Source organism: Chiloscyllium punctatum, chromosome 29 (genome assembly GCF_047496795.1).
Source record: "Chiloscyllium punctatum isolate Juve2018m chromosome 29, sChiPun1.3, whole genome shotgun sequence".
Lineage (NCBI taxonomy): Eukaryota > Metazoa > Chordata > Chondrichthyes > Orectolobiformes > Hemiscylliidae > Chiloscyllium > Chiloscyllium punctatum.
The window spans coordinates 66978268-67266625 of NC_092767.1; the positions used below are offsets into that span (position 1 = coordinate 66978268).

At 41.5% G+C, this 288358-nt stretch overlaps 5 protein-coding genes across 6 annotated transcripts; 1 reads left to right on the top strand and 4 right to left on the bottom strand.

Moving 5' to 3' along the window:
* The first annotated feature begins 1515 nt into the window (after nt 1–1515).
* Nucleotides 1516–43011, top strand: LOC140454488 (cytochrome P450 2F2-like). The gene is made up of 9 exons (XM_072549279.1): nt 1516–1838; nt 19835–19997; nt 21252–21401; nt 25708–25868; nt 32779–32955; nt 34062–34203; nt 37350–37537; nt 38088–38229; nt 41013–43011. Exons 1-9 carry the CDS (start codon nt 1656–1658, stop codon nt 41219–41221), a joined length of 1515 nt encoding a protein of 504 aa, XP_072405380.1. The 5' UTR covers nt 1516–1655; the 3' UTR covers nt 41222–43011.
* A 1249-nt stretch (nt 43012–44260) lies between these two features.
* On the bottom strand, nt 44261–125975 carry LOC140454489 (heterogeneous nuclear ribonucleoprotein U-like protein 1). Its single transcript, XM_072549281.1, has 15 exons — nt 125516–125975; nt 106333–106497; nt 93761–93899; nt 85288–85361; nt 85035–85174; nt 79555–79654; nt 68677–68789; nt 67680–67943; nt 63425–63547; nt 56895–57023; nt 50634–50802; nt 49894–50136; nt 49198–49334; nt 47683–47880; nt 44261–46917 (listed from the first exon to the last, which is right to left on the bottom strand). Exons 1-15 carry the CDS (start codon nt 125733–125735, stop codon nt 46801–46803), a joined length of 2331 nt encoding a protein of 776 aa, XP_072405382.1. The 5' UTR covers nt 125736–125975; the 3' UTR covers nt 44261–46800.
* Nucleotides 125976–141654: 15679 nt separating this feature from the next.
* On the bottom strand, nt 141655–163794 carry ech1 (enoyl CoA hydratase 1, peroxisomal). Its single transcript, XM_072549282.1, has 10 exons — nt 163653–163794; nt 160348–160513; nt 157796–157884; nt 157036–157160; nt 155785–155833; nt 151585–151649; nt 149834–149904; nt 144740–144811; nt 142945–143095; nt 141655–142156 (listed from the first exon to the last, which is right to left on the bottom strand). The coding sequence occupies exons 1-10, from the start codon at nt 163687–163689 to the stop codon at nt 142052–142054; spliced, it is 930 nt and encodes a 309-aa protein (XP_072405383.1). The 5' UTR covers nt 163690–163794; the 3' UTR covers nt 141655–142051.
* A 6801-nt stretch (nt 163795–170595) lies between these two features.
* On the bottom strand, nt 170596–190192 carry LOC140454491 (heterogeneous nuclear ribonucleoprotein L-like). 2 transcript variants are annotated; one of them, XM_072549284.1, is made up of 13 exons: nt 190024–190192; nt 186620–186750; nt 184244–184481; nt 183872–183959; nt 182729–182823; nt 182275–182347; nt 177214–177273; nt 176284–176567; nt 175951–176072; nt 174800–175001; nt 171589–171646; nt 171040–171135; nt 170596–170945 (listed from the first exon to the last, which is right to left on the bottom strand). In XM_072549284.1, exons 1-13 carry the CDS (start codon nt 190093–190095, stop codon nt 170887–170889), a joined length of 1578 nt encoding a protein of 525 aa, XP_072405385.1. In that variant the 5' UTR covers nt 190096–190192; the 3' UTR covers nt 170596–170886. The 2 variants fall into 2 exon arrangements, with proteins under 2 accessions (XP_072405385.1, XP_072405384.1); XM_072549283.1 differs by having other exon boundaries at nt 190003–190167.
* A 3417-nt stretch (nt 190193–193609) lies between these two features.
* Nucleotides 193610–241543, bottom strand: LOC140454492 (heterogeneous nuclear ribonucleoprotein L-like). The gene is made up of 14 exons (XM_072549285.1): nt 241355–241543; nt 238583–238704; nt 237058–237289; nt 234793–234878; nt 227937–228033; nt 226010–226082; nt 215550–215609; nt 209255–209568; nt 207817–207941; nt 207520–207721; nt 206056–206113; nt 205495–205515; nt 195257–195352; nt 193610–193972 (listed from the first exon to the last, which is right to left on the bottom strand). The coding sequence occupies exons 1-14, from the start codon at nt 241394–241396 to the stop codon at nt 193926–193928; spliced, it is 1575 nt and encodes a 524-aa protein (XP_072405386.1). The 5' UTR covers nt 241397–241543; the 3' UTR covers nt 193610–193925.
* Between the last annotated feature and the right edge of the window lie 46815 nt (nt 241544–288358).

A 288358-nucleotide genomic window follows, 5' to 3' on the forward strand; every position in this document is an offset into this window, starting at 1 on the left:
TCGACTGGGACAATATATCCATCCTAGGACAAGACAAACAGAGACACGCACAAGAATTCCTAGAAGCATGGCATTCCAACCGGAACTCTATCAACAAACACATTGATTTGGATCCCATTTACCACCCCTGAGAAAAAGAACAGGAAATGACATCACCATTGGAAATGACATCACCAAAGAAAATAACATCACCAACCCAAGGAAACCCAAACATATAAATAGAAAGCAGGAAACACCCCCAGCAGTGCTTCGTCTGGAGGCTCACTGAAGATGTTACCTGGAATGGTGATGAAATGTCTGAAAAATGAACCTTCCAGCTCAGTGAGCAAACTACATCCAGAACCTCAACCTGAGCTACAAATCCTCTCAAAACTCAGTAGGTTATGTTCTTTTGGAAATAGCAAGCAGCAAATAGCCAGGTCGCTTTGCATCTTACCTCATGTCTACCGATGTTAGCTTCAGTCAGGAGATATGCAAAATAAGACTGCCACCTAGCAATTGCCCAGTCCGATAACGGTCATGATTGACACCAATGAGTTGGTCAGTCCCTCATTGTGTAAAAGACAATGTTGCCCTCTGGCTGTATGATTGATATGTTGTAAATATTAACAGGGTTAAATTCATATTGAGGCACCTCAGAGTGGAACGTGCTGTATGTGAATAATTTGAATTTCATTGCATTTCCAGCAATCTTCAAGTCAAAGTGTTTCATAATGTCATTTTACAAATGTTATGAATAAAGTAAAAAAAGCTGGGAAAAGGGGGAAACAGAAGGCTAGTGAATAGCTGCTATTATCCCTCATTTATAACATGGCTAGTTTGCTACCTATGGTACTTGGGCAAGCAATTTGGACTTCAGTGACCCTTTGGTGGAAAAAGCAATAAAAAGGAAAGATTTGCATTTGTGTAGCACCATTCACAATCACAGCTAATGGTCACTATTGTAATATAGAAAACGCAACAGCTATTTTACGTCCAGTCCACTCCGACAAGCAGTGTTACAAAAATACATGCAATCTGCTTTTTTGTAACGTTACTTGAGGGGTGGGTATTGCCTAGGACACTAGGTGTAACTCCCTTGCTCATCTTCAGAGTAGTCAAAATCTTTTACACCTATTCAAGATGGGCCGTGGTTTAAATGAAGAACCTGAGCTGAACAGCAATCTTTCAGTGGTATGTGGAATGTTAGCCTTGATTCAGGTGTTCAAGTCCTAGAGTGGGACTTGAAACACAACCCTGTGACTCAAGAGTTGAACTCAATCATACAGCATCATACAGCCTCCTACTCAATCATACAGCATCAGCAGAATAAAGCTGATGTCAAAGACCAAGAATTGGGGCAGGACGGGTGAAAGTTTGATTAAGCTATTACACAAAAAATAATCAGCATGTTGCAAATTTAAGAGTCATAGCATTACTCACTGGCACAGGGCTTTGTAGTTCAGGGTGCAAACTGTCTCCACCCCCATCAAGGGAGGAGTTTTCATTCATATAAAGCTGCACAGTGCATTGCAAGACAGTTGCAGATTCCTGTATGCTTGTTTTAAACACAAGCTGTTCCTCAAGTAAACCACAACTGGGTCCAGAACTGAGCAGGAGCATTGAAGCTTTCAAAGGTGCATCAAGGGCCCATTACGATCTGATCCTGGACTGCTATGGATTTTAGTACCATTGGAGTGACTCTCATTGCCTTTCTGCTGACTGTGCTGCTGCTGCTTGTGCGCTCTTGGAAGAGTAAGCTGATATACCGCAAGCTCCCGCCAGGTCCTCCGGCTCTCCCATTCCTAGGGAATGCCTTGCAGATAGACAAGAGAGCCCCTGATAAATGTCTGATGAAGGTGAGCAAACTTTATGGTAACCGTGTAACTTGTTCTGCGTTCTGTGTTTCTCATGACCTGTGCCTTACTTTGTTTGCATATTTGTATATGCGGGTGTTGGCATTCTCTTGATACCTATGTGAGGCCCACCTCTAGCAGCAGGAGCACAGGATAAAATGTACTCCACCCCACCCCTCCCCCTAACCCAACAGAGGAGAAAAATGGCTTGCCCTTGAATATGAATGTACAGTATGGGAGGATACCATTCAAACCATTATATCTATGTTGGGTGACAAGTCACCTCGCAGTGTATTCCCACTTCCCACAAATTGATTTTTAAAATTCTTTTTTAATATGATGTGGATGTTACTAGCATTTGTTGCCCGTCCAAAATGGCCGTTAAACTGAGTGGTTTGCTAGGTCCACTTCAGAGGCCAGTTAAAAATCATAAGTCAGCCAGACCAGGTAAGCATGGCAAATTTCCTTCCCTGAAGGGCATGAATGAACCAGATAGATTTTTACAAAAATCAGTGTCAGTTTTAAGGTCATGCATCAACATCCAGATGGTTCCAGGAGAAAGTGAGGACTGCAGATGTTGGAGATCAGAGTCGAGAGTGTGGTGCTGGGAAAGCACAGCAGGTCAGGCAGCATCCGAGGAGCAGGAGAATCGACGTTTCGGGCATAAGCCCTTCATCCTACTCCTCAGATGCTGCCTGACCTGCTGTGCTTTCCCAGCAACACACTGTCAACTCCAGGTGGTTCCAGTGTCACTATTAGTTGACACTATTAGTTATGAGGAAAGATTGAACGGACTCAGGTGATTGACACAAGTAAGAAAAGCCTCAAGAGAGGCTTTTCGACAGAGCCAGTGGTTAGCATCTGGAATGCCCTGCCTGGGAGTGTGGTAGGGGCAGGTTCTGTTGACACATTTAAATGGGAATAAGGCTATTATCTGAAGAGGAAGAGTTTTTGGAGTTACAGGGGAACGAAGGTGGGAGAAAAGAGTGAGGTGAATTTCTCATTTGAAGAGCCAGTATTGACACAATGGGCTACATTGCGTCCTCTGCCCTACAACACTTCCGAGATTCTTTAAATCTGAGTCCGTTCAATGTTTCCTCATAATTAATATTCTCCAGTCCAGTCAACTTCCTCTGGGGAAAAAAAACCTAACATTCCTTATCAATTGCTGTCTGTAACAGCCTTGACTATGATGTGACCGTGTTGTCCAATGCATTAACCATGAGCTAGCCACATGTGACTCATTCGGAATCCAAATGTGACTGATTGCTTTCCATTGCAACAAAAAGGAATAGTCACTATCCTGGGGCCTCTAATCTCAGTATTCATCACTGTATGTGAGCTTGTGGATGATTGCCAGTCACATAAAATTGTTTGTAGTGAGGTAAAACAGTGTGCTTTTTCATTAATCATTGTATATATTTTAGATCCTTAAAGGGACTGAGAGATGTGGTTGTTAAGCAAGCAAATATATGCATGTTTTACCTGTGTGTCAGTGAGAGAGAGGTATTCTATGTTAAAACTAGTCCCTACGGCTAAAACGATGTCAGCAGAACTACACCTGGCATTTATCACCTGGAGTTTATCACCTGGAACAAATCTAGAAGAGTAACTGGCAAGTTAATTGAAAGATGGAAGATCCTGAGGGGACTTGTCAGTGTTGATGCTGAGAAGACATTTCCCCTTGATGGGCAGTCTAGAACCTGAAAACACAATTTAAAAATTAGGGGTCTCCCATTTATGACTCAGATGATGAGCAGAATTATTATCTCTCCGCGAATGATCACTCTGTAGAATTCTCTTCCTTAGAGAGCAGTGGAGGTTGGAGCAATTGAATATAGGACAGCATTTGCTCAACAAGGGAGTTGAGGATTATGGGGATAGGCAGGAAAGTGGAGTTGAGAGTACAATCAGATCTTATTGAATAACAGACCAGGCTTAAGGGGCCAATTGACCTTCCTTTGTGACCTCTTTGCTCTCCTTACATGATTCTCTGTTATATTCTGTTTTAAAATGCTCCTATGAAGCACTGGAGGGGTCTTATAACTTTAAAGCCGTTATTTAAATGTGATTTTTTAACTTACTTTACTGCACAAAACCACCATCAATCCCCAGAATTCCAGAAAACCTGGGATACAGAGCCGTCATCCACCCAGCGGAGCCTGCCTCTTCTTTTCAACTTGGCATAAAAGCGCACTAGTAAAGATGGCAGGAGGAAGATATCTGAGAAGCATTGGCAAAAATTCATCTGGGGTTTGCTGTATTTGGTGAGGTTCAGGGACCTGCTAATGAAGTACTCCCACCCTCACGTCCTTCCTTACTAAAGGGTACCAGCAAAGCAGGAACACTTGGCTCAGCTTTTTGCTAAATAGCTTAACAAGAGTTTACTATCTTAGGCTAACAGGAAATGCTTGATGAGCCTACAAATCAGCAAAGTCAATGTTTGCAAACGACAGGAAATTCCACCAGCAGCTAACAAATAAATGTTTCATTGATCTTCTCGCACCAGGTTTTTTACTTTATCAGACTTATTTTTTGAATCTTATATCCTGGTTCTTATATGTTAATAGCGTGAATGCAGTGTCAATAGTCATGGCCTATATTGAGCAGAAGGGTTCAGGCAATGTAAGGGTGAGGTGGATTCCAACCAGCTCGTTTCAGCAAAAATAAAAACTGGGGTGTCAGACAGGAGCTGACTGCCTCTCGCTCAAATTCTCTTCAGGCCTCAGTGCTACTGTTTCCTTTTCCATCTTCTAATTCCTTGTCCTCTCTCTTTCTCCTTACTGTTCCCGTTCCCTCTGAAGGGCGCTCAGGATTGGCATGATTTAAGAGCGAACTTTCATCCCTGAAGATAAAATTACTTGATGATTCTCCCACAGTCAGATGATCACCTGTCACAACTGATCCACTTTTACACCTGAGCTGGAATGTTAGCCGGCTGCTCGGCCACGGGAGCCATCACAGGAATCCCAATGTTATGAGCCACTATTGCATCCACAATAGTACACTTATGAGAAGTTGTTTTGACAAATTTTAGTGCTTCTTGGCTGAGGGGCACTCATGCCAAGTAGTTGTAGCTCCTGCTTCCCCTGTTAAAACTGAATAACTGAGCAGATCAAACATTTATACACCCTCATCAACATAACTTTAAGCCAAATAAAGAATTCATCTTCAAATGATTGCAAAACAGATGGCTTACAATGACTGTGTGCAGCCAAGAGTATTTTTATTGAAATGTTGTCTGCCTTGAAGTTCCATCATGAATTGTTGTGGATACAGAAAGGTAGGAGAATGAGGGATATTGAGTATAAGAGCTGGCAGGTCAAGTTAAAATTGGACAAGACTTTGGTTCAGCCGCATTTAGAATACTGTGTACAGTTCTGGTCCCCACATTACCAAAAGGATGTGGACGCTTTGGAGAGGTTGCAGAGAAGGTTGCCTGGTATGGAAGGTGCTAGCTATGAAGAGAGGTTGAGTAGGTTAGGTTTGTTTTCATTAGAAAAAAGGAGATTGAGGGGGGGACCTGATTGAAGTCTACAAAATCATGAAGGGTATAGACAGGGTGGATAGAGATAAGCTTTCCTCTCAGGGTGAGAGATTCAATAATGAGAGGTCACGCATTCAAGGCGAGAGGTGAAAGGTTTAAGGGGGATACACACGGAAAGTACTTTACACAGAGGGTGGTAGGAGCCTGGAACATGTTGCCAGCAGAGGTAGGAGAGGCAGGCACGGGAGATTCATTTAAGGTCCATCTGGACAGCTGCATGAGTAGGTGGGGAGCAGAGAGATACAGATCCTTAGGAATTGGGCGATAGGTTTAGACAGTGGATTTGGATCGGCTCAGGCTTGGAGGGCCGAAGGGCCTATTCCTGGGCTGTAATTTTTTTTTTCTTTGTTCTTTCTTTGAGGGCTGGGGGTGGTGGTGCTGTTGCATCAAAACATCAGTTATGGTAAAATCCGATGTTGTGGTAGGTTTGGTCCAACTGGACTAGGTTCTACTGAATAAACGATCAGACTTTCCGCAGTGGGATAGTTAAATTTTCCTGACGGGCTATGCCATTCTCACAATATATTAAGATGCATCGGCAACAGGGAAATATCTACCCCACAAACTGAGATGTTTGACACTTTGGAAGATCAAGAAGATGAGCAGAGAGTAAGGCAAGAGCTGATGGAGGGAGGAAGAGATAGAGGAGAGAAGAAAGAGTAAGACATGATTGGGGAAGAAGAAAAAAGAAGAAGATAGAACAGAGTGAAGGAAAGAAAGATGACTCATAACGTTAAAATCAGTAGGCACAGGGAGCAAAGGAAGAGATGGATTGATAAAGATGTTGACAACAAGGAAAGAGAAAAGGAAAAGAGAAAGGGGTCAGTTAAAAACAGAGCACTAGAAAGTCTTCTGAGGAAAGGCTGAGGGGCTTGAGGCTGTTTTTGTTAGACAGAAGGAGGCTGAGAGGTGACTTAATTGAGACATATAAGATAATAAAGGGGGTTGGTTAGGGTGAGAGCCTTCTTCCTCGGATGGTGATGGCTAGCACGAGGGGATGTAGCTTTAAATTGAGGGGTGACAGATATAGGACAGATGTCAGAGGTAGTTTCTTTACTCAAAGAGTAGTAGGGGTAAGGAATGCCCTGCCTGCAACAGTAGTAGACTCGCCAACTTTAAAGGTATTTAAATGGTCTTTGGATAAACATATGGATGAAAATGGAATAGTGTAGCATAGATGGGCTTCAGATTGGTTTTGCAGGTCGGCACAACATTGAGGACCTAAGGGCCTGTACTGCACTGTCATGTTCTATGTTCTAAAAGTTAGGAAGAAAGAGAGCACATCCATTATGTCGATGTCTTTCACACCCTTAGGATGTGTTCCAGCCAGTCATTTATTTTTGGTGTTTTATAAGGTAGAAAAGGTAAGATTTGCAAAGGAAGATCCCAGAAGCATGAATAAATGATTAACAAAATGTTGTTACTGAGAGATTCCATTCTCCGTTTTCACTCAGATATCCGCTGAAATTAATATAGATTTAGTGACAGCTTTCAATGGGGATTCAGATAAATACTTGAAGGAGAATATTTTCAGAGATATGGCGAAAAACCACAGGAATTGAGATTAATCGCTGACAGTCTCAGCGACAGACAATATGAGGAATAGTTTCCTTCTACGCTCCGTCATTCAACAATTGGTATGACTTTATGATTTCAAACACTGAAACCTCAAATTGTCTCAAAGACTGCCTCACAACGTTGCAACATCTGAGGTTTTTGAGAGTCATGCATTTACAGCCCCTGCAATAAATGATTATTTGTTTTCCTGGACAAATATTATTTATCCTGAGCATCTGGTGGGACTTTTCCACTGTATAAACTGAAAACTCCCTGGTGGTTTTCAGATGGACCCCAGCTGTCCAATAAGAAAACTGTTTTTTTTAATATTACAAATGATCAAATAACAAACAAAGGTTTTGGACAAAAGAGATCCGTTGAAGAAAAACTGCCATTTGGATAAATAGATTTATATTTATTAAATTCTTTGTTATTAAATTTATTGGTGACACACAAACTGATTTAAAATAGCAGGGGCAGATGAGGTGTGTTGTGGGTGGGGGTGAGGGGTGCGTGTGGATGTCAACTCACATCTGACATAATCTCTGTTAGAGATTATGTTGCACTAACAATTTTGTTTAAACTTCATCCAGGCTGCTTTACAGAACGTGGGAAAAGTCCTAAATGCCCTGGAATTGAGTGCATTACTAGGCCACTTGAGAGCTGTTAAGAGTCTAATTGCTCTGAGTCTTGAGTCAGCTCTTGGTAGATGAGTTTAATCAGTCACTATTACTGAGAGAAGCTTACAATTTCAAAGCTATCATAATAAAGATTAATCTTCCCAAGTAATGAGGGAAGGGCTCTTCTGGTGCTGTGGTAGTCTGGACCAGAAACTCTGGATACAAGTCCTGGAGGTGCGTCAAAGCAAGTTGATTTTATAAAGCAAAGTTCCAGGTGCTGAGGTGAGATATGAAATCATGCCCTAGATCATTAGCTTGATCTCTATTTGTTCAGTAACATTACCACTAGACTAACATTACCTATACCAAGAGCTCGCAAAGGTTAATAGAGGCAAAAGTGAGGACTACAGTTGCTGGAAACCAGAGTTTAGATCAGAGTGGTGCTGGAAAAGCACAGCAGATCAGGCAGCATCTGAGGAGCAGGAAAATCGACGTTTCGGGCAAAAGCCCTATATAGAGGCAGGAAGCCTCCAGGGTGGAGAGATAAATGGGGGGTGGCAGGGTGGGGGGGGGGGGGGGGGTGGAGCTGGGGAGAAGGTAGCAAAGGTTGATAGAGGTCCATTCCCTACAATTAGACAAATAGCCCAGACAGTTACTAGACCATTGATACTAAAGGGTTGAGGAGTACAGGAATTTGGAGGGGGTGGGGGGAGGGAGGTTCACTAGGACCAAGGAGTAGGACTTCCCAAGTTGGAAGTTCCTTCAGTCAGAACCCAATGTAAGATCCACCCAGATACCTCTGATCACATCAAGCACACCCATCTGTTTCTGATGGAAGTGAGATCAACTTGTGGCGTTCAGACAATAATTAAAGGTCCAGGTCTAAAGAGTGTTTTCCAACAGTGGGAAAGGGTACTTGGATCCTCCTTCCTTGTACATACCTACGGTTATCAGTGGAGAAGGAGGAGGTGTGTGGGCGATCCACTCACCACCAACGTCTACAGCTCCTGAACCCGCAGCCTTCAGATCTTCATTTATGCATGACATAGCCCCCTTGTCCTTACTCATGTTTATGATCCCAGATGGGGTTCAAACCCAATGGCTACCCTTCTGGTGAGCCTCTGATGTGCTTCCCTGGAGCCAGCTTCTTTGGGAAATAAACCACCTCAGCATGTTTGTATGCCCAGTAGAGCAGAGGAGTCAGCTTACCTCCAGTCTCTCCATAGTCCAATAGCAGAATGTGGGCAGCACGGTGGCACAGTGGTTAGCACTGCTGCCTCACAGCGCCAGAGACCCGTGTTCAATTCCCGCCTCAGGCGACTGACTGTGTGGAGTTTGCACGTTCTCCCCGTGTCTGCGTGGGTTTGCTCCGGTTTCCTCCCACAGTCCAAAGATGTGAAGGCCAGGTGAATTGGCCATGCTAAATTGTCCATAGTGTTAGGTAAGGGGTAAATGTAGGGGTATGGGTGGGTTGCGCTTCGGCGGGTCGGTGTGGACTTGCTGGGCCGAAGGGCCTGTTTCTACACTGTAATGTAATCTAAATGACAGCCATTGTCTTGACACAGGGAGGAAGTAAGACCACTTGAGTGGGGTACAGAAGATCATCATGAGTAAAAGTGCAAAAAATTGGGGTGAGATAGGAAAGAAATTAAATGAATCCTTTATACATAACTATTGCCAGGCTAAAAGAACAACTGCAAATCCTGTCAAATTCTAAGCTAAACAGCTTACATCTCCCATCTACCAGACCACTGAGGAAGATTGAAGATTGACACAGCAGAAAATATGCAAAATTTGGATATTGAGAAATTACTCTCAATGTAGCAGGACAAAACCTGTCTCCATTAGACCATAAGTTATTGGAGCAGAAATGGCTGTTTGGTCAATCAGGTCTGTTCTGCCATGGCTTGTATGTTTCTCAACCCCATTCTCTTGCATTCTCCCTGCAACATTCGATCCTTTTACCAATCAAGAATTTGTCTATCTCTGTCTTAAATGCACTCAACGACTTGGTCGCCACAAACTTCTGCGGCAATGAGTTCCACAGACCCACCACTCCTGAGCTGAAAAGGTTCCCCTTCAGTTCTAAAGGTTCATCCCTTCATTCTAAGGCTGGACCTTAGGGTCCTATTATCTCCTACTAGTGCAAACATCTTCTCTATGTCCACTCCATCCAGGCCTTTGAGCATTCTGCAAGTTTCAGTGAGGACCTCCCTCATCCTCCTAAACTCCATCAAGTACAGACCCACAGTCCTCAACCACAGCTCATATGACAAGCCCTTTATTCCCAGGATAATTCTTATATCATGTTCTCATCTGGATTCCTTTCAAGGCCAACACCTCATTCCTTAGGCAAGGGGCCCAAAACTGCTAACAATATTCTAAATGTGATCTTACCACTGTCTAATACAGCCTCAGCCCCTGCTATTAATTTCTCGCTCTCTCGAAATGAATGCTAATGTATTTACCTTCCTAACCATCAACTAACTAGGACTCCCAAGTCCCTTTGTTTTTCAGATTTCCAAAGCCATTCCTCATCTGGAATTAGTCTATGCCTCTGTTCCTATTGCCAATGTACATAATCTCATACTTTCCTACATTGTATTCCATCTGCTCCTTATTTGCCCACTTTCATAGAGTGCCCTGCCTTATCAACTTGCCTGATATTTGTTGATCTGTTAGTAACATCAGCCTCAGTTCTTTTGTCCCGATTGTTAATGTATAACATGAATAGTTAGGATCCAAAAACTGACTCCTCCGGAGCTCCACTAGTCACTAGCTGCCATCCTGAAAAAGGCCCCTTTACCCCCACTCTCTGCCTTCTGCTAGACAGCCAATCCTCTATCCATGCCCAGTACCTTGTCCCTAATACCTTGGACTCTTATCTTATTTTGCAGTCTCCTGTGTGGGACCTTGTCAGAGACTTCTGGAAATCCAAATGGATCATGTCCATTGATCTCCCCAGTCTAACTTGCTCATTACCTCCTCAAAAACATGTAACAGGTTGGTCAGGCATGATTTCTCCTTGCCAAAGCCAGGCTGACTCTGCCCTGTTTACCATGCACTTCCAAGTACTCTGCAGTCTCATCCTTAATAATATAATCTTACCAGGTCAGGCTTCAAATGAAGATTGCTCCATCTTGGCAGTGCTTGTAAACTTGACAAAGTTAATCTTGTATTCAGAGCCCATACTCAGAGTTTTCTATGCCTCATTTGGAAACTCCACCATGGACTAAAGGTGACAATGAACCTGACACCCCAGGAACATTCCAGACTCAAGTAGCTCCGCACTACCTTCACTCCTCACAACTGGTACAGCACTAAGGTGCATAGGGCCCAGTGTCACGTTTAGCCCATGATGGAGTTTAATGGGGAGGAAATGGCTTAGTGATATTATCACTGGACTATTAATCCAGAGACTCCGGTCATGCTCTGGGGACCTGGGTTCAAATCCTGCCACAGCAAATGGTGGAATTTGAATTCAACAAACAAAAAATCTGGAATTAAGAGTTTAACAATGATCATGAATCCATTGTCAATTGTTGGAAAAACCCCAAGTTCATTCATGTCCTTCAGGGAAGGAAACTGCCATCCTTACCTGGTCTGGCCTACATGTGACTCCAGACCCACAGCAATGTATTTAACTTGTAACTGCCCTCTGGGCAATTAGGGATGGGCAATAAATACTGAACCAGACAGTGATATCCTCATCCCATGAATGAACTTTTTAAAAAAAAGGAGGCTATAGTTGCCGTCTTCCATAGGTCAGTTTGGTTGGCTGAATGGCTGGTTCATTCGTAATGCTGAATGACACCTTTATGATCGTGTAATAGGCAAGAAGGCCTTGCCTTATCAACCTGCCTGAGATTGTTGATCTGAAAGAGCAAACTTCCGTCCCAGGGACTATGGTAACATCGTCCCAGGAACTATGGTAACATTTACTTCCTTTAAAGGTGGAGATACAGAGGTTTAGGAAGGTAAAGTGAAGCATGTAAGACATATTTGATTGTGCTTGCTCGCAATAAAACTGTGGGAAGTGAACGTACCCACAAATAGTGGTTGTGCTGTTGCAAGAGCCCAGAGACAGTATGTTCTTGTTCAGGTGAAGGGTAAGGCTGGTAGGTGTAGGGAATGCTCGATGACTAGAGAAATTGAGGTTTTGGTCAAGAGTAAGGAGAAAACACTTGTCAGGTATTGACATGAGAGCTTGAGAATCCCTCGAAGAAGATAAAGGCAGTAGAAGTATACTTTAGAAGGAACTCAGGAGAGCAAAAAAGGGGGCATGAGATAGCTGTGACAAATAGGGTTAAGGAAAATCCAAAGGGATTCAACGAATACATTCAGGACAAAATAGTAACTAGGGAGAGAATAGGGCCCCTTAAAGATCAGCAAGACCGTCCATATGTAGAAGTGCAGGAGATAGGGAGATACTAAATGAGTATTTTGCATCAGTGTTTACTGTGGATAAGGACATGGAAGGTAGAGAATGTGGGGAAATGAATAGCAACATCTTGAGAAATCTCTATATTACAGAGGAGGAAGTGCTGGATGTGTTAAAATGCATAAAGGTGGATAAATCCCTGGGACATGGTCAGGTGTAGCCTAGAACACCGTGGGAAACTAGGGAAGTGATTGCTGAGCCCAATGTTGAGATATTTGTATCATGGATAGATACAGGTGAGGTGCTAGAAGACTGGAGGTTGGCTATCGTGGTGCCACTACTTAGAAAAGTTGGTAAGGAAACACCAGGGAACTATAGACCAGTAAGCCTGACATTGGTGATGGGCAGGTTGTTGGAGGGAATCCTGAGGGACAGGATTTACATGTATTTGGACAAGCAAGGATTGACTAGGGATAGTAAACATGGCTTTGTGCTTGGGAAATCGTGTCTCACTAACTTGATTGAATTTTTTGAGGAAGTAACAAAGAGAATTGATGAGGGTAGAGCAGTGGATGTGAGCTGTATGAACTTCAGTAAGGTATTCGACAAAGTTACTCATAGTAGACTAGTTAGCATGTTTTGATCACATGGAATACAGGGAAAACTAGCCATTTGGATACAGAACCGGAAGGTAGAAGACAGAGGGTGATGGTGGAGGGTTGTCTTTCAGACTGGAGGCCTGTGACCAGTGGAGTGCCACAAGGATCGGTGCTGGGTCCACTACTTTTCGTCATTTATATAAATGATTTGGACGTGAACATAGGAGTTATGGTTAGCAAGTTTGCAGATGACACAAAAATTGGAGATTTAGTGGACAGCGAAAAAGGTTACCTCAGAGTACAAAGGGATCTTGATCAGATGGGCCAATAGGCTGAGGAGTGGCAGATGGAGTTGAATTTAGATAAATGTGCGATGCTGCATTTTAGAAAGGCAAATTAGGGCAGGACCTGTACACATAATGGTAAGGTCCTGGAGTGTTACTGAACAAAGAGATTTTGGAGTGGACGTTTATAGTTCATTGAAAGTGGAGTCAAAGGTAGACAGGATAGTGAAGAAAGCATTTGGTATTGGTATGTTTGCCTTTATTGGTCAGAGTATTGAGTATAGGAGTTGAGAGGTCATGTTGAGGCTACACAGAACACTGATTAGGCCACTTTTGGAATATTGCATTCAATCCTGGTCTCCCTGCTGCAGGAATAATGTTGTTGAATTTGAAATGGTTCAGAAAAGATTTACGAGAATATTGCCAGGGTTGGAGGTTTTGAGCTATAGGGAGAGGCTGAATAGTCTGGGGCAGTTTACCCTGGAGCATCGGAGGCTGAGGAGTGACCTTCTAGAGGTTTATGAAGTCATGAGGGTGAATAGCCAAGGTCTTTTCCCTGTGGTGGGGGAGTCCAAGACCAGAAAGTTTAGGTTTGAGGTGAGAAGGGAAGACTTAAAAGGGACCTGAGGGGCAACTTTCTCATGTAGAGGGTAATGCACATATGAAATGAGCTACAGAGGAAGTGATGGAGGCTGGTACAATTACAACATTTAAAAGGTATCCGGATGGGTATATGAATAAGAAGGATTCAAGGGAATATGGGCAAATGCTGGCAAATAGGACTAGATTAATTTTGGGTATCTGGTTAGCATCGACAAGTTGGACTGAAGGATCTATTTCCAAGTTGTACATCTCTATGACCCTATGACTCTATCACTAGTAAACTAGAGTACCTGATGGTTGACCCGAGTCTGGGACTAGTATTTTCAGAACTTTTAGTCCTTTCCGAATTGGCTGAATCATTTTCAGGTCAGGAGTGCAAATGTTCTAATTGGCAGTTTACCTGAAACACTTATCCAAATCCATGAATCAGACTTCTGTCTCTGAGTACCTCAGTCAATGAGGGAGGCATTCAGTGCTATTTCTTCCATGATTGCAGCAGATATGACATGGCCATCAATGGTGGACCAAAGGCCGGCAAAAGGAGAGGTGGCATCATTGGTACTTCGAAGGAGATTGATCAATCCTGATTGTGACGCTTGTTGGAGTTTGTCTGCAACTGGTTTTAAGTAGTTCAATGGGAAAAGCAGTTATTCTCACTGTCTCTTGTTATATACATTAATGGTCCTGAAGGGGTTACTATTTATGTTACATTGGCTCCACCAATTCTACTGATTTGACACGCTATGAGTTAAGGTGAGGAATTCTACTCTAGTTTTCAGAAGGAGTAGATTCTTCACGGTTTGTGGGCTGCACTGACTGGGCCAGCACTTTTTGCCCGCCTCTATTGCCTTGAGAAGGAAGTGGTAAGCTGTCCTCTTGAACTGTTGCGGTCCGTATGGTTCAGAGGCCCCTACAGTGCCTAAAGAGGGAGTTCTAGGATTTTCACCCAGTGATAGTGGGGGAATGATGAAATAGTTCCATGTTAGGTTAGTGTGTGGTTTGGAGTGGGACATGCAGATGGTGGTGGTAAACAGCACTCCCTCTAAATTTCTCATTGGCCGTGTGGGCCTCCAAGTGGGCCAGCAATGTTCAGAATTGGAAGTCAATGCTGTGTTTGGCAGGATGTTGCTGATCACTGTATGCGGAACATTGGAGGGCTGCACATGCGCAGCTGCGCAACTTGGAGGGAACATGTGTGGCGTATCAATGTCAGCTTCCTAAGGTCTTTATAATTACAATGGACCAAGTATAGCTGCTTTAAACTTTTTAACTCAGAATACTCTTAGTGTATACTTGACAACTAACCACTTTCCTACCCAAAAATATACTTTATTCCTAAAATTTGCAAACACATTTCAACTTGAATTTTGCGTACTGTGTAATTACATTTAACTTGTCCCAATATGGGATGATCTCCTAAATAGGATTGGAAAAGATTAAGAAGTTTAAAACTCCATTCGGTGTCAGGTAAACAGCCTTCGGGTGGAGAAAATGCAAATGTGAAACTATGGAAGTGCAAAAAATGTAACATTTTCCTCTGTGCACCATGCTGCATTACAATTTACCTCAATACATTTTTGTTAGTTTTGCAATGTACAATCTTTGTAAGACACAGAGTCCAAGGGTGTTCTATCATTTCCAACCCTTCAGTATAGTGTGGCTGAGAAACCTTTGATATTTCCCCCTTATGCCTCTGAGTGGCTGGCCCAAGCTTAGTGTGTTCCTCAACATGTAATCTTGGACTTTGGAATGGTGCCAGTCTGGAAGACTTGGTCGAGGACACTCTTTGCATAGGAAGACCAACACATTTTGAGCAGATCAAAGAATGTTTTTCACCGAGTCAACAGCCCTCCAGCCACAGTTGATGGTTGAGAGTAAATTTCAACTTGTCTCCTCGGTAGGTCCAAGACAAGGGAGGACTGGGGGCAATGAACTACCTCAAACAACCCTTACATGGTACCACATCCCATTGGAGTTGCCAAATACCTCAAGGTATAGGATGGGCCATTTGAGAAAATCCCACAACTCCATTCTGTCTGTGCAATGCTAATCTTCAGAATTATGTTGTAGACACAAAACAAATGCACGATGATAAAATGTATTAGATATTGCTATATGGCAGTTGGTGATTGGCCATTACACTTTGCAAACTTGAAGCATATTGGCCACTTGCAAAGTCATGCAAGTGTCACCAGCATTTGGACAGGATGAGGTAACTTGCAAGGCTGTGAGAATGTCACAGATTTTCTTATCTATTTTTATCTATTCTTATCTATAAGTATTCTTATCTATACAGATCCACACACAAGCATTCTCAAAGTCCTGCTAATTTTCAAAGTTAAAGATTATACAACACTAGGTTATAGACCAACAGGTTTAATTGGAAGCACTAGCCTTTGGAACGCTGCTCCTTCATCAGGTGGTTGTGCCTAATCAGGTGACAACCACCTGATGAAGGAGCAGCGTTCCAAAAGCTAGTGCTTCCAATTAAACCTGTTGGACTATAACCTGGTGTTGTGCAATTTTTAACTTTGTACACATCAGTCCAATACCAGCATCTCCAAATCATGGCTAATATTCAAAATTGTACCAAGTGCTAAGATTGATGACATTTTCCTCATCTTTTGTTTACTGGAGGGTGTGTTATATCGTGGTCATGTTATGATTAGTAACTCAGAGGTGTTCAACAGTACTTTGAGAATTGAAATTTGACGAGAAAAGAATATATGAGATCCTTGATTGGGGTTGTTAACCTGGGCCAATCAGGGAGTCCTGGGTGACAGTTTTAATTAGGAGATTCAGAAGGTCACCTCAGCATAGGGACTGCCTCTGAGCTGGCTGGTCAGAGCCCATGTACTGTGCACATATAAGTGAAGGGTGACTCGGTGATGGGATGCCAGCCTCTGTGCAGTTATTTCACCAAGTAAGCACTTAATTGCATCCCACTACAATCTTTTCAAGGCAACTGCGAATGACCAACTAATTCCAGCAGGTGCCCATAGAACACAAAGGAATAAATCAAACTCTTCAGGCATCATGCATTGCATTTAAATTGATTTAGTGTCTCTGTGATTTAGCAATATAGACCAGAAATCCACATTTGTGTCCTGGGCCTATTTCCTGTATCCTTTCCTGAAACCCTTGGGTCCTCATCAAAGGAGTATTGGAGCAGGAGGAAACTCTTCAATCCCTCGACCTGTTCTGCTTTTCAGTTGAGGTCATGACTGACTTGCATCTTCACTCTGTTTAGCTGCCTCAGTTCTGTGACCCTGAATGTTTGTACATCGCAAAAATGTATCCAGCTCAGTGTTAACATGTTCAATCATCACTACTTCCCCTTCCCCTTAAAAGCCTCCACATCTTTTCAGGAGGAAGAATTCCAAATCCCTGCTACCCGTGTGTGAAGAAATGTTGAATTTGAGAATCCAGCTTTTTTTTTTGGATTGCTGCCTACAGACGAAATCGTTTGGCACGCTATTCTTTCATCCTAAAATCCTTTAATCATCTTAAGTGCCTCAATTGGTTTGCCCCTTGATCTTCTATTCTCAAGGAAACTCAAGAGCATGGTCTGCAGATGTTGGGGCTGTTTGCAGTTCATTCCAGCTTATCCTCCTTTTGATGTGCACTCTGGCAACAGCTAGCTGCCCGCCTTGTGGCTGCTGGAGATCTCTGTACTCAACTTGAGACCCACTAGAAGTATTTGGATATCAAGTGAAGACAGGAGGAGAGGGATCTCAAATAGCTTCACCTTAATATCCTGAGGCCCAGATATTGCAACTCTGCTGAGATCAATAAGGTTTTCAGGACGTAAGATATGAGAGATAAAGTGGGTCGTTCAGCCTCTCAAGAACCTAGGTAAAAACAATGACTGCAGATGCTGAAAACCAAATACTGGATTAGTGGTGCTGGAAGAGCACAGCAGTTCAGGCAGCATCCAACGAGCAGTGAAATTGACGTTTCGGGCAAAAGCCCTTCATCAGAACCTGCCCTACCATTCAGTAACATCATGGCCAATCTACTACCTGACTCCAGTTTCCTGTCCAATCCCCAAATCTTTTTACTTGGTTGGATTCCAAATTTGAGTTGTGAATATATTCCACCGGGTTTATTGTCCAAAGGGATTTTGATGTATATCAAACTTCAGATGATCAGATCACCATATTGACCTGACATGACATGAAATATCTGCATAGGATCGGGTAAGCCTTGTAGAAGTCTTCCAGATGTGTACAGGGTTTGAAGGGCAGGACTGAAGGTGAGTGGCACGGTGGCACAGTGGTTAGCACTGCTGCCTCACACCGCCTGAGACCCGGGTTCAATTCCCGCCTCAGGCGACTGACTGTGTGGAGTTTGCACATTCTCCCTGTGTATGCGTGGGTTTCCTCCGGGTGCTCTGGTTTCCTCCCACAGTCCAAAGATGTGCAGGTCAGGTGAATTGGCCATGCTAAATTGCCCGTAGTGTTAGGTAAGGGGTAAATGTATGGGTGGGTTGCGCTTTGGCGGGGTGGTGTGGACTTGTTGGGCCGAAGGGCCTGTTTCCACACTGTAATGTAATCTAAAAAAAAATTTCCACTGTGTACCATGAGGTTCAAGCACACAGATTATGCAAAGGTTATAAACCAGGGATACGTCAATCCAATGGCTTCAATCATTAATTGGGGGGGGGCAAGGAAAACTGAGAAAGAAACTATTCACGATTGATATCCATAGCCAACACTTGAGATCTACCCAGAGACCGGAGCCCCTCTATAGTGCAACTGATGAAAATCACGAGCCTGGGAATTTCTGTCTCTCTCCCCTTCCCTCCCCCTCTCTGCCCCACTGCCATTCCCCTCCACTTCAATCACATCAACACACAAGTCTGGCTTCTAGTCCCCAGGGATCCCAACAGGGTCTGCCCGGTGTACTCCAAGGAGCATTGCTTGCTGGCACATACCCAATGCCCCATTGAGCAGGGCTCAACATCCTGCCTAAATCGATAGTCAGGACATCTAAGACCCACTTACCTCCCTCTGCTACACAGTATACTGTGGCAGCAACTCTGTCAAAGAAATGCTTTAGAAATAGCAACTAATAAGTACACAGCATCCAGTGAACCAAAATATTTTAACATATTTTCCTTTGCTTCAGTGGGGAGGGAATGGCCAAGTATATTACCAATCACTGGACTGTTAATCCAGAGACCAGGTAATGTACCTGTGTTTATGTTTTTGCTGTTGTTTACCTATTATTTACTTACCTATGCGACTTAACTCTGTGATCTGCCTGTATTGCTTGCAAGCTTTTCACTATGCCTCGGTACACATGACAATAAATTCAATTCAATTCTGAGGACCTGGGTTTGAGTCCTGCCATGGTAAATGGTAGAATTTGGAATTCTATAAGAATCTGGAATTAAGAGTCTAACCGATGGCTATGAATCCATTGTTGATTGTTGGGAAAACCCATCTGGTTCACTAGTGTCCTTTAGGATAGAAAACTGCCATTCTTATCTAGTCTGGCCCACGTGTGGTTCCAGACCCACAGTGATGTGGTTGATTCTTAACTGCCCTCTGGGTAATTAAATATAGGCGATAAATGCTGGCCTCACGAGCAATACACTCGGCCTGTGAATGAATTTTAACAAAAAGGTGGTCTCTTTACCAGATACCTTGATGGGGCAAGGCTATAGCTTTTAATGTTTAGGATTGTTTTCCTCGCTTATGACATAACCACAGATTTTCTCAAACCGAGTCTAAAACCACATGCTCAGTCAATTGCATTGCCACAGGATCCTGATGAAAATATCTCACCCGATAAAGCAGAGCATCAGTTCACCATGGCAAAGGTCAATTTGCTGCAAGTGACGAGCATTCATTCCAGAGATGTGCATGTTACTGATCAGGCTGGCATTTATTGTTCAGCTTCAATGCTCTTGAGAAGAGCCGTCTTCTTGAGCTGCTGCAGTCCATGTGCCACAGAGAGAACTACAGTGTTGTTAGGAAGGGGTTCTGGGGTTTTGGTTCAGTGACAGTGAAGGAACGGCAATATAGTTCCAAGTTCAGGATGGGGTGTGGCTTGGAGGGGGAGCATGCAGGTGTTGATGATCCCATGCACTTGCTGCCCTTGTTCATCTAATGGGTTTGGTTTGTCAAAGCAGCCTCGGTGAGTGGTTGCAGTGCAGGCTGGTTTATCCTTGGTGCTGTCAAGCTTCTGTAGGAAGGACTTCCAGAGGACAGGAAGTGGGCTTGAGATTTACCAATATTGTGCTCAGTCGGACGAGGGTGGGGGAGGGTCGTAGCACAGCTGTTGCCCTCAAGCAAGTACATATGTTCACGAAGGATTTTTCTTTACTTGCAAATAGCCACAGTTAATTGGATTGCACATCTCATCTCCCGGAAGTTAATTCCCATTTCCTGGTTGTTACAGTTGGCCAAGAAATATGGTTCGGTGTTCACTGTCTGGCTTGGACCACGTCCTGCAGTGGTGTTGTGTGGCTATGAAACTGTGAAGGAAGCATTAGTCAATCAAGCAGATGATTTCGGAGCCAGAGGGACAGTCCCATCAATCAGGAAGATCACAAATGGATATGGTAAGAACAAAGGGACAAGTTAAGCCCCAAGTCTTTCCTCATACCTGTAGATTTCTATGGATGCTACTGCCTCTGTTTCCATGAGGATTGTGCCTTTAATTCATCTTCCATCGACCAGATGCCTTGTAATTCAGTCGTGTCACCCTTTCTGATGTATTTCCAGTTCCACTTAATATGCCGTGGGAGTGAAATTAATCTTTGCCTGAAACAGGTTCATGGCAACATTAAGCAAACATAAATTTGGGCATGGCTTAGAACATTCCAACCACACTGCAGTAACCCAACATCAGTCCCTCCCAACATCATTACAAACAAAAATTCCAACTTCCTCTCTTTATCATTTTCAGTTTCTTGTTTGATCATGTCTCTTTTCCTTTTTCATTCAAATTGCCCCTCCCACACACCCCCCTTTTTTTTGTCATTTCCCAATAAAACCTTCTAGTTCAGCCTTCCCATGTTGCCTTGATGAGTAGTCAGTGACCTGGAGACTGCAGGTTGAAAAATTGATGAATGTGTGGGCACAGGCATTATCCATTATGAAATGGCTGAGTAGTGAAAATAGAATCTATAGCCAGGAGCATATCCTTACATCATTAGTTTCCCAATGATAAACGTATTCGCGCTAAGCAGTAGCAGTAGAATGTGCAGATTCAGAGTTTTACCACCACACCCATATCCCTTCCCCACCCTTAAGGGCAATATTTAGTGGAAACTGCTTGCATATCGGAAAAGAATAGAGTGTTATACTGATTGGGTGAGCTTACGTTAAATGAAAGGGAACCTGAGGTGAACCACCATAAGAACACTAACGCACATGAGTTGGGTGTATGGTGTGGTTCGGTGCTGCAAATTTGATATAACCCAATCTTTACCACGCACACATACTGACACACACAACTCCCTCCAATCTCCATAATGGCCACCAGCACACTGAGTTTGAACCCAGCAGTCGCAAATGAAAGGTCAGAGGCTAACCCAAGCCTCCTTGACATGTAACATACTCTGACATGAGGCTTGAGAGTGAACAAGCCAGTGTGGAAGTGCACACTATAGGGAAAGGTAATACATGTTGATTCTTGCACTTGGACCCTGCCACATCAGTGAGGGACCTCTTAAAGTCTAGAAAACCAAACCAAAAGCTTGGCCTGCTGAAGGGGTAGGAGAGGATGGAATGCATCCCCTCAATGTTTCCTCCTTTCCCCTCCTTTTACCTATCTAAATCAAACCACACTCTCTGTCTGTCTGCACTTCCAGGTATTGCCAGCAGCAATGGGCACCGCTCACTGCAGCTACGGAACTTTGCTGTCAAGACGCTGAGACATTTCGGGAGGGGGTCCAAGACGCTGGAGAGTTTCATCCAGCAAGAGGCAGAGTGCCTGGTGGAGGTCTTCCGAAGAACTGAAGGTTAGTGGCTCCCTTCCAGACTGGAACACTGAACACCGAATACAGATGGCATTCAGACCACAACCTGTGCATCAAGGTCAGCAGTGTAGCTGAGGTAAAGTCAAAGGGAACAGTCAGACTAGTGGTAATGTCACTCCCAACACTAGACTGCCGTTTCACTACATTCCTGGCCATTCTATTCCAGACTCCGCACTGCCTCTTTTCTGCCCACCATCCTGTTCCCTGCTTACAGTTCTCCATGAGTGGGGGAACAGGACAGTGAGTGAGAGCGGAGGCATTGAGGGGTAGGGAGTGGGCCAGGGAAGCACTGAGAATGGCGAAGACACATAGTTATGCACATGCACCAATGGCAGAATGGGCGCTGACTTCCAGTTCCTGCACATGTTGATGAAATCAGACTTAAAAATCACACAACACCAGGTTATAGTCCAACAGGTTTCATTGGAATCACTAGCCCTGCTCCTTCATCAAGTGACGACCAACTAGGTAGGTAGTTTCTTTACTCAGAGAGTAGTAAGGATATGGAATGCTTTGCCTGCAACGGTGGTAGATTCGCCAACTTTAAGTACATTTAAGTCGTCATTGGACAAGCATATGGATGTACATGGAATAGTGTAGGTTAGATGGGCTTCAGATTGGTATGACAGGTCGGCACAACATCGAAGGCTGAAGGGCCTGTACTGTGCTGTAATGTTCTAATGGACTATAACCTGATGTTGTGTGATTTTTAACTTTGTACACTCCAGTCCAACACCTGCACCTCCAAACGTTGATGAAATCACTGGCTCCAACTTCTTATTTCAGTGCAGGAACAGCACATAGTGTTTTGTCCTCATACACTACTCAATGTTTTTTTCCTTTCATTTTCATTTATGGGATATGGGCATTTATTGCCTATCCCTAATTACCCAAAGGGCAGTTAAGCGTCAACAATATTGCTGTGGATCAGGAATCCCATACAGGCTACACCAAGTAAAGATGGCAGATTTGCTTTGCTAAAGAGCACCAGTGAACCAGATTTTTTTTTACGACAATGGAAAGTGGTTACTTGTTGCTATTAGGTTAGGTCTTTATTCCAGACTTTTATTGAATTTAAAATTTGAACCCACAACTTCAGAGTTTTAGCTTGGAGTTATGGATTACTAGTCCAAAGATTCTACCAATGCCTTCACCTTGGGTAAATGCAACATCACACATTCAATTTCAAATAGGCATCTGTGTACACAAAATTTGCATGCACATAAAAACAGTGCACTTCGACACATTACAGCTGTCTTACTCTCAGACTTACAAGTCTGGTCTTCTAACTGGCAGGCCCATAGCATTGTGAATAGCATTGGGGCTTTAACAGTAAAGGAAGGGTCTCATAAAGCAAAGGGTGCACAGAAAGTTGCAAGATTTCTTAGAGTTAAATATCTAGCAAGTTGATTCTCAGGTTAACTTTGAATTTGATTGAGTTTGATTTATTGTTGTCACATGTACCGAGATACATTGAAAAGTGTCGGTTTGCGTGCTACACAGGCAGATCAAAGTGCATCGGGGTAGCAGAACAGAGTACAGAAAACAGTGTTACACCCGCAGAGAAGGTACAGAGTGAGAGATCAGCATTAACATTTGAGAGGTGCATTCAAAAGTCTGATAAGAGCAGGGAAGAAGCTGTTCTTGAATCTATTTATATCTGTATTTGCACTTTTGTATCTTCTGCCCAACGAAAAAGAGTGAAAGAGAGTATAACTGGGGTGGGAGGGGTCTCTGATTATGCTGGTTGCTTTCCCAAAGCAGCGGGAAGTGCAGATGAAGGGTTGGTTTGCATGATGGACTGGGCTGTGTTCACAACTCTCTGCAGTTTCTTTGTGGTCCTGGGCAGAGCAGTTGCCGAACCAAGCTGTGATGCATCTGGAGAGGATGCTTTCGATGGTGCATCTATAAAAAAATCAGTAAGAGTCTTTGTGGACATGCCAAATTTTCTTAGCCTCCAGAGGAAGTACATTGTTGTGCATTCTTGATCCAACATGGGTGGACCAGAACAGATCATCAACTCCTAGGAACCAGGCACTCTCAACCATCTCCACCTCAGCCCCATTGATGCAGAGAGTGTCCTCCACTCCACTTCCTGAAGTTAATGACCAGCTCCTTTGTTTTGCTGACATTGAGGGAGAGATAGTTGCCCTTTACCCCATGCCACTAAGCACTCAGTCTCTTTCCTGGTTTCTGTCTCGTCGCTGTTTGAGATCCAACCTACAACAGTGGTGTCACCAGCAAACTTGTAAATGGAGTTGAGATGGAATTTGGCCACACAGTCGTGAGTGTATAAAGGGTACGGTAAGGAGCCAAGTATGTAGCCTTGTCGAGCACTGGTGTTGAGGATTATGATGGAAATGGTTTTGTCACTTATCCTTACTGATTTCAGTTATGGATCAGGACATCAAGAATCCAGCTATAGAGATGGGAGCTGAGACCTAGGTCTTGGAGTTTCGAGATGAGTTTGTTTGGAATTATGGTGTTGAAAGGGGAACCGTAGTCATTAAATAGGAGCCTGATGTAGGTATCCTTGTTATCCAAATGTTCCAGGCTGAGTGTAGGGCCAGGAGATGGCACCTGCCATGGACCTGTTGTGACAGTAGGTGAACGGCAAAGGATCAAGGCAATCTGGGAGGGTGGAGCCATTACTAACCTCTCGAAGCACTTCATAACAGTGGATGCCAGAGCCACTGGGTGGTAGTCATTGAGGCACTGTGCATGGTTCTTCTTTGGCACCAGGATGATGGTGGTCTTCTTGAGGCAAGTGGGGGCTTCAGATCGTAGTAAGGAGAGGATAAAGATGTCTGTGAATACTCCCACAGCTGATCCGCACAAGATCTGCATGCAAGGCTGGGGACTCCATCTGAGGCCAATTGCTTTTCGTGGGTTTACTCTCAAGATGACTGGTCCAGAGGCTGCGGCAGTGACTGTGGGTACAGGCTGGTGTGATAGATGACAATGTTTCACTAACCTTCTGTCCAAAGTGAGCGGAAAATACATTGAGTACATCAGGTCGCGAGGTATTGTTGCTCACAATTCTGTTCAACTTCGCTTTGACTTGAACAGGTTGAGTACTCTGGTTACTGGATGCTTTGCAGCTAGATTCCAGGTTTGATTTGCAGGTTAGCTGAACAGACAGTTTGAATCGCTTCGCATACACAACCTCGTTGATGTTATAAACAGATGAAGAAAACATGGGTGTTGTAGCACACGTATGCATTGATTCCACATCCTGTAATGTTGGTTCACACTTCTGAGGCCTTGTTTAGTTTGGATAGAGGAGGCTATTATAATAGAATTGGAAGTTGATAATTATAATTTGTGCCACAAATTGAGTCTCGATCTTCCCTATTGTCCGGTATGAAACAGTCCAGAAACTTTAGTATTTAGTGTTGACCCATCCTTAAATAAAGACATGTGAATTCCACTAATAGCCGTGAGGTATCTAACATAAATCTATATTTAATTCGTAGGAGTCTCAACATTGTCTGTAACCCAAATGATAAAGGCCACACATACGTGTTTGTATCCAAGTTTTAAAGTTGTGACTGAGAGCTCTGAATGTCATATGCCTGTCATAGGCATGAGGCAGCACAGAGGGAGGCTGTTTATCTCAACATGCCTGTGTCAATTCTTTGAAAGAAACTGATGGATTGGCTTAAGTTTGTGGGTGGGAAATATGGTGTGGTCCATAATGGGTAACTGTTACTTATTTTGTGCTATTGGGCCAATCAGCTGTTGACTCTTTTTCAATTAGATTCGATTCCCTACAGTGTGGAAACAGGCCCTTCGGCCCAACAAGCCCACACCAACCCTCCGAAGAGCAACCCACCCAGGATCATTCCCTTACATTTACCCCTGACTAATGCACCTAACACTACAGGTAATTTAACATGGCCAATTGACCTGGCCTGCACATCTTTGGATTGTGGGAGGAAACCGAAGCACCCGGAGGAAACCCATGCAGACACGGGGAGAATGTGCAAACTTCACACAGACAGTTGCCCGAGGCGGGAATTGAACCCAGGTCCCTGGCGCTGTGAGGCTGCAATGCTAGCCACTGAGCCACCATGCCGCCACTTGCTTTATACTATCGGCCAATCCAATAAGAAGTGTTTAACACGATGTTTCCCCACACCAAGACAGCTTTGGAAGATTAAGCCTTACCCTCACTCTTTTCCACTTCAGATTGTCACCACCCCCCACCCCCTTCCATCTCCCACCCCCATCCTGCTGATGTTTTGCTTTGCTGTGCTGCTCTAATCAACTCACATTGTCTCACCAGGGTCGGCCTTTGACCCCACATTCCAGCTGACCTGCGCCACCGCAAACATAATGTGTGCCGTTGTCTTTGGGAACCGGTTCGATTACACAGATAAGAATCTGCTCACTCTGTTGGACATGATCACAGAAAACATGAGAGTCATTAGCAGCCCCTGGGGGCAGGTAAGTCAACCACTGCCACTGTTTACTTTCTCCATTTCTCTCACAGCCTGCCTTCACTTGTTTCTCGCTCAGTAGTACAGACCATTCTCCTACTGACCAATACTCCTTGACCTTTGAACTCTGAGGGTGACAGCTCATTCCATGAGTATCCCCACACCCCTGAACTCACCAATATTTGCAGTTCACCTCAGTAGTGTTGGTTCTTAATTCACTGAATAAACTTCACATCAAAGAGCTGAAAGTTTAATGAGAACTCTGAGCTCAGAATAAAGACATCAAAGCTCCTCATTACCTTTCCACTCCCCTAACACTTTAAAAAAAATCTTTACCAGAAGGTGGAATGCGATAATTGTAAATCGTTTCATCGAAGAACAATCTGTACATTTCACAAAACATTGTGACGAAATCTCCATAACCTGTTCTGTCTGGGAGTTCTGTATTTGTTCTGAGAAAATGTTTCCTGAATGATCCATGGGAGTGTTCTTCATATAAGCAAACACAAGGACTGCAGATGCTGGAGATCAGAGTCTAGATTAGAGTGGTGCTGGAAAAAGCACAGCAGGCCAGGCAGCATCTGAGTGTTCTTCATATGCCTAGCAGACCCATTGAATGATATAGCACAGCCCATAATGCTACCCTGGCATTCTGCAACTGCAGTTGACATGATACCATTTCTCCTCCCCTCTCCTTCCTGCCACCATTTGTCCATAGCCCCGCACATTCTTCCTTTTCAGAAAATGATCCAATTCTCAGAGTATTCCCAATCCCAACCACTCAGTGCGGGATAAAGCATTTCCTCCTATCGCTATCACTCTTTTTACAGATGACCTGGCCTCTACTCTACCCATGTTTTTGCTGATTTTGGCACTTCTATCGAACCCCCTCTCAGCCTTGTCTTGTCCAAGGAAAACAACCCTGATTTCCAAGTCTATCAACATCTCTGTAGTTCCTTATCCCTGGAATCACTATCATGAATCTTCCCTGCACCTTCTGTAATGCCTTTGTGATGTTCTCATTACAGTTCAGTATTTTGGCTGGGGGCTTCTTGACAAAGTCCAAATTTTATTCTATAAAAGATGTGCAGGTCAGGTGAATTGGCCGTGCTAAATTGCCCGTAGTGTTAGGTGCATTAGTCAGGGGTAAATGTAGGGGAATGGGTCTGGGTGGTTTGCTCTTCGGAGGGTCGGTGTGGATTTGTTGGGCCAAAGAGACTGTTTCTATACTGTAGGGAATTGAATCTAATCTAATCGAATACACGAGGCTGGGGGTAGCAGTTTGAGTCATGTCGCCCCCATTTCTCAGGAATCCTTCCACACCTATGGCTCAGCTCCTAGCCTCACCTTGCCCCAACACATCTCACTGTTGAATGACTCATTCCCTGAAACCCTATCACGTCATCTATGATTTCCTAACAAATGATCACCGAGTAATAAGGTGTGGTGACTATCATCTCTTATTAAAGATACCTGAGTTTGGGAGTCTGGTTAGTATGGAGAAAGTGAGGACTGCAGATGCTGGAGATTAGAGTCAAGAGTGTGGTGCTGGAAAAGCACAGCAGGTCAGGCAGCATCTGAGGAGCAGGAAAAATCAACATTTCAGGCATAAGCCCTCATCAGGAAATGAAGTCTGGTTAGCGCCAAAAACTCTTGGCATAGACCAGCTACCCTCCATCTCCATAACACTCCTTTCACCTTGCCCCGATGCTAAGGCTGTATTGAATATCACAGGTGGAAATTCTTATAAATATTAGAATTTATGTATTCATTTCGGTATTTGATTGAGTCCTGGCATAAGAGTATGGCAGCTGAAAATGTGTTGCTGGAAAAGCGCAGCAGGTCAGGCAGCATCCAATTCCGATCTGGCTAGAAAGAACTGTTTGCTTAGTATATGGATGTGGATGAAGAAGAGTAGAGGTCCTTTGCAGGTCTGTGACAGTGTTGTCCTGAGCTGGGGTAGGGCTGACTGCAGGGAATGTAGGTAGTGGTGCATGGCTGCAAGTGTGGAGCAGAGGATCCGGAGGGAGGTATGTTGTTGGAGGCTTCGGATTTGTTGTAGGTACTGGTTGTCCTGGTTGGGTCCAAATTTTGTTGGTCTGAACGTAGTCCGGAGTCCGTGCGGGATCAGTCGGTTCCGTAGGCAGGTGCTGAGGAAGGAGATGTGGCTGTGGTAGCGAGTCTGTTTGAGGACATGGCTGAAGAGCTTCAGGGCAGAGAAGATGACCTTGGGGGTGCAGTGAGAGAGGGACTCACTGAGATCCTTGTAGAGGGAGGAAGAGAGCTTCTTCAAGGAAGGCATCCTTGCAAGAGGCTTCGCAGTAGGTTAAAATCTTCTAGGAGAAAGTGAGGACTGCAGATCTTCTGTGGATGAAGAAGAGTAGAGGTCCTTTGCAGGTCTGTGAGAGTGTTGTCCTGAGCTGGGGTAGGGCTGACTGTAGGGAATGTAGGCATCTGCAGTCCTCACTTTCTCCTATAAGAGTATGGCAAGAGAGTACGGTGGACTACATTCTGTGGAAGTTTGAGAGGTATCCTCATTGAAATATATAAAATTGTTTGAGAATTTTATAGCAGAAATACAAAGAAGCTGGTTTTTCCCTGGTTAGAGGGCTGACACTCTGAGTCATTGCTGCAGGATAAGGGTTCAGCCATTTTGGAATGAGATGTGATTTTTTTTTTCACTCAGAGAGAGAGCTCAGAATTCTCCACTGCAGAGGGCTGTTAAAGCTTGGCAATGAATATATTTACAGCTGAAATAGATAGATTTTTAGCTACTATGGGAATTGAGAGAGATAGTTATTCAGGTGCTGTATTGATTGGAACCAGGTGGACCGCATTGACTACATGATTGGGGCTGTTAACCTGGGCCAATCAAGAAAGCCCTAGCTGACCAATATTAGCAGGAGATTTCCTTTCTTCCTAGTGGTGGAAATTGAATAAAGATTTGTGCAACTGTTGTCTTTTTAATAAAAAATTTATGGGAGATTTAGCCTCTCCTCAGTCTGTCTCTGAGCTGGCTGGCTACAGCCAGTGTACTGTGCACAAGAAAATAAAGGGTGACTTGGTGATGGGATACCAGCCTCTGGGCAGTTATTACAGTGGTGATGAGAGTTAGGTAGCACATGCCGATATTTGGGAAGCTTGACTTGTTTGACCCTGATGTCGAAGACTAAGCCCAGTGCATGGAAAGAATGTGATTTTATTTTTCCCGGGCAATTGACATTGGAGCACATGAAGTAATGATTAATCCTTCTGACTGCATGTGGACCCACAGCATTTTCGGTTACAAGGGGCTTAGCCTTCCCAAAGGCACCAGGCACCTTCCAAGAGTTGATGGCGTTGGCTAAGAAATATTATGACCCTCAAACCTCCTCTATTTCTGAGATGCTATCAGTTTTATTCAGCTGTTAGAGAACCGGGGGGAATCAATTCAGGATTTTTGATGACTGGCAGAGGTTTGTGATTTTGGGTTAACCCTGAATGAGATACTGAGAGACCTTTTGGTATGTAGGATTAATGATGTAACCATGCAGAAGCCCAACGGGACTTCAAACAGGCATTACAACTGGCTCTGTTATTAGAAAATGTGACAAGTGAAGCCTGGGAGCTACAGGGCATCCCAATGGAAGTGGACTCCACCACCTGTCTGACTGAGTTTGAGGAATACCACTTGAGTGAAGGCAATTGCAGAGCCTCATGCAGGACATATCCTGAACAGACCCAATGCCAACCCACAGCAGAACCCCACATCAAAGTCGAACCTTGGCCAAGTAGCTAAACATTCTTGAGGATCTGGACCAATGAGCCATTGTAGTTGCTGCTGTTATGCTGACTCAAGACAGAAAAGCAGTCCTACAGGCCTGACGTGAGTAGGAAAATCCATAGGCCACTACCAAGGAGAATTGCACACCCTGGAAAGTTCTTGTATATGTGGGTTGCAACAATTAAATTGCTTGGCAATGCCCAAATTGGAACTGATTAAAATTAATGTTTAATTAATTGGTTACCAAAGTTCCCATGGAGTTCAACACCAGCGCAGCTGTATCTGTGGTTGCAGAATCTGTCTTTAACAAGGTTCACTAGAGACTTCAACTCTTATTTTTTGCACAGACCTCAGCCAGACTGAGAACATCACTGGGGAACCATCACAGAGTATGGATACAACTTCAGTTCTTGTGTCCTGTGAGAAGTAGTTAGTGCTGTTCCCACTGATTATAGTAAAAGGATTGGGCCCAAGCCAACTAGGGGGGAGTTGGTTGAGAAAGGTTCTGAGTAGAAGATGGCGTATTACTATATGGAGCAAGGGTGATTGTCCCAAGTAAAACTCACCACCAGTTACTGGCTGAACTCCACCAGGGTCATTCCCTAGGGTTTTCCAAACTGAAGGTGCTAGCAAAATGCTGTGTCTGATGGCCAGGATTAGATGCTGACATGGCTGTGTTGGTGGGGCACTGGCCAGAGTACCAACAAGGACAAAGGTTGCCACCAGCAGCTCCCCCGCATTCATGAGAATGGCTGGCACCTGGACTCTGTTACATGCCAGTCCTTTCATGGGCTCAATGTTCCTGGTCATTATGGATGCCCATTCACAGTGGTTGGATGTGCATAAAGTTCATTCAGCAAACTCCGGGATGACATTTGAAAAGCTTTGAACATCGTGATACACTGACTCCTGGAAGTATTGGTCATGGACAATGGGATGTCATTTAGCAGCAGGGAATTTGAATACTTCCTAAAGTCAAATGGCCTTCAGCACATAGGAACAGCTCCATACCATCCATCGTCCAATGGTCTAGTGGAAAGAACACTCCAAATGTTGAAGACACACTTCAAGAGGCAGGCTGCAGCGTCACCTGATACCAAACTGTTCCGGTTCACGTTTGCTTATAGCATCAGCCCACACGCAACGACAGGGATGGCTCCAACAGAATTGCTGATGGGGAAGAGACTCCACAACAGGTTAAACCTGATATTTCCAGACCTGGAGGCGGGTGGAAGGTAAAATGGCAGCAGGAACAGCACTACTGCCCCCATGCCTCTTCTAAGTGAGAGAGACAGTTTAATTCAGGAGATGAAGTTTGGTGTCAGAACCATGGGTATGGCCCTGTATGGGTACAAGGCCATGTTGACGCACCGTGACTTACAAAGTTCAGGTAGATGATACAGTCCTTAACAAACACGTCAATCATCTGCAAATGGGGAGGAGCAAAACCTATATGCTCTCACTCTCTCACTCTCTGACTCTCTCACTCTCTCACTCTCTCACTCTCTCACATACTCCTCCTCCTCTTGTTGTTTGGGTTAACATGAGGTAGCTGGCTGGCCATTGTCAATGCACAGTACATTAGTAAATAAAGGATACTTGGTGACAGGATACTTTCAGGTACCAGGATATTTCAGGTGCAAACGTGGAGCTGGGGTAGAAGATCAGCCATGATCTTGAGTGGTGGAGTCAGTTCAATGGGCTGAATGGCCCATTCCTGCACCTGTTTCTTAAGTTTGTGTTTCACCTTAAAGTTGATGGTAACTGATAGAAGGGAAGGAATATGGGCCCAGAATGTTATGAACAGGACGGAATAAAGAAGTGGAAATCAATCCTGTTTCAGAGTAGGGGTAACCCCCCCTCTCCCTAGTGCTGAACACTACCACTGAAGTGGCAAGCACTCTTTATCTTAATGGGCTAATTTCATGGTTTGTTTCTCACCTAGGTTCCTTCACAATGTGGGGTAGGATTACCCATCAGTCCCTGCTAAAGGGTGAACTGTAAATCTATGAGCAGTGAGTGTTGACATTTTCCACAATGTGGCATATCAAGTCTCTCGGTGCCACACTAAAGGAAACTGTTGTACACTGAGTTAAGGTCTGTAACCCAACCTGGGATCTTCGAGTTCAACATAGCTCAATGACCCCAATACAGGGACAACTGGTTAATGCTTTCACCCCTAAGTCATATAGTTACACTTTCAAACTCCACTCCAGAGATGCAAACGTGCAATCTCGACCGACACTCTGAGTGTAGTACTAAAGAACTGCTACATTGTCAGAGGTATTGTCTTACAAGGCAGAGGTGAAAATGTGTTGCTGGAAAAGCGCAGCAGGTCAGACAGCAGGTCAGGAATCCTGAAGAAGGGCTCATGCCCAAAACATCAATTCTCCTACTCCTTGGATGCTGCCTGATCTGCTGCGCTTTTCCAGCAACACATTTTCAGCTCTGATCTCCAGCACCTGCAGTCCTCACTTTCTCTTACAAGGCAGAGGTTAAACTAAGGCTCCACCTGACCTCTGTGGTAGATATAAGCAATTCTGTTGTACTCTTGGAGGTAGGCTAGTATTTAATTCTGAAGTAACACATAAACCAGATGACCTGGTCATTATCTCTACTGTTTATGGAATCTTATTATGTGTAGCATTAATTAACCTGCTTCTAACATTCGAATAGTAACTACACTTCAGAAAAAGTGCTTCAGTAGGTATAAAGCACTTTGGGATATCTGACATTATGATAGATTAGATTAGATTAGATTAGATTACTTACAGTGTGGAAACAGGCCCTTCGGCCCAACAAGTCCACACCGGCCCGCCGAAGCGCAACCCACCCATTCCCCTACATCTACCCCTTACCTAACACTACGGGCAATTTAGCATGGCCAATTCACCTGACCTGCACATCTTTGGACTGTGGGAGGAAACCGGAGCACCCGGAGGAAACCCACGCAGACACGGAGAGATGTGATATAAATGCAAATTTGTATGTTTTTGTATGTTTTTGTCTTCAGACATACCCATAATCTAGTGACAGATAAAAATTTCAGCTCATGCTATTTGGTTGTGAAATTTTCCAGCCTCCACAAGATGACAGACACTCCTCGCGCCCGAACTCAGCTCATTACCATTCTTGTGTACTTTCATGTCTACAGCTGTACGATTTGCTTCCCAGCATTTTGGATCGCCTCCCAGGCCCTCACAACAGGCTCTTCAAAAACGCAGCTAAAATAAAAGATTTCCTGAGAGAAATGATCCAAAATCACAAAGACGCACACACCAAAGACAGGCCCTGGGATTTCACTGCCAGTTTCCTCGCGAAAATGGAAGAGGTTTGTAAACAAGTTTTGAATAAATTCTGTCAGTATTGATCTTTGCCAAAAACTCTGGGCTTTGAGCTACTGAACTGCCTACCAAAAAGCTGTCTGCACCCTAGTTCATTCAAAGCAATATAAAGAATAGGATAGTCATTGGATAAGTGGGGAAATAAAGGGATGTTGAGATGTTGTTGGACTAGCAATCTAGGGGCCCAGGTTAACATTTCAGAGGCAAGAGTTCAAATCCCATGGCGGCTGATAGAATCTAAATTAGATCAATACATTTTAAATAAAATTTTCAGTAAGAGCGAGCACGATTCCCTTTTCTTTGTTCTTTACATGGCATGATGTCATCGATGGCATGGCCAGCACTTGTTGCCCATCCCCAATCGTGCTTGAATTGCCAGGCAATTTCAGAAGGCAACCACTTTGCTGTGGGTCTGGAGTCACATGTCGGCCAGACTGGGTAAGGATGGCAGATTTCCTTCCCTAAAGGACATTAGTGACCAAGAGATTGAAGTGATTTGAAAACAACGCACACCATCACCTCCTTAAAGTGCAACTTAGAGAATCAGTAATGAATGCCGGCCATGTCAGTGCAAACCTCATCCTAAGTGAGTGAGTTAAAAATACCATTGGCAAAAAGGATCCCAAAGGTGATATTCAATTAAGACCAAGAATGTTCTCCCAACCTTGTAAATATTCCCCAGCCAGCAACTCCAATTAAAATTAAATATTGGCTGTCCTTCTAATTCACAGATGGGTTTCAATGGGCACAAATTGTCTGTTGTGTTTGTCTACAGTTAACATCTTTCAACGTGACTTTGTTAGCTAGGGACATTCTGAAAGACTTGAAAGGTGCCTATTAAGTGTTGCATTTTCAATAATCATGTTATGACAGTGAACCATTGTTATTGCCAAGAGCAGCAGCAGCTCAATAGCAACATACACGTAGAGCCAAATCAAATGATCAACACCCAGAGACGTGATCATTGTCCCTTATTGCCTCTGGCACCACCCAAGACATCCCAGAGTAGTTGACTAGTAACTGTTGCCTATTAGCCTGATCTTATGATGAGTTACATTCTTTATTATTGCTCTCCTGCTTTCTTTTCTCCCAGGAGGAAGACAACCCCAAAACTGAATTCAATGATGAGAACCTTCTTCTGTCCATATTTAACATATTTCTTGCTGGAACAGACACCACCAGCTCCACCATGCGATGGGGGCTCCTGCTATTCCTGAAGTACCCAGATGTCCAAGGTGGGAAGAACAGTCATTGTGTACTCATTAGCTATTTGATTTGTATATACCAGAGAGCCCAGTACAATTGGCAGTAAATGTGTTAGTATATATTGTAGGTGAAGCTGTGTGGTCATGCCAGTTCTCCATGCTCTGTGAGCTGCTGCTCCTGATTAAGGTTGCTACCAACAGCCTCTTTAAGTGTAAGAAACAAAATGGCCTGCATGGCTTGAAGAAAATCTAGAAGAGACTTAGCTGGTTAAAAAGGTAGTTTATTGAATATTAAAAGGTAGTTGCAGGTTATGTTGATATGATGGAACAGGGGCTATGAGGACCTGAATGTTCGGTCTCACTCCCTCTGAGATCAAATATTGTTCTGTCTATAATTCCATAAGGCATTAATGTATGGCACATCTCAGAATTAACCTTTTCAGACCCATAAAGAACACCACATACTTTTAGCAAGGGCTCTCTGTAAAAGCGATCTGTGGTAAACTTCCCCTGTGATAGCATCAGCAAAATACTTTTCGGCTTAATGGTATCAATGGATGCAACTCCATCTTTCACTCTCATTATCTTTGAGTTGCCTTATGTTTACTGCATTGTTGGAGGTACCATCTTCTCGATGAGATGCTGAACTGCAGCTCTGTTCCAATGAACAATCTCACGTTAGAAGGTGAGCAGGAAATTATTGCGGGGTCCTGTCTGGCGAATGTCCATTAATCAATAATAGCTCGGCAGAGATCTGGCTTCTTTGCTGCTTACAGCCTCTGAGCTAGAGGCTTGTGGATTCAAGTCCACACCAGGGATTTGATCTTCTACTGTCGAGTGTTATACAATTGGCTACAGAATTTGACTCAAAATTACTTTTAAAAATAAATACCACCTCTCACGTGGTTTTAGTAGTGCACTGTTCATTCTGAAGTGTGAAACCACAGAAATGTTCACAACTCTCACATTGAAGAAGAACTCAGCACTGGAGATATATTGCAAGGTGGGCAATGCTGCTCAGGAATATTCGATGATATTTTTCACCCATGTGTTCTTCATTACTCACTTTCCACTTTCCCTCTTCCTGCTCAAAACCTATTACACCACAGTAACCTTCTTCTAATTGGATACCCAACCATCTTAATGTGCAACATTAACTGTTTCTCCCTCAACAGACGCTGGCTAACACTGAATATTTCTAGCATTTTCTCTTCATATTTTCAATTATACATCAGGTGGTAGCTGTTAGAACGGATTCTGCTGTTGCTATTTACACCTTCTTAGACTAATGCTCCCCCCAACTTTTCCCACCATTTTGAGGATTGAAAGTTACTGTGACATCCCTCAATGAAAACAGAGAGGTTAAGGAGCTCAGGAAGAAGACATAGAGCAGGGAGGGGGAGAGGAGACCTGTGGGATAGGTGGGAGGGGCATGTATTTCCTCAGTAGCCACTGCTGTCTCGTGATTCCAAGATTTCAGGTCATGACCCTACTTGGAGGATGCCCATGTTTTATTTCATTATTTGTCCCATTATATCCCTTTGTCAGTTAATCACCATTGCTCTCCAACCCATTACAGACTTATTTAATTGCTTTGAAGAAAAATGCTCATGAAGTGCAAAGCTGGAACTCAACAAAGCCATAAATTCATCTTAATTTTCTGCATTTATTTTATATCTAAAGGAAGTGGCAATATAGGCTCCAACGGCTCTTAGCCTCTCCTTCCAAACTATCTCATTGATCCACGTTAATGGGATCAATGCTCAGTGTTTACCTAAGTCTCAAAATAATCACTTGATTGTACAGAACTGAATTAGATATTGCTGAAGCAAGAGACAGATGTAAGAATGCTGAATTTCAAAGAAAGCAAAGATTTATACTGCATGTATTAAGGATTCTGATTGTTGGCAAGTCGATTATGATTGTTTGAGGCAATGCCATGGAGAATGAATCCTGGAGACATTATCCACCAGGTTTTTATTTAATTCAACAAAGGCCTTAACCCCCTGGCACATAGTATAAACGTGGGAGCCTAGAATTGGACAGAGAGCTGCAGGTGAGATCCACGCCATGTTTTATTATATTTAATCATATCAGTCTTTCTTTTGAATCCCCTATTTCTGTCTAGAGACCCATGGATCCTGGATGTTTTCTAAGAGCCACTTGTTCTGCTACTGTCACTTCCACTTAAGTCCATCTCTTTCTGGAGTCCCTTTGAAATTCTACCATTTGGCTCAGAATGCCTCATCTTGTTCTTCACTATATGCTTTCCTGCATTAAATTCCCTCTGTCAGATGTTTGCCCATTTGTCTATGTCCTCCTGAAGTCCTCACTGTTTACTACATTTGCAAATTTCTGTCATCTTTCAAATGATGTCTCATTTACCAGAATCCAGGTCATTGAGACAGGCATAGATAGAGCAGTGGAACTAATATTGACACATCAGCAGCATTGGTGAAAGAATCCACCCTTGCCTGCTATTCTGTTTTATGCATCAACACAGTCACTGCTTCTTTCATTCAAGCACTTCAATTCCTGATGCGTTTATTATGTGGTTCACAGTCTTCTGTCTCTGAAGGGTAGGGCCAGTTTAAGAGTGTGTGTGTCTATGTGTGTGTGTATCCACAGTCTTCTGTCTCTGAAGGGTAGGGCTGGTTTAAGAGTGTGTGTGTGTGTGTGTGTGTGTGTGTCCACAGTCTTCTGTCTCTGAAGGGTAGGGCCGGTTTAAGAGTGTGTGTGTGTGTGTGTCTATGTATTTGTGTGTGCATCTGTGTGTACATTTGATTGGTGTGTTTCAGAAAGTGGGTCATTCACAAGGACACCTTTAAAACACATTCAAAACTTAAAACAGTAATACCAAAGCAAGTGTTTTCAGAATCTTCTCCCCCAGGTGACCATTTGCAGATCTGGACTCAGGTAATTTGATTCCTGCTTTACAAAACATTGATACCGATGCATCCTCCCATCGCTTTTACCCTTAAAGTAAGAGTCCGTGCTCCCATCAACCCCCATTCCATTACACATTTGTCCGGAGCCTGCAGCTCCTCATTCCTCTGCCATCTGCCTGGTTCCTTTCTCTGTAGTCCAGTTCTGTGCTCCCTGCCCCTGACTGAGGACCCCTCATCATGTACCATCTCTAGCCCTTTCCAATGCTGATGATGGTTGTACTTTTCCAGAAAAAATTCAGAATGAGATTGACGAGGTGATCGGGTCTGAACGCACCCCTGCCATGGAAGATAGAGAAAAGATGCCTTACACCAACGCAGCTATCTGTGAGATCCAGCGATATTCCAACATTATCCCATTAAATCTCCCACACACAGTGACGAGAGACACAGACTTCAAGGGATTTGTGATTCCAAAGGTAACATGCCCAGTTTTAGCCATTCTAATCTGCTTCAGTTTCTGTTGCTGTCTGCATCAGCCCACTCTTGCTTACAGGCAAAACAAATTGGGGTTGGCGAATCTTGTGGGGCCATTTACAGAATCCAGTGGGATAAGGCCAGTGTGGCAAACCCAGTGGGATGTTCTCATTGCAAAAGTTCCAGAGCCCCATGGCACATTAAAGAGAAATGGAGTTCTTCCTGGTGTGTCACACAATCTTGTTCATTCTTTGTGGTGGAGATGACCATGTCTATTACTGGAGGATGTTTGGGAGGCTTCTGATAGGTGACTGCTAAGCCCAGTCTATGCCCAGAGAAATCTGCCGCAGATCTTAAAAAAATTTATTCACAGGATGTAGGCATCACTGCCAAGGCTGGCATTTATTGCCCATCCCTAATAGCTCTGCTTGCTAATAACTCGGCCATTTCAGAGGGCATTTGTTCAGTCATCCACATTTCCCCGAAAGATACTGGCTTCATTAACAACACAGATCTTAACATTAATCTTAATTCATGTGTTTATTTTGATAGGGAATGATTGTCATCCCTGTGCTTGCGTCTGTTTTGTACGACTGCAATTGTTGGGAGAATCCAAACTCATTCAACCCGGATCGTTTTCTGGATGAGGAAGGGCGATTCAAGAAAAATGAAGCTTTCATGCCGTTTTCATCAGGTTTGGGCAATATTTATGCTGGGTGTGTTTTTTTTAGATTACTTACAATGTGGAAACAGGCCCTTCAGCCCAACAAGCCCACACCGACCCTCCGAAGCGCAACCCACCCATATTTTTATTTTAAATTACATAAGCAAGGCCAGGGGACCAAAGCCCATAGTGTAATGTTGAAATGCTAAGGACAGAAGTGAGACAGTGAAAGAGGCAGTGATTTATTTCTGCCAAACTTATCTTTTCAAGAACCTATAAACCAAAATCAAGACTAAGGCCACACAAAGGACGTGTTAGAATTGCAGCTTTCAAATGTAAGTTTAAGATTGTTAAAAGATTTGTTAGGGCAAATGAAAACTATTTCCTCTGGTGAGAGAGTTCAGAACGATGGGGAGCGGAGCCTTAAAATGTATATCAGGTTATTCAGGAATCATAGCTTAAAAATGTGTTGCTGGAAAAGCGCAGCAGGTCAGGCAGCATCAAAGGAGCAGGAGAATCGACCTTTCAGGCATAAGCCCTTCTTCAGGAATGAGGAGGGTGTGCCAAGCAGGCTAAGATAAAAGGTAGGGAGGAGGGACTTGGGGGAGGGGCGTTGGGAATACGATAGGTGGAAGGAGGTTAAGGTGAGGGTGATAGGCCGGAGAGAGGGTGGGGACAGAGAGGTCGGGAAGAAGATTGCAGGTCAAGAAGGCAGTGCTAAGTCCGAGGGTTGGGACTGAGATAAGGTGGGGGGAGGGGAAATGAGGAAGCTGGAGAAATCTGCATCCATCTCTTGTGGTTGGAGGGTTCCTAGGCGGAAGATGAGGCACTCTTCCTCCAGGCGTCGTGTTGCCATGGTCTGGCGGTGGAGGAGGCCAAGGACCTGCGTGTCCTTGGCGGAGTGGGAGGGGGAGTTAAAGTGTTCAGCCACGGGGCGGTTGGGTTGGTTGGTGCGGGTGTCCCAGAGGTGTTCAGGGATCATAGCAGGAAGTATTTCTTCACACAAAGGCTGGTGGGTTTAAAGGGAGGGAATAGATTCCCTTTCAAATTAAAGGTGAGAAAATATTCTCTCTTAAAGGGTCATTGGAGTTTGGATTTTCTCTCCCAGAAAGTAAGGAGCAGGGATCTCTAAATTTACTCAAGGCTGAGTTGGATAGATGTTTGATAATGAAAGATGGGGAGAGGATTGGAAAGTGGGTCTGAGATCACTTTCACGTCAGTTGTGATCTTGTTGAATGGTGGAGATAGCCCAAAAGTCCAAATGGCCTGCTGCTGTTTCTAACTCCTCCAATCCTCTGCAGTGGAATCCTGAGGTCCTCTTCCCTGGTAAACTACTGAGGCTGGGAGAGGCAATTGAAAGATTCAGAATGGACAGACTTTGTTAGGCAAGGGTATTAAAGACTTAACCAAAGTGGGTTAATGGAGTTCAGACATAGATGAGCCATAATTTAATTCAGTAGTGGAACTGGCACAGGGGTTGAACAGTCTTGGGCTGCTCTTATATCTGAGGCAGTGGACATGGAGCTTGGGAAGAATGAAAGAAGATTCAAAACAAAGCAGCGACCCTTAATCTCACAGAAATACACGAGCTTCATATTCTATAATTTCACTTTTAGTCACTCCTAACTGATCTAGAAGCTTTAAAAATATGGAGAGTAGGAGCCATTCAGCCATCTGTGCCTGAAGTAGAGCTAGTGCCTGAAGTAGAGGCCGTGGGTCTGGATTTTAACCTTCAGTGGGTAACGAGCAATAGCCAAACTGTGCTGATTTTACACGTCAGTTGCCCTTGGCAAATGTTTACATTCTGCTGCTAATTACCCGCCTGGTGGATGGTTGTTGGGAATGGGGATGGCAAGTTGCTCATCAGCACAAGGTGGAGAGTAGGATCTGGATCAGGTGACAGTGCTCCTGTGCTTGGTGAGTGCTGTTGGCCTAAACCTTTCTGCTCGAGACAGGGCGGCATGGTGGCTCGGTGGTTAGCACTGCTGCTTCACAGCACCTGGGTCCCAGGTTCAATTCCAGCCTCGAGCAACTGTCTGTGTGGAGTTTGCACATTCTCCCCGTGTCTGCGTGGGTTTCCTCCAGGTGCTCTGGTTTCCTCCCACGGTCCAAAGATGTGCAGGTCAGGTGAATTGGCCATGCTAAATTGCCCATAATGCTAGGGAAATTAGTCAGAGGGAAATGGGTCTGAGTGGGTTACTCTTTGGATGGTTGGTGTGGGCGAAAGGCCTGTTTCCACACTGTAGGGAATCTAATCTAAACTACAAAATGCACTATAAAGTGTAGCACACTTTCATTAGCTACAATGGAGTCTGAGACCTTTATACCCTCAAGTCACATGTCTTGATACAGAGGCGAATGTCATCAACATGTCTCCTAAAAGGATATCTGCGTACTGAGACATAACACAATACTGAGAGATGTTTCCCCATGAGAGAGACTAGCTCTAGGAGAGACAGTTTAAGAATACAAGGTTGATCTTTTAAAAGAATTATTTTCTCTTCGAGTGTCATTGGCCCATGGAATTCTCCTCCCAAGATATCAGTGAAGTCTGGGTCATTGAGCATTTTAAGACTGAGTTAGATTTTTGATCAATAAGGCAGTCAGAATGTATAGAGTAGACAGGAACATTGGAGGCCATGGTCAGATCAGCCATGATTTTAATCAAATAGCAGAGTAGGCTTGATGGGCTGAATGGCCTGATACTACTCCTAATTTGTATGCTTGTAAATCTATGTTCTGGTAACTTTCTATTACTCTATTATGGTGAAGCCAGTTCCTTATATATCTGGATTACTTGTCATGTCTTACAGGGAACCGCATGTGCATTGGTAAGACTGTAGCTCAGATGCAGCTGTTCCTGTTTCTCACAACCCTGCTGCAGAACTTCACCTTGAGATCCCCAGTGGAACCACACACCATTGATATCAGCCCACTGTCCAGCGGTTTCTCAACCCTACATCGACCATACCAGCTATATTGTGTTCCTCGCAAGTCAGCAAGACACATGGCCAGCGAGTGATATATTTTTGACAGAATGAAGCCACGTGATCAGTAGGAGATTAAAATGGCACCTACAACATTATGATACAAGAAACTAGCATTTCAAAATAATTTGTTTTTAGGATGGGGATAGTTAGAGTCACTAGTTCCCTGATTGCCCTAGTCAACTTGTGACATTGAACTGGACCAGATGGGAACACAACACGTTCACTTCTCTGGACAATGAACAAGTTGATTCTACCACAATCCAACAGCAATACCTCTGAAAATAACATTTCGATATGTTTAAAGAGTGGAAGTTATCTTGAATGAAGGAGATGTTATGAAAAGTTGTCTGAAGGTTTTCACGGTGAAGACAGTAATACTACAGAAGATAAATTTTCTCGATATCACATTAAGTCTTCTATGAATGATGCAGTTGCTACCTTAAAAGATTTCCTTAGCTGGACTTGTAGACCTGAACATTTCTGGCAGCATACGCTACCCATCACCTGAAGCAATGATGGAACAGTTGAAAGAGGTTTATCACTGAAGATCCAGGCACTGAGCCATGGAGGTCATTGCATCGAACTGCCCGTCTTCTGAGGTTACATCCACACTCTCACACAGCCATCTTTACAGGAGGAGAATGTGGAGATGTCAGTGTTAAGAGTGGGGATGGACAAGTTCAGAAGTCCAACAGGTTATAGTCCAACGGGTATATTTGAAATCATAAGCTTTTGGAGTGTTGCTCCTTCGTCAGGCCTCACTTCACCTGACGAAGGAGCAGTACTCCAAAAGCATGTGATATCAAATAAACCCGTTGGATTATAACCTGGTGTTATGTGACAGCTGGCCTTAGAGGAGGAGTATGGTGAGCATTAGGACACTTCAGGTGTCCTGCAATAGGCAGGCATCTCATGGGATAGAGTGCATCATCATCACTAAATGACATTTTAATTTAAACTGTGATGTGATTTTTGTTACATTGGCTGCCTGCTCTAGCTATCAGACGAACAGATTGTAGGGCTGGAGGAGGCAATAGAGAAAGGAAGGGATGAGGTCACAAAGCAATTTGAACATGAGGATGGGGATGTGTCAAATTGGCAAGCAAGTTCAGAAATAAGGCACCAGGATAGGACACAATAGTCTAGGGCTTAGAAAGGGTGGAATATGAATTGGAGGAAGCATGGTGGGCAAAAAGGCATTGATGAGGATTTTAGCTGTGCATAGGCTAGGTAGACCCAAATGTTTTGCAGTTGGAAGCAGGCAGTCTTTCAGATGGAGCAGATTTGGAGTTGGAAGCTCAATTCAAACAGAAAGCCAACGTTGCAATGACAACAGTTCATTAACCTGAGACACTTGCAAGGAAAATGACAGGCTAGTAATCAGCAGATTGCAGTATGTGACTATAAGTAAGTGCAAGTAGGAATTTGGTTACCTCAGCTTCATGGGATAGGATGCAAATAAAGATGCTGTAAAATTTTTTCTATGTTAGAATTGGGTTCACTGCTTCTGGAAGACTTCCCCTTTCCTGTGAGATCACGTCAATGGGTCAAGCAATTCAGTGTTTATTTCTAATATCAAACCCATCAACAATATCTCTATAATATTTGCAACCTGAAATAATTCCATTGGCATAACAGAATTGATCTAATTTCTTCAGCAGTTTCTCATGCAGCTGGATCTGTTTAGTGAGCATTTTGCCACTTATAAGGAAATATATTTGATCAATTTTCTAAAAATGATACTTGTTCTTTGATTAGAAGTCTGTAGTAATATTATTTTGTATCTTAACACTTCATTGTAATTATATTGCTCATAAATAAATCCAACCTTTAGCCTGTGTAATGGGTTGATTCAGTGCTATTTGTGACTGTAAGTTAAAATGCAGAAAATGATGACCATTTCATATCATCTCTGGTTTAATAAGTTATTGTTAAATGCTATCTTGCTATCCTCCTGATGCATGGCACTCAAATAAGAATGCAGATTGCAATTCGTGAGATTTCTGTGGCGAGTATTGGGATAAACCCAGATTAAACCATTTCAGTTTTGAGTTTAGGAACATTTCAAGCATCACCACAAAGAGGTTTTTACATGATTGTAATGAGATCTATAGGTTTCAGGGCAAATTTACAACTGTCTATAACTATAGTTTAAATTCAGTTGGCAATGGGGCAGTGATTGAAGAGCAACTAACAGAATTCAATTCCCTAAACTAGAGAACCTGCAACTGACAGGTTAGCGCTGCAAATTGGAGATTTTGCATCAGCATGACGCATTTATAGGTCAGGGAAAATACAGGCTAGAAACAGGGTAAAATTTCAACTACTGAGGCTTATTACTGACATTCAAGCAGGTACTTCAATGTACTACTGAGGGAATGATGTATGATCAGAAATTCTGTGTTAGATGGGATTTGTCTGTGATACATCATATTAGTTCAGCACCTAGTTCTCAAAATTCCCTCAAACGCAACTCAAAAATGAAAGTCTGATTGATTGTTTTCCTCGTTGCACTTTATGACACTTTACTGTGCATGAACATTTACTTGTGCAGGAGGAAAATTTGAAGGAAATTTGTTGACAATGAAGTTAGCTAAGGGATCCTGAAGATGTGAAAAGTGTAACACCACGGTGCTTCATGGCTCATTCATACTTTCATTTCTCATACTGGCTGTTCTTCTGGAATGTGAGGCCCAGATACGTGATAAATATTGTACACCAGCCTCTACCCTTTAAGGTGTACCAACACAGCTGTAACCTGCTGTCAAACCAAAAGTGAGTGGTCAGCGTGAGAAAAGGTCAGAGAAACAAGGTAAGATTTCCAGGTAAGCTGGGATGAAACTTTCAGGTATCCCAATTATCAAAGGGTCAATGCAACTACATTTACAGAAACAGCTGTCACTGTATAAGTAGAAATAATATAACAGGTTTATTAAAAAGCCTTTAGGGTGATCATCTGGATTCCAAAGCTGAGTCATGTAGCTGTTCTTTTGCTGCATATCAACCCCCTCCACTTATAAACTTGGTCAGCTGCTTAAAACCATAAATACTAATTGCAAACAATGTATAGATCAGTTCAAAATTCATTTTTAATGGTTCTTTTGCTTAAACATAATTGTTCAATTTTATTCAGTGTAACAAAGTACTGACAAAGTCACAAAGTAAAAGCTTTTGAACTTAACCAAATGTAAAGTTAAATGGCAGATTATCAACAGGGAAAGAGAGCATTGTTTGCACACTATGAAGCATTACTCTAGACTGACAGCCTGGTAGGACATAGGCATCTTGGTGATCATTATTCCTAGGACTACTTAACAAATATTCTTGTAATAACTGGCCTTTGCCTCTGTATCAGAATGGAGAAACGCTTTCCTATATGAATCAGTGACAACACAAAACTTGTATTAAATTTACAAAAAAAAAGCACTTTCCCACGACATGCAATCTTATCTCAATAAGCTATCTGTAAAGTGAAATAAAACACACCATCAGTAGTCTGTGGGTCACTACAGTGCAGGCCACCATCTTGCATACAATAATTTCCTGAAGGTTTTTAAGAGACTTTTCCCCCTCCTCCTCACCTTCCATTGTAATCCTATCGATAATTAATTTGCCTTTGGTACCATTTCCAATTAGCCTTGTCTTGTATTCCATTAACAGGTATTCTATTACAGAACACCATTTTAAAAATCTGTTATAAAATGATCCACACAGCCTCTCAGTAGGGCCAAGTCACGAGATCGCTCCCTCTGCCAAAGCAAGCAGCTCTAGGCTACACTGTTATATGAATTGGCTCACTTCATTCTTCAACGATCACACCCAATTTTCAATACATACATTTCTGGACTGAAAGTCAAGTGGCTTCTGAACAGGCATGTGATCTATTACACAAGATTACCACTTAGGCTGTGAAGGTAGCAAAAAAAATGTCCTTCACAAGGACCAAAGCTGGGACCAAGCAAAACCTGTACAGTTCAGCAACTCACTGTGGGCGTCTTTCTCGCTCACCAGGGGAACCCTCTCTGTATATTTTTGATCACTTTTAACCCTCCGTAATATTTATTTCAAACCAAGAGCCCGTGAATCTCATCATGCCTGCCCAAAACAGGTTATTAGAAGTTACTTGAGCTACTCACTCAAGATATCAGGAGAGTGGAGAAAAATAGGTAAATTGAATGTTTGAAATTTAGTTCCCTGTGATAATAATATCCTCACCTGCCTCAAATGCAGAGAAATGCATGATCCCATAATGACTAACTTCAGTTGAAAATATTTAGTGGCCAAGTAACATGCAGGGAGTAAACACAATTAAACAAAATATCCTAATTATTTAATAATACAGCACAGGAGGCCATTCAGCCCATCATGCTGGTCCAATCAACTCTGAGTAAATTTATCTAGGTTGGCATTTCATGTCTAGATTTGGATCAAGTTATTCACCTCCAGCTCACAAACCATGCCTTTCAAAAATTGTTTTCTTATTTAGAACATTCCAAATAAAGACAATTTGTTCCACAAGTGGAGATCACAAGTTCTACCGTGGAATTTTGTGACAAAAGGCTTATGTTACAAAGTTACCATGTATTTGCTGTCGCAACAAGTCTTGGAATATTTTCACTTACCTTCCTCGTGCACAGCACCTCAGGAAGGATAGATATTCGGCCACACTCTCTCTTCCCCCACACCCACTTCTTCAGGTCCAACCAGATACATACCATACCCCCTTCAGGGACCAAGACTATGTGAAGCAAGTGAAGCAAAACATACCCAAAAACCAAGAGATAGGCAGATTTGTTTTTATTAACAGTATACGTTTGTCAGCTTTTGGAGATGGAAGACAATTTTTTTCAGTTCATCAGCCAAAGTGGCAGTGAAACAAATTGACTGCCTGAATGATATTGTAAAATGATTTGGTTTGGTTTGTACACAATGTGGAGTGTTTAGTTCTTCATTTGAATCCCTGCTTTTTACAATTAGCACAGTTGCCAGACCTGAAGCATATCCAGAGATAGTTCTGAGCGTTCGTTACCCAAGATAGATACGATACTAAAACCCAACATTGAGATCAAAAATATTCCCTGGGCCCTTAATTATATTTCACACAAACACAAGCTCTTACAAGACGTTATTGACAGCAGTAACACCAAAAAGCTGTGTGTGTGTCATTCAGTCATAAATCTTCCCCAGATACAAAAAGCTGTTTCAACCAGACTCAACGTAAATGCACAAGCAAAGTCACATGAGTAGTTATACATTATATAAAAAAAGTTAACATATTCAAGGTTCTAATTATTTTGAAGAAATTTTGTCATTAATTACCGACAAAATATCGACAGCTTATTAACAGTAAAAAGTTACATAGAAATCTAAAAAGGCTTCATTACACGAAACATCTTAGAATCTTTAAACTGTTTATTCCTTCTCCTTTGCAATTTTTTCAACTTTACAATCACTACTACTATATCGACACAATAAAATGACTGAAAACTGGTGTGTTTCACACCTTGATGCAGCTTTTAAATCTTAAATACAACAGACTGCTAGTAGAATAATTCTGTGTTCTTTTTTTTTTAAAAAAGGGTTTTGTGACGGTAGCTTTAGAATTTGGGTTTTACTGCTGTGTCCCAGAGCCCTGAGATCCTCCTGAGTAATTCCCATAGCTGTAGTTCCCGTAGTAGTGGTTCCACTGACTCTGGTTCTGGTAATATTGGCTCCACTGCTGTGCATACTGGAGAACAAAAGGGAGAATACAGGCAATGTTAAATCCACAGCAATTAAGCTTCACTGAAAACAACGAAGATTTCAAAACGAGTCCAAGTGAATTAAATAAAAACTATACGTCCATGTACCTTTTTTAAAGCAAGATATGAAATTAGTAAGTTTTGAGAAGATTTGTAGCTCAGGTTGAGGTTCTGGATGCAGGTTTGCTCGCTGAGCTGGAAGGTTCATTTTCAAACGCTTTGTCCAGAGGCTCACTGAAGATGTTACCTAGTATGGTGACGAAACGTCTGAAAATGAACTTTCCAGCTCAGTGAGCTTAATTCACTTGGACTCGTTTTGAAATGTTCAGGAAGAGCTGATGAAGAGCTTATGCTCGAAACATCGATTCTCCTGCTCCCTTGGATGCTGCCTGACTGGCTGTGTTTTTCTAGCACCACACTCTTCCACCTCACTCTGAGCCTACCAGACTTGTCCCTTGCAAGTCTGTCCCAGCTACTGGTCCTGGGACTCAGTGACTGCCCCGTCTCCCACGAACAGTGGCTATCACTCCCAGTGGCACTGTTGAGACTACACAAGCGGCCAGTTTCTGACTGACTAGCGGCTCTTGAAGGCAGGATATCTATCCTACAGAATCCAACAATCCTGAATCTGACCATATATGTGCCTGATGCCCTGATAATAACGTTGAGACCCCAATACCTGACACTAAGGAAGAGTTAAAACATACAAAAAAAATGAGTTAGCACAACATGTTGACTCTATGAAAAATTACCTGCTGGTACTGGTTGGGGTACGGTGGGGTGTAAGGTTGCGTTGCAGTCTGGGGCTGAGTGTAGCCTTGGTTATAGTTCCCATAGCTGCTATAGTTTCCGTAGCTGTAATTGGGAGTGTATGCTTGACTGTAGCCCTGAGTGTAACTCTGAGCGTATGTTGTCGGTGTTGTCGTTGGTACTGCTGGCGTAGGTGCTGGCTGAAACAGAAATAAAACATGGCAAATTTATTACAGATTGGTGATTAAAGCTCAGAATGGCCAAACAGGATAACCTTTAGTCTGCAGTTCTCTTGATTTAATTGTTCTGTAGCAGGTTTGGGCAGGAAGATTAATCAAGAAGTGTCAGCACCAGCCTCACAGGGGCCAACAGGAGTCGATACAAACTGAGGAAGCACTAGGTTGAAGATTAATTGAAGAATCCAAACACAAGTCAGACTGACTCAGTGGCTGTTCACTCATTGCAAAGTTAGATGGCTATTGGATTCAAGACCATTTATGAATGAGGAATGCCATGGAATATGTCAGAGAAATTTGCCCAATAGGTTAGATATCACAAAAACACAGATCAAAGTGAAATTGACAAACAGTTTATTGCAACTGTTGGAGTTGCATCTGAGAAACATTGGTTAGTGCCATGGATATCAGCTCAAAAGAGGAGTGTTCATAAATATTTATCCTTCCACAACCATGACCAAGAGCTTATCTGGAATAGGGAGGATTTTGCCAAGGACAAAGTGACTGACAGGAGTATCCACAAAGATAGTGACTGTATTTCAATAAATTTAGCTCTAAAATACATCGGGAGAAAGTAGGAACTGCAGATGCTGGAGATCAGAGTCAAAAGTGTGGTGCTGGTAAACCACAGCAGGTCAGGCAGCATCCGAGGAGCAGGAGAATCGATGCTTCTGGCATAAGTCCTTCATCAGGAGGTGTGGGGGAGGGGGTGCTGAGAGATAAATGGGAGGCGGGGACAGGGGCAGGGGGAAGGTAGCTGGGAATGCAATAGGTAGATGAAGGTGGGGTCAGAATGTGATAGGTCAGAGAGGAGGGTGGAGCAGACAGGTGGGAAAGATGATGGACTGGTCAAGAGGGCAGTGCGAGCTGGATGCTTGGGACTGGGATAAGGTGGGGGAAGGGGAAATGAGGAAACTGGTGAAATCCACATTAATCCCATGTGGTTGCAGGGTCCAAAGGTGGAAAATGAGGCATTCTTCCTCCCGGCATCGGATGGTTAGGGTTCGGCAATGGAGGAGGCCCAGGAGCTGCATATCCTTGGTGGAGTTGGAGGGGGGAGTTGAAGTGTTCATTCTGCCACGGGGCAGTGAACAAAATGGGACACCCTTGCAGATATGAGAGGCTCTACATAAATATATAATTCTTGCATAAGAATGTAAATCCCATAAAACTGGTTGCTCACTCTCACCCTCATATTCAATAAAGAAGGCAACTGCAACTGATTCCAGCTAACTCCCATCTACTGTTCTTCCTGCTCGATTATCTATCAATGATGGTTACCTGACTCTGATTGTAACTGGGTTTGTTGTAGGTGGCTGTGCGGGTTGAGTTGTAGGTCTGAGTTCGATTGTAGGTACCACGGTTGTTGGTGCTGCTGTTGGTCCAACGGCTCTGCGTGTTACTTCCACGATTGTAGCCTGAATTTAACAGACAGATAGATTTTAATGTGCGACTCTTGCAAGTTCTGTATCTATATAGAGCATCAACAGGCTGAAAATGTTCCAACAACAGGTGAACATGAGAGCAAGAGTGGTCTGTTCAGCTTATTCCACAATTCAATTCTCTGCATCTAATCCATCCACGTGCCTTGTTGCAGAACTATTATTAATGGTGCCTATCAAAAAAGCTATCAAATTAAGTTTTGAAATCTTCCAATGAACTGAGTGGTTGCCAGCTCTGAGGTGGGATTTCCTCTGAGGCCAGATGTCCAACCTCAAGCCAATTACAGTGGCTGTGGGGAAAGCTGGCCAAGTGGAAGTGGAATCACCCCTCACTTTTAGACGAGACAGGGTGGAACCACTACTCCCAGAGTAAAGTTCAGTCTGTCTGTGAACAAGTGCTTCTGACATGACACCAGCTTTTAAAGTTAGAACCCTTTCCATCATTAGCTAGTAAGTGGAGCCTCAAGTGTTTCATCGAGGCTAATTTAAAAACAATGCAAACTTGGGACCTCTCTCAATGGTCCCAGCCACTAACCTGCTCGGAATCCACCACGGGTGAACCCACGTGTTGCCTGCCCGCCACGATTGTCAAACCGGTTGAAGTTTCCACGCCCACGGAAGCCGCCAGATCGGTTGTCGAATCGCTTGTCCGGAGGAGGGCCGGCCCTTTTCCCTTCCTCGTTGTATTCACTCACCAGCTTCAGCGACTCCTCCTTCTGGAGCTCTACGTAGGTGACATCATCCAGGAACTCGTCGGCCTCGGGCAGGGTGAAGTTTGCTGGGAGCCACACGCACAAAACGAGACCAAGAGGAAAAGAAGAGACACAAGAGGAGACACGTTAATGGCCAAACCCAGGTCTGGCAGAAGTCAAGATTGAACCGCCACAGGACGGATCTTTGCGCCGGGGGGCCAATGCCACTCATCGCTGGGAGAAAGCAGGGTGCAAGGAAAAACAAAATTAAAGAAAAAAATACTGCCATCACCAGAAAACTGCTTCTGAATTTCCAAGCAGATCACTTGACATTGTGTAACTGGTTGCCATCAACACACTTATGGACACCACATAAATCAGAGAATCTGGTGATGGTCAGAACATTCTTGGTTACTAACCTGGGGTTTATAGTGTGTACATCTGGTAAGAGGAAAGAGACGGTGAAATGGGTTTGATGTGGGAACAATAACAAAGGATGAAGAAGGGAAGAGAGCTATCTGACTGTTGTTTTTTTTTCCCTTCTGACTTTTTTTAAACAGGGTGGATGTTTCCAGTTTCCTACCTTTCATTTCTAAAACTGCATGATCAGGAACATCCTTTCCTTCCTCATCAGTGCGCTTTATTGTCCGTTGTTTTAAATCGGCGTCCGTGGGACAAATTACAATAGCCTTGCGTTGAAACCCTTCAAAAGGACGCATTTTTCGTCTCTGTGCTGATCCATAAACATTTGTCTAGCAATGGTGACAAAGAAGAGGCAAAATTGTTCATTATTTGTTGCTTGGTTTGCAGACATTGAGGCCTGTAAACGATGAAATAAACAGTTTGTCCCCCTCATAGCTCAATGTTCTGGAAGGGTGGGCACCTCCCTCATACCCTTCCAGAAAAGAAACTTACCCGCAAAACCTAGCAAGTATCCAAACTGTTTCACTGTTGTATAAATTGGACAGGGGCTTGATAGGCTTAGGAAGATCTCTTGTTGCTCCACAATTTAGACAAACTAAACCAACAGCATAAACATCTCAGCACATGTGCTCTTATGACTGAAAATTTGAAGCATCCAGGACTGACAATCTCTACCTATCTACATCTTTTCCAGCAACCTCCAAATGCTCTGGGCCTCAGAACAGTAATCACAAAAGTAACAAACCCTGTCTGCCTGTAGACAAAATAGACAGTTTTAGGCCAAATAATTTCCATCTGGAAACCAAGTAAAATTAGAATTTAGTGCACAAACAAGTGGTGATTCCAGACTGTTAAAAGTTTCCAAATCATACTAATTCATAAATTAATGTAATGTACAAAATGTTGCGTTACTTCGTACCATTACAAGATCAACAATCAAAAACAGGAATCATGGGTTTGACAGAAGTGGCTGTGATAACCATAGAAACTGCATTGTTTAATTTGTTTCGTTTCAAAATCTTTGGTTAAATCAGTCACTGCAGCTGTGTACAGTAACACTCAAATCCCTGTCAGAATGGAAATTATTGGGCAAATTCCCCTACAATCTCATAAGAGACCCTAGCGCTTTAAGTGGCTAACTCATTAACTCCTGTACTGCAGCTACCCACCACTCAACACATTTGGCAAATGAATAATGTCAATATCATCAAGTAACCTTGCTGCGTTTTTAATCATGAGCTTGGCTCATTGTACTTTGTACAATTCCTTGTTTAGATATATTAAGTCTCAATCTGCCTCTAACAGTGTCAGTACCTCTCTATATACAGAGACAGGATGCAAGAATTTTTATGACTATTTTAGATGCCTGCTTCCCATCTTATTAAATGTCCCAGCCATTTGACAGATCACAGGATGGTACAATAATCCATCCCGTTTCTATCTGTGAAGGAAATGAGCAGTCCCTTATAATATATAATCTCTTGCCCCTCACACCAAGGGAACACTAAAACAGAAAAGCTATTGTCAGATGTATTCCAACATTTGGGAAACACAATCTCACTGTAAGGTTACTCATTACAGCAATATTTATTTTAAATAAAAGTTGTGATAGTCCTAATGAACCACAGGCCTGGTCTCTCATTACAGTGAAAGAGAGGCGGTGGTTTAACCTGAGGGTCACCACGCCTCAGCTGAGAGGAAAGGTTAAATGGAGTATCCTTTCTGATAACTTCAGCCAGTGTGGGAATTGAACCTATGTTGTCAGAATTATTCTGCATTGCAAACCAGCTGTCCAGCCAACTGAGCTAATCAGCAAATCTTTCACTCTCCAGTTTACCAATTTTCCCAACAAATGTCTTATTTTTATTATGACTTATTTCTCACCTCTAGGCTACAAGCCCCTTGAGCAATCCTTTTTCCTAAAGTTATTTGATGTGCTCCCTCAGAATCAAGTTCAGTGAAATACCATTGGAGATATTTTGGTGTGAATATTCCAAGGAGCCATAGGCCTACAAGAAATGATCAATTTTTACAATTTTTTCTTTTATATCTAATTTTTGATTTACTTTTGATCTTTAAATATCCCTGAACTGAATTTATACATTGTAAACAGTGCTTGAAACTGGATTATCCTTCAATAAAGTCAAAATTAACCAATTCTGTAATCCATGGCATTATTCAACTATAAACTTGCGCCCTACTCCCAAGGATATAACAATTACCATTGTTGATTTGACTGGATACTGTTTAATCACCAAAAATGGTTTCTTTTCCCCATAACTGTCCTTACTGCATTGACCACATGACCCCTGAACTACATGCTGGGACAACAATTAGCCTGCCATGGGTTGGTCAATGAAATGGAGGTCGATTAACGGAAACTTAACAAATGGGAGGCATCATCAAGAATGGTCAACAATCGGAGTTCAGGTAAGTGTGCAGAGTTTACCAAATCTGTGAGAAGTACCAATCCATGGTTTGTTCAGGCCTTTTATTCAGGCAGAGTCAGGACGAAGCCTCAAAAAACTGGAATGGAGCCAAAAATTTGCTGCTGCCTCCGAGTGGTCAACGACCGATGAAAAGAGCGGAACTGAGAATCTTACCCTATGTAATATCCAGAGATCTGGTGATCTACATACCAAATATTTGTTTACCATTTTAATGATCTGGCACAGACAGATTAATTTTGCACTATTTTATCATTGTGGAATGTGGATACACGAATTTGGACTTACTATTTGTGCTATAAATAAAGGTGCATTTCCTCTCACGCTTTCATTAAAAGTTATCTTTCCTTTCTTTTAAATGTAATTATTTTTATAGTACGGGTACACAATCCTTTATCCGAAATCCTTGGGGCCAGTTGTTTTCCAGAAGTCAGAATTTTTTTGAATTTCAGAATAAATGACATTTTCACAGTGAAATTTAAACAAACCCCAAACAGCAGACGAACACAGAACTAGTACGAGCGCTGAGACACCGGTGCTGGGCCACACCACCATGTCACATCTGAGTGACGTGGTTCACACGCCAAAATGACGCTCCACACTCCACAAGAAAATTTCGGATTTCAGAGCTTTCCAGATTTTGGACAAAGGATTGTGTACCTGTACTACTATTATCACTGCTTTCAATAAAACTGTTGTTTTAACACACTACCAGATATTGTCTCTCATTCATGTTACAGATTACAATTCCTAACCTTAACAGGGACTTTCAGAATACAACTGTTTTGTCTTCGTATTTGAAAGTGCTGGTCTTATATGGTACAATCTACTTATATAATTACTGAAAATCCAGCCTTATCAATGATAACAAAGCAGAACAAGAGGGAGACTGTTTTAGAATTAGGAGCTGCCTTTTGAGATAGAGGTAAGGGATTTGTTTTTCTTTGGAATTCTGTCTCATAAGGCAGGGTCACTGGATTACTTTTAAAGGTGGAGGTAGATAGAGTCTGGTAAGGCAAGGGAATCAGAAGTCACTCAGGTAGAGGGGCATATGGAGTTCAGAATACAATCAGATGAACCATGATTTATTCAATGTTGGAGCTACATGCACTATATAGAACAAGAACGTGCATTGTTCACATCACAATCAAAGAGACCACTACATCTCTCAGAAGCAGTGCTCAGGACAAGCAACAATTTGTATATATTTTGTAAAAAACAAAATACCTGCATACCTAACAGGGATATTTATGGCATGATGGTAGTGTCACCAGACTAGCATCAAAAGTAAAGACACATGTTAATAATGGTGGAGGGGGAAGGTGAGAACAGTAATAATGTTCCTGGAAAGGATATCCTAGTTAATAGGAAAAGATACCTGACTGTATGCAGACAAGTGAATAGTTTTGTTGACACCAGCACACTAGCTTATAACTGAAATCATTGCATTTTGAAACAGTGAGCATAGGATGCCAGTTGGCTGTCAGTTAAAGTGAAAGCTGAGACCCAACTCTTTTTCCCCATTCGCTTGTATTTTCTTCTGACTTAAATGTTGATCTAATTTTCCTTTAAGAAAAAATGCAATGGCATATATCTGAATCCAATGTTCCGACAACTCAGCATCAAGAAATTTCTATTCTCTCACCTCACTGTGGCATCACCCTGAGCAATCTGTACATGACTTTGTCCTAATTTGGAACAAGGCACTGAAAGTTGCACAATGGCCAAACTACTGTGTGACATATTTTCCTCCCTGTCTCTGTGCTACTTATAAGACATTAAATACTAACTTAAGTTTATTTTGAATTTTTATTGTTTGTATTCAAATCCCTATCTTATTCTGTAGATTCAGTGTCCACCCATTTACTGTGTACTTCCATTCCTTATTTAATTGCATCCTTTGATTTTGGAAGGATGACAGTCTTCTTCCACTGCTCATCATTCCACCCACACTGACCTTAAATCTTTTTACAGTACCAGTAATAAACCTTTCAGATTTGAATCATCAGCAAATAATATTACACTACACCCTATAATTAATCCAAACAGTGTAGAAACAATTCTGGGGTACATCACCATCACTTTATTATACAAATCAAGTAACAGCCATCAACTCTAACCCTCAGTTTTGTCCACATCTTCCAACTTCCTTAGTAGAGGGATCAATAACCATGGGGCAGATTTAAATTTAAATTAAAACTTCCACATCTGAAAGCAGGGAGTAGAGGTAGGGAATATCACATTTAAGTATTTTGATGAATACTTGAAATGCCATTGTATTAATGGCTACAGGTCAAGTACTAGAAAAGGGGACTAGAATTGACTAGAGATACTTGATGATGAGTGCAGACACAGATGGACCAAACAGCATCTTTTCATGCTGCAAAATTTTATTGATCAACTTCCCACCAGGCTGCTACACTTCCTCTTATGTGCACTTTGTGAAACATCTGGAGCAGAACTTGCCAAAGTGGAGGATAGAATCCAAAATGGGGGTTGCAATTTCCCGGGTAGCAATGGCCACTGCAGAGATTGCCAGCTTTCCAAACCAATCCTCCAGCCTCACGGGTCCTCTGCCCCAATGTCACAGCTCTGCCCTGTGACCCCTGACATGACCCTCCTCCTGGCTCTCAAAGTTCTCATGTCAAGCAATTCACTCTTTTTAAAACTAACAACAATCCCTTTTCACAAGGCAGCTGGCAATATCACATTTTACATGTACAAACATGCAAATTGGTGATACAGTACAGCTGTAATCTATTCAGTAGAAAACTGTATCGTGTACTAAACATTAATTCTTTGTTATGCAACATGTTCTCTATAGAACACTGCAACCTTGCAAAACCATTGTGTAATTACACTTAATCTCCATTCTTATTTTCAAAACTAAAAGCTTCCTAGGTTGTGATGTTCTGCCAGGATAAAATCCTTGCTCTGTATTTAAAAATATGGACACTTCCAGACTTTGAATACAGGAATTATGGAGCAACACAAGACCCAAAGCCTTTGCAGCATAAATCAACTACAACATGCACACCAAACATGGCTGTGAAATTTAACAGAAGTACAGATCTTTAAGTGTACTTGTAGGAATGTTAAATTAGACATGCCAATCTTCAGTGCGCATTAAGTAGAGCTACCAAATTCATAAATGTTAAATGTGTGGGCCACTGGAATGGGGAACATTTCAGCCAAGGGCCCAATTAAATATTTTCAGAAACATTGGAAAAGCCAATCTGATTCAAATTTAACAAAACTTTAAAGTTCAAATAAACTGATGAAGTATATGGAGTGATTACTGGGTTCCTATAGTGGATGGCTGGCTATCAGGTTCTCGTGTAGCTGAGCATCTGAAATCACAAGTAGGATTTGCACTTCTGAGGAATTCAATCAATTCTACAAATGCCATCAAGAAAGTGCAAAGGTTTTCCTACCTTGACCCTAACTACACTCACTGATACTTACCAGTTCTTCATTAGACCATCTGCCCCAGACAAGACAACATATAACTACTTACCAGTGGTACTTACAGTTATCCTGAGCCAAAGATTGCCCTTTAGACCTGTACTTACCTTGCCCATCCTGGAGGCCCTGGAAAGTCAATAATAGTTAGTCATAACTTACCTGAACATCAACTATTTAACAAAACAAAGTTCCAATTACTATATTTACTTTTTAAAGCATTTTTTTTAAACTTAGTAACAATGGAGATCAGTCACTTACTCACCATTGGTGTTTTACTTTTAAGCAGCAACATCATTACATTTCATCTTGTAATTTTGTTCTTTACGTGAGATGGCTATTTTCAGTTGATCCCAAGCAACGAAACAAAGTTCAACTTTATTTACAATTTTTAAACAATATTACAAACCTCTAATTTGCTAAATAAATGTATCATTAATTTGCTATCATAAACAAATGAAATTAAACTAGCTTATCTAATGTAGTAATAAAGCATGGAAACACAACAGTACCTGGTCAAGTATGTAGTTACGTTTCTTGCGAGCAGCAATCTGGATGAGGCGATTCAAGCACTGAGTAGCCTGCTGGATTAGGACATCCCAACGGCCGGCATAATTGCGTTGACGGCGAAGACCCATCACCTGTGAAAACGCAGAAATGCCAACTGCTAAAAGGACTGGACTCTTTAGGTCTGAGTGAGCACTGGCTCCTAATGGGTGCCATGTAGCTTGGAATTATTGATATTCACCCAATTTGTATCAAAACCAATTTAAGAACTACAGAGCCAATTAGCTAGTGTTCAATTCTCTTTTGGAAACTCACCAACTGCTCTTGTACTTGCCTCCCTTTATAACCTTGCTTTGGAAGATGCTAACTATTTCATATACATTTTAGGCTTAGAAACACTACATTTTGTATTTGGTTGCTTCCTAAATTTTAAACAATAATGCTTAACTAAGACTCAAGTTCTACCACCCCACCAAAGATTATAAAGGACATTTGCGCATGTGCATAATTTTATAACAGAATGGTGATAAAATCAAAACTATCACCACTTCAGCTGACTTTTGACGTTTGTCTAGCAATGGCTGACTGAAAGAAGTGTTTGATAGAATTACAGATATTTTCAAACCTTCCAAAACGGGGTTGCAAGCACAAACATATCACAGTGTTACAGACCCTTAGTTTTACATGTTTTAAAAGGCTAGTGTAAGGAACTGTGTTTCAGATTTGATGCAATTGCTCCACCACTAAGCTTGAATCAAAACACGCTTACTTCTATTGAAATACTTAACAAAAAGGGTGGCATGGTGGCTCAGTGGTTAGCACTGCTGCTACACAGCACCATGGACCCGGGTTCGATTCCAGCCTTGGGCAACTGTCTATGTGGAGTTTGCACATTCTCCCAGTGTCTGTGTGGGTTTTCTCCGGGTGCTCCAGTTTCCTCCCATAGTCCAAAGATGTGCAGCTGAATTGGTTATGCTAAATTGTCCAGTGGTCAGGGACGTGTGGGTTGGGTGCATTAGTCAGGGTAAATGTAGAGTAGTAGGGGAATGAGCCTAGATGGGATACTCTTTGGAAGGTCAGTATGGACTTGTTGGGCTAAATGGCCAGTTTCCAAATTATAGGGATTGTATAAAATAATGCATTACTTAATTATGAATCATCAACTGCTCCAATATGGGCAACATCCCATAAACACCCAGTTGGCAAATGCAATTAGACTGCTACATTCATAGAGATGTAAAGCATGGAAACAGATCTGTGTTCCAACTCATCTATGCCAACCAGATATCCAAAATAAATCTATCCAAACAAATCCATTTGTCTGAATTTAGCCCATATTGCTCTAAACCCTTCCTATTCATATACCTGTCCGGGTGCCTTTTAAATGCTGTAATTGTACCAGCCTCCATCACTTCCTCTGGCCGTTCATTCCATACATGCACCACCCTCTGCAAGAAAAAAAGTTGCCCCTTAGGTCCCTTTTATATCTTTCCCCTCTCATCTTAAACCAATGCCCTCTAGTTTTGGATTTCCCAACTCCATTCACCCTATCCATGACCCTCATGATTTATAAACCTCTAAAAGGTAATTCCTCAGCCTCCAACATTCCACGGAAAACAGCCCCAGCCTACTTAGCCTCTCCATATAGCTCAAACCCTCCAATCCTGGCAACATCCTTGTAAATCTTTTCTGAACCCTTTCAAGTTTAACAACATCATTCATAGAGCAGAGAAACCAGAATTGCACATAGTATTCCAAAAGTGGCCTAACCAAGGTCCTATTACAGCCACCACATGATCTCCTAACTCCTATATTCAAAGCATTGACCAATAAAGGCATGCATACCAAACATCTTCTTCACTACCCTGTCTACCTGTGACTCCACTTTCAAGGATCTATGAACCTGCACTTTAAGGTCTCTTTGTTCAGTAACACTCCCCAGGACCTTGCCATCAAGTGCATAACTCCTGCCCTAATTTGCTTTTCCAAAATGCAGCACCTCACATTTATCGAAATTAAACTCCATCTGCCACTCCTCGGCCCACTGGCCCATCTGATCAAGATCACACTGTACTCCGAGGTAACCTTCTTCACTGTCTGCTACACCTCCAATTTTGGTGTCATCTGCAAACCTAATAGCTATACTTCCTATGTTCACATCCAAATCATTTATATAAATGATGAAAAGCAGTGGACCCAACACTGATCTTTGTGGCACTCCACTGGTCACAGGCCTCCAGGCTGGAAAGCAACCCTCCACCACCACCCTCTGTCTTCCACCTCTGAGCCAGTTCTATATTTAAATGGCTAGTTGTCTCTGTATTCCATGTGATCGAACCTTGCTGACAAGTCTACCATGAGGAACCCTGTCAAACGCCTTACTGTGGTCGTATAGATCATGTCCACTGTTCTGTCCTCGTCAATCTTCTTTCAAAAACTCGATCAAGTTAGTGAGACATGATTTCCCAGGCACAAAGCAATGTTGACAATCTCTAATCAGTCCTTGCCTTTCCAAATACAAGAATCCCTCCAAAAGCTCATCCACCTCCAATATCAGGCTCAAATGGTTCATAGTTCCCTGGATTTTCCTTACCACCTTTCTCAAATACTGGCACCATGTTAGCTCCAGTCTTCTGGAACCTCACCTGTGGCTATTGATGGTACAAATATCTCAGCTAGGAGCCCAGAAATTGCTTTCCACAGAGTTCAGGGGTGCACCTGATTAGGTCCCAGAGATGTATCCATCTTTATGCATTTTAAGACATCCAGCACCACCTCCTCTGTAATATGAACTTTTTTCAAGATGTTGCTATTTATTTTCTCACATTCTCTATCTTGCATATCCTTCTCCACAGTAAACACTAATGCAAAATACTTATTTTATATCTCCCCCATTTCCTGCAGTTCCACACATAGGCTGCCTTGCTGATCTTGGATCCTCCCTCGTTACTCTTTTGTCCTTAATGTATTGGTAGAATCCTTTTGGATTCTCTTTCACCTTATTCGCCAAAGCAATCTCACATCACCTTTTTGCCCTCCTGATTTCCCTCTTAAGCATACTCCTACTGCCTTTATACTCTGGGAGTTCATTCCATTTCTGCTGTCTATACCGGACATATGCTTCCTTCTTTTTCTCGATCAAAACATCAATTTCTCTAGTCATCCAGCATTCCCTACACCAACCAGCCTGCCCTTCACTCTAACAGGAACATACTGTCTCTAGACACTCATTAACTCATTTTTTTAAGGCTTCCCATTTTCCAGCTGTCACTTTAACTGTGCACATCCACCCCCAATCAACTTTTGAAACTTCTTGCCTAATACCATCAAAATTGGCTTTCCTTCAATTTAGAAATTTAACTGTTAGAGCCTGCCTATCTTTTTCCAACACTATTTTAAAACTAATAGAATTATGATCACTAGCTCCGAAATGTTCCCCCAGTGACACCTCAGACACCTGCCCTGCCTTATTTCCCAACAGTAGGTAAAGTTTTGTTCCTTCTGTAGTAGGTACATCCACATACTAAATCAGAAACACACTTAACAAATTCCTCTCCATCCAAGCCCTCAACATTACAGCAGTCCCAATCTATGTCTGGAAAGTTAAAATCCACTATCATAACACCACCCTATCATTCTGACAGATAATTGAGATCTTCTTACAAATTTGTTGCCCAAATTCCCACTGTTTATTTGGAGGTCTATAGTGCGATCCCAATAAGGTGATCATTCCTTTTTTCTCAGTTCTACCCAAATAATTTCCCTGTGTGCATTCCCGGAATATCCTCCCTAAACACAGCCGTAATGTTATCCCTTATCAAATACACCACTCTCCCTCCTCCTTTCTTGCCGTGCTTTCTATCCTTCCTGTACCATTTGCATCCTAGAACACTAAGCTGTCAGTCCTGTCCATCCCTGAGCCAAGCTTCTGTAATTGCTATGATATCCCAACCCCAAGTTCCCAACCATGCCTGGAGTTCACCTGCCTTACCTGTTAGACCTCTTGCATTGAAATAAATGTGGGTTAACTTATCAATCCTGACTTGTTCTCAGTTTTGTTCCTACCTGCCCTGACTGTTTGACTTGCTCCTTTTCCCAACTGTTGAAAATGTGTTGCTGGAAAAGCGCAGCAGGTCAGGCAGCATCCAAGGAGCAGGAGAATCGACATTTCGGGCATGAGCCCTTCTTCGTGCGCCAGCATGCCCGAAACGTCGATTCTCCTGCTCCTTGGATGCTGCCTGACCTGCTGCGCTTTTCCAGCAACACATTTTCAGCTGTAATCTCCAGCATCTGCAGTCCTCACTTTCTCCTTTTCCCAACTGCACCAGACTCCGTCTGATCTCTTTCCTCAGTCGCCCAGGGTCTCCCCTACCCCTGTACCTTACTATCTTAAATCCTCCTGTACAGCTCTAGCAAATCTCCCCCTCCAATTCAGGTGCAACCTGTCCTTCATATACACATAACTTCTACCCCAGAAGAAATTCCAATAATCCAAAAACGTGAATCCTTCTCCCCTGCACCAGCTCCTCAGCCACGCATCATCTGCTCTATCCTTCTATTCCTACTCTCAGTAGCTCACTGCCCCAGGAGTAATCCAGATATTACTACCCTCGAGGATCTCCTTTTTAAATTCCTGTTGAACTTCCTGTATTCTCTCCTCAGAATCTCATCCCATTTCTCTTCCTATGCTGTTAATTCCAATGTGTTCAATGATCTCCTGCTGGTCCCTCTCCCCTTTGAGAATGTACTGCACCCTCTCCAAAATATCCTTGATCCTGGAAGCAGGGGAACAACACACTATTCTGACATCTCGCTGTCAACCGCAGAGACGTCTATCTGCGCCTCTAACTAGAAAGACTGCTATCACAATCGATCACTTGGAACCTAACATACCTCTATTAGAGCCAGCCTCAGTATCAGAAACAAGGCTGTCAGTGCTGCATCCCCTGAGGACCCATCATCCCCAAGATTTTCCAAAACAGCCTACTTGTAGGTGATGGGGATAGCCACAGGAGACTCCTGCGCTGCCTGCCTTCCTCTCCTACCTTTCCTAGAGTTAACCAATCTACCTGTATGTGCATTTTTTCTCCATTCCTGCAACTGCCATCCATCACGACCTATAGCTCCTGTAAATTCCTCATTTCCCCAATCCATGCAATCCGATAGGATTCACAACCAAACACTCTTCCTGCAGACACAATCATCAGTAAGATGGAAATTCTCCCTAATCTCCCACATCCGACAGGGAGAGCTCATTACTCTGTTATAAGGTGGTCATCTTTCCACCTTAACAATCTACAGACCCAGAAAACAGCAGTCTTACTGCTCTAAAACACTGCTCCAGGCTAACTTAGTATCTATGTTTTATATTTTTACAGTTTAATCAGTAGACAGATCTCAATAAAAACATATAATCAAAAAAAAACCCCATTCTACTCACTACTGTAGATTTCCAAGAAAAAAAAGTAAGGTTACACTTTAAGCCTAACCACTTAGTTGCTTTCCTGCTGTGAGCTCTCCCACACAGGCTTCTCCAAGGTCAGATGTGAATTTTACTGTTTGTTTATTTTTCTTAGATGAATTCTGATGTGCAGAGATACTTGAAACCAAACAGCAGAGGCAGTTGGCTGTGCAGGTTTACTGTTAAGTCAGACAGCTGTCCAGGTTTACTGGTTTCACTTCCCACATGGTCACTGCCTTCCCTTCCTCCTTTTTAAGTGCTGTTGTTTTGATCTCTTTCCCTCAAAGTTCCAAAATAATGCAACAGCTGACAAAACTCTAATTACAGCTCCTAGAATTTGAGGAAATCCGCTCCAACACTGAAAATACCTCAAAAAGGAGCAGCTCTTTCAGCCACAATGTCTTCCTGCCCTTCATCTTGGATTACCCAGAATCCACAAATCTGCAATACAGTTATCATTGTCACGTTTCTTTCTACTGGACTGGAGAGGGACAACACAATTTACCCCTTTTAACTTTTAAGAGGAAGCGTCTCTATCTAAGACTTCACTCGAACAGCAGAAAATTTAAGCTTTCAGCTCCAGCAGCCAGCAAAAACCCCAACTAACTGAAAGCAAAACTAAAATCTTCTGAGTCTGTAAGAGCCTGAACCTCCCTACTCAAGATTCTTTTATCTGACTTTTAAAAAAACACTTAGAGAGAACTTAAGCTGTTTACAGACTTCCTGTCGGGAAGGAGACATTTTGGCACCACTGAGACGACACTCCTCTGCAAGGGAAACAGGATAGAACACCTCTCTTAAAAGGTACGGTATTGTCACAACAGTAAAAACAAAATGTCATCAGCCTATAAAAATATTCTTAGGTCAACGAAACCTGGCCCCATCACCAGTTTTCACTCTATGTTCATTTTTCGATGGCAGACTTGTCACATACTGATCCCATTCTTACACTATTACTGGGGCACATTAAAACTGAGGACATGTTAAATAGGGAATCAGATCAGCATCTTCAAGCTACTTATAGGTTCAGGCACAAATACAAGAAACCAAATGCTCAGCATGCACTGAACCTACCTTCATCTTATCCATGATGGCATTTGTTCCAAGGATGTTGTATTTCTTCCAAGGATGGCGAGCTGCATGTGTAATAGCCCATGTTGTCTTCCCAGCTGCAGGCAGGCCAACCATCATCAGGATCTAAATAAAACATCTCATGACCAAATTCCTTTAAAGAACAGTGCTATCATTTTCTCCAGTCTCCCTTCCTCCCAATGACAGTATGTATGTAGTACATTCCTCTTTAATAAAATCAGTCAGCTTGCAACAACTTTTTAGCATCTTACACTTAGTAAAACATCTCACAATACTCCACAGCTGTTATTAAACAAAATGACATCAAAGGAGAAAGCAGAATAGATGATCAAAAGTTTCACCAAAAGACTGGCATAAAAAAGGTCTCAAAGAAACCTGCACAGGTTAGGGTGGGAGTTCTAGAGCTAAAAATAAGGTCACCAACTGTGGAATGTTGAATATCCAGGGTTGTACTGTAGGCCAGAATTGCACAAAGTTCTAATGCTGGCTGCTCTGAATTGGCCTCTTTGTGAATCTTATTTTGAAGCAGAAACTAAGCGATGCTGTCCCAAATCTGTCTGTTCAAGTCACAGTCAATCTGGCACATTACAGACCTCCCAAAGGCAAATCTCCCTCAAATTTGAAAACATAGCTGGCCCTTCACTGCCCTCTGCAGGGCTTTATTCCATAACTGCTCACACATCGCAGTATCCGGTTATGATCCTAGATGAGATTATCATATGCTATGATTTATTTAGGGATCAGAAACTTTTAGTTTTAAAATAGACAAAAGTGAGATCCAGAGGAGAGACTAAGGGAATAAAACCACATGATTCCACACTGCCGTACAAACAATGCACTTCGTAAGTTAGAACAGTAATAAAATCTACGATATACCTATTATTTATTTCTAGCATTCAGAATTAACATGAGGTAACATATTGTGGTCAGACACCCCTATGCATATCAAATTGCAAATACAATCAGGTCATACTCGATGGATTTCTCAGAAACTCCCCCTGACATTGATTACATAATGGGGCATCAGATAATATTAAACTCTACAAGAAATTACATTACTTCACTTTAGCTTAGTTGGCCTTTAAAACGCCTTCTCAAGAGGCTGCTCCATCAAGGGCAGCCTCACCAATTGCTCCTGTCCTAGTCAATGCCCTTCCTTCTTAGGTCTACACTCCCATCAACTCAAACTATATTCTAGAAATCATTCAAAAGCATAACTCCAGTTCTTCACCGAGAGCGAAGATGAAAGAGTCAGATATGCCCCTGAGTTTTCTGTGAGTTCTAATATGGATCAGTTGTATGAAGCAGATACTCTTCAGGGCTTTTCAACCCCTCACTCTCAGCTGCACTTAATATCATTGCTCCTAAGTCTTCCTCTGAACTTGCAACACAGGCGCTTCTCATAACACAGAGCCAGTGACCTTTCCAACTTCTTAGCTCCCAAGGACTTGACTACATAGTTAACTGGTCTTGACTTATTTCCATGCAGAACAGATTGAAGTCAGCATTCCAGATATGGAGTGTGCCCCAGTTTCTTTCCAACTAAACTGTGTCTCCAGTTTTCAACAACCCCTGAACTGTTTTCAGTGTCCATCAACATTCACTCCCTTCACATGACAAATTACAGACCTCCCAAAGGCAAATCTCCAACTGATTTTGATAAAATAGCTAGCCCTTCACTGCTCTCTACAGGATTATGTACCATGGCTGCTCACATATCTCAAGATCATTTTCACGATGCATTATATCAAGGCTTCTTCAACAGCACCTTCCAAACCTATAATCTCTACCAACTATATTCTAGAATGAGATGCACAAGAACACTACCATCTGCAAGTGCCTCTCCAAGCAACACACCTTCCTGTCTTGCAACTAGGCTGTAATTTTTTCACCATCTTTGGGTCAAGAATCCTGGAATTCCCTTCCAAACAGTACCACAGGTGCACTTACACCCTAAAGACATTTTTGTATTTCTCACTGAGAAGTAGGCATTGCAGGCTGGGCCAACATTTGTTATCAACTCTGGTGACATTTGAGAGCAGGGTGGCATACTGCCTTCTTGAGCTGCTGCAGTCCATGTGGCACAGGAAGACCCATAATGTAGGTACACACTGCTGCTACTGAGTTTTGGTAGTGGAGGGAGTGAATGTTTGTGCTTAGTATCAAGCTTCTTGAAAATTGTTGATGTTGCACTTATCTAGTTAACTGGAGAGTATTTCATTAGACTTGTGACTTGTGCCTTGTAACTTTGTGCAGGCTTTGAAAAGTCAAAGAGGTGAGTTACTTGCTGCAGGATTGCTAACCTCTGACCTGCTCTTGTGGCCACTTTATTTACTTGGCTAATCCAGTTCAGTTTCAGTTTCTGGTCAATGGTAACTCTGAGGATGTTGATAGTGGAGGATGACAATTAGATAACTTCTCATTGGAGATGGTCATTGCTTGGCATTTGTATGGCACAAAAAGTTACTTGCCACTTCTCAGCCCAAGTCTGGATATTGTCCAGGTGTTGCTGACTTGGACATTGACTGCTTTGGCATCCAAGTAGTTAGAAATGATGCTGGACATTGTGAAATCATCAGCAAAAATCCTCACTTTTGACCTTCTAATGTAGTGAAGGTTATTGATGAAGCCCCTGAAGATGGCTGGGCCAAAGACACTATCCTCAGGAATTTCTGAAGAGACATCTTGCCTTGAGATTACAGACCCTCCAACAACCTCAACCATTTTCCTTTGGGCCAGGTATGACTCCAATCAGTGTCAAATTTTCCCCTTGATTCTCATGGACTCTGATTTTGGTACAGCTCTTTGATGCCACACTGTATTGGTAGCTTACCATTAACTTGTGCAGGACAACTGGGGCTTGCATTAAATGCTAGCAATTCCAATGACGCTGGAATCCCATCTATGAATTAAAAAACAACCTCCATCCATATTCTGGCCCATCTATCAATGAAACTCCAATCCCTGGCCTTGTCACCTCCTCTTAAAAAAAACTATCCTCTAACTTTCCTAACAATCAGCACATGGTTACATTAATCCATGTGCTATATTCTATTCTGTACACACCTCTCATACCCATCCTGCCTAAAGTGGCTTCAACCCTCAGTGACTCAGTCAAAATTATCATTCTGTGTTTAAGTTAGCAATCTCTGACAACCTGTTCCAGTATTACAAACTCCACTAGTTAGCAGTTCCTCTTATACATTTTACCTCCTTCTGTCTGAACAATGGCCAACTTCAGCCAATGTAGCCATACCACTCCCCAGCCATTCCGTAATAGGGAGGTCCGAATAAGTTTGAAACAGTATGGTTGTGACCTAGGGTCTCATTTGGAAAGCTCACAAAGGGTTATTCATTATTCTTCAAATCAGCGATTGTCGCCAATTCCTTCCTGCTCTACTTTTATCCTAACCATTGCACTAAGTCCATTAATATCCCAGAAATTTCAAGAAAATATATTATGTTCACCTGTTTAATAAATTAGACTGCTGTCACATGTAATGTTGATAAACAATGGATTGTTTTATTCCAAGCATGTACTGCAAAAGCCAGGGCTTCCTGAAATGGGAGTCAGAATCCCAACTAGGGTCACAAGCTGGCTTTGGACTCAGGCAGTAAGTGGCTGTCATGAGCTCCGACTAAGTTACAAAGGCTGTGCTCCCATTCTAACAGGCCCCTACTCTCATGGCCCTGCTACTTCAGTTGATGTGGGGGGGGGGGGGGGGCATCGTGAGAATTTCCAAGCCTCAAAATAGGGTCACAGAGAGGAAAAGGTTTGGGAAGCACCAATGTAAGCAATGATTGAGGGAGTGGGATTACAAAGAACCAGGCACTTTGCCACAGGGGTCCCCAACTTCTCCCATTGTGTTTTTCTTAACAGGACTAAGGGAATAGACGACTTGTGACCAGCACATCAAATTCCTAAATCTCATCAACCTCCATCTGGATCCTTTGCAAGGTTGGCCACTGCAGAATTACGATCTTTGACAGGCTCAAGAAAAGATCTCCATTCCAAAACTAAGCTTTGGAAAATTCTACATTTTTAAAATATTTTGAATTGAATTATTTAATTAAAATCAAATAAATTCAGAGGCCACAAGGAAAATTAATAGTAAACCATATGGAGAATTCATCTAAAAAATAACAGTGATGTGGTACACGGATAAGATTTTTCTGAGATAGACAGCCCTGATCTTAGAATCTCAATAATTACTCCAACCAAAATTTGCAAACCTACCTCACACTCTGACTTGGTTTTTGGTCCTAAAGTGCCTGGTATACGCTCATCCAGAGGCACATGTTGAATGTACATGAAGCCATCAGGAAGTCTGCACCATGGTTCCTTCTGTCCAAAGTTGAACTCAATCGCACAGTTCTTTGTCAACACATGTGGAAACAAGGGTCGCCCACCCAGAGCCATTTTCTTGACTCTGAATGCCACACCAAGCCACCTTCCATTCTTTGTAAAGGACATCTCCACATCCTCCCCAGCTTCAAAATTCTAGATACGATGGAGAAGGAAAAAAATGAAAGGTTCAGTAATGAAATATTTAGCCAAGTTGTTCAAGCATGAGTGGTAGCACAAATCTTCCATCTAACCATCAATCCTCTGTATCGTTTCCAGCAAGTTTGTAACCAAACAACAACAGGTGAATCTATATGTTGGTATGATTCCCAGTTTCATTCCTGATCACCTAACCTAAACCCAAGAGACTTCAGCATTTAGAAATCCAGCCAGTATCCCACTGACAAATTACTTTTAAGCTGTAGCAAGTATAGACTTCTGTTTCAGGTGGAAAACCAATGGTTACAACAACAGCAACCACAACCTCTCTGCAGGACAATAAATCAAAGACTGCAGTTAAAACATTAATGTAGAATTTGTTGTTTGCACATCACATTTCATGTTCCTTTCTTTTCACAGTACAGTTCTACAGGAGATACCAAGTTGAGACCAGATATGATTGTCAAAGCCAATTCAAGTCCCATTCTACCTGTTCTACCAGTCTGAAAACTAAATCTAAATCATGCATCAGATCAAAGCTCCAACAAAACAATTCCAATCAAAAACCTGACCAGTTCAAACATCAACATTCAAGAAAATCCTTAAATACAAATTCCCAATGCCAAATAAAATGCTTGTAACTGTTACATTAAAATGTATAAAACTCAAAAAAGGCATTTATTCTAGTGTAAAGAACCAACATAATTCAAAGTAAATTTGTAATACTTACAATTAGACATCCCATCACATCATTTTCAGAAAATCGCTCTCCGTAGTCCTGAAACTTGCAGCTTGTTGACTTCTTTGCAGTTCCTCCATACCCGTATGAGAATTCTTCCTCACCTAAATCAGACAGTTCATTTGTCATCTGTCAGGGTATTTCATTATACAGTGAAATCTCACTTGGCTGCATGTGTATTGTGTATAATTCTCCAAATCAAGTATCTTTATCAAGGAGTTTATCTAGGAGAAAGTGAGGACTGCAGATGCTGGAGATCAGAGTTGAGAATGTGTTGCTGGGAAAGTTGCAGGTCAGGCAGCATCCGCAGAGCAGGAGAATTGGGTATAAGCCCTTCATCAAGAATTTATCTAGTCAGCTAAATTATGACATTATGATTATTGATCTTAGTCTGCAGTTTATTAGGTGCCTCAGAATGCATATCAACTGTTGTGGTACAATAGTTCTTGAGCAAGCACAACTATTTTACTATTATAGTAACTTCCTTCTAAGTAATTATATCAGCCGCTGGTATAATTTACAATATGGTTTCATATGGTTTGTAGTAAATATACGGATCCAGGCTCATGGAGGAATAAACATACAAATATCATCAACTTTGGCGTTATGGAAGACAAATTGGGAATAAATATGTATATTCCAATGGCCAAACAGGAATAAACATGTTCAAACAATTCATCTATTGTTATCATAGCTCAATCCCAGTCACAACACTTCTAATACATAGTACATAAGCATCAAAAGTTACAAATCGAACTTAGTTTAGGACAGACAGGGTGTCAAAGATGTTCACCCACAATCAAGAGGAGGATTTATTCTAAAAGGACAAGACAAACAATTATTGAACTGCAACAATTTGAAAGGACAAGAAATTTGAGTCAGAAGTTTGCAAAATGTCCCAGGTACCACCAAAGAGTAAACACAACCTAATGCAATAAAGGAAATAATTCAGGCAACCACCTGAAGGTAGACTGAAAGGAACCCAATCTTTTAATCAAATTAGTAGAAGAGATTTGTTTTCACCTTCAGCGTACAGTTTTAGAATATGCTAATAATTAAATTTTACTCTCTATCCAGGATTTATAATGAGGTAACCTCAAACATACAGAATAATCAGTTCAATTATCAACGATGTGTAAATTGTGCAAAATACAAATGTATGTTTAATTTATAATACTGTTTTTATTTGCAGGGTATATCCTTCAAATCTACAAAGTCATTACCAAGATATAGCCTCCAGTCCAAACGAGAGTTCTTTGACCTGATTCACAATACTTCCAAATTCAATACTTACATCAAATTCACATTCAAATTAAGTTTAGGAAGCAAGACCCTCCCAAGTCTTACTAAAGCAAAATTCTTTGAGCAAAACCAATGAATACACAAATTCCAAAAAGAAAAAAAAAATCAACAATCCCAAATTCCCCAAGATGTCACCAGTTTGAATTTCCCAGAAGAATGAAGACACAGAATCTATAAAAGTCAACTGAAAAGAGTTCAAAGAAATTAAGAAAATAGAAGATTTTTTTTAAAAAGTGCTCCATCAACAGGCTATTGGGTTTGAAGTTAAAAAATACAAAAGCCTAAGAGAGTTAGAGTAACCCCCTTCACATTACTGCCCCTAGGTCACAACTGCAGAAAGCACCACTCATCTGCAAGATGTGAACTGAAGTGATTGTAATGAGGTCAGCCAGGTAAACCTCACAGAATAAGAGTTCACAATTAGGGCTGTTAACCTGGTTCAATCAGTGAGCCCTGGCTGACAGATATGAATAGGGGTGCCAAGGGCTCTGCTCACTCTGAGGGAGCTGGATCAGTACCAAGGACCCTCCATGTGTAAATAAAGCGTGACTTGGTGATGGGGCACAGGCCTCTATGGAGTTATTTCAGGAACCAGTTCACCCACACTACAACGGAAACAGTGAAATCTCCATGCACTATCATGATCAGACATAATACAGAGCAAAAAAAAAGACAATAAAAGAATATTATAGATGCTGAAAAAACTGGATCAAAAATACTGGATACACTGATCAGATCTGGGAGCTTCAAAACAGATAACATAAATCAGTTTTTTTTTGGTCCTCTACTCAATAGATATTGCCTGACTTGCTGAATATTTATAAATGTTTACTGTTTCCTTATAAGACACAAGTATCGGAAGTAGGTGAAAAAAATCGCTTAAAAAAGGTATCATTAATCCTGTAGGCATGGATAGCAAATATAAAGCAATTTTTATCTTGTCTACCAAAGTGAGTTTCCCCATGTTATTGAACACAATTTAGACATATATTAACCCAATGAGTTTTAAGATTTGTAGCTCAGGTTGAGGTTCTGGATGTAGGTTTGCTCACTGAGCTGGAAGGTTTGGTTTCAGATGTTTTGTCACCATACTAGGTAACATCGTCAGTGAGCCTCCAGATGAAGCACCGGTGGTATGGCTTGCTTTTTATTTTTGTGTTTAGGTTTCCTTGGGTTGGTGACGCCATTTTCTATGGTGACATCTTTCCTGTAGTGATGTCACGTACTGTTCTTTTTCTCAGGGGGTGATAAATGGGATCCAAGTCAATGTGTCTATTAATAGAGTTCCGGTAGGAATTCTCACGTGTCTATCTGTTTGGCTTGTCCCAGAATGGATGTGTTGTCCCAGTCGAATTGGTGTCCTTCCTCATCTGTATGTAAAGATACTCGTGAGAGTAGGTCATGCCTTTTTGTGGGTAGCTGACGTTCATGTATCCTGGTGGCTACTTTTCTGCCTTTTTGTCCAATGTAGTGTTTGTTACATTGGAGTGTTCTTGTTACATGTAGTGTTCTTGTAAGGTATTTGTAACTTGGCCAAGGAAACACTGACTACACCATTAGAAGAACCAAAGATACATACACCAAACATCACCAACTTCATTAGCAATGAAAACACCGTCAAGCTAGTGGACCTATGACTTACTACCCACTTCACTATCAACAACAAAACCTACAGACAAACCAACTGAACACCCATGTGATCTCGGATATCAGCATTCTTAGCAGAAGCAGTAATGCAGAGACTCGAACAAACTCTGCCAACCATCCAACCCAAACTTTGGGTCCGCTACGTGGATGACACCAGTGTCATCACTAAACAAAACAAATTAGAGGAAAGCTTCAAGACCAGCAATAATACCCGTACTGGCATAAAATTCACTAAAGAGGAGGAAAACAAGACCAGACTGTCATTTCTAGACGTCGCAATAGAGTTATCAGCCAATGGAGAACTTCAAACCAGCATCTACAGGAAAACAACTCATACTGACCAAATACTGAACTACAGAAGCAATCATCCCAACACCCACAAACGAAGCTACATCAGAACATTATTTCAATGAGCCACCACACACTGCAGCACAGAGGAACTACGCAGAGCAGAGGAAAATCACCTATACAGTGTACTCAAAAAGAACAGGCACCCAACGAACACAGTCCGCTGATTTCTAAGAAACAAACCCAAACAAGTAGACAAAACACGTACAGAAACCCTAGCCCCTCTCCCATATATCAAAGACATCTGGGAAATGACTGCCAGACTACTCAGACCCCTTGGCATCATGGCAGCCCATAAAACCACTAATACACTAAAACAGCAGACAATGAACTTGAAGGACCCTATACAGACAAGCAAAACTAATGTCATTTACAAAATACCTTAACAAACAGGCAGAAAACTAGCCACCAGGATACACAAACATCAACTAGCCACAAAAAGACATGACCCACTCTCAAAAGTATCTTTACATACAGTTGAGGAAGGACACCACTTTGACTGGGCAACACATCCATCCGAGGACAAGCCAAATAGATAGACACGGACGAGAATTCCTAGAAGCATGTATTCCAACCGGAACTCTATCAACAAACACATTGACTTGGATCCCATTTATCACCCCCTGAGAAAAGGAACCGAAAATGACATCATCACCGGAAATGATGTCACCAACCCAAGGAAACCTAAACACACAAATAAAAAGCGGGACATACCATCAGTACTTCATCCAGAGGCTCACTGATGATGTCACCTAGTATGGTGATGAAACGTCTGATACTGAAGCGAGCAAACCTACATCGATATATTAGCCCACTCAATAGTAAACAGGACACTATGACGCAAAGTCCAACAATATCACTCCAGATGCTTACCATAGAGTTGATTTAATGCAACAAAAGTAAACTTGTAGTCCTTGAACTTTCTCTTAGCCATAATGTCATAATATTCACATAATCTCCATTGCCTTCAAAAAGATAAAATTTAATTCACTTCCCAACAAAAATGTCTTATGGTCTTATGTTAAACCTCTGTTATGAAGATGTTTCATAGTTAACAATTTTGTACACTTCAGTCTTAAGGATTTTGGAGGTGCCTCGATTTTTTTAAAAATCAAAACATTAAATGAGTATTACATAGTTCCAGGTAATTGCAAATCTCTTGTTTATTTGAATTCACTTCAGGGACTGTTCTACAATTGGATATAGCAGTTTTGCTTGAATAGTGTTCCTAGGCTTGGAGCTTTTGCTTGGGTTTTTCAGTTCAGCAATGCCTCTATCATTATTATGAAACAGGTTAACGTTGGGCAAGCTTAAGGAGATAAGGATTGACAAGTCTCCTGGCCCTGATGGAATGCATCCCAGGATGCTAAAAGAGATGGTGGAAGAAATAGCAAATGCATTTGTGTAATTTGCCAAAATACACTAAACTCTGAGGCAAATTGGAAAATAGCAAATGTGATGCCACTGTTTAAAAAGAGAGGTAGACAATAGATGGAGAATTATTGAGCAATTGCTTAACTTCTGTAGTCAAAAAAATGCTTGAGTCTATTATCAAGGGAAAAACAGCAAGGCATCTATATAGAAATTGTCCCATTGGGCAGACGCAGCATGAGCTCATGAAGGGCAGATCATGCTTAACTAACGTTTTGCAATTCAATGCAGACATTACGAATACAGTGAACAACAGGGACCCAGTAGATGTGGCGTATCTAGATTTCCAAAAGGCATTCAACAAGGTGCCACACAAAAGGCTGCTGCATAAGATAAAGATACAAAGTGTTATGGACAATGTATTGGCATGGATAGTGGACTGGTTAACCAACAGGAAGCAAAGAGTGGGAATAAATGAGTGCCATTCTGGTTGGCAATCAGTGACTAGTGGTGTGCCTCAGGGATCTGTGTTGAGACTGCAATTATTCACAATTTACATAGATGATTTGGAGTTAGGGACCAGGTGTAGTGTGTCAAAATTAACGGATGAATTAAGATGAGTAGTAGGGCAAAGTGTGCAGAGAATTGTGAAACTTGCAAAGGGACATAGATAATTTAAGTGAGTGGGCAAAGGTCTGGCAGATGGAGTACAATGTTAATAAATGCGAAGTTATCCATTTTGATAGGAATAACAGTAAAAGGACTATTACATGAATGGTAAGAAATCTCAGCAGTCCTTGTGCATGAATCAAGGTTAGTCTGTAGGTACAACAGGTAATTAAGACGGCAAATGGAATTTTGTCCTTCATTGCTAAAGGGATTGAGTTTAAAAGCAGAGAGGTTATGTTGCAATTGTATAGGGAGCTGATGAGGCCACACCTGGAATACTGCATGCAGTTTTGGTCTCCTTACTTGAGAAAGGAGGTTCTGGCACTCAAGGGGTGCAGAGGAGATTCACTAGGTTGATTCCGGAGTTGAGGGGGTTGGCTTATGAAGACAGACTTGAGTAGACTGGGATTATATTCCTTGGAATTTAGAAGAATGAGGGCAATATAGGAACATTTAAAATTATGAAGGGAATAGATAAGATAGAAGTAGAGAGGATGTTTCCACTAGCAGGTGAAACTAAGACAAGAGGGCATAGCCTCAAAATTAGGTGGAGCAGATTTAGGACTGAATTGGGAATGAACTTCTTCACCCAGAGGGTTGTGAATGTATGGAATTCCCTACCCAGTAAAATAGTTGAGGCTTCCTCAGTAAATGTTTTCAAAGCTAAGATCGATAATTACTTTTATTTTTCAAAAAAATTCAGGGTTATGGTGGGAGAGTGGGTCAGTGAAGCTGAGGCCACAAAGAGATCAGCCATGATCCTATTGAAAGGAGGACAGGCTCAAATTGCAAGCTGGCCTCCACCTGCTCCTAGTTCTTATGTAAAAACTGCTCAGCTTGAGTCGCCTGTTTTTGAAACACCTCTGCTCTGAGATCAGGGTGAAATGCAATTATTCTTCTGGAAGGGTTCTTCTGAAAGAACAGTTCAATATTGTCTGCTGTGACCTCGGAACAACCAAGCATTAGTTACTACTTGACACCACATGCAAGAACCATGAGATCTACAGAACTCAGAACATTCTATGCCATTTTTTATTGCTTGCCTTCAAGAATAACCACCATTGAAATATGTTTTGATCCACTGAGCAGCCGCAAGACGAGGGAAAGACAGAGTCTGCCCATCATGGTCATAACAATCTAGAAGATTCCTCTGACTCCTACTCCAATCAAATCAGGAATGGGTAAAGCAACTCAGGCACATTTCTTAGAATGTTAGTTGCTCCTAGAAATTTTTGACAGCACAATATTTCCTGTTAAGTTACAAAGCTCTTCTCACTTTCTCCATATGTCCAGCTGCGCAACTGCAATATTTTGCTATCATTCAAAATGGCAAGATTGGATCTGGACGAAGTACCTTGAAATTAAAAGTTGGCAGGCAAAACTGAAGATAAAGATAAAGATACAGATAACAGATAAACTGAACAACGGGCTGCCTTTAAAAGAGGAGATAGTTTGGTCACAACCCAGGTATATTTCTACGAAGGGAAAGGTACAGCAAATAAATTCTGAGATCCTGGAATGAAATTAACAGATCTGAACTAGATAAATCAGTAAATATAAACAAATAGTGTAGAATTAGGTAGTGCAGCACTTCTTAGCAAAAAGCAACAAAAAAACAACCATTAGGTTGAAATGATGTACATTATTAAATGTCTTACTTTAAATAATGCAGTCTTTAAAATTAAATACAGTTTAAACATAAAGAATACAAACTAAATGTTAAATTTAAATTCATCTCATCTAGTTTCAACTGACCAGGCTCCATCCAGTGGCAATAAATGGTCAGTGCAGGTATGGACACTGGAGAGTTTTACAGGTTAGCAAGGGTGAAAAGGCACAGAGGGCAGGGGCAGAATTAGAGGAAGGCCAGGTGAACTGAGCTTGGAGTGGAACAGTGGAGATAGGTCATAAAATCAGGCAGGTCACACAGGGAATTTGTAGAAAATATTTAATTCTAAACATTTAATAATAATGACAAAATATTTGTTTATGATATTAAAATGAAATACTGTTAAGTGAATCAACATTAACTGGGGGCTTACCATACTAAGGGAAGTGAGAATTGAAACTGCAGAAGCGCTGGAGTAATTTTCCAATCTTCATTCAACTCAAGGGTTGTATCAGAGGACTGAGAATTTGCAAATGTTACACCATTTTTTAAAACAATGGGTGCAAAGATAAGCCTTGCAACTATAGCCTAGTTAGTTTAATATTGGCAATGGGGAAGCTTTTCAAAATGATAAACTGACAAAATTAGTATTTACTTAGGAAAGTGTGTATGCAGTGGTAGTTAGTAAATGTTTTTAGAACTGGAAGAAAGTTGTAGTGTAATTCCCAGGAGTTTGGTGTTAAGACTCTTGCTCTTGCTTAGTGCATTGGGCACAATTTCAAAGTTCGAGGATGAAATGAAACTCGGAAGCATTGTAAAATGTGAGGACAGTGTGTCTGTAGTGTTAGATAAGGGGTAAATGTAGGGGTATGGGTGGGTTGCGCTTTGGGGGTTGGTGTGGACTTGCTGGGCCGAAGGGCCTGTTTCCACACTGTAATGTAATCTAATTCCAGATTCAAAAGGACAGGTTGGTGAAACAAGAAGTGTGGCAGATGAAATTCAATGCAGAGAAGTGTGAAGTAATTCAATTTGGTAGGAAGAATGTAGGAATAATATTAACTTAAAGGGACAATTCTAAAGGTAATACTGGACCAGTAAAGCTGTACTGCACAGAAACTGACCTTTTGGTCCAACCTGTCCATGCCAACCGGATATCCAAAATTAATCTAGTTCCATTTGCCATCATTTTCCCTTTATCTCTCTAAACCCTCCCTATTCACATACCCATCCAGATGCTTTTTAAATGTTGTTATTGTACCAGCCTCCACCACTTCCTCTGGCAGTTCATTCCATATAGGCACCACCTTCTACAAGAAAACGTTGCCCCTCAGGTTCCTTTTCCCATCCCGGGGAAAAGACCTTGACTACTCATCCTATCCATGCCCCTCATGATTTTATAAATCTTTTTAAAAGGTTGGAGCATTTCAGTCCCCGATGCTCCAGGGAAAACAGCCTCAGTCTATTCAGCCTCTCCCTATAACATAAGCTCTCCAACCCAGGCAACATCCTCGTAAATTCTTTTCTGAACCCTTTCAGGTTTCACAAGATCCTTCCTATAGCAGGGACACCAGAATTGCAAGCAGTATTTCAATAGTGGCTTAACCATTGTCCTGTATAGCTGCAACATGATCTCCCAACACCTATACTCAAAGTACTGAACAATAAAGGCAAACAAACCAAATGCCTTCTTCATTAACCTGTTCACCTGGGACTCCACTTTCAAAAGAAAAAGGCTTTGAAGATAATAGGATAAGTTCAGAGGACAGCTGACAAAGCATGTAACATTCTAAATTTTAATAATAGGGGCACAGAGTACAACAGTCAGAGTAATACAGCACAGAATCAGACCCTTCAGTCCAACTAGTCCACCCTGACCATGTTCCCAAACTAAGCTTGTCCCACTTGTCCATATCCCTCCAAACCTTTCCTATTCATGTACATATCCAAATGCTTTTTAAACCTTGTAACTGTACCCCATCCACCACTTCCTCAGGCAGTTCATTCCACACACAAACCATTCTCTGTGTAAAACAAAAATTGCCCCTCATGTCCTTTTTAAAAATTTATCCTCTCACCTAGTTTTGAACTTCCCAACCCAAGGGAATAGACCTTTGCTGTTATTAATAAGGAAGATTTGATAACCTCATGTAGAACACTGGTTCAACTTCAACTGCAAGGTTACATCTAGTCCTGAGCACCACACTTTAATTCCTTGTGAAGGAATCAGAGTGCAGAAAGAATTCACTCAACTTCAGATATACAGGTTAGAGAAATTGGAAAGTTCTTCCTTTGACAGAAAGTTGAGGAGATTTCATAGATTTGTTCAAAATCATGAGGAATCTGGACACAATAGAGGGAAAACTTATTCCCAAACATAGAAGAATTGACAACGAGAGGGCACAGATCTAAAGATAATAGGCAAAGAAGCAATGGAGATATAGAGTCAGAGTTATAAAGCACCTGGTGTAAGAAACACAGGTCAGGTCCCAACTCACATTTCTATTACAAGTTCTAGTGCAGAAAAGTGAACTCGATCTAAGTTCTAAGTTCTTCAATGAAACAAATAACTTCCAATGCTAATAATGCCTGTAATGCATTACTGGCAAGATCTGTTTATAGAAAAGGCATGAGCAAGAAAATATAATGTGTTTCAATAAGATATCAATTTACTGAATCAATATTACATAAATACATCTGATAAATCATTCAAGGTCTGTTTCATCATATTGTATTCACCAACTTCACAAGACAACCACTGCAGCCACAATAATTCACAGCACACTTTCAAGAAATCATTTTTAATGTTAAGATAACTATGACCCAAATAAATAGAAAACTGGATGGAAAGGAAGGAGCAGTGTAAGAAGTCAGTCTTACTCTGAACTCACTCCAGGGCTGTGAATACCTAATGTATGGGGCAGATTCATGTCGTGATTTAAACCTAAGCAGCAGGTCCAGCCTGATTAGTCAAGTAACACAAATGTGAATTTTTTCAGCAGCTGCCAACAGTAATACTACTGAAGAATTCAGTACAAATGCTCATTGTATTAGAAAGTTTTACACAACTGAAGTCTTGAAAGGTGAGTAGATTAAAGTACAGAATAGTACTTCTTCTACTGGCCAATTCCATTTTAGCTAAGAAAGACACTTAGGTCCTTAGGGTACAATCTCACAACAAAAAAGCTCTATCTCTGTCGCTCAATCCCAGTCTCCTCATCAGGTTCTAAAAAGTGCTTTTCTTTGCTTTACAAAATAAGGACTGTACCAAACTAGCAACAGGCAATCTCACTGGGAAATTTAAGCCACTGAAATAAATGTGGATTCCATCCTTGATTCAGAGGGTTTATTAAAAGCTTTTGAATAAAGAACAATTGAGAAAAAAAATTCAAGAAAAACAACATTCAAGACATTACAAAGGATGTTTTTTTCCCCACTGCAATAAGTGATCTTCTCCAAATTAGTTACTCCTGCCTCCTCAAAGGAAGTCTTTCTTCCAAAAAATTAGCATGATTCCAACAGAGTCCAAGTTCTTGAAACTTTGTTTTTATAGATGACAGATACTTGCATATTTTAATGTCACGAATCATGGGTAACCATTTGCAAGCTTAAAGGTTGTTGCCACAAATTTAATGACAAAAAGATTCTTGGTAGGAAGTATTTTTTAAACAACCAATGAATGCAAATCACGGTGCAAACTGTAAACTACTACATGTTTACAGTTTAAATCATTCTAAGTTCCTTTCTGTAAGACTGAAGCTGTAAAACTAGCCAATACAAAACACTTGACAAACCACGTTATCCACATCATACCACCCATAACTGTAGGAACGGTACACAATATAATGGTAACTCGGATCCAAATTCAACATAAATGCATAAGTGTAAACATTACAGCGCAGAAAAGTGGAGACAAATTTTCTTACCTAATTGGGTACTGCATGAATCAAGTGACCAACCAACACGGACCACATGCGGATCAGGCTCAGTTGGTGGAAGATGCTTAACTGCAATCTCTTCGTTAATCTACAAAGGAAAAACATGTTTTTTTGTTTTGAAAACAATGTTACCATTGTTAACATCTTAAAGTACATTAGACTACCAAGTCCTACTTGAAGTCCAATTAGGAAAAAATTGAGCTGTACAAAATTGGACTCTCATAAGGGCCTAAATTCAGCACTGACAAATGCTAAAACATTTGCTCCTACAATTGGAGGTCAGCTGCGCAAACATGGCAATCAAAAGGATGTTAAATACTTTTACAAATCTACAAATTTCCCAGCAAGAAGCCTGAATTTTCATTCATTGATCACTCCACAGTTGCCAATTGCTCCACAAAACTATCACAGCCAGGGATGTATATCTAATACATGAGAGCGAACAAGGTGTATCTAATTGCAGGGACATCACAATCAACCGCTCTCACATATCAGCAATACAGGCACCTTCAGCCAGAGTCACTGATAGTTAAGTGGAAATGAGTACCCTGATCAAAATTTCAAACATCAGAGTTGCTTAGGTCAATTGTGAACATCTCAGCCAAAATCAGCTCAGCAGAAAATAGTGTCTGTTCTTGGGTCTTCGTGATCTGAGCAGTTCAAGTACTCATCACAAAAGTCATGGACTACATTTTCACTAAGACGCAATGACAGACAACGTCAATGACTATCTCCTTATGCGTCATATGTATCATTCTAAGTGAAAGATCCAAGTGATTCACAAGATGAGTTCATTTATCGTTAAAACATAAAATATTAGATCACCCCACCATGATCCACACTTGAGAATACAAACCAAGTTTGTTCAAACTGACTGTCCAATTTTAACCAATAAGTCCTGGTAGAATGATTTCTACTGAATGTGCAATAACCCCTCAGAGGACAACTGAAGCAACATTTCCTCTCAGAGTTATTATAATGCAAGATGCCATTCAGCCAATTTGTGCCTGTACCAGCTCCCTCAGCGTTTATACTTAGTGCTAATCTCTTGCCTTTTGCATGTTTCTATGCATTGTTTCCAGCTAAATAAACACCCAATGCTCTCTTGCATGCCTCAATTGTACCTGCCTTCCCCATATTTCTAGCCACTTTGAATTGAAGGGTACTGATTAAGTGAGCTGCTTTTTCCTGAATGACATTGAGTTTATTGAGTGTTCTTAGAACTGTACTCGTATAAGGCATAGTAGAATATTCCAGTGCACCATTTACTTACACCTGGTAGGTAATGGAAAGGCTTTGGGAGTTTGGTACAGGGTGTTGTACATTACAGAATCACCACAAACTGGCTCAGTCTCTGACCTGTTCTTGTAGCAACACAATTTATGTGGGCAGTTCTGTCAGATATCTGGTCAATTGTAGCCCCTGGAGAATTGATGTTAGGGATTAAGCAATGCCAATGCCACTCAATGTCATGGGAAAAATGGAGAAATCCTCACTGGAGGAAGTTAGAACCTAACACAAATATTTATTGCCATTTATCAGCCCCAGCCGAATGCTGTTAATGGCTTGGTGCTTGCAGAACTGACTGCTTCATTATGTGACAAGCTGCAAATCGAGATCACTAAACATCCCCATCTCTGACCCTGTGGACAGAATGTCATTGGTGTAGCTACTGAAGAAATGTAGCAGAGTGTACTACACTATTATGACATTTCAACTTTTCACACTTAATTTATTAAATCTCCCAAACAGTGTGATTATATGTAGAGCAAAGAATAAGACATTCACTTTGTTGTGGACATCTCTGTCAACTATCAGGAAAGAGTAAGTTAATGTAGCAGAATGGGCTTTGGTCAATGCCCTGATAAACTAGTAGATGTCCTGCAGCAAAGATGATTGGCCTCCACAACCATCTTTGCTCTGTACTGGGTATGACCTCCAGTCAATTTCTTTAACTCTCTTATGGCTCCCCAATGCCACGCATGGCCAAATACTAAATGGGAAGACCACTCTGCAGAACACCTCTGCTCAATTCAGCACAACCCTAACCCTCCGGTCTCTTGCCATTTTAATTCACATCTTGCTCTCTTAATCACATCTCTGTCTTATATCTCCTGCAGTGTTCTAGTGAAGCTCAACACAAGCTGAAGGGGTACCACCTAATTTTGCATTTCAACAACTTCAGACTGTGAACTCTATCCTCCATTTTGTGACTTTACCTTCTGTCTGTTTTTGCTTTTGTTTTCAGCACAGCTAACCCAAATTCTGCTATCCACATCTATTCTAGTTCTCTTCTCTACAATCATTACCACTTCCCTTATATTTGTCTCTAATCTCACCCTATAACCTTATCCTACTTTCCCTCCAGTTCCACTTACTCCTCCCCACTTTGTTGTATAGTATAAAACCATTTCAGCTCTCAATTCAAAACAAACTTGGTTTCTCCTTCCTCAGATGCTTCCAGACCTGCTTAGTTTCCATGGACTTTGTTTTTATTTAAGCATAAGGACTGGCAGATCGGTGCATCTCAACAGCACCACTGATGAATCTAATTCGAGTCTCCAAATTCCACTGCACTAAAGATTGACAACTTGGCAGTTGACTACCTATGCCTCCACCTTGGAATATCCTTGCCAAATCTTTGCCCACTTCTCTTCCTTTTAAGAGGCTCCTGACATAGCTACCTCTTTGACTGAGGGTTTTGTCCCCTGTCCTAACACACTTTTTATCTGATAAAGCTCCTGTGAAAAACACCATGGGATATTTTAAATGCAAGCCTGTCAAATTAACAGATAGCAATAAGTTAGCGTCAGAAACAGAGAGAGGTTGCATTAAAGTATTTGCAAGTAGACTGGATCATTGAAATAATCTGGTGATAGGAGAGGATGCTTAATATTGAAAAGAAATTCTTATTTTGCAAAGTGGAGACGCAGCTCAGTACAAAATAGATGGAATAGAAAACGGCTCAAAAGGATGCAAGAGTTATCACATTGGCACTGTCAATGTCTGAACAATTCAGTAAAAAGACCAATAAATGCAGAAATAATAAAATGATGATATCAGTGGTATGCTGAACACTACGATATTAGGGTCAAAGATAGGTGCTTAGCAGGATCCGTGTTTGAGGTTTAGTGAATTTTTTTGAAGAGTGGGAGTACTGATAATTTTCTATAAAGTATTGAAAACAGTTTAAATAATATTATTCCAGAACATTACTTTAAAAAGACGATTTAGAATCAAATGCATCAGGTGGAATCTTTAGACAAAGAGTAACAGTCTACAGATAAGAGATCCACACTTTCAGACAGCTAAATTGCTATTGGGTAATAGGCCAAGAGAGTTAAAGCACAAGAGGAGCAATCTATAGTTGACGGTATTCTTTTAATATTTTACTTCTCTCCTGCACTTCCTTCCTTGAACCTCACAAAAAAATTACAGCACCCAGTAAAATATCTGAACATCAAAGCTTTCGGTAAAGCTGTGGGGAATTTGAAGTGCAGCTGTTCAAGTGGAACAAATAGAAGATCATACAAACTCAGTAACAATAAACTCAAAGCAGTCTTGGTAACATAATTCAATTTTAGCAAGGCACCAACAATCACAGTGTGAAACTGGTCACTTCAACAGATTCAATGTTGACCAAGTGGCAAAGACTGAGAGATTACTCAGTATCAGTACAAAGTGGTTTTGCCTTGCACCTACATTAGGGAAATTGTTTTTTAAAACATGTGTTCACAATATGTGGGTGTTGCTCGCTATCTCTAATTGCCCTTGAGAAGGTGGCCTACCTCTTGAATCACTGAAGTGCATGTGGTTTAGGTACACCCGCAGTGCTGTTAGGAAATTTCAGGACTTTGATGCAGCGAAAGTGAAAAAATGGTAGCACAGTTCCAAGTCAAATGGTATAAATTGGACACCAATGCAAGAAGGATAAGGAAATCAGTCTCATTCTGATCTGCCTTTAAGTCTGTCCAGGGTGACAACCTGGGCCCAGTTTACACTCCACAAGTTCAGCATTGGTGCTCATTTTTACAGCAAATAATCTATGTCATGATCTATGGTGACAATATTGCAAGGAACAGTCATTCAGTCTTAGCTCCCATTAAGAACTGTTCCTAATCATATACAAACGGTTTTAAACTGGAAGAGGCATCACAAATACTGAAAAAGAGGAAATGCAGTATTGTTACCAGAGCCTTCTCGATAACCCACCTGTATGAAATCTAATAAAGAAGTTGAGCAATGTAGAGAACAAGGCTGTCTGGGAAACATGGCTTCTCAAACTTTGGGTATGTTTCTTAGAAACTGAAAGAGGGCATTCAAAAAATTTCACTCCATTCAGGTGATGAAAATAATTACACCAGTTATCACAATTCTTGAAATAGAACTTGTGTAATTTTATTTCCCCTCACACTTGCGTAGACATCTTTTTCCATGTAAAGCTACAAAAGGACAAGAGAAGTCACCTTAAGAATCCATTCATGAGATCCTATCCTTGCAAACAGTGTTTATTTTTCCATCATAATGTATTGCCCAGTTTAATGCGATGCTCAATAAAGGTCAATCCTGTTTTGTTTTCGCATCTAAGTGCAGGACCTTTAACAACACATCTGCTGTTGTACTGTCCAGGCACTTACAAACATCAAGCTATGGTTATTCTAATTCTACCTTCTCAAACTGAAAACAGAAATTGCACAAACTCCCATATTGCCTTAAACAGAACTTCATTCTATGAAACATAACCACTTCTAGTTTGGAAATGTTGCCTGCCTCCATGTCCTAGGTCACCCCATTGAAACCCTGATCCATGCCACTTTCACTATTGAAAGTGGCATGTCCCTCTGCCAAAATCTGCTCCCTCTACTGAAATACCTGTTATAAAAATCTCTACATCAAAGGTGCTCTCTAAATTCTAATTAGTGTTGTTGAGGTTGGTTCAGCCAGCATATGAAAAAGATTAAATATGTGGGAGTTTTGAATTCCTAGAAGTAATATGGTAACTCAATTGGCAGAGTTAAGGCTTCAGAATGATGCATTTAATATGCACAAAAACAAAGCACTGTGTGCTGTTTCCTTTACAGATTGTAATATAAAGGGCAATTTAAAGCACAAGCCATCACTTCCAAGGACAGTACTGGCATTGCATGTGGGTGTTACAACATGCACCACTAGGAAATACAGGAAATCAAGATATGATTCCAACCCTACAACCTTGAATTCCCTAAATCCATGGCACTGCAGAATGCAGTGAGCAAAAGGGGCAGGTGTGTTACCACTGGTGCAGGGAGAACAAATGGGTACCCTGGAAAGCCACTATCAAGTAAATCCTGCAAGTGGTTCATGAGCAGTTTTGATAAGGGCCTAGGTGCAGCTCAGCTGCCTAGCCAGAGTTCCATGGCCTTAATAGATATGTAAGGGGAGAAAAAGAAAACGGGCAATTCCAAGCCCTCAAAAGAAAAGTTAAGTACCTTAACTTCAAAACAAACTTTCCCCTTGTTGACCCCATATGTTGCTCGTGCTCCTGACCACAGATATGCAAATCCTTCAATAGTCAAGGGGTAGCCACTCAAGCGGTCTCTAGCCACTTTAAAGTGCAGATCACAGTTATCTAGGATGGAAAACATGGAAAAATGTAAGACAGGGAAACAAGAACATATCAAGTCAAACCAGTTCAGATTACCCTGAAAATAGTTTATTACAAAGACACTGCTTGATACTTACAGGTATCAATGGCCACACAGGATTCATCAAAGTCTTCCTCATCATCTTCTGCAGGTGGCTGGGGTGATTTTGCTCTACAAAAAAGTAAAATACTGCAGTTTAACTCCTTCAATGTCAACAGTCAACAAGCAGAATGATTAATGTACGTTCATACCAAATCTCAAATGATTTTCATTGTGTAGTAATCTAGATTTTTAAGTCAATAACTCAGTAAGCACCATTCACATTTGGTGCACAGCATCAAAATTAACCAGACATTAAGCATAGTATATCTCACTTACATTCCTGAAAATCACACTTAAGTGAAACATAAGAAATCAATATTAAAGCCTGATTTAGGTTACTTCAGAATTGCAGAAAAACAATGTACAAACTGAAATATTGTATCATATATGTACCACATTGTGCAGTCCTAGCTAACATAGCTTGCAAAATAAAATTGATCACTACTAGTAAAAGAAACACAGTACATAATTTTAAAAAAATACTCACCATGAAGAATTGCTAGATTAGCCAGGATTTCCGGTAACTCCACTAGTGGCAGAGGTTAGTTGGTGCAGGAATCAGTAGCAGTGACTAGCATCTGCCACCAGCTGGAGCCTGGAATTTCAGTGAGGGTTCAGCAAAGTACAAAGCCAGGAGACAAACGTTAGAGACAAAGCTAAGAACAGACGTGAGGCAAGAGAAGCAAGGGGAGAACAGACCAGCGAACAAGGGCAGAAAGTGATGCCAGGGGCAGACTGGGTCAGTAGTGGAGACAAGGAGGCAAGGCCTGGAGGAGAGTTGGGACCAGGGCACAAAGCTAGGGTTGAGGCGAGGCCCTATAAGGAGGGAGGGTTAGGTGGCTGGAAGCAACAGGACAGGAAACAAATCTGGCAGCCACACAAAAGGAAGCAGTGTTTCAGTCTTAAAGTAAAACCAGCAACTTTAATGTTATACTGACTATGGATATCAAAATAAAAAAATTTCAAGTGAGTCAATGTTTAGCAGAGACTTTCTATACATTTTATGTAAAGTACAACACAACCAGTCTTTTCCATGTTAAAACTGTTGATTGAGTGTTGCCTGCTGCCTCCCCAAAAAACTTCTGTATTGTTCATCAAATTAACTTGAAATAAAGTGTGACAGAGAAGAATGTGTAGAGGCAGAGAGCTAACCACTGAGCTGCCATGCTGCCTCCTTCCTGATGAAGGGCTTTTGCCCGAAATGTCAATTTTCCTGCTCTTCGGATGCTGCCTGACTTCCTGTGCTTTTCCAGCACCACTCTGATCCAAATGCTGCCTCCTTCAGCCAAGTAACATCTCTATACACAGTGAACAGTGTGATATTTACCCAGATAATCACCTGTTACTTTGTGGTATTTGCCCCCTCTACTAGTACAAGGAACCGAGTAAGAGATGTTTCATGCAGTTTGTAGCCAACATTCCTGTCCTGAGCCTCTCTCATGATAAAGTGGTAGAGGACAGACCAGCACTGGATCTCTACAATGGTTTTAGATAACAAGGTGGCTTATTATAATGTAACTATAATCCCCTGGATTGCATTCTGGCATCTGTGCATAAATCAATTTGTCCACAAGTCGGAACACAATGTAGAGCAACTGCTCGTGAGTATACAAAATGCTCCTATGTCAGGTTTTTAAAATTATACTTCCGTGTGGGATCACATTGTTAAACACGAATTTTTGTTAAATCAAGTGTTTGTAAATCGGAGACCCTCTGTTGTAATCATTTGTTATTTGGTATGAATAACCAAAAGGTCAGGCATAATTGTGCAGACCTCAGAAGAGTTGGTGCATCTGTGCTCTGAAAGCAAGAATAGAGCACCTCGTCAGCAGCTGCAGATGATGTGTCATCAACAGAAGGTGGAGTCAACATAACATGATCATTAACACTATCAGAACCATTACAGAACAAGGTGCACGTCAATAAGGAAGCTCTACACCTTTTCCACTTTTGATCCTTAAGTACATTCATTGTAGGAACGAGTCTAGATTTCTGTAGTGAATGAGGTTACTAGTAACCTGACTCTCATCTTACATACAGTCAGCATAATATAATCATGGTGTTATACTGTCACAGCCAACTTGAGAAAGTGTGCCGACCCTACTCCCAGACAATGTCCAATCTAAGGAAAAGGTGATGAAGGGCTTATGCTGTGCTTTCCCAGCAACACACTCTCGACTAGTGTCCAATCTAAGCTGCACAGCTGCTGGGCAACACAGCACAAGCCCTTCATCAGGCCAATCAGCAAGCAGATGCACTGCTCTCGGATTCTAGAGGTCAATGCGCACACAGACCTTGGAGATCCATGCAAAGGCAGGATAAATTAGAGGGGATACAGCTCCAGGGTTGTGACAAAACTAAAAGATTTAATCAAGTTAATCAAAAACCTAATTCTTTTGCGTGATGAACTCAGGTTAACTAAAACCATTGATCAGGTTTCTGCACTTAACAAGAAACTATTATTTCTTGAAAATAAATCAGATCTAACCACAGGCTGATAATACAAATTATCTGCTTATAAGTAACCTCAACTCTACCCCTTCTTAAACCTCTCCATACAAACATGAAAAAAAACAAGACAAAAAAATGTTATGGGTGGAAAAACAAATTTTTTTAGCCTGTGATGTTAATGTCACTTGCCAGTATCCCTTCAAGAGATTAGTCTTAGAAAGAAATAACGCACTGCTAACCCTATTGATACAATCTTCTAACCAAGGAATTGGATAACAACCTGTTTCCATAACTGCATTTACTTTTTCTGGTTGACATGGAATTTATTTAATCCATCCATTTTAGAAACCAACTCTACCAGTGATCTCTAGCTCCTTTGGTTATGTTCAGTCAAATGATTTTCCAACATGGTTTGAACCTCTGTTTCAATCTCCACAGCTAATTTGATTGATACTGACTCGCCATGTCTACATCATGCCTAGCTAATACAATTCTACAGATTTCCCTATATTTCCTAAGAACACAATTTCACAGGATTCAATGAAGTGCCCTTTTATTTCTTCCAAGTCCTTCTGATTTCCAACCTTATTCTTTCCAATTCCTTTCAGTTCTTTGCTGCAGACACAGGACAGGTCCCACAACTGTTCCGTCTCTCAGACACACGTTAAAGGCAGCAGTTAATAGCCAAATGGTAAGCAAAATTTATTTATTCATAGGATATGGGGAAATCGCTGACTGCTCCAGCATTTACTGCTTATCTCCAATTGTCCCGTAATCTCGGTGGTTTGCTTGAGCCATTTCAGAGGGCAGTTGAACCACATTGTTGTGGGCCAGGAGTCACATGTAAGCCAGACCAAGTTGATTTCCTTCCCTAAAAGAATTCAGTGGACCAGATGGGATTTGTCCAAAAGTGGTTATGTGGATGCCATTAGACAAGTTTGTTTAAAAATTCTAAATCTTTTATTTAATTCAAATTTTGCCACCTGCTATGGTGGAATTCAAACCCCACTTGATTACTAGTTCACTGACATTACTACTGAGCAACTGCTCCATTAAATGTTTTAGTTGTCTGGAGGGGGAAAAAATGCTTCCTTTTTAGAGTTTGAAGGCTTTCCCTGGTTTAAAGCAATATCTTTTTTCCATTTTGGTCCACAATTCAAGAATAAAGATAAAAAGATGCAGTCTTTACATGCCTCCACCCTTAAAGGAGATGAAACACCATTAGGAAAAAGTATTTCATCATAAACTATGTGACACACAAACAATAAACCACAAGATTCATATCCATCCACCCTTTAAGTTAAAAATGATGTAATCATATTATACTCAGGCCAATGCAATTGTAATAACTTTATCTTTTAAAACAATGTGAATGAGTTTTAGATTGAAGGTTGAAAATGGCAGACTCCATCTGAACAGTCTCACATCTTGATTTTTAAACGTTTCAACAAACATGTGGATTATAGTCAGATTAGATTAATATTTCTTTGTTACTATTGGACATAGACTTCACAGTGTATCCCAGAAGGGGCCAATAATAACCCTGAGGTCTCCTTTTCAAAAGTAGAGTATTCCCTTATAAAAGTAGCTCAGTGAATTCCTTATTCCCAAATTATCTTGTAACAAGATTGCACCTACTCAACTCACTAGCATCAATCGCCATTTTAAAGTCCAGGGAAGGTTAGTGGTGGCTAACACCAATTCATTTATTAAGTTTTCCATCAGCTTCTCAAAGATTGCTCGGTATTCTGCTAACTCTATCACTTTTGCTTACTTTCCTAATAAATTCATTATAGATACAGGTATTATGCTGAAGTTACATACAAATATCCAGTAAAACCCACATATTCCAAAATAACTTGTGATTTATTTAATTTTTGGAATGAAGCATTCTCTCAGATTTTTCACTTTTGCTGTTCTTGGCAATATTTATCCTTATTTATGATATGTCCGAGTAATGTTAACCTTGCTTTTGCAAATTGACTTTTGGCCAAATTTATCAACAAGCCAGAAAACTGTAATTGCTTAAGGTCTTTACATACTCATTCTATGTGTTATGACATTGTTGAACCATACTATGTAACTGAGGTAGTTCAGCTACAACTTGATTCCGAAGCTTCTAGAATGGAGCAGAGGCATTCTTTAACCCAAATGACATGCCTTGGTGTGACAGAAGTGGACATCTCTTTAGCCTGTGATGTTAATGTCACTTGCCAGTATCCCTTCAAGAGATTAGTCTTAGAAAGAAATAACGCACTGCTAACCCTATTGATACAATCTTCTAACCAAGGAATTGGATAACAACCTGTTTCCATAACTGCATTTACTTTTTCTGGTTGACATGGAATTTATTTAATCCATCCATTTTAGAAACCAACACTACCAGTGTTGGTAGTCAGATTAGATTTGGTTATGTTCAGCCAAATGATTTTCCAACATGGTTTGAACCTCTGTTTCAATCTCCACAGCTAATTTGATTGATACTGACTCGCCATGTCTACATCATGCCTAGCTAATACAATTCTACAGATTTCCCTATATTTCCTAAGTAACCTTACTTGATCAACCTGTTGTTCGCCTACTCAAAGGAAGGACAGATTGTCTAACTGTCCCAGTATTTCCATATTGGCTAGTTATATTGTAGAAGGTTGTAAAACCTTGTATTGTAAAAACCTTGATGAGATTGTATTTCAATTAGTAGACCATAAGGGGTAAAAAATTTGAGTCAACTTTTCCACTACTACCTTAGCTGTAATTGTTCTTAAAGAAATAGCCAATTGTTATTTCCATGATGAGGATAAACTGGTTTCCTGCTTTCAATTTTGATAATGGTCTTATACAATCTAATACTTCATTGAATGTTTCTTCAAAAATATTAAAGGTGCTGGTTTAACTACATGTTGAAGTTTTCCCATTACCAGTCACCTGTGACTGTTACAGAATAGCAGTGTCCTTATGAAGTCATGTTTATCAATGCTTGATTTTTCCATTTTCTGACACAATGTGCCATGTGAATTTCACATGCCATTCTCCTCACATCTTGTAATATTTCGGCAGTACCACTATTTGATGAACAACCTTTTTTTTTTGTTTGCAAATCTGTGATTGTGTCTCCACTTTCTCATCAGAACTCAGTTTTCAATATAACCGTATGCAGGAACTGCTTCAGCCTCAGTATGAACTGATTGTGCGAACTTATTCAACTCTGGACCTGCTTTCTGAGCCTCAATTAATGAAGACAAGCCACTAACTTACATTGCATTATCCGCGTTCTTAAAGACAGTTTCACCTACTCTAACATGTTTGTGGTGTTGCATTACTTTGACCTGTAGTCAACAGATTTTGATTAGCCATTGCCCTCACCATGCGATGGGTGGAAAAAACACCTGTTCCTATAACTACTCTGTCTCTTTAGCTTCACTCCAACTTTGCAGTTATACGCAGAGCTAAAACGTTCATTCCAGCCAAATCATTCCCCAGGAGCAAATCAACTCCATCCATGGGTCATTTCCAACCACCACTATCTCAACTACCACTGGTCCAGAAAGTCACACTCCAAATGGACTCTGTATAATGGAATAGAATATACTCTCCACTTATCCAGTTTGGTCTTGAATGTTCTCCTGTGCTCAACTGTGGTTGCTTCGTCTGTAGTTAAAGGTACAATTTGATCTATGGTATTTTCCTCAGAAGGTACTGAGTTTTTAATGTGCTCCAAGAGAATGAATCATGCAAGAGCTGTTTCAATTCCTAATGCTAGTAACCATCTGTCAAAATTATTTTGCTTAATGCTTTCAAATTCAAAGTAGGTTTATCGAGTCTGTTTCCTTAAATTTCAAAAGCCTACATTGCTTCAATCACTCACTCATATGCACCCAGAATAGCCTATTTAAAATTGAAACATCTCCTGACAGTGATTTGTTAATTTTCTGGTTTTAGCTTTCCCAGCTTTTCAATTTCTTTACCTTGTGCATAAGCTGCTTTAACTGTAACTCAATATTGACTGTTGTCTTATTCCAATGTGTCACTACCCAGAGTACCAAGTTCCTGTTATATTTCTACTCAACCCCAGGTATTGCACTGGCCGTTGGATTATTTCTGCTTCCTTAGGTCTGGCAGGCAATTCCCTTCTAATCTACTTGCCAATTCAAATAGCCTGGCTTTTGGGATCTGTTTAAAGTATGTCAGGAAGAATTCAGCAGTTTCCAGTGTCTTTTTTTTTAAAATTATACAAAACCTGGTGCTTTCTTTGATCCTTTATCACCTAACTCCACACTCAAATCATCATCTATATTCCAAAGTAATCCTGGCAAATAACCCAAATCTGGTGATGACCCATTCAGGAAGGTACATTAATACTACCACCCTGCTGGTCACAAAAGTAAATTAAAAGACGTAATCAAATTACTCAGTCATCAATTTTACTGCCTGATAAACTCGGATTAACTGAAAATACTGACCAAATCTGCATTTAACAAGAAACTATTATATATTACAATTTCAATTCTGAAATTGATTCAGTTTGAACCACGGGTAAACAAAACTTGAATTATCGACTTCTAACTCTCTAACTTAAATGCCACCCTTTCTTAAACCCCTACATATATGCAAACAGACAAATACAAACAAAACAAAACAAAACATCATGGGTGAACAAAATATATCAGGGAAACACAATTCAATAGTACCACTCCACAGAATTCAATGAAGTATTGTTTGGCATCTCCAGAGTTTCCGGTCTCTGGTCTTCTTTCTGAATTCTTTCAGTTCTTTACTTCAGACACAGGACAGTTGACCCAATAATTGCTCAGTTTCTCAGGCACTGACTAAAGTCAGCAGTTCACAGGCAACTATTAAGAAAGAATAGATAAGGAAAGAGAGAGAGAGAGAGACAGATGCTGGTTTTTGAGAGTCGGATGGCTTTCCTTGGTTTAGAGCAGTGTCAGATTTCCCATGCTAATCTCCAAATGGTTTATCAATGCTACTGGTCATAATTTTCACACCATTTGGAACGACTGATCAATGCCATCCAGGTTTCCATAATGTAAACGGTGTGCTTAAGTTACTGATACAGAAAATGTTCTTTGACCACATGAAAGTAGCTATGACCTCAACAATAAAGTGAAAGACCACACGCAGCCTAGATAAAAGGTCCTCGAAAGAAGTGAAAAAAATCCATTCACAACTCATGAAAAGGGTGATCAGGCAGCAGATTTGACAGAATTCCTCATTTACAGAACTTTCCAACAAGCATCAAGATGTGCCTTGGCTGATGGTGAGAAGGACATAACTCGTCAGATCCTTCTTGCACATCTGGAAACACTGTGCCACAGCATGCAGCCTCAAGATGGCTGTGGTGATGAAGAGAACTGTCACACAGCTCTGTGAAATGTACCTTTGTAAAGAAGGTCTAGAGAGATGTAATCGTTTTTGTCAAGGTTGATCCACTGACGCAGTACTGTTTATTCCACAGGCTGTTCCTCAGGACACACTCTGTGATAAACACTGATTATGCCTGGTGGACCATCAACTTGGTGAAAAACATTCTTATCTGCTCAGAACTAGCTGATCTTCCAGTGCAAAGAGTTGACCCCGACCAAGTCTTGCAGACTGAACCTTCCAAGGTCCAGGACCACATGTTGAGGAACACACAAAAAGCTTGGGACAGCTGTCACCACAGTGGGGAAAGGGCCCCATCTAAGATCTTTCTGCCAAAACAAACAGGGTCTGCAATGCTTTGGGATACCCTCATAGCCCTAATGGGAATGTAAATAGTTTCCTTTCACGTTAGGAAAAAGCCTTTTTGTTGTAACTGGCTTGAAGCACTAATGAAGAATGTTAAAATTTCACTGTATTTTTTGCAAAGTCTTTGCAGAACTGCTTTGTACTTGTTGAATTTACTTATAGATATTTATGAATAAAGCATATTTGTGAAGTTAAAAATTGGTCAGATGAAAAATTCAATCTCAGGTACTTAAATCATTCAACCATGGGGCAGCGGCAGCATTGTTACTCACCGGCTATAATTCCTGTCCTCTCTGTATTCATAATATCCATGCCCCTGATCAGAGTATGGTCTCTTTCTGTTCATCTGTGTTTCCTGTTTGATGTCTCTTTGATCCACATGCTCCTGTTTTACTTCAACTGGTTGCAATTCTGCAGAAGCAATGCATTGGATTAAAACATTGAAAACCCAGTTAAAAAGAAAAGCATGAAGAATATTTCAAAGGCATTTGAGACTAAATGGATCAGCTGGATTTTTCATTCCGAAAAAAGAAAACTCCCAACTTTTAAAACATGATAGGTCATCCACAATATGAGTGTCAAATAATTACAGAAGTAACAAGATTCTAGCTACTAGAACATAGATTCCCATTTCCACAGGGCTGTTAAGATTGGGTGGAGAAGAAAAATCGCTTGAGGATTCTGTATCTGATGTTTATAACAAGGATCAAACATATTAATTTTGATAAAGTCACAGCTTTGTGCTTAAACGGAGACCAGCCAGTCATAATGGCACAGAAGGCAATTGGCCCTGCGAATTTGTGGAGCAACGGAATTAACACAAGTCCCCACCCGATCTATCCCAGTAGGCTTGTAGGTTTATTGCCTTTAAATTCACAGAATTGTTATGGTGCAGAAGAAGGCCACTTGACCCATTGTATACAAGTTCTCCAAATGAACAATTTTCCTGCCTTTCGATGTAACCCTGCACATTGACCCTTTAATAACAGTTAATACTCGACTTGATGGCTCATTGTTCCCTTGACACAGTCATGATGCACAACGTGGCCTTTTTCTCTGCCATAACCCTTAAATATTTGTTTATTTCTATCAATCCCTTTTGAACACTCCAACTGAACCTAGCTCCACTATACCCACAGACACTGCGTTCGAGATCTTTAATACTTGCACTATGGAAAGGTTTTTTTCTCTAGTTAAATTTAACCTGTGTCCTGCTCATCTAGATCCCCTCGCAAGCAAGAACAGTTTCTTCTCCTTTTACTCTGCCCTGATCACTCAGGATTTTGTATATCCCAATTAAATCTCTCTCAGCCTTATCCTCACCTAAGAAATCAATCTCAACTTCTCCAATGCTAATCCACATTCCTTGTTATTATCCACTCAACAAATATGTCTATTGAGCACAACCAACTTTTTGTCAATCATGATTCAGAATTAATATCAATAGAAACTGCAAGAGCACACAGCCACATTTATGAATCAGTTGCAGAAGGGTGGTATCCTGCCTGGTGTTAGGAATCTTCCTCACTGATCACAGAGTCCACATACGTATACACTTCCCAAAAGTGACGGTCTCTTTACACTCTATTATATCAACATAATAAAACAAAGAACTGCAGATGATGAAGATCTGAAACAAAACAGCAAGTGTTGGAGAAACTCAGCAGGTCTGGCAACACCTGAGCAGAGAAAATAAGAGTTAACGTTTAGAGTCCTGTGACCCTGTTTCAGAACACATTTTATTTTGCAATGACTGCTTCTGTATAATATAAATTAGGTAAATGGTCTCTCTTTCTCTCATACACACAAAGATTCGATTCATTTTGCAAAGACCTATACAGTATTCTTTTGACTCTGGTTATTCGCCAATGTACCTCTCAAGTAAGCTTTGCATTTTCATTTGTCACTATCTCAGTGGAATAATGAAGAGCCACCAGTGACTGCATCTGTTTTCACCTAAGCTGAATTCCATTTCAACAACACCTTGCAGGCCCAAATTATCATGTTGCCATGGAATCCTCTATGCCCAACTCTTGCTAATGTTTTTGTTGGGTAACATGACAAATGTGTCTGAGATGACTGACAGGCCAAATCCAACACATTCCTTTTCCTGTTTGCAGTGCGTAGCGTATCAGTGATCACCCAGCCCATGCTTGCAAAGTTCAGAACACTTTTTTAAATTCAGTTGTGGGACTGGCTGGCCAGCATTTTTATTGCCTGTCCCTAGTTGCCCTTGAGAAGGTGATGGTGAATTGCCTTCTTGAACCGCAGTAGTCACGTGCTATAGTTGACCCACAATGCTTTGAGAGGAAATTCCAGGATTTTAACCAAGTGACACCGAAGAAGTGGTAATATATTTCCAAGTCAGGATGGTGAACGACTTGGATGGGAACTTGCAGGCTGTGATGTTTCCATTACATGCTGTCTTGTCCTTCTAGATGAAAGTGGTGTAGATCTGGAAGATGCTGTCTAAGGATCTTTGATGAATAACGTTAGACGTTATTCTGCTACTGGGTCACGTTACTAATTAATTACTCATTCCTTCATTCCAGAAAGGTCTAAGTGGATTGAAATACCTGGTGTAACACCATTGTTCAGAAAAATTGGAGGCAGAAAAATAAGGAATTATGGGCTGATTAACCAAACATCTGTCATTGGATAAATGCTGAAATCCATTAAGGAAGTAGTAGCAGGGCACTTAGAAAATCATAATATAATTAAGCAGAGTCAACATGGTTTTGAGGAAAAGGGAAATAATGTATTACAGTTCTTTGAGGATGTCACCAGTACGGTGGATAAAGGGCAACCAGGAGATATAGTGCATTTGGATTTCCAAAGTTTTTAGTGAAGGTATTGCATAATTGCAATGCAAGATAAGAGATCATGCTGCTGGGGGGCAATATACAGGCCATACCTGGGCCACGAGCAGGTTCCATTCTTAAGTCTATTCACATGTCAATTTGTATGCAAGTTGGAACACAATACAGGGAACATAAAAGAACGAATTTGTAAGTGTGAGGAAGTGTGCATATTTGGATCTTTAAAGTATAAGTGTGCCTAAGTTGGACATTCAAAAGTCAGAGACTCCCTGTACTAGCTGGACTAGAGACTTGCTTAATTGACAGGAAATGGAGAATATGAAGAAGTGGATCATGTTCAGGGTGGCAAACTGTAAACAGTGGAGTGCTACAGCAATTAGCACTCGGATCTCAACTATTCACAATCAATATTAATTACTTGGATGAAAGGACGATGTGTAATGTATTCAAACTGACTGTGTCAGACAGCCAAGTTGTGAAGTGGAATCAGAGTCAGAAATAGATAGGTTAAGTGAGTGTGTAAAAATTTAGCAGACAGAGTACAATGTGGGAATATTTGAGATTGTCACTTTGTGGGAAAAGCATAACCAGATTATTGTTTAAATGTAGAGACTACAGAATGTTGAAGTACAGATGGGGCCCCCGAGATGTTCTAGTCTATGAAATTACAACAAGTTAACATACAAATACCACAGCTAAGTTAGAAGACAAATTAACGTTGGCTTTTATTACAAGTGGAATGGATTACATAAGTAGGGAGGTATTGCTACATCTGTGTCGGTGAAACCATAACTGAAGTACCACCTGCAGTTTTGGAGGGATATACTTGAGGCTGTTCAAAGTAAGTTCATGAGATTCTGGGATGAATGGGTTCTCAGAAGAAAGGATTGGAAGCTTGGGTTTGGTCTGTACTCATGAGTTTAGACAAGTGAGACGATCTTATTAAGACATAAAATTTTGAAGAAGTCTGACAGGGTTTTTTTAATCCTTAAAAGCAAAGTTTAAAATAAAGAGCCTCTTATTTAAGGTAGAGATGAGGAGGAGGAATTTCTTCTCCCAGAGACATTCATTTAAGGAATCCTCCAGACTGCAGAAAAGGCTAGATCATTGAAGATATTCAAGACAGAGTTAGAAAGATTGCTGATTTACAAAGGGAGTCAAGCGTTACGGGGACAGGGAGGAAAGTGAATTTCACGCCACAGTCAGATCAGCTATGATTTTTGTCAATGTTTCATCGGAGACTCAAATTGCTGCGAACTGTGTTCTTTCTACAGTCATATAGGATGGAATCAGATTCTTCAGTCCACGCCGAACACAATCCCAAACTAATCTAATCGCACCTGCCTCTCCTGGTCCATTTCCCTTCAAACCTTTCTTATTCATGTACTTATTAAAATATGTTTTAAATATTGTAATTGTGCTCAATCTACCATTTCCTCAGGAAGTTCATTCCATACACGAATGTCCACCTGTGCAAAAATATTTGCCCCTCATGTCTTTTTTAAAATCTCTCTCCTCTTACCTTTAAAATGTGCCTCCAGTCTTGAAATCCCCAATTCTAGGGAAAAGACACCTACCATTAACTCTATCTATACCCTTCTTCATTTTATAAACTTTTATAAGGTTGCCTCTCAACTTCCTAAGCTCCAGTGAAAAAGGTCCCAGCCAATCCAGCCTTTCTTTATAACTCAAACCTCCCATACCTGGCAACATCCTGGTAAACCTCTTTTGAACCCTCTCCAGCTTAATAATATCCTTCCGATAAGTGGGTGACCAGAACAGGACACAGTATTTCAGAAGAGGCCTCACCAATGTCCTGTGCAACCTCAATATGACTCGCCAACTCTTATACTCAAAAGGACTGAGTCTTTTTGACCGCTGTGTCTATATGTGACACAAACTAAAATAATTATATGCCTGAATGCCTATTTCGGTTATGTTTTTAAAAAAAATACTACTGTTTCGTATTTTTTAAATCAACCTCATTAGAGATGTTATTATAGACTCCTGAACAGTTGGGACTTGAACCGAAGTCCCCTGGCAAAGAGGTATGGGCACTACTGTTGTACCATAAAAACCAGAATTCATACCCATATTTACAGACAGCCATTTATACAGAGATCGGCCACTCCTATCAGGGAACTGAACCCTGGTCTCACATGGCAATCAAGGATGCTAAGCACTATACTAACATGGAGCTTCCTCACACATTTCCTATTTAATTGGTGCAACTCAATTGAGTAATGGAGACATGTGACATACATGCCAACTGAAGAACAACTTGTGTCAAAAGAAAGGCCAATGCAGCAAATGACAACAAATTTATACATCATTTCTATTCTGAATCAACCGGCCGGTGAAGGGGTGGGGTGCATATCCACAGCCACAAATCAACTCTGGGGATCAGTCCACAAAGCTGATGGACAGCTCTCAGTGATCATTTGATCTCAACATTTGATTTCCTTTACCCAGTTTCTACTTTGAAATTAAAGATAATTGGGGTGAAATCTGAACCAAGCATGTTTTAACATTTACAATTCCTTTCAGCTGATCAGGAAATGCTATGATCGATTCAGTTGTTACATTACAAATACTGATCCAGATTTGGCATTACTGTTATGAAGGTGTGGGTATGTACTGTACCTTTAAGAGAGGGTGAAAAATGGCAAAGACTGACTGGAAGCACAGTGTGAGGAGCAATTTAAAAATGTAACATTTGGTTGTGAAAGAAATAGCTGGAGCTGCTTTGCCACAGTACACAACAAATTTGAATTCGGCCAAACAGTTTAAATTATGCCCCGAGATACCAAAATCCAATCGCATTTGAATTTTAATGTTTTAATGACATCAAACCAACAGGACAGTCTGCTGTTTTGGGGTATATAAAATTAGGTATTTGGAACAGTTGGGGGAGAACAGCAAAGAATGGCAAAGAGCAGCCAAGCACCAACAGACTGCCAGCAGAATAGCTCTCTGAAAGGTACCTGTCCATAAGAAATTTGTGCAGCGAAAGACTAAAGACAAGACGACCCATGTAAATCTACAGAGGAGAATTGACACAGCTGGCTGGTTTTGAAATGTGATTTTTTTTTTGTAATCTTAATCAGGATTTTTAATCGGACCACTATTGTAGAGTCTGAGGGAAAAGATAGATTTAAGAGAAAGGAGTTGCAAATAGTTGTCTAATGTTCTCTTTTGGACTTAAAAGAATAAAATTGTTAATTTTTTCTTTAAACAGCGATATTTGGGATAGTTCTTTGCCACTTGAAATTTCACAGATTATGGTGCAAGGTGAGCTTTTCTGTGTATCTCATTTAAATTAGCAGAGGGTTTACTCCATGTTGAAACATTATTCATGAAGTGTGCTAAGTAGATTTAATATTCGTGTAATCAAGTAATATCTTCTGCATTGAGTTGCCATTGCCCTTCACTTGCAATTAATCAGCTATCTGGTGACCGTTCAAGCTGACCATTTACGAGGATTACAATAATATGAGGGATTATGTCCACTCAGTGTGCTAATTACAAAATGTATTTGTGCAATAATATTACCAGGGACTCTGAATAAGAGGCCACATTCCATCTTATAGGAGAGAGAAGTTTCAATTACATCTGACAGGATTTTGCACACAAGTGAAAGCAACAGATTCAACTCCCATATAACATAACTAGGTATAGCAGCAATGAATGAAGAAAAGGAGACTAAGCATAGCTCAAGCAAATCACAATCACCAGAGCTGTGGTACTGGCCTAACACCAACAAGTGTCTGGGTCTTAAAAGAAGAGCCGAGTAAGATATTTAATAAATGCTTTTAATTGGTTTTAATTTACAAATGATATGTACATCATTGGGGAGAGTCGCACTTGCTGTCTTTCCCTAAGTGCCCTTGAGCTAGTGGCTTGCTAGGCTATTTCAGGGTTCAATTAATAGTCAACTACATTACTGTAGGTATCTTTTTGAGAGATCATGTTTGACCCATCTATTGAGATTCTGAGGAAGTAATGTGTGCTGAGAGCATTTGACATGGTGTGCCCAATCAAAAGTTATTGCAAAAATTAAAAAACTATTGTGTGGGAGTATCATTTAGCACTGATAGAAGATTGATTCCTCATAGGGTGGAAACATTTGGCCCAAAACGTCCACACTGACCTTCCGAAGAGTTACCCTCTGACTAATGCACCTAACACTATGGGCAATTTAGCATGGTCAATTCACCTGACCTGCATATCTTTGGAGTATGGGAGGGAACCGGAGCACCTGGAGAAAACCCATGCAGACACGGGGAGAATGTGCAAACTCCACACAAACAGTCGCCGGAGCCTGGAATCGAACCCGGGTCCCTGGAACTGTGAGGCAACAGGGCTAACCACTGAGCCACTGTGTCGTCCCGTGGCTGGCTAACAAGTAGCAGAGATAAGTAGAAGTAGGTGTTTTTCCAACTAGCATGATATAAAAGGGCAGCATGCCACAAGGATCAGAGCTGGGACCTCAACAGTTTACAACTTATACAAAAGACCTGAAGTTATTGAATTTTTGGTTACTAAATTTCCATTGACACAAGGATTAAGAGGATATAAAGGTGACGCAAAAAATGCAGATAGATTAAATAAGTGGGAAGCCAGATAGCAAGCAGGAGCGTAAAAGGTGGAAAAACATGACATTGCCCAATTCAATAGGAAGAATTAAAAAGTATGTTATCTAAATGGTGAGAGATTGCAGAGTTCAGGGATGCAGAGACCTGAGTATACTCATGTATAAATTGGAAAAGGTTAATATGCAGGTATAGCAAGTCATTAGGAAGGCTAATAGAATGATATCAATTTTTGCGAGGGCAATGGAATGCAGAAGTGGAGAGGTTATGCTTCAATTACAAAGGGCACTGGTGAGACCACAACTGAAGTACTGTACACAGTATTGGTCATTTTATTCAAGGAAGGATGTAAATGCATTGGGAGCCAATTCAGAGAAGGTTTATAAGACTTATGCCTGGAATAAGAGGGTTGTCTATGAGGAAAAGTTGGATGAGCTAGGCTTGTACCTGCGAGAGTTTCGAAGAGTAGCAGCTGACTTGATTGTAACATCGTGAGGGTCTTGACAGCGTAGATATGGACTGGATGTTTCCTCTGATGGGAGAATCTAGAATGAGGATCTCCCATTTAAAACAGATGAGGCAATTCTTTTTTATCTGAAGGTTGTGGATTTTTGGAACACTGTTTCCATCACCTTTTCAGAAACAGAGTCCTTGAATATTTTTCAGGCAGAGGTATACATATTCTTCCTTAGTTAGGGATTAAAAGGTTAGTGGGGAAGGCCATAATGTAAACATCAACTAAAATCTTATTACATGACAGATTTTACGTGGCTACTGAAGTGATTGTAACAAGGTCAATTTCTGGTCACTGTAAGAGGAAATCTGACCAGTGTCAAGAACTATGCACATGTAATAAAGGGTGACTTGGCAACAGGATATCAGCCTCTGTAGAATGATTTCAGCTATCATGAGTCAGAAATTTTCAGGGCAAGAGTAAACACAAATAAATTGCGATGAATAAATGACTAATACTCTTCTTAGAAGTTTTACTGGAAATATAAAGAAAGTCATTGAGTCACAGAGATGTACACCATGGAAACAGACCCTTAAGTCCAACTCGTCCACGCCAACCAGATATCTGAACCCGATCTAGTCCCACTTGCCAGCACCTAGCCCATATCCCTCCAAACCTTTCCTATTCATGTACCCATCCAGATGTCTTTTAAATGTTGCAATTGTATCAGCTTCCACCACTTCCTCTGGCAGCTCACCCTCTGTGTGAAAAAGTTGCCCCTCAGGTCTCTTTTATATCTTTCCCCTCTCACCCTAAATATATGCCCTCTATTTCTGGACTCCCTGACCCCAGGGAAGAGACTTTGACTATTTATCCTATCGACACCCCTCATGATCTTATGAACATCCATAAGGTCAACCCTCAGCTCCAGGGAAAACAACTCTAGCCTATTCAACCTCTCCCTATAGCTCAAATTCTCCAACCCTGGCAACATCCTTGTAAATCTTTCCTGAACTCTTTCAAGTTTCACAACATTCTTCCAATAGGAAGGAGACCAGAATTGCATGCAATATTCCAAAAGTGGCCTAACCAATGCCTGTACAGCCGCAACATGACCTCCCAAATCCTGTACTCAATAAAGGAAAGCATACCAAATGCTTTCTTCACTATCCTATCAACCTGTGATTCTACTTTCAAGAAGCTATGAACCTGCACTCCAAGGTCTCTTTGTTCAGCAACACTCCCTAGGACCTTACCATTAAGTGTATAAGTCCTGCTAAGATTTGCTTTCACAAAATGCAGCACCTCGCATTTATCTAAACTCCATCTGCCACTTCTCAGCCCATTGGCCTGTTTAATCAAGATCCCATTGTAATCAAAGGTAACTTTCTTCGCTGTCCACTACACCTCCAATTTTGGTGTTTTCTGCAAACTTACTAACTATACCCCTTTAGCACACATTCAAATCATTTATATAAACAACAAAAAATAGAGGACCCAGCACCGATCCTTGCAGCAATTCACTGGTTACCAGCCTCCAAACTGAAAAACAACCCGCCCTCCACGCTCTGTCTTCTACCTTTTAGCCAGTTCTGTATCCAAATGGTTAGTTCGCCCTGTATCCCATGAGATCTAACCTTGCTAACCAGACTCCCATTGGGAACCTTGTAATACACCTTTCTGAAGTACATATAGATCACGACCACCGCTCTGCCCTCATCAATCCTCTTTGTTACCTCTTCAAAAAACTCAATCAAGTTTGTGAGACATAATTTCCCATGCACATAGCTATGCTGACTATCCCTAATCAGTCCCTGCCTTTCCAAATACATGTATATCCTGTCCCTCAGGATTCCCTCCAACAATTTTCCCACTACTGACATCAGGCCCACTGGTCTATAGTTCCCTGGCTTGTCCTTACCACCCTTCTTAAATAATGGCACCACGTTAGCTAACCTCCTGTCTTCCCGCATCTCACCCGTGACTATCCATGGTACAAACATCTCAGCAACGGGTCCAGCAATTACTCCCCTAGCTTCCCACAGAGATCTCAGGTACACCTGATCAGGTCCTGGAGATTTGAAAGTCTTACATAACTACAGGGAAAACCTAGGGCCCCGAGAAGGGAAACAACATTATAGCTGGACCATGTTATCTTACTTTTTTCCTACATCTAATTTATAAAATGAAGGTTTAAGTAACCTCTTTTGTAAGCCACAAAACTGCTGTACAAAAGGCGAATTTGTGATGTGTTGAACTGCATATAACGGACCACATAAAATATAACTAGGAGAAAGTGAGGACTGCAGATGCTGGAGATCAGAGTTGAGAGTGTGCTACTTGGAAAGCACAGCAGGTCAGGCAGCATCTGAGGAGGAGGAGGAGAATTGATGTTTCTGGCATAAGCCCTTTATCAGGAATGAAGCTTGTGGGCCAGTGGGGGTTTGGTGGGGTGGGAGGAGGTAGCTGCGAAATCGGTACATGGATGAGGGGGAGGGCGAAGGTGATAGGTCAGAGGGGTGAAGTGATGGACAGGTCAAGAGGGCAGTGTCAAGTTGGAGGCTTGGGACTGGGATAATGTAAGTGATGGGGAAATAAGGAAGCTGTTGAAATCCACATTTATCCCATGTGGTTGCAGGGTCCCAAGGCAGAATATGAGGCATTCCTCCTCCAGGCATCGGGTGGTAATGGTTTAATGTTGGAGGAAGCTCAGGACCTGCACGTGTTTGACAGAGTGGGAGGGGGAGTTGAACTGTTCAGCCACGGGTCAGTGGGGTTGGTTGGTGTGGGTGTCTCAGAGATGTTCTCTGAAACGATCCGCAAGAAGGTGTCCTGCCCCCTCGATGTACAGGAAACCACACCGGAAGCAATGGATGCAGTAGATGATATTGGTAGAAGTACAGGTAAATTTCTGACAGATGTGGAAGGATCCTCTGGGCCTTGGACGGAGGTGAGGGGAGTGGTGTGGGTGCAGGTTTTGCACTTCCTGCAGTGGCAGGGAAAGGTGCCAGGAGTGGGGTGTGGGCAGATGGGGGCGTAGACCTGACAAGGGAGTCACGGAGGGAATGGTGTCTCCGGAACGCTGATAGGGGTAGGGAGGGAAATATATCTTTGGTGGTGGGGTCTGCTTGGAGGTGGAAGAATAGGTCGATGATGATGTGATGTATGCAGAGGTTGGTGGGGTGGAAGGTGAGGAGCCAAGGGGTTCAGTCCTTGTTGCGTTGGGAGGGGTGGGGTTCAAGGACAGTGGTGCATTAAGTGGAAGAGATGCGCTGGAGGGCATCGTCAACCACGTGGGAAGGAAAGTTGCAATCATGGAAGGAGGCGGCCATCTGGGACTTTGAGGTGGAACTGGTCATCCTGGGAACAGATGTGGCGGAGGAATTGGGAATAAGCGATTGCATTTCTACAGAAGGCAGGGTGGGAACCAGTGGGCTTGTAGTAGATGTCTGTGGTTAGTTAATCGTCGGAGACGGTGATGGAGAGGTCCAGGAAGGGGAGGGAGGTGTCAGAGATGGTCCAGGTGAATTGGAGGTCGGGGCGGAAGATGTTGGTAAAGTTGATGAACTGTTCAACCTCCTCATTGGAGCTTGAGGCGGCACTGATACAGTCATCAATGTAGTGGACAAACAGGTGGGGAGTGGTGCCGATGTAACTGCGGAAGATGGACTGGTCCATGTATCCAACAAACAGGCAGGAATAGCTGGGTCCCATGCCGGTGCCCATGGCTAGCCCTTTGGTTTGGAGGAAGTGGGAGGATTGGAAGGAGAAGCTGTTGAGGGTGAGGACCAGTTCAGCCAGGCAGATGAGGGTGTTGGCAAAATGGTACTGGTTGGGACGCCATGAGAGAAAGAAACGGAGGGTTTGGAGACCTTCGTCGTAGCAGATTGATGTAGGGACTGGATGCCCATAGCGAAAATGAGATGTTGGGGACCTGGGAAACTAAAATCTTGGATGGAGGTGAAGGGCATGGGTGGTATCACGAACATAGGTGGGGAGTTCCTGGACTAAGGGCAACAGGATGGTGTTGAGGTAGGAAGAGATCAGTTCACATAAAATATAACCCACAGAAGTGAACAAGGTAGTTGGAAGCAGTGAAAATGTAAAAGAATGAATGAGTGTACCATGATGGGCAGTTATAAATTGATTTCAGTGATAAGCTTCTTTTAATATATAGGCCATGCGGAAGTCCCACTTACAATGGCAGAAATAGGCACTGCAATACAGGTTAGTAGGAAAATTTGAAGTATAAAGTTTCAGAAATGCACCATTTTCTGTACTGGACAAAAGGGAGCTATTTATACTTCTCCTAAAAATTTGCTAGCATTCCAATCATAAACAAGTACAGAAAAGAGAGTGCGTTTTAGCCAGAGAATACACAGTTCTAACTTCCATTTTTGGCAAACAAGACAAAATTATTAATATGATTTATCAATATCAATAATCATGTATTTTCTTCATACACTTACTAGGCACAGTAACATACAGCAAACTTCGTTTTAATCACCTTTTCAACCGAAACGCTTGATAAATTGGCAAAAATTATATGCCTAAAACACCATGATCTACCGCAATGTCAGAGTATTAATGCTGTAAATAAAGTATAACAGTAGCCTGTATGTATACCCCTACATTACATTTCTATTATTTACTGTGTATTTTTACATTAACTTAAAGGGGCGTGCTGGTGTTATTACATATTCTTTTGATAAATGTTGATGTCTTGAAGATTCACTTTGTCTGGGCTTACTGCAGTTATGTGTACCTCTTGATTATCTGGAATATTTGATCAACCAGCTCACCCCTGGTCCCATAGGTGTCGGTTAATAAAAGGGTTGCTGCATTGGTGTCAGCATAGAGGAAGACTAAATATTTGTCAGAGGGTCGAACAGCTGGTTACTAAAATTTACTACAATTCACAGCACTGCCCTTCATTAGCCAACCCAGCTGAGTTGCTTACAATCTGTAAGTCTACCAACCTGAGTTACCCAATGGTGCTGTTGCTTGCTCGATGAGTGGCTTCTCAAACGTTCTCTCAGCAATTCCTTGCTCATGCCTTCCAATGTCACCACCTTGGTTTTCACACTGAATGAAGGAGTTCTGCTCTCTGCCATAACAGGCTTCCCGAATATCAGACACATTACCTGAAACAGCATGAAAACAAAACAAATTGAAATGATGCAGAAAACCATCATTTATGCAATGTCACATTTCATACTGACTCTTCTGATAATCTTCAGAACAATTGAGGTTGGTGGAACATCAATACTAGTCTCCTAATATAGTTACCTTAAAGTCACTGGGCTGAATTTTTACAGATTTGGAAACATTTCACAGACCTTTAAAGATGCTCCCTTTCTTCCAGATCTAATTTTGACCAGTTGGGGAAGCAGATGGGCTTCATTCACATGAGGTAAACCCAAACTGAGCAGGCTCCCTTGGAACTTAATGTGGTGTTCCAGCAGACCACATTGTGACTGTTCTAAGAGCATTAACCCTCAGTAAGAGTGTTACAAATTAATAGCGTACACATAAATGTTCTGGAAGGGTAGATATGGTTTCATATAAATAAAAAAAACTAATGTTTTTCAACCCTACACTCTTTAAAAAAAAATGGATTTAGTAACCAGAAATGGGAAAAACTACCATTTGCTGGACTGCTTTAATTGACAAACTATCTGATTCTGCAGTTTTAATACTGTCCTTTGTTGACATTTTGCAAGGGGTGCTATTAGAGTCATAGAGAAACACAGCATGGAAACAGACCCTTCGGTCCAACTCGTCCATGCCGACCAGATATCCCAACCCAATCTAGTCCCACCTGCCAGCACCCGGCCCATATCCCTCCAAACTCTTCCTATTCATATACCCATCCAGATGTCTTTTAAATGTTGTAATTATACCAGCCTGCACCACTTCTCTGGCAGCCCATTCCACACACGCACCACCCTCTGCATGAAAAGTTGCCCCTTAGGTCTCTTTTTATATCTTTCCCCTCTCACCCTAAACCTATGCCCTCTAGTTCTGGATTCCCCAACCCTAGGGAAGAGACTTTGTCTAATTATCCTATCCTCACCCCTCATAATTCTATAAACCTCTATATGGTCAATCCTCAGCCTCCGACGCTCCAGGGAAAACAGCCCCAGCCTGTTCAGTCACTCCCTATAGCTCAAATCCTCCAACCGTGGCAACATCCTTGTAAATCTTTTCTGAACCCTTTCAAGTTTCACAACATCTTTCCGATAGGAAGACCAGAATTGCACGCAATATTGCAACAATGGCCTAACCAATGTTCTGTACAGTCACAACATAACCTCCCAACTCCTGTACTCAATATTCTGACCAATAAAGGAAAGCATACCAAATGCCTTCTTCACTATCTTATCTACCTGCAACTACTTTTAAGGAACTATGAACCTGCACTCCAAGGTCTCTTTGTTCAGCAACATTAGCATTAAGTGTTTAAGTCCTGCTAAGATTTGCTTTCCCAAAATGCAGCACCTCGGATTTATGTAAATTAAACTCCAACTGCCACTCCTCAGCCAATTAGATCATCTGATCAAGATTCCATTGTAATCAGAGATAACCTTCTTCGCTGTCCACTACATCTCCAATTTTGGTGTCATCTGCAAACTTACTAACTATACCACTTTTGCTTAAATCCAAACCATTTACATAAATGTCAAAAAGCAGTGGACCCAGCACCAATCCTTGTGGCACTCCACTGGTCACAGGCCTCCAAATTGAAAAACAACCCTCCACCACAACCCTCTGTCTTCTACCTTTGAGCCAGATATGAATCTAGGCTAGTTCTCCCTGTATTCCATGAGAGTTAACCTTGCAAATCAGTCTCCCATGAGGAACCTCGTCAAACGCCTTACTGAAGTCCATATAGATCACGTCTACTGCTCTGCCCTCATCAATCCTCTTTGTGATTTCTTCAAAAAACTCAATCAAGTTTGTGAGACATGATTTCCCACGCACAAAGCCATGTTGACTATCCCTAATCAGTCCTTGCCTTTCCAAATACACGTACATCCTGTCCCTCAGGATTCCCTCTGAACAACTTGCCCACCACCGACGTCAGGCTCACTGATCTATAGTTCCCTGGCTTGTCCTAACCACCTTTCTTAAATAGTGGCACCACATTAGCCAAACTCCAGTCTCCGGCACCTCACCAATGGCTATCAACAATATAAATATCTCAGCATGAGGCCCAGCAATCTCTTCCCTAGTTTCCCACAGAGTTCTAGGATTTTTTTTTCTGGGGATTTTCCCCCTTTAATCATTTCAAGACACCCAGCACACCCTCCTGAGTAAAATGGACATTTTTCAACCAAATATTTCCCCACATTCTATATCTTCCATGTGCTTTTCCACAGTAAACACTGATGCAAAATACTTGTGTAGTATCTCCCCCATCTCTGCGACTCCACACAAAAGCCGCCCTGCTGATCTTCGACGGGCCCTAATCTCTCCCTAGTTACTCTTTTGTCCTTAACGTATTTGTAAAAACCCTATGGATTCTCTTTAATCCTATTTGCCAAAGCTATCTCATGTCCCCTTTTTACCCTCCTGATTTCCCTCTTAAGTATACTCCTACTACCTTTATAGTCTAAGGATTAATTTGATCTGTCTTGTCTATGCCTAACAAATGCTTCCTTCTTTTTCTTAACCAAACCCTCAATTTCTTTAGATATCCAGCATTCTCTGTACCTACCAGCCTTTCCTTTTATCCTAACAAGAATATACCGTTTCTGAGGTGTAAGGAGCCATGACAGGACACTGAGGTGCAGGGGAAGGGGAAACCCAACAGCTTGTGAAACAAGTCCTTGAACTAGTCTGCCCTAGCACTCGTGACTTGCCCAAGTTGACAGGCCTAATTCGATCCTGCTTCTGCCTCCCTTGAGCAAATAGGGCTCGATGTAGGTCAGCCGAGTTGCCAAATTTCATGACTTAAATTAGCAGCCATTATCGCAATGATCCAGCCCCAGCAAGTTGCATAGATGTTCCAATTTTAAGTGACAGCCCCAAATGTAAATTTTGGACATTCACACTGCATTTGCAAATTTACAAAAGAAAGACGGTGATTACCTGCCACAATATTATTACAATTGTCCCAATGCATCCAAGGACCGCTGCTTCTGACTAATCTCAAACTTCTGATCAAATGTTGATCACAGAACCAAATGAAGCCCATACAACTATATTACTGATAACAAATATGCCATACTTGGAACTAGACTGAAATAAGAGAGATTCATATGGCTGCCAAAAACAACTATTGGCACTTCAAAGAACAAAGTGATACTTTGGGCTACCCTGCAACAATTTATTTTCATAGGATACATAGAATAAAATCTCTAAGGTGTGAAAGCAGGTAATTCGGCCAATTGAGTTCACAATGACCATATGAAGAGCATTTCACTCAGACCCAACCCCTTACCCTTTCCCTGTAACCCTGCTAATCCACCTAGTGGTACATCCCTCGACACATTGGGCAATTTAGCATGGCCAATCCACCTAACCTGCACATCTTTGGACTGTGGGAAGAAACCGGAGCACTGGAAACAATGTGCAAACTCCACACAGTTGCCCAAGGGTGGCAGCAAACCCAGGTGCTTGGCGCTGTGAGGCAGCAGTGCTAACCACTCAGCCTCTGTGCTGCCCCTTTTTTAAATTTACAAATGTATATGGGTACTGTCCTTGGATGCTGCCAGACCTGCTGCGCTTTTTCAGCAAGATATTTTTCAGCTCTGATCTCCAGCATCTGCAGTCCTCACTTTCTCCTACTGTCATAGAATCCCTACAGTGTGGAAGAAGGCCTTATTATACCCTTCTATCTAGTATATTGTAAATGGGACTTGATTAGTTTAGGCTATCTGGTCAGCGTGGATGAGTTGGACTGAAGGGGCTGTTTCTGTGCTATACACCTCTCTGACTCTATGTAACACACTGTATTGTAAATCTTTACCTGCATCATATAAAACTTGTATATCAAGTTTCATGATTACATGATATCCCAGACAGCTTTACAGCCAATTAGGTACTTTTGGTGTAAATGTAGTCACTGTTGCAATTTAAGAAATTCTGCAGCCAATTTACAGACAGCAAGGTCCCAGAAACTGCATTGAAATGAATGATTAGACAATCCATATTCATGATTAAAGCAAATTAGATTAGATTACTAGATTAGATTAGATTAGATTACTTACAGTGTGGAAACAGGCCCTTCGGCCCAACAAGTCCACACCGACCCGCCGAAGCACAACCCACCCATACCCACCCCCCATATCCACCCCTTCACCTAACACGACGGGCAATTTAGCATGGCCAATTCACCTAACCTGCACATTTTTGGACCGTGGGAGGAAACCCACGCAGACATGGGGAGAACGTGCAAACTCCACACAGAGTCGCCTGAGGCGGGAATTGAACCCGGGTCTCTGGCGCTGTGAGGCAGCAGTGCTAACCACTGTGCCACCGTGCCGCCCAATACTGAGATGCTGGAAATAAAACCAGAATGTGGAGAACCTCAGGAGAGAAAGAGTGTCTTTTAAGTCCACTCTGACTCTTCTTCAGAACTGATGAAACATCAACCCTGTTTCGCTCTCCACAGATGCTGCCAGATCTGCTGAGTTTCATCAGCACAGTTTGTATGAGTAATATTAACTTGAATGTATAATCATTGGTTAGGACACTGGGGAGAACTTTTCTACTTGTCTTTGAATGGGGTCGACATCAATAACCTAAGAGGTTTCATTGGAAAGACAGGACCCCCAACAGTGGACAACTCCCTCAGAACTGCACACATCACAACAGAAACTTATAGACTTTGGAAGTGGCCCTGATCAGGATTGCAAAGGAAGATACACATATAACTTACAAGCCCTGTTGATTTAATTACAATATCAAATTAAGTCGACAGCACACCCATGTGTAAAGGACAACGGGGAGCCCTTTAAGTTACATCACAGGAAAACATAAGTATTAGGAGCCATAGTTGACTGTACAGCCCCTCAAGCCTACTCCACATTCAGTATGATCACAGATAAATCTCTCCCAGCTCCACTTCTCACGCACTCCCACATGCCTAGATTGCCCATGTGAATAAATACATTCAATGGGAGAGCATCCACAACTTTCTGAGGAGGAAGAGAACCATACAGTATCCTCTATTTTATATCTTAATCTCTCCATGACCACCATTAGCTGTCCCATGACGGAATGGATTTTTGCTTCAAATAGCTTTTCAAATGGTGAAATCCAGATCCTTACCACCCTGAAAATTAGATTGGACTCCCTACAGTGTGGAAACAGGCCCTACGGCCCAACCAGTCCACACCGAACCTCCGAAGAGTGACCCACCCAGACCCATTTCCCTCTGACTAATGCACTATGGGCAATTTAGCATGGCCAATTCACCTGACCTGCACATTTTTGGACTGTGGGAGGAAACCGGAGCACCCGGAGGAAACCCATGCAGACACGGGGAGAACGTGCAAACTCCACACAGACTGTCACCCGAGACTGGAATCGAAGCTGGTGCTGTGAGGCTGCAGTGCTAACCACTGAGCCACCGTGCCACCCAGAAAAAATATTTCTATTCAGAAAACATTTCTCCTCAACCTCCCTCTGACTAGTCTCTTGAATCCTGTATCATTATGTTTGCAACCAAAGGACATCAGGTCCTTCCCATGCACTCTATCTGGGTCCTTTAAATTTCATGCAGCCCAATTAAATCTTACCATTCGTGCATACTGTTCCAAAGAAAATAAACTTCAGCACATTCAATCTTTCCCCAAAGTTACAATTTTCTATTCCTGGCACAATCATCTGTAAATCTCCTTTGTACCCACTCTAACACAGATTCTTCTTGTAGCATGGTGAGCAGAATTGAATACAATCACATAGCTTTGGCATAATTGGTATTTTATACAACTCTTACATAACAACTCCACTCATATTCCATGCTTTGACTAATAAGAGAACATTTCCTGTGTGCCTTCGTCGCCATTTTATCAACCTATCTAGTCATCTTTAAGAATCTGTGGATATCAATTCAGAGGTCCCTCTGCATTTTTCTCAAATATCAACCAAAAGGTTCATTTTTGCATCATCAACATGTCTTAAATATAACGGCCATGAAGAGATTGTGCAACAGAAACCAAGAGTCCGAGCACCGAGGTCTGTAAGACACCATTTTCAGCAATGCTCCAGTCACACAAACTCACACTGAACATTACCTTGTGCTTCCTATCACTAAGCCAAATTCAAATCTAACTTGGCACTTTCCCCTGTGGAAAGATTTGACAAAATCTTGACAAAAGCTTTACTAAAATCTGTGCTGACTACATCATCTCATTGACCCTCATTATTTCCTAAAAAATTCCATCAAGTAAATCAGACATGACCTTCTCTTAACAAACCCACAGCGAGTGCCATTGACTAACCCATGCTTATCTGAATGACAATGAATACTGATTCTCAAGTGTAGGTGGTCCTGATGGGCTTATATAGAGTGTATAGGAAGGATCCATTGCCCTTAGAGTTGACTGGTATGCAATACACAGAGAAACCTCGATTATCTGAAGGACACGAGCAGGAAGTATTCCAGTTGGTTAATCGAATGCCGGATAATCGAATGCCAGATAACAGTTAGCCAAGCATCTGGACTTCGCGACCTTGTTTGGATAATTCGAAATTTGGTTGATTGAATGCCAGATAATTGAGACTGCTCTGCATTACTGTGGCTCCTCTCTTCTCTCAAAGCAAGGTACAATGGAAGGCAATCAAACCAAATATAGAAACAGTTCCTGCAGAGATATAAAAGGAATTTTTAAAAATACTGCAAATAATAGGGTAGCAGAGTGGTGCAGAAGATGTTCATATATACAAAAACAAGTGTCAATGAGGAAAGAAAAACAATAAGGAGTGAATGGTGGAGGGGATATAAACACACACAGACAGGCATGTAATAAAAATAGAAAATCCAAGCAAATCAAAGAATGACTCTACCAACTTCACATTACTGTGTATTCCTCCCAATTGTTTTCCTTTCCAAACGCCTACCCATCTGAAAAGACGAAGCATAAAAGATATACCAAAATAATCAAGGAGAGGGAAAAGCACAAGGACAGCAAAAAAGTATAAGCTAGAGACAAATGTGTAACTAAGATAGAAAGTTCAGGTGTACCACAGAGAATCTTTCACCATCACATTCCTGAAGAACACAAGTAGTTAATTGTGTAGATCAAACAGATTTAGTCCTTTCAGCTCCAGGAAAATTACAAGCACCAGGCTCAACATTAACAGTTACTAAAGCAATGATAATCAGACATGAATCAAAAGAGTCTTGCAGTTCTCTTTAACAATAAAGACTGCTGAACACTTAGCATTCAATCCCAACTGACTCATTGAATGGTAACATCCTTCTGCAAGCCAGAAGACTAGGGTTCAAACTCCATGCAAGATGACAGCATATAATCAACGATCACACTCTAGTTCAGTACTGAAGAAGTGCTATGGTATCAAAGATGCCATCCTTCAGATAAAATATTAAACTGAGACTCTGTTTGCCCATTAAATGGACATAATGAATCCACAGCACTTTAAGTAGTCCTCAAGCATCAGCATATGCAGTCATTTGTGGAATCTGATACATTGACTGCTGCACTATTGGAGGTTCCTGCCTTTTAGTTGAAATGTCAAATCTATATTTACCTGTGAAAAATGAGACTGCTCAGGAGATTGGACATTTTTCTCATGTTAAACATAAATCCTCAATAGCAATAAAACACTGATTGTGGGACTTGGGGTTTACCAACTTGAGAAGTGACTACATATCACAAATTCTTTATCAGCTATACAGGTACTTACAAACTACAATCATGTCCTCATAAGCATGAAATTCTCATACATTTGAACATCATCTGGCACTGCAATCCAGAACATATTCACTTTAGCCCATGGAAGGAAGGCAAGTTTAATGCAGTGAATATCTAGCAGCCAGAACAGACACTGCAAAAGAAATGAATGAGGCCTCAGACCGATTCTTAGCAACAATGGTGTGCAAGTGCTGAGTGGGATTTCAGAGATCTTTAAAATAGCAGGAAGAACCCAGACGCCGAGCTGGGAAATTTTGCTAATGCAGTCATCTACTTTAGTCGCGAAACTCCAGTCCAAAACATCTCTTAAATGCTCCTAACGAGCTGCTCAGAACGAACAAGACGCTGACCCATAATACTGCACAAATCTACAAGGAGAACAGAACGCAAGTGGGAAAGTCACCCTCTGAATATGCTTAACTAATAAATCAAAGCCTGATTACACTGAATTATGCAGTGTTGCCAAATGAGTTTGGGCCTCCTGGTCACCAAAGATTTCCCACTAAAAATGCAATTTCTAAAACCAAATCCTGACTAGTTACCATTGAAACATCACAATTTATCTATTTAATGGAAAATGACTTGGAATTCTTTCATGGTTGATTTAATCTTCTGTAACTGGCCTTCAAATAAGAGGCAGCCATATTTAGCATCCCACCCAGCTTAATCATGAACACAGGAACACCCATTTATTCCCCTCAGAATGTCCTACTATCTTGGCCTTAGTTACAACTTTTAATTCATAAACCTCAATATCCAAAATGAAATATCACATTCAATTGTTGGGTAATCAGAATCCATAGCAAAAGCCACAATAATTAACCAAATATACAAGTCCTGGATCTAACTTAATGCCACCCAACAAATTATTCATCTCAAATTTAGTGAGATATTGAGTGTTATATAGTCTGTGATTACTGAGCCGTGGGGAAAGGGGTTCTTAAACCCAAGGAGTTTGGGAACCATTCATTTTATTGAACTGAAGCTACCTAAAAAATAAGATCTCAACTCAAATCAATGCCTTCCCAAATACAAGTCCCTCCATTGCAGCAATCAGCTTTTTAGCTGGTAAGTAATAGATGAGCAATTCTCAAACCAAAACTTGGTTAAATATCTTGAATTCAAGAACAGCAAAAAGAAAAATCAAATTAGTTCATAGAAATTGCCTCATAGTGAGATGAATATTAAGCAGCCGGAAGTAATTGCCTTACATAACTCCTAATTACTGCGAGTCAGCAATTGCTCAAAGGTGTATAAAAGTTAACAACATTTCCTGACTTATCCGAGTACAGTAGTTGCAAATGGAATGTAAAGGTTAGTGGCACAAATGCTCGCTTTCAGTCAGTGTGTTGAAAAACAAGGTAGATACAAATAATTTAAACTCAGATATGGTACAGCAACATGTGCATCTAGGCTTTGGTTTGAAGACCACAAGACTGCCCTGAGCAAACATGTACAGAAGATGTCTCGGTCTACATTCTCCCCAACTCAGAGTCATTGATCTCAATTGTGAATTGGGGACAGTCTCTCAAAGAAACAGAGAAGTATCTGGACATTTCGATCCAGACCTTGGACACACTCTATAATGCGATGTAGAATGGACTGTGGCTGATAGTGTGAGCCAGCAAGGATAGGAAATGAGAATCTGTGGAAGATAATCCCATCCTACAATGTACCTTCTACCCATGAGGGTAAGGATAACTGCTTTCGTTTCATACCTTCTCTGTGGACCAAGCAGGTAGGAAGAGAAAAGAGAGAGAGTTCTAAAAGTTTCAACAATTAGGAGGACATAACTTTTAGAAATCAAGTGACAGTTCTACATGATATATTACATGCCTGCAGCCAGGGTGAGATACATCCTGAGCTGGCTTGTAGGGATTTTGGAGAAAGTGGAATGACTCAGTGTTTAATGTCTATTTTGGGACCAACAACACAGAACAGTAGGCAAGGAGAGCAGGGTGAAAGAACTTAAAAGTGCAGAGGTCATTGCCTAAACCATGGTTTAGGGAGAAATAGACACGAGCAAATGGACACAGGCCCTGCCTCAGTCTGGTGAGCCTCCACTGCACAGCATCTATGGTAAGTATAGATATTTTTAAATTAACATGTTCAGACATGTTGCAAGGTGAGACCTGAACTAGGGCCTTCTGGCCCAGAGGACATTACCACTACATCACATGAGCTCTTACCAGACATTATATAACTCAACTCTAGGGCAGGTGGAACTTGAACTGAGATCCAGGGGTAGAGACATTGGCAGTGTGCCACAAGACTCCTATGCTTCTTTGTTGTACCCACATTTGACATATAGGTATTTTTATCAATCTGTTATTGCAGACATATACAGTAGGTGGGACTCAAGTTGCAGATTTTGATTAGCAACAATATATTAGCAATGGGGCAGGCCACATTCTAGATAGCTAAAAGCCAAATTTAGCTGGCAGTACTACCAGGATTTACACACCAATACCTAATTTGGATTCTACTAACTCCCCACACCTCCATACCTGGCAACATTTGCAAGTACACAGATACAAAGCTTAGTGGAAATGTGGGTTTTGAGGAGGATGGAAAGAGGTTTCAGGAGGATTCAGGTGCAATGATAGTGTCCCTACCCATGATAGGGCGGTCAGAGTACTGCTTCAGAGCTAATGTAATAATATCTCTGAACAGGTTCATAAGAAAAATAGACTGATAGAAATGATCAAGAGTATGACAAGTGGAATATAATTAGAGTATGTGTGAAGCTCCACTTTGGTATGAGAGACAAAGGTGCAGAGTATTTTTATAAATGGTGAGATATTGGAAAATGGAAAGAGGTCTAGGTGCCTTTGTTTCTCAATCACTGAAAGCTCACATGCATGTCCTGAAAGTAATTCAGATGGCAAACGAGTCATTAGACTTTATTGTTAAGATGATTTGAGGGCAGAAGCAATTATTGTCTTTCTTCAGTTGCACAGAACACTAGTGAAACCCCATCTGGAATAGTTCTGGTCTCCTTGCCTTGATAAGCATGTACTTGCCATAGAAGGAATGCAGTGGATGCATTGAGACTGGGCCTTATTCTCTGGAATTCAGAAGAACGTGACTCAGAAATGTACAATATCCTGCAATGGATGAACACAGTAGATGCAGAAAGGATGTTTCTCCTAGCTGTGGTATCTAGATCCAGGGAAGAGAGTCTCAGAATGCAAGGTAAACTATGAGATGAGGAGGAACCTCTTTATTCAGAGGGTGGTGATTCTTAGAAATTCTCTACCTCAATCATCAAGCGAGTTCAAGGCAGAAATTTATAGGTTTCTAAATATTAAAAGTATCAAGGGATTTAGGGACAGAACAGGAATATGCTGTTAAGGTAAATGATCAGCCATGATTTAGAACAGAGAGAAGCAGGATTGAGATGCTGGAATGTCCTACTCTCCTACGGTCCAAAGACCTTGTAACAGCCTTGTTCCAAACATGGACAGAAGAACTGTATTCCAAAGATGCGAATAAGACGAGTGACTGTCCTTGATGTGAAAGCCAGCATGTGACTGAGTGTGCCATTTAAAACCACAAATAAAAGTGAGGTCTAGGGGAATCAGAGGAGAAACTCTCCATTAGCTGGAGCCCTAACTAACACAGTGGAAAATGGCCTTCAAGAGACAAAAAATCAATCATTTAAGTCCTGGGATATTGCTGTAAGAGTTTGTCAGATAGCACTCCAGGCCCAATAATCCTTAACTGTTTCAGCAATGACCTCCTCTCCATCATATTTCCAACACAGTGATTGAAAGGGAGAAACATGAAAAATAACTGCTTCTAAATTTAGGCAAAGCTGGTTTCCATGTGATGAGCCAGAGACAGTTATCTGGGCAAAAGGTTTTAGTGGTTAAAAGAAAAATCAGCAGATCAGCGAGTGACATTCCAAAACAGAATATGATCCGGAACTAGTTCCTATCTTTACGGGCAAGAACTCTATCCGCCAAAGAAAACCAGCCAGGTCAGAAAGACACAAGACTAAAACAGAAAGTATCTGCAAATTCAAAAAAGAAAACATAAGTCTCATTGAAAAGGTTTGATAAACCAGCAATGAATGAGAAAACAGATAGCCAGAGCTATAAAGAGAGCATTAAAATAAATTTGTGAGGGATATATCAAGATTAACATAAATCTTACAATCAAGGAAAAGAATTGCTGTGATAGACATGTTTGTGTTCTCTATGAGAAATGAATGTTACAAAGATTGGATGGGGAAGTGGGGTTGAGGCAGATCATCCAGGATTACACAAAGTCAAAGACAGCTCAGAAAGTCAACCCTCTAATGGTTTTCAACAGCAACATGGCATCCTTAATTTCCTTATTATCACGAACACTACAAGTTTAGGAACACTTAGTTTGCATCAGTTTTTAGTCGCATTGAATATTGAATTCACCAATTTAAACAGCTTAAAAGTATTAATATTGGAGCGGGCACAGGGATTCCCAAAATTAAACAAAGCAGAGCAATAATCAATAAAACATTATGGTTTAGACAGTGACAAAGCCTGAGGGGAATGAGATTTCTAGACACGGGTCTTAAAGGAAGTGGGTAACATATTCTTTAGTGGAGGCTTTAATTGCAAAGAGCCCCTAAAAATAAAAACAAAGTCCCCAAGAAAGTCCTAATGATTTCATGAGATAGGAAAAGATGAGGGAAGAAGAATCGTTTCAACTCCTGATTTCCAAATGGTGAAGGACTAAAAATAGGGGGCAAACAGGTGAGACTTGGGGTGCTGTAATGATCATCAAAATGTCATGACCAGGTACAGGAAATAATCAGAAATGGAATATTCATCTTTAAATTGAACGGACTACAATATAAATAGACAGAAGTGGAGCTTCGGCAATGCAGAGCCTTGCTCAGACCATATCTCATGAGCAGTTCCAGTCACACCTTCGGATTTACAGAGGAACCTCAATTATCCGAAGAAAACCTCAAGGTCTGAAAAAAAATTACATTAAACAGGTGTTTCCAACACTGATTGCATCTTTTGTTTACAATGATTAAAAATGAATTCGGCTTACTGAAATACTGAACATCGATGGGAGCCCAGGTACCGTCTTCAAATGACTGAACACCCGCCCTCTCCCTCCGCACACTTTCCCTGGAGTTCTACACAGGGGTGTACCCGCAACGTCCTTTCCCCAGATCATCTCTGTGGGGGTACACACACAGTGTGCTGCTCCCTTGTCTACTAAACGGGTAGCGGACTAAGTGCTTGCTCTGTCAATCCCATTGAACTGACTTTTTTTCGGGTGGAGGGAGGCCTTTTGCAATGCTGCACGTCCCTTATACACAACTGATGTGTCTGCTCAGAAACAAACCCTGAGACAGAGAGAGGGAGCAAGGCAGGCAGAGCGAGGAAAATGGAAACTTTGCAGTCCCAGAGAAGAGGCATTAAATCAGTTAAGTGTCCGAATGAAATACTACCTGCCCATCTAATTCGGATAATTGGGGTTCGTCTATATTAGACTTGGGAATTCAACTTCGATTTCCTACAATCATCTCCAAATTCCAAGACTTACATTAGAAAATGAGACCACACAAACGAAGGCTGTATCCACTGTACTTATATAAAAAAAAGGAGGGCGACGGGACAGAAGTTTTTAACATACTAAATGGAACAGGATTGGGTAAATGAGGAGAAACTGTTTCTGCTGGTTACACAGAGTCTAGGATTTCATTGCACAGTTAATTAGAGCAAGACCTTTCACAGTAATGAAATCAGAAAACACATACAAAGAGACGCAGAAGATTTGAATACTTTTCCATATCAGCAACTATGCAATATAATTGTTAGATTTAAAATCTAAGGTCTGTTTTATTGTTAAGCAAAGGTATTAAAAGAGGAGAAGGGTCAAAGGCAGGTACAATGAAGTCAGCAGATGTTTCTAAAAGGTGGAACAGACTTGGAACTAAACTGCCTGTTCATGTTCCCATATTTAAAGCTGTACCCTATCAAGTATCTTTTGCATTTTCTGAAACATATTTTCAGATTAAGGAATTTAGTATTTGTTTCATTATGATTGGCTAGCATCATCTTACAGTCACAGGTTAGCAGATTGGAAACCCCACTGCAGATTTGAACATATAGTTTAGATGGACTGAAGTGATAACTTCTTAAAGCGTGTGGCAAACTGAGAAGTTAAACTAAGAGCACAGTCTGCAACCTCAGAAAGTGCAAAAAAAAATACAACAGCTCTAAGTACAGCAGTCCTGTTTAACACTCTCAACCTCACCAGTAACAGATTACAGTGTCTCATCATTTATTCAATTGTTCAAGCTGGCTGTCTCAATCCAATGGTTTACGTACTTTGGAATCTCCTGATAATTTGAAGCTGTTTTCCTTTTTCTTAGTTTATCCCATAAATGGTCTCTGTCCGGGAAGGTTTCTGTATGTCACCATTTCATTTGGGGCAGCACAGCACTCCTGCCTCACAGCGACAGGGACTTAGGTTCAATTCTAGCCTTATGTGGCTGTCTGTGTGGAGTTTGCATGTTTAGAATATTTATAATCCCTACATTGTGGAAGCAGGCCCTTCGGCCCAAAATGTCCATACTGGCTCTCTGAAGAGTAACCCCCCCCCCACCCGACCCATTCTCCTACTCTATTATCGTAGAGTTAACCCTGATTAATGCACCTAACCTACACACCCCTGAACACTATTGGCAATTTAGCATAGCATGGCAATTCACCTAACCTGCACATCTTTGGATTGTGGGAGGAAACCAGAGCACCTGTAGGAAACCAACGCAGACACTGGGAGAATATGCAAACTCCACACAAACAGTCGCCCTGAGGTTGGAATCGAACCCAGGTCCCTGGCACTGTGAGGCAGCAGTGCTAACCACCACGCCACCATGCAGCCCCATGTTTCCACCAGGTGCTCCAGTTTTCTCCCACAGCCCAAAGATGTGCAGTTTAGGTGGTGTGACCAGGCTAAATTGCCCTGTAGAGTTCAAGGATATGCAGGCTAGTGGATTTGGCATTGTAAATGTGGGGTTACAGGGGTAGAGTGGTTCTGGGTGAGATGCTCTTTGCAGGGTCAGTCCAAACTCAATGGGTTAAATGGCCTCTACATGCACTGTCATGATTAGAAGATTTCATGCTTTAACTTAACAACGTTAACTCTTAGATCATCAAATGCAGTGTGGCACATTCAATATTATCAATACACTTCTCTGCAAAGAAGTGTAGGGTGGGTTTAAAGTCTAAAATTTTCCAGGAAGCTCAGAGGTCTAAACTCTCCCCTCATGCAATTAATTACTCGGCGAATTAAGAAGGATGACCATTGATTGTGCAGCTCTGTTAATCGATTTCTTCATTTTGGACATCGATAGTTTAAGTACCAGGCAAGGTCTCTTCACAATTAAGCATTCCATGTTAAATATTAATTCCAAACAAAACCAATGCTTGTCAAAACAATGCAGCCAAGATGACTGAAGCATAGAAAACCATTCTTCTGCTGAACAGGTTTCCAATAAATCAAAGTTTAAATTTCTCAACCCAGCCAAACAGCTTCAAAGCGATTATGAGATTACATTTTATTCAATAGTTTGAACGTAGCCAATCTGTCTTCCCTACCTGGTGATTACATGATTTTGTTTTATCCATCAGCAGCAAATGATTACTTCCTACTCAAAAAAAAGGCCTTGAAACTAACTCTGGCAGCTAACAGTTCAGAATAAATAATCAGAAAGCTTCATGACTTCAAAGATTTTGACCTAAATGTAAACCTGCCACAGAATCAAACTATTTTCTCTTGGCAACACTAATCTAGCCCCCAGTCTCACATGTTGGAAGTAAACACACAAAATACTGGAGAAATCCAGCAGTGGTTCTGAAGAAGTCATACTGGATTCATGACAGGCTTCTGCCCGAAACATCAATTCCTGCTCCTCAGATGCGACCTGATCTGCTGTGCTTTTCCAGAGCCACATTTTTTGATACTGGATTCAGACTGAATTCTGTTTCTCTCTCCAAAGATGCTGCCAGACCTAATGACTTTCTTCAGCATCCTGTTTTTAATTTGGATTTCCAACATACACAGTATCTCATATTTATTGAGTGAGAAATTCAGCATTCTTTGGCAGTGTCTAGCAGGGTGGAAACAGAGTTAACATTTCCAGTCCAATGTGACACTTCTTCAGAAATCACCAATCACAAGCCACCTCACCCCAATTAAGACTAAAATTGGGCCCTTGAAGGCAGAAACAGGTGAATGGTATGGAGAACAAAGAAATGGCAGAAGAACTGAATTGGTAGTTTAGATCTGTCTTCACTGGGGAAGCCACGAGCAATCTCCCAGATGTAATAGTGGCTGAAGGACCTGAACTGAAGGGAATTTATATTTGGTCTCCAAATTTGAGCAAAGACATTCTGGCTATTGAGGGAGTGCAGCATAGGTTCACGAGATCAATTCCCAGAATGGCTGCACTATCTTACACTGAAAGATTGGAGCAACTGGGCTTGTATACGCTTGAGTGTAGAAGGCTGAGAGGGGATCTGATTGAGACGTATAAGATTATTAAAGGATTGGACATTCTGGAGGCAGGAAGCATGTTTCTGCTGATGGGTGAGTCCTGAACCAGAGGATACAGTTTAAAAATAAGGGGTAGGCCACTTAGAACAGAGTTGAGGAGAAACCACTTCACCCAGAGAGTGGTGGGTGTATCGAATGCTCTGATCCAGAAGGCTGTGGAGGCCAAGTCTCCGGTTACTTTCCAGAAAGAGTTGGGGAGAGCTCTTAAGGATAGTGGAATCAAGGGTTATGGGGATAAGGCAGGAACAGGATACTGATTGAGGATTATCAGCCATGATCATAATGAATGGTGGTGCTGGCTCAAAGAGCAGAATGGCCTACTCCTGCACCTATTGTCTACTGTCGGATATATTTGAGATTGTTTGAATATTAGAGTCAAATTCTAAAACCTTGCTGCCTTAAAATACTCTTATATTATCATCAGGAGAACAAATTACTGACCTGGTAATGTGTATTGTGTATAAGCAGGCAGGGAAGGAGTTAAGTTCTGAGTTTTGTGAAACAAGAGGTTCAGCTGAGCATGAATCAGATCAGATAAAAACTTAGAGTTAACAGTGGGGTGGTGGAGGCAAGGGTAATGAGTTAAACAAGGTAGCAAAGCATTCATTATGTGGTGCCATTTAACAAGATGGGTAGCATTCAGTATGTGAGGTCAGTTTAACAAGGTGAAAAGTAGTCATTATGTGAAGCCTGTTATTCATTGCGTAACAGCCAATGGCTTAAGCTTTACTATTGACACTCACAGATTGTAACGGTCACCCAATCAATATGTATGTTGCCTTATCTGGATGCTCCTCCCTGTAAAGTGCCTATATAGTTCATTGAAAAACTGCTCCAGAGAAGACCGCGAACTCATGGGCACTCTGTGCACATGGGCGATCGTTCTCTCTCCCTCCAGGGCCAGGAATAAAAATGAAGGAGATAAAACCATACTGTTTCTTTGAGCATTTTGCTTTGACTTCGGCGGGGGGGCGGGGGGGGTGGGACAAAACTGATATCATTGTTATTTCACGTATAAGACTTGCATGCATATAGTACATTTTGTTTTAACAATGAAAAGTCCATATAGGTGATTTAGAGGTATTAAACAGACAAAATTAACACTGATCAAAAAGAGAAATTCAGACAAGTCACCAAGTCCAATGACACAAGTTTCAAACAGATTCGTGAAGATGGAAGAAGTGAAGGATCAAAGGACTTTGGGGAGAGAATTCCAGAGTTTACAATCTTGACAGGTGAAGATACAGCTACCAATTGAGTGGAGTGGCAGAATTAGGGGATATACAAAAGGCCAGAATTAGAGCAACAGTGTGTTTAGGAAGTTATCAAAATGGAGGTTGGTACATTATCTTTTAAAAACATCCAGAGAAAAATCAGGACAAGTCATTCTACCCTTGCCACAATGCATGCTATTTTCAACAAGAAGGCCAAGATAAATGAGCTGTGAAACTCCGTAATGTTTGATGGCAGAGGACACTGCAGGACTGAACAGTTACATTACAGCATACCTTACAGGTGCTGCATTCATCCAAGATGGATGAACTGAAATCAAAGAAGGGCAAGAGCCAAAACATTCTTTTATAAGCACAAGGGGTGGCACGGTGGCTCAGCAGTTAGCACTGCTGCCTCACAGCACTAGGGACCCAGGTTCAATTCCTGCCTCGGGCAACTGTCTGTGTGGAGTTTGTACATTCTCCCTGTGTCTGCGTGAGTTTCCTCCGGGTGCTCTGGTTTCCTCCCACAATCCAAAGATGTGCAGGTCAGGTGAACTGGCTGTGCTAAATTGCCCACTGTTAGGTGGAGTGTCAGGGGTAAACATAGGGGAATGGGTCTGGGTGGGTTGCTCTTCAGTGTGGACTTAATGGGCCGAAGGGCCTGTTTCCATACTGTAGGGAATCTCATCCATGAGAAACAAATAGTGCTGGAAAAGCTCAGCATGTCTGGCAGCATCAGTGGAGAGAAATCAGAATTAATGTTTCAAGCCCAGTGACCCTTCCTCAGAACTGTTTTTCTTTGTTTACATGGCTTGTCTCTTTCCTGCCTGATTGCTTGATCCATCAAGTATACGTGACGTGGCATGGGGTGAGGGAAGGTAGATTCTGGTTGTCAAAAGAGTCATAGAGATGTACAGCACGGAAGCAAGGCCTTCGGTCCAACTTGTCTATGCCGACCAGATACCCCAAGCCAATCTAGTCCCATCTGCCAGCACTCGGCCCACGTGGTTCCTTTTCAAGGCCAACTATGGAGTCTGTTTCTAGCACCTTTCAGGCTACCACATGGGGGCAAACAACCATCTGTTTGCGTTTATAAAGACGTCAACTACAAACTAACATGGGGCTTTCGCATTTCAATGAAATCAAACAAAAAGGTTTTCACACAGAATAACTGCAGATTCACTGTACTCGGAACACTGAATCTGCCTTCTTGCCACAGATGCAAAGTCTTTCCAGCAGCTCCTGTTTCAGATCTTCAGCACCCGCAGTTCATTGCTTTATTTTAACTGTGGGCTCTAATGCATTATGGGTTGAGAACCAAAGACGAGCAATTTAAAAGGGGCAGGAAATGGATGAGATCAGCGACCAAATACAAAACTATGTTTCACTCCAGCAACACCCCCCAAGCTCTCCCTCTAAAGGTGAGTCTATGGCTGCGACTGCGCCTGCGCACAGTTTACCTGCCGGAGGTCCGCGCATGCGCGCCAAGGCCTTACCTGACCGGGATCTCTCCGCCTCCTCTTGTCGTTGCTGTTCAGCGGCGGCGGCGGCTGCTGCTGCCGCCGCCGCTACTCGTTCCTCCTCAGCGGCACGGTCCAAAGCTGCCTGCAGCCGCTCCTGCAGGTCCGCCTTGAGGCCCTTTGTGTCAAGGCCACGTCTGTGCAGCTCCTCCTTGAGCTCGTTCACTTTTAGTTTCCGTACGTCCAACGAACTCATCCCCGTGTTTTTAAATTAAAACTGTTTTTTTTAAATTTTCTTCTAAAAAAAATGCACCACACCACCGACCGTAAAAACGGCTCAGTAATGCGAGAGACCACCCGAAGGAAAACAATAAATACATGCACCGCTCCAATCGATTGGCAAAAGGTAAAAAAAAAGGGACACTTTGGGTTCTATAAAGAAAATTCCTCTCGCTCGCCGCGGCGTCTGACGAAACAAAATGGCCGCCGTCTCCCTGCACCCACTTTGGTGGCGGCAGGCGCAGCCAAACCCACTTTTCTCTCCGTGCTCCTCATTGGTCATCAGCTGCTCACAATGTGCCTGCTGTTACCAAATCGCCAATCAGGAGCCACCTCGCAGCCGGCCTGCCGTTTGCTTCCGCCGATGGTTTGTGTTGACGCCTTTCATTGGCCCTCCTTCCCCGCAGCTTGAAACGGGAGAATAACTTGGGGGCCCTGGTTTGTATGTGTCGTGTGACCAATAAGAAGTGGACTTGCAGGAGAGCAGGTTCTGTGCCCAAAGGCCCAATCAACGTCCAGAGTCGAAGCTCTAACTTCTATCCGCTACTGTCATTGGACATTAACGTTCCTGATTGTCTGGAAAGTTGAATGGGCTGTTCAGGTGTCAATCAAAACCACTCCTGCTTCCACCCTCTCCCCAGGGGAAATGATATTGTTCATATGGATGAAAGTGGAATCTCAAGAGATGTAAAAAAACTCTTCATTTTCATTAAAGAGACACATCTAATGAAAGATCTATTAAAAATAAACATAACTACCATAAAATTTTACAAGTAAATGATATTGAAATGAGAGATAATTGAATAGTAGTGATGTTACTGGATCAATAATCTACAAGCCAGTAATAAAACGCCAGCTTTGAGAACATTTATAGCTCAGGTTGAGGTTCTGGGTGTAGGTTTGATCTCTGAGCTGGAAGGTTCATTTTCATACATTTCATCACCATACTAAGTAACATCTTCAGTGAACAACCAGACAAAGCACTGCTGGTGTTTCCTGCTTTCTATTTATATGTTTGGGTTTCCTTGGGTTGTTGAAGTCATTTCCTGTGATGACATCATTTCCTGTTTTTTTCTCAGGGGGTTGTCAATGGGATCCAAGTCAGTGTGTTTCTTGATAGTGTTCCAGTTGGAATATACGGATGAGGAAAAGGGCTCTGGACAGGATTAGCCAGCTGACCACGGCATCATGGTGCAGAGGGCCATTCAAGAGGGGGAAGCAAAAAGACAAGTAGTTATTATAGGGGATTCTATAATTAGGCGGACAGATAGTATCCTTTGCAAGCCGGATCGGGAGTCTTGCATGGTGTGTTGCCTACCCGGTGCCAGGGTGCGGGACATCTCTGACCGGCTTGAAAGGATATTGGAGCGGGAGGGGGAGGATCCAGTTGTTGTGGTCCACGTTGGGACTAACAACATAGGCAAAGCTAGGGTGGAGGACCTGTTTGGGGATTATCGAGCACTAGGAAGGAAATTGAAGTACAGGTCCTCAAGAGTCATAATGTCCAGATTACTGCCTGAGCCATGTGCCAATTGGCATAGGGACAAGAAAATTAGGCAAGTAAACACGTGGCTAAGGGATTGGTGTGGGAAAGAGGGATTCCACTTCATGGGGCATTGGCATCAGTTTTGGAACCGGGGGGATCTGTACCGTTGGGACGGTCTCCACCTGAACCGATCAGGTACCAATGTTCTAGCAAAGAGGATAAATACGGTGGTCAGTAGGACTTTAAACTTCTGAGTTGGGGGGGGAGGGAAAGTGAAAGCGACAGGGAGTATGGAGTTAAATGAAAAGATAAGTGGCAGGATAGCATATGTGCAGGCAGATTTAAACTTGAGACAGACTGGGAATGAAGCAAAAAGGAAAGATAACTTAGGACATCATATGACTTCCAATATCTCTAATGATAAGAAAGTTAGCATTAAGGCACTTTACCTGAATGCTCGTAGCATTCATAACAAAGCAGATGAACTAATGGCACAGATCATCGTGAATGATTACGATGTGGTAGGCATCACAGAGACGTGGTTACAGGGGGGTCAGGACTGGCAGTTAAACATCCAAGGGTTTTCAACTTATCGAAAAGACAGGGAGGTGGGCAGAGGGGGCGGGGTTGCCTTGTTAGTTAAGAACAAAATTAAATCTATGGCACTGAATGACATAGCGTCAGATGATGTGGAGTCTGTGTGGGTGGAATTGAGGAACCACAAAGTCAAAAAAACCATAGTGGGAGTTATGTTCAGACCTCCTAACAGTGGTCAGGACCAGGGACGCAACATGTACAGGGAAATAGAGAAGGCATGTCAGAAAGGCAAGGTCACGGTGATCATGGGAGACTTCAATATGCAGGTGGACTGGGTAAATAATGTTGCCAGTGGGTCCAAAGAAAGGGAATTCATGAAATGCTTACAGGATGGCTGTTTGGAACAGCTTGTCATGGAGCCTACAAGGGAGCAGCTATTCCGGACTTAGTGCTATGTCATGAACCAGACTTTATAAAAAATCTTAAAGTAAGGGAACACTTAGGAAGCAGCGATCATAATATGGTAGAGTTCAGTCTGCAGTTTGAAGGAGAGAAGGCAAAGTCGGATGTAATGGTATTACAGTTAAATAAAGGTAATTATGAAGGCATGAGAGAGGAACTGACGAAAATTGACTGGAAGCAGAGCCTTGCAGGGAAGACAGTAGAGCAAAAATGGCAGGAGTTTGTGGGTAATATTGAGGACACTGTACAGAGGTTCATCCCCAAGAAGAGAAAGATTATCTGGGGAGGGATTAGACAGCCATGGCTGACAAAGGAAGTCAGGAAATCTATCAAAGAAAAAGAGATATCCTATAAAGTGGCCAAGAGCACTGGGAAATCAGAAGATTGGGAAGGCTACAAAAACAAACAGAGGATAATAAAGAGAGTAATAAGAAAGGAGAGGATCAAATATGAAGGTAGGCTAGCCAGTAATATTAGAAATGATAGTAAAAGTTTCATTCAATACAAAAGAAACAAACGACAGGCAAAAGTAGACATTGGGCCACTTCAAACTGATGCTGGAAGCCTGATGATGGGAGATAAGGAAATAGCAGGAGAACTTAATAAGTACTTTGCATCAGTCTTCACAGTGGAAGACATGAGTAATATCCCAACAATTAAAGGGAGGCAGGGGGCTGAGTTGAGTATGGTTGCCATTACAAAAGAGAAAGTGCTAGAAAAGCTAAAAGGTATTAAAATTGATAAATCTCCTGGCCCTGATGGGCTACATCCTAGAGTTCTGAGGGAGGTGGCTGAGGAAATAGCGGAGGCGTTGGTTGAGATCTTTCAAAAGTCACTGGAGTCAGGGAAAGTCCCGGATGATTGGAAGACCGCTGTTGTAACCCCCTTGTTCAAGAAAGGATCAAGACAAAAGGTGGAAAATTATAGGCCAATTAGCCTAACCTCGGTTGTTGGTAAAATTCTAGAATCCATCATTAAGGATGAGGTTTCTAAATTCTTGGAAGAGCAGGGTCGGATTAGAACAAGTCAACATGGATTTAGTAAGGGGAGGTCGTGCCTGACAAATCTGTTGGAGTTCTTTGAGGAGGTGACAAGTAGGTTAGACTCGGGGAAACCCAGTGGATGTGGTCTACCTAGACTTCCAAAAGGTCTTTGATAAGGTGCCACATGGGAGGCTGCTGAGCAAGGTGAGGGCCCATGGTGTTCGAGGTGAGCTACTGGTATGGATTGAGGATTGGCTGACAGAAGGCAGAGAGTTGGAATAAAAGGTTCTTTTTCGGAATGGCAGCCGGTGACAAGCGGTGTCCCACAGGGTTCAGTGTTGGGGCCGCAGCTGTTCACATTATATATTAACGATCTGGATGAAGGGACTGGGGGCATTCTAGCGAAGTTTGCCGATGATACAAAGTTAGGTGGACAGGCAGGTAGTACTGAGGAAGTGGGGAGGCTGCAGAAGGATCTGGACAGTTTGGAAGAGTGGTCCAGGAAATAGCTGATGGAATTCAATGTGAGCAAATGCAAGGTCTTGCACTTTGGAAAAAAGAATACAAGCATGGACTACTTTCTAAACGGTGAGAAAATTCATAAAGCCAAAGTACAGAGGGATCTGGGAGTGCTAGTTTAGGATTCTCTAAAGGTAAACATGCAGGTTGAGTCCGTGATTAAGAAAGCGAATGCAATGTTGTCAATTATCTCAAGAGGGTTGGAATATAAAAGCACCGTTGTGCTACTGAGACTTTATAAAGCTCTGGTTAGGCCCCATTTGGAGTACTGTGTCCAGTTTTGGTCCCCACACCTCGGAAGGACATACTGGCACTGGAATGTGTCCAGCGGAGATTCACATGGATGATCCCTGGAATGGTAGGTCTAATATATGAGGAACGGCTGAGGATCCTGGGATTGTATTCATTGGAGTTTAGAAGATTAAGGGGAGACCTAATAGAAACTTACAAGATAATACATGGCTTGGAGAGGGTGGACGCTAGAAAATTGTTTCCGTTAGGCGAGGAGACTAGCACCCGTGGACACAGCCTTAGAATTAGAGGGGGTACATTCAGAACAGAAATGCGGAGACATTTCTTCAGCCAGAGAGTGGTGGGCCTGTGGAATTCATTGCCGCAGAGGAGGCTGGGACACTAAATGTCTTCAAGGCAGAAATTGATAAATTCTTGATGTCACAAGGAATTAAGGGCTAAATGGAGAATGTGGGTAAGTGGAGTTGAAATGCCCATCAGCCACGATTGAATAGCAGAGTGGACTCAATGGGCCGAATGGCCTTACTTCCACTCCTATGTCTTATGGTCTTATGGAATGCCATGCTTCTAGGAATTCTCGTGCATGTCTCTGTTTGGCTTGTCCTAGGATGGATGTGTTGTCCAAGTCAAAGTGGTGTCCTTCCTTATCTGTATGTAAGGATACTAGTAAGAGAGGGTCATTTCGTTTTATGGCTAGTTGATGTTCATTATCCTGGTGGCTAGTTTTCTGCCTTATAGTGTTTGTTATAGTTCTTGCATGGTATTTTGTAAATGACATTAGTTTTGCTGTTGTCTACATAGGGTCTTTCAAGTTCATTAGCTGCTGTTTCAGTGTGTTGGTGGGTTTGTGGGCTACAGTGATGCCAAGGGGTCTGAGTAGTCTAGCAGTCATTTTCGAAATGTCTTTGATGTAAGGGAGAGTGGCTAGGGTTTCTGGACGCGTTTTGTCTGCTTGTTTGGGTTTGTTGCTCAGAAATCGGCGGACTGTGTTCATTGGGTACCCATTTTATTTAAATACACTGTATAGGTGATTTTCCTCTGCTCTGCATAGTTTCTCTGTGCTGAAGTGTGTGATGACTTGTTGAAATAATGTTCTGATGCAGCTTTGTTTGTGGATGTTGGGATGATTGCTTCTGTAGTTCAATATTTGGCCTGTATGTGTTGTTTACCTGCATACACTGGTTTGAAGTTCTCCGTTGGCAGTTTTCTCTACTGTAACATGTAGGAATGGCAGTTTGTTGTTGTTTTCCTCATCTTTAGTGAATTTTATGCCAGTAAGGGTATTAATGACGATCTTAAAGGTTTCCTCTAATTTGTTTCATTTAATGATGACAACAGTGTCATCCACATAGTGGACCCAAAGTTTGGGTTGGATGGTGGGCAGAGCTGTTTGTTCAAGTCTCTGCATTACTGTCTCAGCGAAGAATCCTGATATCGGAAATCTCATGGGTGTCCCGTTGGTTTGTCTGTAGGTTTTGTTGTTGAAGGTGAAGTGTGTGGTAAGGCATAGTTTCACTAACTTAACAATACTGCCCTTGCTGATGAAGTTGGTGGTGTTTGGTGTATGTCTCTTTGGGACATCTAATGCCTTACCAAGCAATTGCCTGATATAGCTATACTCTGTTCCACCTGCATGACAGACTGGCCAGAGGGGGTGGTACAGTGGGATACAAGAATCCTGGTACTCTCATAGCATCAGTTAACATATGAGCAAGAAAACATTGTGGTTGCCACCGACCACTCTTCTTCAGCTAACGTATCAGAACTCTTCCATGTTGTGTACTACCGGGAAGAGGCATTGTACCCATTATGTACTGGATTTACTCTGGCTGGGGACTTCATCGAGAGTGACACTATTAAAGACTCAGCTAGCTGACTCCTGAAGGACATGGCTGCCAGGTTGGGTTTACAGCAGTGATAAGAGAAAAGCTTACCTGACTGCATCCTCACCAATCTACTTGTCATAAAGGCATCTGCCCATGTTTTCTTAGAGGTAGGAGAGATCACAGTCACATTCCTCTGGGGACAGGTTCCTGTCACATTGGGATACTCTCCGTTGTGTTGTATGCCACTAACACTTGTAAAGTGGGATTTATTCAATTCTGATTTAGTAGCTCAAAGCTAGTCATCTCTGAGGCATTCTGAGCTATCAGCAGTAGCAGAATTATATTCAACAGTCTGTAACCTCATGGCCCAACACATCCCTCACTCCACCATTACCATCAAGCCACAAGATCAACTCTGCTTCAAAAGGGACGTAGGAAAATATACCAGAAGAACTGACTGTCAAAGCTAAAACTGGGGTGCCAAGTTGGTGAAGCCACTACACAGGACTAACATGCAAACAGTGAAAGCAGAATCTGATAGGCAGAGCCAAGTATTCCCACATTCAACAGGCCAGATTGAAGGTCTGCAGTCCTGCCACATTCAGACATGATGCTGGTGCACTATTAAATAACTAACTTGAGGAGGAAGCTGCAAAAACATCCTCATTCTCAATATTGGTGAACCCCAATATGTCAGTGTAAAACAATAAGGCTAGGATGTTTGTAACTATCCTTAGCCAGAGGGCTGAGTAGATGACACAGCTCAGGCTTTTCCTGAGGTACCCAGCATCACTGATATTAATCTTCAGACAATTTCTTCACTCTGTGATAAATGAGTAATGTACAACCTACAATGATAATATATACAACAAAGACCCTGTAGCCAATCAATGTACCAGCATGAATACTGAAGACTTGTGCTCCAGAACTATTTGCATCTCTTGCCAAACTATTCTAGTACAGCTCTGACATCTACCTAACAATGTGGAAAATCGTCCAGGTAGGTACTGTCACAAAAAAGCAAGATAAATCCAATAAAGTGAATTTCCACTATTTCAGTCAACTCTCAATCATCAGTAGTGTGACGAAGGGTGTCATTGACAATATATCCAGCATCACTTGGTCAACAACAACCTGTTCACTGATGTGGTTTAGATTCCACACTGACCACTTAGCTCCTGATCGCATTGCAACCTTGATTCAACAATCAACAAAAGAAATAAGAGGTGAGCATCACTTGATGGCGTCAGTGAGCCCTGCAAAATTTATGGCAATTGGAATACGGGAACCCTATCTACTCATTGGATTCATACCTAGCCACCTAGAAAAATGGGTTAGGGTGGCTGAAGGCAATGATTTCAATCCCTGGATATCACTGCTACAGTTCCTCAGAATAGTTTTCCAGACCAAACCATCTTAACTTGCTCCAAAGACCCTCCCTTCATTGTAAGGTTAGAAGTGGGTATGTTTGGTAATGATTGCACACTTTTCACTACCATTCACAACTCCTCAGCTACTGAAGCAGTCTGAGCTTGCACATTTTGCCTCACAGCGCCAGAGACCCGGGTTCGATTCCCGCCTCAGGCGACTCTCTGTGTGGAGTTTGCACATTCTCCCCGTGTCTGCGTGGGTTTCCTCCGGGTGCTCCGGTTTCCTCCCACAGTCCAAAGATGTGCAGGTCAGGTGAATTGGCCATGCTAAATTGCCTCTAGTGTTAGGTAAGGGGTAGATGTAGGGGTATGGGTGGGTTGCGCTTCGGCGGGGCGGTGTGGACTTGTTGGGCCGAAGGGCCTGTTTCCACACTGTAAGTAATCTAATCTAATCTAATCTAAAGATAACAAGAGACTGACAACATTCAGTCTTAGACTGATGTGTGACACGAATGGCACGTGCCCACTTAAGCAGCAGGCAATGATCTTGTCATTCTCTAACAAAACCATCTCTATCAAACCATCTCCTTTGACATTGCAAAGCGTTTTAAGTGTTGAATCCCTCACTGTCAACATTGTGGATTTACCATTGGCCAGAAACACATTTAAACCAGCCATGTAAATACTATGGCCACAAGAACAGAGGCTGAATAATCTGCACCAAGAGACTTATCTCTTTAATTCCCAAAGCATAGGGTGGATAGAAAACAATTTTATTTTGATTGTCCAATCTGGCCATTGCCTGGGACCAGATATACAGTCATTAATATGTACAGCCGGGAAACAGACTTTTCAGTCAACTTATCCATGCCGACCATATAGACTAAATTAATCTAGTCCCATTTGCCAGCATTTGGTCCATATGCCTCTAAGCCCTTCCTATACATATGCCCATCCAGATGCCTTTTAAATGTTGTAATTGTACCAGCCTCCATCACTTCCTCTGGCAGCTCATTCCATTCACACACCACCCTCTGCATGAAAATGTTGCCTGTTACGTCCCTTTTATATGTTTTCCTTCTCACCTTAAACCTCTGTCCTTTAGTTCTGGACTCCCCCTCCCCAGGGAAAAAACTGTGGCTTTTCACCCTATCCAAGCCCTTCATGATTATATAAAACTCCATGAGGTCACCCCTCAGCCTCTGACGCTCCAGGGAAAATAGCCCCAACCCATTCAGCTTCTCCCAATAACTCAAACCCTCCAACCCTGGCAACATCATTGTAAATCCTTTTTGAACCCTTTCGAGTTTCACAACATCCTTCGTATAGCAGGGAGACCGGAATTGACTGCAATACTGTATTCCAAAAGCGGCTTAACCAATGTCCTGTACAGCCATAACATGACCTGCCAACTCTTATATCCAATGCACTGACCAATTGTGTCTGGTACTTTCTGCCTTCGTGTACTTACCTGAGTAAAGCAGTTCCTTTTTCCATGTGCAGCAATCTCAAAACAGCCAAGACACAAACATAGATCGGTTTAGTTCTCAGATTATTTTCTGAATTCCCTCTTTCAAGTGGTGAAGTCTGGTACAACTACAACATTTAAAAGCCATCTGCATGGGTACATAAGTGAGAGGGATTTGCAGGGAAGTGAGCCAAGTGTTGGTAAATGAGACTAGAATAGGTTAGGGTATTTGGTCGGCATGGACAAGTTGGACCGAAGCGTCTGTTTCCATGTTGTATAACTCTGTGCACTACATAATGATATCAGCAATATATGCAGTGACCCTCAGCAATTACTGTCCCACCAATGCTAGGCCACGATCTACAAAGCACAATTCAGGAGTGTAAAACTCTCCACTTATCTGGACTGGTGTCACTCCAATAACATTCAAGAACCTTGATGCGATCAAGACAAAGCAATCTGTTTGACTGACATCCCATGCACCATCGTAAGCATTCACCAACATAGCATGTACCATTGACAGACGTAATGTAGTAACTCTCAAAGCTTCCTTCAACAGCTGATTCCATCAATCAACTCCAAGAGTTCCATGTTCCTCCAATTCTGGTTCCTGTGGAATCCATTTAACCTTATGATTGGTAGTCATATATTTAGCTGCCTTGGTGCAAAGCTCTAAACCTTTACACCTTTCTCATTTTTAAAATGCTTCTTTGACAAAGCTTTTGGTCAGTTACCTTAATATCTGTTTATGTGGCTCATTGTCAAATGTAGTATCAACATCCTAGGAGTTAACAATGACCAGAAACTAAGTTCAACTAGCCATATAATAAAGTGGCTACAAGAGTAGGTCAGAGGTTTAGAATCCTGCAGCAAATAATTCACTGTTTGACTCCCCATATGTCTGTGATAAGACACAAGACAGGAATGTGATGGAATATTCTGCATTTGCCTGGAAGAGTGCAGCTCCAACAATATTCAAGAAGCTTGAGATCATCCAGGTTCAAGCAGTCTGTTTGATTGTTACCACTTGCATAAGCATTCACTCCCTCTACCACCAAAGCGCAGTAGCAGCAGTGTATTATTCCAAGATGCAGTGCAGACATTCACAAGTCTCGGTCATACAGCATGGAAACAAACCCTTCAGTCCAATCAGTCCACACCTACCATATTCCCAAACTAGTCCCATCTGCCTGTGTTTGGCCCATATACCACTAAACCTTTCCTTTTTATGAACATATCCAAATGTCTTTCAAACATTGTAACTGTACATGCATCCACCACTTTCTCTGGCAATTCATTCCATACTCTATGTAAAAAGGTTGCCCCTTATGTCCCTTTTAAATCTTTCTCCTCTTACCTTAAAAATCTGTCCCCTAGATTACTTCCCCACCCTAGGGAAAAGACCTTGTCATTCACCTTATCTATGCCCTTTATGATTTTATAAATCTCAATAAGGACACTCGTCAATTTCCTACACTCCAGCGAAAGAAGTCCCAATCTTCCCAGTCTATTTTTATATCTTAAATCTTTCATGCCCTGCAACATTCTGGTAAATCTTTTCTGAACCTCTTCAGTTTAATAATATTCTTCCTATCACAAGAGTGACCAGCACTGTAAAAGAGGCCTCACCAACATCCTCTACAACTTGAACATGACATTCCAACTCCTATACTCAAAGGTCTGAACAATGAAGGCAACCGTGCCAAACACCTTCTCCTTAGACAACAGCTTCTCAACACATGACATTTACCATCTAGAAGGATAAGGACAGCAGATCCTAGGAATATCACCACCTATGAGTTCTCGTCCAAGTGACTCAACATCCTGACTTGGAAATACATTGTTGTTCCTGCAGTGTTGCTGGGTCAAAATCCTGCCACTCCCTTCCTCACATCATTGTGAGTCTACTTCCACCAAATAGATTGCAGCAGCTAAAAGAGGCAGCTTCTCACAACTTTCTCAAGGGCAGTAAATGATGGACCAACCAGTGATGACCACATCCCATGAACGAATAATAAAAAAATATTTGATAATCAACATTTCACTGTATAAAGGTGCCACATAAATGGTGATTGTTGCTGATTGTATTGAAGCTGCACTGCACTTAAAAGCATTTGGCTCAATTTTGGAGCAATGCCAATTCCTCTGCAGATTCTCAGCTTCTCTCCTTATTGGAGGCTAGATCAAAATATGTTTACTAAGGGGGAAATGGGGAGATTATACGAAACATGACTGAATCATCATTTTTAAAGTGATAAATGTGGAGATGTTTTTGTTTGAATCAGGAAGAGACCAATTACATACTGCTCAGTCCTTTGAGTATAGGAGTTGGGAAGTGATGTTGAGATTGTACAAGAGGTTGTTGAGAACTCTTCTACAATACTATGTCCAGTTCTGGTTGCCCAGTTATAGGAAAGATATGAAACTGGAGATGGCTGAGGAGAGATTTACCAGGATGTTGCCAGGTATGGAAGGTTTGAGTTATAAGAAAGGCTGGGACCTCTTTCACTGGAGCGTAGGAGGTTGAGAAGTTTATGAAATAATGAGGGGTATAGGTAGAGTTTATGCTAGTTATCTTTTCCTGGGGGGGTTTCAAGACTGGGTGCACATTTTTAAGGTGAGAGGAGAAAGATTTAAAAAAGGTAAGGGGGGCAAATTCTTTTTACACAGAGGGTGGTTCGCTTGTGAAATGAACTTCCTGAGGAAGTGGTGGATGTGGTACAATTACAATGTTTAACAAACATTTAGATAAGTACATGAATAGGAAATATTTGGAGGGATATGGGTCAGGAGCAGGCAGGTGGGACTAGTTTTGTTTGGGATTATGTTCAGCATGGATGGTTGGACCGAAGGCTCTGTTTCCATGCTGAATGACTCAATGACTCTGTATACTAGAAGACTTGATCAGCTGCAGCACATCTCTAACCCTGGGATGGCCAGCCTGATGAGAGATTGCAAGCTTCCAGAGTGCTTCCATAAATGGTTTCATTCCATTATATTTCTAGTGCTGTCCTTTCTCTATGAGAATCCTGCACCGGTTTCAAAATATTCACTTACCTCTACTTACTCTGCAAAGGAAAATCTCAGGGACTCATTATCCAAGCTGATCATGTCCATCTCCACCAGCAATTTCAGAGCTACCAGTTCCCTCATTTTCCTTCTTCAAGTTGCTTGGCCAGGACCAGGAACGAGGTTGCTCACGCTTCCGAAAGTTAAGAAAACATTTCATTCTGCCATATCCAGGTCAGGGTACAAAGGTTCAGAGCAGGAATTGAATATGGAAAAATCAGGGTTCAACAGGCAAGTAGAAATGAAAGCAACTGCAAAAAAGGAAGGAGTTGTATTTATATTGTCTCAAATCAAGACATTCCAAAACCCACAATTTACAATTAAATAGTTGGAAAGCATCATCATTATTGTAAAGTAGGAAAACAAACCAATTTGAGCACAGCAAATGGCCACAAGTAACAATGAGATCATGAATGAATGTTAAATAGTTTAGCAACAATGTTTGAGGGATAAAAATTTATCATGATTCTGTACATAAGTTAATGAAACTGGAGGGACCGCAAACATCGTATTCCTACCTCATGCATTTCCGTTTTTTTTAAATCAACCACCTCTGGAGCAGTTTGGATATGAACCTAAGCCTCCTGGCCCAGAGGTAAGAACACTACAAATTGTGCCACAAGAGCCCTTGTTTTGACCTTTAATTTATTTTTCTAATCAACCTGTTCAGTGATGTTATTATAAACCCTTGGAGCAGGTGGGACTTGAACCCAGACCCCTCGGTTCAGGGGTAGGGACACTACCACTGCGCCACAAGAGGGCCCATGGTTTAATTTTTATTACATTAAAAGTAATGACTTTGGGAATCCAAGATGGCAGCAATCTGAAAGGTCTGCTTTGCTGAGTTCTACATCTCACCTCAGGCAAAGTAGCACTTTCACCCTCCCCACCTAAGTTATTTTCGTGAAATTTGGCCTTTAAAGAACGGCAGAACCTATACAATATTTTTACAAAGTCTGTTCTATGGAAGAAATATGACAAAAGGTAAAAGGTTCAAGTAAGTTCCAACATATGGAACACTCACCAGAGATGTCAGATTGCCTGCAGCTGCAGCTCCATCCACTAGTCTGTCAGAGTCACTCACCCACCAGGCCCTGAGTGCAGTGTTTACGAAACTGCGAGAAATGATCAAGTTGTCGATCGAGGAGGAGTTCCGTGGTAGGCTGGACCCAATGTAGTCCGTGCTCCACAAGCATGAGGAGCAGCTTGAAGGCCTTGGACGCCGAACAGAGGCAGTTGAACAAAGGACCGCAGCTTCGGAGACCACGATCGACTCTTCAAAGGAACAGATTCGAGCTCTCGAGAAGCAGGTCCTTACCTTACTCGAACAAGTCAACAGCCTCGAGAACAGAGGTAGGCAAAAGAATCTCTGTGTCACGGGGCTGCTGGAGGGAATATAAGGCAATCAGCCAGCAAGATTCTTTGAGAGCTGGCTGCCGCGATTTCTTGGCTTGGAGGTTGGGTCAGGCCGGGTGAACGTTGACAGGGCCCATTGGGTTATGGTGCAGAGGCCAGTTTCAGACCAGCACCCTCGCGTGGTCCTAGTACGACTCCACAGTTACAGGAACAAAGTTAAAGTTATAAAAGCCTCCAGAGTGAAGTGGAAGGATCCACAGGTCTTAACTCATGAAGGTTCCAGGATAATGTTCTTCCAGGACATTTCTACAGCTATGATTTATAAAAGGAAATGCTTTGATGAAGCCAGTATTCCTTGAAGTATCTGGTGGTGCTTCGTTTTGCTTATGATGTGTCTGTGCACTCATTTGACTCTTCAGAAAAAGTGAAAAACTTTTTGGATGCTTTAAAATAGACTAGATGACTTAAAGGATGTGGACAATAGTGTCTTTTTTTTCTTTTTCTTAAAGAAAGTGTTGCTGAAGTTTTTCTGATATTAATGGGTGTTCATGCATTTTTGGGGGTGGGTAGAGTGCCTACTTTTAATTTCCTCGCTAATATTACTTTTTTTTCCCCTTTTTTGGCTCGGGTCTGGAATGCGGCTCAAACTGGAAGGAGTTATGAGGCTGTTTTTGGGGATATGTAAGTGCCCCCTGTGGGCAGGGGGTAGAACCCTCACTGCGCCTTATATTTAGTTTAGTTTGTTGGTTTTTTGTATACATAGTTACGAGTATGTTAGTTTTAATAGTTGTAGTTTTTGTATTTTTTAGACTTCATAAGTTTTTTTGTTTATGCTTAGCAACTGGTAAGCCAAATTCTTTCTTTTATGAGTTCAAATGTTGTTACAGAGAGTCATGGCTAATTGCGTCCTCAAATGGTGTACCTGGAACATTAGAGGGGATCCATTCACCAGTTAAGAGGAAAAAGGTGCTTTCTCGTCTTAGAAAGGAGAGCGTAGACATTGCCCTTTTGCAGGAGACTCACCTTGATGATAAGGAACATCTGAAATTGCAGCAGGGTGGGTTTGATCGGGTGTATTTCTCCTCCTTCAACACTAGGAGTGGGGGGAATGGCCATACTTACAATTGTCCGTTTAAGTTGCTAGATCAGATTAAAGAGGAGTATGTGCAGTTTGTCATTCTTAAAGCCTCAATACATGGAGAAAAGTATGGTATTTTGAATGTTTATTGTCCCCCGGCGCATCCCGTTAAACTTTAGATAGACGCACTATCCAAACTGATCGCACTCGCACTATGGCAGATTATTATAGGGGGAGACTTTAATTGCCTTATGGATCCTGCGATGAATAGAATGCCTGGAGGCCCCTCAACACTTTCTTTACCATCTAAGCAACTAGTGGATTTATGTGCGGAATTGGGATTGGTGGATGTCTGGAGGCATCGCCACCCCGTGGGTACGGACTTCACATTTTTTTCTAATCCATACAAGTGTCATACAAGGATTGATCTTTTCCTAACCTCTGCATTATCCTTGGATTCGGTAAGATCTTGCCCAATTGGAAATATTAATATTTCTGACCACCCTGCAGTATATTTAGAGATTGAGGTTAAGGGCAATGTTATAGGCTCTCAGCACTGGCAAATGGCAACTAGGTGTAAAATATGTATCGATAGTCTCACTCATTGTCTGTGGTCTTGCCGCAGACTCCATACATATTGGAGTGCTGTGGCAGGAGTAATAGAGAGGGTCTTGGGGATTGAAGTTAAGAGCAAGCCTATCTCTCTTCTCCTGGGCCTACCCAATTTATCTTCCTTAGATGTTCATGGGAAAAGACTTTTTAATTCTCTCACTTTTTGAGCGAGAAAAAATATTTTGATATATGGGGTCTGTCAGGTTGGAGTAAGCTCATCATGGAACATATTCCTTTGGACTTTCTTACGAATACGGTACGCCAAGAAACTGAAAATATTTCTAAGATATGGTGGCAGTTTTTGATGATCTGGATGTAGATTTATCTGCCATCTTAACTAGGGCTTTTGTGTAGCCATGATGATTCGATTTAGTGAACTTGAAACCCTCAAAGGAAGCATTTTGAATAAATTCATGTGTAATACTCAATGCTCTCAGAGTTCGGGAGCTAATGCTTTGTTGTGCTGAGATGTTTTATTTATTAATTTATTTATTAATTGCCTTTACTGATTTGTTCATCTTGCACGTGAGAATAGTTGAGTTTTGTTTGTGTTGTTTCTTGTTTTATACAGAGTAGTGTTTTTTTGTTGGCTTATTTTTGTTGGAATTTTATAATTTTATAAATTTTCTTTTCTTTCAATAAAACATTATTTAAAAAAAGTAATCACTTTCACATTCACTGTCTTTCTTCATTTTCTTACTTGGGCTGTGGGTGTTGCAGACTAGGCTAACATTTGTTGCCCAAACAAAAGCATGTGCTAAGCCATTTCAGAGGACAGTTAAGAATCAACTACAATCCCTGAGTGTCTCGGGTTGGAGTAGGCCCAGACCAGGTAGAATGCATATTTCCTTCCCTAAATGACATCGCAAACAGATGGATTTTTACAATAATCAATTACAAGTTTAATCTCAGTAATGGTGATCATATCTTTTTAATTCCAAAATTCACTGATTGAATTTAAATTCCATTCCTGCTGCTGTGGTAAGATTTGAATCCATGTTCCCCGGATTCCTAGTCAGTGACATTACCACTACGCCTCCATCTCCCCATGATGATTATTGCGATTACATGATTACACTGGTGGATTTACAAATCAAAAGCTGAAAATGATGGCAAATAAAAAAATCACAGAATGTAAAAATGATCTGATAACATCTGCATTGTAAATAACATTTTTGTAGGCAATGTTCTATGGATTTATTTGCTTTCAAAATCATCAGAATTAGTGGAATTATTAGTGCAAATTGAGAACAGGTATATTGAAACTTTTTTCCATCACAATTTGGAGTAAGGCACATCTTTGGGGGACTTTTTCTCCATTGCAGCCTGGGCTGACTTTATAAGGTCATCTGTTTGTAACATTGACATGTTCCATGTGGCCTGGAGAAAAACAAGGAGATAGCCTTAGTGTATCCTGTTCATTGTTAATGAAAGGAAATCATGAGAGAGTACAAACGATGGATAATTGACACTGAACTGTGCAGGAATTTATTTAGCTGAGGTACTGTCACCTCAAACATAAAAGGTACTTTATCAAATGGTTCACAATATCTCAATCCTGGTAAGCAATGCCAAAGGGGATGCATGGGTAATGAAAGGAAATAAACAAAAAAATACACATGCCATGCCCACTTTGAAATAGTGCCAATCCACTAAGAAGAGGATAATATTGTTCATCCAACAGATACTTACTTTAAAAGATGTGGGTGGACAAAGGGAAAACAATACTTAGGGGGAAATCGTCTCTCCCAGTTTCTATTGCCTCTCTGAAATTAAAAAGCCCTTTCAGCTTTCAAAACATAGGCTTTGTTTGTTCACATTCACGATGATACTGTGTGACCTTGGATTTCCACACACACTTCCAATATTGTGAATATTCTCATGGGAGACTCAAAGTGTCTCCGCAGAAAGAGAATAAGTGGTTAAGCACAGGCTCTTCTTTGAAGATCCATGTGGCGATATTAATTACTTGAGTCCAATAAAGTGGTGTTTATTTCAAGGTGTTTGTGGTATATTCTAAAATACCTCTCGCATGAATATTCCATTGTAATCTTTAAATGTCTCACAGACATCCACCAGTCAAGAGGGGACAAGAGATCAGGTTGTTCCTGTTGCAATGCTGCCCAATGACCCTTTACGTCAACCACAATCGTTTGTCTCATACTCACAATATAGTTCAAACCATCCTTAACAGGGTGGTCTCTTGAATAAATCAGGTTCAGCTTGGTTCCTTGTACTGCCAATGGGCTCTTACTGGCTATCTCAGATGCCATCTCGAAGGCACCTTCCAACATGGCTTCTTTGTCTTCAAAGACTCGGCTTCAGACAAGATGAAAGAAAACAAGCTTGTGACATTAGTCTTTTTAATGTTAGCAAAGTTCAACATGCCAATTCTTTAGTGTACATGCTTCATGGGTCAGTGTGCTTTGGCACACTACCACACTACATGGAGTGGAGGAGGAGGCGCAAGCAAAGCCAAATCTAACATCAGCAAGATTTGGAATTGTTACAGGTACCCTACCAAAAGGCAGCCAACAGATTATGGTAATTATCTCTTGGTTCCTGGCCTCACTAGATCCATGTTTATAATTACATGTGGTAATATTAGTTACTTGGTCCTCTGCCAATCTAATTGAGACAAGATAACACAATGCAAATTTCATTTCATATCTCAATGTATACAATTGTCATCACCATCCCAAATGTGATAGGTTCTGAAAGGAGAAGCGTAGAAAATAACAACATGAGTAGGCCATTTGGCCATTCATGCCTTCTCTACTACTCGATATTAAAGTATCTGATCATCCAACTCAGTACTGTGTTCCTGCATTCTCCCATACCTTTTGATCCCTTTACTCTAAGAACTATATCAATCTCCTGAAAGACCTCTAGTACTCTATTCAAGTTGTCATTCTTCCCATGAGGTTTGATGGGCTATCTGAACACATGCGGCATTACAGCAAAGCACAAATCCACTAAAATCAACGCACACAGCGCCAAGGACAACTGCTGTCTCAGCTGAGATGCAATAACTCAGATCAAGAACCAAGATTTACTGCATGGTGCTCTGTGTCATAAGAGCCTGTGCAAGTGCCCTCTGACCTAATGGTGAATTTAGAGCATTCAAATCAATGTTCAACATCAAGCCCAATATGAAAATAAATTAATCAAGTGAATACACTCTCAGACTAGTGTCTAATGGCACTCATTGCACCAATTTTTTTGCTAACGATGGTGACATCATACTATCAGTCCTTACAATGGCCTCCTTTTGTGTTACACGCATACATCACCGTCTTCATTTTGGCTTCAGTCTTATGGAGCCAGACAATTGATGCACATTTATTCTGGAATATGTTTTAGAATCGAACAGATAGATATAACTTGCATTTATGCGGACTTTCAATACGTTACAATTCCCCGAAAGTATTTGAAAGTGTAGCCAATATTATAATGTAGGAAATGTGGCAATTTACACAAGACACAGTCCCCAGATGTGATTACCAGCTGATCTGTTTTTTTGATGTTATTCAAGAGATAAACACTGGATTATCCTGCCTGGCCTTCTTTAAAATAGTGCAGTGGGATTTTTTGCGTCCACTTGAGGTAACGTTCAGAGCTCTGCTAGAAATTCTGCTCAAGTCTTTAGAGTAGTAAACAACCTACAATCTACTACTGTCTGAGTGCCACCAGTGAACCAGGACTGGCGTCAGGTATTTTACCCTGTTAAGGCTCTGGGTGACCTAGTTCAGTTTCTCGTCTACAAGAAGCAGTTAACAGAGCTCCGGCACCTGATGAGGATGCTCCTGGATATGTCAGAGGTACGAATGTGAGTAGCATCCTGGAGCGGACTGATCAACAGGGTCATAGTGAGATGAAGCTAGCAGCTTTGCAACGACAGATCACAAACACAGTGACTTGGTTGACACAAGGTTGAATGTAACTTAGAACCAAATAGATTACCTCACCAGACCACAGCTCAGTGCTTCGTCTGCCATCAACTGCCTCGCTGTATAAACCAGTTCGCTCATTAGACTAGAAAAGACAACAGGAAAAATAGAACATCATAAATCATAGTTTAACTCAACTTTCATTTCACTCCCCCCTCAGCCTTAATATATCTACTGGTTAAAGGCAGCTATATCTAATGCTGAACATTCCAGCTTCCCCTAAACCAATGGACAGCCTCTTGAGTATAACTCTGGTCCAAGCCTCAGTTATGTATTGATTAAGCAGGTTCAACAGGTCTTGTTCCACTTCATACCTGTTAACCGCCAGATCTGGACCACAAAGCTTTCCCAACAATGGCAGAAAGGATGAAGTTAGTCTTTTCCTCTCTCCTGCCAGGCACTTGGTTTGACTCTGATGGAAAAGAAATTTGCCTCGGACTGAAACAAACTGCCACTCAACAGGATAATTTGTGCCAGTGACGTTGATCAATTAGCTTGGATCCTACTTCAGTTTAGCAGCATATTGTTTTAAGAAAATAAATTTAGAGAACATATAATCCTTTGGGGATGAGGTCATGGGGGTGGGAGGTGCATTAAAACAAGAGGTCTTAAAGAAAGGCCTTTCACAATCTCAGAACATTCCAAAGTATTGATGAAGGGCTTATGCCCGAAACAATTGATTCTCCAGCTCCTCGGATACTGCCTGACCTGCTGTGCTTTATCCAGCGCCACACTCTTGATAAAGTACTTTACAGCCAACTTTACTAATAGCATAAGAGGTAAAAACAATGACTGCAGATGCTGGAAACCAAATACTGGATTAGTGGTGCTGGAAGAGCACAGCAGTTCAGGCAGCATCCAACGAGCAGCGATGAAGGGCTTTTGCCCGAAACGTTGATTTCGCTGCTCGTTGGATGCTGCCTGAACTGCTGTGCTCTTCCAGCACCACTAATCCAGTATTTACTAATAGCACCCTCTTGTGGCCCTTGTATGTATGTACCAAAATAAATCAGGTCCAGTATTTGCACATTGTTTCAGGCTGTCCTGCAAATATACTGCATTTGGCGACAAAGTGGAAATTGTGGATGTCTAGCTGAAAACGCTGGGGTTGAGTAAGCTTCTAACAAGCCAGTAGATGAATTGTGAGGGGTATTCTTTTGTTGGGAAACTGTTGTGTATGCTGGAAAGCTAAACAAAAACAGAATGCACTGCAGAAACTCTGACAGCATCTGTGGAAACAGAAAGAGTGTTAATGTTATGACTCATTTTCTGAGTTTGCAGAGTTTCTCTTGCACTTTCTGCTTTTATTTCATAAATAATTGTATCGTCGCGGTTTCACAATTGAAAGTGATCGTAAACTCCTGATGACTATTTTGAGTCTGAAGGTTCCAGCACTCACTTTAACTGCAGCCCAAATACAGCGATTAGCTTTAGTTTTATCTTCTTAGAAGTACAATATAAAAGTATAGATGATCTTCTAACCATTTTAATGCTAACGCAATTCCTAGATTACCATCCTCATCTGGCATATAAAGGAGGATATATTTAAATAAAAACCAAAAAAAAACCGTGGACGCTGGAAATCAGAAACAAAAACAGAAATTGCTGGAAAAGCTCATCAGGTCTGGCAGCATCTGTGAAGAGCAATCAGAGTTAATGTTTCAGGTCAAGTGACCCTTCCTCAGAACACTGAGGAAGGATATATTTTTCTTTTCACATGTAGATGAGTTGCCAATCACAGCAGATGACATTGATAACTTGTATGGATACCATATTGTCAAGGCTGTATGACCATATCAAAAACGTGTTGCCAACACAGATTTAGAAAACAGGTCTTTTTACTTTACCCGTGAGAATAAGTTGTCCTTTGTGTTTTGTAGAGAGCTGGAGATATAAAGTGACGTAATGTTCAACCCTCACGATCAACATATAGGGTTGAGTTTGACTAACAGTCTGGTGAGAAGCTATCTTTAGAGGTCTGAGTTCGATGAGGACATAGAACAAACAATTAATCAGCATAGTGTACATCAAGCTGTAGGAAAACCACCAATGGTGCCTTTGCAACCATGAAAATATCCAGCAAACATGAGACCAAGGCTGTATAGGGTGTTCTATCAGATTTTGAAGGGCAATAGTTATACATTGAGGTAGATAGTCATTCCAAGTCAGTTGAAGGGTGTCTGGTGTAATAGTTAGGAGAACAACTCTGGATGTTTTGTATTGTTTGACTGTTGCTTATGGATTTCCAGAAGAAAGTGTGTCTGATAAAGGACCTCAGTTTTGCACCAGAGAGTTTTCAAATTTCATGAGAATGAACAAGATCAAACATCTAGAGTTTCACTGAATCATCCTTGCTTCGAATGAAACAGTAAATGCATGAGTACAAAATATCAAGCGTGCTCTTGTTTAAAAAATACTGGATACAAATTGGATGAAATTTCAGATATCACTGAATCACAAAGGGGCGTAATTTTGTTTATTTTTCCGAACACACCTCTCACTACTGGGAGAATGCCAGCTGAGCTGTTTCTGAGAATGAGGATTTCATTGCTAAAACCACATTTAGCAGTCAGAAGAAAAAACCATCCAGACGGAACAAAGGTCATAACAGGGGTAGAATGAGAAAAAGAAGTCTAATGTTGAACCAGAAGGTTAAGAATTTCTTCGCAAGTGGGTTGAAGTGACTACCAAGGAAACGTGTAAAAGTATATGGCCCGCACATCTGGATCAAGATGCTTTGCTGTGGAAAGGTTAGATTTGGACACGTAGATCATGTTTTACCTTCAAAAGTTCATGAAGCAAAAAGAGTATTGGGAAGAATGAAATGTGTCTGATGAATCAGACAGTTGGGATATGGGTAGCATACGGATTGCTGCTCCAATACAAATCATTCCTGAAATCAGTTCAGATCCAAGTCAGAGTCAGTCTCACGTGCAATTCAATTGCAGGCCAAAGGCAAAATCAGTTCTTACTTCTCTGCAAGGTTTGTGAAGGTTTGTAGCTCAGGTTGAGGTTTAGGGTGCAGGTTTGCTCGCAGAGCTGTAGGTTTGATATCCAGACGTTTCATTACCTTTCACATCATCAGTGGCGACCTCCAAGTGAAGCGAAGCTGTTGTCTCCGGTTTTCTATTTATATGTTTGTCCTGGATGGGGTTCCTGCGGTTTGTGGTGATGTTATTTCCTGTTCGTTTTCTGAGGGGTTGATAGATGGTACCTAGATCTATGTGTTTGTTTATGGCGTTGTGGTTGGAGTGCCAGGCCTCTAGGAATTCTCTGGCATGTCTTTGCTTAGCCTGTCTTCTCTTCAGTCAGAGAGCTGTACAGCAAGGAAACAGACCCTTCAGTCCAATTCGGCCATGCTGACCAGATATCCTAGTCCCATTTGCCAGCACTTCGCTCATATCCCTCTGAAGGAGAAAGTGAGGACTGCAGATGCTGGAGATCAGAGCTTAAAAATGTGTTGCTGGAAAAGCGCAGCAGGTCAGGCAGCACCAAAGGAGCAGGAGAATCAACATTTCGGGCATAAGCCCTTCTTCCTGAAGGGCTTATGCCCGAAACAACGATTCTCCTGCTCCTTGGATGCTGCCTGACCTGCTGCGCTTTTCCAGCAGCACGTTTTTAAGCTCATATCCCTCTGAATCCTTCCTATTCATATACCCATCCAGATGCCTTTTAAATGTTGTAATTGTACCAGCCTCCACCACTTCCTCTGGCAGCTCATTCCATACACGCACCACCCCATGTGAAAAAGTTGTCCCTTTTAAATCTTTCCCTTAAACCTATGCCCTCTAGCTTTGGACTCTGCTACCCTTGAGAAAAGACCGGTCACAGGCCAAGATGAGTGAAACTCTTTCCACTGGAAGTTTGAGTCAAGACCGTTTTAGGAATGGCAAACCAGTGGTCAAGTTAAATTTGTAAATAAATAGAAAATATGAGATACATGTAAACTGTATGGAATTCTGAATGTTGTGCAACATATTCAGTAAGGAAGGAGGAGTATAGTAGTATACTTTTGTGGCAATTTGTACATATCTACCAAAGTAGATTTTAGCTTGATGTTGCCTTTCAGGTGCTGCAAGTTGTTTTCATCTGTCCTGCAAACATCTCACAATAATCACTGCTGTGGGAGTCAAAGAATCCAATTTGTACACGGAAAGCTCTAACTCAGCAAGTTTATAACGATCAGGTCAATTGTTTTCTCATTGGTATTGACTGAGGATTAAATATTAGCTGGGTCACTGGCCAGAATCCTTTCTCTTCTTCAAAATGGATATTGCACATCCAAACGAAAGGGCAGATGGTGTCTCCAACAGTGTGGTACTCCCTCAGTTGTCAACCTAGAATTTCAGAGTAGGACATGAACCCATAGTCTGTGCTACCCCCCGAGTAACAACTAAGACAATGTCATCAGTCTAAGATTGTCATTATCAAACCAATAGGAAAGTCAGGAGAAATTTCTTCCGTTCAAGAGAGTGACAGTGGAACATTGTATCACATAGAAGTTGAGATGAATGCTTTAGACTTATGTAAATGGAAGGCAAATACAGACTCAAGGAAAAAAGGAATTTAGTGGGAGAAGGCTCACCAGACCTGTTACACTGGTAGCTTATTGCTGTTCTGTGACTCCTGTGCAATTCCCACTTGCAAATGGACCTGGATCGGTTTTCTTTTAAAAAAAACATTTTTTTTTAAATTTGCACAAAGCAGAGTTGTTAATCAGCAGTCAAAAGGGCAGTAGTTTAGTATAAGTCAGATAGAGCAAGGAGGCAGAGGATGATTAGGGGAACAAGGGAAGATGAAGAGTATTTGACAAGATCGAGACAAAGAAATAGGCAGGAACGCAGGTGCATTGTAACAGAGGCAAAGACAAGACCTCTCAAGAGTCTGCTTCTCTCACCTGTCTTGCTGTTTATAAAATTGTAATTGGTACTAAATCCTGCAATTTCCTTCTTAACAGCACTATGGGTGCACCTGCACCATATTAATTGCAGCAGTTCAAAGTAGTGGTTCTCCACAACCTTCTCAAGGGAATGACGTGACGGGTAACAAACTCTGGCCTTTCCAGCAATGCCCACACCATTCGAAAGAATATTTTTTAAAAAATTACCTGGCACTTCCTATAATTTTGGGCAGTCGCTGCAAAGTTCCTACATCAGCTGCCATTCCAATGTCCACTTCCTAGACATGTAGAAAGGATAGGCTTAAACTTGTGCAATTTTATTCAGCAGACTGTCAACAGATGTAATATCAAACAATTCTCAGCAAATTGTGAAGCAGTACTTAGTCATAAATATTCGTCAGCAATAAAAACTTTCACCATGCTGCTTTTCACCACCTCAAGATGTTCCAAACAGTTCAGAAATACTTTTGAAATGTCATCAGCATTGAGTTGTAGGAAATATGACAGACAATGTGCAGAGTAGGATCCCACAAAAAGCAATAAAGTAACTGACCCAATCACCGGCTGTAGTTCAGGAATAAATAAGGACCAGGACACACAACCTCGTAACAGTAACATACTGGGGCAGAAGAAGCTTCAATTTAATAACTAAAGACAGCACCTCATACAGCGTAGCACCCCCTCAGTCCTCCACACTGAGCTGTCAGTAATGATTTCCTGGAGCAGGAGTCGAAGCAACAACATTCAGAATCAGAAGTGCAAGTGCTACTTAACAAACCACTGCAGACGCTGTAGATTTTCATAAATATTTGAAGTGGAAACTGACTGGAGAACAACCCAAACTATCAGTTATCCCCTAGAATAGATTACTGATAGTGGCAGTAAGTTTGGGGCAACATCTCATGAATAAATCAACAATTTCCGAAGGAAGGAGGGAGTTTTCAGGAAAGGGGGAATGTGAGGAGGGAGATGCCGTCTTGAAATTACTCAATATATGACACAGTGTTGAGGTAGGTAATAATTTTGCCAGAGTTTGTTCTGAAACTGATCACAGGCTTCGCTTGTGGGTTCTGCCTCCACCAGGCTGGGTTCGCAACTCAAAAGGTGCAGAAAGGATCAGAAAGGAAGGATAATAATGAACCAGGTGATACTTTCACACTGATACTGAGAGTCTTGAGTATCATATTTCTTGGATAAACAATGTTCCCAAGCTTACTCCCATTGTAATAGTTCATGTACACAATACAAACATGGAGAAAATCCTGAGATTAATGGCTACTTAGACACCAGATGATGAAAAGTATATAATGTAGACCTTAACATAATTTTTGGTGTTTGTCACTTCTCTGAGGGCATTCTTTTAAAAACAAATAATAAATGTCAGAGTGTCCTTCTGGGACAGTGATTAAATTCAGCACTTTGTCAGAAAGCAGATGACTGCAGACTTTTGTGGTGTGAACAGAAAGCTGTTTATACTGTGGTGTTTATCACTGTTAAAGTAAACTAGAAAAGCCATTATCTTTGTTTTCAATTCAGAAGAATCTAGAAACAAGCAAGTTTGTATTTCATTCAGTTCAGAAAAACAGTGGTGAGTTGAGAAGCAAGTTCAGCTTTTCTCCTGAAAAGATTCAGGGCAATTCAGGAGACATGTTATCGCAGCAGAAGTGTTCAGTTTGTAAAACTTCCAAATTAGAAATGTGCAGGTTATTAGAATTGACAGAGTTTAAGTTCTCAGATTTGTGAAAAATTCATATTGGCAGATTTGGAAAGGGCTCTACAAACCATGGCAAAGTGACAATCAAAGTCAGTTAAGATTGGAGGGGAGAGTAATTTCCTTAGACTTGAGTCACTGGTATTGATAATGTTGAGAAATAAGCTGAAACATTATTTTGTTCTGTTTTGCTAACTGTCTTTAAAATAAGATAGCTGACAAAGCAACTTATTACAGAAGCTCTCACCTTCACCTGGAACCAGGCATCCTGCGAGCATAGCCGTATGTCACAGGCTGTAATCAAATCTACACCTGTAAAGGAAAGAGCGCCTTCAGCTTATTTTATGGAATATAGTGTGCATGTGGTTCAAGCAGGTATTTAAAACTTTGCTGATTTGACAGAATGATAAGGTTAATATTTGGAAAGGAGCTATTACTCCAGGACAGTGTCTGTGCTGCTTATTATTTTCTTTGATCTTTTCTCTAAGAAAGGGAAGATTGGGTATGAATTGTTGCACAGTATCTCCTCTCCACCACCCCCCCCCAACCCCCACCCCACCCATCTCCTTTTTTCTGATGAATTTGTTTTATCCCACTCTCACTTCTCCAGTGGTCTCCACAGACTGGGAAGCACAAATCTATTATTAATCCCTCTGGGATACCGACTAAGTGAAATAAAGAGGGAAACAGTTCAAACCATTGACCTAATGCTATACATAAATTAATCACATTTGAGATACTGAGGTCGTTGAGCCAATAAGCTCCGTTGAGATTATATCCTTCAATTCACATCCAGGTCATATAGCAAACAGCGGAGATTGAGAACAACCATTAGGCTGTTCCAACCCAGTTCACACTCTATTATATTCAGATGATGTGGCCTTTCACCAACCAGCAACATTCCAGTGTCAGCTCCCCAAGAAGACAGAGCAAGAAAGCTGGGAAACAGCCTCATGAGCCTCCTCAATGTAAACCCACTCTTTGACGGCAACAAGTAACTTCCTCCGTTCTCCACGTTCGCACATGTCCAAAACCAAAAACCCTGTGGGGTCGTTTGGATCTATTGCTCTGCGAAACTGATGGCAACTAACCAGTTTAGAATACACCAAGAGTGTTTCGTGTAGAGTGTCTCATATGTGGGTCATATCAGGCTGAGATAGAAGGTGGCCCTCGCTGAAGATTACTAATAAAGTATGTTGCAACATATCTGCAGCTTACATAATTCATCTGTCAATCTACAACATAGAAGGTGCAATGAATTCAAATTCCATTATTTGTGATTTGCAATTGCTGGGTTCTTAATCCAGTACAATATCCGCTAATCCATCTCGTGCACGTGCGTATTACTCATTTCCCTGTGTGACTCCAGAGACTTAAGTGTCTAATCTAGGCTGATACTGCCTAGTGCAGTTCTGAGGAAGTGCCGTACTGTTGAAAATGCTGCTCATTAGATGAAACTTTATTTTGAACCACGTCTGTCTTCTCAGGGGTATGTAAAAGATCATACAATCGTACTTCAAGGAACAGTGAGGAGACTGCCAGATTCCCAGCGAATATTAATCAAGCAAGAGGGACACCAATTCAACTGGGCAATACATCTATCTTGGGACTGGTTAAACAAAGACAGGTGCAGGAATTCCTGCAGGCCTGGCATTCAAACTGGAACTCTGTTAACAAACATATAGATTTGGACCCTATTTACCAACCTGTCAGAAACAGAACCGGGAATGATATCCCTATCACAACAAACCAAGACACAACAGCAGGCGGGACAGAACTCCAGCGCTTCACAAGACAAAACGTCTGAGAACAAACTTACAGCTCAGCGACAACCAAATATTAATCCCTCAACCCTCATCACTAAAAATGGATAATATGGCTATTTATGTCACCCCTTCCTATGGGGCCTTGCTGTGTGCAACACTTCCTACTTTGCAACAGTAACTATGCTTCAAGAAAGTATTTGTTATCTGTGAAGAGGTTTGGAACATTGAGGTTATGAAAGATATTAGATAAATGATAGTCTGCCTTGTGTTCCATTTATAGTTTCAAAAGAACATTACCATGCTAAATGATTACTGTAGATCCACTATCTCACATCAAAATGTATTCTAGGTGTGAATATTGATTGAACCTGTGAATTGTCCTACTCTTATCTGCTATGTCCTTTGTAACACTTAGCCACGTTACAGCAAACAAGACTCTGGCCAGGGAAATATACAAGTCAATAATTACTCAATGGGTCTAAACTGTTACCCGGGTTGGTATATCTTGTTGAGAAAAATGAGCAGCTTTTTCAACAGCACCTTCCAATCCTACACTGTCTGAAAGGACAAATTGGCAGGTTGCAAGCACCAAAAACTCCAAGTTACTTGAAAATCATGCATTATTGTGTTGGGCCACTCATTGTCTCAACACACCCCAATGCACTTTTAGAATGGAGTGTAATAGAATAGTGGGCTCTTGAGATGCAGTGTGAGTGCCCCTACCTCTGGGCCAGAGATCCTGTGTTCAAATCCCACCTATTCCTAAGGCTTTATTTTTGTTTAACTTGTAGGATGTGGGCGTCGCTGGCTAGCTAGCATTTATTGGCCATCCCCAATTGACCCTTGAGAAGGAGTCGGTCAGCTGCCTTCTTGAACCACTGCAGTCCACATGCTATAGTAAGACCCACAATGCCCTTAGGGAGATGTGTCATAACAACTCTGAACAGGTTGATTAAAAACATCTAAAAAGAGCAGACAATTTGTGCACAGCAAGCTCCTGCGAACAGCAAAGCCACAATAACAAGATAATCTATCTTCATAATTTTGATTGAAAGATTAACTTAACCAGAACACCATGGGAGAACTCTCTTGTTTTTTTTAGATTAGATTAGATTAGATTAGATACAGGGTGGAAACAGGCCCTTTGGCCCAACAAGTCCACACCGACCCGCCAAGTACAATCCACCCAGACCCCATTCCCCTACGTTTACCCCTTCACCTAACACTACGGGCAATTTAGCACTGCCAATTCACCTAACCTGCACATTTTTGGATTCTGGGAGGAAACCGGAGCACCCGGAGGAAACCCACGCAGACACGGGGAGAATGTGCAAACTCCACACAGTCAATCGCCTGAGGCGGGAACAAATGGTTCCCTGGGTGTTTTTTTACAACCTCAGCAGACTGAGCAGTGATTTTGGTAACGAAACACTGGAGCCACAGATAGTCTGCAATAATATTCCTGGGCTGCTGGTGAGGAGTTTCCAAGCATACAACATGTCCACTAACTCGCGTTTAGAACAAACTCTTTATTGTACATATTGGTATAATAATGAGCACAAGAGAGCCATAAACATTTTCTTTTAAAAAAACTCAAACTCCCAGTTATCTCCTGAAAGAATGACACCATAAAGTTTCACATTTTAAACAAACATTTCTACAACAAGAATTGGACAAAGTCCTACTAATTTTTGCAAAGCTTTATTCTTCAAAGCTGATAATTGTAATAACTCATGCTGTTTTTAATTCAAGACATGAGTTTCCCCATACTTTATAGAATCTTTCTCTTCCCCACAAACCAAAGTGAGACATAGCTTTCAGGGATTCACTCTGATTCTCCTCAAACTGATGCTCAGACCTCCTCTCTGCAAGGATTCTACTGCTGATTTCTTCCACGAGCAGATCTGGTCATTTTTAAGTACTCATGAATCTAGACTTATCGTCCTAAGCATAAGTCCCACTCACAATTCCTGCTTAGTGACTCCAAACTAAATGGTGTCTTTGACTCCTAATGGCTTCTCTAGTCCTTCTTCCAGCTGTCAGTGGACATACCACTGCCCTCCGACAGCCCTCCAAGCTGAGCCCTAATAGCATTCTCTCTCTCTGCTGGTGAAAGCAGCACACCGGTGAACCCAAAACACAAGATTACTCTCTGACCCTCTACCCTACAGATGTTCCAGATAGAGATCTCAACTAGTTATCTTTAGCCTTCAAAACAACCATTTGATTTAGGACCCATATGAATAATTTATATTTCTAATGGCGATTACAATCATCTTATTAGACTTACTGGTTCTATTATGAAACCCAGTGTTTACAAGTTGTTTTAATTCTGGAAACCTACATGATTAATATCAAAACACTATGAAGCAATCTGACTCCTGCAGTTAGATCCAATGTAGCCAATATAATCTTGGGTGTGAATTACCAGCAACATAATGGAACATCCCTTTTGAACTGGAATCACCCCAATCTGTCTGAATTACACTTATTTCAGGATTGTTTCCCAGTTTCTTCGTCAGATTTTTCTTTGATCGACATTTAAAACTGGGTTCCTAAAACTTAAAGTTACCTCTATGGAGACTATCAAGAGTGAGACGGTACCTCATGTGGTGAGGATTCTATCCCTCACAAAACGAAATATAAATTTCCAGATTATTAAAACAACTCAAAGCGCTCACCTCCTCCAATGCACGCATTATGAACTGCTGCAATCACTGGCTTAGGACACTGAAATGGAGCACAAATTAAAACGACACTCAGCAGACATTGGGAGTCACGCACGTTTGAATATCTTGTAAAGATTTGCCATCTGGAGTTCTGGTGTGCAAGCCAAAGTTCTCCTGTGTCTTGGACAGCAGGTCAAACCTTGGGATCTCAGATTGACAAAGGTTCACGGGTTGGAGAGGTAAACTAGGAAAACAAAATAACTTAATAATCGGAGAGAATGAAAAGTACTTTATTCCGCCAATGCAACATTGTGGTCCAAGGGTATGGGTATTTTGAGGGGCTTTAGGAGACAACCCCTGACTTGGAGCTAGAATTATGTGTTGTCCGAAATAAGTAGGTGTGTCCTTTCCTGAAGGATACTGGAGAACCAGATGGATTTTTCATTTAATTTCACAACTTGCCGCAGTGAAATGTCACACACGTCATGGTAATAATTAAACACCGAACACCAATTAAATCATTGGAGCATTTTTTTTAAGGTTAGGTAAAGGTATGTAAGGTAAAGCCACCATTGTTCCAGAGGACCATAGGACTGTGTAGGGACTAGAATAAAGGATTTCATTTTATATTTCCCTTTGGGTTGATGTATGTCTCCATACAGGCAAAGGTGAGGACTGCAGATGCTGGAAATCAGAATCAAGATTAGAGTAGCGCTGGAAAAACACAGCAAGTCAGGCAGCATCGAAGAAGCAGGAAAATCGACGTTTCAGGCAAAAGCCCTTCATCAGGAGTCTGCCCAAAATGTCGATTCTCCTGCTCCTCGGATGCTGCCTGACCTACTATGCTTTTCCAGCACCACTCTAATCTTGACTCTGTATGTCTCCTCATGTGGAATCTGCAGGTGAGTGTGTCCACAGGTAGGTGTGTCCACTGCTTTGTTTGAGTACATTTTGTGTGTGTGCATGTATGTATCAATGTAAACAAGCATATGTGCTGTTTGTGAGCATGAGAGTGTGCACAGGTGCATACAGGTGTGGATGGGTGTCTGTGTGAGAGAGTTTGGGGTGGAAACTTATTTCAGTTTTTGAAATCCAACATGATTATTGTTAACCTGTGGTACCTTGCACAGGCCATGCAATGATAGGGTTAGGATTTTGTGACTGTGATTGCGAGCTGCAATTTGGAGGCCAGGTGCAAAGTGCAAATCGACTCTGAGACTAAACCAGGGAGGATCCTGGTGCAATGACAGTCAGAGTTCCTACCTTTTCTATCACGTTAAAGCTCTCCTGATATTGGAGGATCTTGTTCCTTATGTGCCAGGCTTTCCTTGCTGTATCATCTCCTGTAGGCTGCAATACTTGTCCAGCCATGTCCATCAGATCAATTCCTGCAAACATCAGCACAATTACTGATTTGATTCAGCATCAGTATACAATAATTAATCATCTCCTTGTTACAATCACATCTGGCATCCCTGATTAGCAAGGCTGAGGTTAAACAGGATTTGAGAAATTATAGTCCAGAGAGAGGGCAACTTGTGTAACTGTTCATCCTCAAACATCCTTCCCTATCAAATTAGGGGGTCTATTCTAATAGTTAGATGACATACAGAATGTAGAGAAACAGGGCCTTTGGCCTAACAAGTCCACACTGAGCCTCTGAAGAGGAACTCTCTTCTAGTTCCGGAAGAGAATCCCACCCAAACCTGTTCCCCATTACTCTACATTTATCCCTGACTAATGCACCTAACTTATACATCCCTGAACACGACAGGCAATTTAACATGGCCAATCCACTCTAACCTGCACATCTTTGCATTGTGGGAGGAAACCCACGCAGACACAGGGAGAATGTGCAAACTCCACACAGACAGTTGTCCGAAGCTGGAATCGAACCCGGCACTGTGAAGCAGCAGTGCTAACCACTGAGCCACCCTACCGGCCGGTGACAACATGAATTTTTATCTGTTATACACACCACAACCTAATTAATTCTTTTAAAGCTTTTTGAGGTCACACTTACCTGCAGTAAACATTTTTCCAGCTCCTGATACAACAACTACTCTGTGGTCAGTGTCATGTGTGATTTTGTTAAAGCATTCCACCATCTCTCTGTTGGATCAAGATAGTGTCATTATTGTTGTAACACACAAGGCTGAAAGCCATCAACAGCTAAGGGTTCAAGTTATTTAAGTCGCATTTGCTAGACAGTAAACAACTTACTACGCTGGAGAAAGCAATGGGGTCTCGAGTCAGAGTGAGTGATTAGAATAACAGGATTTATTAGCATCAACTGCTAACATTATTGGACAGGTAATAAGTCCACCTGTATGTTAAAATCATGATAATAGCATATTTTGAAGCCCATCAGCTAATTTAAAATCTGGTTCTTTCATCCATCTCTATAGCTTCTCTATCTCTGTAACCTCCTCCAGCCCCCACATCCCTCATCTCTCTAACCTTCTCCTGCCCCTACATCCCTCCTTCTCTCTGTAACCTCCTCCAGCTTCAAAACGCATTAGATCTGTATGCTCCAGCTCTGGCTATTTACCCGTCCTGACTTCAATCACTCCATCACTGGTATTCAGCTACAAGACCCTAACTTGTGGAACTCTCTCTTTAAATTCTCTGCCTCACCACCTGTCTTTCCTCCTTTGAGATGCTTCTTAACATCTACTTTCAACAATCATTTTCTCACCCATCCTAAAAATCTCCTTTTGTGACTCATGTCAAATTTAACTTGATAACACTTCCTTTAGTAGCCTAGGAACATTTTACCAGCTTAAAGGTGCTAATGAACAGTTCATATGCTGTGATTATTCCCTCCCTTTCTGCAGGAGGACTCCTAACAATAGATCACGATAAGTCTGTAAAAAATGGGAACTGGAGGAGGTCGTTCAGTCCCTAAGCCTGCTCCACCATTCAACAGGATCATTGTTGAACCAACAATTTTCACGGTCACTTTCCTGCCCTTTCCCCAAAACCCTCGATTCCTGACTGATCAAGAATCTGTCTCAACTTTAAATAGACACAAGGACTGTGCCCCCACAGCTCTCTTTGACAAGGAGTTACCAAGAATCACAACCTTCTGACAGAAGACATTCCTGCTCTTTTTAGCTTTAAATTGGCACTCCTTCATTTTGAGACTATGCCCTCTCATTCTTGATTCTCCCATGACAGGAAATATCCTCTCAACATTTACCCTGCCAACCTCCTAAGAATCCAAATGCTTCTCATTCTTCTGAATTTCAATGAGTCCCAACCAGGATTAGTCTTTGCTCATGAGATAGTCCTTCCAAACCGGGGATCATCATAGCGAACCTTTGCTAAACTGCCTCCAATGATGTCTTTCCTTAAATAAGGGTACCACAATTCCTCACAGTACTCCAGATGTAGTCTCACTGTACAGCTGCAGTAAGACCTCCCTACTCCTGCACACCACCTCCCTTGAAATAAGGAGCAACACGCCACTAACCTTCCTTATTACCTGCTGCACCAGCGTGCTAGCCTTCTATGTTTCGTTCACAGGTACCCCCAAGCTGCTTTGTTTTGCAGCTTTCTGCAGTTGTTCTCCTTTTACATAATACTGTTATTTTTGTTCTCCCATCCAAAATGAACAATTTCACCTTTTTTCCACATAGTCTATCTGCCAACTTTTTGCCCACGTACTTAACCTATCAATCTCTCTCTGTAAACAGTTTGTCTCCCTCTCACAACCTATCCTTCCACATATTTTAGTCTCATGTGCAAATGTGGCTACAGTACATTCATTTTCTTTTTCCAAGTTATTAATATTCATTGTAAACTTTTGAGATCCAAGCTCTGATCCTTGTGGAATCCATTGGTCACAGATCACCAACCTGAGAAAGAATCCCTTATCCCCACCTGCTGCTTCCTGCCCATGAACCAACTCTCTATCCACATGAATATATTATCCCCAACGCTATAGGCTCTTATCCTACGACTTGACCTTCTGTGAGGAACCTTGTCAAATGTCTTCTGGAGGTCCAAATATAACACATCCCCTGGTTTCCCTCAATCCACTCTGGTTGAGACTTCGTTGAAAGACTTTAATATCTCTTTCAGGACTCTCCTTGATTAGATTATGATTTTCCAAATGTTCTGCTTTAACTTTCTTGATAATTGATTCCAATACTTTTCCAACAATGGACATTTACCCTGTAAGTATGTACAGTTACCCACTTTTTGTCTCCCTCCCTTTTCAAGTGGGGGCGTCACATTGTCAGTTTTCCGGTCCTCTGGTATTTCCCCAGAATCCAAGGATTTCTGGAAAATTTCAATCAATGCATCCATTATTTCTGTGGCTACCACTTTTAGGTGGGGTGTGACAATGATCATAGCATTGAGAACAATGCTCAAGCAACATTGACTAATGACTTAGCCTATGGTCATCTGGTGTGTAGGCCTTGTTACATCAATAAGTCTCTTTAATCTGCAATGAATCAAAGGTAAACGAGAGGGCTCTTTAACAGTATTGAAACAGGCATTCCCTCTAACCAAGAGTAGATCAGTGTTACTCATTCTTAAACATTATTCGGTAAAATTTGCAATCACCTCCAAAGGGTATGATTCATTGCATTCCTCTTGTTAGGTCTGTTCAATTCCACATGCAGCACACTGTCTCTTGGTTGCGAGACATGCAGGGTCTCAAAATCGTATGAGGCCACAGCAGCAGACATTGTCCGTATTCCAATTTGCAACGTTTGGAACAGGCCTCGACCTGCAAGGGTGATCGGAAGTGTAATAAGACACGTAACAGAAACTTGTGCACTTAGTCCCCAAAGTGCAAACACTTGCCCCCACAGTGGTTTCTTTAGTTAGCTTCGCGTAGTAGTCTCAAACTGCAGTCAGGGCTTGGGGAAACTGGAAACCAGAGAACAGGACAATCGACAGAAAAGGAGGAACCCTGGAGAACACTGCAGTATCTCAGGATAGACAGGGAAGGGTCTTGAGCAGACAGCAATGCATCAAGGCAGACGGGGAAAGGTCAATGAACGGACAGGGGTATCTTGGAACAAACAAAGAGTCGTACTGGGGCAGACTGGTAAGGGTCATGGGGCAGACAGGGGTGTCTTGGGGCAGCTGAGGCTGTATTGTGGTGTAGGCAGGAAGAGACCCTGTGATAAGTAAGATGTCCTAAGTCAGAGAAAGAGTGAGGTCTGAGACAATTAGCAGAGGTAGAATGTAAATCTAACTCATGGGAATATGGTAGATAGGTGGAGCAAGATAGAGGGAAGGATTTCTTTTTCCAGAACCATTGAATATCTGACAATTCACCTAAGAAGCTCACTTTTGCCATCCTCAATCAAGCCTAATTTCCAAACATGCAGAATCAGACTTTTCCCTCATATTCTGGAAGTTGTTAGGGTTTAAAATGATGACATAGGAATGGTGGAATTAGATTAGAGAACCTCTGTTCTTTCCTACATCACTTAGGTACAGTTTTGTGGCTTCACTCTGATAACACACTTTATTTAATCGATTGTTGTCCAGGATTACATCATTCACAGCGCACGGACTCTGTGCCATTTGGACGCTGTTGTTCTGATAAGTGTTGCAATGGTATAGTCGAGGAGCAAAATCTCATGGATAGGGAAAGGAGGGTGGAATGAGGAGGAGGAAGACTTTTTTTCTGAGTAAGTCACCAAATTTAAATTCCACGCCAGGGCTTGAGAGAAATCAAAGCCGGCATTCCAATGCAGTATGTTGGGATTGCTGCACTGTCAGTGTGTACACAGTTTAGATGAGACGAAAAACACCGGCTCTTTCAGGTCTTTGAGACATTTAATTATCATGAGATATTCTGTAACTCCAAGTTCGTTTTTTACAACATTGGTGCAGAGCAAGTGAAGCTGGGAATTCGATCCCAACAGGTTTCGTGGTTTCATCATAATCCCAAATTCCACTCTGATGCAAAGATGCAATGGCGAAGGAATAAATTTGTGACAGGAAATCCAACCACATTTGCCCAGTTCCAATTAAGACTGTCATATCAGAATAAAACCAGCTAGTATTTATTTATTTGCAACACTGCTGGCTGGCCAATATTTATTGCCCATCCCTAAATGCCCTGAAGATGGTAGTGAGTTGCCTGTGCTATGGATCAGACCAAACCTGCTCAAAATATTTTAAGGTACCTGAGACCTTTTAGTTTTCTTATTTTAAAGGTAGATGTAAAGTATCATGTTCCAGATGCAATGCAACTGGTCGAACTACTCAACATTAAGCAAAACCAATTTATTTAAACAAAAGAATAACTTAACTCTATTGGAAAACTTAACCAAATAGTAGATATGGTAACTATTACTAATTAACTGTTCCAATACAATTGACTTCCCAGAAACCTTGCCTTGGTGAAAAGGCAAATTCAGACACAGAATCTCACATGCAGTTCTCCAATCTAGGAGGAAAGAAACGTCAAGAGAAAGTTCAAAGAGAGTAGCAGCCAGGAGATATTCACTGAAGCTTCCAACTCTGTTGAGACCCTAACAGCTTCTGATGCTACTGAGAAACCAAAACCCAGAAATCACGATCTGAGAGAGCTGGCCACACCTATTCATGGTGTTAAAAAAAACCCTAAGGCTACTCAAGTTGTTTATTCAAGTAGTGTTAACTTGAATAGAGTGCTCTAGTTCAATCTCTCTCAAAAGAAACCAGGACAAATAACATCTTAAAGCCATAGCGTTGTCACATATTCTTGAACCACTGTAGTCCATGGGTGGTGTAGGGACACTGATTTCAAACCCAGTGACATAGAAGAAACAAAAATACGCTTCCAAGTTTGGGAGGTTTGTGGCTTTGAAGGGAATTTGCAAGGGATGTGGATTTGGAAGTTGCAGTTATAGGAGTCTAGAAGATTTGCAGCAGTGCATTTCATAAATGATACAGACCTCTGTTACTGACTGTCAGTGGCGAATAGAGTGGATGTAGTGCCAATCTAGCAGGCTGCTTTGTCCTAGATGGTGTTGAGCTTCTTGAGTGTTGTTGGAGCAGCACCCGTCCAGGCAAATGGGGAGTATTCCCTCACACTCCTGGCTTGTGACTTGTGGATGGTGGGCCTTGCTCATTATTGTCCAGGGAGTGAATGTTGAGGGAGGTTGAGATTCTATAGTTACTAGGAAAGCTGCAAGTCAAGAATTTCAACTCTGACCAACTGCTGGATGCTTGCAGGCAGCAGTTAAATTCCTGCTGCCCCTCCCCCGGTGTAGTAACCCAGATCATGGAGTATTTACTGCAGTTCGTAATTTTTGCGCACATCAACAGGCAGAGTGCTGGGTTTGATTCCAACCTCGGGTGACTGTGTGGAGGTTGCCTGTTGTCCCCATGTCTGGGTGGGTTCCTCCCACAGACCAAAGACGTGTAGGTCAAGTGAATTGGCCATGCTAAATTGCCCATAGGGTTTGGTGCATTAATCAGGGGAACTGGGTCTGGGTGGGTTGCTCTTTGGAGGGTCGGTGTGGACTGGTTGGGCCGAAGGGCCTGTTTCCACACTCTAGGATCTAACCTAACCTAACCTAATGTAAGTCCAGAGATCAGCAAGTTAGGTGGATTGGTCATGAGGAATTGCCCACAGTGTCCAGGGAATGTGTGGATTAAGTGGATTGGCCAATAGAATGCAGGGGTGGGTCTGAGTGGGATTCTCTTCAGAGGGTCGGTATTGGCTGGGTGGGCCGAATGGACTCTTTCCGCCTTGTAGGGATTATATGATTGAACCCCAAATCCAGGGATACTTTCCCACTTGCACGGATATCATTCAGTACCGAAGGCTTCCCAGCACCTCATCTAAAACTTACGTCCACTCCTCCCCGGGACAAACTTAGCCGACCCCCCCCCCCCCCCCTTTAGGAAGCCACACTCACAGCTCCTCCGTGCTCCACCGACCAGAAGACCAGCCATCGGCCCCGACAGCGACCTGGAGACAATCCCGCCTACAGCGCCTCCCGCGGCCGGGCAGTCTCACCGCAACTAGAGCACGGCGCCGCCCACGGCCCGGCGGTCACCGCAAGTAAGGCATGGCGCCGCCTGCCCGTGGCCCATGAGTATCACTGCAAGTACGCCACAGCGCCGCCGGCGGCCCAGCGAGTAGACAATAGCGCTGCCCATGGCCAGGCGGAGTCATTGCAAGTAGATCACGCGGCCCAATAGTCACCGCAAGTCGACAATCGTGCTACCCATAGCCAGGCGGAGTCACTGCAAGTAGAGTATAGCGCCGCCCGCGGCCCGGCAGTGTCACCGCAGCGTAGTACCACACAAGCCATCCGAGAGACACGAGGTCGAGAGAGGAGTGAACGTGTATCCTAGAGTAAATGGCAATGTTAATGACAGGAAATGGATAATTACAGCATAGGGTTAGCGAAGGGAAAAAAAAGTGATAAGTAAAACGGATGCAAGTTGTTAAACTCATTGTGGAGTATTGAACATTGTAATGCAAGTGGAAAATGAGGTTTTGTTCCTCTGGCTGCAGCAATGTTAGAATGAGCAAGGTGGTGTTTGAAAAGACACGTGATTGTAAGTACAGAGTTAAAAATCACACAACGCCAAGTTATAGTCCAACGGGTTTATTTGGACTATAACCTGTTGTGATTTTTAACTTTGTCCACCCCAGTCCAACACTGGCTCCTCCACATCATAGAAGTGCAGAGTCATTCTTCGAGGGGAAGTGTTCTACTAAACGTTCACCAAGTCTGCATTCGGTCTCACCAATATAGAGGTCCGCATGTAAGCATGAAAGACAGAAGACTGGATTGATGGGCTTCAGCTGGAAGGTGTGTTTGGGCCTCGGACAGTGAGATGGGAAGAGGCAATTGCCTGAGGTGTGGGGGTGAGAGGGTAGGAAAGAATTGAAATGAGGATGTGTTAAGTGATGGAGCACAGAGGAGCAAAGAACCCTAGTTGAAGAACATAACAACATAGAATCCTTTGTGTAATTGCCGGCCATCAGGTCCACACAGATCCTCCCTCTACCAAAGCACTGTGGCCCTGTAATTTCCAATGGCTAATCCACCTAGTGTCCAGAGATGTGCTAGCTATGGGCAATTTAGCATGGCCAATCCCCCTAATCTACACATCTTTGGCCTGTGTGAGGAAACCCACACAGACACGGAGTATATCTCTATGGAGTTTGCAGGGTCACCCAAGTGTGGAATTGAACCCTGGTTTCTAGTGCTGCAAGGCAGCAGTACTAAGCCCACCCTCTGACCTCATCATACAGATTCAACAGTGAATCTAGGTGAACTGCATGTTCACATTACATGGAGTGTGACAGTCAAGGGGACTGTGGAAAGTCAGTAAATTCGGAATGGATTTAACTGCACAGCTTATCTCCAGAAATGGAAACAGATGTCATGGAAGAAAAGGGAAGAAGCAGAGAGAGACCAAGTTAAGAATGCATATTGAAAGTAACATTTTTTCAATTCTGGACAAGATCAGGAAGTAGCAATAATGCAGTTATCTATGTACCGACGAAGGAGATGGGAAAGGGTGCCTCAAGTACAAATGTTCTACATATCCTACAAATATACCTACAAACCAAGTATACTGGGACCCACATCCAATCCCTTTAATTGGAGACAGTAAGAGTTGCTCAAGGGGGAGTGCGTTTTCACTGCCCTGATTCACTGAGAAAATTGATAAAATGCATCAAAAATAAAAGAAAAAATGCAACACTGAAAGAAAGTAAAATCAATAAGCAAAGTGAGGAAAATTTAATATTAAATTCAAAGACTGAACTGTCAGGAAAACATTTACAAAATCTTGGAAAGCAAAAAGGAGTACAATGCGAAAAGTTATATTGCTGTTTATGTGCAGACAGCAGCAGAGGAACCAGCATAGTTCGCAGAGCTAAAGGGTACAAAATGGCATGATATGGAGTTAGATGATCAGCCATGATCATATTTAAATATCACAGCAGGTTCAAAAGGAACTCCACTTTTCTACATAAAATGAAAATGTTCCAACACGGAAAATCAGGTGATTTCAAAATGCAATAAAAATGCTAAAACAAATAAAAATTGTCAAAACAAGCAAGGAGGTATAATGCAAATGAATAAATTTAAAAACAAAACAAGCAGCTTATACAACATTGAGAAAAATCTGAGAAAAGTTTAACAGTAAGCAAGTGGAAATAGATGCTTAGAAAAGCTTCCATTGAGCAAAATAAGTTCAAAAGTGTGTGGAAGTGCAAGATTGAAAAAAAAAGCCCAAAATGTTTAAAAGAGTTAAGCAATTAAGTAAAAGAATTCAAAAGTTCCAGGAAAACACAAGTTGAATAGGAGTATGAATTGAAATAGGAGTATCTTCAACTGGAAAGGAGATTTACTCTGCTTCTCGCCCTGATGGAATATTGTAATAAAAGGAGCTTTACATCAAATGTAATGGATTATAAAAATATGGAAGTCTTGGCGAACCAACACAAGGTAGTGATCAGCTTACTTGAATACAGTGAGCAGCTTTAGCTCTCATATCCAAGAACAGATATACTGCCATTGGAGCCAATTCAGAGTAGGCTCACAAGGTTGTTCTGGGGTATGAAGGGAATTATCTTGAGGTTGAATGTGTCAGGCTTGTACTCATAAGAATGTACAAGATTCTTAGGGGAGTTGAGATGTGGAAAAGGGTAGAGATTAGTAATTTAATGTGAGGGTAGTGAGCCATGCTGTACATCTCTATGACTGAGGCTGGGCCATTAAGTACATTTGAGGCAAAGATTTTTTTAAAAACAAAAAAAAATCACTAAGGAAATAGTGTATTGGAGAAAATTGAGGAAAGGGGAGTGGAGGATGATCAGATCTGCCATGATGTCATGGAGTCCCTAGTGTGTAAACAGGTTATTTGGCCCACCCAGACCCATTCCCCTACCTCATTGCTCCATATTTCCCTGACTAATGCACCTAATCTACACATTCCTGAACAGCTAATTCACCTAATCTGCACATGTTTGGACTGTAGAAAGAAACCAGAGAAAACCCATGCATCATCGAAGAGTGGAACAGACTCAATGGACTGAATGGCCTACTTCTGTTCCAGTCTCTTATGGTCTTCGAAGCTCTTATTGTAACCAACCAGAAATCACAATACAGGTGCTATCCTGCAGCTGCAACTCCTCCAAAGGGCTGTTAACATTCAGTATGTTCATGGCTCATTAAATTTTGGATATGCAGGCAATTGAGGAAGCTGGAAGGAGAAACGAAAAAGGTAGAGGCTTGAATCAGCTGTGATTGTATTGGAAGGATAGAGCAATCCCAAATAGTCTAGCGTTACTTCTTTCCATTGAAGAAGAAAATTAGCATTTTACGTTGATAGGACTTTTGGCAGAATGAGAAAATACTAGAAATATAGGTGTTAAATAAGTACAGAAGCAGAGAAAATTGGTATGAAATATCGAAGGGAAAATCTGCAAGAAAGTGGAAGACAGAAGAGCTTAAGTGACAAAAGGTACAGATAGTTGTGATTAGATAAAATTAGAGAGGGTGTGTATGTGAAAGCAGAACTATTAACTTTCAGAACATTTTGAACCAGTTATGCAAACTGCTGAACTCATTTTAGTCCACATATCTGTAACTCAATTCATTAAAAGCAAAGTGCTATTCCTTGAATTTATAGGCAACATTCATTAGTTGTTTGAGGCCAGAGATCAAAATAGAAACGGTCTACATCTGAAATCTCTGCAATATTTGGGAAATCAAATCTTAGCAGGACTTATACACTTAATGGTAAGGTTCTAGGGAGCGTTGCTGAACAAATAGACCTTGGAGTGCAGGTTCATAGCTCCTTGAAAGTGGAGTCGCAGGTAGATAGGATAGTAAAGGTGGTGTTTGGTATGCTTTCCTTTATTGGTCAGAGTATTGACTACCAAGAGTTGGGAGGTAACGTTGCAGCTGTACAGGACATTGGTTAAGCCACTGTTGGAATATTGCGTGCAATTCTGGTCTCCTTCCTATCGGAAAGATGTTGTGAAACTTGAAAGGGTTCAGAAAAGATTTACAAGGATGATGCTAGGGTTGGAGGATCTGAGCTACAGGGAGAGGCTGAAACAGCTGGGGCTGTTTTCCCTGGAGCATCGGAGGCTGAGAGGTGACCTTATAGAGGTTTACAAAATTGAGTGGCATGGATAGGGTAAATAGGCAAAGTCTTTTCCCTGGGGTCAGCGAGTCCAGAGCTACAGGGCATAGGTTTAGGGTGAGGGGGGGAAAAAAAATATGAGTCCTATGGGGCAACTTTGTCACAAGGGTGGTACGGGTATGGAATGAGCTGCTAGAGGAAGTGGTGGAGGCTAGTCCAAATGCCTCTTAAAATGTTGCAATTGTATGGGTATATGAATAGGAAGGGTTTGGAGGGATATGGGCCAGGTGCTGGTAGGTGGGACTAGATTGGGTTGGGATATCTGGTCGATATGGACGGGTTGGACCGAAGGGTCTGTTTCCATGCTGTACATCTCTAGGACTCCTAAAATGCTCACCCATTTCTCACTTGGGTGTCTGTAGTACAGAGCAGTGATTCTAGAATATGCAAATCACAGTCACTCTGAATGAGGCAGAAGGGCAGGTGACATGAAGCTAAAATGTCTTCAAGGCAGAGATTGATAATTCCTTGTGACATCAAGAATTTAAAGGGCTACGGGGAGAATGCGGGTAAGTGGAGTTGAAATGCCCATCAGCCATGATTGAATGGTGGAGTGGACTTGATGTGAGGGTAGTGAGCCATGCTGTACATCTCTATGACCGAGGCTGGGCCATTAAGTACATTTGAGGCAAAGACTTTTTTAAAAACAAAAAAAAAAAATCACTAAGGAAATAGTGTATTGGAGAAAATTGAGGAAAGGGGAGTAAGGCCGAATGGCCTTACTTCCACTCCTATGTCTTATGGTCTTACGGACATCACCTGTGCTCTTACGGGATGGTGCCAAGAGAAGTGGTTCAATGGGGAATTGAACCAAAATGGCATGCACAAAACTAGCTTTTCAGGATGGATGAAATTAGGGCATTTAGAATTTAAATTTAAACCTTGTCCAAATTTTATTGGGGGGGGGGGAACACATTTAGCAAGTGGCCACAAGGTGATGCCATGGTACCTAACTGGCTACAAAAGAAGTTAAAAAATCACAACATCAGGTTATAGTCCAACAGATTTAAATTGGAAGCACAACCTGGTGTTGTGTGATTTTTAAACTGTGGACACCTCAGTCCAACACCGGCATCTCTAAATCATGGCTACCAAGAAGTCACAAAGTGAAGTTGTTGGATGACATTAAACAAAAGAGACACCACTGCACTCAGTTCAAAAGGAGTAATGTCCCCATGTGACCAATCATTACTGGGCAGCACTGGCAAATAGTCACTACTAGTTAAATATAAACAAACATCCCAGTTAGACAAACTGCTTGCCTGTCCTGACACTTGGAGGAATCAACATTATTCAAAATCCTATTCTACTGGCTCAGACTATTGATGTCAGTGGATTTCCCATTGGTTAAATTGATGATTATTAAATTGCAGTGTCAGATGGATCAATTGTAGGCATAAAATTAAAATTGGGAGCGTGTGAATGGTTACTGTTGCAAAAGGTTTAGCAGAGAGATAGCGAGGACTGGGTGCTGTGTGTGGATCTGGCTGCAAGGTCAACAGGATAAGGACACATCGAACAGGGAGGAACACCTTTAAAAGAAATAAATCACAACACGGAGTGAAACTTAAAAAATCTTTTCCCCATTTCCTACTTCTACAAAGACTTGGAGCACTGTTGTACAAGGCTGATTGTTGCTGTGACACAGCTTGCATAATTGCAGAGATTAAAATTAAAAAACAAATAGCAAAGCCAGATGGGTTTTAATGGGAAACATTTAACTTTTACATATAAAAGTAAACTAATCAAATGGGACCTGCCAAATCAGCCACACAATAAAGTCAGATTAAACAATGTGAATATTTATCTGTAAGCAAATCAGATGATCAAAAATCAGTCCTTGAAATGGGCAACTGTGAATGAATTGAGAACCTAGATTGATTTAAAGAAAGAGAGACAAGGGGCAGTTTTAGTTAAAAATGGCAAGACCAATCTGTTAATGGATAAAACAGGTCAGTAGGTGTAAAAAAATATGATATGCAACAACCATTTACAACAAGAATGCCACTTGTTAAAAAATACAGCAAGAGTTAAAAACACTCCTAGCAAAAGACAAGAGTTAGAAAAATTTGTAAGGGGTACCAAATCAAAAAACCTTGTACATTAAGAAATTTTAAAAAAAAGGTCAGTCAGACATAATTGGGCCCTTTGACAATATTGCATTAATTTTCAGTCTGTTGACAAGGAATTAAGAGTCTTTCTTAGCATAGAGCGACTGAACACCTTAAATTTCAACTGACTGGAGAAAGCTTGGTCATGCTGCCAGAATCACTGACCCGATTCTTTTGAAGACACTATTCTTAACATAGCAAAGAGGGGAATGTCTATGGATGTCAAAAACACTGATTTCCAGAAGTGTCCATGTCCTTCATAACAAACTGTGGCATTCAAAATTAACCTAGTTAAGAAAATATGGGAAAGTCACTGTTGGAGCTAGAGTGCACAAAGTCACAGGACACCAGGTCATCATCCAACAGATTGGAAATAAACCTGAAATTTCAAATAAGCTGATGGTTATAGTACAATGTGTTCAGAGACTTCAGAGTTAAGAAAATGATTGGGCAGAAAGAGAAAAACAGACAGAAGCAACAAGTATGCCATATCCATCAAAACAAAATATAACCGTCATAAGAGGTGTACCTGAAGAATGTCAGCTCAGTCATCAATATACCCCAAAACATCTTTAAAAAGTCATGCCAGTTAAACTGTTCATTTATTCAATTGTAGTGCTGTGATCACATCAAATCCCAGCCAATAAAAATGAAGGGACATTTTACTTCTACAATACAGATTACAAAAGATTAAACTGAAATCTACCAAAATAAAAATAACTGGAATATAACTGTGGCTCATGCCTTTTACATAAATGAAGGGTTACTGCAAGTTATCAACTTCACATAAAATACTAAAATACAACAGTCACAATAATGGAGAACAGCTCGCAGTCCATCTTGTCTGAAGTATTTTGAGTTTTCATGCGGCGTGCTGCACTGTGGAGAAGCAGAGTTTCAGAGTGTATGGGTAAGGACCACCTAGGGGAGAAGAAAATATCGATTATTCCAAAATAAACAAGCCTCACTCCTCCCATGACAGTCCCAGTTAGTTAAGACTTGTAGAAAGACATACTTGGGTTTTTCATTTGATAGTGATTCAGCAGAGACAACGATTCCATAGCATCGTTCTTTGAATCCCACTCAATCAGGCCAGAAGAACTCCTCTCACCTACAACGGAAATAAATTTGGAGTGACTGCCAACATATATTAGGAGGTAAAACAAGCCATGACCACAAAGAGCTGGAAGACAAAGGTCATTTGATTGTTGACACACCAAACATTACCAAATTGTCAACTGGACAAGAGGGAAATAACTGACCTTCTGAAGAGTTCACTGAATTGATGGAATGGTAGGCTGAGATGCTTTAAGCAGCTATCAAGATGACAAAACATGAAAACAAGCAAATTTGACATTTCCTTATGAACCTAGATTGTAAAAAGGCTGAATTTTCAACCAGAACTAAAGAGGAAGAAGTGAACGCTCTGGATTTAAAGCAAATTGATAAAAACATCTTAATATTCAGCTAGGAAAAGACCAGTTACAGGTTTTCAAGGTACTCCAATCTGAACTGTCTACAAAAATACATTTGTCTCCAATCACAATATCAAATCAGTACTTACTCTTTCCAGAAAATAACTTGAAGGCAGACGGTCTTTTCAAACCCAACTCATCACATACCTAAAAAAGAAAGCAGCTGTAGGTACCTTGTTGAAATTCAAGACTACTTTCATATGGTCAAGTCATACTCCTTTACTCTCAAGCCAAACAGTTCAACTACACCTGGAAACAAACTAAGAGGCAGTAGCCATTCGACCTGTGGAGTCTAGTCTTCTATTTAATAAGATTGATGATCACTTATGATCAACACCATATTCCTACTTTCTCCCTGATGCCGTTAATATGTCAAGAGATATTTTGTTCTTGATTATATGAAGTGACTTGGCCACCAGTTTTCTGGTAAGACTTCCACAGGTACACTACCCTTTGAGTGGAGACACCTTTCCTCAAGTTCAGATTTTTCCTAGACTTGCAATGCAAAAGGTGTCTGTAGGGAGATTAAATTGAGGTACTCTTGTGAATCTGTGGAATGCATATGAGAGGTGTGTGTGTGTGTACCTCAAACAGATAGTAACAGATTACTGAGGCACGTACAGTTACGTGGAGGAAGTCAACTGGTCAAGGCAGGCACGAACATGGCAGAGAACATGTTAAGACTGATAAATTAAAAAGGATTTCAGTGCAAGAGGCTTAACACAAGGTTTACGGCATACGACTGGGATATCAGCCATTATAGAAATGCAACTCAGGATGGACAGAACTGGCAGCTTAAAACATTCAAGGGTATAGATACTATAGGAAGGAAAGAAAGGAGGTGAGAGAGGAAGGGAAAGTGTCATTTTCAGTTAGGGATAACATTTTTGTACTTGGAGGATATTCTTGGAAGTACACACAGTGAGGTTGAGTGAAATGGAGAAATAAGAAAGATGACCACTTTATTGGGAATGTATTGTAGACTCCCCCACAAAATTTGTAAGGAAATCTCAGTTGTTTGTGAGAATGACAGGGTGGTAATGGTAGGAGAGTTTAGCTTTCCAAACATAGACTGGGACTACCACAATGTTAAGAGCTTAGATGGAGAGGAATTGTTGTGTACAAGAAAAATTATTCAGTTTGGGGATAAACCTACTAAAGGAGCAAAACTTTACCTTTGCTTGGAAAATAAGGCAGGTTAAGTGACTGAGGTATTATTTGGTGAGCACTTTGGGGCCAGTGATCATAATTCTATCAGTTTTAAAATAGCAATGGAAAAGGATAAAACTGATCTAAAAGTTAAAGTTGGAATAAAGGTTGATTTTAACAGTATTAGGCAGAATCTTTCAAATGTTGATTGGGACAGACAATTTGCAGGGAAAATGGACAGCTGGAAATTGGGAGGCCTTCCAAGAAAAAAAAGGCAGAATGTTCCTATTAGTGTGAAGTGCAAAGTAAAGCTGGTAGGTGTAGGGAATGCTGGATGACAAATGAAAAAAAGGCATATGGCAGGTATAGAGAACTGGGATTGAGTGAATCCCTATAGGAGTATAAATGGCAATAGTAGTATACTCGAGGGAAATTAAGATGGTAAAAGGGGGGGAACATGATATAGCATTGGCAAATGAGGTTAAAAAAGGGAATCCAAATAGATTCTACACATACATTAAAGGGGCAAAAAAGTAGTTAAGGAGAGAATAGCTCCCTTAAAACATTGATGAAATTTATATGTGGAACTGCAGGAGATAGACAAGATACTAAAATGAGTATTTTGCAATAGTACCTTACTGTGAAGAATAGGGAAGCTTGGGAAGACAGAGAACTCTGAGAAATAAAGAGTGGTATCTTGAAAGAGGTATTAGAGGTGCTAGACATGTTAAAATGCATAAAAGGTGGACAAATCCCCAGGACCTGATCAGGTGTATTCCAGACCTTCATAGGAAGCCAGGGGAGTTAGTGCTGGGCCCCTTGCTCATTTGGTTGTGAATATAGGAGGAACAGTTACCAAGTTTGCAGATGATACCAAAAATATTGGTATCGTGGACATTGAATGAGGCTACCTCAGTACAACAGGTCCTTGATCAGACGGATTGAAAAGTTCATTTAGATAAAAATGAAAGGTGTTGCATTTTGGAAAGGAAAATCAGGACAGGACTTGTACACTTATTGATAAGATCCTGGGGAGTGTTGCTGAACAAAGACCTTGGAATGCAGGTTCTAGATTGTTGAAGCTAGACTGTCAGGTAGACGGGGTAGTGAAGGCAGTGTTCCGTATAACTGCGTTGAAAGAAGAAGTTGGGAGGTCACATACAGGACATTGGTCAGGCCACTTTTGGGATACTACGTACAATTGTTGTCTCGTTGCTATAGGAAGGATGTTGTGAAACTTGGAAAAGGGTTCAGAAAAGACAAGGATGTAGCCAAAATTGGAAAGTTTGAGCGATTGGAAGGGGCTGAATAGTTCAGGTCTTTTTTTCCCCTTGGAGCAGAGACTGAGAGGTGACCTTACAGGAGGTTTATAAAATCACAAGGGGACAGGGTGAATAAGCAGGAGGCTGGAAGAACAGTTAGCCAGACAACATCAGGAGGTAGAGAAGTCAACATTTCAGGTGTAACCCTTCTGACATTGAGTTCACCTCCTTATGCTGCCTGGTTTATGGTGTTCTTCCAGCCTCCTGCTCGTCTATGTTGGATTCCAGTGTCTGTAGTTTGTTTCATACCCTTGGCTCGTCAACCAAACTGTATGAGAGCCCAAAACTGGCATAGGTTTAAGGAGGAAAGAAAAAGAGACCAAAGGGGCATGCAATGTCTTTCACACAGAGGGTAGTGCATGTATAGAATGAGCTGCCAGAGAAAGTGGAGACGGCTGGTACAATTACAACATTTTAAAAAGTACATTGAAGGTTTGTGTAAAGATTTGTAGCTCAGATGCCAGCTGCCATGGTTCCGGGTATGTTCGCTCAGCTGGGGCAAATGCTGACAAATGGGAGTAGATTAATTTACAATATCTGGATGGGACAGAAGAGTTGGAGCAACAGGTTTATTTCCACGCAGTACAGCTAACCAGGGCAGTTAAACCAAAATTTTGATCAAAAGATAGCACCTCGTACTGCTATCTTAAATGCTTAATAGTTGCAAAAGCACCTAAATCTTTTATTCAAATGAATAAACAGGAGTCTCGTTCCAGTCATCTTTTCAGTATCTGTGCAACATAAAAAACAAGTACAGCGGCTCAGAAAGGAGACAAAGCAAACATAGGGACCCCCAATATGCTAACTGAAAACGTTAACTAAATAGTACCTCACAGAAGGCTTCCTCAGTCACCTCTGGAGGGGCATTGAAATAATGTAGGACATTGCTTGGGTGCTGGATTCTGTTCTTGCTGGCTTGTTCTGGAGTGGTGAAGCGATTGTTCCTGGAACCAGAGAAATCCTTGAAACTGCAGGACCCATCTTCAAGCTCATATGATTGACCAGCCATTATAGCTTGTTGTTTGGATACACTTCACAGAGAGAAAAAAAAACAGACCGTTACCACAAGAATTTCCACAGCAGGACCTCACATAACCACATCCTCCTTGCACAGACGATCTCTCTTCACAAAATCAACAGTTGACACCACACCTTTTAAAAACCATCTTTACTGACTTGCCGTTCAGGATCCAATGTTATACCAAGCACAACAAGCAGTGAATTTAAGAGCTCATCAAGCAAACATGGTGTTGGACTGGGGTGTACGAAGTTAAAAATCACAACACCAGGTTATAGTCCAACAGGTTTAATTGGAAACACTAGCTTTCGGAGCGCCACAACCACCTGAAGGAGTGGCGCTCCAAAAGCTAGTGCTTCCAATTAAACCTATTGGACTACAAGCTGGTGGTGTTGTGAGATTTTTAATTTTAAGCAAAACATGAATCTTTTCACAGATGCTGCCTAACAATATTTCTGACATAATGTTTTGGTATTCGGCTACAATATCATTTTACATAGAGTGAATATTCACCACACTGCTGAGTCCCTCAGACTTTACTAGAATTGCGTATCAGTAAGTCTGCAGTGCAGAAAAGTACCTTGCAGCCCATTAAGTCTACACCAGTCAAAAACAAGCACCAATTAATGCTATTTTCCAGCACTTGATCCATAGCCTTTGCATCGCACTGCAGATCTAGATCCAGGTTTCCACCACTCTAGGTGTAAGTAATGGTCTTCACATCACCTTTGAAATGTGCCCCTTCAATCCACAAAGGAGTAAAAGTTCCTTCCTGTTTATGCTCAACACCCTGATAGAAATCTCCTCTCTCCTACAATGTGGATTTCAGAACACTAGACTCTACTTCACATAACTGGGGCGGGCCACTGGTCTAATTTAACTATTGTTTGAAAATCTTGGGATAGTATACTATATCTATTCCCTTCACTCTCCCATAGAAAATTTCAAATGTTAGCACCTACCAGACATTTAATTTTTGGTCAAACATGTAAGTATTATTCAAATGGCCGATGGCACGATCCACAGCAAATCCATCTCCCATCTCTACCATGGCAGCTCCTGGCTTACTCTTCATGAACTTCACCTAGAAAAACAATAAAAAAGGTGACAAATACGCAGATACACAGTCTTTCAGTACAAACTTACGATTGTTTAACCGTGGTTAAAAAAAAAAAATCACAAGTCTCAAAACGCACAGACCGAACAGTAACAGGCAATTGCCACAGATTCAAGTGTAATATAGTAGGAATAAGGCATCATGGTTCTCTGCCTCCAAGAAAAAGCAGAAAATTTACCTTTTCCACATTTCCATACAGACAGAAGATGTTGAACACTCGATCACAATTCATTCTTGAAGGGTCCAAACCATAAACCATCAGTACTGGGCTTTCTGCTTGAGGACCATATTCTGGTGGTGGTGGTGGTGGAGGAGGTCCGTACTGAGGACCATAACGTTGACTGGGTGGGCCCCGGTGAGGACCACCCACTGGAGGTGGACCTCCCATCCTTCGGCGTTCGTAATGGGTAGGTGGACCATAATCATCATCTGGATAGTGACTATATCCTCCTTGGGGAGCCCCTTAGGAAGGAATCAAAACAGATTTAAAAACGAATGCTACACTGAAGGCAGTGAAAACCTCCATACCACAAAATGAATCTTAGCAACCTGAAATGGCATATTTGTGAAATCTTTTAATACATTCTGCATATTGGACAGTAAAAGGGAGTTATATTACATTTCATCTTCAAACAGGAACTGCACTAAAGACAGCACAAGGACAGTGGAATTTTGTGACCAAGGGGAGAGTTTGTTACTGTGTAGAGCCATTCATAGCACTGTTCAAGAAATCCAGTGCTAAGTCAGCCAATCCAGTTGTGCAGCATTACAACAATTAACCTCATTACAAAATCAGCAGGAGGAGACACCAAAAATCTAAACTCATAGCCAGTCAATTTACTCGCTTTGGTGGCTATCCAGCAACCCTTGGTGGAAGTGCATTATACCCTCAAACAAGGGCAGGATTCACTCACCAAAGCGAAGTGTATATGATCACTGGCTGCATAACACAGTGAACTGTCACAAGACAAATTGCACCCAGCAAACGCCACTAAAATAGGGAGGGGGAAAAACTAAGCACTTTCTTCAAGGTGAAAAGGCAGGAAAAAGCTAAAGTTTCGACGTAAACAAGAGTATGCTGTTAAACGTATTAACACCCAACCCTCACCGTACTCAGATGGATGATCTCCAAGCAAGGCTGGCTGGCGCTGTCGCTTGTTAGGATCACCTTATAAAGAGAAAGGACGTAGTGGAAAAGGACAGTGTTAAATGCATTGCCCAAGCTGCCAGATAGCCAAAACAATAACAGAAAAATTGAAACTTGATTTTCTTCATGAGTTATTACAATATTTTCCACAGTACAGAGATACATATAAAACTTTGGCTTTGAATTTTATAGTGTAGTCTTAACAGATCTAATACCACAAAGGTTCAAGCATAAAAAGTTCTACTTACAGCCAGAGTTAGAGAACAACGTCCATGTGCACAATATGTCTGCATTTTTTTTCTTACCACCCAATGCTTCAACAGCAACTTATTGCAGTTTTGAAAGATGGCGCCCCAAACATATGCTTCAACCCTGCATTACACGTTTTACAGCAATGAATAGAGATTTTATACAAAGGCAGTACTAGTTCTAACAATTGCATCTAGCAACAAATTTCACGTTCACAGTTCAGGTAAAAGATTCTTCACAGGTGTCAAATGGTTCAGTAAAAAAGTTGTGAGCATATGATAACCCAGTGTTCCTCCATGTCGTTCTCCTGAAAGTAGTGTTGGATGTGTTGGTCTTGGGCTTTGTGGTAGGTAGCAAGGCTTACTTGTGCAGGATCTGTGTACATCTCCCACATGGGTGTCCAAAATGAAGTTGTGTACCATTGGTAATGTATCATTTATGCAGCAAAATAGCTGTACTGATGTGCCTCATACAATGTGTCTCTTATCCCTCCTGTTGAACTTGCATGTTGCCGAGTATCAGTTGTTTATGGCAGATGTCTGAATGTTCTCTGAAATGTAGGAATGTAGAAAACTGGTGTTTCAGCAGGTTGGGTTGACTGGTGGAAGGAACTCGGCATGTACTTCAAGAGCGCTGTATGAATGCACTTGTCTTATGACGAGAGTTCCTCTAAGCAAAGTGCGGGAAAACCCCTGAGACAATTCTGTATCAGTTCACATGAGGCAGTGTTTTTTGACCTTTTATCTGAAGAAATCTTGAAAATGAAACAGTTACATCTCTTGCGAATATGCCTCATTTTTGTCTGCCTTCAATACCTTCACTTCAGAAGTCTAGAAAAATGATGGTTTGCCTCACAGTATGTAAGTGATGGCATGTCGTATCGTTGTGGCTGCAAGGTAATCTTGGGTCAATGTATGACACTCGATGTACTGTTCTTGTTCAATGAAAAAAAAAGGAAAGAATTCTGCTTGCTTCTCCAGAAAGGTCTGCCTATTACTGCTGCACTGTGTGTGCCCTTAACCCTGAAAATGGTTGATTATATAATGCAAGAGCAGAGTTTAAAATTAACCGACTACTAGCATAGTTCAACATTTAAATGAGAATATATGCAGTTTGCTTCATTTGGATCATGCTACAGCTGAATTTCATAAAAACAGCTCATACTCTTGTATACCAGATTTATACACAAGTTTTGTAAACTTTCCAGAAGTCTCTTAATTTTAAACTGTGCATATTTGGCTTCCCAATGGTTACACATGTACACCTCGAAGTTTAAATGGCAATTTAATGCAATTTTGGATCAGATGTGCTCATTATAGGTGAATAGTGCAATTTAGGATTAGATTCAGATAGATAGTCATCACAATCATATAGAATTCAACTGTGCATTGTGAAGGAATTCATGAAGTAATTATACAAATATCCTTTAAAAATACATGCTGTCACAGTTTACAGTCACCATTTGGGCTGCCAAAATCTCAGGTTTGACTTTCCACTTTATTCAATGCAATGATAAATTATATTACAGCACTAACTTAAAAGCATACCCATATGAACATGTAACTAAAACCCATGCATTGGATGGGTAAGAGGACATTAGATTTGTACAAGCTGCCACCTTGCAACGATCCAAACTAGCAGCATGCCTCCCAGCTTCATTTTATGGTGACTTCAAAATGTACAACAGGTAGTATACTCAGTGAGCAGCCATTACACGTTTTCGTAATTGGCATTACAGTCAGTAACAGAAGGGCATGGCAGATGTAAAAACTTAGATGTTAAACTGATTCAACTCAAGTCAAGATAGTTAGCCAAGTTACCAATAACTGGTAACCAAATCAAACAACATCACTCCAAAATTGCCTTCTGACTACTGAGAGCAGTTGAGTAAAATTGGACTTGCTCCATTTGAAACCCTGCAAATGAAGTTAGCTTCATATAATGAAAATTTAAAAGTTGGCTCAGCAATCTGACTCAATTGCGGACAAATCAGGGAAAATGCCAAGGCACTAAAATAAAAAGTAAGTCCATCCTATCCTTGGTAGAGCGAGGTAAAGATTTCTTGACATTTCTGTAAGTTAACGGCAGGCTTTCACAAAACAATTAGCATAACATTAAAGTGCTCCATACAAAAACAGTGAATCAAAAAAGCCCACTAATCTTTAAGGCAAAGATCAATATATACAAAAATATTAGAAGCATTGATTATATATTTGATTGCAGAAAATCCCTCAATGCTTGCATTTTAGTTAACGAAAACATAATATTAACCCAGTTAGCAATTACCTAAAGCCAAGACAATTTTGCCTCCAAGTGTCAGCACGGTCACCTAGCCTATGCTGATGAGTACACAGTCCACAGAAAACCACTGAGTGTTTACATTCACTAAATATCAGTACACCAAGTGGAACACAGGTGGCAAATGTCAGGAAAGTCAAACCTTGTTGTGGATGTGCAAAAACTTCCAGCAACATTCTGCATTGAGACAAGTTCAGTCACAGAGCATCACATGTCAGATTAAAGTCAGAAAGCATTTTAGAAACAGGCCCTTTATTCAAGCAAGCATCATACTGGAATCTTAATTCCATAAAAACTTAACCTGAGCTACTCAAAAAAGGTTTTTTCCACCCTAGATGAACTTTAAGGATATGAAAATTTACAATCATTGTTGAATGTTACTTAGGAAAGTAAGATATCAAAGCAGGCAAATGCAAATGTGTTCAATGGATGCACAAAGCTTTAATAGATTTATGGTTCAGGAACACAGTGTACTATGCTGGCTGCTTTATACCCTACCTCGGCGAAGTCACAAGACATAGGTCAGATGGTAATGAACATTCCTTACAAAACTACAGCAAGAGCTAAGCATTTTTACATAATCCAAAAGATTGGAGCAAGGCACCTAGATTAAAAAAGCCAAATGGTTATAATCTGGATCTCATTTGGAATAAATCTTCTGCAAAGCAGATTAACCAAAAAGGAAGCTTATTGTAAGTGGAACCAAAGTCACAGCTTTTATGGGATTAATTCTGCTACATACATCCTATGAGGAACCATTTAAAAATCTACAGCAATTAAGCAAGACTGTTGAACACCACTACCACATGAGCGATACTAATATTCAGTAAAATCTAAACCATCTGCTGCCAAAGATACCAGCAAAGCTAGTCAAGTCAGTATTTTTATTGCTTATTCCTTAGTTGAACCTGAGACTGGAGGTTTTTTTAAAGCGCTACCCTAGTCTAGAACCACAATCACAAGATTGCACATGGACATATGCTATCGGGAAGATTCAAGTTCAGTCTTTATGCTTATTCAGGCAACTCCTTTCGACTCATTCCCTTCCACAAAATGGCTAGAAATAAATTTCAAGCCACAGTACCAAAGTACAGATGACTTTGTGACAACAAATCTTAATCAATATAATTCCAAATATTAGTCTTGAACCAGCTAGATCACTGGATCTTGATTTAAGTTAAATCAATTTAAGAAAAAAATTTAAAGTAAATGTATGAATGGATTATATAGTTGAGCTGGTCATAGAGATGGAATGAGAATACCATAATTATCCAAATTTCAGAGCTCAATGCAGCAATAAGAAATTGTTTAAGTTGAAGACTCAAATGGAGGATACCGTTATGTTCATTTAACAAGTTGACGTAATGGTAGGTTTAGAGAAAACATCAACATTAGTTTAAACTTTCCCAAATCTATAATCATCCTGATGTGGAAAGGCAACGGAATTAGCTCCACTGTGAAAAGTGAACATCCAATGAAGAGCAGGAAAAAAAAAGTATTCTGTAAAACTTTAGCCCTTCAAAAAGGCTTTTTCCCTACCTTCTGTCCAAGTTTCAAAAACCTAAGCCAAAACTCAAACATTATACTGCTGTCCCAAAGTCTGTTTGACAAGGATGAACTGCAATACAGTTTTGTCAATAGCCAAAAGCAAAAACAGCTAGTACTTATAGATACATCACACTTAAAAAATTTTACTGATAGCTGCTGGGGACAGCCAGCATGTGGTGAATAATGTTGAAAACAGAAAATGGCAGAAATACTCTGCAGGTTTCGGAAGATAGAAAGCCTGGTCATGACCTGGAATTTCTTTTAGACGCTACAGATCTGCAAGACAATGTTTACAACGGTTTTTTTATTCCATAATATCTGCATCTGCAGTATTGTATTTGCAGATATGACAATTTTGCCTTACTGATAATATAGATTAATGACCTAGCAGACAGCAAATTTCTAGAGGAAGTGGAACACTTGGCATAAATTTGAGTTCACGTAGTCAATACAGATCTACATAAGCCCCATTGAACTCAAAAATAGAACCCGTACTAAAAAGACATATTTAAGTGAAAGCTACAACACACGGTAAACAAAATATTGTTCAATGCAAAATTACCTCACTCACATGAAAGCTTTCCAGCAGCCCAAAGAGCTATTAAAAAGTTAGTCAATAGTGCATTCAGTCCTGGTCAAGTGTCTACCCACTGAGCTAGTCGCAATCTCCATCACCCTCAACTTACTGGAAAAATGAAAGCTGTACACCAAAAGCAAGAGCCCATCACCTTAAGGCTAATCAGTTGTTAGATTTCTATGGTGCAGTAAATCAATGTTGCTGGAAGCTTTTCTCAAATCTATTAAGTGACAGCACCAAAGTTAAACTGTAAAATATAGTGTAGTGTATAATTTTCAATTGGAATGCGTACAATTTCAGTCACAAATAATTCTCTATAACATGGAATATGCATATACTAAATCTATTACCTTGTCCTCCCAAAGTAGGATTTGTATAGTCCCATGTGTCCTGATCATTTTTGAAGACATTCAAACGTGTAGGCTACAGAAAGTGGAATCAAAATTAGATTAACAAACTGATTAGGTGAACATCTGCCCTTCAGCTGAGGGCCACGATGCAGGCTAAAACCTAGTTTCCTTATGCAACACAAGGGCAATACAGAGCCTCAGAGCACGTACTGCTGGCTGGTATCATATCAAACTGCAAAACACGAACGCTTGCATACAATACGATCAAATACCAATGTCATATTCTGAAGTAAATCAGCACACTAAGTGGAGGGTTAAAAGATTTTAAAGGCAAAATTCTGCATTTAATACGTCCATATCACTTTTCACAATTCCTTACAAACTTTAAAAGATTCCATCCTAAAATCTTACATCAGTATCCTCTGTCACTGACTACATTTCAAAAGTTACTTACCTTTGCATACTCAATCTTCAAAGTACAACATCCAGAATAAATGTCTGCTCCATTGAGAGATGCTTTTGCTCTTTGTGCACTTTGTACAGAATCAAATGTGCCTCATGTTAAGGTAAATATTACAGAATTATTAAGGATGCACAATAGCTGCCTGCTAATGCAAAGTCTAAAGCACTACAACTATAACAATCAAACATTACTTTATTTTTAACTCAAATAGTCTATTAGAGACTTCTGTGGTCAGTCATTACAATTAATGAATGGTTACACTGAGGGAAAATAAATGACAGATTTAATAAAATAAAATTTGAAAAAACCTCAAAGTGGCTCTCAGCCAAATTAGTGACCAAAGCCTTTGAAACAGCTGGCCTTAAAAAAAAAGCTTCAAAAATAAAGGGTGGGATATAAACAGATTAGAAGTGGAGGACTAAAGTATGGGGCCCAGTCAGCAAATATTCTTCGAGTACACAGGGTGCGCAAGAGGTCAGACCAACTGGAAGCACAGGGACTAGAGGTTGATAGAATCTGACTTCAACAATCAAAAGGGGATTATGGCCATGCATATCACAAAATATCATAAGAATATCACAAAAACAGGTAATCCTCAGACCATGTATTCTTCAAAATACCTTATTGTATTAACTGCAAATCATAGCAAATCCAAACCCAAAACATGGCACAACCAAACTGCAAGAATTTATTACACTAATTTTCAATCATACACTTCACAGAAACAGCAGGCAATTGAGCAATGATTCTGCACTGCCATTCAATAGGACCATAGCTAATCATCCAACTTAGTACCCTAAAATCCCTTCTTCATGGTACCCTTGGAGCCTTTTAACCCAAGAATCAGATCTAATTTCTACTTGAAAACAATGTTTTGATCTCAAATGCTTTTTGTAGCAGAGAATACCACAGCCTCACCACTCACTGGATGAAGATGTTGAAGAGGTTTCTCCCAATCCTAAAGGGACCACCCAGTATCTTTCAACTTCAATTCACTTATATGTAAATATTGAAGAATACACCAGAATCTAACAACAATTTGTTAAACAAGTAGAATAGATCAGCAATCTTCCATCAAATTCCTTCCACACATCTCATTCTATGCTCAAATGTTAGTGCCCAAAAAAAAAGGATATTCCACCATTGCTTGGACTCCATTCTTCCTAAATATGACAATCCTTTGCACAGGCCCGCATGGATTGCATATAGTGTACAAAACATCCTGAAAAATTTTAAAAAAAAGCTATTAATTGTGATAAATCTGGTCATGCATTTACTCAACTCAGCCTTCCACCCATAACCCCCTTCAGGAGGCAAAGGATGTGAACCTCAGTTTATACAACCCAAAGAAGCAAATGAATGAGATACACAAACGTCAATGAGCAATAAAATATTACATTTCCAACGGAATTTCATTCATTCAGTTTAAAATCAAATCCAACAGACATGCCTTTCTCCAATTCAAATACACCCCATAATGCAGTTGTAAAATTTAAAATAACTCACTGTTGTAATTGGATAGATGGGGTTCATCACTGTGAAGAGGAGTATGTTGTTCACATTTCTGGAATCATCAGAATCACCAGGTCTGGAAATTTTCTGACTAGTTGAGTAGTTCACAAAAGCAGGCTGTGCACCAACATAGATCTGGCTTTCAACTGCAAAGTTGACACAGGCACATGCACCATTCAGATCTTCAAATTCCACTAATGCCTGTCTCTTCTTGGGCATCATCACAACATAGCTGAGAATTCAAACATATTGTGCCAATTATTAAAAAATGCCATGTACATAAGTAACTAGCAATCTTCAGAGTACCAGAGAAGAGAATTTCCAAAGTATTTAACCTCCAGCAATAATCATGATCTGTCAACAGCAATCTAAACTGGCAGCAAAACCAAAGTCTACAGTATCATGGCCGCTTAAAAAGAAAGTGGATAGTGTCATTTATCTTCAGACTACAATACAGAGCAAACTCCATTCAGATAGAATTGAAGTTAAGTTTGTAAAGAAAGCAGAAACATTTTACATCTTCTCCCAAAAGTACTGTACCGAAGTGTTCAGAACAGAAAGATAGGAGAAAGAATGCCTAATCAAAAAGTCAATTATCTAACCATAGTATCAAGTCAGGCATTCAGACTGAAAATATTTGAGAATCAGGAAAATGAGTTCTGACAATAAAAGAACGTGTTAGATAATAACAAAACATTCAGAGCATTATTTAAAAATTTCACCAAGACTTCCATGATGTACCATGAGCAATTTCTATGTGCACACGCGTTTAAATCTAGTTTTAAAGAATATTAGCATAAGATTTTGTTTTAGCAGCGAACAGCATAAATTCAGACAAATTACAATCACTCCAGACATATCCAAAACAGAGAACCTATAAAGCAGAGCAGATAACTGTTGTACAGGAGGAAGATCATGTCATCATTTATTTCTATTTTGAAACAGAAATTGTGAAGTTTTAAAGCCCAGTTTAGATGAACGCATTCCAATCTCATTAGCTATTCAGTTTTGAAGAAACATTAACTCTGCATTCTCTCCAGATGCTAAAAACCTGCTGAGATTTTCTAGCAATTTGATTTTGTTTGACTTCCAACACCTGCAGTCCTTTTTTTGCCCCCGCCCAACCATTATTTGATTAGTCATTTGTTGGCCATCTGTGTAGAAGTAGGGTGCCCCTTGCAATTAGGAGCATCTACATGCACTTTCCACTAGTTTGACAAATTATACTAACTTAGGAACTGACCATCCAAGCACTCAGAGCTTCAGCTAACTTGGTAGCAAATGCCTCTATAAATGAAGTTATTAAAGACAACAGAACAGTGTACATTTTAACCCTGCTCAAAAATCTCAAATTACAGGTATCCATGACATTTCCATGTGATGGATCATCTTTCTTTGAAATTATTTGACTGCCAGATCACTGAAAACACCTTGCAAGTTACTACAACAAGAAACTTAATCTGACCAGTCAATATTGCAGCTAAGAGCTATAATAGTGTTGAGTGACCCACTACCCAAAATCCTTAAGCCTTTCCATCATAAAAGCATTGAGCGCAGTCGAAGACACTCCATTTGCCTAGACATGTACAATTCCAATAAACAACTAGAGAAAGCAACCAGCTGGGTTAACATCTAATCCATCATCTTAGAATTTTCATTTCCTACACCATTAGCTCACCATCCTTGCAGCATTTACCAGCTACAAGAACTACATCAACTCACCCAGGCTTTGGCTTTACCTTTACCTACAATATCGAAATCTGTCTAGAAGAACACAAAATCATCAACTATCAGTATCCCTTCTAGTCAAATAATCCTGATTTGGAACGGGAAATACATCTGTTCCTTTGTTATTGCTTGGCTGAAAATATGGAACACACAAACAGTACCATGGGACACCTTCAGGATCAACCACTGCATTACAAGCCAGTACTCACTACCACCTTAAGGCAAATTGGGATCGACAATAAATACTGGTAATGTTAGAGGACACTACAATCTACAGGACATTCAAAGGTTAACACTTAATGACAAATGAAGCGAGTAGATTTGGTTCTGCCTCACAATTACCTAGATTCATATCAGGAGCTAAAATGTCAACCCTTATAGTTTAACTTAACAGTAAGAAGAATTGTCAGAATCCAATCAATGACAAGCAACAAACAAGACAGCTGTCATTCAAAAAGTTTCCCAATTTCTAAAACTGCCCATTGATCAATTTGTACAAGTGTCAGACATTTGTGTATCTTTGGCTGTCCCCATATTTCATAATTCACAGCACCCTTGAAGCCCAAGTAGGACTTCATCTGCAAAGTTTTAAAAATAATTCTGAAGTCAAAGCAGCATCTTGACTCAACTTGATCAGCATACCTGATGGCACCAAATTCCTGTAGTGCTTCTACAAGATCTGCTTCCATAACGCCATCAGACAATCCTCTAACATGTACCACAGGGGATGGGGATGGTTTGTGAGGATCTTCAAGATAGCTGCCATCTTGTTGCTGCAAGGGGTAAAAAAAACACTTTAGTACAGCAGGCATTTAGATAGTGTATAGTTTTCAGTCCTGACCACCCAAGGGTCTTGTGGTTGGTGGCAGCAACGGTCTCATGCATTGTCACTGGGAGTTCATTAGGGTGAAGAACCGCAATGGTAACCCTGACGCAGTAACATTTTTTAAAATTCTGGTTTTTGCATCTCAGGTGATCTTTTTTAAAATGTAAGATGTTGCCCAAGAATGGAGACTTTATATACTTCACTGTACTCCTGTACTTGAGTACACATAACAAATCTAATTCTTAATTACAATCTCACTGCATGTCTCGAATGTTATACACTAATTGTTTAATTGACTGAAGGCAGCAAACTTCGAAAGAGTGCAGAAAAAGATAAGAATGGTTTCACAAATAGGGAATTTCAATTAAGAGATTGTTTACAGACGGCCTAGAAGTGATTTAATAGAAGCGTTTGGACAAAGCAGACAAACTTGCCATAAGCATAACGGTCAAAAGTCAAAAAAAAAGTTAAACCTATTCACAGAGGGACAACAGGCAACACAGGAAGAACTTTACTGAGCGGTTTAGATCTGCCTGAAAAAGTATTAGAGCAGATTCAAATGTAGCCAAAAGAGGAGTTGTATGTGAAAGGGAAAAAAAATTAAGAGTAACAAGGAAATAAGACGAAGTATAGGGTGATTAGATAAAGCACAGAAGGAGGTCAACTCTTCAAATTCTACCACCTTCTCATAATTATAGCAAGTCTGTTTTTCTCATAAAAAGTTGCAAATAATACAAGTGATAATTCTGGTTACACAGACACAAATAAGGCACACAACCGGTTTAACATCTTAGGAACTGAAAGTAAAGTGAAAGGATTTGGTAGTTCCAGTTTCAAGGTCATAACAAGACTCTGAACCATACAAATGCAATTACAATTTTCAACAGGCTGCAACCATGACCAATATAAAATCAACAAAATAAATAATTCGGCTGGGGAACAACAACAAAAAAAGGGCTATACTCAAAAGGTTTCTCTCACACAACCTGCATCATTTTGCAAGCTGGTGTGAACAATAACTGCAGCCCATGGGACCACCTGCTCACAAAGGTGATCAAAGGTTAACAGTGTATGCTGCAACACTGAACAAAGTTTTAAAATCTGTCAACGGCATAAAACTCGTGTAGTGTGGATGATACCAATTCAGTGCAACAGCTATCAGACTGGGCACACAATAGCAGATGGAAGACAATCAAGAGAAGCACAAAGTGAGGAACTTAAAGATAAGTCAACAGAAACTGTGACTTGTGACATAGTTCCAAGAGTACTTAGCGTGGAAGCAGGATCTGTTGAAAGTAGTTAGCAAAGCAATTGGGGCCAGAGGCTTCGTAAAAAGAAATACAATACAAAACATGGGAAACGTGTTCGACTTATGTTAATGCCCCGGTTAGACCACAACCAAAGCACTACATTCATGGATGAAGGGAAGAGCACGAGAGCAGAAATCTGGCAAAATGGTTCTCTAAAAATAGGGAAATTTTAATTATAGAGCTGGATTACAAAAGATGGGAATGCCCTCCATGGAGCAAAGGAGATTGTGGCTCCTTGACAAAAATAAATTTGTAGAGAAGTAACAACAGAGGAAGGGAATGAGACTGTCTAGATGGCTCCAGGGAGCCTGTTTTTTTTGCTACACCAGTAACTCCCTTCCCAAACAATTTTTAAAACTTCCAGTAGCAAGTGACAGCCACTCCCATCCCATTGCCTGCATGGGATGCAATAAATCATCCAGCTTTATACGAGAGAGAAGGTCCTGTTTACAAGACACTGGGTTCAAGCCCCACTCCAGGGTTCGACCACAGACAAAGGCAGACAATCTGGTGTCCTATTGAACAAGAGTGAAATTGTGAGGGCCAGGATTTGAAAATGAATCAAGGCCCAATACCTTGAGTGGATGTAAAGGGCCTGTGGGAAGGATGTGATTGCACCAGAGAGGGTGCAGAGGATGACGTCTAAACTGGAGGAAATTAGCTATGACGTAAAATCAATAGTATGGGGTTGGTTTCCTTAGAGCAGAGGTGTAGAGGGGAGGGGGTCTCTCAGACATATACAATGTAGAGAAGTTTAGATATATGAAGAAAATTTTCTCTTTAGCAGAGGCGGTCAATAACAAGTAGTTTTTACGACAAGAAGGTGGCACAGTGGTTAGCACTGCTGCCTCACAGCGCCAGGGACCTGGGTTCAATTCCCGCCTCAGGCGACTGACTGTGTGGAGTTTGCACGTTCTCCCCGTGTCTGCGTGGGTTTCCTCCGGGTGCTCCGGTTTCCTCCCACAGTCCAAAGACGTGCAGGTCAGGTGAATTGGCCATGCTAAATTGCCCCTAGTGTTAGGTAAGGGGTAAATGTAGGGGTGGGTTGTGCTTCGTTGGGGCGGTGTGGACTTGTTGGGTCGAAGGGCCTGTTTCCACACTAAGTAATCTAATCTAAAAAAAAGGTTTAGAGGGGATTTTCACCCAGAGGATTGTGGACACACTTTGGATGAACAGTTGAAACGCCTTAGCAAACAAAACGTGCTGGAAACACAATAGATGGACAATCTGCAATTACTGGAAATAAACAATAACAGCTATTACAGGAAAAGCAGTTAATGAAACGTTTTTGAGCTATTTGAAATGAGAGCATGGTAGCCGAGGCAATATTGTCCAGGAAATCAATAACACAAAGATCAAGGTGTTTAACTGTGAATTTTAATATAGAATTGTCTACCAAATGCCATAGTATGGCATAAATCGCCCGAAACATCCATTTGTTCGCGAGTGGCTCGAGATAGATGCAGCTTCAACCCACTAGCCACCAAATCCCGACACGTGCTATCGCCCTCCAAGGCCAACGCTGTCATGCAGGGGGTAGGTGAAACCACGCCACTAATGGCGGCCAGGTGGGGAGGGAAGGAAGTCTGCAAGATACCCGACCCAACCTGACTTCCATTTCCAACAGCGGCCGCAAGAGGAATAAAGTGCGCTGAAACAGGGAGAAGGCGGCTCCCACTGTGGACAAACGAGCGGCCAGGGAAATGGGCCGGTGGATAAGAGAGAGGGTGGACAGAAGTCATCGACACAAAGCAGATACTTGTCTTCACCTCAGGGCTAGTGCCACAGCCGGCTCCGCGTCACAAAATGGCGGCGCCTCAACAGCACTTGATTCATAACGTCCCCTCTCGCTCCCCCCACCCCGTATTTATTTTCCCCTGAGTCGGTACCCGGCCTCCGGCTCCTCTTACTCGGTTGCCATCGTTTTCGGTTCGCTGGCGTTTTGCTGCGCGCCCGTCGTACACCTGCTGCCTTGTCGCCATCTTAACACCACTGCCGGCCGTCTTCAGATTCCGTCAGAAAGAGACAACATGGCAGCCGCTATAAATAGTCGCGCTGCCGGGCCCTTTCCCGCCCCCTTCTTCACCGGTATCCAATTGATGAAGCGGGACCAAGAGCTCGCCCTTCATCCCGGTCCTGATTGGTAGCCAACAACAAAGCGCGCCCTAGGATCTCGCGCCGATTGGTTATTGTTGGTGAGATCCATCCCATCGTAACATCCGAATGGAGACGAAGCATGTCAATCACACATCGCCGCACTCGGATAGGCTGACGCACGTCATCATTTTACAAAGGAACCTCTATCTCGAATAACCCAATCTTGTGCTCCATGTGGACCTAATATAAAAGACCTTTGCTTCCTGCAGATAATGAATCTCAAATTATATTCACCTTCCCTTTCACTAGAAACGGATTCGACTCGATTGGCCGAATGACCTGCTTCTACCTTGCCAGTTTTAGGTTGACAATTAACCATGTAACTTGATGAAGCATGTAAGCAAAACCTTGGTGAACTATTAAGAGGGAAAGAGCAATGTATAGAGTCAGAATGGAAATTTTGGATTTAAAGTACTTGAGAAAGGATGCAGTGGAGGAGGTGTAGATGAGGTTCACTAGGCTGATTCTGGAATTGAGGGGGTTTGGCTTGTCAGGAGAGACTAGAGTAGGTTGGGATTATATTCATTGGATCTTTTGGAAACATAAAATTATGAAGGGGATAAGATAGAAGTAGAGAGAATGTTTCCACTGGCAGGTGAAACTGAGACAAAAAGGCATAGGCTCAAGATTAGAGGGAGCAGATTTGGGACTGAACTGAAAAGAACTTCTTTACGTAGAGGGTTGTTCATTTATGGAATTCCTTGCTCAGTGAAAGTAGAGGATACTACTTCAGTAAACGGCTTTAAAGCAAGATAAGTTTTTTTTTGTCTGAACAAAAAATGGAATTAAGGGATATGGCAAGAGCACAGGTAAGTGGATCTGAGTCCACAAAAAGATCAGCCATGATCTTATTATATGATGGAACAGGCACAAAGGGCCAGGCAGCCTACTCCCACTCCTAGTTCTTATATGTAAGTAGCCAGGTGAGGGGTGGGGGTGGGGGTGGGGTTGAGGAGAAAGTATCAGGCTTGTGCCGATTCCAGTCAAGAATCTCTCAATGCAGAAATTCAATAAATGGACAAGTCTCACATGCATGGCCACAATTTGTACCTAATATTCCACTTGTGGACCAAGTGACCAATTCATTCCTAAAGCAAGCTTGTCCAGACTTTCTCTGCATATTTCAAATGTGCAACTTCACCACTTGGGACAGTTATCAACTTGCCATTGGTGATGTTCACAATTAACCGAGGTGCACCAACAATAAACAGAGCAGTCATCAGTTTATAGGTATAATTATATTCATAGTCATACAGCATGAAAACAGACCCTTTGGTCCAACCAGTCCATGCCAAACATAATCTCAAACTAAACTAGTCCCATGTGCCTGCTCCTGGCTCATATCCCTGCAAATCTTCCCTATTTGTTTATCTATCCAAATGTCTTTTAAACATTCTAATTATACATGCATCCGTGCCCTAGTTGGGACTAGTTTTTCAAAGGAGTGAGCAAGCGGTGTCCCATTGAAAGGTTTTCCAGAAGTCAAATTAGCAGAGCAGATTGGTTTTCAACATTCCAGAAATAATCCTTACTAATTCAATTCAGCCCCTTATAAAGTACCAACACCACCACCCCAGAACTTAACCCTATTTTCAATTCTGCATTAAAAAATGTAAACGTACCCCCTCACCATCTCCAACTTCACAACTCCTCACCCAACAAGTACCTGGTCCCCTCCCTAAGTTATGTTTCAACCATTCACTAGAACTTGCCTGACAATACAAGATGAAACACTTGTCTGTTTAACCTATCCAACCACCAAATTCTCCCTAAGAGTTATTGAGAATTATTTTCTCCAATTCAGTGCAGGATTCATTGTTCATGATGGGGCTACTTCCAAATTACATCAAATAGGGTAGACAACAGCACTGTTCTCTCCAAATTTAGTTTTAATCCTCTAAACTTGTGACTTTCAAAAAAAAATTTATCCTGTTTCCACTCTATAACACAAACATATCAATGTCCAGTAAAACTCAACACAAAATTCAGGGGCATCTCAGCTGTTCCCTGGATACTTTGGTGTCCTTGGAGGTCTGAATGTCCTGGGTCTTTTTGGTCCAAAAGAAGAAGGTAGTTTTGCTGAAGAAGAGAATGCATTGGCATATTCTTGCACTTGACCAAATGAAGGGTTTCACTTTCAGTTTTAATTTTAAATTGGTGGATGCACACGCCATCTCAAAGCTGCCTCCAAACCCACAGCATCCATCATTCCCTTGGAAAGCAATTATTCTTGGTTATCTAACTGGATGAGTTGTCAGCAAATTGCCTTTTTGCCATTTTCTATATTCTTACAATTTAGACACCAAGGGTGTTCAAACTATGTGAAATATACTGACAAACATGTGAGCTGGGTGCAGAAATCAGCATTTGGCTTTGAAAGTCTGTTCTGCCATTCAATAAGATTATAGCTGACCTGATTACTCCACATTTCCACTTACCTCTGATAGATTTTTGATGAGCAAGGGACTGACAGCCTACCTCTGCCTTAAAAGTATTCAAGGTCTCTTCAAGGCTTCCAATACCTTTTGAGGAAGAGTTCCAAAGTCTCATGACCCTCAAAATAAAAAATCCTCATTGCCTTTAAATTGAAGACACCTTATTTTGTTCTCTTATGATGTCACACACACACCCCACCCCACTTCTTCCTAGTAGTACCGCAAAGGTTAATTCCTGGAACATTCAGCACAATTCTGGAATGCTAGCACCTCCAAGCTATTTCAGAATAGCACCAAATGAAATAATGGCTGTGCCTGGTGATACATGAGACACACACCAAGGTACATGTTAAGCTGAGGGCTGAAATTGCTTTGAGTTAAAACACTTCCAATTGGGGCTGGATTGGTAACCCAGAGGTCCAGGCTAATGCTCTGGAGACAAGTTAAATCCCACCATGGCAGTTGAGGACATTTACATTCAATCTTTTATTAAATCTGGAATAAAATGCTATTCTCAGTCATGATTTTTAAACTATTGGAGATCGTCAACAAAGGCCATGCAGTTCATGACTGCACTACAGGGAAAATGCACCATGGCTGAACCGAACCATACAACTACAGCAGTTCAGCACATTACCACCATTTTCTCAAGGCAGTAAATAGGATAGACAATAGACCATTGGCAAGTCATAAAAAAAGCATTAAAAAAATCATAAAAATTCCACTTTACTTTCCAACCCTCAGTTCTGATGAAAAGGGTTGCATCCAGAATGTCACACCGGCTTTCTTCTTGCACACTTCTACTGTGCTACATTTCCAAGTGTGTGTGTGTGTGTATGCGCTAAGTAGGTTGTTGTAAAGTTATATCCATTTATTAATTTAAATTACCTTGAACAAGCATTCATAAAGACTAAAAGAAGTGTTTTATTAATACTTTTTAGCTGTAACACAATAGTGTACAGTTCTCTGCAGTGTAGGAATCTTCCAATAATTAAACGAGTCTAAACAAATGTTTGTATATACTAACCACTAGCACAGCCACATTTCACATTTCACTAACCATTCATTCTTGGGAAAGCTAAAAAAAACTGCCCTTGCACTGGAAAACAAATTCCTTTCCATGGGTCACTGCACATTACAGCATTAAAGAAAGCAAAAGCAAATAAAACATCAAAAGCAACGATCAGCCTCGATGAGTTGGTTCCATGCACAGGATCATGTTAGGCAGTCGAGAAACACAGCTTCAGTGTGAACAGGTCAGGCCCATCTGTTTAAATTTTGAATTTTCAGAAAATTCAGGAGGGAAAGAAAAAAAAGACACACACATTAGTACACAAATTGGCAAATACATTTAACTAAACTAACCTTCCTGTTTTGTAAAAAAGAAAATCTTTAAGTGCATTACTGAAGTCCAAAGGAACATAATGTCGGCAAACAGATTTCTTGGTTTAAGGTTTATGTCCAAACAAGATATTAGGCTATCTTTATCAACATTCAGTGCAGTCCCACTGCCCACTGCTTATTCGAGGGTTTCTATTTATTATCATCAGGTTACTCTGGAGAAACTGACAAGTGCACTAGAATATATTTCATGGGTACTACCAAGTCCTTCAAATAATCCATCCCCATTCCTCATATTAAGCTTGAAGACTAGAATTCAATCTTTATTCAGTTTGGATTTATTCCAAAGTGAAGCATTACAAGTGTACAGTTCCTAACCATACTGATCACAGCAGTACCTATAAATGTCTCAATGTGCACAAAAACAAAATGTCCTCCACCTATTTAAATTTGCCCCTAACTTATACAGTTAATATCTCAAATATCACACTTGTGACCATTTCCCAAATGCAAGTTAAGATACAAAAGAACCAAGACCATGAAGTTATTTACTACATGTGGTAGCAGGTTTCACAATCTAACCATTCCAGGGATGAAAACAGTTTAGAGGGATATGGGCCAAATCCTAACAAATGGGACTAGATTAGGTTAGGATCTGGTTGACACGGACAAGGTGGACCAAAGAGTCTGTTTCCGTGCTGTACATCTCTATGACTCCAATTACTTATTGAATCTAATGGATATTTATAACCTGATTTTGGACTCCCCACAGAAGTGGTGCCATCTTCTCTATGTCTATCCTATTAAACCACTTCAATAGTTTCAAAGAAATTTTATAGTTTCATGCTAAAAATCAGCACTCTCTTGCTAGAGAAAAGGGCTTCAGATTGCTCGGATAGTTAAAATACCTCAGTTCTGGTATCACTATTATAATTTTTTTTGCACTTTTCCGTAGCTCTATTATTTGAGCTTAAGTCACAATATTCACTCGTTCTGATGTTAATATTATCTGCAATCAGTAGCAGATTAACTGAGTCAAAGGTTGAAATGTGTAAAATAGAAATAAGGTTGCTTGTCCAATGTTTTAGGTGCTTTACAGCAACGGGTTAGCTATGATTAAACAGCAATATGCCATCATTAGTATGTGCAAGGTTGAAAATCCTCGAGATTATATATCACGTCAGTTTTACACTTCATTAAAATAACATACCTGGATTCTTTAGTCTGTAGTGATTCAGCATAACTAATGCCTCAAAAGCATCACTCTTCAATTCATATTCCAGAAGGCCAGAAGAACTCTTCTCACCTAAAAATTGAGATATTGGGGAAGTTAGTAGCATTATTTTTCTGTGAATGGTTAGATCTGAAACTTATTTCTGGCATTTATTAGAAAAGAAAATGAATATTGTTTAAAAATAAATGTTCACAAGCAGAAACCTCCCGATTTTAAGATCAACAATCTTGTATGATCTGATCATCAAGCACCACACTCAATGTTCCCTTGCTGATGCACCAGAACAGCATCACACTTAATGCTAAGCTTCATGTAAGTTGTCAGCAACTTTGAAATATTATAAAAAAAGAAACAGAAAATGTTGGAGAAAGGCCGGCCTGGCAGCATCGGTGGAAAGAGAAACACATTTAATGCTAGGTCCAATATGATTCTGCTCCAGAACTGAATGGGGCTGGAAAACTATGGGTTTTATGCAGTCAACAGGGGGATGAGGGTGACAAGTGGTATAAGTGGAACAGATCATGACAGAGGGAATACTAATGATGATAATAAAGAGAATGATATGTAATGGGGCCATTTTGGGAGCAGCAATACAGTAGCCTGGATTGAAAGAAGTACTAGTATATCAGTGCTTCACCTGGAGCTGGTTTGAGGCTTGGACAGTGAGTAGGAAGACAAACGAACATGTGTTCCACTCTGTAGCTACATAGGAAGGGGTCATGGCAAGTGGTGTTTGTGGGAAGAGAACACCAGAATTTCTCAAAAGTGATAGTGCCTGTGGAATGTTGATGATGCAAAGGAGAGGAAGATGTGCTTTGTGGTGTTATCCTGCTGGAAATGACAGAAATAGCAGAAGATGATCCTCTGAATGTGGAGACTGGTGAGGTGGAAAGGTAAGAGTCAGAGGAACCTACTGATATTCTGGGAGGGAGCAAAAAGTTCGAAGACAGATGCAGAAAATGGGTCAGACATGACTGACGACCCTATCAACCACGGTTGGGATGCAAGCAAGAATCCTTGCTTGAGGAAAATGAGGGACATCTCTGTGATAGGTAGCATCACCACAACAGGCTCGATAGATGGAGAAACTGGGAGAATGGAATGGTGTCATTCAAGAAGCAGAGCATGATAGGTGTTGTCAAGGTAACTGTGGGAATCAAGTAGTTTATACTAGATATTGGCAGACAACCAATTCCCAGAAATTGAAATAATGAAGTAAAGGAAGGGAAAGGTCAGAGATGGACCAGGTGAATGTGAGAGGAGGATGGACATTGAGAGCAAAGTAATTTTTCCAATTCCAAGACAGAGAGGGAAGCAGTATCATTCATACATCAGAGGAACAAGGAATGTTGCCAATATAGAGGAACCTCGATTATCCAAAGAAGTATTTTGTTCGATTAATCGAGTGCCGGAAGATCTTGTTCAGATAATCCGAAACTCGATTAATCAAATGCCAAATAATCGAGGTTCCTCTGTACCATACATACAGACAGGTATAACTGGAATATGTCTTTTGACTTGTCTCTTACAAAAACTAATCCATTTGCCACCTATTGACACCAAATTTTCACTCTCCTATGCTGCTATTAACACTCCCTTTTTCTTTTGCTCTGGACATCTCACCATTAATTCCCCACACTATCAGCAGCGTAAGTACAAACTTCAAGCCTCTTTCAGTTCTGAAGTCATATTGGATTTCAAATATTAATTGTTCCTCTTTCCATAGATGCTACTAGACCTGCTGAGTTTTCCCCAGTATTTTCTGTTCTTATTTCAGAATTTCACCATCTGCAGTACTTAGCTTTTACTGAGATATCACAAGTGATTTCTTCCATGATGAAACAGTTTGAGTTTCAGGGGTAGAGTTTGACTGCTAGAATTTTGATATGTTTCAATTCATAGAGAATATCAAAATAATTCTCAATGCATTTCTGAGACTAGATGTAGATTCCAGCAACATCTGACTTTTTATAGGATGTGTGGATTATTGTTTCTTCCAGACATCGTCTGGTCCCATCTACTGTTTGTTTTTCCAGTACATTGGAGCCTATGCTTGTACCACTTCATGCTTTCTCCCTAAATTGGAAATCTCATTAACTATGCATCTAGTCTTCACAGTTTCCCCACCGTCCCTCTCCAAGGCCAGCGTTTTATCTTTCCAACTTTCGCCATAAAGTAATCCCTTCATCATAGGGATCAGTCAAGTAAACCTGTTCTGAACTGTTTCTAACACAATTATTCCCTTCTGAAAGGCAAAATAGTTTCACAGCCATTGCAAAGATACCCATCAAAGCAAAAGTTAAATAGGCTGTTATGATAAGAAAAACAAAGGAGAAAGGGATTTTGATGACCAAAAGATTTTGGTTGAAACTCCGAATCAGTAGAGACTAGCACGAGATAAGGGGTGCTGAAAGGAACAAAGCTATCAAAAATGACATGTTAACCTCAATATTCTAAGCTTGTAATATCACCAAAATCCTGTTCAAAATCATGCATCACTGAGAGTCCAATATTTATTGCCCAGTTAAGAGTCAAACACGTTGCCATGGGTCTAGAGTCAGACCGGGTAAGCATGGCAGATTTCCTTCCCTGAGTGAGCCAGATGAGTTATTACGACAATCTATGGTGGTTGCATTAGACTAGCCTTATATTCTACCTTTTTGATGAATTTGAATTTCACCATCTGCCATGGTGGGAATCAAACCTGCGTCCTCCACTCATTTGACTGGGGTTCTTGATTGCTAATACAGTGAGATTACCACTAAACCATTGCTTCTGTGCTTTCATTTAATTAATATTGGCAGCATCTGCTGGTGAATTTTTCACGCATTCATGTGACACCCTTGTCTTTTTTTAAGACAAGATTCAAGTGGGAGTTAAAATATTGGAAAGAGCCTTTCTTTCCTGCTTTGCTTTTTTTTGCTTTGTCTTGTGCCTCTGTATTAAGTTTTGTTTTTCATCTGTTTGACATCTCCTGCTTCCTGCCACTAAGTGAGTAAATTTGTTTCTTCCTTCTCACCTGCCTTGTTCTCAGGTGGAGGTTGGACAGGGTTGCAGGATATTAGAGAGGAATGTAGTCTCATATCTGGAATTACCAATGTCTGCTGCTGAGAGCATTGTATCCAGAGAATAGGAATAGGGGCACTCAGCCCCTTGATCCTGCTCCACTCTTTGCTTTATACCAAAGCTGCTGTGCATCTAATAGCTCTTTTCCCATCATTGGTCCATATCTGTAATTAACTCCCCTAACAATGTAGTCATTTCAGTCCTAAATCCAAAATGTCCTGACATCCTCAATTGTTTTGGGGAGAGTTCCCAAATTTGTTACCCACTGTGCTTACAAAATTTTTTAAAAACTTGATGTTGCTCGTAAATGACAGAGTGTAATTTTAACCTACTATCTACATTTTTGGTTTTCTCCTCACCACAGAAAACTGTTTCTCTGTATCTACCTTCCTAATGTTTTTAATGTTTGACGCATCTCAACTGGGTAATCCTGTCTCCCAGATCCTAGGAATACAGCCAGGTTTTTCAACCTGCTCCCAACTCCCCCCTGCCCCCCAATCAACTGTCCAAGGACTTTGAAAAGGGGTTGACAATTCCTCATTGTATTGAGGTGATGTAGAATTATGTGAGTCACAACTGACAATATTCTCTCAATGGTGCAGTCACTCTTTAGGTTCTATGATTGCAGGCTATTTGCTACGTTCAGATGCGATTAAAATGGTGATTTTTAAAAATTGTATTCTCCAAATATAGACATAGAATCCCTACAGTGTTGAAGCAGGCCATTTGGCCCATCGAATCCAAACCTCTCCAAAGAGCATCCTACCCAGACCCATCCCCTACCCTATCCCTACATTTTCCATGGCTAACTTACACATCCCTAGACACGATGGGCAATTTAGCATGACCAATCCACCTAACCTGCTCCCCTTTGGACTGTGGGAGGAAACCAGCGCACCCAGAGGAAACCCACGCAGACATGGGGAGAATTTGCAGAGTCCACTCAGGCAGTCACCCAAGGGTTGAATTGAACCCGGGTCCCTGCTGCTGTGAGGCAGCAGTGCTAACCACTGAGCCATATTGTTGAATAATAAGGAATATAGTGCATTGCTGAACCTATTTAAGTAGCAAATTTGTCTTAGTTTTGAAAATTAGCAATAAGTTGAGTATGTTGTGATATCAGTTGGTGTTAAATAGGCTTCGGTGTTTGCCATCAGTCAGGATTTATTAGAGTTGCTAAATGTAAATCTGAAAATAACACTCACTATTTCTATTACAGCGTATAAAGTCCAATGGTTCCATGTGCATTCACATATATTTCACCAAGAACATCATCCTGATGTATCATCCTGATCCAATGAGGAAAGCCCAATACAGACGCCTGGCTACAGTGTCAACATCAAGAAGTAAGCCAAAGTACATTTTCAATTTGTGGAGGTGCCGGTGTTGGACTGGTGTGGACAAAGTTAGAAGTCATGACACCAGGTTATAGTCCAACAAGTTTATTTGAACCACAAGCTTTTGGAGCACTGCCCCTTCATCAGGTGAGCTTTGAACTTGAAAGCTTGTGATTTCAAATAAACCTGTTTGGCCTGTTGTGTGATTTCTGACTTTGTCTACCTTCAGTTTGGGGGAGATAGTGTCACAATGGTAGTATTGCTAGATTAATACCCATGTTTTCTCCCCCTGTTTGTGTGTGCATTTGAGCGTGCATGCGCATGTAAGGAGAAGTTTACAAGGGGATTAGAATTTTAACTACTTCCGATACATGCTGATGGCTCAATTGTTTACCTACAGCTATAGGCTAGCTATTTGTAATAAATAGTCATTCTTGAGTGTAGTAACCAGGTCCTTGCTTTTCTGTCAACTTGAGTCTAAAACACAGGTCAGTTGGAGAATTGTGACTCTTCAAAATCTTCACATTTTGTTGATGATTCTGGGAATAGTGAAGCTTGATTTCTGCGCTGTTACTGATTATGCTTTTAACTGACATGTAAGAACACTCTGTGGAGCAACAGGTTGCTATCAGTACTAGTACTATTGCTACATGATGTTCAAAGGGGTGTTTTGTAATGACCAAAGAGTCAGTAAAGCATCATATGAAGAATACTGCTCCCTTGCATATGCTTGAATAAACCAATGTCAAAGGAACCAAGTCTAGTTGTCAAATTAGAGGGGGACAAACAACTTTCCCCCACTACACCTTCCACTATAGGTGACGTCGCATTCAACCAGTCCCGTGTCATTTCCTGAACTGCACCACACCCAACTACATCAAACCCCTGCCTCCCAATAATCACGGCAAGGTCAGCTTTGATCCAGCAACCTGACATTCAATAGATCCTCAGAAATTTCTATCACAATTTGATTTGATTTACTGTCACCGTGCAAAGCATTATTTCGCATGCTACCCAGAGAAGTCTTATTTTACATAAGTACACCAAGGTAATAGAACAGAATGAAGAATATAGTGTTATATAGCTACAGAGAAGATGAACTCTAATAAATGAGCAGTCTGTTCATAAGTCTGGTAAAAGCAAGGAAGCAGTTGTTTTTGAATATGTTAGTACGTGTTTTCAAACTTTTGTACCTTTTGCCTGATGGAAGAAGGTGGAAGACAATATAACTGAGGTGGGGGAGTCTAAGATTACCTGCTTTCTGGGAAGTCACAACCTAACAGATTTCCCATTCCCCCATTTATAGTAATGCAACATGACAGTTCCCTCAGCAACAACCTGGTTTACTATAGAAGCTAAATAGACATTCAACCCATAAAACGTGTTCCACAATTCAGCATGATCATAGTAGTTCTTAACATCCTGATCTCCACTTTCCTGCCTTATCCCCCTAACCCTCAATTCCTGGACGGATTAGAAGTCTGGATAGCTCAGTTTCGAATATGCTTAACAACTCAGTCTCGATAATTCTCCAAGAATAATTCTACAGACACTATCCTCAGGGGGAAAATAAAATCCTCATCTCCCTCTGAAATTGTTGACCCCTTATTCTGAGATTATGCTCAGAAATCCTAGTTTCTCCAACAAGTAAAAACAACTCTCTGCATCTATACTCTTGAGCAACCTAAGAATATTTGAAATTTTATCAAAACATACTTCTTCTAAACTCCAAAGAGTAGTTGACACAAGAAAATCCATATTCAGAAAATCCACAAGAAAATCCATCTATCTAATGAACATTCTCTTGGCTACCTCCAATACCAGTGTATCCTCCCTTAGATAAGGAGACCAAACTGTTCAGTATTTCAGGTATGGTCTCTCCCATAGCTCATTGCCCTGTTACACAAGTGCAAGAGATACAACACTTGCCTTTTCACGTCCTTCCTTCCCACTAGTGACCCAAAACTTCCATCCAAGCGCAATGAGTTATTTGCACTTTCAACTTGGCATACTGCCTGTGTACGTTTTGCACTGCCTACAAGTATGACCTTTTCTACATTGCTGAAAATTCAAATCAGTGAATAAACAGGATTCCAATTCTTTTAATTCCTTATCTCACTTCACAACAGTCTTTATGTTTCAAACAATGCTCAATGGAGGTTAGAGCATCTTTGTGCTGTTTTTTTTTAAATCATTGAAGCTTAACATCACAGCTAATAACTTTAAATCCTAATCGCTTCAATTTTCTTACTCCTTATGGATGACGACTGCAGCAGTGCTACGAGGAACGTAGGTAGTTCGGTATTAGGGGCCGATCAGCCAGTGAGATGGTTTGCCTGTGCCTGGAAAATGAAGCACCTCCAACTATCCTTCATCCAAAGAACCACAAAAGAGAACCCATTCAGGTTAGCAATACGTGCTTTTCAAAACGACTGAAATTTGAACATGATTTATTTCCATTAACTCCACAAATTTCCTATACACGTTTTGTCCCTAGAATCCATCTTGTGTGTCTAGTGCCCGAGGGACTGATGGAACTAAGTGTTTACATCTCAGGGTCTTGTCTAAATAAGCATTTCTTTTCCTGATTTAAACTTAACCTCAAACTGTGTTTAAAAACAGAAAATCACCACACTCTAGATGACTTAAAACACTCCCTCTGGAAAATATTGTATTGTGAATAACAAAGGGGAAGAGGAGAAAGGGCATAAGTTACTCCATTATCTGCAGTGTCGATCTGAAGCCAGACCGCCAGTGTCAGATACAGAGACTGAACTATCAATGTATTTGAGAGAGAAACGAATAATGCTATTTTAAAAAGGCAGAATTAAAATGATCTGTTGTTAGGCTATGCCGGCATGTTCCAAATCAGAACTGCCAGTCACCATGACAGTCTGGTTCTAAACAAACTCCAAAGCTAAATGTAGCTACCAGACAATAGTTGGAGTCATGCCAAACTGAGTTTCTTCTGCAAACACTTCAGATTCCTATACTTAATACTCTGACCAATAAAAGAAAGCATACCAAATACCTTCTTCACTATCCTATCTACCTGCGACTCTACTTTCAAGGAGCTATGAACCTGCACTCCAAGGTCTTTTTGTTTAGCAACACTCCTGAGGACCTTGCCATTAAGTGTACAAATCCTGCTAAGATTTGCTTTGCTAAAATGCAGCAACTCGCATTTATCTGAATTAAACTCCATCTGCCACTCTTCAGCCCAGTAATCCATCTGATCAAGATCCCGTTGTAATCGGAGGTAATCTTTTCACTGTCCACTACACCTCCAATTTTGGCATCATCTGCAAACTTACTAACTATACCTCCTACGTTCACATCCAAATCATTTACATAAATGATGAAAAGCAGTGGATCCAGCACCAATCTTTGTCGCAATCCACTGGTCATTGGTCTCCAGTCTGAAAAACAACCCTCCATCACCACCCTCTGTCTTCAAGCCAGTTCTGTACCCAAATGGCTAGTTCTCCCTGTATTCCGTGACATCTAACTTTGTTAGCCAGTCTCCCATGGGGAACCTTGCTGAACGCCTTACTAAAGTCCATAGAGATCACATCCACTACTCTGCCCTCATCAATCCTCTTTGTTACTTCTTCAAAAACTCAGTCAAATTCATGAGACATGATTCCCAATGCACAAAGCCATGCTGACTATCCCTAATCAGTCCTTGCCTTTCCAAATGTGTGTAAATCCTGTCCCTCAGGACTTCTTTCAACAACTTGTCCACCACGGCCATCAGGCTTACTGGTCTATCATTCCCTGTCTTGTCCTTACCATCCTTCTTAAATAGTGGTACCACACCTCCAGTCTTCTGGCACCTCACCTGTAATTAACGACACTACAAACATCAACAAGAGGCCCAGCAATCACATCCCTAGCTTCCCACAGAGTTCTAGGATATACCTGATCAGGTCCTGGAGATTTATCCACCTTTATGTGTTAAGACATCCAGCATTTTCTTGCTGCGTAATATGGACATTTTTCAAGATATCACCATCTATTTTCCTACATTCTATATTTCCATGAAGCTTCTCCACAGTAAACACGGATGCAAAATACACGTTGAGTATCTCCCCCATTTCCTGTGGCTCCACAGGCTGCCTTGCTGATGTTTTCTCTCCCTAGTTACCCTCTCGTCCCCAATGTATTTGTAAACACCCTTTGGATTCTCCTTAACTCTATTTGCCTATTTATCTCATGTCCCCTTTTTGCATTCCTGATTTCCCTCTTAAGTATACTCCTACTGTCTTTGTACTCTAAGGATTTACTCGACCTTTCCTGTCTATACCTGACATATGCTTCCTTCTTTTTAACCAAATCCTCAATTTCTTTAGTCATCCAGCATTCCCTACACCTACCAGCCATTCCTTTCAAACTAACAGGAATATATTGTCTCTGGAATCTTGTAATCTCTTATCTGAAGGCTTCCCATTTTCCAGCCGTCTCTTTACCTAAGAACATCTGGCCCCAGTCAGCTTTTGAAAGTTCTTGCCTAATACCGTCAAAAATCACCTTTCTCCAATTTAAAACTTCAACTTTTAGATCTGGTCTATCCTTTTCCACTGCTATTTTAAAACTAATAGAATTATGGTCGCTGGCCCCAAAGTGCTACCCCACTGACACCTGAGTCACCTGCCCTGCCTTATTGCCCAAGAATAGGTCAAGTTTTGCACCTTCTCTAGTAGATACATCCAAATACTGAATCAGAAAATTTTATTGTACACACTTGAATACCTCTCCATCTCAACCCTTAACACTATGGCAGTCCCGGTCTATGTTTGGAAAGTTAAAATCCCCTACCATAACCACCCTATTATTCTTACAGATAACGGAGATCTCCTTACAATGCTAGAAATATTTTCCATTATTGCCAGTTGTATGAATGCAAAATAAAAAAAGTCGTGGGTTAGTGAAATTACAAATTTATACAGGCACAAAGTTGCCTTCGGAATGAGTAACCTGGTTGGTGCCTCCCACACATTCTACCAAAACAAAGACTGTAAACATATGTGAATATAGAGGTGGAAACCACATTGTGTGCCCTTTATATTAACGGTCATTGGGAATCACTTTGACTTTGCCTTTAAATTCATAGGCAAATCTGAAGGAGACAGACCCACTTAAATAATATAATTACTAATTCACTATTTGAGAGTGTGTTACTTTCCTGACAGTAACACCCACCCTAGTTGAAGCAGCAATAGGTACGTTCACAGCTGATTGAATCAGTTCTGCATTTTTAAAAATGTAAGCCCTGCTCCCAAAGCCAATCCTTGGGGATAGTAGCGGCACATTTAAAATTCCACCCGTTATTTGCCTGTACGAATACAACTTGCATTATAATTGAGAGTATTTGACTCCAATGTGAAAAATTGACAAATTTTTATTACAGATAGAAATAGATAATAAATTTGGAACAAACTCCTTTTTGCACATAACTGATCTGAAATCATAAGATTCTTACTTCAAGGTGCATTTGTATAACCAACTGGTCGGCAACACCAACTTTATGATGTGTTCTAAATATCATTCACCCTAGAACATACTGAGATACATATGTTCCTCCCTATCCTGATAGAAAATCGCTCTTGCACAGCCTAGCAGCATCACAATTTGTAAGGTTTACGATCAATAATTTCTTTAATTAAAGCCCTAAAATAATGGGATTAAAGTTATATGGGCAGCTATCACCTGAACCCATCACAACTGCATGACAAGTGAATACTACATACTCAAGTTCCATTGAAGAAAAACAGACTGTAACTAGTGAAGACATCTAAAGTTGGCTCTTACCTTGGTTTCCTTTTGATCCAGCTGAAGAAGGTTGAAAGATGCCAAAAGATCACAAAAAAAAAAGCACAAAATCAAACAATAAGTTTCCCTGCATGCATACATTGATTAACAGAAATTCTCAAAAGTCCTCAGATATCCACTCAGTTACAAAGTCAGAGGATCCCTCCCTTCAGATTAAAGTAACAAATTGGAAACAGAAGCAGTTTTCGTTTTGTGATAATAGCCAGTATTTTGCAAACAGCAAGTAAACTAATGCATGGAGGGTCCCAGTCAGGCCGGTCAAAAAGACAGCAAGACACCTCATAGAACACACTACACTGCTTTTGCAGCAATTGGTGCCCTCCAGAAAACCGTTTCATCAATTACTTCTCCATTCATCACAAAATATTCTCGTAGAATTGACAAATTAGAGCAGAAGTTTGGGATGGTAATATTTAAAATGTTCCACATATTAGAATTCGAAATATTGTGAAAATTGCACACACCCATTATCCCTCACATTTTGGAATCAGAATGACAACAGAACTATAAAATGAACCCAAGTTGCAAAGTGTCACTTACTTTTTCCACTGAAAAATATAATACTTTTAGGCCTCTTCACGTTAGCTTTGTCAGATATCTGGAAATAAAGTGAAGATTAACCAGCCTGATCTCTGCCCAGACAAAGTTGTCAAGATATATCAAGCAATTAAATGCAGAACAAAAATAAATTCACAGTTTAGCATCCTCATCTATTTAGTAATCACCACTTGCTAAATACTAGCCACCCTTTCAGTTCAACCATTGTCCTGAAACCCACTCTCATTTTAGGATGCAAGAGATGAAAGAAAAGGTTGATCTATAACAGTTATGGATTTCAAAAGTGATAACCAAAGTTATCAAATTGTAAATTTAAAAGCACATAAAGACTCAGTGGTCATGAGAATATCAGTTTATAATTTGATTTCATGAAATCTCAGCATCAAGTGAAACAAGGCCAGAAAATCTGCTGAAATCCATCTACTGCTTGTCTGCACGCTGAGCACCACTCAAAATAAATCTTCAGAAAATCAAAGGAATTAAAATGCACTTGGGGCCTATCTTCCTATGTTAAGAGTTATACCAAAGTCTTGAATCTAAAGACAATTTTTTTGTTTAACTTAAGTGAAAAAATCTGTCACTCCGGCTTTAAACACGGAATCAGATCATGATAACACCGAAAAATCATTCTTAAAGATAAAATAGTTATTATCACCAATATATGAAGCACAACAGTAGGGAAACTAGTTATGAATATTTATGATTTACATGAGGGTTGTGAATGCTCAGTCATTAAAGCTGAAGACAGAGATCAATAGATTGTTGGACATCAAGGTAATCAGGTAGTATAGAGCTAACAGTGCATTCTCTAGAGTTGAAAAGACAACATGACCTCATTGAAAGACAGGATAGATTCTGAAACAATGTTTTTCCTGACTTGGGAGATCTATAGCCAGCAGACAGAGTCTCAGAATAAGGGACAATCTATTTAGGATTGAGATAAGGAGAAATGTCTTCACTAAGAGGGTTCCAAAGCTTTGGAATTTTCACTTCTTCACCCCAGAGGGTTAAAGATGTTCAGGTCACTGAATATGTTCAAGATAGAAATCAAACCATTTCTAGATACCATTGACATCAAGGGATATGGGATGAGCACAGGAAATGGCATTGAGATAGCTGATCAGGTATGACACTAAATGGTGAATCAAGTTCAAGGTGCAGAAGGGCCAACTCCTTATCCTATATTCCTGGGATTGGAAGGGGAGTTAATTTAAAGATCAGTCAAGATCTTATTGAAAAACAGAGCAGTTTCAAGGACAGTGGTCGACTCAGCTTCTATTTTGGAGGTACAGCAATAGTTCAGTTCATTTTTACATCATAGCAAGGACGAGAATTTCAATCATGTGCTGCGTGGTTTCAGCAGATGTGAGAACAAGATATCACTCTGTGTACTTGCTACCATCACAGAAGAAGAGATAGCTCAAAAAAAATATATTAAATACAAACCTGATGGAATATTTCTTCTGTAACACCTGGAGGAGCACTAAAGAAATGTAGCATGTTGTTAGGTTTCTGGATTCGATTTTTGGCAGCTTGCTTCAGGTTTGTGAACCGGTTGTTTCGGTTAGTTGAGTAATCCTTGAAACTACAAGAGCCATCCTCTAACTCAAATGACTGGCCTGGAACTATTACCTTCTGTTTCGACACACTGTGGAGAGGTGGGAAAACACATCTCAGCAACATAGTCACAAACATCAGCTAAAGTTACACGGTCCAAGATCACCAATAGCACAATTTTCTTACCATACGTTTATATGCTGGTCAAACAGAAAGTTTTCAGTGTTCAGGCATGTTAGGGCTCGGTCTACTGAAAATCCATCGCTCATCTCCACCATGGCAGCCCCAGGTTTGCTTTTTAAGAATTTGACCTACAGAGAGATTTATACAAAAACCCGAGTGGTCAGCATCCCTTTATTTTGGCTGTTGTGCGTTGCCTATCCAGTAAGTGCACAGCACGATTAAATGTCACCACACTGCTGTGTTGATGCAGTATCGTAAAGGGGAGGACTGGTGCACAGTAATATCCTGGTTTGCTGTATGACCATGCAGCTCAGAGGCTACATTGCTGGTAGAACACTGGTATAGTTGATTACAACCAGTTTAAAGTGGGGAGGAAAAACAACTTGGAAGTTACCAGCAATTTTCACTTCAGGGTGCTGAACATTTAGGCGTCAATAAACTTAGTTACATTGCTCATTTTGGTTTTTATGCTGAGTGCAATTGATTAACACATTTCCCAACTATTCTCCACAATAACTACACTTGAGAAGTACATAGCCTCAGAGAGTCAGAGATGTACAGCATGGAAACAGACCCTTCGGACCAACCCGTTCATTGCCGACTAGATATCCCAACCCAATCTCGTCCCACCTCCCAGCACCCAGCCCATATCCCACCAAACCCTTCCTATTCATATACTCATCCAAATGCCTCTTAAATGTTGCAATTGTACCAGCCCCCACCACTTCCTTTGGCAGCTCATTCCATACATGCACCACCCTGTGCATGAAAAAGTTGCCCCTTAGGTCTCTTTTATATCTTTCTCCTCTCACCCAAAACCTATGTCCTCTAGTTCTGGACTCCCCGACCCCAGGGAAAAGACTTTGTCTATTTATCCTATCCATGCCTCTCATGATTTTGTAAACCTCTATAAGGTCACCCCTCAACCTCCGACACTCCAGGAAAAACAGCCTTAGCCTGTTCAGCCTCTCCCTATACCTCAAACCCTCCAACCCTGGCAACATTCTTGCAAATCTTTTCTGAACCCTTTCAAGTTTCATAACATCCTTCCGATAGGAAGGAGACCAGAATTGCAAACCAATATTCCAACAGTGGCCTAACCAATGTCCCGTACAGCTGCAACATGACCTCCCAACTCCTGTACTCAATACTCTGACCAATAAAAAAAAGTTTACCAAATGCCTTCCTCACTATCCTATTCACCTCTGACTCCACTTTCAAGAGCTATCACTTATTTTCCCTAGTTCACAGATAGAATCAATATATATGCTGATTGCATAATTTATGCCAGTCTTCTGCAAACACAAATTGAAATGTCACTGAAATCCAACAGAATTGGCAGCACAACTTCAAAATTTCAAAGCTTCAAAACAACTCAACAGTGAAAGCAGGGTCCACAACAATAATTCATACTCTTTAAAATAAAAAGATCAAGACATACCTTATGCACATTGCCATAAAGACAGAAGATATTGAACACCCTGTCTGGGTTCATCCTCTTACTATCTAGCCCATAAACAATCAGTACGGGACTATCAGCCAGAGGACCATAATCACCATGTGGAGGCGGTGGTGCTGCACCACCATATTGAGCTGTGTATCGTCGTGAAGGTGGACCCCTACGAGGACCTCCCACTGAAGGTGGCAGTGGTGGAGGACCCATTCCCCTGCCTTCATAATGATGTGGTGGAGCATAGTCATCGTCATCCTCATCATCGTAATAGCCATGGTATGTAGAAGGAGGGTAGCCATGACCTGTTCAAATTAGAATGATAGCATGGTCAGAAGCAAGCAAAAGAAATGCATAAATTTAAAACAAAATCTGACCTGTCCTCTTCTTTTAGTACAGTGTTTTGAAACCATGTGATTACTAACATGGGTCAGTGACAGTGTCTGCACCTTAATCAGGTAGTCATGGCTTCAAGCCCCAATCCAGGCACTGATTACACAAGTACTATCACCATGCACATACACAGCACAGAAAAGGAACCTTTGGTCCAACTCATCCATACTGGCCAGATATCCTAAATTAATCTAGTCCCATTTGCCAGCACTCAATCCATACCCACTAAACCATTCCTATCCATATACCTACCCAGTCCCTTTTAAAATGTTGTAATTCTACCAGCCTCCATCACTTCCTCTGGCAGTTCATCCACACACGCACCATACTCCATGAAAAATGTTACCCCTTAAGTCCCTTTTAAATCTTTCCCCTCTCACAAAACCTCAGGCTCCAATGCTGCAGGGAAAACAGCCTCAAACTATTCAGCCTCTCCCAATAGCTCAAGCCCTCTAACCCTAGTAACATCTTTATAAATCTTTTCTTAACCCCCTCATGTTTCACAATGTCACTCCTAGAGCAGGGAGACAGAATTGAATGCAATATTCTAAAAGTGGCCTAACCAATGTTCTATACATCCACCACATGACCTCCTACTAAAATGCACCGACCAAGAAAGGCAAGCCTACCAAATGCCTTCTTCACTATCCTATCTACCTGCGACTCCATTTTCAAGGAGCTATGAACCTGCACTCCAAGGTCTCTTTGTTCAGCAACACTCCCTAGCACCTTACCATTGCGTGTACAAGTCCTGCTCTGATCTACCTTTCCAAAATGCATCCACAAACTGGAGCAGAAATTTTTCTTGTACACATGAAGTCCCCATCACATGCAGTGCCAGTCTATGTTTGATAGTTAAAACTCCCTATCGTAACCACCCTACTATTCTTATCAGATCCCTATTATTCTTATAGATATCTTACAGATACAAATTTGTTTCTTAATTTCCAACTGACTGTTGGGGGTGGGGAGGGGGGGGGGGGGAAAGAGGTTTAGTAGTACAATCCCAATAAAGTGATCATCCTTTTCAAATACCCTCCCAAAGTACAGCCATAATGTTATCTCTCTTCAAAAACGCCACTCCCTCTCTTCTCTTAACCTGCTTTCTATCCTTCCTATAGCATCTATACCCTGAATTGAGCTGCCAGTCCTGTCCATTCCTGAACCACACCTCTGTAATTTCTATGATATCCCAGTCCCATGCTGTGTTCATCTGCCTTACCTGTTAAGCCTATTGCATTAAAATTAGCAGAAGTTAGTCATTTGATCCTTCAAGCCTACTTCACTATTCATGATGATGATTTGTGGGCCATCCATTTGTGTTCCAAAGTCCACTTTCCCGTCTACCACAACAACCTTAGACTTCCCTGCCTAACAAAAATCTATATATCTCTGTCTCAAAGATATTCAATGACCCCATGCCAGCCCAGCCACCCCCCCAGCCACACATCCCCCCCCCCCCAGCCACACCCCCCACCCCCCCCCCACCTTCTGAAGTGGAGAGTTTCAATTTCACAACTCAAGAGAAAAAGAAGTTAGCCTCATCGGTGTCCAAAAAAAGTCGACCCCTAATTTTAAAAACAGCATTTCCAACTTCTGCACTCACTCAAGAGGAAACATCCACCTGGTCAAGACAATTCATGACTTTATACATTTTAATCAAACCACCTTTCTTCTAAATTCCAGTGAAAACAAGTCTAACCAAAACAAGTCTAACCTGTCCAATCCTTCCTTACAGACAACCCACTAATTTCAAGCAAACTGGTGAACTCCCTCTGAATCAACAACATATTTCCTGAAATAAGGAGAACAAAACTGCACAGTTTCTGAAACGTGGTCTGACCAATGGCTTGTATAATTCAAGCATAAATTCCTTATTTAGTGTTCAATTTCTCTTATAATAAGGAATTGCATTCCATTCACCTCTTAATTTCTTGCTATAACTGCATACTAAATTTCTGTGACTCATGCACTAGTATACTTGGATCTTTCTGCACCTCAGAATTCTGCAATAATTCTCCGTTTAAGTAATACTCTGCTGTTTAATTCTTCTTGCTAAAGTGAAAAATTTTACATTTCCTCACATTATACCCTATGTGCACATATATGTCTGCTCAATCTATATACTTGCACCTTTGTCACGTCATCTTCACAACATAATTTCCTTTGTGCCGTGTGTAAATTTAGCAACCATGTCAACTTGTCCCCTAATCTAAGTCATTGTTGTATATTGTAAAAGGTTGCGAGCCCAGCACTGACTCCTGCCAGACTCTATTTAACACATCTTACCAATCTGAAAAATACCCATTAATGTAAGCCTAGTTTTCTGCATGTTAATCTTCTATCCATGCTGGTATATTACTCTCTACAGCAGGAGCTCCTACTTTACTTAACAGCACCAAGCATGCATTACAACAATCCAAATAGGAAAATCACAATCCAAAAGACTGATTTGCACAAACATTGGATTGTTTTCAGAAGGAGCAGGAAGAGGATATTTGGCCCCAAAATCCCACTCTGCCATTCAACATGATCATGGCTGTTGCTCTGTCTCAATACTGTACTCTTACTCTATCAGACATTCCCTGACACCTTTAGCCTCTGGAAGTCTACTTTTCTTAAATATATTTCGTGACTTAGCCTCCACAGAGAATTTCATAGGCTCTCAAAACTTTGTATCATTGTCAAGTGCAGGTGAACTTGCTAACTACATGGCATGAAATCTGGCATACAGACCCACCTGACAACTACTAATTTAGATACCCATTAACTCTTCGGCACATACGCAGAAGGAGAAAAAATACAGTATAGTAGATAATCCACTTTTCAAAAAATATTTATTATATTCCTTAAAAAGACATTCTGGGATTAGCAGGTAGTACTGACAAAAATAGAATCATAGAAACCCTACAGCGCAGAAGCAGGCAATTCAGCCAAACGAGTCCACACTAATCCTCTAAACAGCATCCCATCCAGACCCACCCCCAATAACCCAGCAGATCACATGGTTAACTTACCCAGCTTACGCAGACCTGGACACGAGGCAACTTAGCACGGCCAATCCACCTAACCTGCACATCTTTGGACTGTGGGAGAAAATAGGAGTACCCGGAGGAAACCCACACGAACACTAGGATGAAACCAGACCCAGGTCCCTAGCACTGTGAGGCAGCAGTGCCATCCAATGAGCCATCATGCTGCCTAATACTCAAAGTTGGAAACATGAATTGCTAGTACATTCATGGGGACAGTGAAGTCATCTACATTTGTCTTGGTTTGAATTTACAGGCGTAGAGCTAAATTAAAGCACTAAGTGGCTCAGCGGTTAGCACTGCTGGCTCACAGTGCCAGGAACCCAGGTTCAATTCCAACCTTGGACAACTGTCTGTGTTGAGTTGCGACATTCTCCCTGAATAAGCATGGGTTTCCTCCAGGTGCTCCGGTTTCCTCCCACAATGCAAAGATGTGCAGGTTAGGTAAATTGGCCTATCTTTTGCATATCACTTTAAATCTACACCTTGTCGTTCTTGTTCCTTTTATGAAACGAGAACAGGTAACCCACATCTACTCTATCCAGCTCATTCATGATTTTGAAAACCTCGACTAAATCCCTCAGCCTTCCATTCTCCGAGAACAGTCCTCAACATTGAACTATTCTTCTAAATTGCTTCTGCACTCTCTTCATTGCATTTGTACCTTTTCTATGTGGCGTCCACAACTGTACACAATACTCCAGCTGAGGTCTAACAAGTGTCTTATACAGTTCAACATCAGCTGCTTGCTCAGTACTTTATGCTCCTATTAATAAAGCCAATGACATAATGTTTTATCAATTGCTCTCTCCACCTGTCCTGACACCTTTAATGATCTGTGCATATATACACACCCAGGCTCCTCTGCACTTACTTAATATAGTTTGTCAATGTTCATCCTACCTATGTGGCTCACCTCACACTTCCCTGCATCTGCCACCTGTCCACCCATTTCGCCAACCCTTGTCAATGCCCTTTTGGAGTCCTACACTGTCCTCCTTAGAGTTTACAATTTTTACAATTGTGTCATTTGCAAACTTTGAAATTGTCCTCTGCATATCAAAATCCAGATCATAAATATTTATCAGTAAAAGCCGGGGTCCCAACACTGACCTCAGGGGAAGTCCACTACAAACCCTCCTCTAGCCCAAAAAAAATGCACATTACAATGACTGTTTCCTAGTACTCAGGCAATATTGTATCCATGTTCCTACTGTCTCATTTATACCATGACCTATAATGCTCCGCACAAGTCTGTTTTGTGACTGTGCATCAACTGCTTTCTGCAAATTCATGTATAACATTTCAACAGCATTACCCCATCAAGCCTGTTCATTCTTCAAAAAAAGGCAACTAGTTAAATGATTTCCCCTTTTGATATCCATGTTGACCCTTCCCAACTAACCTGCCTTTTTCCATGTGAATGCTAACGATGGCTCAGTGGTTAGCACTGTTGCCTCACAACGCCAGGAATGTGTGTTCAATTCCAGCCTCAGGCAACTACCTGTGTGGAGTCTGCATATTCTCCCCATGTCTGACTGGCTTTCCTCTGGGTGCTCTGGTTTCCTCCCACAATCCAAAAGATGTGCAGGTTGGATGAATTGGCCATGCTACATTGCCCATAATGTTCAGGGGTGTGTAGGTTAGGTGCATTAGTCAGGGGTAAACATAGGATAAGCTGAAGAGCAGGATGAGTAGAGTAGTGATCTCAGGTTTGCTACCGGTGCCACGATGGGCAGAACGGTGGCACAGTGGTTAGCACTGCTGCCTCACAGCGCCAGAAACCTGGGTTCAATTCCTGCCTCGGGCCATTGTCTGTGTGGAGTTTGCACATTCTCCCAGTGTCTGAGTGGGTTTCCTCCAGGTGCTCCGGTTTCCTCCCACAATCACAAAGATGTGCAGGTTAGGTGAATTGGCCAGGCTAAATTGCCCGTAGTGTTAAGTGCAGGGGTATGGGTCTCGGTGGGCTCTTCGGGGGGTTGGTGTGGACTTGTTGGTTCCACACTGGAAGTAATCTAATCTAATCTAATAAGGTAGGGGAATGGGTCTGGGTGAGTTACTCTTCAGAGAGTTGGTGTAGACTAGCCTGTTTCCACACTGTATTGATTATATGATTCGAAGTCCAAAATGGGTCAGATTTTGATCATCTTTCTTCCAATAATGGCCCTGCAATTTCTTCCATTATGCATCAAGTATCCACACACTCAAGGCCTGCTTTGTGATGAGATAGTATATTTCACCTCCAACACCACACCCATAAAATTGAAATTGGCCCACTGTACAGCAGCAGCGATTTCCTGCAGATGTTGTGCCAAAGCATCAGATCAGATAATACCCAGGGAACAAAAACAGAAAATAACAGAAATTGATTTTTAAATTCTATTTGGACACACTATTAATCTGGAAAATACAATTGTAGAATTTCAGGTTGCTAAGAGAAACTGGAATTTTACAACGCATAGGTTTAAAAGATTTTAAGTGGAACCGAGCTATTCATATAAAACTTGATAAGGATTTATACAAGACTTCATCCATGAGATTAGCAAGTCCAGTCACCCTTGGCTACTACAAATTAGCACATCATTCTTCACTCATAAACCCACTTGCTGGGTTGGGCAAGAAATAATTCAAGAATTTTACATACTGTGATCTTATTCAATGCAAACAGATTTATTCCTTTCCCCATTGAAGGAAGGAAAACATTGAAATGACAGTCTAAAGATTAAGTCTTCGTCTCTGAAACTAAAGCCAAACATGGGATATATGTACATTTTGAATTTAAGTAGAGAAGGAGACACAGAATGAACATACTACAATACAAGTGGAGACAGTGCTGATATTTTTCATGCAGTCTTACTCACCAAAGTTCGACGGAGCATCGCCAAGCAAGGCAGGCAATCTAGAGCGCTTGTTTGAAGGCTCTGGAATAGAAATGGAATAAATCTAATAACAAATCACATCTAGCATGAATAAACTATTAACAGTTGTTACACACAAGGTCTCACTTTCAGAACTACATTAAGTAGCATTGCCCAAGCATGTAATACTAAACAGAGTTATCAGAAGTCAATTTTTTAAAAATTGAATCAAAAAGACCATAGTTTGCACAAAGGAAAACAAAACTAATACATAAATGAGTCTACTTACAGCAGTGCTAGGGCACAAGGTCCAAGTGAACATTATCTTACCACTTTTGTGCCTCAACAGCAACAAATGGCAGTTTGAAAGATGGTTCTCCATCAAACATACGGTTGCAAGCAGATTCGACACAGGCTTGAAACTTCAATCCTGCATCATACATTTTACAGTAAATGAACACCATAGAGGTACAAGATTACAATTAGAAAGAATTCTCTACACATCATATTTCTTTATTTGCACTTTAAAAGCTTACAGCACACCGATGAAGTTACAGAAGGAATGAATATTTAACACTGAAAGACTGCAGGTCAGAGTCTGTGAGAAGTGACATAAGAAATGCTGTTCTTCTATGTTTGAGCCCTCAAGGATTCCCAATTGTTGTAGGTTCATTTGAAAACATGTGTATTCATTTTTCGCACTGATGTCCACTGTACACGAAGTGAGAAGGGTCTACATATTTCCTCTTAAACTAACTAGTGAAGATAGCTTATGCAAATGCAAGTATTCCTACACAGTAGGTAGAAGATACTGGTCCCAGGCAGAAAGTGTAACAGAATTGGAAACTTGATCCATATTCATGCATCTGTGTTGCTAGTTGACTAAATTTTGTATCGTACATCATAAATGGGTCCAACAGTTTTCACTTTACAATGTTTAAGCTTGGTCAGTGACCATATCTGAAATAAACCCAAATTCAAGTTCAGCCAAACCAAAACTGCAAAGTCAGTGCTTTAGGAAACTTTGAAATGGGTGAGCTGATTCTAAAGGGTTAATGTCCTGTCTGTACACCATTAACTTAGTTGGGAAAGCACCAAATGGTCTGAAATGTGAGCTTCAATATCTTTTGGAAGCAGGAAGAAAATCAGTCTGGACTTTTGCTCAAAGTTTTCTTCCCTATAACCTTTTGTTGAAATGAAGATAAGCTAGGCAAGGACAAAATGAGGCTCAGCTACAATATCCAAGATGAGTAGCCTGCTGGCATCCATGGTGGCCTTGAATCTTGCAAGTAAATAGCAACTTGGCAAGATACTGTGATTATACCACAGGCTGATACAGAAATGAAAAACAGAAAAGCAGAAAGATAAACAGTATATCCAAGCATTTCCTCCTAGTCTTTTTATATCACAAGCAAAAAGGGACTTGGCTCATGTCATTACCTCCTCCCCCATTCCAACCCCTCACCCTCACAACCCACAGCCCTCCACTCCCCCTGCTCCAACCCCAACCCCTACCTCACCATTAAACCAGTAGACAAGGGGAGTGCAGTGGTAGTTTGGGGCACTGACCACCACATTGCTGAAGCGAGGTACCAACTCAAAGACATCTCCTTCTACCGCACCGTTGACCATGACCTCACCCCCCCCCCCCCCATCACCAAACAATCATCTCCCAGACCATACACAACCTCATCACCTCAGGGGAACTCCCACCCACAGCTTCCAACTTCAGTTTGGGAACCCCGTACTGCCTGATTCTACCTGACACAATATCCACAGGCCATTCCATCATCTCAGCTTACTCCTGCCCCACCAGATTCATCTCAACCTACCTCAATAGTGTCCTGTCCCACCTGGTCCAGGATCTTCCCACATACATTCAGGACACCACCCACGCCCTCCAAGGCTTCCGTTTCCCCGGCCCCCAATGCCTCATCTTCACCATGCACATCCAGTCCCTCTACACCTCCATCCACCATGACCAGGACCTCCAAGCCCTCAGTTTCTTCTTCTCGATGTCAACCCCCAGTACCCTTCCACTGACATTCATTAACTGAGCTGGTCCTCGCCCTCAACAATTTCTCCTTTGAATCCTCCCATTTCCTCCAGGCAAATGGGGTAGCCATGGGTACCCACATGGGCCCCAGCTATGCCTGTCTCTTTGTCGGCTTTGTAGAACAGTCTACCTTCCAAAATTACACCGGCACCACTCTCCACCTTTTCCTCTACTAGCCTGATGACTGCATCGGCACCATCTCATGTTCCCACGAGGAGGTTGAACAGTTCATCAACTTCACCAACTCATCTGCCCCAACCTTAAATTCACCTGGACCATCTATAACACCTCTCCCCCCCCCCCCCCGCTTCCTGGACCTCTCCACCTCCATCAATGGTGACCAACTCAATTCTGACATTTTCTACAAACCCAACTCCCACACCTACCTGGATTACACCTCCTCCCACCCTGCCTCCTGCAAAAATGCTATTCCCTATTCCCAATTCCTCCACCTCATCTGCTCCCAGGAGGGCCAGTTCCACTAGAGAACACACCAGATGGTCTCCTTCTTTAAAGGCCTCCCCTCCCACACAGTTGAAGATGCCCTCTAACGCATCTTATCTACACTACACCACCACTCAAACCCCATCCCTCCCACCTGGTACTCACCTTCCACTCCACCAACCTCCATATACATCGCATTATCAGCCGACATTTCCACCACCTACAAACAGACCCCAACACCAGAGATGTATTTCTCTCCCCACCCCTAACCGCTTTCCGTAAAGACTGTTCCCTCCATGACTACCTGATCAGGTCCACGCCCTTAACAGCCCACCCTCCCCTTCCTTGTCAATCTTCCTTCCCTCCACCTTTATTCGCTCCACCCTCCTCTCCAACCTATCACCTTCATCCACCTATTGCACTCTCAGCTACCTTCTCCCCCGTCCCACCACCCCTCCCATTATCTCTCCATCCCAGAGGCTCCCAGCCTCATTCCTGATGAAGGGCTTTTGGCCGAAACGTCGATTCTCCTGCTCCTCAGATGCTGCCTGATTTGCTGTGTTTTTCCAGCACTACTCTAATCTCGACTCATGTTATTACAGAAGAGACATTTCTTCCACATTCCAAATACCTTATTTAAATAGTAGGCAAAATGTCAAAGGAACAAATTAATCATATTAACAGACTAACAGTCCCATGGGGGAATGTTCTTAAAATTAGTTGAGTATTTCTACAGATTGGTCTTTACTGTTTTATTCCTCAACCTCTCAGTATACTCGTGATGGCCATAGGCATCAAGTTTACTTAGTAAGCACATGTTGTCCATGACATGACGGTGCTCAGCAATACAACATATACATAACTGTCAAAAGAGTTCTATAATCGAGGCCCACTTGTCCTGAACTGTGACTGAACCATGGAATTCAGCTCACCCATTTCATGACCACTGCTTACATTGGTCTTTGTAGTATAAAGCAATTAGCATTGCTATAAATTAATACTTTAAATTGAAGCTTCTCATCTTGTACTCAAATCAATTCACGAGAAACACCAAATTAAAGGGAAACCAATCTGAACCGCTCTCACATACAGTATAAATGATTTTCCTTTTACTTTGGAATTTCTCGCAAATTGTCCTGATTCATTCAAGCTAGAAAGCTTTTCACAACATGTCTTTTGTCAACAATACTCAAGTTCTGTAAGCAACTTTTTAAAATAACTCAAAGTATTTTTAACAACTCAAAGCAAAAATTTCAGGGTAAAATTTGTAATTACAAATGGTTGGTTAAGAGTTGGTCACTTGCTAACAATTTCAGAATTCGGCCAAATACACTCCTTTTGCACAGTAACATTTGGGAATTTAGTGAAAAGGAATTCTGATTAGTTGACACATTACATGTACAGATTCCTGATGTGATTTCATGCAAGATTCTTCTCCTCAGTTTGGTCTGGCAATGAACTTGAAAACTACATGATCCCTAAATGCCCCGAGAATTAATCACAGGGAGATCAAGGTCTTGTTTATTTGTATAATAACATCTAAATATGTGCAGAAAGTGAAAAATCTAGGATTGAGGGGAAAAGGTTCACCACTGCATATATCTGACCGTGGTATATATGAATCACGATGTTCGAATTTATATAAGCCAAGGAAGCTTCTGGTTTAGTGAATATCTCGCAAAGCATTTAGGACTCAAGATCATAGCCACCGTTCGAGGTATGTATAGACAGACAGAACTGCAATGTAAAACCCACGAGCAACACCATGAAACAGAAATGTATTTATTTCTATGGGACCTTGTCACCTTGTTTCTCTTATGCAACGTTATCTTGAGATGCATAATATGCAAACAGATGAAAGTTCTCTTAAGCTGCAGTACATTTGGTTTGCTGAAATTGTGACTAAATAGGAAGATGAAAGTCTTTATAAAATGCACTGCGTTTCTAAACAGTATAGATTTGGAAAGGTTAATTTTGAGGCAGCCTTACATCAGCCATGTAAAACAAGTCACCATTCTTCTTTATAAAGATGAAGCTACTCAAAATGAAAATTATATTCCTTATTTCTTCCTGCAAAAGAAAATCTCTCACCAATTGGGACTAAAATCAAACTTGTCTTTCACTCTGCTACTCCCCAGCTTCCCAATGCCCTGAGGCTGGCTTACAGGGGATCACCAAGTTTGCTCAGTTAAGTCAAGTATGACTATGACAGCAACTCTGTCCCACTGGCATCAATGACCACCCTACTGCCCTGCCCCGGAACTCTTCCTTAGAATGAAAGTGTCAACAAAGTATCAAGATGAATCCCAGGCCTATCTTCATCATATATTTATGACAAAACCTAACAAGCCAATTTAGATAAACTCTATTCCCAGTCTCTTCCAGCAATAGATGTATTGTGTCGGTACTGACAAGGGTATGAAAAACCTTAAGCAGGTCAATGCCTGATCTGGGAACAAGTCACACGTTGGCATCAGTGGTGTTATCTGGTTTTCCCTAACCTGCTCACACCCCTACTTCCCCACCAAAATGGTGCTTTACCATTTTATGCTTCTCTGCACATGCCCATCTCTCCATGCCTATTTCTTTCACGATGCCTCCCATTGTCCCATCATTATCTGACATCTGGTATTAACCTATTCACCAACTTAAGTATTTTGCATATCAATTTTTTTTCTGTGTATCAGATTTGCCCTGCACTGTCTCCTTTCTAAACGTTAGTCTGACAGAGAGTGAAAGGTTGAAAAATGAAAGCTGCTTGCTTCCTCTACAGATGCATCCTGTTTAAAAAGTTTTTAAGATGGTTTTGCAGCATTATTTTATGCACTTTTCAAATAACACATACTGGTGCGTATATATCAAGAATAATACCCAGCAAAATACGAGGCAGCTGTTGTAATAATGGAAGATTTTTTGTTTAATGCACCTTGCTTTCAAAAGGGCACTTACTTGGACTTTCAAACTTTAGCTTTCATGACGTTGCATAAATAGAACAACATGCTGCCCCATGTGTCATACAGAAGGATTACAAAAAAATTAAATCCAGAGAGGAAAAAAGTCATGGTCTTATAAACATGCTGGTTCTTCAGTTTTTTTTAATGTTTAATTGCCCTCAAGCTCTCATGTACTCTTAGCACTGACTGCATCGGCTCACAGTTGATATCAATGACTTCTCCTGCAGAGGTGACTGGCTCTGGCTGTAGAATGGTCTGCCCAGTGAAAGGACTGGTATCCTTCAGAGATTCTGTATGGTTGGAGCATTTAGTGGAAGATAGAATGCTGACTTTCAGTGCACATCAGGTAGAGCAAGAATGTGTCATTTTGTTTTGAAGTTAATGAGTAGAAAAGGCTTGGTAGATGAATGATTTCAGTGTCTTCACCTTGTTAGAGGTTGGTGAACAAGATTATAATGAAAAGCAGGACATATTTGAGGTGAAATTATTCAGGTATTTCATGGTCTCAACAGCTTGACGAGCTTCCTCATTCATTGTGTTTTCTTGTGAATACAGTGAGGATCACATGGATTGCCACTCTCACCCCTTCCTTTTGCACAGTACTAGCTACATGACAATCTGTGCATGCAGTCCACATCCAGCGATGGTAACGTTCATCGTTATAAGTGTGTATAGAAGTGAGCATCTTGTGTTGTAGGCAGTGAATAGAGACTGTTGAGAAAAAGCTGAAGGCTCGCTGTACGCAAAGGATAAGCTTCCAGCAACCTTCGATTTCTGGTTAGCACATTAAACTGTTTGGCTTATTTAAAAATAAATCAAAGTTTCAACACAGCAATCAATATAAACAATTGAAGGAGTTTTCAGTAAAGAATATAGGACATGCAATATTAGAGGGTCAATATTCCTATGCCACAAATATCTACCGGCTTAGTTTATAACAACCAATTAAAGCCAAGAACATCAAACATTGCTTAAGCCCAAATTATTATCTATCAGTCCCCCCAATTTCTACAATATCCAGTTGATAGAAATTAAAAAGCAGTGTAAACAAGGTGAACCAGCCCTAGAGTATGTAGTCCATTCCTCTCCACAGAGAAATGTTCAACATTCCAATGCCATTGAGATGATCTTATTCACTGAAAGAATCAACAGCAGATTTTTAAAAATTAAACAAATCAGTATTATTGTGGAAACATGGAATGAAAGCAAGAGGCAAGAGAAGAAATAAAGCTGAATTTTCTCATTCATTTTCCTCAGTCAAAAAAAGGATAGACATGAAAACATTACTATATACATTCACTGATAGGTCATTTTTAGTGCAAAGTTATTAAAATGGCAGCTGTAGGTTAAGTATGAACATAGTAACAGAAATTTGAAGCAATGTGCAGAGTATTTACACTGAATAGCGATGAGGTGATAGGTTAATGTGCTTACAAATCTTGAACAAGAACTTGGAATCCTCGAGGAAACTGCTGCTCAGGTTTGGTGAAGAGGCTTAGGCAAAACTGAGGTGATATTATTCATTGACCCACAACTGAACTCCACCTCACAGTACAAGTGAATTGATAAGAACAGATGGTAACAAGATTGCTAGTTTTGAAATATCTCTTCATACAACAATCACATGGAGAGGAGTTAGATACAGTAGGGTTGTCTTATTTTGGAATAACAATTGCAGATAACTCAGAGGCTTATTTATCAATTTCAGGTTGGCTCATTTGTCAATGCTGCTTGAGCCTTATCAGTGCTGTGGAAATTATAATTGCTGATGAAATATCATTCTTGAGTTCCTGACTATTATTTTAGGTTTGCAATTACTTAACCAATTGCTTTCCAATGGAGAATATGTAAAGTGTGATTTCAAGGCAGAGATGCACAGTAAGAACAACCCACCAAATTTACAAAACTTGAAATCAATACAATATGTTGTTTCCAATTTGTTAATCGAGTGACAGAACACATTTTTAAACAAATGGCAAGGTGAATTGCCAAAGCAATGTTCTGAACTATATTTCTAACTGTAACAGTTAAATCAACCATTTATTGGGAACAAAGGACAAAGGTGTTAAAAGATACTTTGTAAAGCATTCCAATACATGAAAATATTTACATTTTCATGAGTACACAACTTCACACGTTTTGGTTTGTTTAACTAGAAGCACATGGATGAGCCCAGTGAGATGCATTAGTTAATTAGTGCTAGAACTACAGAAAATAGGCATATCATTGTACAACTTAAATCATATGGAGTAGATGGCCTGGATCCATCTTACCACCATTTCCTCCCACCCCAATCAAACAGTAGCACTGAGGGCATTATTGCCACCTGTGTATCAGCTGAACAGTACAGCAAATGTGAAATGTTTAGACAATTCACTTTAAACTCTGAAAAAACATCTACTAATATTCTGTCTAGTTGAACCTGAATTGCACCTATTGAACATTGTTAGCTGCACATTAATGTGAAGTGTTACAAGTTTTATTGGTTGCAGTAGTAACTAGGGGAACATGAAGCTATGAATTTAGTGTCAAAAAACAAGCCTATCAGTAGGATATGAAAGTTAAGGGGTTTTGAGTGTAGGTGATAATATGTGACATGATTTATTGCTAAGTGGACCACTTTAAATGCTATACAAGTTTTTTAAATTCCATGATAGTGTAACTTCATTAAATTCAATCGCAGTACTGGTTATGTATTTATATATGTGGTTGGAGATTGCTGCGAATCTAAGAAGATCTAAATAGGTTTGTGCTGGATCAAAATGTTTAAGAGAGACTTGAACTGCAGTTGTGAAGATGCCAGAGTGTTTGAATGACTGCTATATTGTCACCTTGCTCACACCAATCCTAAACTAAGTACTCCAAATGTGGCAGTATTGGGTAACCTCATTGCCAACATAAAATAAATCACTACTACTATTCCTAATACAGGGTGCTGGAAGCTTAGCTGAGTGCAGGTTCAAAACATAACCTTTGACCTCCAACCACTATTAATGACTTCAGATCCATGTTGAACAGTCTTTATCAGATAAATTAGATAACTGTCAGACGGGGCACAAATTAATTAAATGGTGTGCATGTGGAACAATAATATAGCATTACTTGCTACATATTCTAATACTGCAACTAAATAGTATAAATCCAAATTTCTTTTAGTCATGGAACAGAATTAAGTAAAATAACCAATCACGCTTCTGACATCTCAAAAAGAATAATGAGCAGAGAATGCACAAACTAGAATTGCATTCGTTGAAATTTAAATGGTTAAATGCCAGTTTTCAAGACATTCAAGGGGAAAAGAGCAGATAGGGATTAAGTAGTTCTGTGGTTGGATAGTCGATGGGATGTAGTCTTTTAAAAAAACGTGTAAATTTCACTCCTGTATATCAGGAGGCATTTGTACACAAAACTATTCACTCAAACATGTACACCAGAGCTGGAAATCCCAAGTACTATCACAGTTGGAAAAAAAAAGCAGTCTGATTCCTGAATGCTGACAGACACATATAGAAAGGATGACAAAAGATAGTCATACCTATCGATATTCAGCTACCCAGAACAATGTTAAATATTTTCCCAAGTACTAGGAACATTAGTTCAATGAAGGGGCGAAAAGAAAAAAAAAAATCACCAAATTTCAGGAAAACTATCACATACCAATAAGCTCTGGCAAACTGTGATAATCCAAATGTTAACGATAGGTCACCAATTTGAAACATTAGTGGTTTCTCTGTGCACAGGTACTGCCAGACCACTATCACCTGCATTTGCTGTTATTGTAGTTAGCTAAGCCACATTACAGGTTTACTTAACTAATCCACATAATTCTGTAATGACATTTTCTTAATTTTCTACAATATATGCATTTTAAAACATCCTAAATCTGACCCGTAGCTCCTGATGTGCTCAATTGATGACTTCCCTCAAGTCTGGGCAAATACCAATGAGCTTCAAGAATTTAGATAAGCTAATCCAGTTCATTTTTAGTACTGGCTTTGTAAAACATTAACAAAATGTGGGCACTAATTAACAAAATAAGCTGTAAAAGAGAAAGTGAATAAATGAATAAAATATCTTTTCCCTCCCAGAGATGAGCTTTTTTCCAAACAAAAAAGCACTTCTGTTACCTTACATAGATAAAATAGCCCCTACACATCATGCATAAAAAATCCATTCATCAGACGTCAATTCCTCACCCACAAGAATTTGCCAGTCTCTGGAAGTGTTTTGGCCACCAATACAAATCCTCACTGCATTAATTTCTCAGTCAAATGTAACCACGATTGAACCACTGCATTTCTAGAGTGCTTTCAGCGCAGAATAACAGTTCCAAGGCAATTCAAAAATAATAAAATAGAATTTCACAGCACAAAGGAAAATACATTAGGAGGAAGTGACAAAAAAAAACTCAGTTTAGGGGCAGCCACACAAGAGGAGAGATATTGAATTCCTATACAAAACAGGTTTCGGGAGGGCATCTCACTGCTTGCTGCCTATGAAGACTGGGACTTAAAGGTGGATGAAGGAAATGGAAGATACACAAGAGGCCAAACTTAGTGAAATACAGAGTTCATAGAAACCTGCGGCAGGTTACGAAGGAGAGGATAAGGTGATGAAAGGATTTGAACACAAGTGGGAGCGTTTTAAAATCAGCTCTATTAATCTGATAATTAGCAACAGTTGAAGGACCACAAAATCACCTCAACTTCAGTAAAATGATCGGTTGCCTCAAAAAGACGAAAAAGTTTAAAAGCAAACAATAAACCTTTTCAAAATTCTCAGGTCTACAGTCTTATCACTTATCTCACTTCCGATGTTTACAGTCCCATATTCCACATACACAAAGATGATGTACAAGATAATTTTATTACACCATGCCAATAATGTGTGGTTGAAGGTCAGAGGTTCTACTATATGTTTGCTGACAGGAAGTAAAACTGAATAGAAGCAGAAAGAAAAGACAAGCTATGCAAAAGAGGACTGTATTGAAATTCTAATTAAATTCTTACCTGGTCTACCAGGATTAGGGTTTACATAATCCCAGGTATCAGCATCATTCTTAAAGACGTTCAAACGAGTTGGCTGCAACAGGAAATAAGGAGTTGCATGGATAAATGAATCTAGTTCATAGAAGGTATCACAAGACGATGGCTAAAAAATCTCAGATAAGTGCTCATTGGCTCAAAGTAGGTTAAGTTAAACTTTGAAATGGAAACAAAGTGAACAGCATTCAAAACAAATTCCTAAAGGCAGAACATATCATGACTTCCTAAGAAAGCAATTCCTAGCACACTTGAGCTGTCAAATTTAATGTGCAGCAAATCATTTACAGCCCTTTCCCAGTTTGTAAATTCAATGGGAACAAAGGCAGTGTTTACTGCCCATCCCAAAGTAGCTTCAAGAAGACAGTCCTGAGTCACCTTCTTGAACACTGCAGTACAAGTGGTGAAGGGACATGCATAGTGCTGGTAATGAGGGAGTTCTAGGACTTTGACCCAATGACAGTGAGGAATAAAGGATATAATTCTATGTCAAAAGGTGACAGACTTGGATAGGGTCTTGCACATTGTCGTGTTCCAATGCATCTGGTGCCCTTGTCTTTCATAGGGAGGTCAAAGAAGTCAAGGATTTAGAAGGTCAAGAGTACTGGAAAGTTGTCACTGTGCACAGTAGTACTATGAATAAATATGTAAGCTGACAGATGGGATACTGTTAAAGGATTTGTAGCAATAATATGTATATGATTGGTCCAGTTAAGGTTTGGTCAACGGCAAACCTAAGGATGTTGATTGCACAGACCCAGCACAGATAATTCAATAACTGTAGAGATAATGAAGTGCACACTTTCTGAAGGGCCTGAATGTTATCTAGGTCTTGTTGCATACAAGCTGAAACTGCTCAAACAATGCACATCTATCATCAAACCAAATAGCTTTTGACCTTAAGCTAAAGAGAAGGTCATTAATAAAGCAACTGAAGATGGCTCGCCTAGAAAACTATCCTGAAGAACACTCATAGTAATGTCCTGGAGATGCGATGACTGCACAATATTTAGTGAAACATTGCATCAGGGACACAATAATTATTAGTGAATGGGCTAGTCATTAAGTGCTTAAAAATTAAGCCATTCAGTTGACTATGCAATTATTTAACAAAGGGTTTAGATCAGAGTGGTGCTGAAAAAGCACAGCAGGTCAGGCAGCATCCAAGGAGCAGGAAAATCGACATTTCGGGCAAAAACCCTTCATCACTTTTGCTTAACTATTTAACAAAGACCATTGTCACTTACCATCCACAACTGGAACTGAATGGCCCTACATCATATTATCAAATTACCTCACTATTGAAAGAGTTATCCCAAGAATGAAAGGTGACCTAATCTGCTAACTAGATTACTGAGCTTGGTAAGAACACAATATAATACCAAGTCACACACTTGGTATTATGCCAAGAATCAATTTTTAGTATTTGCTGAATTACTTGTCTTTCAGAACAGCAACTGGCACTAACTGGTTAATTAGTGTATTAATTAGCTTCAGAACATGAAAACGTTTTAAAAAACAGGGAAAATGTTTGCAGTTGACATTATACATTCAACTGTTGGAAATCACATGCAAGGTACCAGTGGACAGGGTAAAACTCAAGTAGCTGTAACACACTCTACATTCAAACATCAACATTTGCCATCTCGGGGCAAGACATCTGGAGAGCTGTTCTCAGAACCTCATCCAAGGAATCACCAGCTTCAGAAAAGTAGGGTAAATTACCAAATTAGGATTTTGTGGGGAGGCGACAAGAGTTTAGTAACAGCACAGATGCCTACAAGTTCCACTCATCCAAAGAAATGAGAAAAAACACCACACAAAGGATATAATGCAGGTTATTTAACACAATCACTTTCACAAGCACAATCTGCATTTTACCACATATGCTTACCTTGGCATATTCTATTTTCAGAGTACAACATCCAGAATAGATATCAGCACCATTAAGAGATGCTTTAGCCTTCTGTGCACTTTGAACAGAGTCAAATGTATGCTGAATTAAGGAAAATAAGCATAGATATATTCCACAAAAAGGTGACAATTAACATTTTCAGCACAAAGATAGAAGCTCAACAGCTCCCCTCAATGGTTTAGACAATAAATGCACCGTTAAGCATTTTGTTCATGAGAATCTAGCATTGGTAATGTAATGAAATGTCATAGGGAGATAATTACATTCACACTTTTTGGACAGCTAAATACTGCCCAGGCCTTCTTGCATATACACAGAAACTGCTCAAAGAATGCAAAACCGTCATCATCAACTAGATTAGCAAGCAATGATGAAATTCCTGCACTAATTCAAGTGTCCTGAGACTAACAATTGGTCATCAGTGTCAAATGCTTTTGTGGCAGACAAGTGGGGGAGGATAATGCAAGACAAAAGTGCTATGAGAGCATTTGAACTTCACAATGTTATTTTTGGGCAAGCACTTGCCTTGGTAAATGTCACTGTGAAGCAGAGTGTAGACTGTGGTTGATAACCACCAATAGACAAGATAGCCCTCTGGCATTACACAGAAACTTTTATGAGGAAAAGCCAAATTACAAGAGCAGATCAGGAACAAGCAAGAACGGAAAGAAAGAGGAGTACACGGACATCAGTGCTTGCTGCATTATTCAATATGATCCACTTCAACTGGATGTTCCTTATTCTGATATTGTGAAGCACCACAGTCATACAGCACAGAAACAGACCCTTCGGTCCAACTCATCCACATCAAACAAATAACTCAATCTGACCCCTTGTCCCATTTTCCAGCATTCGGCCCTTATCATTCCAAAGCCCTTCCTATTCATTTACCCATCCAAATGCCTTTAAAATGTTGTAACTGTACCAGCTCTACCACTTCATCTGGCAGATCATTCCATACACACACATTGCCCCGCCCCCCCCCCCCGCTGTATGAAAAGTTACCCCTCAGGTTCTTTTTAAATCTTTCCCCTCTCACCTTAAACTTATGCCCCCTAGTTCTGGTCTCCCCCACCCTAGGAAAAGATAATTGCGTACCGTATTGGTCTCCTTATTTAATGAAGGATGTAAACATGCTCAAAGCAGTTTGGTAACAGGGTCAAATTGTACAGTGATCAGATCAGTCACTATCTTATATGACAACAGAGCAAGTTCAAAGTTGAGTTGCTGACTTCTGCTCATCTATCTCAACTTTTAATCTACTTACCAGTGGAGTACCCCCAGCCTCTGCAATACAAAATTCCTAATATGAAGAAATTTCTCAAATTAGTCCAAAGTGCTCTTATCCCAAGATTATGCCCCTGGAATTTAAATTCCACAAACTGTATAACCTGTCAAGCTCTTGCAGAATCTGTTTTAATGAATTTATATTTTTGTGAATGTATCAATTGGCCCATTTAAAGAGTCTCTCAATCCTCAAGTATAGAAGTCAAAACTGCACAAAGTAACCGCCATGTGATCTCACTAAAACTCCACATAACTGTAGCAACATTTCTTTACTCTTGCTCATCAATTTTCTTGCAAAGTCAGCATTGTGTTTTTTTTCCTTAATTGCTTGATGCACCTGAACAATAACTGTTCCTTAGAGGAGTATCTTTGAACATCATTATCTAGACTTTTAATCCACTTGGTAGCAAAAATAGGGAGGCAGATTATTATTTGAATGGCTGTAAATGGAGAGGGGCATGTTCAACTAAATCTGGGTGTTTGCATACACCAGTCACTGAAAGCGTGCAAGTGCAGCAAGCAGTGAAGGCGGCAAACTGTGTTGACCTTCACTGCAAGAGGATTCAGGAACAAGATATCTTGCTGCAATTATACAGGACATTGCTGAGACCATATCTGGATTATTGTGTGAATTTTTGGTATTCTTATATGAAGAAGGATGTTCTTGCCAGATGGAGTGCAGCAATGGTTTACCAAATTGATTCATGGGATGAGGAGATTAAATCAGTTAGTATTGTATTCACTTAGCTTGAGAAGAATAACCGCAATATTCCATTGAAATCTATAAAATTCTAACAGGACCAAACAGGTTGGATGCAGGAAGGATATTCCGATGGTGGGGGAATCTACAACCAGGGGTCATAGTTTAAAGGAGTAAACATTTTCAGAGTGAGATGATGCAAAATTTCTACACCTAGAGAATGGTATGGCTGTGAAATTAATTACCATAAAGTGGTTGAGACCAAAACCAAAGGTTATGGGAGAGGGCAGGGTTAGTTTACAGTATTGAACTCTATGATCAGCCATGGTCATACTGAATTGTGAGTAGGTTCAAAGGATCGAGTGGCCTACTCCTGCTCCTATCCTCTGTTACAGAGGTGAAAACCCTTACTAGCCCACATTCATCTCTCTTCTCCACTTCCTGATTAATAACAAATCTTCCATTCATGCTCACGTATTATGTCTAACTTTGTGAGAACATTTTGAGTATTAACCACATGCAGCACCTTATCAAATGCCTGTTAGAAATTCAAGCAAGCACCAACTAATGACTCCTGTCTGGCACCTTCCACTTGCCTGCCATTTCAACATACCACTGTGGCCAATATCGGTGTCTCAGGTCTGCCAGTGCTCCAGTGAATCTCAACACAAGCTGGAGGATCAACTTATTTTATGCTTGGGAACCCCAGTGTCATATGGACTCAATATAGTGTTCAATAATTTTAGGGCCTGAGCCCTTTCTCCCATGTCTTTCCCCCAACATCCACACACCAGGCCTTATCACATGGGCCACTACCACAACCCATTGTCAGCTACTAATGGTCCTATTAGCAGTTATTCATTCTCCCAGATTGACCTTTACGTATTCCTTTGCCTGCCCAATTGTGACTGTGACTGTGACTCTCTCTCCCTCTCTTCACTCCTCACCACCCCACCCAATCTTCAACATACATACCAACCTTCATGAAGCTACGTTCAGTTCTGAAGGAGTTTAAAGTTCAAAACATTAATTCTGCTTTCTCTCCACAGATGCTGCCAGACCTGTCGTGTTTCTGTTTTTGTTCCTATCTGGCCTTCCAATTAATTCCTTAGAAAACGAATACATTTGTTAAAACAAAATTGCTTAGTTAAAACTGTTGACTTTGTCTTTTCTGCTGCAACACCGCTACATTTAAACTAAGTAGCGCGGGGGGGAGGGGGGGAGGGGACAAGCTGGATGTTTAAAAAGGAAATTGAAGGGGTAGTTAGAACAAGACAAGTCAAGAAAGACAACTGTATCAAGGAGGCAGAAAACTGGAAAAGGCATCATGCTGTAAAGTTGAGTGAAATAAGGGTTGAGGGGAAGGGTGAGAGCAGTAACAAATTAAAAATTCTATATATGAATGCACGAAGCATTAGACACAAGGTGGATGAGCTTGAGGCTCTTTTGGAAATTGGCAGATACGATATTGTGGGGATAACTGAGACGTGGCTTCATGGGGACAGGGCCTGGGAAATGAATATTCAAGGCTACACGTGCTATCGTAAGGACAGACTGACGGGCAGAGGGGGTGGGGTGGCCTTGTTGGTAAGGGAGGATATTCAGTCCCTTGCGCGGGGGGACCTAGAGTCAGGGGATGTAGAGTCAGTGTGGATAGAGCTTCGAAACACTAAGGGTAAAAAGACCCTCATGGGAGTCATCTACAGGCCCCCAAACAGTAGTCTGGATGTCGGATGTAAGTTGAATCAGGAGCTGAAATTGGCTTGTCGCAAAGAAGTTACTACAGTTGTTATGGGGGATTTTAACATGCAGGTAGACTGGGAGAATCAAGATGGTATCGGGCCTCAAGAAAGAGACTTTGTGGAGTGCCTCAGAGATGGATTTTTAGAGCAGCTGGTGCTGGAGCCGACCAGGGATAAGGCGATTCTGGATCTGGTATTGTGTAACGAACCAGAATTGGTCAGTGACCTCGAAGTGAAGGAGCCATTGGGAAGTAGTGACCATAATACAATAAGCTTCAATCTGCAATTTGAGAGGGAGTGGGTACAATCGGAAGTGACAATATTTCAGTTGAATAAAGGGAAACATGGAGCTATGAGGGAGCAACTGGCCAAAGTTCAATAGTGCAATACCTTAACAGGGAAGACCGTGGAGGAACAATGGCGGATATTTCTGTGTATAATGCAGAAGTTGCAGGATCAGTTCATTCCGAAAAGGAAGAAAGATCCCAGGAGGAGACATGGGCGGCCGTGGCTGACGAGGGAAGTAAAGAAACATATAAAGTTAAAAGAGAAAAAGTATAACTTAGCGAAGATAAGTGGGAAAACTGAGGACTGGGAAGCTTTTAAAGAACAACAGAGGATTAGTAAGAAGGAAATACGCAGAGAAAAAATGAGGTACGAAGGTAAACTGGCCAAGAATATAAAGGAGGATAGTAAAAGCTTTTTTCGGTAAGTCCAAGGCAAAAAAATGGTTAGGACAAAAATTGGGCCCTTGAAGACAGAAACAGGGGAATATATTACTGGGAACAAAGAAATGGCAGAGGAATTAAATGGGTACTTCAGATCTGTGTTCACTGGGGAAGACACAAGCAATCTCCCTGAGGTAACAGTGGCTGAAGGACCTGAACTTAAGGGAATTTATATTTGCCAGGATTTGGTGTTGGAGAGACTGTTAGGTCTGAAGGTTGATAAGTCTCCGGGACCTGATGGCCTGCATCCCAGGGTACTGAAGGAGGTGGCTCGGGAAATCGTGGATGCGCTGGTGATTATTTTCCAGAGTTCAATAAAATCGGGGTCGGTTCCTGAGGATTGGAGGGCGGCTAATGTTGTGCCACTTTTTAAGAAGAGTGGGCGGGAGAAAGCAGGAAATTATAGACCAGTTAGTCTGACCTCAGTGGTGGGAAAGATGCTGGAGTCTATTATAAAGGATGAAATTACGGCACATCTGGATAATAGTAACAAGATAGGACAGAGTCAGCATGGATTTATGAAGGGGAAATCATGCTTGACTAATCTTCTTGAATTTTTTGAGGATGTAACTCGGAAGATGGACGAGGGAGATCCAGTGGATGTAGTGTACCTGGACTTTCAGAAAGCTTTTGATAAAGTCCCACACAAGAGGTTAGTGAGTAAAATTAGGGCGCACGGTATTGGGGGCAAAGTACTAGATTGGATAGAGAATTGGTTGGCTAATAGGAAACAAAGGGTAGTGATTAACGGCTCCATTTCGGAATGGCAGGCAGTGACCAGTGGGGTACCGCAGCTTTTTACAATATATGTAAATGATATAGAAGATGGTATCAGCAATAACATTAGCAAATTTGCTGATGATACAAAGCTGGGTGGTAGGGTGAAATGTGATGAGGATGTTAGGAGATTACAGGGTGACCTGGACAAGTTAGGTGAGTGGGCAGATGCATGGCAGATGCAGTTTAATGTGGATAAATGTCTGGTTATCCACTTTGGTGGCAAGAACAGGAAGGCAGATTACTACCTCAATGGTATCAAATTAGGTAAAGGGGCTGTTCAGAGAGATCTGGGTGTTCTTGTCCACCAGTCAATGAAGGCAAGCATGCAGGTACAGCAGGTCGTGAAAAAGGCTAATAGCATGCTGGCCTTCATAACAAGAGGAATTGAGTATAGAAGCAAAGAGGTGCTTCTGCAGCTGTACAGGGCCCTGGTGAGACCACACCTGGAGTACTGTGTACAGTTCTGGTCTCCAAATTTGAGGAAAGACATTCTGGCTATTGAGGGAGTGCAGCGTAGGTTCACGAGGTCAATTCCTGGAATGGCAGGATTGCCTTACACGGAAAGACTGAAGCGACTGGGATTGTATACCCTTGAGTTTAGAAGACTGAGAGGGGATCTGATTGAAACGTATAGGATTATGAAAGGATTGGACACTCTGGCAGGAGGAAACATATTTCCGCTGATGGGGGAGTGCCGAACCAGAGGACACAACTTAAAAATACGGGGTAGACCATTTAGGACAGAGATGAGGAGAAACTACTTCACCCAGAGAGTGGTGGCTGTGTGGAATGCTCTGCCCCAGAGGGCAGTGGAGGCCCAGTCTCTGGATTCATTTAAGAAAGAATTGGATAGAGCTCTTAAAGATAGTGGAGTCAAGGGTTATGGAGATAAGGCTGGAACAGGATACTGATTGGGAATGATCAGCCATGATCATATTGAATGGCGGTGCAGGCTCGAAGGGCTGAATGGCCTACTCCTGCATCTATTGTCTATTGTCTATGTTTCCCTATGTGCACTATTAAGACTTTCTCAACTTTAAAGATTCAAGCATTTTCCCAATTACTGTTGTCAGGGTAATTTGCCTGTAGATTAAACTTCTTTCTCTACTTCATTTTTGAACAGTGGTTTCATAATTGTAACATTCCTACCGAGTGGGACCATTCTAGAATACAAAGAAATTTAGAAAATAAGAACTGGCACATCTATCATGTAACTTGTTTGGAACCTTTGAGACATAGGGTACTAGCTGCTGGAATTTGAGAGCTTTTCAGATCGTAGTAAGATACCATATGGTTTCTTTTTCTTGATAATTTCTCAATGTTACTCACAATTATTAGCCCAGCGGTTAATATCCAGTCATTTACCTCTTGAGAGAACACAAAATATTTGTTCAACATGTACATTCTTTCCTCAATTTCCATGGAAATTTCTCCTGTCACAGCCTGTAAGGACCAACACTTATTTCAGGTCCTGTTTATGAGCCTGTAATCACTGTTACACTCATTTCTATTTTCCTGGCTCGTTTATTCATTTCTACTTTTTCCCTTTTAAAAAACATTTACTTAACATTCTGCTTAAAGCTGAACTCAAAGGATATTCCACCATTGCCTGAATTCCATTCTTTCTGAAAATCACAATCCTTTGAACAGGTCCACATGGGTTGCAAATAGTGTATAGAATGTCCTGCAAAACAAGGAAGTTGTGAAGGGTAAAGACTTAACCACACATTTAAATTCCCACAGAGATACGATTAAAGTAGTTCTAACTTCTCAAGAAGCAGACAAAAAAACAAAATACAACACACGATACGTGAGTTTGATGAGATTGCAGTTGAAAACAAAAGAAAAGGCATTCATAACAGGAGTGTCAGAGTCATTTATGACACAAGAGGCCAGTGGGCCCACAAAATCTATCAGCTCTCTGTGGACTAATCTCACTCACTATATCCCAACAGCCAAGCTAGTTTATCATCTTCAAGAATCAATGTAATTTATTATGAAATCACTCAACATTTTGGCCTTCATTAGTTTAGCAAGGCAACATGTTCCAGGTTAATACAACTTGCTGAGTGAAAAAAGTTTTTTTTTTTGCATACTCCCCCAGCATCACTTAAATTTGTGTCCTATACATCTCATACCATCAGCAAAACTAGTAGTATTTTCTTTGTCTACCTTCATCAAACCTGTTATCAGATTTCAACTCAGTCTCCTGTGCCCCAAGAATTCCAGCTTCACTCGCGAACCGTAGCTAAAGTGCACAATTTTGAGCACCATTCCAACAGATGATCTCAGCAATCATCCACCCAAAGACCTCATATCACTCCTGAAATGTGACGACCAGATTCAAGCAACATGGCTGTAATGGCCTAACCAGAGCTTGACATTGAACAAACTGTCCTGCTTTGTGTACCTATGAATATCACAGATTCAACTTAAGGATCAAATGTAAAATCTTGCCAAATATTACCATCTATAATATTTCATTGACTGATATCAACTTATTAATGCTTTAAGCAGAAAGCAACCAAATAAAACCACTCAGGACAAGCCAGCAACAATAAAAAAAAGTATAAATATGCAAAATCAGCTGGGTTGGAGGTCTAAATTATCTAGGCATAAACTTAAGAAACACAGTGGTCACAGTATACAGAACAGACCAAAAACAAAATGCTATGCATTTATAATTAGCAGATTGCTGACAATATCATATTCCTGATTTTTTTAAAAAATGATTATGGTCTATCGTTCCGTGGCGGCAAGGTGGCTCAGCGGTTAGCACTGCTGCCTCACAGCACCAGGGTCCCAGGTTCGATTCCAGCCTCGGGCGATATTCTCCCAGTGTCTGCGTGGGTTTCCTCCGGTTTCCTCCCAAAGTCCAAAGATGTGCAGGTCAGGTGAATTGGCCATGCTAAATTACCCATAGTGTTAGGTGCATTAGTCAGAGGGAAATGGGTTTGGGTGGGTTACTCTTCGGAGGGTCAGTGTGGACTGGTTGGGCCGAAGGGCCTGTTTCAACACTATAGGGAATCTAATCTTAACATGTTTGAGTGACTCCTCAAAATAGTCAATGTTTGAATCTAATGGACAATGGCATAAAAGCTTTTTAAAAAAATCAGTTTTGTAATTAATTCACGGCATGTTATTTTCATTGGTTAGGCCAGCATTCATTGCCCAACTCTAGTCATTCTTCCAGAGCAGGTGCTGAGCTGCCCTCTTGAAGCAAGCAGTCCATTTGCAGTACAACCACATTGCTATTAGGGAGTGTGTTCCAGAACTGTTGCAACGATAAAAGAATGACAATATATGACTAAATCACATTTGCAAACTCCAACTCTGCATTTCTCTTATCAGAACACTGTCCAACCACAGTGCCAAAATCATCATAAATGACACATTGTGTAGTGTTCAGATGGGGAGGCATGTTTAGAACCAGAGAACATGGCCACAAAATTAATTAGTTAAGAGATTTTCATCCCAAATGGATTGACAGCAATTAGTTATTTATGGACAAGCCATTTAAAGACTGAAATGAGGGAGAATCTTTTCAAGGGCACTGATTCTTTGGAATTCTCTACCCAGACAGCCACGGTAACTCAGTCTTTGAGTATGCTGAAGACCGAAATTGAGAAATTTCCAGATATCGATGACATCAATGGTTACGGAGGTAATACTGCTGAAGTAGGTGATGAGCCATAATTTAGAACATGGATGGCTAGAAGGGATGAATGGCCTACTACTCCTCCTATATTTCTATTACGTGGCTCAACACTCCTCTGATGCACCTTGGGGCATTAAACTACACAAAGTTTCTACATTGGGACTGCTAAAAACTGAATTCATTACTTAGCTTCTGTTAAACTTACTGTGTTGATGGGATAGATAGAATTTGCAATAGTGATCAACAGGACTTTATTGCTTTTAGAGTCGTCATCATCTGGTCTGGCAATTTTCTGGCTTGTGGAAAAACAAACATAGGCCAGTTGTCCAGCAACATAGATTGGGTTATCTGCTGCATAATTCACACAGCTACATGCACCAGCGATGTCCTCAAACTCAACCAATGCTTGCTTTCTCCTGGGCATCAGCATCACACAACTGTAAACCAAGCAGAAGGACAGTTAACAACAGATTCTAAAATTGTCTGAAATGTTCAGATTTTGTTTGTGGAGTATAATGTTGTTTCAGCAACCTGCATTTGTAGTAAGCAATCAGTTAGAGAATAAAAAATTCGGATTTAACTTTTGTTAATTTCCTGAAAACCAAAAATTAATTAATTCAGCAAAAATGGACAATTTTACACTTTCCCACTTTATACTCCATTTGCCAGGTATTTGTCCACTCACTTAGCTAATCATGAAAATACATTGTATATAAAAGTTGTCCATTTTGACTGAAAAGAATTCATTTTAGGGTTCCAGGGAACAAAACTATTAAGCATCCACACACTAGCTTTCATTCCAAATTGCTCAACACCTACTGTCTACTTAGATCAGTACTCAACCTCTAGGTTCATTTCTCAGAGTAAGCATTCATCACCTCAAGATCCTTGTTCCAGCTCCAAAAGTTCGCCCATGCAAACACGGAAATGTACTGAGTAACTACAAAAAATTTAAGTCCCAGCATTTACAATAATGTTCACACCAACTGGAAAAAGTTCAAAATTTTAATAATCACTCTTGTAACTGTCGGTACCAAGTGCCAATACCAAAAACATATATTGAACACAGGAGTGTGGAAACACCATTTAGATATATGATTTAGGAATAAAAGGCCACTCTATCACTCAAGCTTGCTCCAAACTTGATACGAACACAGTTGATCTGATCACTCCACATTCTCATCTACCCCTGACAAAATTTCACCCCTTTGCTCATGAGGAATCTATCTTGGTGTTAAAAATATTCAAAGGGAATTTTTCTACCGCCATTTTAGGAAAACAACCATATGTCCATTTTTTGCACAAGACTACAGTACAATCACACACAGCAATGAAATCACCAAAATAAATATGGTATAACAAAATAAAGTACTCTTTGAAAGAAAAACAGATCCAGTGAGCCAAACAGCCTCCTTCTGTGTTGCACCATTCTAATGGAAGATTAACATCGAACATTCTTTGAATTAGGAGTGTAATAGTCAGAACTTAATATAGGTCTGAGCCAAGTAGAAATGCTATTCAAAAATAACAAATGGTTAAAAGAGTTTGTGTATTGCTCCCTTCCAAGCTCAGAAAATGTCACAATCAGCATTTATCAAGTTGCAAGTAACAGAAACTGAAACTAATAAAGATTACTTATTCTTCACACTGTAGATCCAAGTATTCCAAAACTTACCAAGAGATATTTCACATTGGATCTGCATTACTCTTCACATTACCCTCTTAAATACCTGATATTGCCAAAATCCTGCAGAGCCTCCATAAGATCAACTTCCATTACCCCATCCAACAGTCCTCGGATATGTATGACAGCAGATGGAGAAATCTTGTTGAGGTCTTCAATACCACCATCCTGAAAAAAAAATAAGTCAATTATTAATTAAGTCAATATTTCACTGTAACCCAGTCACAAAGATTTTCTCTGCAATTCAATGGTTCATTATCTGATCACCTGTGGTAAACAATCATTCTTCAGTCCTCAGCACAATATTTACAGGTTATCAACTCTCAGATTACAGTCATGCCATTTCATTGAAAATCTTTGCTGCCAGAAGAGCTTCAGTGACTACCCAGAAATGCATGTTCAACCATGGACTGGCTGAACTGACTCACTTTAGTAATGGTGTTACAGTTAACAATAATTTAACAGGGGTAGAAAAATAGCCTGCACTTCCACGTTCCATCCTTATCTCTGATTGAAGATTGTGCATGCAACTTTAGCAAAGATCCTGGTTTTCCTACTGGAGAAGGTGAATATAAAGTATCAACATTAAGTGTGACGGCCTCAATCAGTAACATAATATTTTCCTTCAAGGATCCTGCAGAAGAAAGGAAGAAAATAAGAGTAACCTTTCAACTGGCTCAAGGCTTTCTTTTTTATTCATTCATGGGATGAAAAGCCAGCATTTATTACCCATCCCAGAGGGCAGTTAAGAGTTAATCACATTGCTGTGGGACTGGAGTCACATTCAGCAGACCAGGTAAGAATGGCAATTTCCTTCCCAAAAGGAAATTAGTGAACCAGGTGGGTTTTCCAACAATGGATTCATGGACTTCTAACAATCCAGCAATTATACTACTTGGACATCATTCCCTCCTTAAAAGGCTGCCATGCCTTTTAAGATAACCTAATCACCTCAGCCCCACAACATCATACCAGGCTTTCTTAGATAGTGCCCTGAGCTCAATTATCTTTAATTCTGTTTCAATAACCTGAAGCCAGAAGGATACTCACAGTCAACTGCACAATATTCAGCATTATTTGCCACTCTTCAGATTCATGGAATGCATTGCCTGAAAACGTGATGAATGCAGGTTCAATTCAACACTTAAGAGGGCATTGGATGCTTATTTGGAATGAAATGGTAGGCAAGGATATGGGGAAAGGCAGGAGATTGGCAATGGGTCAAATGCCATCTTTCAGCACCACAATAATTCTGTGATTAACTTCATGCAAGTTCACAGTAACAACATCTCAGGAGTTACCAATGACCAGAAACTAAATGGACCAGCCCTCTTTGACAGACGAGTTATAAGAGCATTCCTGATGAAGGGCTGAAGCCCGAAACATCGACTCTCCTGCTCCTCGGATGCTACCTGACCAGTTGTGCTTTTCCAGCGCCACACTTTTCACTTCTGACTCTCCTGCATCTGCAGTCCTAACTTTCTCTCACTTAGGAGAACAGACAAAAGCTAGGACTTCTGGAAGTGAGATTCTCCAAAATGTGTCAACTGTCGAGAAGGCACAAGTAAGGACACTGACAGAATACTCTACTTGCTTAGGTTAATGTAGCTTTAATGAGACAAGAAACTGAATACTATCCAGAACAAAACAAACCACAGTCTTGTTATCAGAATAAAATGGCCCCTTATCCTGAGACAAATTCAAGACTGGCGAAACGGACTCTAGTACCTACTTTGCCAAGTCCTCTTGGAACCTTACATTTCAATCATCATCAATTCTCATTCATTTAGAACACCAGAAAGTACAGTCCCAATCTACTCACTTCAATCTCATCCCAATAATTAATGTACTTTCTTTGCATCTCTCTAAGTCAGATAGTGGGGCTGCTTCTTTGGGGACAAGTTACACACAAGAAGTATCTCAAGATCATGATATTTACAATCATTTTGGACTTGACAATAGTAGAAAATAACCAATCATGTCCAAATCAAAGCTCTCTACATAGAGCACTGCAGCTACCAGCAGTGGAGATAGCAAATGGCCTGGAGCGAGATCCAATTTTTGCATCTCCATGTTCAGTGGTCAGCACTGCCGTTTCACAGCTGCAGGGACCTGGGTTCAATTCCACCCTCAGGCGACTGTGTGCAGTTTGCACATTCTCCCCGCGTCTGCGTGGGTTTCCCCCCCCCAGGTGCTCTAGTTCCCTCCCAAAGTTCAACGATGTGCACGTTAGGTGGATTGGCCGTGCTGGATGGCCCATAGTGTTGAAGGAGGTGCAGGCTAGGTGGATTAGCCATGGGAAATGTAGGGTTACAGGGATAGGGCAAGGGGACGGGATGCTCATTGGAGGGCTGGCATGGTTTCGACGGGCCGAGTGGCATGCTTCCAAGCTGTAGGGTTTCCATGGATTTCTTAGGTAAACCGAACTTTAACATTCAAAGCACTGAAATCATAAACGCATGGTATGGAACGGCGGAAACACGACGTAAAAGGAGTCACTTTCAATATACATTCATTTCAATGAGCAGCCCTTCTAACTTAGCACCAAAGCAGACGGGACTGAATTGCCGAGTGGCTGGTTCCGGACGGCCCGTTTGATCGCCCGTTGAAATATATACCTTCCGCCGCCGCCGCCTTGTGAAGAAGGCCCCTATCTACTGACCGCGGCCTAGGCCTCAAACCTTCTTTGTTCAGCCTGCCCGGTGTGTGCGGGCAGGGGGTGGTGGTGGTGGTGTGGGCTGCGACCGGTCGAAGCGCGATGACTGTTAAACCATCCCCCGTCCGACCCCGGAACGCGCTCGCTCGCTCACTCACTCACCCTGTCGAACCTGAAACGCTTAGCCTGGTGCCTGCCCGCCATTTTCGGTTCCGATCGCCGGTTCTCCACAGCCCCGAGCCGACCGACGCTTCGCGCGCTGAGAGAAGGTAAGAATGAGAGAGAAAGAGAGAACGGAGAAACAAAGATGGCGGCCGCAGCAGCGGTCTCCTTCTCCCGCCCACAAGACTAGCCCGTGAGCGCGACGTCAATCATGCGGAATGTCCCCAATCAGCACGCGGCCCGCTCCAGCTCCCAGCTTTGATTGGCCGCATGGCACACCATTCATCATTTGTGGGCGGAGCCTTTAGGGGTTCATTCATGAAAATGCCGCGGCGCCGTCAGATCTTTTAGACTGAAGGCATGCTCGTGGGGCTTACGTTGTAGCTGCGCTTGGGATTGTACCAATTTCTAACAAAGTGCTGCAAAACACTGTGTAGCGCCTATGCAGTGCGAAACAGCGTTAAGGTTTCAGGTCAGCAGAATGCAGACATTGGTGAAGTTGGTCTGTGTGCAAGGAAAAGTTAAAAGGCATGTTCTGCCGGAACTGGAACTAATTCAATGGGATTCCACATTCAGCAGATAACATCCAAAGCAAAGAGGGTGCTGCGTTTCTGAGGATAACTCTTCGGTTGTGCAAAAAAAATCAGGGAGTTTGTCCCGTTCTGGAGTGTGCGAATTGTGAGTGGGAACCTTATATTGCTGTTGCCGCTGTTTGTAGCTGCACATTTTTTTAAAATTTCAAAATATACTTTATTCATGTAAATAAATCTTTGGTACTTGTACAATTTTCCATGTCGTTCATAGTTATATACATTGCATATCTTAACAACATTACAAAGAACAAATTGAATTAATCGAATTCACAGTTATCCTATTAACAGTTACCTTTATTAACTATCCAGTCTCTTGGTATTTGGCTGTGGCTTCAGCGGAACCCACCTACCGTGTGGGTGCCCTGTTATATGAAAGCAAATGAAACTTCTTTAATCCCCAGTTTATGGGGTTACCATTGTCCATTTGACTGTCCTGTCTCTGTCTACATCCCCAAGGTAAGCACAAACTGCTGGACCTTCGCTGGGCTGAGGTAGCTATCCAGCTCCTCACTGGGGTCATTTACCCGCTCTGGTGTCATTGAGCCAAGGCAAGGGTCCTCACTGTCCAGTTCTGTGTCTGACAATGGGACTGTCAGAGGATCACAGCTCTCGGTTGCCTGTAGTTGTCGGGCAGTGGGTACCCCCTGCTTCTCACTGGGTGGAGGGTGGACTTTGGGGGGTCCGTTGTTTCCTGGTTGGGAGGAAATGCCCTCTTTCCCGACGGCACTCTGTCTCTTCTTCTGGTGGTGATGGCCTCCTGTGCGTCCATCTTCCCCCTCCGAAGAGCTGGCCGTTCCTCCCTCGTGCAGCTGTCTTTTCCCCCTTTGCTGGGAGGCTTTGGGGGCCTGGCAAGATTTCCTCTTCCTGTTTTTAACAGGTATCCACTCCTCCGCCTGCTTGATTACCTCCTCCTCCATTTCTTCCATCTGCCCGGCTAGAGCTAGGATCAGCTGCTGTGTTTCTCCGCTGGCTGCCGCCTCCTCCACTCCAGCCTGTTCTTCTTTCTGGGTGCCACCAGACTTTGTTTCCCTGCTGTCCGGGTGGACCTTACTGGTCTTTGGGGGTCCACGGCTCACATTGCCACCTCCAGTCATCTGTGCGTAAGTGGGGCCCACCGTCTTGGGCAGGTCTTATACATATGGCCCGCCTCTCCGCACAGGTTGCAGCTCTTTTCTTCCTGACAGTCCTTCGTCAAGTGACCCTCCTGTTTGCAGTTCCTGCAGATGGTCACTTTGCAGTCCGCCGCCACGTGTCCCGACTTTCCGCAGGTTCGGCACACTTTTCGGCTGCCCTGCATATGTCAGGTAGCCTCTGCTCCCTCCAATTGCGAAGCTCGAGGGTGGGTGGAGGATGTTCCCGTTATCATCAGCTCTCAGAGTTACCCTGACCTGCCGCTTACTGGTCCAGATCCCAAAGGGGTCGATCACATCAGTGGCTTCTCCCTCAACTTGGACGTACCTTCCCAGGAAGGTCAGGACATCAGACGCTGGAACGTAAGGGTTGAACATATGGATTGTAACAACCCGATTCCTCTGTGCAGGAAGCACACACAATGGGGTTGCCAATAAGATGGAAAACAGCGGCTCCCCTTCCTTCTCCTTGAAGACCTTCAGGAGCTGTTCACACTTCTGAAGGTCACATCAAAGTAGCCTGCCCCAGGAAAATCCTGCAAGCAGTACACTTTTTTTTAATTTCAAAAATATACTTTATTCATAAATGATTTGATGGTCTGTACATTGGATCATGCCATACATATGTCCATATTTACAAACACAGATTCGACTTTATCCTTGTCATTCGCATTTACAATCCTGTGCATTTTTCAATCTTGTACATATACATATATTTGGCTGAGGCATCAGCAGAGCCCAAAAAAACGTCCGCATGGGCCCCCTGTTCTTCTTTAGGCAGGCCGATCTTACATGGTGGTCTTTCCCCACCGCACCTTGGCGGCAGCTGCCCCAAGCTTCAGCGCGTCCCTCAACACGTAGTCTTGGACCTTGGAATGTGCCAGTCTGCAACACTCGGTCGGGGTCAACTCCTTCAGCTGGAAGATCAACAGGTTTCGGACCGCCCAGAGAGCGTCCTTCACCGAGTTGATGATCCTCCAGGCGCAGTTAATGTTCGTCTCGGTGTGAGTCCCGGGGAACAGGCCGTAGAGCACGGAGTCCCGCGTCACGGCGCTGCTCAGGACGAACCTCGACAAGCACCACTGCATTCCTCTCCAGACTTCCTCTGCGTAGGCACATTCCAGAAGGAGGTGTGTGACAGTCTCGTCCCCTCCGCAGCCGCTTCGAGGGCAGCGTGCGGTGCGGCAGAGAGTCCGGGCGTGCATAAAGGATCTCACAGGCAGAGCCCTTCTCACCACCAGCCAAGCCACGTCTTGGTGCTTGTTGGAAAGTTCTGGCGATGAGGCATTCTGCCAAATGGCTTTGACAGTCTGCTCAGGGAACCGCTCGACAGGATCCGCCCTCTCCTTTTCCCGAAGGGTCTCAAGGACGCTACGTGCTGACCACTTCCTGATGGACTTGTGGTCAAAGGTGTTTTTCCTCATAAATTTCTCCACGAAGGACAGGTGATACGGAACGGTCCAACTACTCGGAGCGTTCCGCGGCAGCGAGGCCAGGCCCATCCTTCGCAACACCGGGGACAGGTAGAACCTCAGTACGTAGTGACACTTGGTGTTTGCGTACCGGGGATCCACGCACAGCTTGATGCAGCCACACACAAAGGTGGCCATCAGGGTGAGGGTGGCATTGGGCGTGTTTTTTCCCCCATTGCACCGGTCTTTGTACATAGAGTCTCTTCGGCAGTACACGTCCGCTGCGGCGAACCCACAGCATCCCAACAGTACCTTCTTAATAAACAGGGTGCGATCAAGTGGTGTACGATCCTCATTCTTCTTCACAGTCACCCTGACTGTGTTTCGAACCCCCTGCCCAGGGCTGCGGGCAGCTGTCAAGGCCATAGCTCTGAGGTTGGCTGGTCCCTGAATTGGTGTTAGGCTGAAGCCAGCATGAAGATCCACCAAGAGCAGGTCAGCACAACCAATCGATCCTCCAACATCCAATCACGATCCAGCGATGATCTCTTCACTAGCTCTGATGACTCGCAACTCGACACCTGTCCTGATAAGAACAGACACTTGATCTTAGCCAACCACCTTGGTGATCATGGTATCTCCCCTGCCAGGAGGGCACCAACATTGCCTCAGGTACAGTGCATTCTACCTTACAGCCCAATGTTGTAACACCGGCGGAGACCAACCGAGGTCTGAATCTGCACAAACCTGAAGATTTGCAATTGTAGAAAACAAGCAGGAGTAGGCTATGAGGAATCTACTCTGCCATTCATTTTGAGTGTGCCACTGTTGTGTATGCCTTGTACCAGTTTCACACATCCACTGTATTTCTCGCCACTAATTAAAAATACGGTAGACAAGCAGGACGCTGGGAGAACGCTGTAAGGGTGCTCCAGTTTCCTCCCATAGTCCAAAGATGTGCCGGTCAGGTGAATTGGCTATGCTAAATTGCCCATAGTGTTCGGTCTATTAGTCAGAGGAAATGAGTCTGCATGGGTTACTCTTCGGAGGGGTTGGGCCGAAGGGCCTGTTTCCACACTGTAGGGAATCTAATCCAATCTTATCTAAAGTAAGGCAGTATCAGGAGGTGAAGTCAATGTTTTGGGTGGAACTCTTCAGGACTGAGGCTGGATGTAAGGGGAGTTGCAGATAAAAGGGGGTGAGTTTTAGGTGGGGAGAGTTGTGGAGTGGAGAGGTCGAAATAGGTGGTTGGTCGATGGCAGAAATGAATCTGGTTGGTAGCTGGATGGAAGGGTCAGTCAGAGGAATGGAAGGGGGAAAGAGGTTATCTGAAATTAGAGAACTCAATGTTGAGTCCTCTGGGCTGTAGGCTGCCCAGGTGGAAGATGAGGTGTTGTTCCTCCAATTTGTGCTCTGAGTCTCTGTGGCAATAGATGGTCATGTTAGAACGGGAGTGGGAGGGTGAGTTAAAATGGGTGGTGACTGGGAGGTCAGGTAGGGATGGCTGAGATGCTCGGCAAAACGTGCCCTGAGTTTACATTTGGTCGCACCAATGTACAGAAGACCACAGGGGGAGCACTGGATACAATACAGTAGGTTGGAGGAGATTTTTTTAGGCTTTTTCCTAAAACATAGCTTCTCCTGCTCCTTGGATGCTCCCTGACCTGCTGCGCTTTTTCAGCGGCACATACTCTACTCTACTCTCCAGCATCTGCAATCCTCACTTTCATTTCGGTTGTAGGAGAGGCAGGTGAACGTCTGTCTCACCTGGAAGGACTGTTTTGGGCCCTGGTATAGGTGAGGGGAGGGGAGTTGGTGTACCGGCAGGTTTTGCATCTTTTACTGTTGCAAGGGAAGGTACAACACTGAAGGCCTCCAAAACACACACTATTCTACATACGTCAGAAACAATCAAATTTCTGGCCGCATACATGGAGATAAATCAGAGTTAACATTTCAGGTCCAATGACCCCTCTTCATCAGTTCACCAGTGTCACTTCCTTAATCAAAGATTTGAAATAAGAATCACTACAGTAAAGGAATGGGGAAAATAGAGTCACTATGTTCTATAAAATATGGATTGCACTGACTGAAATTGACAGAAAAAAATACTTGCAGTGTCTTCTTCACCACTATCCCCCAACCCCCAGTGATGATGAAGGATCAGCAATACATTGACAAGTTGAAATGTTGCATGTCTTGGAAGGGAAATTGAAAGTCGTGATATTCCCTTGCTCATGTGCCTCTGTGTTTCCAGAAGGTAACAGTTATAGGTTCATACAACAATGTGAGATATGATTTATATTTATTCACAGGACATTTCTCATTGTCATGAAGGTCCCCTAGGTGAAGATTTGAGCTCTGCAGAGTTGCCACATCAGTTGTAAATGGTGGTAGACAATTAAATAACTCTCTGGAGGAGGAGGAAACTTCGCAAATATGACAACAAAACTCAATGATGCAGGAGCATCACTCCAAAAGCTGAGGCATTTGTTACAGTCTTCAATCTTGGCCTTCTCCAGAGATGTCCAGCTTCACAGATGTCAGTCTTTAGCTGATTTGATCACTCCTCGTGATATCAAGAAACAGCCAAAGTCACCGAATACTGTAAAGACTATTGACCCTGACAACATTTCAATAACAGTGCTAAAGACTTTGCTAGGTAAGTTCTGAAGGTCAGGTTTAGTGCAGCTACAACACTGGCATCTACTGGGTGATATGGAAATTGCCCAGATGTTTACATAAAAAATAGGACAAATCCAGCCAGGCCAATTATGACCTCAGACTGCTTTCAATCATCAATAAAGTGATGGAAAAGGTTATCAACATTGCAGACTAACAGTATTTGCTTAGCAATAACATGCTCAGTAAAGCTCAGTTTAGATTATGCCAGGCCTGATCTCTTTACAGCATGAATTCAAACACAGAAAAAAGATCTGAACTGCAAAGAGAAGGTTAGAATGACTGCCCTTGACATCAAGGCTGTATTTGACAGAGTATGCTATCGATGAACCAATGGTATCAATGGGTATCATAGGGAAACTTCTTGTTGGAGTCATTTCTAGCACAAAGGAAGATGGTTAAAGTTGTTGGAGTTCAGTCATCTCAGCTCCAGGACATCTCTATAAGAGTCCCTCAGGGTAGTGTCCTAGGTTCAACAATCTTCAGCTGTTTCATCAATGATGTCATGGGTTAGAAGTGGAGAAGTTCACCGTTTATTGTACAAAGTTCAGTCGCACCAGGTCAGGTTTCTCCAACTCTGCCTCTAATACAGGTAGCATGTAACATACAGCAGCTCGCTTCTTGTGGCCAGAGCATCTCAGAAGAAATTCATTGTCTTCTTCAGGTGGCAAAGAGAGCTGCTGTGTCCATCTCAGATTCTAAGGTATCTTCAAACGTTGACAGACAGGCAGAACCAACAGGTTCTGGAACAGTCAGAAAGGTTGTTGAGGAGCCGGGCAAACTTTGCTCCTGCACCGCTTACGAGTTTGCAGCTTTCGTATGTTCCACGTGCTTTTACAGGATCATCACACCTATCCAAACCTTATATGATAGTGGACCTGACCTCACATTGACTATGCCTCTTACCCATGTCATTCCCGTGCTTCCTCCAGCAAACTTTGTCTCCTAAAGTAAACTATCACACTCGCTTAGCGGAGTCTTGTGCCAACATTGACGTTCTTGATTCCATTTCACTAACCCCACCCTTAGGTCCAGGAAGATCAGATTTAACCTGCCTAGTTTCCATTAGCAACTCTGCTGGAGCTATCCCTGTCATTGTATGAGGGTGGTCCTATAATCAAACAGGAACTGGGAAAGTTTGCTTCTAGTGAAGATGTTGTTCCTTTAAGTATGCCTTCAAAGTTTGGACTGCTCTTTTTGCTAGATGATCGGATGGTTTGAGGCTGTCTTTATATATTGAATCCCATTCAACTTTAGTTGAATATTTTCTATTGGCTGGTAAACAATGGCCTGTTATCTGCGACCAACATTTCCGGGAGCCTGGGTATTGCAAAAGATGTGCACGGCTTTTCTGTCATTGTCCCCATGTTTGACCAATGAACTCTATGCACATTCAGCCACTTTGAGTGGGCGTCCACAATGATTAATATCATTCAGCCCATAAAAGGACCTGCACAGTCAACATGTAAGCGAATCCAGGGTTTACCTGGTCATTCGCATAAAGGTGGGGGGGGGCTGCTGCCAGTTTGTTGAAACGCTGCGCACTACCCCACCACCACAGCTATGTCTACGTCTAATGCTTTCAAAAGGCAGAAATCAGAAGGCTGAAAAGCGAAGGAATCATCAAACCGATCCAGTTTTCAGAATGGGCAGCACCAGTCATACCAATTATGAAGCCCAGTGGGTCGGTTTGCATTTGTGGGGGTTTTAAACAAATAAGGTAAACTGCTTCTCACAGCTGGATAATTATTCAATCCCTCACATAGAAAACTATCCTTCATGAAGCTTGACGTCAGTTGTGCGTACTTGATGAGGATTCCCAGAAGTATGCTACGAAATGAGCACTTAGAGAAGTTGAACATCGTCCTTAGATATTTTGCCCAAACCTTAGAAAATGTGTGTTCCAGGCACCTCAAGTGACCTACTCAGGCTACAAAGTCAACAAGATCAGGTTACACTCTTTGGAAGATAAATTGAGGGTGATCAAAGATACTCCGGCTCCCACTTCTATACCGAGCTTTGGTCTTTCCTTGGGCTGATGAATTATTATGGAAAGTTCATACATAACCTGGCCTCCAATCTGGCACCCTTTGCATCAACTCTTAAAAAAGGATCAGCCTTGGAAATAGTTGTGTAGCCTAGATCTAGCTGCCAGTGAAGTGGAGAAACAGCTATCATCCTCTAAGCTGTTAGTACACTACCAGATCTTGCTTGGGATCATATAGACATGCGATTCCTCCCTATATGACATTAGTGTGGTATCAGCTCATAGATAGCCCACTGGAGAGAAATGCCTGATAGCATATGTATCCAGGACTTTGGCTACTGCAGGTTATGCCCAGACAGAGAAGGAAGGTTTGGTGGTCATATTTGCAGTCAGGAAGTTCCATCAATACCTTTTATGGACATAAATCTGTAATAATAATGGACCTGCTAGATCTATTAAAAGAGGTCAAATCAGTGCCGCCCATAGCTTCAGGCTGAATTCAGCTGTGAGCTCTAATTCTAAGTGCATATAATTGCAAATCGGAACATTGTCCAGGAGGCCAATTAGCAGATGCATTGAGCTGCCCCCCACTGGCTGATACACCATGGTTGATACAGCCACTGGAGAAGTCCATAATGGTTTTAAGTTTTCTGAACATACCTTCAGTGCAACTAACAATCTCAAATTTTGGACACAAAAAAATCCAGTCCTGGAAAAACAGACAGCTGGTGGTGATGGGGGAAACTAAAGGGCCATCCAACAACCAGAATTGAAACTCTTGGACCCAGAGAGATCAGATCACAGTGGAGAATGGTATGGAGAGCAAGAGTGATTTGTCCTTGCAAAGGTCACTGCCAAATACTGACTGAATTCCACCAGGGTCATCCAGGGCTTCCAAAATGAAGATGTTGGCAAGAAGTTGTGTCCGGTAAAGCAAATGGCATTGCACAGGCCTTGCAGAATTGTGGAATTACTTCCTGATCAACATGCAAGGTGGTCTTGGCTCCTTTGATAGTACCTAGACTTTCCCAAAAAAACGTCCAGGTGATTAATTAGGACTTTCCTCAGGCAGCCATTTTCTCATTGAGAAATGTTGACCCAATCTAGGTGAATCTCAACCAATTCTGCCACATCAAGCTTGGGTTCAAGCCTCTTACTACAATCAGTGGTAGTTGCATGAACTGCTTCTCATAAGAGACTGGAACCAAAGTTATACTCTGAATCTGTAAAGGTTCTCTGGTATAGATTCTCAGTCCAGCTGAGACCTTGTGCAAACTTAAGGATTGGAGTCCAGAGCGAATTTTGTTAAAGACTGGTTCTGCAAGCACTGAAATGGCCGCACCAATATCAACTTCCATTAGAACCAGATGACCATTTAACCAGATGTTTATTTTGATTGGTTCTGATTTGGATGTTGCAAAGCAATTTAACTGTTCCAGACCATACGTAATTGGGCATTTCAGGCCGTGCATTCTCCTGGATGCAGGCCAATGAGTTCTCTCATTCAATTCAGGTCAAGTAGGACTCTTTGGTGCCTCAAGGTAGCAACTACAATAGCTTGCTAGCCCAGATCCTGAAGAAAATCTTAACTGTTTGGCCGAGGCTTGACTTTGTTTTGTTGTTTTGATGTCGGCTTGATTTAGAGACCCTCTATTCGGGATATGTCCTGAGTAAGGCTATGCAGTTACTTTCACTCAAGTGGTGTTCCCCAATCTCAGTCGGATTGGTAAGGGTATTCACTTCCATTGGAATACCCTTGTAACTCATGTTCCACTTGCCTCATTTTCCAAAGACAAAGCCAGTTGTTGTGCTTGTTTGATGTCCAGTTGGGCTTCAGCTAGTATGGTTACATCGTTAACCCCACATACCAAATGATCTGTCAACATTCCCTCATTAATGGTTAAACCAAAGTCACATGCCACTGCCAGTCATCTTAACCGAGTCAAAAATCCCAATACGGATTCCCCTTGTTCTCGAATTGCCGAGTAAAACCAATAGCGTCTCAGAATTAGAGGACAGTTGGGGTTGAAATATTCCTTAACTAAAACTGTCAGCTTTTGCAAGGTTTTAGTGTCTGGTGCCTCAGAAAAGTTAGGCTCCTAATCATAGAATCCCACAGTGTGGATGCAGGCAATTCAGCCCATCAAGACCACACTGATCCTGTGAAGAGCACCGCACCCAGCCTGCAGCATTCCCCCCCGTCCGCCAGAATCCTCCTAATTTTGTATTTCCCAAAGCTACTCCACCCAGCCTGCACATCCCTGGGCACTATATGAACAATTTAGCATGGCCAATAAATTCTAACCTGCAATCATTGAACTGAGAGAGGATAACCAAAAAAGCTGCAGGTCCACGAGCTGTCAGGAGAATTAGTCAGTTAGACTCGAAACGCCAGCTCTTTTCTCTCCTTACAGATGCTGCCAAACTTGCTGAGATTTTCCAGCATTTTCTCTTTTGGTTTCAGATTCCAGCATCCGCAATAATTTGCTTTTATTAGTCGTTATCTTTCATTGCCCCAATGTCCTTTGCTTGGAAAACATGACACATTCATTCCACATATTGGGCCAGGTCTTCGATGGCAACATCAAACAAGTTAAGCTTCCCAATTAGCAGTATGATGGCAGAAATGCTTACCCCAACTCAAAGATGACTGTTGCAAGCAAGTTTCTTCAGCAGTGTGCCTTTCTCTTATTGCCGCTGAAATAACCCCACTATGGTCAATATCCCATCATCAAGTCACCCTTTATTTACATGTGGGGAACCCTTGACACCGATCCAGCTCCCTCAGCACAAGCTCCCAGAGTGAACAGGATGCCTAACACTTAACACCTATCCAGCCCCGAATCAGGGAACTCCTTTTCTATGAGGTCCACCTGGCTGAACTGGTTACAATCACTACTCACTCATTCTTCTGAACTGCACTGAGTACAGGCCAAGTCAATACAATCTCCCCTCATAGAACAATCCTGCCATTCCAGGAATCAGACTGGTGAACATTTGCTGCATTCCTTCTTTGGCACATGCATTCTTTCTCAGGTAAGGAGACCAAAACTACACACACAGCTCCAGATGTGGTCTCACCAAGGCTGTGTATAGCTACAGTAGACTTTCTTGCTCCTGTACCCTAACCCCATTGCAATAAAAGCCAATGATTAGATTCCCTTCAGTGTAGAAACAGGCCCTTCGGCCCAACCAGTCCACACTGACCCTCCGAAGAATAACCCACCCAGACCAATTTCCCTCTGACTAATGCAACTAACACTATGGACAATTTAGCATGGCCATTTCATCTAACCCGCACATCTTTGGACTATGGGAGGAAACTGGAGCACCCGGACGAAACCTACGCAGACACAGGGAGAATGTGCAAACTCCACACAGACAGTTGCCAGAGGCTGGAATCGAACCTGGGACTCAGGTGCCGTGAGGCAGCAGTGCTAACCACTGAGCCACCATGCCGCCCCAACAAATGACATATTAGAGAATATCTTGAACATTTTCTGTAAGGAACAACAATCAACACTAATTATTTTGATAAGTCGATAGAAAGTCTAAATAACAACTCGCCTTGAATCTGGAATGTTTCTTATGAACTCATGGTTGATACAAAGCCAATTAGAAGATTGCTGTCCACCATTTGCCCTCACCTTCGCTCGGGAAAACATTGTATTTTTCATCACCAAACAAATTCATGCTAAGAAATGTTACACTGACTGGAGAGAATAATTGTGCTGCAAATATGTACTGTCTCAGGACAACATTTCATTTTCACATCTCAGGGAAAAGAAGAAATGCAGTCCTGGCCTTACAAATAAATGAAGATTTTAGAACAAGACCTAGCCACCAAGTCCTTTGGTCTCTGAATGCCAGTCATCTTCACTTGGGTACAGGCCAGGGGGCGCTGCAATACTGATCTATACTTCAAAATAAGTCACTATCAATCTCTTGAAAGTGATGCATCTGTTTGTTCAATGTACAGAGCCAACACTCCTGTAGCCTACTGAAAAGTATAATAATCATCCCAATTAATTTCAATTCATCCATTTTTCATAAGAAAGGATTAATCGAGACTCCACCTGCCTCCCTCAGATGTAAAATATGTCATAGCACTACTTTGTGGAAGAAATATTTCCAGAATCCTGGTTGATGATTACAGAATCCCAACAGAGCAAATAGAGGCCATTCAGCCTGCCATGTCTGCACTGACCCTCCAAACAGCGTCCCACCCAGACCCATCACCCCACCTTATCCCCATGGCTAACCAACCAAGCCTGCACATCCCTGGTCACTTTCAGCAATTTAGCATAACCAATCCACTCTAACCTGCACATCTTTGGACTGTTGGAGAAAACAGAAGCACCCGGAGGAAACCTACACAGACACAAGGAGAATGTGCAAATTCCATACTCATCACCTAATGTCACAGACAAAGATTATCTGTCATTATCAGGTTGCTGATTGCTGTACACAAACTTGCTGCCACATCTTCCACATGACAACACATTGGCTCTGAAGTGCTTTGAGACATCCAGTAGTCATTAAAGAGATACAGAATGGAAACAGAAACAGAAAATGCTGGAGATACTCAACAGGTCTGGCAGCAAATTTGGAGACAGAATCTGAGTTTTAAATTCAATATGACTCATCAGAATAGAAATGCAAATTTATCTTTCTCTTTCAATTTAGTTAGATTAGAGATATAATGTAACTTCCTATCATTGGTCCTTTTGTCAATATTGGAATGCCTGTTATAAAATATCCTCTTTAAGTATCAGCCTTGACTCAATAATTGTGTTTGAGATTGTGGTTTCAAACTTCAGTTCAGACCTTGACCATCTAATCCTGATGGATACGTCAAGGGTACATTAGCTGCCCACATCCTGCATCCACAGTTTTATCTCAAGTTTCTGGACAGGCAGTTAAGCCAGCCACCCACGAGATGACTAATTGTTTCATACGAGTTGGAATCCAATGCCATCATTCAGTTTGTGGCTATATTTCAGCTACTGACTCATCAAACCCACAACCTCTATCGCCCAAGGGGAGGAAAAGAGCACCAAACCCTCCAAGTGATACACCATTCTGGCTTGGAACAATATCACTGCTTCTTCATTGACAAAGAATTTTAAAATTCTGTAAATCCTTTCCTAACAGCACTATGTAAGCCCATTTATCATACAAACTTGATGGTTCAAGAAGGTGGCTCAACCCTACTTTCTTGAGAGGATATATGACGAGGCAATAAATGTTGATCTTGTCAGTAGCACCAGAATCCTGTGAATAAATTACAAAATAAAACTGTTTTCAAAAGTTTCAGCCTTGTCTCTGATTGTACTCTTGCCTCTGAGTCAGAAATTGTGCTTTTAAATGCTATTCAAGACCTATAATTAAGACTTAAACTCTAGTGCTGTACTGAGAAGGTGCTATACTGTCAAAAGTGTCATTTTTCACTTTCCTAATTTTCACTTTTACACTTCTATAAGATCCCCCCTCAGTCTCATACGCTTTAAAGAGAAAAGTCCTAGCCTATCCAACCTCTCCCCATAACTTAGACTGTTGAGTTCTGGCAACATCCTTGTAAATTTCTTCATCACTCCTTCCAGTCTAAGATAACTTCCTTCCGATAGCAACGTGACCAAAACTGAACACAATATTCCAAGTGTGCCTCACCAATGTCCTGTACAACTGCAACATAACTTCCCAACCTCTATACTGAATACCCTGACTGATGAAGGCCAGTGTGCTAAAAAGCTTTCTTCACTGCCCGATCTACCCATGACCTCACTTTCAGAGAACCATGCACCTGAACTCCAAGGTCCCTCTATTCTATTAGACTCCTTAAGACTCTACCATTCACCATGAAACTCATACTTGAATTGACTTTCCAAAATGCAAGACCTCACACTTATCTATACTAAACTCCACTTCTTGGCCCACTTCCCTGGTTGATTAAAGTCCTGCTACAATTTCTAATAACCTTCCTCACTGTCCACAATACCACTTATTTTAGTGCCATCTGCAAACTGGTTTTCATCAGTTGTGGCATACCAGTATAAAAGCAAGGGAGATAATGTTGGAGTTGTGCAGAGCATTGGTTAGGCCACAGCCAGTGTACTGTGTGCAGTTCTGGTCACCTCACCACAGAAAGGATATGATAGTACTAGAGGGGGTGCAGAGGAGGTTCACCAGGATGTTGACTGGGATGGAACAATTGAGCTATAAAGAAAGTCTAGACAGGTTTGAATTGTTTTCTTTAAAGGAGAGAAGACTGAGAGGAGAAATGATTGAGATGTATAATATTATGATGGGTATAGATTGGGTGAATAGGGAGCAGGTGTTTCCCTTGGTTGAGAAATCAAACACAAGAGCGGGTAGATTTAGAGTGAGCAGCAGGATCTTCAGAGGGTAGTGGGATTTAAGAAAAAACATTTTCACTCAGAGGGTAGTGGGAATCTGGATTGCACTATCTGTACCCCCTCTAGCACATTATCTAACATTATCTCTAGCACTAAAATAAGCGGTATTGTGGACAGTGAGAAAGGTTATTAGAAATTGCAGAGGACCTGCAAAGTGCAAGCCAGAAACCTTAAAACCTTGAATAAATATTTGGTTAAGCATTTGAAATATCATAATGTTCAAGAATATGGGACATGTGCAGCAAATTGGGATTAGTGCACCTGCAGTGGTAGTTATTGTCAGTGCAGACTTGATGGGCTGAAGGGCCTTTTATGCACTGTATGACTCTATAACAGGCAGAAAAACCTAAAGAGAATAAGGATGGGGAGATGATGTTGCAGCAGTATTGTTGCTAAACAGCCAGGTAATGTTATGGGGATCTCCATCCAAATCTCCCATGGCAGATAGTGGAATTTCAATTCAAAAAGAATCTGGAATTATAAGACCATAAGACATAGGAGTGGAAGTAAGGCCATTCGGCCCATCGAGTCCACTCCGCCATTCAATCATGGCTGATGCGCATTTCAGCTCCACTTGCCAGCGTTCTCCCCGTAGCCCTTAATTCCTCTAGACAACAAGAACCTATCAATCTCGGCCTTGAAGACATTTAGCGTCCCGGCTTCCACTGCACTCCGTGGCAATGAATTCCACAGGCCCACCACTCTCTGGCTGAAGAAATGTCTCCGCATTTCCGTTCTGAAATGACCCCCTCTAATTCTAAGGCTGTGTCCACGGGTCCTAGTCTCCTCGCCTAACAGAAACAATTTTCTAGCATCCACCTTTTCAAAGCCATGTATTATTTTGTACGTCTCTATTAGATCTCCCCTTAATCTTCTAAACTCCAACGAATACAACCCCAGTATCCTCAGCCGTTCCTCATATGCTAGACCTGTCATTCCAGGGATCATCCGTGTGAATCTCCGCTGGACACGTTCCAGTGCCAGTATGTCCTTCCTGAGGTGTGGGGACCAAAACTGGACACAGTACTCCAAATGGGGCCTAACCAGAGCTTTATAAAGTCTTAGTAGTACATCTCTGCTTTTATATTCCAACCCTCTTGAGATAAGAGACAACATTGCATTCGCTTTCTTAATCACAGACTCAACCTGCATGTTTACCTTTAGAGAATCCTCGACTAGCACTCCCAGATCCCTTTGTGCTTTGGCTTTATTAAGTTTCTCACCATTTAGAAAGTAGTCCATTCCTATATTCTTTTTGCCAAAGTGCAAGACCTCGCACTTGCTCACGTTAAATTCCATCAGCCATTTCCTGGACCACTCTCCCAACCTGTCTAGATCCTTCTGTAGTCTCCCCACTTCCTCAGTACTACCTGCCTGTCTACCTAACTTTGTATCATCGGCAAACTTCGCTAGAATGCCCCCGGTTCCCTCATCCAAATCATTAATATATAATGCGAACAGCTGTGGCCCCAGCACCGAACCCTGCGGGACACCGCTCGTCACCGGCTGCCATTCTGAAAAAGAACCTTTTATCCCAACTCTCTGCCTTCTGTTAGATAGCCAATCCTCAATCCATCCCAGCAGCTCACCTCGAACACCATGGGCCCTCACCTTGCTCAGCAGTCTCCCGTGTGGCACCTTATCAAAGGCCTTTTGAAAGTCCAGATAGACCACATCCACTGGGTTCCCCTGGTCTAACCTACTTGTTACCTCTTCAAAAAATTCCAACAGGTTTGTCAGGCATGACCTCCCTTTACTAAATCCATGTTGACTTGTTCTAATCAGACTCTGCTCTTCCAAGAATTTAGAAACCTCATCCTTAATGATGGATTCTAGAATTTTACCAACAACCGAGGTTAAGCTGATTGGCCTATAATTTTCCATCTTTTGCCTTGATCCTTTCTTGAACAAGGGGGTTACTACAGCCATCTTCCAATCGTCCGGGACCTTTCCTGACTCCAGTGACTCTTGAAAGATCTCAACCAATGCCTCTGCTATTTCCTCAGCAACCTCTCTCAGAACTCTAGGGTGTATCCCATCGGGGCCAGGAGATTTATCAATTTTAAGACTTTTTAACTTTTCTAGCACTATCTCTTTCGTAATGGCAACCATACTCAACTCAGCCCGGTGACACCCTTTAATTTTTGGGATATTACTCCTGTCTTCCACTGTGAAAACTGACGCAAAGTACTTGTTAAGTTCTCCTGCTATTTCCTTATCTCCCATCACTAGGCTCCCTGCATCAGTTTGAAGTGGCCCAATGTCTACTTTTGCCTGTCGTTTGTTTCTTATGTACTGAAAGAAACTTTTACTATTATTTCTAATATTACTGGCTAGCCTACCTTCATATTTGATCCTCTCATTTCTTATTACACTCTTTGTTATCCTCTGTTTGCTTTTGTATCCTTCCTAATCTTCTGATTTCCCACTGTTCTTAGCCACTTTATAGGATCTCTCTTTTTCTTTAATACATTTCCTGACTTCCTTTGTCAGCCAAGGTTGTCTAATCCCTCCCCGGTTAATCTTTCTTTTCTTGGGAATGAACCTCTGTACAGTGTCCTCAATTATACCTACAAACTCCTGCCATTTTTGCTCTAGTGTCTTCCCGGTTAGCCTCTGCTTCCAGTCTATTTTAGTCAGTTCCTCTCTCATGCCCTCATAATTACCTTTATTCAACTGTAACACCATTACATCAGATTTCGCCTTCTCCCTTTCAAACTCCAGACTGAACTCTACCATATTATGGTCGCTACTTCCTAAGGGTTCCCTTACTTTAAGATCTTTTATAGAGTCTGGTTCATTGCAAAGCACTAGGTCCAGAATAGCCTGCTCTCTTGTGGGCTCCATGACTAGCTGTTCCAAAAAGCCATCCTGTAAGCATTCCATGAATTCCCTTTCTTTAGATCCACTAGCAACATTATTTACCCAGTCCACCTGCATATTGAAGTCACCCATGATCAATGTAACCTTGCCTTTCTGACATGCCTTCTCTATTTCCCGGTACATGTTGCGTCCCTGGTCCTGACCACTGTTAGGAGGTCTGTACACAACTCCAATTATGGTTTTTTTGCCTTTGTGGTTCCTCAATTCCACCCACACAGACTCCACATCATCCGACGCTATGTCATTCAATACCATAGATTTAATTTTGTTCTTAACTAACAAGGCAACTCCACCCCCTCTGCCCACCTATATGTTAATGACCATGAAACCATTTTCATAATACTCTTCTTTTCTCTTACCCTTTCCTTCCTCTAAGAAAGAGGTTAAAGAACTTAAGAAAAAAGATCATTACTGCGCAAATATACATGGCAGGTCAGAATATAAAGAACAGCAGAAATAACTAAAAGCTTAATCAGGAGGAAGAAATTAGTCTATGTGATCTGATCAATTATTTGATTCTAACCCACTGAGATATGTTTGCAAATTTCAAATCATTAGCATTGCAACTGATGTACTCAAATTTCACATTGATGCTGTTTAATTAAATAAAACAGATTATCTGATTTTTTAGCAGGACATTAGAGAAAACTGAATTAAAATACCTATATCAGTTGGATTCTTAAAGGGACAGCACATGGCTCCATTATAATCAGTATTTGATTAGGGAAACACCCTCAAGATTTTTTTTCTAAGCATATACTATTCCTTATAAGAGGGACGAACAACCACAGTCCGATGCATCATTTTGTTTGTTCTTGCCTGCATTAAAGAAAACCTAGCAGTCAACTGAGCAGAGGAGACCTAAGTTTCTGTTTCAGCGACGTGCATTAGGAAAACCCCACCCCCCCGAGTGGACACTGCTGAAAGGCAAGTTTTTTTTCCGGTTGTTTAAGTAAGCGTTGTCGACCTCAACACTTTAACTCAGCCCTCTTGCATTGTTGAGGTATCCATACTGATTGGTTGAGAGTCATGTCATAGATCATCGTTTTTCAACAGTCACAGTCCCTCAAGTCTGGTGCTGTAGCCATAGGTTGTCATAGCAGCAAGTTTCACATCACTGAGGCTCTGTGTGCGTGTATCGGCCGAAGAAACAGCCTTCAATGGCTGTTTATACGATTGAGACAAAGGGTGCAGTATTTCAGTCTGGCGTGCTTTCAATTATTCAAGTGAGACAAAGAAATACAAACACAGCACTGTCACTGAAAAACCACACTCGGACTAAATATCACTTTAGCTGTATAATAATTGTTCCTTTTCCCGGCCAAGCACTCAATTACTCAAAGAAATCCCCCTGGTTACTACTGATAAATTCACAATGTTGCCGCATCTCCTTGCAATTCCTTTCGAGAACACTGTGGGGCAGTGAATAAACTGGCACGGTGGGCCAGTTAATGGTCTGTAGACCATGATGATCCTTTTGTGGCTGTAAACATCTGGCTACTCTCCAAGAGTGTGGTCAGTCTTGCAAGCTTTCATGGGCTCACACAGCTAAAAACACTCAACACGTATCCTACTGGATGTTAATCGAGAATTCAGAACCAGAGTACTAATCTCCATTCAATCAATCAATCTGGAGCATTAGTTCACCAAGGAGCATCCAACACCACCTTCCAAATATGCAACCACTTCCACCTAGAAGGACACTAGCAGATGCTTTGGAACACCTCCACCTACAAAGTCACCTCTGAGCCAAGCTGATTCCTGACGTGGGATTACATTGGTGATACCTTCATTATCCCTCGGTCAAAATCAAGGAACTCCCTTCCTAAAATCACTGTGGTTGTCTCTATATCCTAAGGACTGCCGTCCCTTCACTGTCACTAGATCAAATCCTGGAGTTCCCTCCCTAAGGTCAAACAGGCTTATTTACAGCACATGGATTGTAGCATTTCAAGAAGGCAGCTCACTACCACCTTCTCAAGGGCAACTAGGGATGGGCAATGATGCCTATATTTCAGGAACAAATTTTTTAAATGTTCTAACCTTGTACCTTTTGCTCAGAGGTGGACATGTCAGCATTAAACCAAAGGCTTGCTCCATACATGTTGCAAATTCAAATAATTGTTGGTGAAGGACAGACTCGCATTTGCACAGCATCTTTCACAACTCAGGACATGTTTTACAGCCAATAAAGAACTTTAACTAACTTCATTGTTTTTATTGCTATTAATTTCCACAAGTAAATGCCTACAAACAGCAATTACTAATGGATTACCTGCTTTTAGTTGAGAGATAAATATTGGCCAGGAGACTGGAGATAACTGTTATTCAAAATTGCACCATGATGTTTTATGTCCCTCCGAGATACAACTGATAGAGGCTTTGTTTAAAGTCTTATTCCATTTATTTTCTCATAGGATGTGGGTTTCACTGGCAAAACAATCATTTGTTGCCATCTCTCCTTGTCCTTAAACTTAATGGCTTGCTTGGCCATTGCAGAGGGCAGTTAACAGTTACACGTGAGTCTGGAATCACATATAGAGCTGAGAAAGCAAGAATGGCAGGTTTCCTTCAATAAGGGATAGTTTTTTTTAAGATCAATTGATAATATTTCATGGTCACTGTTATTATTGAAATGAGCTTTCAATTGCAGGTTTTATGACTTGAATTTAAATTTCACAGAATCTATGTTCCTGGAGTATTAGGCAGGCCTCTGGATTACAAGTCCAGTAACATTACATCATCATCTCCCCCATTTGGAAGAGGGCATCTTTACCAAGTTTTTTTTTAAATTTCACTCATGGGACATAGGCATCACTGGCTGCACAGCAATGATTGCCCATCTCGAATTACCCTTGCGAAGGTGGTGGTGAACTGCCTTCTTGAAATGCTACAATCCATGTGCTGTAAATAAGCCTGTTTGACCTTAGGGAGGGAACTCCAGGATTTGATCTAGTGACAGTGAAGGGACAGCAATAAATTTCCAAGTCAGGATGGACAGTAGTTTGGAGGGGAATTTGCAGGTCATGGTATTCTCATTTCTGTGCTGCCTTGACCTTCCAGATGGAAGTGGTCATTGGTTTGGAAGGAAGGATCTTTGCTGAATTTCAGCAATGCATTTTGTACACATTGCTGCCACTGAGTGTTGGTGGTGAAGGAAGTGTAGGTGCGGCGTCAATCAATGGGCTGTTTTGTCCTAGACGGTGTCAAGCTCTCTGAGTTTTATTGGAGCTACATCCATCCAGGCAAGTCAGGAGTATTCCATCACACTCCTGACTTGTGTCTTATAGACAGTGGACAGGCTTTGGGGTGCCGGGAGGTGAGTTACATGCTGCAGTATTCCTAGCCTCTCACCTGCTCTTGTAGCCATTGCATATATATGCCATTTCCAGTTGAGTTTCTGTTGATGATAACCCCCAGTTTGTTGGTAGTGGGGATTCAGTGATTGTAACACCATTGAGTGTCAAGGGGTGGTGGTTAGATTGTCTCTGTCTCTGATTGAAGATGGTCATTGCCTGGCATTTGTGTGGCAGGAATGTTACTTGGCACTTGTCAGACCAAACCTGGATATTGTCCAAAGCTTGTTGCATTTGAGCATGGACTGCTTCAGTATCTGAGGAGTCCTAAATATTACTGAACATTGTGCAATCCTTGGCAAATAGCTCCACTTCTGACCTTATGATGGAAGGCAAGTCATTGATGAAGCAGTTGAAGATGTTGGCCTGAGGACATTACCTTGAGGGACTCCTGCAGAGATGTACTGAGCTGAGATGACTGATGTCCAACAACCATGGCCATCCTTTGTGCTCAGGTATGACTCCAATCAGCAGTGAGTTCCCATCATAAATAGATTCACCAGGTTGACACCTAATTTTTAGGTATGCCTGGTGCTGCTCCTGGCATGCCCTTGTGCACTTTCCATTGAATCAGGGTCGATCCCCAGCTTGACATCATGGCTGACTCAGGGATATTAGATTAGATTAGATTACTTACAGTGTGGAAACAGGCCCTTCGGCCCAACAAGTCCACACCGCCCCGCCGAAGCGTAACCCACCCATACCCCTACATCTACATCTACCCCTTACCTAACACTACGGGCAATTTAGCATGGCCAATTCACCTGACCTGCACATCTTTGGACTGTGGGAGGAAACCGGAGCACCCGGAGGAAACCCACGCAGACACGGGGAGAACGTGCAAACTCCACACAGTCAGTCGCCTGAGGCGGGAATTGAACCCGGGTCTCCGGCGCTGTGAGGCAGCAGTGCTAACCACTGTGCCACCGTGCCGTGAGGTTACAGATTGTGTTGGAATACAGTTCTGATGTTGTTGATGGCCCACAGGACCTCATGTTCAAAGTCTGTCCCATTTAGCATAGTGATTGTGCCACAAAACATGATGGAGGGTATTCTCAATGTGAAGATGGGATTTTGTCTCTTCATTGGTCACCTCTTACTGATACTGTCATGGACAGATTCATCTCCAACCAGGAGATTGATGAGGATAAGGTCAAGTGTGTTATTCCCTCTTGTTAGTTCCCTCACTACCTGCCACAGACCCAGTCTAGCAACTATGTCCTTTAGGACCTGAACAGCTTGATCAATAGCCCTGTTGATGATCTCCTCTTGGTTGGCACTGAAATCCCCCACTCAGTACATTTTCTACTCTTGTCACTGTCAGTGCTTCCTCCAAGTGTTGTTCAACATGGAGGTATACTGATTCATCAGCTGAGGGAGGCTGATATGTGTCAATCAGCAGGAGGCTTCTTTGCCCATGTTTGATCTGAAGCCATGAGACCATCTTGGGGTCTCGAGCTGTGAGACCACTGTCCCACTTTTGGCACTAGCCCCAGATATTAGCAAGGATGTTCAACAGGGCTGATTTTGCTGTTATTGTTTCTGGTGATTAGGTCGATGCCAAGTGGCCCATCTGGCTTCATTTCTTTGTTTGTTGCAATTGATACAACTGAGTGGCTTGCTAGGCCATTTCAGAGGGCAATTAGAGCCAACCATATTTGAGTAGGTCTGAAGCAACATGTAGGCCAGACCAGGTGAGGATAGCAGATCTCAAATTAGTGACGGATGTGTTGTTTTTCCCAACAATCAACAATGGTTTCATGGTCATCAGTAGATTCTTAATCCAAATTTTTAAAAAATTCCACCAACTGCCCCAACAGGATTTGAACAGGTCCCCAGAACATTAGCTGAGCTTCTGGATTAATAGTCTAGCGATAACACTATTAGGCCATTGCCTCTCCACATTCACAGGATGTGAGTGTTGTTGGCTAGGCCAGCATTTATTGACACCCTCAATTGCCCCAGGAAATTCTTGAACCTCTACAGTGCCATCAGGAAGAGAGCTCCAGAATTTTGACCCTGTAATTGGGAAGGAATGGAGAAAGTTTCAAATCTGGATGGTGCATGGCTTGATAAGGGACTTGTAGGCAGTGATATTCCAATGTAACTGATGCCCTTGCCCTTCTAGGTGGAAAGGGTATGTGGACTTAGAAGGTGCTGTAAAGGTGCCTTTGGGACTTGATGCAGTGTGTCTTGTAAAGGGTACACACTCTGCTACTGAGCGTCAGTGATGGAGAGAATGAATATTGAACGTACTATATGTGATACTATGCCTGTTGAAGGGCTTATGCCTGAAACATCAACTCTCCTGCTCCTTGGATGCTGCTTGACGTGCTGTGCTTTTCCAGCACCACACTCTCGATACTACATGTATGTCAATCTGATGGCTGTTTTGACATAGTTGGTACCTTTAGTCTAAATTATGTTCTTAACTCTCTGGAGCAGGACAGAAACCAAATACCTTCTAATTCAGAGGCAAGTGCTGAAGTTTAGAAACACAATAAACAAACCTTGTGCCATTTTTGACTTACCCAGGAGCTTTGCTTTCCCCATCATAATGCTTCAGTCTATCTGAATCAACTTGCTGAATCAACAATCGGTACCCCTTCCACAGTAGTATAAATTGATGTGACCATTAGAAATTTGGTATTCTTGCAACTGTCCTGATAAATATAAAACAAAAAGCTTTAGCAATGTTTGCCTTTTTTCAGCAATACTGTAATCAAGTTTTGAACTATCAAACAAGAGATTAGAATCTGATCCATTGATAAGTTTCCAAATAATCCTTACAAAATAAAAAATTTTCAGAGTTGGAGGGAAAGAGCAAAAAATGTTGTTTATTGGATCACTTTTCCAAAGAGCTGACACAAACATGGTGAGCCAATTGACTTCCTTTGGCTACAATTCATTTTTGTGCTTCCTGCTGTCTGAGCTTTATCAATGTCTTGTAAGTTCCCTGACTGAAAATTCCTGTGTGTCTCAAGCGATATCGACTTCAAGGCGGAGTCCTGATTTTCTAACTCATAGTACTAATAAAACCTATTAGACGTTGTAAGATCTTTTTTGTGTACTGCAAATACTGCAATGGAGACCAAAATAGTTTTAACTTTATGGAGTTCAAGAAGCTACACCCTTCTTGCCTACACCATTCTGTTTCTTTATAAAAGTTTACAATGCCCTTCAAGGCAGGAGCTGAGACAAATGAGAACTGGATCCTGAATCAAGAGTGATCTCAGAGATTCTCTCAAAATTAATTCTCACGTGACTCCAAGTTCTGAACACTGCTTGCCTGACTAAGTGCTGAGTCAGCCTGGAACAAGTCTTTGACCTTAGCACCCAGTCAGAAAGCACATAGCCATCTCAGAAAATTAATTATACCTTGAATGTGTTCACAGGCTGCTGTAGTCATGTCACCTGATCCTACTCAACCAGTCATATTAACATAATGACTTTTTATTTTCTGCAAAGAAAATAGCTAAAGGTTTCACTCTCCCACTACTCTGACCTTGTCATACCTTCTGCATTAGTTGCAGGTCATAAATAGAAACATAGAAAATACGAGCAGGAGTGGGCCATTCGGCCATTCAAGCCCGCACCACCATTCAATATGATCACGGCTGATCAAGCAATCTCAGTATCCCATTCCTGCTTACTCCCCATACTCTTTGATCCCTTTAGCTGCAAGAACCAAATGCAGCCCCCTTTTCAATAAATCTGATGAATTGGACCCAACAGCTTCCAGTGTTTGAGAACTCCACAGGTTCACAGCTCTCTGAATGGAGAAAGTTTTCCTCATCTCAGTCCTGAATGGTTTACCTTTATTCTTAGACTGTGACCCGTAGCTCTGGTATTCGCCAATGTCAGGAATGTTCTTCCTGCATCTAGCCTGTCCAGTCCCATCAGGATTTTATATGTTTCTAGGAGATTGCCCTCCCATTCTTCTAAATTCCAGTTAGTACAAGCTCAGTTCGATCCAGTCTTTCCTCATATGTCAGTCTTTCAATTGCTTTCAATTCCTTCATGCAAATCATTCATGTATATTGTGAACAGCAGAGTTCCCAGCACTGAACCCTGCGGCACCCATTCAACACTGTCTGCCACTCTGAAAAGGACCCATTTATTCCAATTCTCTGCGTCCTGTCTGCCGACCAGTTCTCTATCCATGTCAGTACATTACCTCTTATACCACTAGCTTTAATTTTCTTTATTAACCTCTTATGTGGAACCTTGTCAAAAGACTTTTGAAAGTGCAAATACACAACATCTACTGATTCACCCTTGTCCACCCTACTGGTCACATTCTTGAAAAATTCCAGAAGATTTGTCAAGTATGATTTCCCTTTAGTGAATCCATGCTGACTAGACCAAATTTTGTCACCTCTTCCCAAATGCTCAGTTATTCCATCTTTAATAATTGACTCCAGCATTTTCTCCACCACCGAAATTAGGCTAACTGGCCTATAATTCCTATTTTCCCTCTCCTTTTTTTAAAAGAGTGGAGTTATATTAGCTATCCTCCAGTTCATTGGAATTCCTCGAGTCTCCAGAACGCTGGCAAATGGTCACCAATGTATCCACTATTTCTAAGGCCAGTTCTTTAAGTAGGGCGGCACAGTGGTACAGTGGTTAGCACTGCAGCCTCACAGTGCCAGAGACCTGGGTTCAATTCCTGCCTCAGGCAACTGACTGTGTGGAGTTTGTACGTTCTCCCTGTGTCTGCGTGGGTTTCCTCCGGGTGCTCCGGTTTCCTCCCACGGTCCAAAGATGTGCAGGTCAGGTGAATTGGCCATGCTAAATTGCCCATAGTGTTAGGTAAGGGGTAAATGTAGGGGTATGGGTGGGATGCGCTTCGGCGGGGCGGTGTGGACTTGTTGGGCCGAAGGGCCTGTTTCCACACTGTAAGTAATCTAATCTAAAACAAAAGTACTCTAGGATGCAGAGCATCAGGCCCTGGGGATTTATAGGGTTCTATTCTCATCGATTTCCCCAAGACCATTCCCTAACTAATAGGATTTTCATCTATTCCTCCTTCATGCTTGGCCCTTGTCCCCTAGCATTTCCTGAAGGTTATTATGGCCAAGTAAGAGGCCATTTTGGCCATCAAGTCCATGCCAGCTCTCTATAACACCTTTGCATTGTTCTGTTAATGAGGTTTAGTGATTGGAACCAGGGTCAGGAGGATCTGATTGACTATGAGATCCTTGATTGGAGTTGATAACCTGGGCTAATCTGGGAGCCCTGGCTGACAGATACAAAGAGGAAATTCAGAAGGTTTCCTCAGTGTAGGGACAGGCTTTGAGCTGGCTGGTCAGAGCTCATTTACTGTGCATAGGTAAATAAAGGGTGTCTTGGGGACGGGATACCAGCCTCTATTATTTCAGAGGCGATGCTCAATCCTCTCCACCGACACTTGGAATCCTCAACAGTGTTCCAGAATTGATTTTTGAAAGGTTAATTGACACAATGGTCGAGAATTGCCTTGAGGATTCACCTTTCTCAAGGCTGAACAGAGCTCCCGATTCTGGTTGAATACTTCCAGGACAGTTTTATGACATAAATGTTTGCTTCCAACTCCTCCTTCTGGTCAAATTGCCATTTTCTTCCCATTGCTAACATTCTCTGTAACTAACAACCAAAACCGTTTAAACAAGATGAGAAAAAACAAAATACTACTCTCTAGTTCTCTCTAGAGAGCCCTAGTTCTCCCAATTGTCCAAAACAGGGTCCAGGGAATCAATCTCAAGTGTCTAGAGAGAGCGAGGCAATCTTGGAGGAATGGCAATTCCATATCACAGTTTTGTGAAACTTCAGCAGAAACCCTCTTGATGTACATCACTAGTGTTTCCACCACATTGCAGCAGAGTAGCTCAAGGAAACTCCTGGTCACCAATTGCCTTCTCGGCAAGAATGCCAAAAATGAGCTAATGGATGAGTAATGCATATATTCGATATCAAGTCCTTAGACTATGCAAAGAGCGTGAGAGCTGTTAATATACTATGAAGGATATTCACTGTTATATAGGCAAAGACAGCAGCCAATTAAGGCACAGCAAGATCCCACAAACTGCCAATGCAATACATAGATTATTTGTCAATCTTTTGATGGGGTAAAAACAATGACTGCAGACGCTGGAAACCAGATTCTGGATTAGTGGTGCTGGAAGAGCACAGCAGTTCAGGCAGCATCCAAGGAGCTTCGAAATCGACGTTGGGGCAAAAGCCCTTCATCAGAAATCATTCCTGATGAAGGGCTTTTGCCTGAAACGTCGATTACAAAGCTCCTTGGATGCTGCCTGAACTGCTGTGCTCTTCCAGCACCACTAATCCAGAATCTATCTATTGATGTCAATTGAATGCGACACATTGGACAGAATGGCTGGGAGAAGTCCCCTGCTTCTTTGAATAGTGCCCTCAGGTATTTTAGATACCTGAGATAGTAGACAGGCACTCAGTTTAATGTCCCATGGAAACTACATCTTTTATAATGCAGCACTGTCTCGGTACTACAAGGAATTGCCAGCATAGTTTATCAGTTACATAGTAAAATATGGTTCAAACCAAATTAACTGCAAAGGTAGGAGAACAAATTAGCATACATTGAAACATTTTACTTCGTTTTAAAACTTTTTTTTTGTCATTAGAAACCAAAGGTGCAAGGTCCTGCTGAGATATAATTCCAAAGGTGCTGATTCCTCGTGGGATGCAGTGTCAGAAAATGAACTGCTCTCAGACAACTGGTAGGATTACACTGAGTGCGCTGTACTGAGTCTCTGGATAGAGCAGGCATAATGAACAATAAAGTCTTTTGTGATTCATATTTATTTGACTAGTTGCTTCAAAGAGCCCTGTTCACTGTGGTTGGTGGGTGGGGTTGGTGGTTAAATGTAGACACATTGCCCTGCCTTAGTATTGGTCTACTTGAGTTTTTCAATTTACTCAGAATGCTACTGCAGGAATCAAAGCCAATTATTAGTGAAGCCTCTGTGTGTCGCCTTGTTTATCACAGCAATTGTCTGAAAGTTTAGAATATTAGAATTGTGAGCGGTAGGAATTAACCTTTTAAATTTATCTCATACATCAAACTAGAAGCTTTGCCCTTGGTGAGACAATTAGTTGCTATGGTTAAGTGCTTTTCTTGGTGATGTGTTCTCAAGAGAAGTAATGTGATTGGAACATTTTAATTAGATTACATGACTTGACATGATGACTTATTCCTGGTCACCATAGTGTTCTATTAATAACTCATGGTGGCTTCACAAAGATAGCGAGGGTAGAAAGATACCATCCACCAATGATCTGGAATTCCTGTAAGCTAGTGGCCAACTGTGACTGAACGAGAACTGCTTCCGTCCCATTGTCTATGCTCAGTCCAATATTGAATGGAGCAAAGTGTATTGAGTCTTGCACTGTTAGATATTTTTAATCAACTTGTTCAGGCATGTTATGACATTTCTGGGACTTGAAACTAAGCCTTCTGACTCAGAAAGTAGGATGCTATCACTACACAACAAGACCCCTTGAGTCTTGCACTATTATAAATACTTGATTGCAAAATCTAGGATGCTGCTGCAATGCAGTACAGAAGAAAAGCTGCACTGTCAGAGATACGACCATTTGGATAAAACACGAGAACAGATCTCTTCAAATGGATGGAAATTATCCCACGGCACGATTATAAAAAGAACAGATTGTCTAATAATAATTACTAAACCAACATCTTAAGACAGGCCACGTAGTCAATATCACATAGTTTATGGGTGCTTGCCACGTGCAAACTGGCTGCCATGTTTCCTACATTACACTTCAAATATACTTAGCAGGTGCCTTATAGATCAATCATTTTAATTTATATGGTGAAAGATCTCTACGCATCTTTTTATTATGTAGTGAAATTATATTAAACTTGTGCAGGACCTTAGTCAGGCTGTACTGTTCTGCTCTTCTTACTACACAAAAATATAAAAAAACTGGAGAAAGTGCAAAATATCATTTACAAGGATAATATTATGACTGAAAGCTTTCATCTACTGAGAAAGATTAGATACCTGACAGGAGATCTTAAGAGAGGTTTTTCAAATTATGAATGTGCTGCAGTGGGTGATTGCAGAAAGAATGTTTCTATCTTTTAGAAAAACCAAAACTGCAGTGACCATAAGTACAAAATATTTACTAATAAATAGAGAAATAAGGAGAGATTTCTTTTGTCTGCGTGGTTAGAATGTGGAACTTGCTACGATAAGAAGTGATTAAACCAAAATGATTAAATGCTTTCAAAAGAAAGCCAATTGAGTGCATGAGAGAAAAGTAATTATAAAGCTAAACTGGAAAACTGACATCAAATGGATGAAACAAAAAGAGATTTGTTGTAAGCACAGGGATTTGGGAAGAGATTATGGGCTGAATGGCCTTGTTTGTGCACTGCATCAATGCAATTGTATGCATTTGGTACATTTAAAAGGAATTGTGAAAGTTTGGTCATCCTGTGGTTGCTGCATCCAACAAAGGATTGGATTATTACATTTAAAAAGGTTGCATTATTAGTGGTCTTGTGGTGCAGTGGTAGTGTCCATATATCTAAGCCAGGTGACCTGGGTTCAAGTCCCATTTTATCCAGACATCTCTCATAATTTTCTTGAGCAGGTTGATTAAACAAAAATGGCTGGATTATTCCATCACCCTGAACAGACTTTGCATGTAAATTAATCAACTGGAACACAGTTGGTGTTGGTGTTAGTTAATAAATTAAAAATACCACAAGCAATTTGTTGCTGGGAAGTAAGCCATTTGGTTGTGTATGATAATAATTCTGGATATAATATAAGAAGGGCTGGTTTTCCTCTATTTGTCTGTATTAATCAAATAGGTGATTTGATTATGGGTTTTTATTTTTAAAAAAAGGCTGGTTTTCTTTGAAAGAGGCAAGTACCGCTGGGGGTGGAAAGCATTATTTCCCATCTTACACTAATTTTTCAGTCAGTTCCCTCCCTCTTTTCCTACCCTTGTTTCATTTTTGTTATTGTTGCTGGGGAATGCTTTCTTTTTAATCTATTAATTAAAAAAAACTTCAAAAGTACATCCTTGGCTGTAAATGTTTTGTGTTTATGAAAGATTCTATACAAGTGCAAGTCTCCTTTTTAGGCGGTTCCTGCGATTGCCACTGTGAGATTCTTCTCTTTTATACTGTTCTATATGTGGAGAGATTAGTGTCATCACTTCCTCGGGAGGTTCTCTGCACCACAAGGAAGTTTTTTTTAAATAAGTCAGCAGACCACACTGCTGCTAAGTGCAAGGGCGGAGAATGGGTAGGATTTGGTCAACTTAACCACAGAATTATATTCATTTTGTAAGAGACTTGGACAGCCAGTGGTATGATGGTAATGTCAGTAGCTAGTAATCCAGAGGTACACCACAGCAGTTGGTGGAATTCAAATTAGTTAATAAATCTGGATTTCAAAGCTAGTGCTATAATTGATTATTGTAAAAACAAAAGAAAGGAAATCTGCCATTCTTACCTGGTATGGCCTGCATGTAACTCCAGATCCACAGCAATGTGGTTGATTCTTACGTTCCCTTGAAAATGGTCCAACAAGCCATTCAGCTCAAGAGCAGTTGTTGATGAGAAGCAAGTACTGATATGCCAATTATGCCCATATCTCATTAAAGAGAAAAAGGAGAGCAAGATTAAAAAGAAAGCTAAATACCTGATGGCTCAAGGAGTACGTGTCACACAATGTGGTAGTGAACAACAGTCACAGAATCATTTAGTACTGACAGAGAACATTCAGCCAATCATGTTTGTACCAGCTTTAACATTTCCATGGAACAGTTATTCAGCTTGTCCCACTGTCTTACCCTTCAACCTTGGTCCTGGAAATGAAGTATTCATTGAATCGCCTTCTGAAAATTAACTAGTCTGCTTTCATCAGCCTTGAATAGTGTGCACAGAAACAGAACTTTTGGTCCAAATAATCCATGCTGAACATAATCCCAAACTAAACTAGTCCCACCTGCCTGGATTTGGCCTGTATCCCTCCATACCTTTCCTTTTCATGAACTGATCCAAGGGTCTTTAAACATTGTAATTGTACCCACATTTATCACTTCCTCCAAAAGTTTATTCCACGTGCAAACCACCCTCCATGTAAAAAAGATTTGCATGTATTTTTTAAATCTCTCTCCACTTACCTTAAAATGTGCCAACTATTCTTGTTTTTTTCCCCAGGATGGGGGATTACAACTACCATTAACTCTATCTATATCCCTCATCATTTTATAAACTTCTATCAGGTCACCTCTCAACCTCAGTGCAAAAACTCCCAGCCTATCCAGCCTTTATATAGACAAGCCTTTATATAGACAACTCAAAACATTCCAGACCTGGCAACATGCTGGTAAATCTCTTCTTAATAATATCCTTCCACAACTGGGCAACCAGAACGAGATACAGTATACCAGAAGAGGCCTCACTAGTATCCTATACAACCTCAACATGATTTCCCAACTCCTATATTCAAAAGACCGAGCAATGAAGGCAAGCATGCTAAATGCCTTTTTAACCACCTTATCTATATGTGAGGCAAACTTCAAATTATGCACCTGCACCCCTAGATCCCTCTCTTCCACAACACTACCCAAGGCCCTATCATTATTTGTATAAGCCCTATCCTTGTTTATTGTATCAAAATGCAATAACTTGCATTTATCTGGATTGAACTGTATGTGTCATTTTGCAGCCCATTGATCTATTTGATCATGATACACATTCAAGGGATGAAAAACAAGTCTCCGCTTATCTCCTTTGGTTCTTATTATCAGTAGTTCTTGGCGCAAAATGTGGTTCTGGAGCTCAGGTACTTTCAGTATGATGTGACAGCTTAGAAGCTAATTGGCACCTGCGCTGCTTTTACCCATTTCCACCTTGAAACACGTTGAACATTATCTTGTTGCAGGCATTAGCACAGGGGTTTGTGCACAAGTTGTGGGAGTATGCATAGTAGGTAGATTATGAAGTCAATCATTGTGTAATGCTGATTTGATAATGGACAATCTCGTCAACATTCTCCCTTAAACAAACGCAACTGAGCATTCATTTAAGACTACCAGGGCCCAACCTGTCCAACCAGTGCTCCTTCAACCTGACAATTCAATACTTTGTATTCTGTTTGAGTTTGTGTTTGGAGGAGCTTCTTAAAATTGTTGAAAACTGCAGGGAATAGTGTTCTGTTTGTCGAAGCTGCTAATTGCTATTGCAATGTGTCAGGGTATTGGTAATAATTAAGGGTGTTACAATTCCCTTGAACCAAAACATCAGGGAAAGGTAAGGCAGAAAGAGAAAAGAGAAGCTGCTCACAGAGGGAGGAGATGGGATAAGGGTGCCAGTTAGAAGTACGTATTCACCTCAGCTCTGCTGGAAGCACTTCATGTGCATTCTCCTAAGACAAGTACAATGTATCTAGTGGTTGTATTCACGAGGGAGTTGACAACCAAACTCTGAACATCCTGGAACTAGGCTTCAACTTCAGAGCTGGGCAAGGTTTGTGTATTACCAATGGGCTTTGACAGTGGCAATAACACTCAAATGCTGTGTACTAGGAATTTTCTGTGTCATCACTTTTTTTAAAATAGAGTCCCTACAGTCTGGAATCTTAGCAGGACTTATACACTTAATGGTAAGGTCCTAGGGAGTGTTGCTGAACAAAGAGACCTTGGAGTGATGGTTCGTAGCTCCTTGAAAGTGGAGTCGCAGGTAGATAGGATATGGAAGAAAGCGTTTGGTATGCTTTCCTTTATTGGTCAGAGCATTGAGTATAGGAGGTGGGAGGTCAAGTTGAGGCTGTACAGGACATTGGTTAGGCCACTGTTGGAATATTGCATGCAATCAGGTGTCCTTCCTATCGGAAAGATGTTGTGAAACTTGAAAGGGTTCAGAAAAGATTTACAAGGATGTTGCCAGGGTTGGAGGATTTGAGCTATAGGGAGAGGCTGAACAGGCTAGGGCTGTTTTCCCTGGAGCGTCAGAGGCTGAGGGGTGACCTTATAGAGGTTTACAAAATTATGAGGGGCATGGATAGTGTAAATAAACAGTCTTTTCTCTAGGGTTGGGGAATCCAGAACTAGAGGTCATAGGTTTAGGGTGAGAGGGGAAAGACATAAAAGAGGCAACTTTTTCACACAGAGGGTTGTACGTGTATGGAATGAGCTGCCAGAGGAAGTGGCGAAAGCTGGTACAATTGCAACATTTAAGAGGCATTTGGATTGGTATATGAATACGAAGGGTTTGGAGGAATGTGGGGCAGGTGTTGGCAGATGGGACTAGATTGGGTTGGGATATCTGGTCAGCATGGACGTGTTGGACCAAAGGGTCTGTTTCCATGCTATACATCTGTATGACCTGAAGTCCACATCGACCATCCGAAGAGTAACCCACCCAGACCCATTCCCCTACCCTGTTACTTTACATTTATCCCTGACCTACACATCCCTGAACACTAAGGGCAATTTAGCATGAGCAATTCACCTAACTACATATCTTTGGGTTGTGGGAGGAAACCAGAGAACCCAGGGGAAACCCATGCAGACACAGGAGAACATGCAAACTCCACACTGACAGTCACCCATAGGCTGGAATCAAACCTGGGTCCCAGGCATTGTGAGGCAACAGTGCTAACCACTGAGCCACCAGGGATCTTGATTATGCAGGCATTTTATCCCAAATACTGAGTTGTACCAGCACTACGAACATAGGCATTTGGTCAGTGTGAGTTTAGTATTTATCACGTCAAGCATGTCAAGCCAATGAATGCTGGTATCCTGACAGTAATTCTGATACATTCTGCAAGGATCAGCTGTTGCAACAATCTTCCAGTCACCACGTCAGACCAAAGGATGGTTCCCAGACAACAGGTTTAACCACTCTACAACTGGCTGATGGGTTCCTTCCACAACCCAATCAATTGTGATGTGGAGATGCCAGTATTGCACTGTGGTAGACAAAATCAGAAGTCACACAACATCAGGCTATAGTCCAATAGGTTTATTTGAAATCACAAGCTTTTGGAGCATTGCCAAAATATCTGTTCACAATACCAAAACTCCATTAGTCAATCCTAGTTCTTTCTTGTCAGGGTTTATACCTGCCCTATTGGTACAATGCATTACCACCTCAGTGGCTGCAGCAACATTGTTTGACTGCTAATGACTGTAAAGGATACCCTTAAACAATTATGGGCAAGAAGGCCTGATTTCACACTGAACCATTTTGACACATGCAACAGATGTCTACAATGGCTGACTAATGGACAACAGCAAAAACACTCAGTGGTGGAAGCACAAATATTGTTTCCCTGATACAGAATAGCAGGTTTGGGCTTTATGAAATCACCAGTGCTCCCTGGATTGGAGCCTCAGTAATCCTATTAATCTGTAAAACTTTTGCTGTAAAGAGTCTGTGTTAACTCCCTATGTAAATTAGGTCCCATACTCACAGGATAATTATAATTAAACTCCTCTGCACCATATCCTGTTTCTCCTTCTTCTTTACTGATTGAAAAGAATGAAAGTGATGTGGCTCATTGTGGAAAGCAGTGCAGACTCGATGGGCCGAACGGCCTCCTATTCACCGCTTTCTTTTGAACCAATAAGCACAGCCTACCTCTGAAATATTAAGTCCAATTCCTGGGAATTTCATGATATGATGGTCTCATGTTAACCTTTCCTCATCCAGCAAAGGTCGCCGGACACCCGCATCCTCGTAGCAATCGGTCAATAATGGTGGCTGCAGTACCCACAGTCCTCTTCGCCCCAGAAATTGTTCTATCCATTTCATGTCTATTAGAAGCAATACATGCAGCAAGACCGCATTGCAACATTGGTGTTTATGCAGGCTCCATCTCTAGTGGGACATGAGAAGAAAGTAATGATCCCAATAAGAGAGGCAAATTAGTCTTTAGGCGAGGCAGGTTTCAAGACAGTTACGGGAGAGTTGACAAACTTTACCAAGTAAAGATGTCCCAAGCATGACCAACATACATAGCCACTTTCCCGCAGTGGTCAGTCTATGAAATGAAACCGTCGACACTCTGGCGCACCCGCTTCCCTTCCTAAGGTCAGAAGCAATGAAGCCTTTCGTGCTGTTTCCGCTGTACAAAATGAAATGGGCTGATTCAACACAGACCAACAACTGAACGTGGGATTTCCCTGAATGGTCCGCTACCCCACACCGAAGAGAAAGCTGAAATTTGAATACGTATTCAATTTGAGATTTTAATGTAGATTTGGCTCTTTCAACCAACCCCGAGCCCACGCGTGCAAATTTGGCACGAGCGTTCTGGCGAATTTACCATCTTATTGAAACAGGAGCAATAATTCGAATCCGTTTGATCAATTGCAGAAGAATCCTGCAAAATGATCGTCCTCAGAAAGGTACAAAACTGCTCAAGCGATTCGGGAGATTGAGTCAGTTTGAGTTTGGGTCTGGCCATAATTAACTTTCACAGATGGAAGCATATTTAAGGCAGACCAATCATGGAGAGATAGGAATGGGAGGAGGCTGTTCAGCTCTTGGAGCCATTTCGTCATTCAAGAGGAGATGGTAGTATGATGATGTCACTGGACCAGAAATCTGATAGGCCCATGCTAATGTTCCAATGGGTTCAAATCCCACCATGATGAAATTGAATCTAATAAATAAAATCTGGAATTAAACAATGGTATGAACCATTGTAACTATAAACCTGCCTGGTCTGCATACTGCAGCAGGCATTTCAGGGGCAGCATGGTGGCTCAGTGGTTAGCACTGCTGCCTCACAGTGCCAGGGACCTGGGTTTGATTCCACCCTCGGATAACTGTCTGTGTGGAGTTTGCACATTCTGCACGTGTCTGCATGGGTTTCCTTTGGGTGCTCTGATTTCCTCCCACTGTCCAAAGATGTGCAATTTGGTGGATTGACCACAACAAATTTCCCATAATGTCCAAGGATGTGTAGGTTGGGTGGATTAGCCTTGGGAAATGCAGGGATGGGGTGGGGTGTGGGTCTGGGTGGGATGCTCTTCGAAGGGTTGTGTGGACTCAATAGGCCAAATGGCCTGCTTCTGCACCATAGGGATCCTAATATGATTGACTCTTAACTGCCCTCTGAAAAGGCCCAGTCAGCTACTCTGTTCAAGGATAACTAGGATGCACAACAAATTCTGTTGAAGTGAAGCTCACGTCCCATACAAGAATAATAACTAATGTAACTCCATTTACAAGCTTTTGTACAAGCTCTGCTTCCCCCCAAAAAAACTATCAACAGCTCCTCTCTATCTCCCCTATTAATGTTTTTCTTGGACATTTCGTTAAAGATCAATTCTTAATGGCCCTGACTCAATAACAATATGTATTTATATAGTGTGAGAAAACATCCCAAGGTTCTTCACAGGAGAAATATCAAACAGAATTTGACATTGGGTTCCATGAGCAGGCATTAGGCCTCATGACCAATAGCGTGTTCAGTGAGGTGGGTTTTAAAGGGTGTCTTAAAGGAGGGATGAAGAGGTAGAGTGGCAGATATTGGGATGGAGTTTCCAGAGTTTTGGGCCAAAATAGCTGACTTTGATGATGAAGCAATTGGACATGGGGATGTGAAAGAGGCGAACAATCAACTGGAATTATCTATCCAGACGGACCTAGAATTCAGGGTAATTGTGGTATTAGAGGAAATTGTTCAATTCATTTTTCTTATTTGACAATATATTTTAGACAACCCACTTTGCCAATCATTCCATGGAGGTCATCTTCAAGAAGGATTTGTTCACTGGTAGCACATACACCCTACCGTGGATTGGCAATCCTCATTCAGAACTCTGCAATGGGAGTCTTTGATGATACTCTACTTTGGTCTGGGGTATTATGATAGTGTAACCAATAGTCGTCATAGCCAGGAACAGCAGGGTGACATGGGGGCTCACTGCTTACACTGCTGCCTCACAGCACCAAAAATCCAGGTTCGATTACAGCCTGGGGTGACTGTCTCTGTGGACTTTGCATGTTCTCCCTGTCTCTGCATGGGTTTCCATTGAGTGCTCTGGTTTCCTCCCACAATCTGAAGATGTGCAGGCCAGTTGGATTAACCATGCTAAATTGCCCGTAGTGCCCAGGGATGTGTAGGTTAGGTGCATTAGCCACAGGAAATGCAGGATTACAGGGACAGGGTGGGGGGTGAGTCTGGGTGGGATGGTCTTTGGAAGGCCGGTGTGGTCTTGTTGGGCTGAATGGCCTGTTTCCACACTGTAAGGATTGTATATAAAAAATACCAAATATAGGCTAATAACTAAACAAGTGCAAGGCTTCAAGACCACAATCTTTCCTCTTGTTCTTGCATAGGTATTCCTCCATTCAGATCTTCCTGGACACAATTCCAGCATCTCAGCCTTGGCTTTGCATGTGAGCTGAAATACATTTATTTTCGAATGGTCTTTGGGCATCTGTCATTATAACAGGTTCCATTGCTGCCTGCAGCCCTATTCTTCTTATTAGCTCTATATTGGTCCCTCCAGTCTGACAATTGATAACCAACATGTTCCTTGCACAATTAGGTGGCTGTGGTTTTGTTCATCTGATTCCAGCTCTCTCAGCTCATATAAAGGGATGAATGCAGGGTGGAGACATAGAAAGGATGACAAACGTGCTTACGTTTGTATCACATCATTTCAGGACCCAAGGACCTAAAGCTGATCGCTACTAATTAATCACTAACTAAACATTATGTTATCCTTGTAATGTGGGAAATGTAGCAACCTTGTACCACAAATAGCAACAAAATAAGGACCAGATCATCTCCCCATTACAGTCACTACAAAGGCACACCACTGTCATCTTAAGGGCAACTCCAAAAAGGATGATCAATACTGGCTTTTCCAGAAGTGGTGAGGATGTGGAGCTAATTTTCATAAAGAATGGTTGAAGTAGGTTGCATTGTAACATGCTGCCCTTAACATCAACTTTAGTAACTCCAGATTTTAATAACTCCAGCCAACCTATATAGCATGCTACTACTGTCACAGACTTCATCAGTAAGTGTGCAGAGAAGTTAATCTGAATGTTCCCTAACCTGAAAGCATGGATGAAATGGAAGATCCATTCTCTAATGAAGTCCAGATCTGAGGTGTTTGACCCTGACTTCTACAGGAAATCTCTACAGTTGCGATCTTCGCAAAGCCATCAGGGATGCCAAGAGATGATACCAGACTGAACTAGAGTCCCAGACTAACCAAATAATCACACATCGACTCTGGCAAGGCCTACACAATATTACAAGATACAAAGCAAAGTCGAGTAAAATCACTGACAGCAATGCGTCCCTCCCAACAGCTAATGCATTTCATACTCATTTTGAACAGAAGGTCAGTAAAATGATATTGCTTGCCCTAAAGCCTTCGATGTACCTGTACTCACAGTCACTGCTGCAGCCATCAGATTGACCTTCTTGAGAGTGAACCCGCGGAAATTGACTGGCCCAGGTAGAGTCCACAGCCAGGCACTCAGTTGCTGCACAGACCAGCTGGCAGGAGTATTCACAGACATTATTATTCTCTCCTTACTATGATGTAATGCTCCTAACTGCTTCAGGAAGACCACTATTATTCTGGTGCCAAGGAAAAATCAGGCAACACGCCTTAATGATGACCACCCAGTGGCTCTGACATCCATCATTATGAAGTGCTTTGAGAAGTTAGTAATGGCTTACATCAACTCCAGTGTCCCAGATTTACTTAATCCTTCGCAGTTCACCTATCATCACAACAGGTCCATGGCAGACGCCACCTCCCTGGCCCTACACTCATCCCTGGAACATTTTGATAACAACGATTCCTACATCTGGCTCCTACTTATTGACTACAGCTCTGCTTTCAATTCCAACAAAACTTATCTCCAAAGTCGAACCTAGGATTCTGCTCCCCCCTCTGCAACTGGATTCTCAACTTCCTGAACCCCAGACAGCAATCAGTAAGGATAAGTGACAGCACCTCTTCCACAATAATCCTCAACACCGGTGCTCTGCCCCTTACTATAATCATCAAACACTAATGACTATGCGGCCAAGTTCAGCTGTAACTCCATTTACAAATTTGCAGATGACACCACTGTAGTGGGTTGGATCTCAAACGATGTCAAGACAGAGTACAGCTTAGTGGCATAGTGTAAAGACAATGTTAGCAAAATCAAAGAGCTGATCATTGACTTCAGGACATGGAGTGGAGGACATGCCCCTGTCTGCATCAGTGGTGCTGAGGTGGAGATGGTCAAGAGCTTCAAGTTCCTAAGATTGATGATCGCCAACAACCTATTCTGGTTCTCCCACACCAACATGATGGTCAAGAAAGTACACTAATGTCGCTATTTCCTCAGTAGACTAAGGAAATTCAGCATGTTCACAATTACTCTTACCAATGTCTATAGATGCACCATAGAAAGTATCCTAACTGGATTCATCACAGATTGGTATGGTGACTGCTTTGTCCAACGCCTCAAAAAATTACAGAGAGTTGTGAACAGCCCACTCCATCATGAAAACCAGACTTCCTTCCATTGATTCCAGCTACACCTCCCATTGCCTTGGGAAAGCAGCCAAAATAATCAAAGGCCCCTCCCACCTCGGTTATACTTTCTTCTCATTTATCTTGCTTCTCATTTATCTCTCCACCCTTCAGGCACTCTGCCTGTATTCCTGATGAAAGGCTTTTGCCCGAAACGTCGATTTTACTGCTCCTCGGATGCTGCCTGAACTGTTGTGCTTTTCCAGCACCACTAATCCAGAATCTGGTTTCCAGCATCTGCCGTCTTTGTTTTTACCTATACTTTCTTCCACCCTCTTCCATCAGGGAGAAGATACAAAAATTTGAAAACACCTACCAACAGATTTAAGAACAGCTTCTTTCCCACTGTATTCATACTTATGAACAGACCTCTCATATGAGAGTTGATCTTTCTCTGCACCTTTTTCTGCAGCTATAACACTATACTCTGTGTTCTGTTCTATTAGCTTGATGTACTTTTTAACTTATGATTTCATAGAATCATAGAATTCCTACAGTGTGTAAAGATGCCATTCAGCCCATCAAGTCCACACTGCCCCTCTGAAGATCTCACTGCCTGTATGGTTGGTCAAGGCCAAAACCCTCATAACATTTTAAAAAGTATTTAAACGTGTAGTTGTGATGCCAAGGCATACAAGACAACCAAGCAAAAGTGAGGACTGCAGATGCTGGAAACCAGAGTTTAGATCAGAATGGTGCTGGAAAAGCACAGCAGGTCAGGCAGCCTCCGAGGAGCAGAAAGGGCTTTTGCCCAAAATGTTGATTTTCCCGCTCCTCGGATGCTGCCTGACCTGCTGTGCCTTTCCAGCACCACTCTGATCTAAACTATAAGACAACCGACCAAGTGTTAGAAAATGGGATTCAAATGATTAGGTGGTTGTTTTTGACTGGCACAGATGCAATGGGCTGAAGGACTTTTTCTGTGCTGTCATTCTCTATGATTCTATTGTATAATAATCTATGTATACTTTATACCTTTCAGGACATTCTGTTCTGAACAATGAAGACTGTTCAGTGCTTTATCAAGTGTCTTATCCACACTGCCAAATTCCCTATAATATGACATGCTTATGTTCCATTGACTTCCTTATCAAAATGCATATGCACAACATCCGATAGACATACTTTATCCATTAATTCTTTCTCCAGTTAGCAATATTTGCTCTCAAAATTCCATGCTGGCCATTATAAATTAACCTCTATCTATCCAGATGAATATATTGTCAATATATTAAATGTTTGGTCACTTTGTTTATAGTTGCTAGTTAACCCCATTCTCTTTAAACACAGACACTGTATTAACATCCCTTCAGTCCTTTGTCATAACTTGCACAATCAAGGATGTTTGAAAGATTGTGGTCAGATCTTCTGGTCTCTACATCATTTTAAAACACATGTAAGCACTGATCTGGGAAAAGTATTTTTGTTTGCAGCAAAAGTCCCTTTCTCATCCCATGGTCACTCTATCTTATGTTAAGAACATTCCAAAAAATATACAACAGAAGGTGAGGGCCATGAGGATGAGGTATTAGGAGAGGACAGAGGGTGAATAATTGCACTTGAGTAAAACAGGACATTGTGAGGTCACATCTCAAGGATTTTCTTTGCAATTTTGGCCCCCTTACTTAGAGAAGGATGTAAATGTATTGGAAGCTGTTCAGAGGAAGTTTACTAGATTGACAGCTGAAATGAGCAGGTTGGGTTATGAGGAAAGGTGTGGTTCGCACGCAATACAGTACATTTCACTCAATCTCAATACATGTGATGATAATAAATCGAATCAAATTTTCACTCAGTTAACACTTACTGTTTGGTAGGAAGTACTGTTGACGTCAGGTGAATCAAACTTTGCAGGCAACTGTCTGTTGGCTGGGATGGGGACTACAGTTGGAACACTCAGCTAATGCTGAATTCTGCATCCTGATATCAATGAGCATTTACTTCCTCTCAGCCTGTTTTATTTTGTCACGTTATCTCTTTCTACCTCCCCCCCACCCCCCCACCCCCCACCACCCCACACCCACAGTAAGTCATGCATTCCATTGGTTTCATCAATGTGTCTTTAACCATTGTGTTTTGTCATTATTCTGTCAAGGTATGTAAGTTTCACTGGAAAAGCCAATACTTCTTGCTTCTTCCTAATTACCATTGAACTGGGTATTTTGTTAAGTAATTTCAGAGGTCTTTTAAGAGTCATTCACACTGACGTGAGCCTGGAGTCACATCTAGACCAGACCAGGTAAGGACAGCAGATTTTCTTCCCCAAAGGACATCTGTAATTGGATGGGGTTTTCCCAACAATCCATGGTGGTTAGACTTCCATCAGACTCTAAATTCCAGATTTTAATTGAATTCAAGTTCCACCATCTACCATGGTGGGTTTCAAACCCAGACCCTGTCATGTTACTTGGACCTCTAATGCTAATACCGTTTGATCATCACCTCCTTGGCCATTCTGATTCTACTCCTGAAACTTCATCTCTATATAATTCTCCACAACTTCTCATAACCAGAAATGTATCATGTAGGTAAAAACAAGGACTGCAGATGCTTTCCACAAAGACCGTTCCCTCCGTGACATATATTTCCCTCCCCACCCACTTCCACTTTCCACAAAGACCGTTCCCTCCGTGACATATATTTCCCTCCCCACCCACTTCCACTTTCCACAAAGACCATTCCCTCCATGACATATATTTCCCTCCCCACCCATTTCCACTTTCCACAAAGACCGTTCCCTCTATGACTACCTGGTCAGGTCCACACCTCCCCAACAACCACCCTCCCTTGCTGGCACCCTCCCCTGCACCCACACCTCCTCCCTCACCTCCATCCAAGGCCCCAAAGGAGCCTTCCACATCCATCAAAGTTTTACCTGCACATCCACCTATATCATTTATTGTATCCGTTGCTCCCGATGTGGTCTCCTCTACATTGGGAAGACTGGACGCCTCCTAGCAGAGCACTTTAGGGAACATCTCTGGGACACCCGCATCAATCAACGCACCGCCCTGTGGCCCAACATTTCAACTTCTCCTCCCACTCTGCTGAGGAAATGGAGGCCCTGGGCCTCCTTCATCGCCGCTCCCTCACCACCCGACGCCTGGAAGAAGAAAGCCTCATCTTCGCATCGGAACACTTCAACCCCAGGGCATCAATGTGGATTTCACAAGTTTCCTTATTTCCCCTTCTCCCACCTCACCCCAGCTCCAACCTTCCAGCTCAGCACCGCCCTCATGACCTGTCCTACCTGCCTATCTTCCTTTCCACCTATCCACTCCACCTTCCTCTCTGACCTACCACCTTCATCCCCACCCTCATTCACCTATTGTACTCTATGCTACTTTCTTCCCACCCCCACCCCCTCTCTCATTTGTCTCTCCACTCTGCAGGCACCCTGCCTCTATTCCTGATGAAGGGCTTTTGCCCGAAACGTTTATTTTCCTGCTCCTCGGATGCTGCCTGACCTGCTGTGCTTTTCCAGCACCACTTTAATCTGGATATATATCATGTGTCCAGTTCTGGTCACCCAGTTATAGGAAGGTTATTATTTCACTGTGAGAGGGTTCAGAAGAGATTTACCAGGAGGTTGACGGATATGGAAAGTTTGAGTTACAAAAAGAGGCTGGATCGGCTGGGACCTTTTACATTGGAACATGGGAGGTTGTCTTTATAGAGGTTTATAAAATCATGAGTATAGATAGGGTTAATGATAGATGCATTTTCCATAGAATGAGGGATTTCAAGACTAGGGGGCATATTTCTAAAGTGAGAGAGATTTTAAAAAGACATGAGGGGTAAATCTTTTACACAGAGAGGGTGGTTTGCGTGTGGAATGAACTTCCTGAGGAAGTGGTGGATGTGGGTACGGTTACAAAAATGTAAAAGACACATAGAGAAGTACATGACTAGGAAAGGTTTGGAGGGGTATGGGCCAGGAGCAGGCAGGTGGGACAAGTTTGGGACTTTGGGACGGGTTGGACCGAAGGGTCTGTTTCCACGTTGTATGCCTCTGTGACATTTTGTCCTATTACTCATATTAACCAGTCACATTTGAAAGTGAAAACTGAAATGTGGTACCACTGGAAGAGCATTTTGGCAGTAGGGATCACAAAGGTAGAAATTAAAAGTTCTCAACAGGATAGGAACAGTTTCACTAGGCTGACATGTGATTTAACAAAAGCAAAACGGAAACAACTTCTTGAAAGTTGACTAATATCAGAACAGTGAAGGCCATTCAAGGAGGAAATAATGAGGGTTCAGACCAACAACAGTCCTTTAAAGAGAAAAGATAAGATTTTCAAATCGAGAGAATACCTCAGATGTTAGAGAGCATAAAGAGCAGGATAAAGCAAAAAAACGAAGGGCCATTCATATACTAAGAGCACTATACTGTAAATAGCCTTGACATATAGAAAATGCAGAAGCCAAGTTAAACAGTAAATTAGGAATGCAAAGAGACCTCATAAAGCAAAATCAAGGAATACCTGAAAATGTTTTTTAAAAATACGTTAAAATGTTTAAAATATTTAAGGAAGAAGGGATTTGATTAGAGACCCCAAAAAAAATGCTTGTGTCTGGAAATGGAGGATGTGGAAATGATTTATAAGTAACATTTTAATCTTTAGAAAAGTGGAAGACATTGTAGCTAAGGAGGACAAGTGCAAAACATTAAAATACAAAAAGAATTACATATGCTGGAGATCTCAAACATGCAAAAATAGAAATTGTTGGAGAAACTCTGCAGGTCTGGCAACATCTGTGGCGACAAAACAGAGTTAATGTTTCTAGTCCAGTGATTCTTCTTTTGGCCTGCTGAGTTTCTCCAGCAATTTCTGTTCAAGTGCAAAACATTGGTAGGTGCAAGCAATGAGAGAGAAATATTAAGGGAAATAACAGCTTTGAAAATAGATAAAGTGCCAGGCCCAGAAAAAAATATTTCCTCATCTCTTAAGAGAAATAAGGGAGATCATTGTGGACCATTATTTTCCAATTGTCTCTGCAACAGGCTTAGTCTTGCAGGACAGTTTATAAATGTGGAAAGGATAAACTGAATATTATGGTCCAGTCAGCCTAACTTTGATGGTAGATGACTTATTGGAAAGAAATTGTTGTGGGCAGAATTAATATCATTTAGAAGAGCAATGCCTAATTAGGATGGTCAGCATGAACTTGATGAGGACATGATTTGGAGGTGCCCAAGTTGGACTGGGGTGTACAAAGTTAAAAATCACACAACACCAGGTTATAGTCCAACAGGTTTTATTTGGAAGCATTAGCTTGTGATGAGTGATTTTTAACTTTGTTGAGGAAAGATTGTGTCTACTTAACTTGATTGAATCTTTTAAGGAAGTAACAAGAAGGGTTTATAACAGTAACACTGATTTTAGAAAGACTTTTGACCAAGTTCCCATGGCAGACTGGTTAGAAATGTAAAAGCCCATTGGATCCAAGGGAAAGTCAGACGTTATGTCCAAAATTGGTTCAGAGTCCAGAAACAAACAGTAATTATTGGCTTGTGTGTTTGTGATTAGAAAGGCTTTTTTACAATGGTTTCATTCAGACTCATTACAGTGTTTCTTGCATTTGTTGTGTCGATCATTAAGAAGTACATGATTAAGAAGTTAGAATGTGATACAAAAATTGACCACTTGGTTGATGGTGAAGACATAAGCTGTGGACTGCAGGAAGATACCCCTAATGGATTGGTTAGTGAACAAAGAGAAACAAATGGAACTCAATCTGGAGAAGCATGTGGTATGCTTTTGGTGAAGGCGAACAAGGCAAGTGACCTTGCAAGAAATTATAAAGTGGTGAAATAGTGGGGCCTTGGAATACGCATCCTCTGAAACCTAAGGTAGAACAACAGGTACGTAGGGTAGTGAAGAAGGAAATTGTGACACTTTCCTTTAACGAGCGAAGAACAGGGAGGTTGTACTGAAACTGAAACATTTGTTAGGTCTCACCTAGAATAATATATATGGTTCCAGTCACTGCATTATAGGAAGGATCTGATTGTGTTAAACATTAAAGAGGGTACAGAGGAAAATGAAAGCCTTTATGTATGAGGCAATATTGGATAGGCTGAAATTGTTTAGAACAGAGAAGGCCAAAGGGAAACTTAATTGAGGGACATAAAATTATAAGGGGCATAAAGAGAAAGGATCCATTTCCCTTTTCAAAGAAATGGAGGTATAGATTTGAGGTAATTAGTATAAGGAATGAAATGGGATTGAGGTTAATTATTTTCCCGCTAGACGATGGTGGACATCTGGAACCAACTGCCTGAAAAGGCGGTACAGCTGAAAGTTACATTGCAATAAAAACGTAGCTGGGTATGTAGTTGGTAAACCGAAACTAACAGGGCTCCAGATCAAAAATCGGAAAGTGGGATTTGTCTGAATAGCACTTTCTCAGCTAGCATAAACATGATGAGGAGAAATGCCTTCCTCTGCACCAGAATCTCCTATGATTCACTGGTTCGCGACCTTACCATCTGCTACCAAACCTTCAAGTCTGAAGTTGCTCTCTGAACTCTCCAGCTCTCTTCCTCTCTCTCCTCTTTTAAGATGATAACCTTGACAAAACTTTTGGCCAACTCTCCTATCTCCAATGTGCCTCAGTGCAAATTGCATTAAGGGCTGTTTTACTATGTTAAAGGCACTATATGAATGCAAGTTATTGTGTAGTTTTCACTAATTGGGAATGCCATATTGCAGTAGCTTGTTACTGACTGCATTTAATGGAAATGTTCCAAGAAACTGATGGTTTTGGATGAATGCATACTCAGTTCTTTCACACACCACTCAATTCTTTCCACTGTGACATGTAACAGGTGTTTGAACAGGTCAGAACTTTATCAGTCACATACCTCGGCTTCCAGCCACCAGATCACAAGTTCAAGTTGTAACTTTACATCACACATTTAGGTGCTTATGTTGAATAAGCTTTGTTTGCTTTCATAGGGAATTCTAAACTGAACCCTGCACACGTGAAGGTGGTGTGTCTCAGTTTGTGGGGCTTGCAGAAGGACAAAGCCTTAGAAAGTCACTTTGTGAAGCATCATGGTGAAGATCGGGCTCTGATTGTATGAAAGAAAATGTGTTTATTAAAGTGAGGTATTGTGCATTGTCCATTCTCTTTGCCCAACCATTGGAACTCATTGCTTTAGGTAGACCAGGCTTTAAGCTTTAGAATTCCTCCCTTAAACATGTTTGACTATCCACCTTCTTTCAGACGATCAAATTAAACTAAGGAGGTAAATGGTGGGTACAGCTAACATTGAGAAAGAGTGCAACTCAGGAAAATAAGGAATTTGAAAACATGTCGACTCTAATGTTAAGTGTCAAATGAACCTTAATAATGACAAATGTGGAGTGCTGCATCTCATCAAACAGACAAATCATGTGCCTCAAAAAGTTAAGAAAGAATGGGTTTGAAAAGCTAAGTGTTCTAAGCAAATTGGTAAACAAATTGTTAATATCTGCATCATAGATCAGAAAAGCAATTAAAAGATGCTTAAAAAAGGGATTTCTTTCTAAATGTATACTGAATTCAAAAGCACTGAAGTTCTCTTAAAGTGGTCAGCTAGTACTCAGTACTTGCACAGATGTAGACTCCATACTATGAAGAGGTCATGGAGAATGTGCAAAAACATATGCAAGAAAGTTACTAGAACCGAGAGATTGCAGATATTGCAAAAGATTGAAAAGATTGTGGCTCATGTCTTTAAGAAGAGAATACTTACAAGACACCTGATAGAATGTTTGTTAAACTTATGAAGAGGTTGGATAGGGTAGATATGGACAGAATGTTTTCACTTGTCAGAGAATCTGAACTACAGTCCATTAGTATAAGATAGTTACAATAATTCCAACTGAGAGACGAGAAGAAATTTCATTATTCAGAGAGGGGTCTGAATGTGGAACACTCTACCAAAGTAAGTAACTGAAGCAAAAAGTTGAGATGC

Coding starts and splice junctions, on each gene's coding strand:
- LOC140454488 (XM_072549279.1), top strand. CDS start 1,656: ATGGATTTTAGTACCATTGGAGTGACTCTCATTGCCTTTCTGCTGACT. Junction 34,204..37,349: donor GAAGTACCCAGATGTCCAAG/GTGGGAAGAACA, acceptor GTACTTTTCCAG/AAAAAATTCAGAATGAGATT. Junction 37,538..38,087: donor AGGGATTTGTGATTCCAAAG/GTAACATGCCCA, acceptor TTATTTTGATAG/GGAATGATTGTCATCCCTGT.
- LOC140454489 (XM_072549281.1), bottom strand. CDS start 125,735: ATGAGTTCGTTGGACGTACGGAAACTAAAAGTGAACGAGCTCAAGGAG. Junction 67,944..68,676: donor ATGTGATGGGATGTCTAATT/GTAAGTATTACA, acceptor CATCGTATCTAG/AATTTTGAAGCTGGGGAGGA. Junction 63,548..67,679: donor AAACCAAGTCAGAGTGTGAG/GTAGGTTTGCAA, acceptor TGTTTTATTTAG/ATCCTGATGATGGTTGGCCT.
- ech1 (XM_072549282.1), bottom strand. CDS start 163,689: ATGGCTGGTCTTCTGGTCGGTGGAGCACGGAGGAGCT. Junction 157,885..160,347: donor ATGAATCATACCCTTTGGAG/GTGATTGCAAAT, acceptor TTGATCCAACAG/AGAGATGGTGGAATGCTTTA. Junction 149,905..151,584: donor ATGCCTGGTTCCAGGTGAAG/GTGAGAGCTTCT, acceptor CTACATGTCTAG/GAAGTGGACATTGGAATGGC.
- LOC140454491 (XM_072549283.1), bottom strand. CDS start 190,095: ATGGCGACAAGGCAGCAGGTGTACGACGGGCGCGCAGCAAAACGCCAG. Junction 182,348..182,728: donor TGAAGATTGAGTATGCAAAG/GTAAGTAACTTT, acceptor CACTTTCTGTAG/CCTACACGTTTGAATGTCTT. Junction 176,073..176,283: donor TGTATGGAAATGTGGAAAAG/GTAAATTTTCTG, acceptor TTGTTTTTCTAG/GTGAAGTTCATGAAGAGTAA.
- LOC140454492 (XM_072549285.1), bottom strand. CDS start 241,396: ATGGCGGGCAGGCACCAGGCTAAGCGTTTCAGGTTCGACAGG. Junction 238,705..241,354: donor AGCGTTTCAGGTTCGACAGG/GTGAGTGAGTGA, acceptor TTTTTTTTTCAG/GATGGTGGTATTGAAGACCT. Junction 209,569..215,549: donor CGATGCTCCGTCGAACTTTG/GTGAGTAAGACT, acceptor TAATTTGAACAG/GTCATGGCTACCCTCCTTCT.